This window comes from Urocitellus parryii (genome assembly GCF_045843805.1).
Source record: "Urocitellus parryii isolate mUroPar1 chromosome 11 unlocalized genomic scaffold, mUroPar1.hap1 SUPER_11_unloc_1, whole genome shotgun sequence".
NCBI lineage: Eukaryota > Metazoa > Chordata > Mammalia > Rodentia > Sciuridae > Urocitellus > Urocitellus parryii.
This window is the reverse complement of record NW_027551757.1, coordinates 60602-339010: the sequence shown is the minus strand read 5'-3', so window position 1 is coordinate 339010 and position 278409 is coordinate 60602. Positions and strand designations below refer to the sequence as shown.

The window sequence follows — 278409 nt, the reverse complement described above, 5'->3', positions numbered from 1 at the left end:
GCCCAAGAGTCGGGGCAGTGTGGCAAAGGGGACACCAGGGCACAAGCCACCGCAGGACGGGTTGGCCCTGTGCTACACGGTGACCTGCAGGGCTCACGGGGAAAACCACTGCACATGGACGAGGCCTTGGAACACACGCCCCATGGACGAGGGGTCTCCAGGTCCGTGGGCCTCGTCTGGGCAGAGCTCGGCCACAGGACCCCGCCTGCGGGCAGGTCGCTCACGCCCCCACTTACAGAGTGGGACACCGGGTCCTGGGGCAGGAAGGAGCTGCTGAGACCCCACGGGAGCGGGGACGCCGTCTGTCTTGGTCTCTTCTTCAGACGAGTCACAAGGACTCTCTGGGGACAGCCTGAGGCCCCAGGAAGAGGACGAGGAAACCCAGGGACAGCTCCCCAGTGCCCTGCCCCGAGGCCTCTGCCCTGGGCCCGCGGAGCTGGGAGGCAGGCCCGGGCGGGAGCCTCGTAACCTTCCTGAAAGCCCTCGTACCCGGCGGCGGCGGCTCAGCAGAATCCCTGGTCGTAAAGGAGCCTCATGAAGAGAAGGAGAATTGCCTGGAAAATCTGAGCCGCAAAGCAGTGACCGCCTCCGGAGGCCAGAGAAAGGGGCTGAGCACCCGCCACCGGCAGGAGGGGGACACCATGCTCCAGGTGACCAAGGCCTGCCACCCAGCTGGGAGGGTGTGGGGGTGACAGGGTGGGGACTCACTGCAGGGGCCTGGTGGGGTCACCACAGGGGACCCCAGGGAGCACCTGCAAATCCTCCAGCCTCCCTGTCACCTGTGGTTGGGGACGATCCTCCTCACCGCACCCCGGAGGATGAGTGAGATGGACGCACAGGGCAGGAGCTCCGGGCGTGCCAAGGGGCCCCTAAAGGGCAGCTCAGGTAGCCTGGGCAGGGCACGTGGCACAGGGAGCAAGGTCCGCAGGCCAAGGGCCAGCAGCTGTGTGAGCAGGGCCAGGGTGGCCAGCTCAGGGCTGGGCGTGAACTAGGGCCTGCCTCCGAGGCCTGCGCTTCTCTGCAGCAGTCAGACCACCTCGCAGGGATCCGCGATTCCTTATTTTCCAATAATTCTTCGTCTTCTCTCATCCTGGACGCACTGCCGTGGGGACAGTCCCCAGGCAGACGATCTGATCTGGGGGCAGACAGGACTCCCCACCCCATGCGGATGACAGGGTGCCGCACACACGGGGACCAGGAGCATGACAGGCGTCTCGTGTGCAGGGTGGTGACGCCCCTCCCCCATCTCGACAGAGGGTCACCGTCAGCCCGTGTCCCCAGGCCTGGGGATCCCGCCCCGTCAGCCACGGCCTGTGTGCACACTGGACCGTCCCTCCTGCCGGGCCTCTCCCGTCCCTCTGTCTGGGATCTTGTTATCTTCCCACGGGTCTTCATTCTGCTCACTCTTCCAGATGGTTCCTCTGGGAGGTCTGGGGTTGGGCTCCCTGGGCTCTCAGACGGCCCCTCCCCTCGGGCCCCACAGCACCTTAGACATCTCTCTCTTCCTGGTAATTGCCAATTACCAGTCCGTCTGGAGTGCCGTGGGGTCCCCCAGGGCAGGGGGGTGTCAGATCTGTCTCACCTCCGGCTCCGCCTGGCGCTCACCAGGTGCCCGGAAGCAGAGGAGCCAGTCAGCAAGAGAAGGAATGAATCAGCACCAGGTGACAGGAGACCTCCAACAGCCTCCCTCCTGCCGTGTTCTGGGTCAGAGGCACGATGACGGCATCCCTCCCTGGTCCCCACGCTGCCTAACCCCCTCCGCCACCGTGACCCCTTCTCAGCACGGAAAGCCGCTGGGTGTCCTTGCAGAAAATGCTGCCACGAGCGTGCGCCAGAGTCTGAGACCTCTGGACTCCGCAGCCCCTGGTTGGGGACTCGATCTTGATGTCATGGGCTGGTGTGGCTCGAGCTGTCAGGGGGCGGGGACTCCTGAGACTTCCTCTGAATTTGCTGTGCCTCAGAAGCCTGGCCACGCACCTGTGTTTCTCCAGATTCTGAGCACCCCACCGGCTCTCACCAGCTAGAACTGGATCCATCATCCTCCATTGGCGCGTCCCGCCCGCCCGTCCTGGACCCGTCCCGGACCCGTCCCGGACCCGTCCTCTTCTCTGACAACCAACCTCTGCTTCCTTTGCTTTGGCCACCAGCAAGGAGACATTTGGGCTCCCAGGCGCTGTCTTGGGAGTCTGCACACGATCCCTGGGGTGATCTGTCCACAGAAGTTCTCACCGAGATCCCCTGCACCCTAAAATGTCAGGGCGTCTGCCGTCCTTATTTATAGACAGGCTGCCCCTCGACGTCTCCCACTCCAGCATCTCAATGTGCTATTTCTGAAGATAAATGCACATTATGATTTCATAATAGAAATTGCATTTCTCCCTCGCGTCACCTCTGAGCATGTACATACATAACGGTGGCACATTGCCTCCGACAGTAATTTAAAAGGCACTTTGGAGAACATATTGATCATGACCGGGGAACGGAGCTGGCACGGCTTAGATCTTAGTGGAATCGGCCTCCTCCTGAGCCGCGCCCGCCCTCCTCTGCTTTGGATTCTGACGCTGGGGACTTAGGGTTTCCATTGACGTTTGTCTATCGGGGTCCTGTTCCTAGTCACCTTGGGCTTGGGGCGGGGGAGGCAGGACCAGCCTGTAACTCCAAGGAATGATTGACAGCCTTCCCGTCCAGTGAATTCCGCGGAGCTTCTTCCAATCACTCCCAGGGGGACTTCGGTCTCACTGGACACGCTGCCCACAGCAGCTGGGGTCCTTTCAGCGCATTGCCACATTCTCCAGGGACTGCGTCCTCCGAGGCTGGACCAGGATCCGCCTCTCTACTCATTTGTCTGCCTCCTGGGGACCCCGGGCCCACGTGGAAAGAGTCGCCTCCTCTTCTTGGCATCTACGGAAACTGCTAGAAACCCACCTCCTCCAGGAAGTCGCCATGACTGCCCAGAGCCGCATCCCAGCCTCCCACGCTCTCCGTGGTACCCTCTTAAAGATGATGTCCCTCGGGGCTCCGTTTCAGGCAGCGTCTGTCCTGGGCCAGGTAGCTCATCTGTTGGAGGGAATCAACGTGACATTGACTGACCATCTCCCAGAGGCCAGGCAGGTCCCGCCAGCCCGTCTCAGCGCGTCCCCTCGACAGTCCTGAAGGTCAGCGCTTTATCGCCCCATTTCACAGAATAGGAACCGGGGCTCGGAACGTCCCGGCCACCCTGCCGCGGACACGGCCCCCAGGATCTTGAGGCACAAAGTGGAAGAGTCCCTTCAAACTTCCAAAGACCCCGGCTCCCACTGAAAGTCCACTGAGCTGAGCCAGCCAGGGCTTGACGTCTGCTTTTAAAGTCATGAGGCTATTTTCCAAGCCAGGACAGGCCGACGGCTGGGCACGGCCAAGTGTCCTGGCCATCCCCTGCCAGCTTCCACGACCCTCTTCTCCTGGGACCTTTCCAAGCTGCCCCCAGCTCACGGCTCTCTCTCGACCAGCCGTCCACGGCCGTCTCCACGGCGATGTGTCACCAGCTTCTCAAAGGCGGCTTGGTGGAGGCTGAGCCGAGCCACCGTCTTGGCGAGGGTGCTGCTCTGGTGTGGTTGCTGCTTGTCCCCAGAGTTTCGTGTGTTGGAAACTTGGGTCCCATGGTGATCTGGGGAGGTGGAATCTACTGGGAGACCCCTGGGAATGGAGGCAGTTCAGGTGGAACTCTGGCTAATTCTTGAATGAGTACTGTCACAAAAGCCTGGGTCCAGCCCCCTGTGTGGCCCTGCTCTGGCTTCCTGTTTGGTGATGTGGCTTCCTCCTATTGTACAGGTGCATGGGGCCTTTGCCAAACTGTTTGAATGTTCAGTCCCCAAAACTGTGTGTTCAGTCAACCTCTTTCCTTATAAAGTTCGCCTGTCTGGAGTATTGTGTCACAGTCAAGTGCCATCACCCCCACGAGGGGGTTAAAGTAGATCAGAAACCTTCGCTGTGGATCCGTGGCTCCTTCCATGTGATCCCTTTGGTTGCTCAACAGGTCCTGTGTCCTCGGATTCCGTATTGGTCCAGACCTCCGCTAACTCAGACCTGTGTCACAGCGGTGGCCTCCCAACTCACCTCCCGGGGCCCACTCTGGCCCCTTGCAGTCTGTTTGGTCTATGACAGCCACAGGCAGCTTCCTCAAGCAGAAAACAGGTCTTTCTGTGGTTTAGAATCCCTCGCGTGTCCCCGGGTGATGAACGGGCACATCCCCCGTGTCCTCCCCCTCGGTCAGGCCCCGTAGTGGCTGTTCAATAATCAGTTGTCACATGAGGCCTGTCCCCTTCTCCTTGGGCCCGCTCCCAGGGCTTTGCGCCTGCTGACTTCTCCTTCTGGAACCTTCCATGAACCGTCTGCTGCGGCGTCTTAGAGCCGGGAGCCGGGACCTCGGGGGCTGAGCTGCCCTCGCCTCCTGCCATTAACTGTCTTCCCCTCTCAATTACATGGTAATCCCTGTTAAAATTACAAATTTATTTATAGTTTTTTCTTTCTTTTTTTTTTCTCCCCACTCGGCAATTTTCTACGGCTCATCGGCTGTAACAAATTCTCCTTCATAAAGCGGAGCGGCGCGCGGGGCAGTGATTATTACCTCATGGAAACCGGCGGGGCCGCGGGGCTGCGGGGCCGCGGCCTGACGGCTCCAATCAGCGCCCCCGCGGGATTTGTTCCGCTCCCTGAGGACGAGAGCGTCTGGACCCGAGTGGCATTTCTCCTTCCAGACAGTTGGCAGTGGCGGCCTCGCCCGGGGTCCTGGGTTTCGGTGGCCTCCCAGGGAGATGTCACAGCAGGGACTTCCTGGTGTCTCCGTCTGTCCAGGGATGGAGATGGCACACAGTGTGTCCAGGGCACCCAGGGGATGCCATCAGGGTGACCAGGGGAGGCAGGTCTCATTATGATCCCATTCCAGGTGGGGAAGGAGTAGCTCAGAGAGCATGGAACTCCCTGTCCCCCGAAGCAGAGAGACCTGGGCGTCTCTGAGGGCCACCCCCAGGCCCAAGGCAGCGGGCAGGAGGCGCTGAGGGTGGCCTGGTGCCCTGCTCCCCTGCAGCCTCTCCCAGGCTCCACCTGGGCCCCTCTGCCCATCCCCTAAAGCAGCCACTCCACACGGACACGCTGGGCTTTGCTGGCCTGGCGCCTGGACCCTGCAGTGACTCAGCCCAGAGGGACGAGGAGGTGGACGTGATCTTTCCCATCGGGTGAGAGAGCGTCGCTATTAGAGACGACGGTGCTCACGACGATGAGGGGGCGGAGGAGGGTCCGGAGCCGCTGGGGAGAGGAGGGGAAGCCAGGCCAGGGCCTGGAGGAGGTCCCAGGGCGTGATCTTGTGCCGTCACCACAACCTGTCACCATAACCTCCCACGTGGGGGCCTTCGGAGCAGTTGCCGTGTCTGAGTGTGAACTGGCCCCTCCTGCGCACCAGCTCCGTGGCTTGGGCAGGTCACAGACGCACTCACGGCTGCTTGAGTTTCTTTGTTTTGTTGTATGTTTCTTGGGTTTGTTTTATGATCATTACTTATTGTCATGATTGATTGTTTTGTATTGGGGGTTGAACGTGGGGTGCTCTACCACTGAGCTCACCCGCAGCCCTTCTTATTTTTAGTTCAGGACAGTGTCTCGCTGAGTGGCTGAGGCTGGCCTTGAACTTGCCCTCCGCCTGCCTCGGCCTCCCGGGTGGCTGGGCTCGCAGGTGGGGGCCACCGCACCCGGCTGCTCCTTTCTCCGAGAATGAAACGGGGAGAATCCGGACGCCTACCTTCAGCCTATGCTGAGGCGCTAGCCCCTGGACTTGCGCATCCCGTCTAAAGACAATGGGCACCTGTACCGACGGCTGCTGAGCGAGTGCCCTTTATAGCCAGGTTGACAGTCCAGGACGGCGAAGCCCAGAGCCCTGTGACTTGCTCAGGACAGAGCCAGCAAGGGACAGTGGTAAGACCTGGAGGCAGCTCCACATCTGGCCATCTTCCTGTCACCTCCCAAGCCACCTCTGTGCATTTTAGTAACCAGGAATGGGGCTGGCCCGAATCCAGGATTAGCAGGAGGCTTCTGTCCCCAGGACTCACAGCCTCACAGAGGACAGGGCCACCAGCGAGAGGTGATTCCCCTGGTGCAGTCTGAGGACCACGTGGGCACACAGCAGTGAGCAGGAGGGAGGGGGTCAGGCCTCCTGGGCCAGGTGTCAGTGCCCAGGGACATCACCGCATCACGGTGTGTAGGGAGGCCCTGGGGAAGCTCCAGCCATCTGAACTTTCTCATCCCCGTCAGCATCTCCCACTGCCCACCCCAGTGCACCTGCACGTGGGCCAACGCCTTCCACTTCAGACCTGCCACGCCCCTGCCCACCCCCAGGAGGAACCCTGCCCTTGCCCCACGGGAACGTCCCTGTCAACAGGACTGCCTCTCCCCGACTCTCAGGTACCCGAGCATGACCTTAACAGGGTGTGGATAGAAGTGTCACTAAGGCTGGATTGTTTTAATAATTGTTTTAAGATGTGACTTTTTTGCAAAGGACTTTGCTCCAAGTTGGCACCACACAGAGACCCTCCATCTGCTCCCTGGAGCTTGCAGCTGAAGGTCAACCTGACAAGGTCAAGCCTTCTCTGGGTGGGAGAACAGGCTGCCCTCTCCCATCTGGTTGAGGACAGGGGGCACCAGGGGTTGGGGCAGGGATTGCAGATGACACAGGGGGCGGGGGCACTCTGCTACTCCACCGACTCCCCTGCTCTGGCCCCAGACCTGATCCCACTGGGGGATAAATCCACCATCACCACAGAACGGCGGACATCCTATGGGTTGGGCATAGAGGGAGCAATGGCCAGCAAGACACACCTCTTCCTGGTTTACCTGGACCCCTCCTGGACGGGGAGCTCGCTATCTGCAGGACCAGCTGGTTCCTGAGCAGCCCCGACCCTCACGGAGCTTTCTCTTGATGGGACTCCAGGTGACAGCTGTGACTTCTGCCCAGAGGTCCCAGCTCAGCTCCGGAGGCCCTCCAGGGCAAGTCTCACCTCCCCGTCCACCTCAGCCACTCGGCGAGAGCAGGCCACGGGCTTCAGAGTCCGCCCCTGCCCCTGCCGTACAACAGGCCGTGGGCGTCGCAGCCCCAGGACAGCTGGCAGAGCCTGGGGGCAGCAGGGTCCCCACCCGATGTCTGCCAGGGCCTGGACCCAGCGCCAGGACTCACCCGCTGCAGCCCCTGCTGCTTCTTGGACCCTCCAGTTGGCAGGCAGAGGCGCTGGCCAGGTCCCCCTGACTGCAGCCAGGCCCCTCCCCAGGCCTGGCCTTTCCCGGGCTCAGTAAGAGAGCCCCAGCTTGTGACAAGCTGTGTACTGTTTCCCTGCAGCTTTGTCCTCACCCGGTGACTAACTGGCCGATGGAGGCAGCCCAGGACATCTGCTGGCAGCCTTGGGGGCCAGGAGTCGCCCCCGGATGCCAACGTCGGGGCTTATCTGAAGAGCGGGGCTCGCTCACCCTGCAGTCCCCACCCTCCTGCTGAAGCCAGGCCGGAGAGCAAACGTCCCCTCCAAGGCTCTCAGAGGAGACACTCCTCAGGTCCCCGAGGCAGCCGGTGGGACAGAGAGAAAACAGATGGAGGCCGAGAACTCGGGTCCACCTCCGCCTCGTCCTCTTCCAGCTCCGTTGGCTCAAACCAACCCTCTCCTCCCCTCTCCTCGGTCTCAGTTTCCTCATCTGCAAAAAAGAGATAAAGACATCCCATCCCAGAGCCGTTGCGGGGTTTGGAAGAAGAGCCGTGAGGGACGGCGTGTGGCCCGCCGTCCAGCACCGGGTGGGCTCTCTGCGAGCGCTGCCCCCCAGCCCAACCCCCACCGCGCACCCTTGTCCTCGCCAAGTCCCCTCAGACCCCAGCCTCCGCTGGCTCGCGCTTGGAAGATCACAGTCGCCATGGCAACACGCGCCCGCTCAGCTCTCCGTGCCTGCTTAACCGGCCCCATCCCTCCTTGTCCTGCGCCCAGCCCAGCCTTGTCCAGCTCTGGCCGCAGCCAAGGCAGTGGCCTGTGTCAGGAACAGCTGGCCCTTCCTCCTGGAACCGACCCCACCGCTTGGAGGGAGGAAGGGTTTAGGACTCAGTTGGCATCAGGGGCTTTTCTCAGCGGGCACCAGCCCTGCGGTGCCCCGGCGCTGGCCTGGTCTGCCTGGCTCCCCCTTAGGAAGGCTGGAGGGCTGGGCTGCTGTGGGCACAGCCCTGTCCCTGCCCGGCCTCCTCCAGGCCCTGGCGGAGCACACCCCTGTGGGTCTGGGTGGAGGACACCGTAGTGTTGGGACGTGGTGAGGGCTAAACCCAGGGACATCTAGGTTCAGACACTGGCCCCCCGCCGGGCTCCTCTGCCTCCTAACAAACTCCACCGACGGGTCAAGCAGCAGAGGTGCCTGGTCTCGGATCTGGAGGCCCCGCGTCAGATCCAGTCTCTGAAGCCCTCACCTGCGCGGCTCCCCCCATCTCTTCCGCCTCCTCCTCCGCCTGGTGCTGGCCCTGGGTGCCCGTCTTCCCCGTGTCTACCTTTCCCTTTGAGGGGGACAGCTGTCACGCTGGGTCACAGCTCACCCTAGTGACCTCATTTTAACTCAATCATCTCCATCAAGACCCTAGTTCCAATAGGGTCACATTCTAAGTCACTGAGGTGAGGGCCCCGACATGTGCATTTGGGGGGACAGAAGTCAGCCGGCATCACTGGCTGGGTGACCTCCGGGCCTCAGAAGGAGTCATCTGGCGTATAAATGACAGCGTCCTCCAGGGGCTGATGGAGGGTTAGGAGGGTGGCGTTGGAAGCCGGCTGGCCCGGGGCTGGCCTGCAGAGTGTCCGTGAGCTCAGCGGGTCGCTGGAGGAGCCTCTACCCTGGGGACGGAGCCCATTGATCCTTGTACGGTCAGCACCAGCAGTGAAATATCAGGGGCATGCTTCTTGGGGATTGTCATTGTGATCTGCCTGGTGGCAACCCCAACAGGGCTGTGCATCTGCCCGTCACTCATGGGCCACATCAATGTCCCCAACAGGTGCTGCGTGCATTCCGTCCCATTCCATCGTCACTAAGATGCTCTGACTGTCAATTTACAGATGAGGAAGTCGGGGTCCAAGGGCAGAGTGGCTTTCCCAGAGTCAAGCCACCAGGACAGGTGCCAGGAGCGGCTCGGCCTTTCCTCTCCTGAGCAGGCTTCACTGAGCTTCACACCAGGGCCCCGGCCCCCCGCAGCCCCGGGCCGGAGGGGACCTCACGCTCGCCCCTGCTGTTGGCGCCGGCGCTGGGAGCCCGGCACTGCACCCGGCACGCAGCCTCTGATGATGATTTTTTTGTATTTATATCTTCCCTTCCCTTGTCATCGGGCTATTGGCACGCGGCTCCGCATCCCTCATACATGTTAAATATATATGCGTCGCGGTGCGTGTGCGCGCCTTCCCGGTTATATTTATGCAGTTCCTCGGAGGATTAATTTAGCCAAATAACTGAAGCTATTTAGGTAGCTGACATTCACGCTGGGTAGGGAGTGCAGGGGCAGAGTTGGCGGGGCCCTGGCCGCGCTCCCAGGGCTCCCGGGACTCTTGAACCCGGGGCCCTGGGTGGTGGAGAGCGCAGGAGCAGTGGGTTCAAGGTGGAGCCGGGCCACGTGGGAGGCGTCCAGAGAGCCCCGGGCTGCAGCTGAGACCGTCTTTCCCCACGAAGCTGAGGCCACTCTGCGTGGACTTAACAGAGGCGAAGCCTCGTCTGCTGTGGTGGTGACTTGGTGGCCTTCTCCTGCCTCCCTCCGGGTGGTGCCCAGGGGTGCCCTGGCTCGGCTGCAGACGTCCTCTCCCCTGGTCTTGTTGCTCTCCCTCCTCTGGAAACCACGCTCGCTGTGTCTGGAGGCCAGGGTGCTGGTGCCCTCTCAGTGGCTCCTGGGTGCTCCCCGCACCTGGGTGTGGCCCTGAGCACCTGGGACTGGCAGGAGGGCCTTCTTTGGCACCCAGACCCCCTGGCCTGCTAGAGGGGCGGCAGCTCCAGCCTCAGACAGAGAGATCTGAGCACAAATGCCCAGCCCCCTCGCCCTGTGGCCTGTTCTGTCCTCTCACCCTGTCCCCAGGGTCTGCAGCCTGGTCAGTCCCTCCAGAAGTCTACCCCAGATGCTCTTTCCTGTCTCCCCCTTCCAATGCCCTGCAGGCGTGTCTGGGATCGTCTTCAACATCAACTCTACCTACTTAACTCTCGATCTCGGGATCTGATCCTTGGAAATGCAGCCTAAGACCAGGTGGCTGGTTGGGGTTAAGACCTGGCTCTAGGGTCCCCCACCATCTTTGAATCCCGCTTGAAGAGGCACCAGGAAGCTATTCAGTCTGTCCATGCCTGGGTTTCCTGTTTGTCCCTTGCTCGGCAGTCTCAGCACCTGCCCCTCAGAGGCACGACGCGACCCACTGGTCACCTCAGCTCTTTCTCTGGCCCCGTATCAGGCTTCAGTGTGTCCCCAAGCCCCTGTCACCATCGGCACCACAGAGATTCTGCTACTAGCTGATTTACGGATGCTCCTTCCCGTGGACTGTCCCCACCTCACCTAGATGGGCTCCGGCAGCCGGGGCGCCCAGTGCAGCTGCTGCGGGGCCTCAGCACCCTGGACAGCGCCGAGCCCTGGGCCCTGAGTTGCTGATCCCGCCACCTCCTGGCCCTCCGCCCTTCCCAGCTGCTCCCACCTCCGTGGACTCCTGTACTTCCGCTGTCTGCCCCTCCACCTTGGGGACCTGCCCAGGTCCCCTCTGGCCCTCCCTCAGCCCCACTTGTCTCCAGATTCTCCCCCACGGTGTGTCCCCACGGGGGCCTGATGGCCCTCAGCTCTGGTCCTGCCCGGGGCCTTTCCTTGGTCAGCAGCAGCAGCAAGGCCGAGGGGCAGGCACGGGGCCAGCCTGGGGCCTCTGAGACCCCTCTGCTGCCACCTGTGCAAAGCCCCACCCCACCTGCTCCTCCCCCGAGTCCCACTCAAGCCCCCCGCCCCCGGCTTGTGCAGTCTCATCAGGCTCCTGTGGCTGGACCAGGGTTCCTTGGTCTCCCTCAAAATGTCTGGGGTCGTTCTGGACACAGCAGAGGGAGAACAGATTTGTTGAATTTAATGGCGTTAGAAACACATCTTAGGTAGGCGCAGGGCGGGCCAGAGACTTGCTGGTGGCCTCGGGGACGTCCTGTTGCCTCTCTGTGCCTCAGTCTCCCCTGCTGCACTGAGGTTCGCGGTGGGACTGTCTTGCAGCACCTTTAGCAGAGCAGCTGGTCACCCATGGGGCATCTAGCCCATGCAGGTGTGCCCACAGTCACGGTCCCTTTCCCTCCACCCCCAGGTGGCCACCCACGTCCCTGTCTTGCAGTGCAGGGCTTCTGAGGGACAAGGGCCTGGAAGCCGGAGCTCGGGCTCTGGAGGAGCTGCTGGGAGTCCTGGCCAAGAGCCTTGCTCCTGCTGCCGGCCAGCCTCAGAACCGCGTCCTCCCGTGCCCTCCGCCCACTGGCCGTCACCTCCACACAGCGCCTGCCCTGCCTGCTCAGGTGGTCCCACTGCACGGGGTGCTGAACTTGCAGCGTGTGGTCACGCACTTGGTCACTGCGTCTGGGATCAGCATCCAAACCAGCACTTACTGAGCACCTAGTGAGTACAGGCCCCCGGGAGCAGGCAGCGTGTGAAGAGGTGCCCCCTTGCAGCCCCTGCCCTGCCCTCTACCTTGTGTCGGGCCCTGGGGAAACCCCTCCTCACCGCAGGACTCACCTCCGGTCCCCCCAAGGTGCCCCCCAAAGCCTGCGGGAGTGGGGCTGCGCGGCCCCCTTGGACATCTTCTGTTAGTGCAAAAAGAAGTTGGAGCTTCACCCCGAAAGCAGGAAAGGAAACAGGCAGAGACCAGGGAGCTCCCAAGGCCAGGGTGCCCACGGGACGTCAGGGAGGGCCGAGGACAGCGCTGGGCCTGCGGTGGGCCCTGCCGGCCTCGCCCACAGCAGCCCCTGGCGAGACCCTCTGGGGAATGCCTGACGGGGCTGGGGAGCAGGGGGGACGAGGCTCGACTCCCGGCTGCAGAGGAGCCCGTCAAGTGCCCCACGGCTCCTGTTCTTCTCTAACCTGGCAGAGCGCAGGCCCCAGCCCCGGGCGGGGATTTACTTAAATGGTGCGCGAGCCGCGGCTGAAGAGCCCGTTAAGCAATGTTTATTACAATCGATAAATCACGGTCCTGTGTCTGACCCAGCCCAGGAAAGAGCTGCCAGCCAGGCCGCAGGGGGACTGGTGGGGCAGCCCAGGATGAGACGAGGCTGGCCAGGCCGCCCCTCTGCACTGGCTGCCCCAGAGCTTGGGTCTCCCCTCTCCTGACGCACCCCCGTCCCCTCCGTGCAGGAAGCTCTGGGGACAGCAGATGGTTGTCTCGCCTCCGGTGGTGCGCGCTGGCCGCAGAGCTAGCTGCGGTGTGGAGGCCGGGAGGCACTTGGCCTCACAGGGCTCAGGAGGAGGCTGTCTTTGGTGGCTTTGTGCCCTGCATGTTGGGAAGGGAGGATGGAGATGAGGAGTCACGGAATCCTGTCACCCGAGGCCCACCGCCTTGAGCTGGAGGGGCGTGACCAGCTTCAGGAGCACAGCTTTGGGGCCAAGAGGTGCTGGGTTCACATCCCAGCCTCTCCACTTGAATTGGTGGCCATCCGTTTCTTTGTTTTCTTTTTTTCCTGGTGTTGGGGTGGAACCCAGGGACGCTTAACCACTCAGCCACATCTCCAGCTCTTTTGAAGTTGTTTAAATTTTGAGACAGAATTTTGCTAAGTTGCTTAGGGCCTGACCAAGTTTCTGAGGCTGGCTTTGAACTCATGATCCTCCTGCCTCAGCCTCCGGAGCTGCTGGGACCAGAGGCGTGCACCTCTGTGCCTGGCTGGGAATCCATCTCTTCATGGGTGAGATGGGGGGAACGGTGTCACCTGCTCCCAGGGCTCTGTAGGGGGACACAGTCAGTCTGTGGAGGAGTACTGAGCGCGCGGCTGGTGTGTGGTGAGTACTTAACAGACAGTACTTGCTGTAGACTGAGAATGGTCCCCAACCCTCAGAACCTGTGAGTGTTCCCTTCATGGCTAAGGGGACTTTGCAGTTGTGAGAAATCAAGGCTCTTGAGAAGGGCAGATTGATCCAGATTGTCTTGCTCACAGGGGGTCCCTGTAATGGGGACAGAGGGGCCTGGTGAGAAGCCGGCCGTGTGGTGAGGGAGCCGGGGGAAGCCGGGGGAAGAGATAAGGAGTGGCACTAAGGACTCCGAAGATGGAGAAGGGACACAGCCAAGGACGCAGGTGACCCCAGGAGCTGGAGGGGACGGGAGTGGGGCCTCCAGAGGACCAGCCCTGACACACGGTGGCTCCAGCCCTGTGGGTTGGCAGGACGATGCGTTGACTCGGGCTCCGAGCAGGTCCTGGCGGTGTGTGAGGAGCAGGTCCCAGGCCACGGTGCCCTCCCGGCTGCCCCCCAGGGCCCCTCCGGTGGTGCAGGGAGCCCCTCCACCTTCTTGGAAGGAGGAGACCCGACCAGAGCAGGCCTTCCTCGTGCCCCCTGGCATTACCAGCCCCGACCAGGCGGGACGGGGGCACCACGTGGTCCCCGAGGGCAGCCAAGCCCTCGGGGGTCCTGGGCCTGCGGCTCCGGTGTGGGTCGCCTGAGCCATGAGCAGGCTGGGTCACGGAACCTGTCTGTCCATCGACACCGGGCCCTGGCCAGAAGCCGGGGTGGGGTGGGGTACGCAGTGGAAGAAGCAAGGTTTGGGGAGCCCGAGAGTGAAGTGGAAGATGGACAGGAGGGCCCTGGTCCAGGTTAAAGGTCAGAAGCCAGGCTTCCCGGATGCAGAGACACTGACCTGGTCCAGGGGTCAGTCCTGGACCTCAGGGAGGAGTGTCCGACTGCGGGGCCCTTGGGCCCGGCCACCCAGAGGGAGAGCCGTGGGAGGCCAGGCACCCTGCTCCCTGGGGACTGATGCAGAGGCCCAGACCTGTCTGTGCAGGGAGGGGCTCCTCTCCAGGACAGGACGGCCCGGTGACGCAGCCTGGCGGGGAGCTGTGGTGACAGTTTCCCTCTCCTTTGCCTCTTCTAGGTGGGCTGCCAGGTCCCCTGGGCGCTCCTCACCTGCCGCGTGGGGACTGTGGGGGGAGGAGAGGGGGGTGTGAGGAGGAGGAGGCGGGGGCTGGGACTGCCACAGGGGGAGATGCTGGAGGGGAGAAGGGGTGTCGCCCACGGAGATCATTCTAGAACGTGGTGGCTCCCAGAGGCTGCCGCCGGGGTGAGTGACCGCAGGGCCTCCTGGAGAGCACGTCCAGGGTGCCCTGCAGAGACCCAGCCCGATTCCGCTCGGTGCTCTGGAGTAGGCCCGTGTAGGAGTGGGGTCAGGACCCCAGTGTGCCTGGCCCACGAGGACCCAGGGCTCGGGCAGGAGAGAGAGAGGGGGGACAGGAGAAGTAAGAGGTGGACAGAGAGGGAGATGACGGGAATGACAAAGGGGAAGGCCAGGGAGGACATGGACGCTGCAGAGCAGGGGGCTCCCCAGACACGTTCTGCTCCTGGAGCCGCAGGAGGGCAGCTCGGTTGTCCCCAGTGTCCAGCTGAGAACCACGAGGCCCGAGGAGGTACGTGACTTGCTCAAGGTCACCCAGACGGTGGCTCTGAGTCGGTGGCTGCATACGGTCCACATTTGTGGTCACTGTGCCGAGGGGGTGGCCCCAGAGGGCTCGTGCTAAGCCGATGGCAAGGAGCAGTCGGGATCACTGTGCCTTGTCCCTGGGAGAGGGGCCACGTCCCACGGCAGAGTCACCACCAGCAGCAGCTCCCGGTTCTCACCCTGGCTTCCCTCAGGCTCAGTGGCTCTCCAGGGGCGGGAATTCTCTGTCCCAGTCGGGCCACCCTGGGAAGTCCCCAGAGCCTGCCCCCTACCCCCAAGGCCATGGCCACCTGCCCCGGGCGTCGTCCCTGCCCCTCCACGGGCTCCTGCAGTGTCCTCGGGTGCAGGTCCCAGCTGCGCTCCTCGGGGCCCCCGCCCTCGGTGTTGGGCACTGAGTGGCCCCTGCCCACGTGCCTCGGCCTCTGCCCCGAGGACTTGCCACAGTCCCCCGGCTGACCTGCTGACAGTCCGTGTCGGGCCACCGCCTCCCGAGTGTGGCAGCAGGGGCAGCCCATCCTGGAGGTGCCACTGTCCCACGTGGGGAGGGGCTGGAGGAGGAAGGAAGCCAGGGCCGCTTCTCTGCCACCGCTCACAGGCTCTCAGCCCAGCAGCCGTGGAGGCCGCCCACACGCACCATCTCTGGATGGCGGCTTCTCCCTGACATTTTAGACTGGCTCCGTCTTGGCGCGGGGAGCTTCTGCGCAGTGTGGCATGCTTAGCGCCTCCTTGGCCTGTACCCACCGGGAGCCGGGAGCACCACCCTGTCGTGGGGGGCGGGGACCGTCCCCAGCCGGGAACCCCTGCTGAACCAGGCTCAGCTCCAGCGGCTTCTCTGGCCGATCCCGTTCTTGCTCGCCATCCCCCTCCACACCCTACGCCATGTGACGCCACTGGGACAGGGAACATTTGCTCATCTCACTGATGCTGGGCTCAGGCAGAGACTGGCCTTGGCCAGTGGAAGTGACAACGTGTCAGTTCCAAGACCAGACTTCAGAGGTGTCACCTGTTAGCATCTTGTGCTTCTGCCACTGCCTCACGAAGAGCATGCTGGGAGCATCTGGCTGGCCCTAGGAAGAGGAAGTGTGCAGGCGGAGCAAACCTGGACCTCAGATGGGGCCAAGCCCAACAGAGCCTTCGAGACTAGGCTCCACCTTCCAAGCCCCATGTGTCTGGAGACGGGCAACGCGGCCTTCAGCTGCAGGACGGTTTGTTATGCAGCATTACCAGGCAGCAGCTAACGGATACAGCTTCCAGCTGGAACCAGGAAAATCTCCAAACTCCTTTGACCTGGGAGACCCTGCCTGACCTGGCCACTGTCTAACTCCGAGAAGTCAGAAGTAGAGCAAGCACAGGGGGGTGGAGGAAGGGCAAGGGGGAAGACCCTGAGTAGGACCAGGTTGCAGTGTCCAAGAGATACAGATATGTCCCATGTTAGGCAGGAAGCAGATTGTGACCGTGGGTTCTGCTTTCTCGAGAACCCAGGTTAAGGCAGGTGCCACTGCAATGGAAATCCGGGACGTGCCAATTTCCAGTTCCGAGACCTTAGCTCCCCACACGGTGGGTGAGAATTATTACTGCATCTAGTGGCAGTAGCATCACCAGCAAGCTCTCTCTGGACCAGGCTCCCTCAGGACCCAGCATGGCACGCCCCTCTGTATGAAGTTCCATCTTCCTGTGCTCCTGAGGGAGGGTCCACCATGGGACCCATTTTACAGGTCGGGAAATGGAGTCACAGTTGCCTGCGTTCACACACCTCCAGGCAACAGAGCAGGACTTGAACTCAGGCCTTCCTGGCCCAGGACTCCAGCCCTCAAGTCACCCGTCTCCCTTGACCAGCTCTGCATGTCAAACATCCCGCAGGGAGCCCCACTTGGCCCCTAAACCGACTCCCCTTCTTGAGTTTTCCGTCTCAGTCAATGGAACCTCCATCTGTCCAAAAACCGGGAAGAGAAGCCACCTGAGCCAACCCGTCCCCTGGGGTTAGAACCCGCTTCTTGCACCCAGTGGCTCTGTGACCACAGACACTAGAGCAAGCCCTGCCCAGAGGCTCGGGAGCTGAACTGCCACGTGTCACTGAGGTTCCTGGGTGCTCCCTGCCCGGCTTTCCTGTGGCCACAGATGACCGAGGCAGAGCCGCCCAGGGAAGGGGCAAACTGAGAGCCTGGGGACAATCCCGAAGCCTTGGGCTTTGCAGGGTGCCACCGCACACGAGCAATAAGCTGACCTTGGCCTTCACCTTCCCGGACGCCCACTCTGCAGAGCAGCCAGCCCCGAAGCCCCCACCCGCCGTCTCGGGTCCTGCCTCCAAACTGCCCGGTGGAGCAGCATGGCGGAGAGCCCGGCAGAACCCCTGCAGGAGCCCAGGCTGTCACCCTTCTGGGTCCTGCCTCCAAACTGCCCGGTGGAGCAGCATGGCGGAGAGCCCGGCAGAACCCCTGCAGGAGCCCAGGCTGTCACCCTTGGGTCCCCAGATCCCCGCCCCTGGCTCGCCCCACCTGCCTGCCCTGGTTCAAGGCTCCCCAGCTTCCTAGAGAAAGTCCCCATGGATCCCTGTGTCTCCGGGGACTGCGCAATGACCCTTCTCCCTCGTGGCGAGTAGCAGGGACCAGGAACCTACCCGGGGCCCGAATGTCTCACCTCCTAGCTGCCCCTCTGCCCAGCTGGTGCCCACATGGGTGCCACCTGCTCAGCCACGGTCCAGCGGGAGACGGAAGCAAAGGCTCTTGGGAAATCAGCGCCCAGGTCCGCATCCCCCCGCTGGGCTCCTCTGAAGGGGAGAAATGGCAAAGGTGCCAATTTCCCACCGGCTGTTTTTACACCTGTCTGAGCCCGGGCTGGAGAACTCGGTCCACCCCCAGCATCACAGCGGGGAGGAAGAAGCCACTGCTGTCACTTTGAAACTGTGACACAGCTTCATTTGCAGGCGGCCAGTCGGCCCCAGCGCCAGGCTCCCCCAGCACTCGGCAGCCCCAGCCCGCTCCTAGCCCCCGGGGCCTTCACCTGCCCGGGAAAGGCGGCTCTCGAGTGATCCCCAGGGTTTTAAATTTCCTGGACATCTGTTCCGTCCCCAGGGACGCGGTAAGAGCTGCGTGCTCCCGTGCGGGCTGCAGCGGATGGCTGCTCCCCTGTGGGGAAGGGGGGCTCGTCTGCCTGAGGCAAATGGGGCTTCAAAACCGTGTGCACCCCTGGGAGCCAGCAGCTCCACTCCGGGGCATTCACCCCCAAAGAATCGAAAGCCGGGACTCAACCGAGATGGGCACACCCCCATGTCCGTAGCAGCGTTTTGCACGATGGCCCAGGGCTCCCTCGGATGGAGGTCCACCCCTCCTAGTGGACTATCCCCCAGACTCAGAAGGAGGGAGATTCTGGCCCAGGCGACGGGGAAGACGGGTCCCGAGGACCTGCTGAGTGAGATGAGCCAGTCTTCGCCAGACAGCGCCGTGTGACTCCGCGTGTGAGTGGCGTCTGCAGTTGTGAGATTCACGGCGACAGAGGGCGGAGCGAGGTGGGCGCCGAGCTGGGCGGGGAGGCAGGTGGCTGGTTGATGGGGACAGGGCTCCAGTTGGGAAGATGAAAGAATCCTGGAGCTCGGTGGCCCAGCAATCGGAGAACACTGCAAGCTACTGACTGTCCCCTTACAAGTGACAACGACGACGGTCAATTTTGTGTTGTCTTTCTAACCCCAGAAACAAATTTTAAAAGTAGATGCTATTTTAACACGTGTTGACACTTGTGATGCAGGAAATTATAAAGAAGAAAAACGGAGGCTCCTCCTGCTCACCACACGGTCTTTTTTCCCCGGGGTTGGGGTGGGTGCAAGGAATCGATCCCAGGACCTAAGGCCCGTCAGGAAACGGCTCTACTGAGCCACAGGCCAACCCTGGATACTCTTATTTGGCATCTATAAAAATAAAAGTAATACACATAAATGGTTAGAAAGGCATAAGATGATAGAAAAGCATAATTTAGATTCACTTTAAAAAGGGTACCCAGAAAGGCTTGTTCCTGCACTGTTCTGGGCCCTGTCTTGGGGCTTAGTATCCCTTCTAGATCTTTCCCACTGCCGGCTCTTCTCAGCAGTCCCACAATTCTGAGAAGGGTCTTTGTTTGGCGCCTGTATTCTGGGCACATGACTCCTATGTGATAATTCACTGAATCTCTCTGGCGACCTCCCAGGCAGGCCCTATTATCATCCCCATCTTATTCAGAAAGAATCAGCCCCCGAGGGTAAGTCACCCACCTGGGTTCGGGTGACTGGCAAGGGTAGGAGCAGGTTTTCAAATCCGGGAAACGGGGTCCAGAACTGAGCTCCTGGTTTGCCACTGGACCCAGGTGTTTGGGGTACAAATAAGCTACACTTTAGCCAATTTGTGGGCAGGGAAGCTGCCTTTATTTATTTATTTTGCTGTTATAAATAATGCTGCAAAATGTGTGTGTGTGTGTGTGTGTGTGTGTGTGTCTGTGTGTCTTTTGTCTAAACACAAGGATGTGAGCCTATGGAGGAAATTCCCAGCTATGAATAGACGACGGGCTAAAGGTTTTGCGCATTTCAAAATTTGATATTATCGCCAAATTGCCCTCCAAAGCAGTAGCATCGATTTGCGCTCCCACCGTTAATGGATGAGAGGGTTGGCCAGAGTCTTTGAAGTGCGCCCAGGAACATTTCAGGAGCGCTGGGGAGGGCCGAGGCTCTCCTTGAAAGAGCCGGCTTCTCAGGCGTCAGCGACACCCTGGCCACTTTGGGAAGCTCCTTAGGGAGATCGGGGCCTGGTTCCGGAACTGGGGTGGGCATCTTCCCAAACCCAGGATGGTACAGAGATGGTCTGAAACCTTGGCCGTGAAATGACGCAGTTCCTGAATGAAGGTGTGCAGGTGACCGGCCAATGCCGGGTGGGGGCGACAGGAGGAGGACGGTGAGACCTCCGAGGTCACAGTGAGGTTGCTCAGAGGACGCCTGGGTTGGCGTCGCAGCTCCCCACAACCTGCTGGGTGATCTTGGTGAAGAGCCCCTCCTCTGGGGCCTGGGTTTCCCCTCCGTAAAATCAGGGTGGCACCAGGTGCTTGTTGGGTGCCCCTTTCCAGCCCAGCTGTCCTGCGACTCTGTGGTTCTCAACACAGACAGGGATTTCTCTGCAGCCCAGGGAAACAGGCCATGCCTGGGCTCCGGAGCCAGACTGCCAGGGTCCAAACCCCAGCTCCTGTCATGAGCTGTGGGCCCTGAAGCAAGTCACCCCACCTCTCTGGCCTGCAGGTTCTTCATCTGAGGGTAGGAATAAAAACGGTTACATGCCAGGGCTGTTCTGGGAATTAAGGCGGTTGACATGCTCTGCATTCACCCACAGCAAGCGCTAGCTGCGGCTGCTGCCGGTGCCACCGCTGTTTTCTTCTTTCTGTTGGTGCCCAGAGGAAGGAGGCTGCTGGTTCTTCCTGGACTCCAGCTGCCTGGCTGATTTGTAAACAGGGTGTCCCTTCAGGCACCTTGTGCCTTGAAATCCAACTGCAAACAGAATTTCCAAAGTTGCGTGCCCCAGCCATCTCGGAGAGAGCCGGAGACATTCGTAGCTTCAAGTCATGCGAGCAAAGGGTGTGGGGTCCACAGAGAGGAGGGTCCAGAAACAAGATGAGACAGGCACACCCTTCTTGCCCCAGTGCCCAGGCAGCCCGGGGAGGCAGAGCCCGGGGAGTGGTGTGAGGACACTGATGGATGTCCTGGCTCTACTTTGGTGGGGAAAGCAGGGTTTGGGCAACCCCCAGACCAGGGGTGAAGGCTGCCTCTGGTACCTAATAGCCAGTGTCCTTGGGCAAACAGCTGTGCTCTCTGACCCTCAGTCTCTTCATCTCTCAGATGGGAATAGCAGTTGCTTTGCCAGGCTGTAGCGATGGAGACCAGGTAAGATCACCTACCAGAAGCTCACTGCCTGTCAGCTCTCTTCCCTTCCTGCTTACAGTCGGGCAGCCCTGGGTGCAGAGCCTGGGCTGGACCCTGTGGGGGTCAGTAGGGAGCTCCAGCCCAAGGGCACAGTGGGCCCTGCCCTGGGTGAGCTCAAGCCCCGTGGCTGTCACAGGTGCTGCCTGTCGACCTTCTCCAAGAGCACACACGGTCCCCGCTCAGTGTGACCCTTGACCAGCAGCAGAAGCAGCAGCCACGGCCCGTGGGGCCTGGTTAGGAAGCTGGTCTCAGGCCCACCCTGAACAGCACCTGCAGGTGGACGAGATCCCCAGGAGACTCTGTGAGGGACCAACTGCCCTCGGCTCAGGGCTGCCCTGGGGCTCCCTCTCCTAGGTCAGGGGCAGCGAGGGACACCACGCAGGAGGGGAGGCTGGAGACGCTCCCTGGGGCCTCCAGTGTAGGGTGGGGTGTTCCCCGCCCCCCTCCCCTGGAGCGGGCCAGCTGGTAATGAGCAGATCCTCCAAACAGCCCCCCAGAAGGCGTCTGGCCTTTGCTTGATCCTGCTTTAATAAGGCGCCGGCCCGCGCGGGCAGACGAGGCTCACAAGTTGCGGAACAAGAGGGCCGTTCCTGGTGATTTTTAATAAAGAGCTTTTTATAACCAACTTCGTCAGTGCTATTAACATGCCGCGCGTTTAATAAGGCCACACGGTAACCAGGGCCCGCGTCGTTACTCAAGTGTGGAAGGAGCAGGAGCAGCGGCGGGCACGTCGCCTGCCCACACCTGCCCGGCCCACGCGGGCGGAGTCACACACACACGTGCCACTGCCAGCCAGACGCGTGTGCCGCCTCAGCCACCTGGGCAAGGGACACCCGTGCCCACTGGAGCGCGTACACAGGCACACGCGCGCACTCTCACAGTGTGCAAGCCACACACGTCCTCACACCCGGGTGCAAGCCACGCCCGTGAGTCTGCGAGGTGAGCAGGCGCCTGTGGACCCTGTGAGTGTCGCACGTGCACGCGCACGCGTTAAGGAGAGCCTGTATTCACGTGCGCGCACACGTGGTTTTCCATTCCAAGGCGTCAGGAGAGGCGCAAGAAAGAGGCCTTAGGATGGGGAGCGGCTCCGAGGCCCGGGCTCCGGGCTCCGGGTGCAGCCAGCTCAAGCTGCGCGCAGCCATCCCGGTGGGCGGGGCCAGAGAGGAGACACGCCCCAAAGCTGCGGGCGCCTGGAGTTGGCAGGAACAGGAAAGCGGGCTCTGCTGGCTCTGAGGGTGCCTGCCTGGGGTGGGGGGCGGTGTCAGAGCCTCTTCCACCCCTTGGGGTCAGCTTGAAAACATGGCACCTGTGCACACACGCGCACGTGCCCGGGGTCACGATGTCGGCAGCATCAAGCCCCCTCCCACGTCCCCTGAGGGCCTCAGCTCGCCCAGCTCCTTCCACCTGAGGGGCAGGGGCTCTGTGACGCTCCACCCACGATGGCTTTGCTGGTCAGGCACAGCCTCAACCCTGCTGTGGGCAGCACCCCTTCAACAGCCTCACGGGAGGCAGAGGAGGGAGGCCAGGGCTGGGGTTCAGCACAGAAGGAAAGGGAGGGAGGAAGAGGGCCCAGGGCACCAGGGCCAGCCGCAGGGGTGTGACCGGACTTGATTCTTGGGCCCTTGGGAGGGAGGGATAGGTGACCCCCTTTCTGCAGCGGAGGCCTGGGGAGTGGAGCCCCATGCCCAGTGAGCACCCGGAGCAGGCTGCTTCCCAAGTGCCCTGGGTTCCGTGGGCACCGATTTCGGGGCTCGGCTCATGGCGTGGCCCACTCCCTCTGGCCACTCAGCCACCTGGGCCAGACACTCCTCTGGCTCAGCTGTGGGCAGAGCCACCAGAAGGCCACAGGTCAGCACCTTCCCCAGGACACCCCGGTGGTCAGGCCTGCTCCTGCGGCCTCCGTGCAGAACAGACGAGAGCCGCCGGACGCAGTGGCGCTGAGCGGGAATGAAAGGGACAGGGGCCGGGCAGGGCTGTTCTCCGCCTTCTGATCTATAAGCCTCGGGAGGCCGGGGTCTGCGGGGGTCCCTCTGCTGCAGGTTTTCATTCTGGCCTCTCCGCTCCACGCGGCTTTCCAGAGCCATCATCGAGCGAGCTCCCCGAAGGCGCCGTCGATATGCCCGGGAAAGACAAAACCCAGCAGCCCTGCCTTCCCGGGGCTGGAGGGGGCGCGGGCGGTGGGGAGATCGACGTTTTAACAGCTGCAGCCGAGGTGGCTCTGAATGGCCCAGGCTCAGACAAAGCGCCCCGATCCGTGCTGCCCCCGCCCAGCCCGGCCTCCTCCAGGCTCCCCGTCTTCCTGGGCCCTGTTCAGACTTGGCCTCTCGCTGCCAGCTGCTTCAAAAGGTCAGAGGCGCCTGCCCACCAGGCCGAACTTGGCCTTGAACTTTAACGAGGATGGTGAGGGTCTGGAGGAGGCTGTGCGTGCTGGGGGGCTGGAGGGGGGCTCAGATGCATTCTCAGAGCAGCCACTAGGATGGGGTGGGGTGCGGGGCTGGCAGAGGCACAGAGCTGTGGCTATCAGCTCCCGATGAGGCGGAGCCGCTCAGCCCTGGGCTTACACATGACCTACTTTCCCAGCTCCCTGCCAGATCCCACCGGCAGCCCGCCCCTCCCTGGGCTGAGCCCAGTCATGGTAATGGATACACTGGGGCACACCCCCAGGACCCCCCATCATGGCCCACTGTTCCGATCCACATCTCTCACCCAGCTTGGCCGGCCCAGCAGGCCTCAGACAAAGGAAATGAAACCAGGGTCAGGGCTGAGCCTGGTGCACTGCCTGGGGGTGGCCTGGACGTGGGCCACTGTAACCACCACTGAGAGGGGGGACCCAGAGAGGGGCATCAGCGCGCCACGGAGGCGGGGTCTGCCGTGTGGAGCCAGCCTGGGGGTCGCAGTTCACACAAACACGTTTATGTCATCTATGCCATGACCCTAAAAGGGACCCGTAATGACCTTCCTTCTAGGTATGTGACTGGCCCATAGCCGCACACAGTAGGTGCTGAGTTTGGGTTGAAGCAGGCTGACCCCAGTTTCACACAGCCCTCGGGGAGCTGGTGGTCCAAATCCTACCCTCCTGGCGGTGGCTACTCCTCATCAGTCATCTGTCCCCAGTTCTGTCCCAGCCCAGTGACTTACTGTCCCCAGACTTACCATCACTGGCTCAGGCACCCTTTCCCCCAGAGAACCTGGAATTGCTCCCCACTGGACGTCGAATGGTAACAATGACTTGGTCTCCGCTGTCCCCCAACAGGACGACTTCAGACTCTGCCCCCACGGACGCTGCCAGGAACTGTAGGCGCGTCCTTGGAGCTCGGCCAGCTGCCCTGGACAGCACCCAGGTATCAGCTCAGGGCCTGGGGAGGGAGCAGGGGTGGAGGTGGGGACAGAGGGCTAGACCTTGTCCTGGGGGACAAGCAGGAACAAGGGCCATCCCCAGGGCACCGTCAACCCCTGGTTTCCTGGGGTGCTGCCCCTGGGGCTGGGGGAGTGGGACTCCCTCTGCCCACCAGCAGCCACCTGTCATCAGCTCCGTCCTCCGTCTCTGGAGGTCGAGGGCAATGCTGGTGTGATGATTTGGAGATGAGGCGTCCCCCCCAAGCTCAGGTGTTAAGCAGGAATGTTCAGAGGTGAGACGATCGGATCAGGAGAGCGGCACCTAATCACGAGCTAATTCACTTGATGAATTAATAATGTGAAGGGAGGCTGCACTCGGGTGGCGACGGTGGGCACGGGGACGGGCTGCAGGAAGTGGGTCACTGCAGGGGGATCTGGGGATTATAGACGTCGTCTCTGGCTCCTGGTTCACCCCTCCCCCTCCCCTCCCCCTCCCCTCCCCTCCCCTCCCCTCCCCCTCTGTCTTCCTGGCTGCCTGAGCTGAGCTCTTCTCCACCGCGAAGCTCTGCCTCATCTTGGTCCCAGAACGAGGGAGTCGGCCGACCACAGAGCCCTCTGCAACCACGAGCCCCAGATAAACTGTGCCTCCTCCAAGTTGCTCTTGTGAGGTGTTTTGGTGACAGCGATGACAAGCAGCCTGGGACGGCCCCCTGGGAATCAGCGGGAGGCGGTTGCCACCCCACTCTGGGGTTTAAATAGTGTGATTTGACAAAACATCTCCCCGTGCGGGGATCGGGGACTTGGTTTTCCCATCTGGGAAAGGGGTCATCAACTCACGGCGCAGATATTGCCCGATTCATGTGCCTGTGTGACCCCGACGCTGAGGGAGTGACGTCAGGAGATACACTCCCGTGACGTCTTTGGAGAACAGGGAGCAGCCAGGAGTGGACGTTGGGAGCTGTCCACAGTGGGAGTGGTTGCGGGGGTCGCGAGCAGTGGCAGTCTGCCGCAGAGGTTGGCCGGCCACCTGGCGGGGTGGGGCGGGTGCGTTGGAGCATGTCTCAGGGCAGGAGGGACCTGGATGCCATCTGAAATCTCTCTCTGTTCTTAAATCCCGCGCTGGCCAAATTGCGTCCGCCCTTCCCTGACCCTTGGCAGCACAGTGGCTCTGAGTGTCATTGCCTGTGCGGGACCAGGTCAAACCAGGGCCTGGGACCACCCAGTTTAGGCTCTAAGATGCAGCTATGGCTATAGCAGGAGCTCAGCCAAGACCCTGGGAGGGACGCGGAGGGGGAACTGGCAGAGCAGACCAGGGTCAGCTGCCGGGAACTGACAGCAATCGGAAGTGGTTCCCGGGGTCAGTGGGAGGGGGGTTCACTGAACCCACGACATGGCCAGGCCCGGGGCAAAATGAGGACCACAGAGCCCTGGCCGTGGAACAGTGCGCGACAGACACTTCCAGCCACTCGAGGAGGGCGTCGAGGTCCCAGGTAGATACACGACTCTCGGAGCCAGAGGAGGGGCGTCTGTCCACCCTGGACGTCACGATGGAGTCAGTCCTGAAACCTTGATCTTGGACTTGTAGCCTCTAGAATTGTGAGGAAACAAACTTCTGTTTTGGGGCTTCTAACCACAAACCAGTGTTAGAGTTTGGATCTGGACGCTTGGTCCCTGGTTCAGCAATGTCCAGAGGGGCTTTTAGGAAATGATCAGAGCAGGGGGGCTCTGAGCTCATCAGGGGGTTGGTCCCTGATGGATTTATGATGTGAATGGAGCTTTGGGAGTGGGGGAACTCCAGGAGGCGGGAGGGTTGGAGGGAGTGGGTCCCTGGGGCAAGCCCTTGAGGACTATATTTTGTCCCTGGCCCTTTCTTTCCTGGCTTCCATGAGCAGTTTCCCTGCTGCCCTGATGTTCTCAGGCCCAGAGCTATGGAGCCAGCCACCGTGGACTGAAACCTCTGAAACCATGAGTCAAAACAAACCTTTTTCTCTAAGTGGATTTTCTCAGGTATTTTGTCACAGCCATGAAAAGTCGACTCACACAGCTAGAGAGAGTGATGGCAGAGAGAGATCAGGAAGCTTTCTCTTCTAGAGGGATGAAAAAGAGAACAAGCAAAAATTAAAAATGAAAGCTGGTCACCGTAATACTCCAGCTCTTAGCAGGATGTCAGGCATAATAGGTGCTCAAGAGACATTTGTTGACTGAATAATAAATCCAGTGCTTGCACATTGCTTGTCAGTTTAAGCACTCCCACAGCCCTATGAGGCAGACATCAGCGTGACTCTTGGCTTACAGATGGGAAACAGAGGCACCGAGAAACTAAGGAACTTGCAAAGTGGAAGAGTCAGGATTCAAATGGAAGGATCCCACTCCAAAGCCTGTATTTGGGGTCTCTGGGCGGCAGTGTGACCCTCCTACAGTCCCCTGATGCTCTTCAGACTGCTGTGTGTACACACCATCAACAGGCGGGTCGTTGGCAGTGTTGCCATGACAAAGTACCGCAGCCCCGGGGGCTGACGCAGCGGAAGTTTATTTTCTCACAATTCTGGAGGCTGCGAGTCCAAGATGGAGGTGTTGACAGGGCTGGTTTCTCCGGAGGCCTGGGCTTGCTGGCCTCCGCCACCGTCTGCCGCATTGTGGGTCTGGTCCGAGCCTCCTCCTCACAGAGCTCGCCCTGCCCTGGGTTGAGGCTAATGATCTCATTTTAATTCCAGAACCTCTTTGAAGAGCCCGTCTGCCAATGTGGTCACGTTCTGAGACCCTGGATGTGAGGACTTGGGGGTCTGGACGCCGGGGGACTGCTGAGTCCATCACAAGGCGGTTCAGGGAGACCATCCGGCTTCACCCCGAGGCAGAGGCGCGTCCCTGCGCAGGACGAGCGGCCGCAACAGGGGCTCTCACCCCCTTCTGCCCGTGGACGGCCTCCCCGGGACCGGAGGCTCCCGTGGCCACACTGGAGTCGGAAAAGGGAGACCAGGGACAACAAGGAGCCGACCCCAGGCGCCGGCACGCGCTGGCTTCAGCCTGGGGACCTGGGGTTTCCTTTCCACCTGCCACCCGTGTGCAGTCCCACCCAGCGGGGCTCAGCGGCACCGTGAAATTAACCGACCACCCCGCCACGGAATCGATGATGGCCACCTCCGGGGAGCAGCCGCGGCCAATTACAAAGCTCCCGCAGACCCCTGCCGGGTCACTGATGGCGGAGGACACCCCGTGTCCCCAGTCGGGGGAGCTGGGGCTCTGCGTGATTGCCGGCACAGCTGGAGCTCCGGGGTCCTGTCCGGCTCTCGGGCCTCTGGAAGAACTGCGCCCGGCCCTGGGGGCCGAGGTATTGGTCGCTGTTAATGATTCACGGTGCAGGTTGGTAACGACAGCCACAGCTCGTGGAAATCTGAGCCACGGGCCTGGAGGACTGGAGGGAAGGTCCGCACTATGGATTGTTCCTGGCTCAAAAAGTGACCCTGGCCGGGAACCCACACCCCCTGGGCCATGAACGGATTTCGAAAACCTCTTCAGTGGGGATGTGTCTCCTGTCCACCGCTGTGTCCTGTTGTCCACCATCATACAGGGCCCGGCCCCGCAGAGCACAGTCTAATACATCCTCAGCGAGAGACGCGAGCCCCCTCCACGTCCCGCTTAACATCTCCAACGGAGAGGTTCGTCTCCTCTGAAGACGCTCCTGACCTCCGTGGTGGGTGCCCGAGGGGAGCAGCCCCCGGTACAGAATCGCGGTTCACTCTCTGCATCGGTCATCGACGGCTGCGTAACAAGTCACCCCCACCTTGAGGAGCTTGAAACACCGGGGCTCTGGTTATCTTGCGGCGTCTGCGGGGTGAGGTGCAGGCGCGGCGGGTTCTGTGGCTGCTTCTCGCCAGGGCTGAAGCTCGGCTGGGGACGGAGCTGCCCCTGAGCTCGCTCCTGCAGCCCTTGGTAGGATTCCGTTGCTGTGGCCTTTGGGACCGGAGGCCTCGGTGCCTTGTGAGCTGTTGTCTGAGGGACCCCTCTGTTCCTGGCCACCCGGGCATCGCCGAGGGCTGTGACAGCACGAGGCTGGCTTCAGCGAGAGCCCGTGAGGGACCGGGCCAGAGAGGGTGGCAGTCCCTTCCATCCCAGTCTCCGAGGTGACGTCACCGTTTCCCGTTCTGGGGGTCAGAAGCGGGTCGCGGGCCCAGCCTGCACCCCGGGGAGGCGGGTCACACGGCCCAGGCCGCGGGGTCGTTGGGGACCCCGGAGAAGCAGGCACAGAGCTGCTGTCCCCGTCGTTCTCTTGGCCTCTGAGGCCCTGCTCTCCCCCGTGGACTGACACGTCTCCCAGAAGAAGGTGGACAGGGGGGAATCGGCCAGCCAGCCCGCCCCGGGGAGGTGAGCGAGGCTCGGACAGCACATGTGTCTCCATCGCCACGGGGGTGCCTGTGGGCGCTGCACCCCACCACCTCAGAGAACCTGGGGAAAGGGCAGGGCCGGGGCACATGCCATCAGTCCCTCGGGCTCCACGGGACCCTGGCCTCTGCCCTCCAACTCCGAGGTGTGTGACAAGGTCACTAGGGCAGTGGGGGGTGTCCACTCCTTCAGGAGGAGGAAGCCAGAGAGACGAGGCCCCAGAGCGGAAGTGGGCGGAGGCTCTCCGTGCTCAGAGACGGCCCAGGTCGAGGTGGGGACTTTGTGGGACATGGAGGGAAAGGACAGTCCCTGCCTCGAAGGCCTTCTCTTAGATCTTGCCTTGGTGAGTGTCCAGGGGACCTGGGAACTTGGGGTGTGGGCAGCAATAGGTCCAGGAAGTCCCCAGAGCTACTGGACAATGTGACCTGTAGTCCCCGCCTGGACAGCAGCCCGGCTCCCGGCTCTGGGATTGGCGCAGGGCGGCAGGGACAGGCTGGGGCCAGGCCGCGGCCTGCGGGGTGCACAGTGTCCAGGAGAACGTGGAAGTGCAGCGTGATTCCCATCCTGGCCTCGGGGTGGACAAATCCGACGGCAATTGCGTGTCCCAGGTCAGCCTCTTCGTCCACCCTGGGCACGTGGCCTCTGTTTTTGTTTAGCGGTTTCTAGCCTCCTCCGGGGCCTGGCGCCTACGTGTGGGAGGAAAGAACCCAGCAGTCAATCAGTGTGTCGATCAGCTGTCCCCTGGGCGGGATTCCGGTTTTCTGTTGAGACTCAGCTCAGAGCTTCCTCCTGAAACTTCCTGTGGCCTGGGCAGCTGGAGGGCCGCCCCTTGGGGTCCCAGCACACCCCGTGTCCGCGGTGCTGAGAGTGTGCCCCCTGAGGCCTGTGGGTCGCTGCTTGAGAGCGTGGGCCAGGGTGGCCCTCCCGGGCCTGCGTCCTCGTTCTGTCTCTGTGACTTGGGCGATTTGCTGGACTTCTGCAAACCTGGCGTCCGTATCCATAAATTTTGGCCCAGAAGAGTTCTGTGGTGAGAACTAAGGACGATAATAACTACTTAGGGTCATGGCGAGTACATAGTAAGTGCTCAATAAATGCTGGCTGTGCCTTATACCCGCTCACTTATCCCCCTCCACTGCGTTGTCTACCTAATTAGGCGAGGACCTGACTGGCCATTTTGGAGCCATTTCCTGGTGGGCAGCAGGCCCTGAATCCTGCATTTTCTCTGGGCTCCATTTTTCCCAAGGAGGATGGTAAAGCCGCGAGCCCCAGGTCTAGCCCTGTAGCCCGTCCCTGCCCCTGTCCCCCTGAGTCCCTGCCTGGCACACACCCCTGGCCCTGAAGACCCATGGGCTCCGGGGCCCAGCCGCCCCCCCCACCTGTTACCTTTGCTCAGCGGGTCCTCGGCCCGAGTCCTTCCTCGCGGGTGCGTATCCGTCATGGAGCAGGGAGTCGCCCCCAGCTGCTGAGGGGTCCTTGTCCCGCCATGTTGCTACTTAGCTAATTAGAACGCAGGCTTCGGGGGGAGGGGGGCAAAGGTCAGAGACGATTTGGGCAGAAAAGGAGAAAGTTGTGGTTTTGGAGGGGACTCCTGGGCATGGCATGAGGTTCAGGGAGAGGGACCCTGGCTTCTGGCACATTCCGTTGTCCTGTTTATTAGATGTGAGTCGCTAGGTCCAGCCCAGGGTCAAGGGGAGGGGAGCATCAGGTGGCTACCAGGAGGTGGCCAGCATCCGGGCCCGGCCTGGGGCTGCCGGGGGAAAGGCCGGGGGAGGGCGGTGTCTGGGCTTCCCTGCAGCGCTGAGCCCCTCCCACCCAGGACAAGCCCCTCCCACCCAGGACAAGCCCGGGCTGACCCAGGAGCTCAGGAAACGAGTGTCCACTGGGTCAGCCCGGCTCCCTCGGGGCAGGGGCAGGATGCAGGGGGCCTCCTCTGTCCTCCTCGGAGCCCCAGACGAGGTTTTGCAGCCCCGGGGCAGAAGGACCCCCAGGAGGGGCAATTCCTACCCCCGCAGCCCCCAGCCCGCAGCTGCCCCCAACCTCCCGCTCCTGGGGGGCCAATCCCATCCGGAAGGAGATGGAAACCGGATTTGCTCCAGGGTCAGACGCCCCTGTGCCCTGTCCTGCGGTCATCTGCCTTGAGGCAGAGACGGTTTTCATGGACGACGTCTCAGGTGTGGCGCCCCCTCCTAGGATCAGAGTTGGGACCTCCCTGGTCCCCTCTCGGTCATCTCTGGGGCCGCCTTGGTCCCCACGGCTCCCATCGCTCTCTGGGTCTGCCATGGCCTCCTGCCTGTGGCCTCGCCTCCACCCGGCTGTCCCCTCCCCACTCGAGGCAGGGCCGCGGGACACTTCTGCAAGGCCCCAGGACTGGGGGCAGCTGGTGGTGGAGCCCTGTCCCAGCGTGCCCGAGGCCCGGGGCCTCCCCCGACAGGCGCACAGCTCATGTCACCCTGCCCCGGCCTCCCGGGGCCTCCTGTCATTCCGGTGCCCACCCCGCGTCCCTGGTCCTGCTGCCACTTGTCCGGGCTCGTTCCGGCCGCCCAGCGCCATGGGCAGGTCCCGGAGCAGCAGGCTCTTGCCCGTCTAAGGCTCCGCTCTTCTCCCGCCCGCCTGGGACCGTCCCCGGCTCTTGGCAGGTCCAGGTCCTTCCGGTCCTCATCTGGCCTAGGGACGTCCCAGAGCGGCCGCCCGCCTGCCTCCCGCGGCCTGTTCCTCCTGGTCTGAGCAGGACCCGGGCTGTTCGGCCTCAGCTGGTGACCTGTTGGTTTTGGTTTCCCTGCCACCAGCTTCACGAGGGCCAGGCGGGTGCCTGGTGGGGACAGCCGTGCCCCCCGTGCCCAGCGTCCCTGCGACAGGTGGATTCCCTTCTCCCGAGGATGCCGCCGCCTCCCCTGTACTGTCCTTCCTCCAGCCCACATACAGGCTACTGGACAAACCGGGGAGCTGCCCTGAGCTTGTCCCTCGGGCCCAGCAGGCCCCCACCCCCGCGAGGCGCATCTCGTCTCAGTGCAGCCCCCTCCTCCAGGAAGCCTTCCCTGCTGCCTCTGTTGGAGGAGGGAGAGAGCCTGGGTTGGAGTCAGGCCCAGTCTGCTCAGCCACTTGATGCTGGGGGAACGCGGCCTGAACCTGCTCAGCGGCACAGCCCTGGTCTTTGGAGTCGCTGAGCCCAGCACATCAAAATGGGGCCAGAGGAGGGTGGGCCGCTCCGGGGCCTTCCCAGGTGCTGGGAACCCGGATCCCCACACGGAACCTTCCCGGTGCACCTGCACCTCCGTCCCCACTGGTCATGAGCACCTGCTCTCAAGACCACGCCTTCCCTCTGTCCTGTCCCCAACTCCCCCCCCCAGCCCCGCACCTGCTGTGCTCCAAGCTGGAGAGTCCACTGAATGCCCTTGACCTTTGTCCTTCCTGAATAGTCTCCTTTACAGAGAAAAGTAGCCCAAAGCTGAGCCTCCAGCCCGGGGACAAGGACCCGGGGAATTTCCTTCCTAGAAATTCATCTGGTGAGCGTGCTCTGTCCCCCACCGCCGTGTGTGCCAGGTACCCAGGAAAGGCTCCTGCCCAGCAGCTGCCAGCCATGCCTGGGACCCCGGGGCTCCTTTGTCCTGGCCCAGTCTGCCCTTGGGAGCCACCCTGCACACACTGGGGGTTGTTCCCCTCACTGGAGAACAGCAGCTCCACTCTACTCACGCCGACTGAGAACTCTGAGGTCTGCTGCACCAGTGAGTGCCAGCAACCCTGCCTCCCAGCCTCGGCGTGCCTTCCAGAGCCCCTGACCTGGCTCGCCACCTTCAGAAACTAAGGGTGCCTGGCGGAAGCTTCTGCAGGGCCAGGTCTACTTTAAACAAGAGCTAGTGCACGGACTGCAGTCTCACAATTGGATGTTTACCCAAAAGAACCCAAAGCAGGATGTGGAAGAGACATCCCCACAGCAGCAGCCGCCACAAGAATGGATAAACAAACTGTGGCATATCCACGCAGTGGAATATTACTCATCCCTGAAAAGGAAGGACCTTCTGACATGTGCTGCAGCGGGCATCCCCTGGAGGACATTCTGCAGGGTGAAATAAACCAGGCACAGAAACACAAATACTGCATCACATGACTTCTGTAAGGAATCTAAAGTAGTCAGACTCGGAAATTAAAGAAGTGTTGGTTGTCAGGGCGGCGGGGAGGGGGGTGGGGGTTATTGTGCGGAATTTCAGTTTCGCAGGATGACAGTGTCCGGGAGCTTGATTGCATGACAATGGGAATGTGCTTTCCCGAGCTGTACACCTAAAAAATGATCAGGGTGGTTGACTTTATGGTCTGTGTATCTTGCTCTAATTAAATCACAAGACAGAGACGGGGAAGCAGAGGCCCTCGCAGGTGGGAGGGCCCCTGACCCCGCCGCCTCCCCAGGGCCCCAGGGTTCCCCTGCTCGCTCCTCTTCCTCGGTGGCCTGAGTGTGATGCGTCTCCAGTCCCCTCCTGACCCCTGAGCCCACATGACTGAGGCTGCTGCTTCCCTCTGAGAATCTGGAATGAATCAGGAGGAAAGAGAGGAGACGTCACGGGGGAAGAGCAGGCTCCCGGTCTGCGCTGTGAGCGGCACCTCGTCCCGGGTCCTGCTCAGTGCCACACGGGGACCCGGGCAGCCCCGCCGAGCTCTTCACTGACGAAGATGGCTTCTCCACCGGCACCCCATGCTTGGCTGCTGCCGAGGCCCCTTCTCGTCCCCCTGCCGTGGTGGAGACGGCCGCCTGCCGTACGGGCTCTGCCTCTGCCTCCCCCACACGCCTGGGCTTCTCCCTCCTGGTGCCCGCGAGCTCCGCTGGCCACTGGTGGGTTGTGCCCCCGCCGGAGCCCAGGTGCCTCCCGGGGCGATTCTCCTCTGTCTGCAGCGCCCCCCGACACAGGGCCCTGGGACCAGGGAGCCCCTGGTCTTGGCCTCTGGGAAGAGAGCGGCCACCCTCTTTCCGGGTCTTCTGCAGCCTCAGCACCCTCCACCCCTGTCCTGAGCCACAGAGAGCCGCTGCTCCTGGCTGAGGGTCCATCTTCCACTGGACACGGCCCCCCGAGCCCTGGCTCCTCTCTGCCCCTCTCCCCGACTCTGGGGGCCTGGCAGGTGAAAGCGTCCCCTCTCTGCTGGGCAGGATGAAAGCTGACCCTGGATGGGGGTGACAGGCTCTCGGAGGTGCCTTGGTCCTCAGAAGCGCCTCCAGCCACGCGGCTGCACTTCAGCCACCCCTGGGTGGGACACAGGAGGCACCTCCCTGGCCCGAGTGCCTGGCCTTCCCTGGGGAAGGCGGCGGCCTGGGGGGCAGGTGCACGGCCAGCTAGAGGAGGCCTCGGTGCCCTGGGGGTGCGGGGGCGCTGCCGCTCAGCAGCCTGGTGACCTGGCCCATGCCCTTGACCTTCCTGACCTTCAGTTTTCGTCGCGTCCATTTCCAATGCTCCTTCCTTCATGGTTAAGAAAAAACCTCCAGGAGCCCCCAGGGTGGCACACCGTGTGCAAGCTCCCTGGCTGCTAGTGGCCGAGCTGGGGGGGGACTCGGCCTCTGGGTGACTTTCAGGTCTTGCTCTAGAAGTTTGCTGAGGCCCCCCCGTCCTCAGGGACCCCAGAGCCGGCGTGGCCCACTCTGGGCCTGCGATGCCGCAGGAGAGACGCCCTGGCACCGGGGTCCTTGCCCCCGTGAACTCGTTGCCATGCGCCCCCCGCGTGCAGGAGCCTTCCTCCCAGAGAGACCCTAGAGAGCCTCTGAGCTCTCGTACATATTTATACGCCTGTGCGCTCGATAAAAATAAAACCACTTCACCCACCGCTGAAACGCAGCCACTCGGGGTGTGAAATATGGGGCTTATCCAACAGCCGCGAGCGGTGGCTGCCAGAGAGCGCGCCAGGCCCTCCCTACGGTGCGGGGGCAGCGGGAGGAGGCGGAGTTTACTGATCTTGATGAGTCGGCCGTGGACCTGGGAGCAGGAACCAAGAGGGCACCCCTGAAGTTCCCTCCCAGAGAGCAGCCTGCAGGTACGGAGGGCTCCAGCCTAAACAATGTCCCACCCTCTTCCTGAGAGGCAGGGCCCCCGGGAATCCTGTTCCTGGGCCTCTGGCTCATACAAGGGCGCTCTAGGCACGTTGGACGTCTCTTCTGGCCACTGCAGCCTGTGGTCGGGACCTTGGCTGTTGGCAGAGTCGAAGCCTCAGCTGAGACCTCTGCCTCCCTCCCTCCTTCCCCCTCCCCCTGTTCGGGGCCCATCTTCCTGCTCCATTCTCCGTTCCCTGGGGCCAGCAGAGGCTGTGGAGCCAGGAAAAGGCGTCCGCCAAACACTTCCCGCACAGTGACAGTAGCCATGGGCCTGCAGCGTGGGTAGGAATCAGCCAGCTTCCAGGGGGTGACGGGAAAGGGGGGTGGGGCAGGGAGGGGCGGGGTGTCCCAGGCAGAGAAGGGCCCGTTAGGTTCTGTCCTTGAGGAAGAGCCGGAGGAACTCCACGGACCGGAAATACCACAAAGCTGCCCACGAGACCCCACCGCCCCCAGAGCCCCTGGGAGCCAGGCGGCGGTGCTGGCTGGAGTCTGCTGCCCACGACAGGGAGGATTCTGAAGGACGTGTCCTGACTGGCTGGTCACCTGGGTGTGCCCAGGCCATGGGGCTGTGCTGCAGACTCAGGGCTAGGCCGCTTCTGGGGAGTCTCAAGCGTCCCTCCTGTTAGGGTGGGGTCGGGGGCTCGGCAGCAGCTGGGGCACAGGGAGGCAGAAACCCAGGGCACCGGCAGGCGGGCAGGACTGTAATGGCAGGGGGCGGGACGGGCAGACAGGCCACCTCCTGATGGCCCCCGAGTCTCAGCTGTGAGCTCCCAGGAGCACAAGCCACGGCCTGGTGCTTCTGTGTCCTCAGACCCAGCCCAGCATCGGTCCAGAGGAGAGGCCTGGGGGTCCTGGGCGGCCCATGAGAGCCGCTTGTTTAGGGACACTGGCAAAGTGAAGCAGGCCAAGGCCTCCCAGAACACGCGCAAAACCCGGGGGGACAAGACCCGGGTGAATCCACTGAGGGGGCCACTTCCCATCATGCAGTGGGGACACACACACCTCCAATAGTGAATCCGCAGGGGGCCGGCTCTGGGTCTCCACGGCGTCATCCATAGCAACATGAACCCATCTCACAACTGTGACTAGAGAAAGCACAGGTGTTCAGTGATATCACGCCTATTTTGAGTGTCCTGAAGCCTAAAGAATTTATGAAACGAGAAGCTGATTAGTTTTATGGAAGTCGGGCCCTTAAATTTGAAAGGTTATAGAAACGGGACAAATCGCACATTAGATGGCGCCACCTGTTGTCCATGTGTGGTACTGCAGCTTGGCCAGGACAGGGGGAGCGCCCTGGTGACCTCAGGAAATCTGAGTCCTGAGTTGACCACGTGGGGACAAGCATCCAAAGTCAGGAACCGATGCACCAATGCTCTAAATGTCACAGAGGGAAAGCCAATCGCACGTCCCTTCTTGTCGGCTGTTTTCTTCAGTTTGGAGTCAGGACCGACATCAGCAAAGCTTCTTGAGATCTTGACCTGACCGTGGAGTCGCCATCCACCCCTCCCGCTCCACTTCCGAGTGCAGGAGGCTGAAGATGAGAAGAAACACGGGGTTCCTGGTTGGTGGTCTTTGTTGGGTGAAGATACAGCTAATATTCACTGAGCACTTGACATTATCTGAAGTCGTGTCTTAGTCTCCACTGGTCAGTGAGGCTGACGCCCCGTCCCCATTTTGTAGACGAGCAAACGGGGGCCCAGGGAGGCAGATAACTTGCACATGCTCTTATAGGGAGTGGCCCCTTCCACGGTCACTTTCCTCAGTGCTGAACCTGCCTGGGATTTGGGCCCCAGCAGACTCACTCCAGAGCCGAGTTTGTAGCCACTGGGCTTCTCGTTGCACGCTGGGCCTCTGGCCATGAGTCACAGCCGTGGGTTCAGGTTCTTTCCCACTTAGCAAATGCAACAATACAGGGGAAAATGGAAATCCTTCTCATGCATTCTGATCCTTGATTCATCTATCCATGCCTCCATTTATGTACTCAGCCACCAACTCTGTACTCTAATCCGTCTGTCTACCTGTCCACCCACCCACATTACTCATCCATCTGTCCATCCATTCAAAAATTCTCACAGCCATTCATTCATCCATTCAACCACTTACTCCATCATCCATCTATTCACCCATCCATCCACTCATCCGCCCATCCACCCATCCACCCATCCACCCATCTATCCATCCACCCACCCACCCACCTATTCACCTAACCATCCACCCATCCACCCCCCATCCACCTGTCTATCAACCCACCCTTCCATCCATCCCACCCACCCATCCACACCCCCAACCATCCACCCCCCCATCCATCCACCCATTCACCCATCCACCTGTCCACTCCCCTATCCACCCCCCCACCCCTCCACCCATCCACCCCCCCATCCATCCACCCATCCACCCACCCACCCATCTATTCACTCACTCACCCACCCACCCACCCACCCATCCTTCCGTTCAAGCTTCCTCTCCTTCCTTCTGTCCACCCTGCATCATGGGCGTCCAGGCACACGTGATGCAGGGGTGAGTCAGCTGGGGTCCCGACCCTCGTGCTGAGGTCAGAGGTGCACAGATGCAGTGTTCTCGGCGCTGCCTATGGGAGGGCCACGGGGAGTGGAGAGCAAGTTCCCCTACAGACATTCAGCAATAGGGAGCCCTGGGAGGCTACAGAGCTGAGATACTGACCTCACCCTCTGAGTGGGGAAGGATCTCTCCCACTGCAGAAAGGATGGTGGGTCTGGAAGCAGAGGGACCCTTTAGCAGAGATGATCTGGGTTCAAATGCCAGCGTCATCATGTACGGATGCTGCGACTTTCAGCAAGGACTTCACTTCTCTGGGCATTAAGTTCCTGGTCTGCTCTGTGGACCTAAACACAGAGCATACGGAGGGCTGAGGAAAGCGCTGAATCAATCAGTATGAGAAAGCACCTAGAATAGCACCTGACACATAGTAAGTGCTCAGTTAATGCCACCAGCCTGCAGTGTATCATGATTACCATCATGACCACTGCCACCATACCCTGGCTCACAGGTGTGTGGAGGGTCGGAAGCTAAACGAGTGTGGACTTCAGTTAAATAAAACCAAGAAACCAACAACAAAACATAAACAACCACAGGACACCTCAAAGCCTCCAGCGCGCTCGTGCCGATTATAAATCTCTCAGAACTGAGGAACGGCCTCGTGCAGCATTTCTCAAATATATTTAGCCATGGACCCTCTTTCAAGGACTTTTTACTGCAAACTTACAAAACAAATGGTCAGTGGGACTCGGTTGGGGGAATGTTGGTTTCCAGTTTTTCCCTGTCCTGGCTGGTCCTGCCCACTCCCCCGGGGCCTGTGAGGCTGAGGTCCCCTGCCACCTGAGATTCCCGGGGTCCCCTGCTGGGGTCCTCCTCTGGGAAGACATGAGGGGACCTGAGAGTGTAGATGGGGCCTGGGTCCCTTAGAGACACAGAGTTGGGCTTGATTCCACGTGGCTGGTTCTAAATCGGTTTGGGTCACCCCGGGAAGGCGTGGCTCTCTGTTGTGTTGAATTTAGACAACAGCAAAAATCTCAGTCTTGCCCGGATCCAGGATGGGGGGGGGGTCCCAGCACAGACAGAGGCAGAGGGCAGGGTCGGGAGGGACCAGAGGACTGCGTGGGGGAGCTGCCCAGGTGCCAGGGGGAGAGGTGGGGAGAGCCGTGGGGAAGGTGGACCTCTGGTCTCGAGTGGAGGCCCAGGCGCCTTCCTGTCCCTGGCCGGATTCAGCACTCGGCCTTCTTCGCCACCTTGGGCAATTCTTCCTTATCTGTGAATCAGACATAAGCAAGTTGTCACGGGGGGCTTTTATGGGGATTGATTGGCACAGAGAGGGTGAAAGTGCTGGACTCATCAAAGTTTTCCCATCAAATGTTGACTTCCCTGGTGTGTGTGCCTGTGTGTGCACACGCACATGTGTATGGAGACCCCTGTGCGTGTGCGTGTTGGCCGGGAAGGCCTTCGAGAGCTCTGTTCTGAAGCTCTTTCTGGGTTCAACTCTGCCTCCATTACTGCTGTGTGTGTTGCATGACTTCTCTGAGCCCCGATTTCCCCCTGTAAGACAGGGATCATGCTGGTGCCCCTCAGAGGTGACCATGAGGACTCAGGGGTCCCTACCCGCTGAGTGCTTTAGCAGTGCCTAGAGAGAGGTCTTTTCATAAATGCCTAGCACTCTTAAAATTCGTGAACCCCACCAGCAGAGCCCTCCGTCTTGGAAGGCGGATTGGGAGAGGCAAGAGATGCCGCATCTCTCCCTTCTCCTGGAAGGAAGCGAACTAGAGGTCACAGAGGGCCACTTTGACCTCTAGGGTGTTCCCTGGAGTAGGGTAGGAGAAACTTGCTTTGGGCGGTAGCGCCCTCTGTTGGGACAGCCCTGCACAGCACCACGGCCAGAGGTGCCCCGCCGTGCTCTGCACTTCCCTGTCCCACTGTGACTCACGGGTCTGAGACTCAGGATGGCAAAATTGAAGCCCTGCCTCTGGCAGCAGATCCATTAAGAAACTTAAGAAACAGAGGCCAAGGAAGGCTTGCTAGGGGAATTAAAAGCCTTGGCTGCCCTGGGTGACTTTTCTTTGGCTAAATCACCGTGTGCCCACTGTGAACCCTGTTAAAGGTGCTTTGGGGCCACCTTGCTCTGGGGCTGAAGAAAAGGTCCCAAAGCTTTGTTCATGGAACAGGACGGGGAGGGCTCCTCCAGACCTCCAGGCGCAGCGTCACTATTGGGAGTCGAGCAGGTGGCACAGGCCTTTCTGGGAAAATCAAGTGGGCACCTGGGCAGGATGTTCCTCTCTGATGGGCCTGGCCAGGTGCACAATCCAGGTTCTCTAGAAGGTTCTCTGTCTCCTCCCAGCACCCACCAAGGGTCAGCCTGGTGCTAGGACCCAGGAAGGACAGTGGACAAGACATAGTGACGGACCCTTGTTCATTGATTGACCCATTCATCCACCATCCAACAGATGTTCACTGATGGCCTACTGTGTGCCTTTTAGGAGAGATCGGTCATTTTAATATAGGGGGATGTTTAAAAAAAGTGGATCATGAAGGGCCTGAGGCTGCAGGAGGGTTAGCAAGGTCCCCAAGCCCCAGACCCAGTCATTTGCCGGGGAGCACCGTCCCTCAGCTACAGGTCTTCCTCCTCAGTGGCCTGTCTCCAGACGCCATTCACGGTGGGCACCAGAGTGGCAAGTGTCTGGCTTTCTGCTGCCCCTGGGTGCGCGTTTTCAGGGGTATGGACCAGACCTGGAGAAGCCTCACCCATGAAGGGGGCTAGAATCGTCTGCTCCCCGGGCCTCTCCTCCAACGTCCCCTGCCTGTCTGCCACTGACTCCCAGCTAGGCCCAGAGACAGGAAGGTGGGCACGGGCACACTCTTACCTGAGAACTCAGAGCAGCCCCTCCCAGTTTGGTGCCCTTTCCCAGCCAGGGAGCCCCTTCCACAGAGGGTTTGGAAGTGGGGACAGGTTTGTGGTTCTGCTGGCTTTTTGCTGGGCCAGAGGTAAGAAGTGGGGGTGGGGGAGGCAGGCAGGGACTGTGCCCCTTGGTATGGCTGGGTCAGTCCAAAGAGAAGGTGGGGGAGAGGCGACCCGGAGCTCACCCTCAGCAGCTTGGAGAGGTGGGGACTTGGCTGCGGTGGGGATGGAGGAAGCAAGGAAAAGCTAACCCAGGGGAGAAGAAAGGGCCACAGCTCCAGTGTGCAAGCCACATCCAGCCCAATCAGGCTGGGAACCAATTAGTCTGATTCAAAAAAAAAAAAAAAAAAATCCACGTAGGGACAAACTGTAATCAAACACCTATTTATAAGGGTTTATTATGATCATTATTATTATTTTACCAAGAGGATCATTCTAAAGCCTGTCAGGTGAACGTATGCTTTCAGATCTTCATAAATGCAAATCGCTGCTTCCCCCAGGGCGAGGAGCACGCAGGAGCTGCAAACCGGCTGCCTTGGGAGGCCAAGGGAGAGGCTGGGGAGGCCCAAGGCAGGGAGCAGCTCGCGGCCAAGGGGCACCTTTGTGAGTGGCAGCCCAGGGGCCACCGCTGCCCCCCCTGCCCCTGCCCCCCAAGGACTACAGGAGGTGGAGCTGGCTATGTGCCCTGAGGAGGCTGAGACCTCCACACAGCAGGCCACAGAAAGAGTCCCGAAGCCAGGGGTCTGCGGAGACCTGGGTTCTGAGCGCAGATTCAGGGGTCTTGCCAGTCTAGGTTCCCGCCCTGCCATGTTGAAATTCCATGCTCTGCACTTCCCCTGCTCATGGTCCCCAGTTGCCCAGGGATAGGGTGCATCTCTCCTCCTCCCCCAGAGGCCAGCCCAAGGCCCCTCAGGCTTCTGTCTGTGGGTGGTGTTGGTGGGAGAATAATGATAAGACCCAAGTCCAGACCTGAGAAAAGGTGCCAGGAAGGAACAGCCAGTCCCTTGCCCATTCCTGGCTGGACCCAAGAATATGGCTAATCTATGGGGAAAGGAAATGAAGGGTGTCGTTCCATTTGCCGGGGACCCTGGGGGAGGGGACAGCCATGCAGGAAAGCCCCTTAATCCTTCCCATCAGGGCATTCGTAGGTGGCAAGATCAGGACCCTGGAGCCACACCCTGCCTGCCTGCTCCGAGGCTGCCTCCTTTCATCAGGCTGGGGGCAGGATGGGGGTGTCCCAGGGACAGGCTGGGTGGAGGGGGGACCGGGTAAACGTGGCTTCCGGAGAGCGGGAGCCGGGTCATCGGGGGAGGGTCACGAAGCCGAAGGCAGAAGCGAGTTGTGATGTGTGCGCGCGCGGGAGGGCGAATTTAGGGTGGGGGGAGGGGAGGGGAGAGGAGGGGGTGAGCGCTGCTTCTTCTCCCTGCAATAAATCGGCTTAGCGGCCGAGAGCCGAACAGCCCAGAAAGGATTAAAGAAAAGTCTGTATAATACAGCGGAGAGCGCGGCGAGGGGAGGGCGGGGAGAGGGGGAGGGACGGAGGGAGGGCGCGGGGAGGGGGCGCTCGCGCGGCCGGGAGAGGCGGGCGCGAGGCTCGGCGAGCGCGATTCGGCTCCAAACTCCGGCGCTGCCGCCGCCGATCGGACTCCGGGCCACGGTGGGCGCCGTGCGCGGCGAGGACCCGGAGCCTCTGCGCGCCCCAGGAGGACGCCGCTGGCGAGAGGGTCGCGGCGCCCCGCCGAGCCCGAGCCGAGTGGAGCCCGGCGCCCGGCGGCCCGGCCGCGGCGGCATGGGGGCGCCCCCGCGGCGCCCCGCACTGCCCGCCACCGCCTCGGCCGGCGGCTGGAAGCAGGAGCGCGCCTGAGCCCATGGCGAAGGGACCCGCCGCCGCCGCCGCCACCGCCGCCCAGCCACCGCCGCCAGCTCCCGGGCACCATGCGAGCCGCCCCGAGCCTCCGCGGCGGCGTCTGCCTGCTGCTCGCCGCGATCCTGGACCTGGCGCGCGGTGAGTGCGCGGGCGCCCAGCGGGAGCCCGGCGGGGGGACGCGCGCGGGGACCGGCCGCCAGGGAAGGGCCCTGGCCTGGGCCACTCCGAGTGGCTCGGGGTCCGATCATCTTTCTGGCTTGCGGGCTTGTGGAGCTGGTTGGTTTGGCGAGGTTGAGGATGTCGCTTTTGGAGTGAGCGCTGGTGGGTCTGTGCCAGCGTGTGTGTGTGAGAGAGAGAGCGTGTGTCTTTGTCGTGTCCATTTGTTAGGGTGTCCGGGAAGGAGCTGTGTGCGGAGAGGGTGCGGGAGGTATTTGGAGATGCCGGGGTGTGTGTGTGTGTGTGTGTGTGTGTGTGTGATGGTGTGAGCATCTGAGGGGTACTGGAGTGTGTGGATCAGTTACATGAGGAAGGTGCCGGCGGGAGTGTGAGAGTGTTTGGGGTGTGAGCGTTCGCCAGCTTCTTCATGAGGGTGTGAAGTGTGTGCACTCGTGACATCGCGTTTGAGCGTGTTAAAGCATGGTTCTGTGAGGTGTGGCGTTTCACACGTGTCCCCAGTGTGCTGGTCTCTTTAGGGGTGTGTGACGATGGCTGACTGTATTTGTGGGCACAGGAGGTAGGAATGTGGCACTGAGGCATGAGTGTGCCCATCTGGGAGGTGTGGAGGTGCAGGTGCAGGAGGGTCGTATTGCTTGGTGGGCTTCGAGTGTGCTGTGCGACCGAGCATGGGGTTCTTGTGTGCATGGATGCTCTGGGACTGAGCAGGGGTGCCTGGCTCTGTGTGTGTGTGCTGCGCGCCCCACAGTATACTTGGTCCCAGGCTAGGCTGAGTCAACTGGAAGGAGGCCAAAGCTCCTTGGGTCGCAAATGGAGAGCCAGCTAGCCTTGGCTCCACAGCTCCAGGGTGCAGGGTTCGGGACTGTGTTGGGGCTTCCAGCTCAGCGCCGCCTGGTGGGTCTTAAATGGTGGCAGAGTGGAAGCTGGTGACCAGGCACCTTTGGAGCAATGAACAGAGAGCAGACGCCAGGCTGTAAGCCCCTTAGAAGGGAGGTGGGACAAGCCAAGAGCTGTGGGTGCCAATTTTCGAGGGTCCAGGTCCTAGAAGGTCCTTTCCTGTCCTGGGTTCCCCTCTTAAGCCAGTGGCAATTCTGGACAGGTCCAGAATCCTCCCTGCTCAAGTCAGCACAGGACTCTGTCAAGGAGGTGGGGTCGTGCAGTGGTGTCAAAAAGTAGCCACGGTGACCAATAGGGCCTGGCCTCTATCCCAACTGAGTGTTGGAGGTGAAGGGTCAGCTCTGTCCTCTGCCACATTACTTGTCCCACTGAGAAATGCCTAGCTAGGCTCTGAAAGTGCCTGCCAGAAAGGGGTACCCCCAAATAACCCCGCCCCCTTCCCCTTAGTCTTCCGAGAGTGCTGTTTCTGCGGGTGGAGAAGCTGCAGAATTTGAGCCGGGAATGTGGTTGGTCCTGTTGGCAGAGAGGGGGAGGGGCTGGTGTAACCCAGAGAGAAGGCAAGCCTCTACTTCATCCTCTGCCCTTAGAGCGAAAGACTTTGCAAAGAGGATCAAAATCTCCCCCTAACTTTGGGGTGAGGGCTCCCCCCTTCGGATGCCTCTGGAGGGAACGATTATATGGGGGGGGGGGTCCGGGTTCCAGCGCTTCCAAAGGGCGCTGGGCTTTGTTGAGATGCACTGGAGCCCTCACCTGGACATTGCAGGGAGCGGGGGTTGGGGGCTGGGGACGCGAAGGGAGCACCCCTTCCTCTGCCCCCCGAGTGCGCGGCAGAAAGATGCTGCAGGGGTGGGGGCGGCGATGATGAGAAGAGCTGGGTGGGATCCCCGGCTCCGTCAGAACCCCACCCTGCGAGCTCTCCCGGGATCCCAGAGCAGCGTTCTCCTGGCTGCCCGGCTGCCGAGAGCTGACCGCCGTCCTGGCGCCTCCGCTCCCCGCTCCCATTGCTCGCCTCTGCAGGCTGCGGGAGGCGGGGGCTTCGGGCGCGGGGGGAGCCCGCGCCGCCTGGGCTCCGCGCTCGGGGTGCAGAGCGCAGACCCACATCGCGGACGGGAAACTTTCCGAGCCTGGGGCGCTGGGGGAGGTCCCGGCCGCCGGGCACCCTCTCTTCTCCGCAGAGGAGACGCGAGGGCTGGAGGGTGGGGTCCCCCTTCCCCCTTCCAGTCTGTGCGGGCGATGCCAGGCGCGGGGGCGAGAAGGGTCCGCTTGAGATGCCAGAGGCGGCTGTGCCGGAGGAGGGCGCCCTTCCTGAAGTGGCCGAGAGCGTGCACCTGGCTGTAGGTTTCGCAGGGCCACCTGCCTGGAGCAGCCTTGGAGCAACGCGAGGGCAGAATCCAGGTCCGCCATCCAGAAACGTGCTGGCCCAGTGAGGGGCGATGGCGGTCACTGCTGGGGGAGGGTCATGGCCAGGGCGCCCTTCCCTGCTCTGCCCCAGAGGTGGGTCGGAGTGGGCATTAGCAGGAGGAAGGGGCCGCTGCTCACCGTGGTGGCGGGGCCGGAAGATCCTCTCCTGGTTGCCCGCCTCCAGCACCAGTCGCTCCCGAGGAGAACCCACCTTTTTCTGGTCTCCCAGATTACCTAGGAGCGCCCTGGGGTGCTTTCGACCCCGCTGGCCCCAGCGAACCGTGCCTGGCCACTTCTAGGAAGTCCTGCACTTGTGCCCGCGTCCTGACCCAGGAGAGAGGGGGGACCATGGTGGAGTGTAAGACGGGTCCTTGGACTCGGCTCTTTAGGCTCTGGGGGACATTTTCGGCTGACATCTGTGGGCGGGCAGACCCGGGTCGGGTCTGGGGTTGGGGGTGGGGCGGCTCCGCCACTTCCCGCTGCGCAGCTTGGTGTCAGCAGGTGGGTGGGCTGGAAGGGCTGGCTGGCAGGGCGAGCTGCGGCGCGGAGGAGACTGCGGGGGCTGCGCGCGGCTGGCAGGTGTGACGACTTTGTATTTTATCCTCTCTCCGCACATGCCCCCTCCCCACTCGGTGGGGACTCAGGCATCGCTGGGCTTCTTCTCCAGCCCCAGCCAGGGGACCCCAGGCCAGGGCAGGCCGCCCCGCCCCGCCCCCACCCGGCCCCGCCCCTCGTCCAAACCCCACCCGGACCACCAGGCAAACCCGAGCTTCTCAAGAGGTTGAACTAATATAATTTTTTTTGCCTATGAAATGTGGAGAATGTTAGAGCTGGAGCGACCTCCGAGGCCTGTCACTTAAGTAGTTCTGCCATGCCCGTTTGCAAGCAAGAGAGCCCTTCCAGAGGGAGCAGATTTCACCCCCACCCCTCAATCCCAATGCCTGGAGCAGGCTGATAGGCTGGGCGGTAGTGCGGCCGTGGTCGATGGGGTGATGAGACCCCACATCGAACCAGCCTTGCACACAAGTCGCTTTAGCAGTCCCAGATTGCTCGCTTCCTAATACCAGAGCTGTTTTTTTTTTTCTTCTTCTTCTTTTCTTTTTCCGGTAGCCCCGATTATGTGGACCAGCGCAGCTTGTCCAGGGCTGCTGGCTAGCTTTGCAGACCTGTTCCTGATGCAGGACGGATCTAAGGTCCTCTCTTCACAGATTCGGAGAGGGAGTCTTCAGATGTGTTAATGACAGAAACACAGGCTGCTTTGGCGCCCTCCTGGTCTTGCCCCAGGCTTCCTCTGGCTTTCCAGTGTTCTGGCTCTGGCTGCAGAGAATTCTTTGAGCAGGGCGTGTGAGCAGAGGTGGTCAGAGGCCATCTAAAGGAAGTCTCAGATCCACCTGGCTGCTCTGATTTTTTCGGAACATGGGCCGGGCACACACTTGAATCTTGCTACCGTCTGGCAGGCAGGGCAGAGTGGGGCGCTGGGGAGGGCGATGGAGGAGTTCGATGGCTCAGGTCTCTGGTTCACAGCAGCCCCTGACTTCAAAAGCAGAGGCCAACCAAGAAGAGGCCACCAAGTTGTTGGCTGGGTGTCTTGGAGTCCAGTGGCTATGCACCCTGGGAGTCAGCAGCCCCCCTCTGCCACATCCCCAGGCCACTCAGGTTCACTTGTTCGTGCCCCCAGCAAATGTTTGTGGTACGATCTGCCAGGTGTGATGCTGGATGTTGGAAATGGGGCCCTGACCGCGGTAGGGAGCCCCGACCTCCGTGGTGTTCACAGCTCAGTGGGAAATTGATTCATCTCTTGGAGGGAGGAAGGGAACCTCAGACCCTAATGGAGCTAGGCATCCTGCCCAGTGCATATCATTCTTGTTTCTTTGATCCTTCCAAGTACTCTGAGAGGTAAAATGAATCCTAGTTTATAGAGGAGGAAACAGAGGTTCCGAGAGGTTAAGTGACCTGTCCAAGGCCCGCCGGTGGTGAACAGGGATGATTCAAACACAGGACTGCCTCCCTCCCCAGCCTGGGCTCCTCCCCTGCGTGCTTCCCTGTCTCCTGGTGAGAATGGGCCTGGGTCACTTTCTGGGCCCCATGGTGGTGCCAGGTGGCCAGCTCCCTATCTGCATGGTTCACTGTACCCAACCTCAGGTGAGGTAGAATTCTTTGGTATTGTCATCTTCACAGATGGGAGAGGGAGTGTCCCTAAGAGACACTGTCATCATCAAGAGAATGAATGGGTGTGCACTGTGGGCCGGGCACATCTAGCCGAGGACGGATGGGCGCGGCCCACATCTCAGAGGGGGAGGGATGGGCGTGCTCCTGGAAGATGAGTGGCGGCTGCTCCACCCCCCCCCCCCAGGTTCTTTTCTTCTCCTTTTTCCACGGATGAGCCAGGCCAGGCTTTGGTGCTGGTGGAGGAGCTGGAGTTCCAAACCCAGGTCTGAAGCAATTGGCAGGCAGCTGCTGCTCCTGGGGAGGAGGCAGGGCCTTCCCTGAAACCATCAGTGTCGGTGATGGTGACAGAAACACATGACATGGCCTCCTAAGAGGCGTCTGTCTTCAGGATGAAGTTCCTGGGAGGGAACAGGGCGGTGAGCTCCCACTTTACACCTTGAGTGGATCCAGGAGCGGAGGGGACGTGTTCACCAGGGCAGGGGCCACAGAAGGGGCCCAAGACACACTGTGTGGAGGGGGGCAGGGGGCTGGGGCCAGGGAGCTGGGGGTGCAGGGAGCTGGGGTGCAGAGAGCTGGGGGGCAGGAGGCTGGGGACAGGGAGCTGGAGAGAAGGGAGCTGGAGGTACAGAGAGCTGGGGGGCAGGAGGCTGGGGCCCAGGGAGCTGGGGACAGGGAGCTGGACACCTGGTCATTACCGAGGCTCAGGAGAGAGCCATGTGGGGGGAGCCATCTTTCTGAGACTCAGATTTGATCCCACCAAGCAGAGGAACTGGGGCTGGGTTGGTCCACGGGCCTTTCCCATGCCCCCTAGGCCCACACAGATTTGCTCTGGGGGACCCCCTCCCTAGATTGCACATCGTCTCGGTGGGTGGGACTGTCAGGAAAGGCATCCCTGAGCTGGGCCTGGCGGTCACCCTGTCCTAGAGTCTGAATGTCGCCCAGTCCTGAGATGGAGAGCCCTGGACAGCCCCCCTTGGCAGTGGGGTCCCCTAGACACTGTGTCACTTCTGGAGGCTGAAGAGGGTCAGGTGAGGGAAGCAGTCATTAGATGGAAAGCTCTCGGCCAAGTCCTGCAGCTTGGACGCTTGTCACTGTGGGAACGGCGGTGCCAGAGCGCCTCGGGCTCAGGCGGGCAGGTCCTTGGGTCCTTGCCACCAGCTTCCCTGGTCATTCTATCAATGGCTTTTTCTGGCTCGAGTTGTCAGAGTCAATTTCAGCTGCGCACATGGAACGCGCCTCACTTGAACCTCGCTAGGTGTGACGAGTGGTTGTGCTCACTTGGTGACAGCGGGGGATGGGTCCTGGCTGGCTGGCTGGAGGTGACTGAGCCCTTCCCCCGAGGCACGAGGCTCACTGAGTACAGTCTGAGACCCAAGTGGTTTCCTCCTAGTGAAATGTGGGGTGTCGCCTGTCTTATTGTGAACCCCAGCACCCTTCCCACCAGATCCTGCTGCATGGAGGCTGGGACCCCATTTCCACCCACTATTGAAACTTCCTCCCAAAACCCTTAGTGGGTGTGCAAGACCAGCCAGTCATGTTGGGTGAGTGTGAGTCAGCTACCTTTGGTCTCCTGGTGTAGAAGAGAGCAGAAAGTGAAGCTTTCTAAATAAGGCTTACAGCATGTGGAATTCAGGCTGGATTCCCTGGTGAACTTCCTGGCAGCAAAGACCTGGTCCTGGAACTGCATTCTCTTCTGAAGACCGTTAGATAGAGTGGTGGGGGCTTCATGCCAACCTGGGTTCAGTGCCTGCAAGCTCACCTGCCTTCTTCCCGGCCAGCACGCTGCCCCATTCAGCTCCGCGGTCTGGAAGGGGACAGGCCAGCTCCTCAGGAGCTTGTGGACTGACAATCCGAAGCCTGAAATGGGGGCTGTGGCTGTGGCGGCTACCTGGCCAATGGCTCGGCCTCCATCCTCCCCTGCCAGCCGGGTGGGTGCTGGATCCCCAGTCGCCAGCAAGGACACCCATGGGCCCTGGTCACCCAGGGAGACCAGCAGAGCCCCACAGACTCGGCCTGCCCAGAGGCTCCACCTCCTCCCCACTCCCGCCCTTCCTTGGCTCTGAGAGCACACACCTGCCCTCAGCCAGCCTGGCTCCTGCCTGCCTCCCAGCCTCTCTCCCGGAGGCTGCCTACTTCCTCCTCCTCCCACTCCACCCCACCCCACCGCACCCCACTGATTCAGGTCCCCTCAGAGGGCTGCAGGGACACTGGGGGCAATGCTCTGTTAAAATGCCCTCTGAGCTCCTGAGGGCTGGCATCCCTGCTCGGGGCCTGGCTCTGAGAACAGGTCTCCTGACACGTTTGTTGAACGACTGAATGACCCACGTCTCCCTTGAGTTGAGGTTTTGCCCAGACTCTGGGCCCAGGCTTGTGTCCTGCCCAGCTCTGTGCCCTCCAGCGGCCATCTGAGGGCTGCAGCGGTAGCCAGAGGTGGTGGGAAGACCAGGCGGGGGCTTCCGGTTCCCTCTGGGCTCTGCGTGGGGAGGGGCCTGTCCGTCACTGGTGATGGGGAGGTGAGAGGAGGGACGGGTGGCAGGGACAGCGTGAGGACTTGAAGTTCTCGTGGGCACCGCCATTTGGGTGAGGGCGTGAGGCCTAGAGACACCTGCCCAGGTCGCCTGCGGGGTTCGCCCCCGGCCTTGTGCGTCCCTTCCCAGCTCCGAAATCATCCTGCTGCCTGGGCCCGGCCGCCTGGGCCCTTTCCGTCCCGGGCACAGGTGCCTGCAGACCGGGCTCCCGCAGGTCAGGCCGTGAAGCCCCGCAGCAGCCCCGGGCAGGCTGGTCCTCCGCCTGGCCCACAGCCAGGGCCACCGCCTGGCAGGGTGTTCTTGGGAGGTCACCAGGCCCGGGTCTCGGTTTCCGCGTCTCCTCGGGAGGGAGGGTGCTGGTGGAGGAGGGAGGCCAGGTCTTGGAGCCCCGGGGTGGGCCCTGCCCTCCCTCCTGACCCCAGGGGTTGGCTGGCCATGGAGACCCCCGAGAGCCCGGAGGACCCAGCCTTGCTTCTCCCTCTGCCGGGGACTGACCGGTCATGCCCTGGGCTTTGGTGCCCAGGGCACGGCCCTCCCCCAGGACTTCAGGGCGCCACGGCCCCTCAGACACACTCCTGTGGGGACAGTAAAGATCACCTATGATTAGGTGGCCAGCAGAGGACCCGGGGGTGACCGGGAGAGGCCAGGAAGGCTCTGAGGAAGGGTTGGAGGTGCTCCTGACAGTGCGGGTGGGTGGGCGGGGCCTGGAGAGGGCGGAGGTGCCCTCCAGGGTGGGCCGGTGACCTGGGGGGGCAGCGCCTCACTGGAGAGTCCGGGGTGAGGCTGGCAGCTGCTGGGGTCCTGCCCACCTGCCGCCAGGGTCGGGGAGGGGGACCTCAGCTGTGGCCTGGGGGCAGCTACAGAGCTGGGGGCCGTGCGCAGAGGGGCTCCGGGAAGGGGAGGTGGCTGTTCTTGGCCCCCGAAGCTGGAACACTTTAGGGCCTCCACGGGGTGACACGTGGTGGCTGGGGCTGTCCTGAGACAGTGGCCTCGAGAGGAAATGCTGTTTGGGGTGCTGCCCCCTTTGCCCAGTTCATGCCTGTGAGGGGAAGTCCGGCTTCTCAGGCCCTGGCACGATCACACGCCCTGGCCCAGCTGCCCCCACCAGGAGGGGACAGAGGAGGGCCTGGGGAAGCTTCTAGACCCCCACAGGCAGGAGCCTGGGTCTGCCCGGGCCTCGGGTCCCATCTGCCCCACGGTCCCAGGCGGGGACTCAGGGAACCTCCTCGTGGCCTTCAGCCATGGTTTCTCAACGACACAGTGGCTCTTCACGGTGGCTGTGGGAGGGTCCATGGGTGACGCGTGGTGTCCCCACGCACAGTGCCCAGCACACAGCAGGGGTTGCCAAAGTGGTGGCGCCTGCCTCGCGGCGGGCTCCCCTCTGCCGAGTGTGAAGGGGAAGAATTGTTCTCGGAGGAGGGGACACAGTGCGGTCCCCACCCCGGAGCACTCAAGAACCTTGGGAACCCACGGCTGCGGCACCACAGTGTCGGAGCCCGAGGGGCTGGAAGGGACCTTCACGTCCCCCTCGTCAGGCCAGGGCTCTGCCCTGAGCCGATCCCTTTGCCCCATTTTAAAGCTGAAAACACTGAGCATCGCAGGGGGACGGGTCTGCCCCCTGGTGCCCCATCCTGGGGCCCGGCCTGGGGACACTCCCTCAAGACCCCATGTGAGGGGGCACTAGGTCCCTAGAGTGGGGTGGGGACTTGGCAGCGCTCCATGGGGAGTCTCCCCGCCTCATAAGTCACAGGCGCAGTCGCGGGTCTCCGAGGAGGGCGGCCACTGGGCGCTGGTGGGTCCTCTGCCGGGCTCTTCCTCTGCCTCTTGGCTCTCTTCCTGCAGAGGCACCAGGGCTCCTCGGACGGCTCCTTTGTCACCGATCCTGGGTGCTGGCATCGTCTCCCCAGATGGCCTCTTCCTCCCGTTGCCGAGAGCCCCCCGAGGAAGGTGTCCATCAGAGGCCCTGGCCCCTGGGGGGAGGCCAGGCTGGGCGGGAGCAGGCCAGCCGGGTCCACGGCTCACCGCCCAAAGCGCTGGGCTGGTCAACTGGGAATTCAGGCCCCACAATAGCCAAAGGCCAGGTGCCTGGCGCCACAGAAGCAGGTGATGAGCTGCTGATCGTCAGCAGGCACCTAATGTCCCAGGCAGGGGCGGAAGGAGCGAGGGGGTGGCAGCGACGGCCACGGCACAAAGACTGCTTTGTTCACTTCTGCAGCAGAGAAGTGGGTCGGAGCTCAGCGTGGAGGGCAGCCGACGACGGCAGCGATTCCCAGGGCCTGTCGCCTGGCTGGGGAGCTTGAGGTGGGGTGGGGCAGAGGCCCGGAGCAGAGGGACTGGTTCTGGGGACAGAGAGCCTGCAGCTTCCTGATTGAGGAAGCAGGACGGGCCCTCCACCCTCCCTTCCTCTCCTTCCTTCCTCATTTCATTTGGGCCACAGATACTCGTTAGGTGCTGCCTGGGGCCAGGCCTGGTGCTGGCTTCCAAAAATCCAGAGGCGAGTGGCTTGCCCTCACGGGGCGTCCCCTCTAGAGCTGCAGCCTCAGTACCTGGCCACGTGTGGCTATGGGCGTTTAAATTAAAACTCAATCAGGTTCCTCAGCTCCAGGGTAATGGGATTCAGTGCCGTCGAGTTCCTCGGCCACACCAGACGCCCTTCACGTGCTCATGGGCCGCTGGGACATTTCCATCTCTGCACCAAGTTCCACAGACAATCTGGGTCTAGGACACGGCTTCCAGCCGTGGGCAGGCCCATGGCCATAAAACACCAAGGGGTCACTGAGGGGGACAGACAGGCTCAGGCTTTTGCTACTGTGTCTTTAGTGTCCCTTTCCAACAAAGATAACAGGTGCAGGCGGCCAGCCCTCCCCGCGGAAGCAAGATCTTCCTCCAGTGTTCTGTTTCCAGCGTAATTATCTTTTCCGTCGCCCTCTGTTTAAGACAAGAGATGTTGGTTAGCCATTTGGGGCAGTGATTTAAATTCTCTCCTTTTTTTAAAAAAAAAAAAAAACAGCTTTATTTAAGTAAATAATGAGTCAAGTTAGGGGAAAAAAATGTTAAGTACAAAGCGGAGCAGGTGGCACAGAGATAGGGCCGATCTGTGAAGGTGGCGGGTGTGAACGGCTGCGGTTAGGCGCCAGCTGGGGCGCGGAGGGGCCTCCGAGGCAGGCAGAGCGCGGCTTGGGTTCAGCGCCTCCCTGTGAGAGTTCTGTGACTTTGGGACCAGTTGGTACACTTCCTAGGATCAGGTTCCAGCAGGGAAGGACCTGCTTGCTCTGGGGCACCAGGGAGGGCCATCAAAAGGGCTACTGGCATGGGTTTGGGGAGGCAGCAGGGGTGGGCAGCCCTCGGGAGCAGGGAGCCTGTGGCCTGTGGAGTCACGGAGAGAGAGGGCTCCCTGGCAGCATGGCGTCGCTGAGGCACAGGGCTTCCCAACACCATGGTGTCCTGAGCAGAGACCCGCAATGATCTCCTGGGGACCCGGGAGGGAGCCGGAGGAAAAGGTATCCCAGCTTCATGCATCACTTGTTGGTGCCACCCAGAGACCCACACCCCCTGGAGTCCATCCAGATGGAGGGACAGTGCACAGGAGGTGGTCAGGGGGACAGTGACTGGGTGCAGCCCTCGCCTGGTTACAGGGACCCAGCTCTGTCCCGTGAAGCCTCAGCTTCCCCCCCGTTTATAAGGGGAGGGCTGTGCTCCGACAGAGCCACCGGAAGGATGCCGCGAGACCCGGTGCTGGGACTAGCGGCTGTTTCTGTTTTCAGCTCTGACAGGGACAAGGTCCCTCTGCCTGTGGCCCGACCTGGGTGTCAGGAAGTAGCATCTGAGTCTGGGGCTTCAGGAAGGGTGGAGCCGGCGTTTCTGGGGAGCATGAATCCCAAGGGGCAGAGGTTGGGGGGTACTGCGGTCTGCACAGGGGAAGCGCCAGCACCCTGCGCGGCTGGTAGTGACCCTTGTGGCGCGTCACTCCTGCTCCGCTCTCCGGCATCCCCGCTCCTCCCCGTTCCCGTCCGGCAGGCTGATGGATGGCTCCTCCCCGGGGCGCGCCCATCCGTCATTCCCTGGTCTATTTTCCACCCTATTTCCCACGGAGATGTTCTTTCTCCTCGGATCCATTTAGGTCATCTCGCCTCCCGTCCCCACTGGCTCTTCCCCTGTGCAGCCTGATCCACATCGGTCACCCAAGGGGTGACCGCGGGCCCGCTCCTCCTGGGTGGGAAAGCAGGTACTCTCCGGCCTCCGGCTGCTCCTGGAGGAGGCTGCCCTCCCTTGCTGGTGGGGAGAAGGGAGGAGACGGGGAGGGTCCACCCTGGCCACCGGCGCCTCCTCCTGCTCCACTTCTGGAAGCATCTCCTCGGTGGGGAGTAGCTGGAGTCCGAGGAGTAGCCAAGTGGACACCAACACTCCTTGGGAAAGTGTCCCCCGACAGCTCCCTGGGCCCCGGCGTCTGAGCGGGCGGAGGCGGCCCCCTCTTGACCCTCCATTTTCCCTGGCCGCCCCCCCTCCACCACCCCTGGGTGGCAGGCTGCATGGGGCCTCTGCCTGGTCACCCCTCAGGGATGGCCCAGCCTCCCGTCCCCTTCCGGCCTTTGCGGGGGCCCCACGTGCGAGCTGCCATCGCCGTCCTCATTTCCTGAAAGTCAGGTTCAAGTCACTCCTCGTTTGGGTTTGTCTTTTGCGGAGGAGCTGGGGGGGGGCGGGGCAGCGGGGGACAGGGCCTGCTCCCCCGACGGTCCCCGAGCTCCCGGGGTGGACGTGTGGCTGGGTCTCAGCAGCTTCCCCTCATCCGCGCAGCACCGCAAGCCCCTGGCCAAATGCCAGCTTGGAGGGGAGGCCGGCCTCGCCGCCGTGTGCCCGGGACCTGGTTTCAGCGGCTCCACTTCCTGTCCCTCTCTCACCCCCCGCCCCGGGCTTGGGGCCTCCCTGGAAGGACCAAGTGGACCGCGGGCACCATGAGGTGGAGGGCTCCCCGGAGGGGACAACCGAGGGGCAGTGACGCACACCCTGGAAAGGGCCTGGGCATCTGGCGGAGTCCTGAAGGGGGAAGGGTGTGCGTGTCCCAGGGACGAGGTGGGCGGCCGCCGACACGGGACACGGAAGGAGGGCGTTTGCCTGAGCAGCCGGCCCTGAGTGAGCTGGAGGTCCTAGGTGGACCCCAGGTCCGCTGGCCTCACCCAGGCAGCCTCCTTTCCTACTGCTGCCGATGGCCCCAGGCCGACAGGGAGGGGACGGGTGTCAGGGCAGGAAGCGGAGCCGACTCACATCCAGGTCCCCGTCCTCGCCCCGCAGCAGGGACAGCCACTGGGCAAAGAGCTGCGCTTAGCTGTGAGATCTGGAAGGATTTGGACCTGGAGTCCAGAAGGGGTGTGGCTGGGTTGAGCTCATTCCCCTGGGGCCTCCCTGGCCTCGCCTGGGGAGTGGCCCCCACAGCGAGCTGGCTGGGCCCCGGGCACTGTGACACCCTCTCAGCCCCCAGGTCTCTGCTGCTGATACCCCTGTTTTGTAGAAGACATAGCAGCCCAGAGAGGTTAAGACACTTGCTCAGGGTGGCACAGCTAGTGAGTGGCCGTGCTGAGTTTGAAGCCATTTGCCCGGGTTCTGGTCCTTGCCCTCCCTGTCCTGCTGGACCTTCTGTGACCCCGCTTCCTGACCTATGTGGCTGGCGTGGGCTCTGGGCCCTGAAGGTGTGCAGGTGGCCGGGGGGACGGGCTCCTGGCAATGACCCCGGGCGAGGGCACCCGAGGGGTGGGGCCAATCTGGAACCCCAGAGAGCAGGGCCTTGGGGGGCAGGCACTGCCTAGTGTGGAGGAAGAGGAGGATGGATGCCCACGGAGGGGCCCCGTGGGGACACACAGACGTGTGCAGAAGGTCTAGCCACCTGTGCTCTGAGAGCCCCAGGGCCTTTGCACGTGCTGTTTCCCCTGCTCAGCCCCTCCCCTTTGAGGACCCACTCACTGCTCACCTGAGACACCACGGCCTCCATGCGTTCACTGAACACCCCGGGCACCTGCCGTGGCTGCAGCTCCTGTGGGGACGGGTCTTCCTGCCCCGGCCCCTGCACGGGTCCTGGCCCAGACCGGGTGCCTGTCGGGCTGGGGAGTGGACGGGCTGTGGGTCCTTCCGGGCGCTGACGGCCCCAGGGGCACCTTGAACTCTGCCTGAGCCCCTCACGGCCAGACCCTCCAAGGAGGGAAGTGGGGGCTCATTCCTTTCTTCTTTGGGCATCGGTCTGTCCATCTGTCCACCCGTCCGTCCACTAGACAGAGGTTCGTCTGGCACCTGCCGGGTTCCAGGTGGCTCTGGGTGCCTGAGACGCAGCAGCCAGGGGTCAAGGACTGAGATGCCCCCGAGAGCGGTGATGTCAGGCCCGAGGAGGGGCCGCAGGCGGCAGGGGGCGGGGCGGGGGGCCTAGTGACCAGGTCCACTGTGTCCCCGCCGCCCTTGCTGACCGCGGTGGAGCCTGGTTGGGAGGCCGGGCAGGCATCTGGTGGTCAGGAGGAGCCACCGTGACGGGGAGGCCAGCCAGGCCTCGGGGGACAGCAGGGTTGGCCTGGCCCAGGGTTTGCAAACCCCGTGCCTTGGAACCCCACTTCCCAATGTCCCCCAGGCCACCGCAGGAAGCGGGGTGGGGTCACGACGATTATTGGGGAACCCTTGTCCCCCCATCAGGCCAAGAGCCCTGCTTTGCCTGCTGTCGGGGTGGAAGCCTGTGGGCCTACTGTGTGCCCAGGAGGAGCGTTGCCACTGAGCCCCGCGAGCCCCTGAGCTGTACCCCCGATCGAGCTCGGGCAGCCCAGAGGGTGGGTGGCGGGGACGTCAGGGCGGGGGCCTGAGCCTTTCTATTTAGGGTCCTTATGAGGAGACCCCGTCACCTGCGGCCCTTCCTGGGATGGCAAGGCCCCGGGCTGTGAGTTAGTCCCTATTCTGTGTCCCCAGGCCATCAGCAGGAGGGAGCCTCCCGTGACTGCCTCCTGAGCGGGGAGGAGGCCCTGCGAGGGCCGTGGGCTGGAGGCCAGGGCCTGTCCCACCCTCCCGGGAGCCTTGAATTACAGGAGACTCTTCCCGAGCCGCGCTCCGTGATGTTTCATTAAAGGTGCCCGCGTAGGCTCCGCTGGCACAGCCGCCGGCCGCCCTGCGCCCTCCAGCTCCGAGCAGGGTCCAGCCGCGCAGGAATCCTGCGGTGGGCAGATGGGACGGTGGAATGACAATCCCGTGTGGCGTTCACGAAGCCTTTGCCCTGGCTCCTCCTGCTGCCCCTGAAGGGGATCAGCTCAGAGAGGTTGAGGGAGGAGGCCCACGTCACACAGCACGGCGCCGGCTGACCCTCACACCTTCTGACCCTCCCCGTGAGCTCTGTCAAATCCCAGATCAGGCCAGGTGCGCCCCAGGCTGGTCATTTCTGTCCCCCGATGGCCACAGGGATGAGTGGCCTTCCTCTCAGCTGCTGTCCAGTGGAGAGGCAGCCCTCCCCTTCCCGGCTGGAAGAGGCCATCCTGGGGTCACGGCCCGCCTGGGGCTCAAGGGCAGCTGAGTCGCCTGCTAGAGGTGACACCGTGGGTGAGGCCTGTGAGGTCATCCCTGGGCCCCGGCGTCCTCCTGAGAACCGGGGGATGAGCTCTCTGGGGGGTGTCACCGGGGGCAGCACCTGGGGCCACGGGTCTCCTTGGCTCCTCCACAGGGTACGTGGCCCGGTGACGAGACGCCTGCTCACATCCTGCCGGGCGCCTGCTGCGGTGGATGGTGGCCGAGAGCTTGTCACCGTTTACCAGGCTCCGCTGTCCCCCGCCTTGTGCTTGGGTCTCTTGGCTGATGGTGCGGGGGGGGGGGGGGACAGGGTGAGCTGGGGCCCAGGGGCCTGGGGCAGGGCGGCTCCTCTGGACGGAGGCACTTCCAGGACGGATTCTCAGAAGGAGCAGGAGGTCAACCTCCGCCCCTGGTTGGTGTGCCCTGCCCCGGGTGCCAGGGTGTCACCACGTCCTCCGGGTGGCCCTCCCCTGGGTCCTGCCCCCTCACGGGGATCTGCCTGTGCCCCCCTGGTGCCTGATCCTGCTGCCCCGTGGAGGTGGGGCGCTTTGGGGGGCTCTGCACCTGCCCCCAGACCTCCTGGGGGTCCTGCGCCCTCTCCGGTTGCAGACGAGGAGACCCCGGCTCAGGGACGCCCCTGACTCTGGCTCACTCTGAACTCTGGCCCACCTGCCGGGCCACCTCGGGACCCTCTCTCCTGGCCGCCTGGCCGGGCGCAGGGAGCCGGGAGTGTCGCGGGCCGCGGGGCTGGCGGGCGAGGAGGCCGAGGTATTAATTAGCAGTTGCTCCCCGGCAGCGGGGAGATGGATGGAGATGACGGTGGCGGCCGCACATCCGTTTTGTAGCAGCTGAGAAGCGACAGTAAATCAGGAGGAATCGATGCTGCGAGCGGGAGATCTGTTTTAATCTGATGGAGCCAGGGGGGCGTCCCGCACTCGGCCTGGGCCACGGAGGAAGGAGGAGGCCACGGGGCTCGGACCGGCTGGAGGGCACTGGCCGGAGGGAGTGGGCCCCCTCGGGAGGGATGGGGACAGGAGGGTGGGGAGGGAGTCCTGGGCCAGCAGAGGGGCCGCTGGTCCTCCCAGGTGTCTTGGCCTCAGATTCAGCCCTACTGTGTGCCCTGGTCTCTGAGTTTCGCGCTCGGCCCCGGTGGGTCTGACGCTGGCACTGCGCGCCCAGGCTCAGGGCCTCTGCCATGGCAGAGGGAGAGGCGGAGAAGCAGGGCGGCAGGTGGCCGTGAGGAAGAGGAAGCCTGTGATTGGGGATCATCTTTAGGAGATTCGTGGCAGGTGCTGGTCACATTTTAGTGGCCCGACCTTGCACATTCTAGTAGCCCAGGACAGTGGGCACCTACCTTGTCCCCATGCACAGAGGACGCATAGCTCGAGTGGGGCCAGTATTGAGGCAGGACCTACAGGAGCCCGTTAGGCCCGGGGACTGCACCCCTTGACCTTGGGCTTCCTGGTCCGGCCGATTGTGAACCAGCGTTTTTCTTTTCTTTTTTCTTTTTTTTTTTCATTATAAAAACCCCGATGGTGGCACTTTGTTATAGTAGCACCGAGGGGACTGAGGTGGCAGGATCAGGACCAGCAAGTAGAAGGACTTGCTCAGACCTAGCAGGGTTGGGATCTGACCCCATTTCTGGACGCTAAAAACCCACGTCCCTTCCGCTGTAGCAGAAGCTTCGGGAAATCCCGTGCACCCAGCCTGAGCGTGGCCGGGGGTCTGGGGACAGCGCTCTTCCTTCTCTCCCAGTTCCCCTGTGCACACCGGGGCCGGGAATGGCCTTGGGCAGGCGCCTGGGGGAGGAGGACACGGTGGGAGGCACCAGCCTTCCCTTGGCGCCCAGCCCGACTCTGCCGTCCGTTCCCCACCAGATCTCGGGGCTCCTCTGTCCGGAACATTCTCTGGTCTGTGCTGTCCCTAAGCTCCGTGGCTCACGGTGGCTAATGTGGCCTGACTGTCCAGGGCAAGGCCAGGCTGCGGGCCCGGGTGTCCACGTCCTCTCTGTCTCTCTTCCTGGGAGGAGAGGGGGTCCCCGTGGACTGGGAGAACCCTGTGCAGAGAGTCGGCCAGCTGGGGAAGCGTCCACCTGGGCCTCCTGTCCTTGCTGGGGAAGGAGGTGTTCGCCTTTTCTTCTCCTTTGGTCCTAGAAACAGGAGCCACACTGGGAACCGCAAGGCCCCCTCCTGCCCCGGAGGTGGACCTCAGCCCTCCTGTTCCAACGGATTCCCTGACGCTCCGGCCAGCAGGGGATTGTCTTATCATCGAGGGAAGGATAACGGGTGTTGGACTCAGGTTCCAATCCTGATCCGTCTCCCCGCTGTGTGACCCCGGGGAAGTTGCTTCACCTCTCTGAGCCTGTTTTCTCAGCGAAAGCTGCCACAGGCCGTTGTTATAAAAATCAAATGGTATGATTCTACCTCTGCCCTCACTGGTAGAATGGCGTCTGGTAAAATGTGTCCTACGCGCTCGGGGGGCCATAGTGGCCGCTCCCCAGGATCTCACTGGCACAGACGTCTCTAGATTTCACCAGGCGCCTCCTTGGCTCAGGAAGGACCCGTGACAGGCCGCGTCTGCAGGCAGCCAACTCCCCTCCAGGTGGAGACGCAGGGGTCCAGCTCCTTCCGACAGCGGTGGGTCCTGCACGTCCCCGGGCCCATGGCTGCTCCCTGCAGCCGGGGGGACAGGAGCGAGGACGTCGGGAGCCTCCTCTTCTCCTTCCTGCGTCTTGCGTCGGTGCCTCACCCGCCTGCACCACGGTGGCACTCGCTGTCACACACCCATCGGGCACACACGTCTTCTGCTTCGTGACAGCCGGGAGCCATGTCCGTGGCCTGCCGTGTCCGTGGCCGCCGTCCCCGCCCTCTCCTGGCCACCGCTGCGGCAGGAGGAGCGGGAGGTGGGGGTCCGAGTGGGACTGGAGGTGGCCCCAGGCCCAGTGGAGGGGGCAGGCGGTTTCTGGTGACAGCTGCCTGCGTCCAGGCTGTGGCCCGTGCTGGCTGGACAGGGGGACGGCGGTGAAGCCCCGTTCCTGAGCCAGCCCCGCGACCAGATCTGGGCCCCCCGGGCCCCCCGGTCAGCCCCGCGGCCTGCGACCTGGACCACAGGGCCCCACATGGCGCGCGCGGCCCGCCCAGCGCAGGGAGTGGGTGTCTGCTGGGCAGAGGTTCAGAGGGGACCTTGGGGAAGGTCAGTACTGCAGCTCGAGCCGGGCAGCCTCGTCGGCAGCAGAGGGATGCCTGAGATGACCTGGCTCCTCCAGGCCCCAGAGTGACCAGCCACCCATCCCCCGACCCCGGGCCCCGGGCTGTCCTGAAGGAGAGGGGGCCCCCGCCCTCACTCAGGGCACAGGTGGGTGGCTCTGCGCTGACGTGTGACAGGTGTCCCCGTAGTCCCCTGTCAGTGGCCAGGGGTGCTCCTGGCTTTCCGCTCTCTCCCCTGGTGGCCTCGGGCCTGGGGACAGAGAGACGCACAGGCAGGTGGGGGCGGGGCGGTGGAGCTGCCAGGCCAGAGTGGACCTGGCTTTCAATTCTTAACCTCAATAGAGTCACACTCGTCCCCTCTCCCTCTGGATGCGGCGCACTTTTTCGGAGCAATTAAGGAAAAGCATAAATCAGCCCAAAGGCTTAAAAGCTCCGGCTGCCTCTGCGGCGGCTAAAATTAGCGGCTCCGGGAGGGCGGAGGGCGGAGGGGGCGGGAGCTGGGTGGCCTCGGGACAGCCACTCACCAGGCCCCGGAGCCAGCTGGGCCCGAGCCCTGCCTGCCCGGGGCGCCCCGAAGCGGGGAGCCAGGCCTCGGCCCCTCTGGCCAGCTCACCCTGGCCGTCGGCCTCCCTGAGGGCCCGGTCCATCCCCCGTGGGTGGAAGAGATGGGGGTGTGCAGCGGCTGCAGCGAACCCCAACTCCTCCTCCACACCCCTGCTGTGTGGCCCTGGGCAAGTCGCTCCGTGTCTCTGAGCCCCAAGTTCTGCATCTGACCCTGGGGCTGCGGCCAGCGGGATCACGTGTGGCCGGAGAGGGGCCCGGAGAGCTGCCCTCGGTGACAGGGAGAGTCCCTCATGGAAGCTGTGGCCGGGGACGGGTCCTGGGTTGATAAGTGGGCCCCGGGGTGTCCCTCTCTGGCCACAGCGGAGCCCCAGCAGCCCCGAGAGCTGGGCAGGCTCTCTCCCGAGCTCTCCCTCCTCCCTAGGGACGTGCGGAGGCCCAGCGGTGGCCGGCTGCCCCCATCCCAGCTGCGCTCCACAGGGTCCCAGGGCCCTGCCTGGAGGCCGGGGGTGTCACAGCGACTGGGGTCGGTGGACATTTTTCTGGAGGCGGAGAGCTGTCACGAGCCTGCGTTCTCCCGGGCACCACCCCCAGGAGCCGCTGCACCTGGTCCTGTCAGGGGTGAGGCCCCAGACCCTCCGGGAGTGAGGTGACCTCTTTTGGGGACCTGGGGAAAAGGTCACATCGTCAGGTGCTTCCTGGGGTCAGGCCCTGGTCAAGGTGTCTCACGTGCCCATCTTCCCCCGATGCCCCCCTGTGACGTAGGGACCCTTCTCACAGACGAGGAAACCGAGGCTCTGAGGTGCCCCGGCTCTGGTGAGGGTCTCGCCAGCCGATCTTTTCAAATTTCAGATCCAAACGCTCTGCCCTCTGTCTAGAGCTGTCCATGGCTCCCCAGTGCCCTGCCACAGCGGTACCAGGTCCTGCGGCTGGTGAGGCCGGGCTGGATTTCGTACCTGGGGTGGGAAACCCCAATGTCTGCTCCTGTGGGCTGTACTGCAAAGTCCCCGGTGGGAGACGACTTCAGGAAAACGGAGATCTAAAAAGAATCCATGACGGCGGTCCATCTGCGTGGACCCTCATGTATGGCGGCCCGAGGGTCCTACCACAGCCCTGCGAGGCGAGCAAGACAGGTGTCTGTTTAACAGATATTTACATCGTACTTTCTGCGCACCGCGCACACTTCTAAGTGCTTTATAGATATTTTATTGGATCAGCATTAAACATTCTAGGTGTAGATGGTACCCTTCCCCCATTTTGTACACGTGGAAACGGAGGCACAGAAAGGTTAAGAAGCTGACTCCAAGCTGCACAGCTCGTCAGGGACGGGGCTGGGCTCCATCTCCGGCCGTCCAGCTCGGCTCCTACCCCTGCTCTGCCGCCGTCTTGGCCTCTGAATTTGAGACAAGGGAAGTCTGGGGACCTGTCCAGGATGGGCAGGGGGTGAGGGGCGGGCTGGGCCTGGTGGCCCCTGGGGACGCGTCTCTGCCCTGGCCCCGGGGCCCCGCCCACTGGTGGTGAGGCTGGATCCTCTTCAGGGACGCCTGTGTCCGCCCCAGGTGGCGCCCTCGGTGACGGTGACGGTGGCCCGAGCTGGGATTAACAGAGCGGGAGACCCTGGGCTCTGAGCCCCGGATCAGCTGCTGTGGGTCCTTATGTCACAGGGAGATGGAATGATCCCCAGGCCCTGCCCCCCTCCTCTGCCCGCGGCCGGGTCCTGCCGTCGACCCCCTCCGTCCCCACGGGGCTGAGCAGTGAAGGGGCGAGGGCAGCTGCCCGTCCCCCCGCCCAGGCCCACCCCTGGGCCCGATGCCACTGGACCCCGTGAGCCGCCTGCTGGGGGCTGGAGGCCGGTGTCAGGGAGGGACCCTGGAGCCCAGCAGCAGGGAGGGAGCTGGGGACGGCTGAGCTGGGGGCTCTGGGGGCTGTCTGTCCTGCCCACGGGGGGCTGTGCTCACGTCCTGCCCACGGGGGGCTGTGCTCACGTCCTGACAGAATCAAGTCAGAGGAGGAGAGGTTGCTGGGGCCGCGGCTTCAGAGGGTCCGCCCAGGGCGTGGGACCACCGAGCCACACCCCCAGCCCTTCTTTAGGTTTTTATTCAGAGACAGGGTCTCGCCAGTCTGCGGAGGCTGGCTGTGAACTCGCCATCCTCCTGCCTCAGCCTCCCAGGCTGCTGGGGTCACCGGCCTGCGCCATCGGGTCACACCACTGGTGTGACGACTTGGGGACTGAGCTTCCAGTGCTGAGCGTTGGGGACACGTCCAGTCCCCGGCACTGACACCCAGGGCCCCGGCCCACCCTGGGTTTGGAGGCCAGCCCCCGACGGCTCACCGGGGGCGCTGGACCTCGGTTTCCGCCTGTGGGATGGCGCTGGTATCGCAGTAGCCGCTTGTACTGCCCAGACTCGCCCCCGGTGCCCTGCTGACCTGTGGACGCAGCTCCACCCGAGGCAGCCTGTGTACGGCCAGCGGAGGCCGGGAGCCGGGGTCCCAGGGTCAGTGTCTGGGGAGGACGAGGCTGGGGCAGGAGGGTCAAGGCTCTGAGGTCGTTTAAATCCAGTTTCTATTTACTGTGATGTGGACGAGGAAGACGCAGGATGAGGACAGGTAGGGCGGCTTCAAAGCAAGAGAGATCGCAGTCAGACGTGGAACTGCCCATTCTCTCCCTGCTGTGCTCCGACTTGCTGGATGGCTTTAGGCAAGTGGCCTCACCTCTCTGGGCCCTTGCTGTCTAATCTGTAAAAATGAGGCTGATGCCAACCCTTGAGCCAGCTCCGCCAGCTGTTTCATAAGCTGTTGGGCAGACGTGGCCCTGATGCCATGGAGAGCGCGGATCCGGTGACAAATGGGCAGGAGCAAGAACCGCGGGGGAGGGAGGAAGAGCAGAAGGGAGCCAGGCAGGCTTCTCCCTCTCCCACCAACCCTCGGGGCCAGGCCCCCTTTAGTGCCGGCCACTCTACAGCTTGGCATCCACCTGTGAGGGTCTTGAATCCGCGCACAGCCTTCGTGGGGCACTTTGTGTCTCTTTTACAAATGAGAATACCGAGGCCCAGAGAGGTCCGTTGACTTTTCCACTGTCACACAGCAGCAAGCAGTGGAGCCAGGCCTCGGACCCCAGCCCTGGCTTCTCCCCTTTGTGTCAGCAGCTGGGCTGGGCCCCTCGCCCTCCCTGAGCTCCCCTGGCCTTGTCCTCCTGCCCAAAATCTAGATGAGAAGATGGGATGCGGGAAGCCTCCTGGGCCTGCCCGGCGCACGCAGCCCGCCGCCGCCTCCTCCCTTCCTGGGCTCCTCCTGGCCAGGCCTCCGCCGAGAAGGAGCCGGGCGCTGCGCCCAGCAGTTCCACTCCGCGGCACCGGGGCCGGTCCTGGTGGCCGGCCAGGCATTCGGTGCTAATTGCTCTGTCCACAGTGGAGCTTTGTTTGCATATATGCAAATCGGGGGCTCATTAGCTTTTCTCCCAGATGGGTCGGCTCAGGGCTCCGCCCAGCCCGGTGCTGCCCGCTTTGAAGGCCCCGCTGGCCAGTGGACACCCGCCCGTCCAAGGGGGGACGCAGTCCGGGGCCGATGCCCGCAGCCGGGGGCGGGGGGGGGGGTGGCGGTTTGATGGCGGAACTGGAGGCTGTGGCCTCAGCTCCCGCTGCTCCTCCCACAGGGCCTGGCCTCTCCCAGCGGGGGCTTCTCAGGAGTCCCGGGGCCGCCTCCGGGGAGGGGCCTCCTGAGCCCGACCTTGGGGTGGGGACAGCAGATGTCCCTGCCCAGCTCCCAGGACTCCGCAGACCAGTGGCATCTGGAGAGGAGGACCCTGGGCCATGTCCTTGAGCCCAGCCAGGCGGCCACGAGGAGCAGATGTCACCCACCTCAGGGTCCTGGTCCAGCTGGGCTCCCGGAGCACCCCGGGCCAGGCCTGGCCAGCCCCTCACCTCTGCCTGGAGCCACTCGCCCCCGTCTCCTGCCCCCTGCCCCCTCCTCTCCTCCTGCAGGTGGCCAGCAGGTCTGGGTCTCTGACCACGGTCCATGGTCCCCAGTGTCCAGTTGCTGAGTCCAAACCTCTAACCTGGCCCACGGCCCTGACGCAGGCTCCAGGCCCTGCCTCCTGGTCAGCGTCCAGCTCGGGGCGCCTCAACTTCAGGAGGCTGTGGCCTCAGTCTCAGCGGCTGACGAGGCCCAGGCCTGATCGGGCACACTCTGGTCCCGTGGGACGGCGGCCTCCGGGGGCGGGGCTGTGTGTCCCCCACCCGATGGGCCTCCCGGGGCGGGGGCTGTGTGCGCGAGCCCTGGGTCAGAACGGGCGCCCCGAGGGTGGGGACAGTGTCCACCGGCCTCCCCCTGCCTGGTCTGAGGGGACATGAGTGTGAGCTGCCCCCTTTTCTGCTCCGTGCCCACCCAGGGTCCTGGGGGAAGAGGTGAGCAGAGGACGGGGCTGGCGCTCTCTGTCCCGTGACAGTGGGTGCATTCGGCAGACCCACGCACCACGTGTCACCTGGGCTCCGCTCTCGGGGTTGTGAGGGTGGGGCTGCCTGGTCCTGCTGTCAGATTCCAGGCTGGGAGAGTTGGCACCACTAATTCCACCCTCTTCCTACGCCTCCGCCTCCCTTCCCTTCGTCCTCCCCCTCGTCTAGTCCAGTGGTTTCTGTTGTCCCCCGGACCTCCCTCACTGTGAACCACACCCGCGTGCAGAGGAAACATGGCCTCTGGCTCTTTGCGATTGGCTCATCTTGCTCAGCCCCATCCATTTACTGGCAAATGCCTCATGTTGCTCCTCTTCAAGGCTGAGTGGTATTCCTTCGTCCATCGGTGACCCTGTTTTTCACCCACTCACCTGTTGAAGGGCCCCTAGGTGGGTTCCGTCGCGTGGCTCCTGTGAATTGAGCTGCTGTGAACAGTGATGTGGCTGTGTCCCTGTCGCAGGATGACAGCAGATGCATTCGTGCCCTGTGATACACGGACCTGGGACACGATTTCTCATTTTCCTGAGGGCACAGGTCACAGAGTCCCGTGGGTCATGCAGTCACTCACATACGGTGATGAGGTCTCACTCTACTGTCTTTCCTGTCCCCACATCCCCTCCCAGCAGGGCCCCTGGGACAGAGGGAGGTGGCGGCCAGGCCAGAGGCAGACGCCATTCCTGCCGACCCCTTTCTGGGTAACCTGTTCTTTCCTGGTGTCCCCGGCCTTATTGTGAAGTAGCATTTGCATGTTAGAGAAAGCATTCGGCCTTGGGTTTTGTGGGATTGGTTATTTCTCTGAGCATGATGTTCTCTGACTCCAACCATTCCCTGGCAAGTGCCATAACCTCACTCTTCTTTAGAGCTGTGTAATATTCCATTGAGTATGCATACCACAATGTCTTTATCCACTCACCTGCTGAGGGACTCCTCGGTTGGCTCCAGTCTAGCTGTTGTGAGTTGAGCTGCTGTAAACTGATGTGCCTGTGTCCCCGTAGTGTGCTGATTTTAAGTCCTTTGGGACAGACCAAGGAGAGGGACAGCCGGGTCAAGTGCTGGTTCCATTCCTGGTTTTCTGAGGAATCTCCGTCCTGTTTCCTTAGTGGCCCTCCCATTTGCCGTCCCCTGCTGTGTGGTGCCTCCCACATCCTGCGTTCACTGTGGCCTGGGTCCTTTCTTCTTCCCTCCCTGGGGGCGGACAGGGCTGGACAGGGCTGGGCAGGCCTCGTTGCTGCCCTCCTGACCCTGCCTGGAGGTGGGGCTGCTGTCCACTGGGTCCCTGCCGAGCTGCCTGTCGCTGGAAGAGCTCAGTGTGCACTGCCCCTGTCCCCACCCGTCCCCAAGGGAAGCTGTTCCACTTTCCTCCCTCCCTGGGTCTGGAACCTTCTAGAAACACCCAAGTGCTGTCCCCATCCCTGAAGACACCTCAGGCTGCCCTGTCGACCTGTCCTGAGGGCCCCGTGCACACAGCCCCTGAGACGGGCGGGCGGCCAGGTCCCCACGGGGTGCCCCTCCCCCGTGGGGCCAGGGACCTCACAGCCGTGGCCTGGCCCAGCAGGGCCCCTGGGACACAGGGAGGTGGCGCCAGGCCCGGGGCAGACGCCGTTCCTGCCGTCCCCTTCTGGGTAACCGTGAGTGGCTCAGTGACCGTCTCCGTGCCTCGGTTTCCCCTCTGCGCGCCCTCGGGCTGCGGGTGAGGCGGGGACCCGCGGCCGGTCATTCCCTGGGTGTCCCCAGAGCCCGGCTCTCCTCCCGCCGCCTCGGGTTATCTGACTTCAAAAAATAACTTTCTTTTTCGATTCCAAAAGTCGTACCCAAAGCCGGAGATAATTTGGAGCATTTAGGGCGACACAAAGAGAAAATGGCACCACTCAGACGTGACGGCCGTAATGCCACCGCGATTATCCCGCCGCCGCCCGCGCAGGGGCCGGGACCCGAGGGGAACGGGGATCCGTGCCATTTCTTTTTGAGGAGAGTCACGGCTGGAGCCGCCGCTGGGGCAAGACGGCCACTCCCGGCCTTTGTTCCTGACCCCGGGCCACCTGAAAGCCACCCATTACCCTGTCGGCCACCGGTTTCCTCCCTTCCCACTCGGCCGGCCCCGGGGATCTTTAGGGGCCCACAAAGGCGGGGGGCGGAACCAACCAGCTGAAACCCGCGGCAAAATCCACTGTCCCCAGGCGCCACCGAGCCCCGCCCCCTGCTCCCGTGTGGCTCAGACGCTGTGCCCCGGTTGGCACGGGCCCCGGGACCGCGGGGCGGATGGCGGCGGGGACAGGCCTGGGGGTGACCTTCTCTCCCCTGGGACGGGAGCCCACACTCAGCCTGGGCAGCAGCGGGCAGCGACGTTGGCACTGACTGATGTGACGGGGCGCTGGGAAGGGACCAGGGGCTCAGGGCGCTTCCCGGGGCAGCCGGCCGCCTGGTGCCAGGCAGGTGAGCCCCAGGGAAGCCGTCTCCTCCCCTGCAGCCCAGACCCTGAGGGCCTCCCTGGGGCCTTCATTCAGCCTTCCAACGAGAGCTGGCAGGCTCCGTCCTGTCCCTCACCCTGGCGCTCCTGGGAGGACAGGGACAGAAGCCAGCTGGGTGTTTTAGGGAAGAAATATGTGGCTTCTGCCAGGGCAGTGGACTTGGCACTGACCCTGCCTCTGCTGTGTGACCTTGGGCAGATCTCCTGCCCTCTCTGATCCTGTGGGTGAAGGGTGTTATGGGAAATAAATGTCCCATGGTCAGGAGCCAGACAGAGAATGGACGGGTTGGAATGCCGCCGCCCCACTCGCCTCCAGTCTCCTGATGTCTTACAGACTGGGCGGGAGGACAGAGTCCGCATATCCTCAGAGCCTGGATCTGGCAGGAAACGGGCTCCGGTCACCCTGAGCCCAGCCCCACCCCCCGGGATGGAGAGGGCGGCCGGCCGTGGCCATGCCCTGGACTGGGCAGGTAACTGGCTGAGTCACTGGGCTCTGGGGAGGCGGCCCCAGCCCGTGCCCTTTCTGCTGTCCTCCGGGAGCCTGCGAGGACAGGGCTGCCACCACCCACGCCCTCGGCTGGGTCACCCTTTGACCTTGTCTGGTGGGTGAGGAACCTGGAATTGGGAGGGTCCCAGGGGAGCAGCAGCAGGCCACCCCGCCCCTGCCCTCCTCCATGCCCTCTGTCCACACCCGTCTCCTGTCCCTGGTTTTACCTGAATCCATCCTCACAGCACGCCCTGCGTGGCCAGATGGCACTGCCTGGCTTCAGAGGTGAGGAAGGTGTGGCCCAGAGAGGGCCTCGGAGTGCTCAAGGTCACACAGCCAGCTGATGGCGCTCAGCCAAGGACTGAAAGAGACGTGGAGCCTCGGGTTGCTGCTTCCCCTCAGCCCCACGGCCGCTCTTCCCCTAAGCTCATTCTGGCTGCTTCTCTCTTGTCACTGTCACCCCGGCCCAGGCCACCATCTGCCTGTGCCGCGGCTGCTCCCAGCTGGTCTCTGTGCGGGCTCCTCGCGGTGTCCAGAGACTGTTATTACCACGTGAATCAGAGCAGGAGCGGCCCAGCCCTCCCCTGCCCCTCGCCCCTCGCCCCTTGCCCCTCGCCGTCGGCTGGCCTTGCACTTGACATCACCCCACGCCGTCCACCCCGTCCCGGCTCCCCCACCCTCTGCTGCTCCAGCCCCCGGGTCCCCTGGCCCTCCTCCGCCAGGCGCTGCCCGTCCCTGGGCCTTTGAACTTGGAGTTTCCTCCCCTGGGCCCCCTCAGGGCCCTCCGGCTGCGGCCTCCCTGCTGGGGCGCCATTTAGGTGGGAAGCAGCTGGAGGCCCCGATGCTGCCCCGTCCTCTGTCCCCTCCCCAGCGCCTGGGCCACCCTGCCCATGCTCCTGCCACCATCAGCCGTGTCCCTGGGTCACCAACCTCTTTCCCTGGCCATCTGGCCCCCAGAACACACCGTGGTTCTGGGGCTCTCAGCCACAGCACGGCCCTTGGCCTGCACACGCCGGGCCTCGTGACCTCCACGGCCACCTGGGAGAGAGGCCATCATCTCCCCGTTTCACAGACGAACCTGGGTGGTCTGCTCCGGCGTTCAGAGTGGACCTCAGCCCTGGCGTCTGCTCTGCTCCCTGCGGTTTCCCCGCTGTGTGTGGGAGGGTGGGTGGGGTGGGCACCATGGCAGGCGGCCGCTGCCCTGGGAGGCCACATGTCCTAGCTATGGCCTGGCTCAGAACACAGGGGGACGGGGACGGGGACGTAACCCAAGCGTCTGTTGGTGGGGGGGGGGGTTTCGACCTGAAGGAGCAGCTGCCTGGGTTCAAGGTCAGGGCAGCCCCGCCCTCTGCCAACGAGTCATTAAGACTGTCATGGCCACGGAGGCTGGCCTGGCGCATCTGGCCCAAGGCTCCCCTCGGCCATGTCCACCGCCAGGAGGCCATTCAGACTCCATGGGCCGACGTTTGGGAGAGGGCTGGCATTTCCACGGCCGACATGGAAGCCTGGACCTTGAGGAGGTGGCCAGCAGAGGACAGACCCCAGGCCACACTGAGTGCTAAGCACCTGGCACACGGTTCCTGCTCCTGGTGCATCTCCTTCTCCTCTCCTCTCTGCAGATGAGACAAATTCAGAGAGGGCAAGTGGCGTGCTGAAGGATGCACAGCAAGGGGGCAGGCACAGCTGAGGCTCCAATGCAGATTCACTTGGCTCCAAGCCAAGGGTTATTTTTTGTTTTTTTCCTTTTTCCAGAAAACCAGGCACTGGTCCCGTGGCCAGCCCCAGCCCGGGCTGCTCTGGCCTACCCTGAAGGCCTTGTGGTGAGGACAGAGAGGGTGGGCAGGCTGCGGTGCCCTGGGAAGAGCCGGGCGGCAGATTCCATGAAGAAAGTCCAGGGACGCTCCGTGCACCTCTAGGCTGCCCTGTCCCCCTCTGGCCTCCCTCTCGGGGTCTGAGTGCCCTGAGAGCCCAGCCTGGGAGGGGCGGGAGTGGGGCCGGGGCCTGGGCTGAGCAGGGGCAGCAGAAAGGCCCAAGGCCCAGGCTTGGAACAGCCCCAGGCCGCCTCGCCCGGCCCCGCCTGCGCTCTGCTCCCGCAGCCCTGGGGGCCCCGGGTGCTGGCGCTGCCTCTTGTCCCCTGCCTGAGCAGGACCCAGTCACCAGCTGGTCCTCTGTGTCCTGGGGTTCCCAGGACCTCGGCTGGGGGCAGCTCCAGGCCTCCGCCGTGGCTGGGCAGGGCGGTGGGCAGGGCCTGGGCAGGGGTCTGCTCTCCGCCCCGCTCAGCGCCCCCCGGGGCTCCCCAGGCCTGGGTCACGGGGAGCCCTGCCCCCTCCCCTCCGCGGCCGCTGGCGGAGGCCAAGTGCCTGCTCTGCAGGTGGGGAGACACCGAGAGGGCCCAGCCACTGTCCCGGGGTCCCGCGTGGTCCCTTGGCCTCCCAGTGGTCCTGGGTCCGGTCCTCCCCGCGGGCTCCCAGGCCTCCTCCGTCCAGGTAGCCCGTGCTCGGAGCAGGGGCCGACTCTCCCCGGGGACCAGCTGGCTCCCAGGGCAGGCCCCTCAGCCTGGGCCACACCGGGGGACCCGGTCTCCCCGTCACACCGGGGTCCTTCCCGCCGCATCCCAGAGCCACCCGCCTGGGCAGCCCTGACCGTGTCGTGGGCAGGACGTGCCCTGAGCTGCGGTGGGGGCTCCAGCAGGCCGCTGAGCCGCATGCACCCGGCATCAATTAGTGGCGCAGTGTTTCTGGGGTTTATGCAGATGAGGAGGTGAGAGGCCCTAATGAAGTGCGGTGCTTCAACACTGTGCAGCAGGAAGGAGGACGGGTTTTAATTACTGGCTCCTAATTGGATGGACGGCTGGTTAATGGCCTCCTGACAGGGCATTTGAGCCGGTGCTGCCCACCCACCCAGGCCCAGATGGTTGCTGAGCTGCTCCAGGGTAGTGTGGGAGCCATGTCTCGGGAGCCTGCCCTGCCTGCCCCTGCTCAGGGGTCATGCCTGCAGCCCTCCGCTGGTGCCTCCAGGACCCTCCTCTCTACCTTTTGCAGGGCCCTGGGGCTTCTGTTCAGATCCCCTTGGTGCGATTTGCTGTGTGACCCCGGGCAAGTCACTTACCCTCTCTGAGCTCCATGTTCTTCCAGGCCACCCCGCCTGCTGGTCTCCTCTGATCCCACTTCCTGGGGCTCCTCAGGCAGAGGCCGGGACACTCATGCCCCCAGGAGGCGCTCGCTCCAAAGGCCCAGGTGACAGGGGAACAAACGAGTCCATGGCCTCAGTGGTCCCCTGGCTGAAAGGCTGCCAGAGTTTCTCAAGGAGAGAGAAACTGGGAAACAGGGTTAAAAACCAGCTTGGAAGGAAAGCAGATGCCAGACAGATGTGCTCCCGGTCCACGCCGAGGGCCCCCACGGGGCAGCACCGAGGGGCCGAGAGTTTATTAAGCATTTACTCTGCCAGGCGAAGGGCGGGCCAAGGCCCCGGGGCTCCAGAATCAAGCAGATGAAGCCGACCTGGATTCGAATCCCCGCTTCCCCTCTCTGTGCTGTGTGACCCTGAGCACGGTCACTGAACCTCTCTGAGCCTCAGTTTTCTAATTGCAAAGGAGGATCCTCCTGGTGCCCACCTCAGGGGGCTCGGCTGGCGTGCAGGCGGTGCTCACGTCTGTCTAGCCCGTCCCCTTCTGGGGAGCCAAGCCCAGGAAACCGCACCCTGCAGACTTGGGCAAAGGAGGGCGCCATCCTGGGACCCTGGGCAGGAGGGAGGCCCTGAGGGCAGGAGGCCGAGGCCCAGGCGAGTCCTCAGCCTTGGGAGCCAGGACCGTGTTCTGCGCAGGCCCCGGAGGTCCATGGTGGCGTCACCTGGAGGTCGGCCAAGCAGGAGCTGGACGTGGAGAGGACGGTTAGGTCCCCGTGGCCCTGGGTGACTCCTCCGAGGCCCAGCAGGGGGCCCTCGTCCGTGACACAAAGGCCCAGGGGTGGGCGTGGTCACTCAGCCCAGGCAGAGCCCAGTGCCTTGCAGGCCGCCGGCCTCGGCCTCCCCAGCTGCAGAGGAGCCCTGGCCACGGCTGCGCTGTCCCCCCGTCCCCCCGTCCCCCAGGGCCTGCATGTGGGCAGCTTCCTGCGGCCCCAGGTGCAGCCGCTTTGGCGGTGGGGAAGCGCCCTCCCCGCCCAGGCCCCTTCTGGTGGGTGACGGAGGACAGAAGCCTGCACGGGTGTCTCCCCCGGGGGTGAGGTCCCGAGCTCTGGCTGCCAGGGCCACACTGGGGCCTCAGGTGACAGTCCTGGAGAGACCGCGACGTGGGCAGGCAGAGCCGCGAGAGCAGCGTCCACCCCAGACCCAGTGGGGCCCCCGATTTGCTCGATCCCTGAAACCAGCCAAGGTCACACGGAGAAGCACAGGACCCGCCGCCGCCGGGAGGCCGCGGGATGGTTGGCACAGGGGGAGGGGGGCAATGGCTGTGACGATGACAGCGCTGCCCCGGGAAGGACCCTGTGCCCTGCGGAGCCTCACTGTGCCCTTGGCAGATGAGGAGACTGAGACGCAGACAAAGCAAGCTCTTGCCCGAGGTGTTCATGTGAAGCCGGGTCGGCGGACGGCTGTTGTTGGAATCAGTGTCCCGGAGACCTGTGTGCTGAAGGCTTGGTCCCCAGTCTGTGGGGCTGCTGGGAGGTGGGGGCACCTTTAAGAGGCGGAGCCTAGGGAAGGTCTTGGGGCACCTTCAGGCCTGACCTTGAATGGGATTTTACAACCCCAGCTTCTTCCTCTTCCTCCTCCTTTGCTTCTGGTTGTGAGGTGAGGGCTGCTTCTGCCGCATGTTCCCACCTTGACGTGGGAGCTTGCCACAGGCCCCCAAGCCACAGAGCCAACCGAACACGGAGCGAAAATAAACCTTTCTTCTTTTTAATGTGACGATCTCAGGTATTTTCTTATAGTAATGGAAAACTAACGCTGACTCCAAAGCACCAACTCCTTTCCTTCCTTCCCTCTTCCTTCCTTTTTTCTGCTCTTCCTTCTGCTCTTGTCTTCCTTCCTTCTCTTTCTTCCTTCTTTCCTTCAATCGGACGTTGCCTTCCATGCGTGATACCCAGCATGATACCCACCAGCAGCTCTGCGGAGCCCCTCCCTATTGTCCCACGGACCTGCTAAACACGTGTCCGCCCACAGCCGGCCTTGGGAATTGTCTCCATCTGCTAAGAGAAAGACGGCATCCAGTCCCGCTGAATCCCGTGCACGAGCTTGAGCATCTGTTGCTGTCGAGCCTTTGGTATTTCTTTTTGGTGAATATCCTTCAATCCTCTGCCCACTTTTCATGTTACGTTTTTAGTCGTTTTCTTACTGATGTCTGGGGCCCTTCTGTATTTTAGGGGTGCTACTGTAGTAGGACTTGCCGTCTGTAGGGGTTTCCCGTGGGGGGGCTGCCAGACAGAAGGCCGTGGGCAGGGGACTCCGACCACAGAGGCCCGTCTTCTCCCAGTTCGGAACCTGAGTCCAGGATCAGGGCACTGGTCCTCCGCGGCCTTCGCCTGGGCTTGCAGATGGCCTCTTGCATGTGGGGTCCTCACCTGGTCCTTGCTCTGGGCACGGGTCTCCCTAGTGTCTTTTTGGGGTTCGATTCTCTCTGTTACAAGGACCCCGTCAGGTGGGCGAGGGCAGCCCGGGGGCCTCGCTGACTTGGTCACACTTTAAAGCCCCAACGCGGCCCCGTGCTGAGGTCCCGAGGGACACGACCCAGTTCAGCGCAGAGCCCCAGGTTCGTCCTCAGGCCCGTGTCCCCTTCATCACTGCGTAGGGTCCTCCGTCTCGTCTCTCGTCCCCGAGTCTGAGCACCTGAGATCAGTGCTCTGGCCCCTCCCCCCATCTGTCCCCCACGGTGGCCAGGCCCAGAGAAGGGTGTGGTGGGCGGGGGATCCTGTGACCCGGCCTGGGGTCCTAGCACTTGGCCCGGCACAGGGGGCCTTGGCCACTCTCCCCCGTGCAGTCTGAGCCCGGCCTCTCTCAACGATGCTGACCGTAGCTGCCCGGGGGGGCTGGCCCGGGGCGGGGTCACTGGGCACAGGCTTGTCTTTCCAGGTGACAGCCCGTGTCGATCAGGCGCCCGGCGTGGAGGGAGAGGGGTGATGAGCTGGGCAGGGCCCGCGTCTGCTCCCTGGGGCTGTGGCTGAGCCCTGGGCCGGGCTCCTGTCCTCCAAGCCGCCCTCTCGGGGTTGGGTGGCGTTTGGCAGCGGCGCTCCGGGTGCTCGCTGAGTGGATGTTGTCCGAGGTGCAGCTCAGTGACACTGGGGACAGATGGCCGAGGGCCAAGAAGGAGCAAGGGCTGGCCAGGGGCCTCAGCGAGGCGGTGGCACTGGCCCGAGGGACCAGGCGGGTCGGAGGTGGCTCCACGGGAGGGAGAGAAGCCGGGGGCCTGGCACCTCGTCCACATCTTGCTGTAAACCTGCAAAGTGGACGTCATAGCCGATCAGTGTCCCGGGTCCACTGGGGGAGCAGGGCAGGAGCCGTGCGCGGGACCCGGGAGCCATGGCTCTCCATCACTGGCCACTGGGGGAGGGCTGGGTGGGTGGCCCTGGGCCAGGGCCCGGGAAGGCCCTGAGCTGCAGAGAGGCCCAGGGTGGCCCCTGCTCCTGCTCCCTTAGGAGGACAAGGCCTTCCTCCTGTGTGCCTGGAGTGTCACCTGGTCCCCTGCTCCTGATTACAGCCCCCCCCCTGTCACGGGGCTGTGGCCAGGGCCCTGGTGAGTCCTGGGGCACGGCCACCTGAGATGTGGGCGGCCCTCCTGAGATCCTAGGGCTGGACCCCAGAGGCCCCTCTTCTTGTGCGGAGCCTGCCACACCCCTGTCCGTGCGTCCTGTCCCCCTGAACGCTGTGCCGGTGGTCCACACGCCTCCCGGGGCTGCATGAGCCCTGGGTACCGTCCCCTCCACCTCTGGCGGGCAGGCGGGGGCCACCCAGTTGAGGCCCTGGCCTGGAGGGCGGGCTCCGTGCTGCCAGAGTCCCCTCCAGGCCCCTCTGGCAGCCCATCGGGAGCCTCGGGCCGTTAACTTTCATATAATGACCTTCAACACGGCCATTAAGTCACGCTCCCTCTTGTGAACTGCCCAGGATGGCCGCAGGGTGATCCTTGGAGGCCCCTTCGGCTGGCTCCAGCCACGTCAGGACCACAGGGCTGCGGTGAATAGGAGTCACGTGGTGTCACCATGTCACTCGGCCCAGGGTCCCCGCTTCTCCGCAGCACAGGCCCGACGCACTGCTCCCTGGCCATCCTGGGTGGACAATGGGCACTGAGGACAGATAGACGTGCCCAGAGCTGGACCCCTGGACCCCGGAGATGTCTCCACCTTGGTCCGCCAGGAGGCCCTGTCCCTCCTTCCTTCTGTCACCCGGCTCTTCCTTGGTTTCCCTCACGTGGAGGGCTCGAGGGACAGAGGAGCAGGAACTGTCACCCTCAGAGCTAACGTGGCAGACACCAGGCCCTGACCCCGTCCTCACGTGTGCCTCCCACGTCAGAGAAGCTGCTGCTGCTGGCCACGGCGGGGAGGCCACAGCGAGGGGAGGCCACGGTGGGGGGAGGCCACGGTTGGGGAGGCCATGACCGGGGGAGGCTGTGCCGGTGGCCGCCAGGTGGTAGGTGGTGCAGCTGGGATCTGCAGCCACCGTGCCTGGCGGCGAGGCCACCCTAAGTCACAGGAGGCTCTGGGCCGGCAGGGGCAGGGACACGGTGCTGCAGGCCACCTGCTGTGGCCCTCGAGCAGCCTCGGGAGCCGGGAGTCGCTCTCCTGAGCCCGGGGCTGGGCGCTCCCCAGGTCACGGAGGCCCCGGGGGCCCGAGGGGAGGTTCTGCTTTGCCCCAAGACTTCAGGGAAGCAGCCCCCCTCCCAGTCCATTGCGGGTCAGACGAGGCTGGACGCTGAGGAACCAGCAGGGAGAGGGGTGTTGGCTGTGGCCAGGGCCAGAGGGGGGCTCTGGCCACTGTCCTCCACCCTCTGGGTTCAGAAGGTTTCAGAACTTGGAGGCCCGTGGGTGGGGGGAGAGGCCTGGAGGCCCGGAGGCCACGATGCGCGGAGTCCACACAGGGCCGCTTTCCCACGGTCCTGGGCGTGGAACCCGGCCGCCCTCCCTGAGCCCCTCCCTCTGCGGAACTTGCTGATGGTGGGAACACGGGGCCCGGAGAGGCTTCGTGGGGTCTCCTGTGGAGGAGGGGGTGGCACTGCACGTCCACCCACATGGAGACGTGGCACTGGTGACCAAGCCGGGCGCCCTGCTGGCCGCCAGCTGTGAACGGGGCCTCTGGTGCCAGAGTCCAGGGTCCACGGGGAGGGTGTCTGGGCGGGGAGCTGGACGCCCACCCACAGGTGGCTGGAACCTGCCTGGGCGGGGACCACAGAGGTGGCGAGGAGTGGCCTCCTCCGCAGGAAGTGGAGACCGGAGGAGCTCAGGGGACAGAGAGACGCAGCAAGGGGGACAGGCAGTGGCTTGGGACACAGGCCCTGTTGTCAAATGGATCTGCATCCACCCAGCTGTCGCAAGACCCCAGCACTCAGCAGGTGCCCCCGGGCTAGAGGCTACCTTTGGGGATCCCGCGCCTGCCCGGAGGGTGTCACAGCAGGTACCACATCAGGGTGCCACGGCACGCAACCAAGGGGCCTTGGGGGCTCCCCTGGGACTTCCCGGCCACCAGCAGTGACCGCAGGGCAGGTGTGACATTGCCGATGGTGACGATCTGATCTGACGGCGGGTGCTGCCCTCCGTTGCCCTGGTGCTGGAGGAGCCGGCGCTGTCCACTCCCCCAGCAGACAGGGAGGCAGAGATCTGTGCCCAGCTCAGGGTCGCCACAGCCACGTCTCTGCTGCCACGTGACTTTGGTATCACGTCCTCTGGTGGCCTGGAGGATCCAGAGCTGGACGCCGGTCACGGGGGGAGGCCTCAGGCTTGAAGCTCTGTCCCTACCAGTGAAGTCCACCTGGAGCCCTGTGCGTGTGCCCAGAGCTGCCTGGCGAGGACCGGGGTGTGGGTGCCCAGGGTGCCCGGGGGTGGATCTGGGTTCAGCTGCACAAGACATAAACCCTGGCCATGGCCGGGCAGCAGGCCGTCCTTGGTGGTGGTCCCAGCTGGCCACGGTCCCGTCCCCACCTCCTGCCCACGCGGATGCTGCCCACGTGGTCTCCTCACCCCTCACAGGTGCTCCCGTGGTGCTGGGATTGGAGAGTGTCCACCCCTTGCCCCGTTCCTGCAAGGACTCGTCCCTCAGAGCATGACCCTGGGCAGGGCCCCTGGGTGCACTTGGAGGTCGGATGGGGGTGAGGGCCACTCTGGGAGGCCGCATGGCTGCCCCCGTGTCTTCCGAATGCCGTGACCCGAGCTCTTGGGGGAGGACGGTGGGTTTGGTCAGCTGGACTGGACAGCGAGGCCCTGGGACCAGGGTGTTCCCCCAGGACACCTGTCGTCAGCGGGTGAGGAGTCGTTGAGCAGGGAAAGGACGGAGCCGGGAACCAACGTTCCTATTGAACCGCTGCTTCCTGGATTCCAGAAACGGGGCAGCGCCGTCCCCCCCGAGGGGCCATCAGACAGCCCACTCCCTTGCTAGAGCCCAGGAAGTGTCCCAGCCTCGGGCCTCGCAGAAGGAGCAGCGGCGTCCGCCCTGCCTCAGAGACACCGAGGGTCCAGCTTATGGTCATCATCCCCCTCCCCTTTTTCTGCCCCCTGCTGCTGGGCCAGGCCACCCCCCAGGCTCTCCACCCTCTTCAGATACTGGGAATCGTCCCCGAGGTCCCCAATCTGGTCACGGCTGAGCCCAGCCACACAGATTTAGCTCCTTAATCTTCCTCCAGTTAATCCCCCGAACCTTTAATCATGTTCCTCGACTGAGATTCAAAGGAGACGCGAGTCCGGGCTCCCACCGTCCCTGGGCTGCACCCGGGGATGGGCTGTCGCGCCCACAGCGTCCGTCTCTGCAGGGAGGGTGCTCCGGCTGCCCCTGGGGTGAGGAGGTGCTGCGGTCGCGGTGCCGAGCTCTGGTGGCGTCCTGCCCACAGGCAGGAGGACCAGCTGCCCCCGTGAGTTCCCTGAAGCCGACCCGCATGGACGCGCCCTCCCTCCCGTGACCCGCTGCCGCCCGCCGCCCTGGGAGATGGGAGGGACCAAAGAGCATCATGGAGACCAGGGGTTCAAGTCCCGGGGCTGGTGCTCCTGGGGCCAGCGTCCCACGGGGACGAGTCCTGGGGTGTCGGGGGACCAGTATCTGGACACAGGGGACATTTGGCACAGCAGTATCTGGTCCTGGTGAAGTCGGTTGCCGCTGTCATTGGTACTCGCGGGGACGTTCAGGACAAGGCCGCCGAGAGCTGAGCGAGCCCGGGCTGTGGCCGCCGTGGGACTCCAGAGCCGGGGCTGGACCCCACCCTGGCTCGTCCTGACCGAAGGGTGCGGGGACGCCTGCAGTGGGCACCACGAGGGGCACCCACCGCCCATCCCGGCCTGGAGGACGCCAGGGCCAGGCCTCGGTGGGTTTGGAGGGTGCGGCTCTTTTCTCCCAGGACAAGTCCCCTGACCCAGCAGCCCCCAGGGTAAGAGCAGGTGGCTGTGGACCCCTCCCCGGTCCCCAGGCCGCAGCCCCGTGGACCTGGGGCTCCTGGGGTGTCGCTCGGCACTCAGGTCACAGCCTCCCTCTTCCTGACCGTGAGGACCTTGACCCCTGAGTGCCACCAGGTGGCTGCTCCTCTGTTTATAGGAAAAGCTTCGAGGTCACAGAGCCCAGCAGGGTCGGGAGCCGGCCGTCCGCCCGGCAGCCTGGGTCCCGTCCCCCTCGGCCTCACCTGCAGCCCGCCAGTCATCTCCGTCCCTCTGGTGCCCAGGTGCCAGGAGACCCCTGAGCCCGACTTCTCCTGCCCCCTCCGTGTCCGCCTCAGCCCCCGGCTGCCTGCGGGTGACCCTGCAGGTGACCCTGCGGGTGACCCTGCGGCCCTCCAGGCGTCTCCTCCGCGGGCGAGGGCAGCCTTCAGCCGGGGTGGGGTCCTCGCTCTCACGGCCTCGCTATCTTCCTTCCACGCGCATGGCCCCCGTGTCCTTGTCACCCTTGGTTTGATGTCACTTGTCCTCATAGAGCAGAACCAGGACGATGTGGTCACCGAGAGCCCCGCGGACAGGGCAGCCACACAGCAGGCCCTTCCTGCCCGCGGCCCTGGAGGCCGAAGTCCACCCAGAGGCCAGAGATTCAGCTCCGAGAGGGGCCTCTTCCTGGCCGGCAGCCTGCTGGCTGGGGGTGGGGAAGGAGGGGGCACTCTGGGCTCACGTCCTGCTCTCAGGGGGACACTAATGTCCCCAGACCCACTGCACCACCTCATGAACCCTCCCACACCCACCCACCAAATGCCATCACACCAGGCTGGGGCTTCGACACAGGAACTTGGGGACACCCGTCACGGAATCCAGGCAGGGCACAGCTTGCCCCCTGGCGACCCCCATCCTGCCCCTAAGTGGCACTCAGTCGGTGAATGAACAGCAGCATGGCAGTCCTGGGACATGGGATCTGGGTCCCTCCTGGATCTGAGAGGAGCCCACAACCCACCTGTGTCCCCAGAGGTCCTGGGGACCACAGAGGAGGCGGGTGGGCGGCCCTTCCGTGAGACTCTGGGGCTTTGCCAACCGTGGCCCAGCCGATGGCCCAGCCGGTGGCCCAGCTGTGGGGACGTCTACTTTTTCTGAAACATGAAAATAATTTTTTTTTCCAAAAAGAGAAAAAGTCACTATGAACTGTCTGGTCGCCTGGCCATAACACGGACCCCTGGGTTGGGTCCCCGCTGTGAAATATGGCCGGGACGGGATCTGGAGCCAGGAGAGGCTCCCGCGTGCTGGCTGGTCAGGTCGCCCTGAGATGCGCCCCGGGCTGGCGCGTGCCGGGAAAAAGTGGCCTTTGATTAGATCACGCAGAGCAGGCAGGCGCTCTCGGGGACGGGGATGGGGACGGGGACTTCCACGCGGCCTCCCTGGAAAAATACAGATGTGTGGAGAGGAAGTGGAAGTGCCCAGGGAAATTAATAACGGTGACATCGGGGACTTCTCGGGGGTTGTCGGCCGCAGGGAGGGGCGGGAAGATGGTGGCCCTCGCTAGGTGAGGGGTGGCCACAGCAGGAGAAGGTGTGCCCAAGGTCCAGCCGCGGCTGGGTGCCCATGGGGGGTTTGTCCACCGGGCACCCCTCCCTGCCCCGTAGCCTCTCTGTCCCCCAGGGAAGGTGACGTCACAGTGGTCCCCATGGACGGGGGGCTGGGAGGCGCAGGGAAGTGAAGTCACCTACTGCAGGGTGCAGGCTGAGAAGGGTCCCCGTGACTTGATGGGGGTCATCTGGCCTCAAGCCTCGTCCCTCACCACTGCCCTTTGGTTGACCATGTGGCTGCCATGTGGCCTGCAGTGCTGGACCGTGTGGCCCTGCAGGGCTGCTGCTGAGGGAGCCAGGGGTGGGGACCCCTGTGAGTCAGGGACAGGCCACGCTGCCCCAGGGGACCCGCAGCGAGGACCTGGGCAGAGAGTCCCAGGTTCAGAGCCGGGGGCCCTGGGGGCTGGCTGGGTCCATCCTCCACAAACAGGAAGCTCTCGCCCAGGACTGGGCAGGGGCAGGCGCGAGGCCACCCAGCAGGGCGCCTGCAGGCCAGACCTAGGCGCCAGAGGGGCCGCGCCTGAGGCAGGGGTGTCCCTCTGCTGTGCAGGTCTCTCTGTCCCTGTGTCTCTGTGTCTCTGTCTGTATGTCTCTGTGTCCCTGTGTCTCTGTGTCCCTGTGTCTCTGTGTCTCTGTGTCCCTGTGTCTCTGTGTCTCTATGTCTCTGTGTCCGTATGTCTCTGTGTCTCTGTGTCCCTGTGTCCCTGTGTCTCTGTGTCTCTGTGTCCGTATGTCTCTGTGTCCCTGTGTCTCTGTGTCTCTGTGTCCCTGTGTCCCTGTGTCTCTGTGTCTCTATGTCTCTGTGTCCGTATGTCTCTGTGTCCCTGTGTCCCTGTGTCTCTGTGTCCCTATGTCTCTGTGTCTCTGTGTCTCTGTGTCCGTATGTCCCTGTTTCCCTGTGTCCCTGTGTCCCTGTGTCCCTGTGTCTCTATGTCTCTCTAAAGGGACGAAACCTTTGGACGCTGCCTTGGGAGGGGCGAGTGGAAGCAGAGCCGGGTCCCCCGCTCTCTTAGTGAGGTCGAGAGCTGGCCATCCACGGCCTCTTCCCGGATGGAGCCCCCTGTTCCCCGGGCACTGGCCATAGCTGTCCACTGCCCAGGAGCTGCCCTTGAAGGCCACCTGACCCGAAGTCACAGGCCCCGGGCAGAGCCTGCAGGATGACCAGGAGCTCCTCTTGCTGAGGTCAGGGCCACGCTGCAGGCCCAGCTCTGCCCAGGGCTCCCTGTGCGACCAGCCCCGCCCCCTGCCCGGTCCCCAGAGCCGCCGTCCCAGGACACCCCTCCCTGCCCGTGGCCTGCACCCAGCCCTCTGCCCCGGGTGTCCCTGACGCTCCTCGCCTCCCCGACCTTAGCTGTCACCTGTGGAATGGGGTCCTGCCACCCGCACTGGGGGGCCTTTGGGGACAGGCGTGTCCTTGCGTGTGTGGTGCACAGGAGGTGGCCGGCTGGCTGCGGGCACACGGTGCGCCCAGCCTTCCTAAAGCCCCGGTGAGCCGTCCTGAGCTGAGGAGGGCACTGAGAAGCCATTTCTGTCTCCTCCTGTCACCTGCAGAGTGGGCCCAGGGGACTGTCCTGTGGGGTCCCCGCAGCACCCGCCCAGCAGTGGCAGGGCCCTGGGGGCAGAGCAGGGCTCCCAGAACCAGCTCTGTCCCCGTCACTTCCCTGGGGCGGGCGCTCGCGAGGGCCCAGGGAGGGGGCAGCAGCCCTTATCTCTCCAGAGCCAGAGAGTGGCCGGCCCTTATCAGGGATTTAAGCTTGTAGAACACGGCCGCTATCGCGCCATCTCGGGGCGGTCCTCAGCGGGCTCAGCCTGGCCGTCTGGGCCTGCGATTCAGGAGAGCCGGGGACCGTGCCGCAGCAGCAAAGCCCCTGGGGATCCTGAGGACACGGGGCGGCCCGCCAGGGGCCCGGGCGACTCTGGAGAGGGCGGGGGCCGAGAACGCTCCCCTGAAGAGGGACTGCAGACGTGGGGTGACCGAGAACCTCCAGGAGCAGGAGAAAATTCTGGAGGAAAAGGAGGGCAGCATCCATGTCAGAGGCCCCTTTCATACGGCCACTCTTTGTTAAGCACCGACTGTTTACCAGGCCTTCTGAAAAGCTAGCCAAAGCCCTGGGCTTGGGAGGGAAGTCTCAGTCTAGTTCTGCTTCTGGTAGTTTCAAGCTGTGTGATCTCTGGCCGGTCACTTGCCCTCTCTGGGCTTCGTGTGTCCAATGGGATATGGCCTGACCTCCTTTGAAGCGGTGGGTGTGAAAGAGCTGCCTTACAACCGTGAGTCCTGTGCCGGTGGGAAGGGCGGGACCAGGGGATAATCTGCCCGTGGGCCAACAGCTGGAGGAGGACGGGGCGGGAGCAGAGCCAGGTACGGGGCAGGGGGAGATGACACTGGGCTCTGCTGAAGAGCTGCAGAGAGCGGGCCTCCCCGGCACTGGACGGTGTCCACAGAGGCCGCTGGGCAGGGCCGCGGGGTGGGCTCTCGCTGGTGGCGCGGGAGGCGCGGGCTGTGGCAGCCTGGCTGGCCGGGGAGCCGCCCATCTGGTCCTGTTTTTCTCCTGTCATTTGGCCCCGTCTGTCCTCGGCCTGTGGTTCTTTTGAACTGGCATCTGTTCGGGGCTCCCATCTCTTGGCGACCTGGGCAGCTGTGGGCAGGGCAGTAGGTGGTTCCGGCCCCTCTGCAGCTCTCGGGGCTGGGCCGTGTGAGAGACGCTGGCCCCACCTGACCAGGGCATGCGACACCTGCCTCCCAGGGGTCCAGCTGGCGGCCTCCTCTGCCTCCCAGGCCAGGGAGGCCTCCCGTTCTCCGCCCTCTCACCACCTCTCCCGGCCAGGCTTCAGGGGGCAGGAGAGCCTGGTCGTCCCCAGCCTTGGCTTTGGGGCCAAGCGAGGTGGAGAGGACCCTGTCATCCTACCAGCCAAGAATCCCTAGCAGGGCCGCCAAGGGCCCGTTTCCTGCCCCCGTGAGGTGCTGGCCGTGCTGAGCAGCGTCCAGCTGCCTGGGCTGCTCCCCGGCCTTCCGGTGGCTTCTCCCAGGGCCCCGCTGAGCCCTCTGCGTCCTGCAGGTTCCTCGTCCACAGAACGGCTGGAAGGACCTGCCTCTGGAGAGACCCCAGAACCGCACAGTCAGCACCCTGCGGTGCTGGTGTCATCTCTGTCCCCACCAGCTGTCCCCAAGGGGCCTGTCCTGTGGCTGCCTTGTGCCACAGCGGCCGCCCCTGGTCTGCAGCTGGCGCTGAGCACCCGCGATGTCAGGGGCCGGAACCACGGGTTCACCTGGGCCGTGCGCCGGGGAGCGGAGGGTGGTCAGGCGTCTGGCTGGGCCCCTGTGGGACTGTCCGTGGACTCAGCCTGCGCTCCAGGACTCCAGCTGCCATTTTTATTTTCTTCTGCCAAAAACTTGGGGTGCTGCCCCTCTGGAGCCTGTGGAGGTGCCCAGGGAGCCAGACCTGGCGACTTGAAGAACAGGAGGCCAGGGAGCGGCTCAGTGGTCAGAGGGGCACCAGGAACGGGGAGGAGGGGACGGCAACCCTCCTTCAGGGCCCCAGTGGGCGGCAGTGCCGTGTCCCCCACCAGGAAGCCGTGGCCGGGGGACAGGCAGGGAGGACAGCCAGGAGGAGGGCACAGGACACGGAGAGCCAAGGGCGGGGTGGGGCCAGGACCACAGGCAGAGGGACACAGACCCTCGTGGGAAACAGCTGGCCTGTCCAGGGTGGAGGAGCTGTGGTCAGGGCAGCTTGAGAGCTGGACCCTGGGGACTGCACTCAGAGTCTAACCCAAGGGAGGCTGGAGAGAGAGGAGGATGGGACGTGGCACAGGGTTCCGTCTATTGCACTTACGTAAAAGTGACTTCCCACAAGCTGAAGGGGAAGGGAGTTTCCTGCATGTGCGCGTGTGCAGGCACGCGGTGTGTATGTGTGCACGCATGTGGGTGTGCACGGGTGTGTGTGCACATTTATGAATGTGCATGTGTGTGCGTGTGTGTGCACATGTATGAATGTGTGCGTGTGTGTGCCTGTGTGTGCGTGTGTGTGTGCACGTGTATGAATGTGTGTGTGCACGTGTGTGCGTGTGTGTGTGCACATGTATGAATGTGTGCATGTGTGTGCGTGTATGTGCGTGTGTGTGTGCACGTGTATGAATGTGTGCGTGTGTGTGCGTGTGTGTGTGCACGTGTATGAATGTGTGTGTGCGTGTGTGTGCCTGTGTGTGCGTGTGTGTGTGTGCACATGTATGAATGTGTGCGTGTGTGTGCGTGTGTGTGCGTGTGTGTGTGCACGTGTATGAATGTGTGTGTGCGTGTGTGTGCGTGTGTATGTGCACGTGTATGAATGTGTGCGTGTGTGTGCGTGTGTGTGCCTGTGTGTGTGCACGTGTGTGCGTGTGTGTGTGCACATGTATGAATGTGTGCGTGTGTGTGTGCACATGTATGAATGTGTGCGTGTGTGTGCCTGTGTGTGTGTGTGTGTGTGCACGTGTATGAATGTGTGCAGTGTGTGCCTGTGTGTGCATGTGTGTGCGTGCGTGCGTGCACATGTATGAGTGCGTGTGCACGTCCCGGGAGCCGCGGTTTAGAAGACGCCTAGGCACCGGGAAGAGGTTGGCCCCGGCCGTGTCTGAGGCCCCTGGAGCCGAGATCCTGTGGCTTTGTGAAGGCCCGGCCTCTGGTGGTGCCCGAGTCCCTGAGGGCGAGGGGCTGCGTTTAGCAGGAGGCACCGTGTGGACGGGCGGGAGCAGCCGGATTCCCGCTGGTTCAGAGCAGAGGGCCGAGGGGCGGGGCGGGGGGGTGGCCACCGTGTCCTCCTGACGTCTCCTGCTCTGCTCCTGGGGCGCCAACTGGACCTCAGACCAGGCCTCAGATGGCGCCTGTGCTCCGCCCTGTGCAGCATGGCGGCGGGGTCAGCCGCGGGGACGGCAGTGCGCTCCCGCCAGGCTCCTCTCCCGGGCCCGGGGCTGCTGGCACTCCTTGGCCACCTGGGCTGGTGGCCTCTGGCTCCCACCCCGGCCCTGCTGTCCCATGCCGTCCTCTGCCTGTGTGCGTCCAGGTCTCCGTCTGACTCGGGGCCCACGGCTCCTGGCCTTACCTGATGACCTCTGCCAAAGTCCTCGTCCCCCATAAGGCCACATCCCGATGCTGCAGGTGGACGTGGCTCGGGTGGCTGGTCACCCTGTAGAAACGCTCTCTGAGGGGCGGCCACGCCGTGATTCCACAGGTCCCAGAGGGCTAAGCAAGCTCCCGAAGGCCGCAGGCCGGGGTGGACAGAGCTGGCCCCGACCAGGGCCCCTGAGATGGAGGCCAGTGGCCCCGCGGCACTACCCGGGGACAGGGCAGGACTGGGGCTGGGCCCACGCCCTGGGGAGGGAGGTCAGCTGGACAGAGGACCAGGACAGACCCGGCCCAGCCCCAGGAGGGCAGGGACCAGGGAGCCCAGCCTGGAGCCTGGGAGGAGGCAGAGAGGCCCAGGAGGTGGCAGCCCAGTGGGGGCTGCGATGGGGAAGGAAGGTCACTGTGGTGGGGACTGCGACGGGGAAGGAAGGTCACTGTGGTGGGAACTGCGACGGGGCAGACCCTCCAGCAGAGCCAGAGCTCAGGCCCACAGGAATGGAGGCAGCCAGGCGAGTGACGAGGTCCAGCTACGGAGGCCAGGGCTCTGTCCCTTGAGACAGAACCAGGGCGGGAGGAGGCCTGGGCGTGTTGGAGGCAGGGACTGAATATGGTCCCTTCTGTCAGAGAGCAGAGCAGGGTGAGGGGGCTGGAGGCAGGGAGGCTGAGGAGGAGGCCGTTTCGTCACCCAGATGCGGTGGGTTGGTGGGCTTGGGGAGCGGAGAGCTCAGGGTGCCTCTGAATCCCACCCGGGGGTGGGGGTCTGCACAGAACTGCAGGACGCCCTGCGACCTCATGACGGGAGGAAAGGCCAGGCCACGGGGACTGGTGGATCCAGGTGCAGGGGTGGACACAGCCCACTTAGGCGTCAGCCATGCCCAGGACACCCAGGCCTCTGGGAAGACAGCCCCCTGCCCGCGCTGAGCGGGAGAGCCCGCCACGCCCCGTCCCCGTCCCTGTCCCCGGCTTCCTCCGTTTCCTGGTTTCCCGGTTCCAGGCGTATATATACTTTCTCTAATCGGCCTGGCGGCTGATGGTTATCTGGCTTCGCTAGAGAGCGAAAGAGACTTTGTGTCAAATGCTGAAAAATGACTTTTCAGGCAGCCTGTGTCTCCTGAAGGAGGTGACGTGCTCGGAGCATACAAATCACTCAGGGCCCGGGCGTCTCGGTGCGCGGAGGGAGTGTGTTGAGATTGCTAAAACCACTCCCGTCCCTTCCCAAGGTCACGGGCAGGCAACCGGTCCTCGTCAGCACCCGGAGGACAGAGAGGCCTGGAGCCCAGCGGTGGGCGGAGAGAGGACAGGCGTCCTGGGGCCGTCCCCCGGAGGCAGGACGTGTGAGAGCCCAGGAGGAAGGCTGGCCTCCGAGTCTAGGCCTCCCTCGGCCGACAGCAGGCTGTGTGACCTTGGACAAGTTCCTTAACTTTTCTGGGCCTTGGGAATCCCCCTCCATGATGAGAGTCCCTCAACTTCTATCTTCAGCCAAGCCACTTATTCAGTCGGATGTTCTGATAACTGGACCCTCGGAGGTCCAGATGTTTTGAATAAAAGGTCCCCCATGGCAGAATCCTGCCCATTGCAGGTGGAGAGAGAGTAGGGGGCCTGGGAAGAGAGTGGACTTCAGAGCACACCACACCTCAATGGCTGGGTGACCCTGGGTAAGTGGCTTAACCACTCTGAGCCTCAGTGTCCTCACCTAAGGAAGTAACTAGGGAGGGGTGTCATGGGGAAAGCCAGGGCTTAGAAAGACTCCTGGCACACGGGGACATTCCCAGATGTGTCACCTCTTGCATTGTCTGCATCTTAGCTACAGTGACGAGGCGTGTCTCCTGCTCTCCCCACGCCTGGGTCTGCTGCTTCGTATGTAAAGAGCAGGGTGGGCACAGAAGCCTGTAATCCCAGGGACTCGGGAGGCTGAGGCAGGAGGGTCTCCAGTTTGAGTTCAGCCGGGTGGTCAGGGCTCCTGGTCCAACTCCCAGTACTCAAAAAAAAAAAAAAAAATGGTGGAGGGTTTAACCCCTAAGCGCTCCCGCCTGGTGCGCAGGAGACGCCCAGCACGCGGACGCTTCTCTGGCTCTTTGTAAAAAAAGCTTTAACGGAAAGTTCAGTTTCGACTTCCCCCAGTTCCAGGAGGGTGCGTCCCGTGGAGCCTCTGAGGGACGTCGGGTTGACGAGAACCTTCTCTGCTCCAAGGAGCCAGGACGGGGTCCTCTTCCCTGATCGAGCCCCCTGGAGGCCAGACTTGGGGAGCAGGCCCCGTCCAGTCCAGGCCGGAGGGCGTGCCACCTCAGAGGACAGCTTGGCTCCCAGGGACAGTGTCCCTGCCACCCACCCTCCCCTGGGGACACTTACTGCTCTCTGGGGCAGCGTGGGCTGGGAGGGCGGCCCCCGTCCATGCAGGGGGGAGCCGCTGCTTCAGCATGTGGGACAGACTCGCGGGCTGCAGGGGGATGGCCTTCGTCACCCGAGTCCCCGTCTGCATTTCTAGCTGTGAAACACAGAAGCCGCGCGGCCCGGCTCGGGGACACAGACGGTCCAGCTTGCGGTGGCAGAACCGTCGGCCTCCTGTGCCCAGGACCAAGAGAGAGGCCAGCGGCCACAGAGAGAGCCCTGAGCTCTGCGCCAGCGGAACACGGCCCTGGGCTCGTCACCTGGTAGCTGAGGTCCTTGGGCCTGCAGAGGAGGCACAGGAGCCAGACGGTGGCTTCGGAGGCACAGCTCTGTAATCGCAGGCCTTGAGGGCACCCTGTGTGGGGACAGCGGGGACGGGGCGCGGCCCAGCAGCAGGGGGGGACCAAACAGGACAGAGGCGCAGCCACCCAAGCAGGCCCTGCAGGACGGCGCTCCTCCACCCTTCGGGCCACGGCTGTCGGCTTCACCCCTGGGGGCCTGCGGTGCGTTTTGGGGTGGGGATCCGCCTGTGCCCTGGTGGGATGGAGCCCGGGCACCCAGCCTCGTCCCCCTCCCTGGTCACGGGCCGACTCCATTCAGTCTCCTCCGGCTGCCACCGGTGAGCCCCTAGGACACTGTCAGCGGTGGGCACAGTTTAGGGTCCTGGGCCAGGTGGGCTCAGCCCCGGGGAGCCTGTCCGCGGCCGGGTGCCCGCCCTGGGCAGCCCTTCACCAGGATCCGGGAGGAACTGGGCATGAGGGGCTCCCAGGACCCAGGAAGGCCCCGCCCCTGCTCCTCGGGGGGGTCTCTGAGATCAAGGTGCCGGTGGGCGGGGTGCGCTGTCCTGGAGTCCTGTGAAGGAGGCTCTGGGGCCAGGACGGTCCTTGGCGTCCCTGGTTGGTGGCCTCGGCCTCTGCGTGTCTCCAGCTGCATCTCCCTCTCTGTCCACGGACCCTTCAGCACCCTCCCTCCTCCACCCACTGTCGGCCAGGACCCTCTTCAAACAAGGCCACCCTGGCAGGTGCGGGTCAGGACCTTGCCCTATCATTGTCACCATCTGGCTGTGCCGTCCTGGGCAGGGCCCTGTGCCGTGCTGTGGCCGCGGGCAGCAGCCGGCCACCCAGGTCCCCTGCTTGGAGATCCAGGTGTCTTGCTCCTCTGTTCCCCCTCAGCCCTGGTGGGGGGACTCCTCGCTCTCCCTGCCCTGCGCCAGGCTGGGTGTGCGAACAGAGAACAGTGTCCACTCGGTGCCATGGCCACCCAAGAGACGCGCGTTGACAGAGGAAAGACAGAGCGTCCCTCCCACGATCAGGGAAGCCAGAGCAGGGAGCTCTCGAGGGACCAGCTGAGCCGAAGCCTGAGATCAAATCAAGGCCTGGGGAGGAGGGGCGGGGGGGAGCCAGGTTGTGGGTCGCGGAGGTGGCGGGGTCAGAACCACAGCTGAAGGCTAACCCGACAGCAAATGCCCCTGAGGTTCTTGCCAACAGGGACGCTCTGCTACGGGGGGCCCGGTTACGACAGGGATTCAGGGATCCGGAGATGCCTGTCAACCAGGAATTTCCCAGAAGGACCTTCGGCCTCGCTGGGCAGACCTGGTCTCAGCCCGTGATCCAGTCCCTTCTTGGCCGTGGTGGTGGGCATCAGACGTGACCCCACTGTTCCTCTCAGAGGTAGCCAGGGGCAGGTATCCGTGGCCTGGCCCTCGTCACCCCTGCTCTGGGGCGGGGCCTGCCCTTCCCTGTCCCTCCGCCCTGTCGAGGTGTCAGCTTTGATGTCCAGGAGTGAGCAGGGGAGGGCCTTTGAGGGCCAGGCTTCCGCTTCCCCCTGAAGGTGGGATCCTTCCTCCTGTCCCTGGTCGTGGCCAAACCCACCTGCGTCCGACGGCTTCCCCCTAGTACATTCTGGAAAGTTCATGAGGTTTCTCTCCTGCACTTTGCTGATGTCGGTTTCCCACGATGGGGACAAGGCTGTGAGCGCCCCGCTCTCCCAGGCCCGACGTCGCCGCCCTCCACACGCTCATCTGAGCGAGGCGGCTCCGCCCCCTGCTGCTGGCCGTGGGCACGGGCTCGTGGGGAGCCCACGCTCCCGGTGCCTCTGTGTCTTCCCTCGGCTAATCCGGGGCCCCCTTCCACGCCTCAGTCACTGCGTCTCTTTCTCCCGCAGCCACAGAGGGCACGTCACACTCCCGACCCTGTCACCCCAGGGAGAGGTGCCAGGACCACACTAGGTGGGCTCGGGTGGACGGTCACTCTCCTGATGCTCTAGAGAAGGAGGGGCGTTGGGAGAGGCCAGTGGGGGGGCTGGGGGGACAGGGGAACGTGGACGCCCCTGAGCCCTGGGCAGGTGACCAGGCTCTCTCTGGAGGAGTCCATGTCACCAAGGGACAGCGTCCTGGTCCAGCTCGTCTTACCAGAGACCTGTGCTCCTTCCCGCTGACCCACTTGTTCGGAGATGAAGTCCTGAGCGGCTCCAGGGCCTCCAGCCAGAAGCAGGGCCGTCACCTGGCCGTCACCTGGCCGTCACCTGGCCGCTCCTCTTATCTTGCTGACAAGAAGAAAGACGAGAAGGAGCGCGGAGCGAGCGGCCCCCGCGGCGGCGCCTGACTCAGGCCGACCGTCCTGAAGGGAGGTGACCGCAGGCACCGCTTGGCTTTGGGAGCCAAGGAGACGCCTGTCCTCTGGGCGGGGGACACCACCCGGGCATTTGGATTCCGAGCTCCACTGAGACCCCGAGTCCCATGGGATTCTGGGGGGAGTTGGCCAAGGTGGGGGCTCAAGGTGACCTTCACAGAGGACTCTGCGGAACCCACCTGCCTTCAGACATCAGAGAGACCACGAGTGGTGACCGTCAAGGCTGGCGGGACGGTGCCTTTTAAGCCACGCTCCGCCAGACGTCGGGCTTTAATGTGGAGAATGCGCGTGTGGGTTTGCCATTTTCAATAGCGGCAGGCTCCGAGCTCAGTGCCGGGTTCACCAGAGACGCGGTAAACTGTCAGTTGGTCCCACATCCGCTCCCAGAGCTGGGGACACTGCCGTGAACACAGCAGACAGTCTGTCCCTCCCGGGGCCGCGTTCTCGTTGGGTAGAAGTGTGTATATAATTAGCAGTGAACAGCAGATAAATTCAAAGTAGAGTTTCAGGCAGGGAAATTGTGCAATTAAAAATAAAGCAAAATAAAGCAAAGTGTAGGGAGAGAGAAGTTAGGGGAGATCTTTCCACTGGGTGGTCAAGGCCTCTGTGGGATGGAAGCTGTGTGCGAAGCTGGGGCAAGGGTGTTCCAGGAAGGGGAAATGGTGCATGCAAAGGCCCTGAGGTAGGAATGAGCTGGGGTCATTTGGGGAAGAGCCAAGGGGTGGATGTGGCTGGACAGGGGTGAGCCACAGCAGTGATGAGGGATTGGATTGACAGTGGCTGTCCTGTGGCTCTGGCTTCCAGATCAGGACAAAGACTTCAGCTCTCCCTGTTCAGTGTGATGTGAGCTACTCGAGGGCTTAGAGCAGGGGAGTGGCATGGTCAGATTGGTGCCTCGGAAGATCACTGCCACCCCAGATAAAGGGTTGTATTGGTCAGCTATTGCTGCGTAACAAGTCACGACACTTGGCAGTTTCAAAGGGCACCTGTCTCAAGGTCAGAAATCTGGATGGGCTGCCTGCAGGTGTCTGCTCCAGGCCTCACGAGGTCAGAATCAGGGCGTTAGCTGACTGGGCTCTCCTCTGGAGGTTCTGAGCAAGAATCTACTTGCAAACCCATTCAGGTGGCTGCAGAACTCAGATCCTGGTGGGTGTCGGACCGAGGTACCTGTTTCCTTGCTGACCGTCCAGGGGTCGCTCTGTTCTGCAGCCTGCCCACATGCCTTCTTCAGTGTCCAGGGGGTGCAGGCCAAGGTCCGGCTTGGACACTGGATCCATCTGACCTCCTTCTTCTGTCCCCGGAGAGAGAAGGTGCCTCACTTTTCGAAGGCCCTGGTACCTGCATCTGGCCCTCTAAATATGGCACAGACAGGGTGCCCAGCACGACCGGGTGATGTGTCCCCAGAACCAGGCATCCTGGGGGAGGTGTGGGGTGGGTGTGGGGTCCACATCTGCCCACCTCGGGCACTGAGAGCCTTTGCAGGGAGTCGCTTAGTTATATGTGGACGTCTCTCCCACTGGAGCATGGGAATCCAGAGTGGCAGAGTCAAGGTGACAATCCCTACACCTGCGGCACTTTCAAAGAGCATTTATTGAGCACTTCTGAATTCCTATGGGTGCTGTGCATTAATAATCAAGGATAAGAAGCCCTGGTATCGTGCACCCCCAGGCAGCTGAGGCAGATGGTGCGCAGACCAAGCGCAGGTGCCCCTCTCCGCCGGGGTCTTCTCACCTCGGAGGCTGCCTCTGTTTTAAGAAATCGCGCAGCCGCTACACAGAACCCGTGCACGACCTGCTGTATGCTCCACGTCGTCTGGAGTCTACTCCAGTCCCTAGTGCCGCGAGCGCGCTCTGTGAAGCGCTGTTACTCTGAATTATGCAGGAACTGACTGGAAAAGCCGCTCCGTGTCCAGCGCAGACGCGGCTCTCAGAGGCCGGACGCAGGGCATGTCAACGGCAATGTCGCTTCTTCACATATTTCCAATCTGCAGCCAGTTGAACCTGCAGATGCAGAGCCCAGGATCAGGGGAAGACTGTCTTAGACCTGGTGAGATCCAAGGCGGCCACGGGAGGGCACATCCCCTTATTAAAAAGCAGAATAGTTCCCAGTGTCCATGTCATTATTTTGTATGGGTGGCACTGGGGATTGAATCCAGGGGTGCTCTACCACTGAGCCACATCCCCAGCCCTTTTTAATTTTTTTAAATTTTGAGACAGATTCTCACTAAGTTGCTGAGGCTGTCCTCAAACTTTGGATCCTCCTGCCTCAGCCTCCTGATTTGCTGGGATTACAAAGCATGGGCCACTTCCATGACATTATTTTGAGGAGCGACAGGGATTGGTTTTGACATGGCCCCGGGAGAGCCATGTCAGTAGGGCATTCATACCCAAGGCAAATAAGTGACCAACGGGATGTTTCCCTAAGGGAAGATTCATCATAGGAACTAGGGGAGGGGAGACATAGAGATGTCCCCTGAGGGCCCCTGGGTAGCAGGGAAGGGGTTGGGGAGCACAGTGAATGACACCTTCCCCTCCATGACCCAGCTGAGGGTCTCCCCACCCAGAGAGCAGAGTTCCTCTCCCCTGGGAAAGGAGGTGACCCCGATCTGGCCACTCCCCCTGGGCTCAGGGTCCCTGGGCTTGGGAGGAACCGTCCAATGACAGTAATAGATGTTATTCATAATGGCCCCCAACTAAATGTCCCCCCGTGATGGAATGGACAGACGGATGGGTCATTTCACAGGACGGAACACTATCCAGGAAACATTTAAAAAAAAAAAAAAAAAAAACTACTGGCGAACACAACGGAGACGAAATGTCCAGAACCCGGTGTCGAGAAGGCGCAGCTGGACACCGAGGGGCACCTGCTGCGTGGGGCCACCTCCACGGGGCCCAGGGAAGCAACGCCATCGCGAGGAGCCAGCGTAGAGGTCATCCTGGCCATCGGTGGCCGTCGGTTAGGGTCCTGGAAATATTCTGCGTCCTCCCCTGGCGGCCACCCGCGGGCGGGTGTGTGTCTAGGACCTCAGGGCCCTGTGCACCTGCTGCCAACGGTACCTCTAAAGAGGAATCGAGCAGGATCTTGGGCTGGCACTGGGCACCTGTTATCACAGCCCTGGGTGGTGGGCAGCAGGGTCCCCTCCACAGGGGACACAGGTGGGCTCTGTCCGCCCAGGAGCCGGCGTGGCTACGTGGTTCCTCTTTATGGGCTGACTCGAGCCCTTGGCCATCAGGGGCCCAGCTGGCCCCGGGCCTGGACCCACCCAATCCTGGCTCGCTCTAGGCTCGCTCTAGGCTCGCTCTTCTCACGAGTTCTGAGCTGGGGGCATGTGCCCGGACCTGCTCCCCAGACCCTTGTCCCTGGACAGGATCCGTGCCTCCCCGACCTTGAGGCTCCCTGGCTTTCTGCCTCCAGCCCTGAAAGATGGGGATCGGGTGTTCCCCGCCCCCTGGATCCCCCCAGCCCCTGAGCTGCTCCCCAACCGGCTTTCACGAGAGGCCCCCATCCCTTCCTTGGCCTCCGGCAGGAGGAGGCTTAATGACGACGGATCCGGCCAGCCTGCCTGGGGTGACGGCCGCCACTCCGTGACCGACAACTGTAATGGCTGATGTTTATCTGGCGGGACGCGCGCGTTTAATAAAGTATTAATATGAAGGCAGATTGCTCCTGCTGCCCGGCGGGCGCAGAGCGGGGATTAGGGAGGGGACAGGCCCTCCCCGGAGCCTGGGCTCTCGCACTTGGCAGGATAAATGTGCTTGGCCACAGGGGACCATAAGGGACGTTTCTCCCAGGATCCCCGTGTCACAAGATCAAGCTGTGTTCCTGCAGGCAGGAAGGGGCTCTGAGGGAGGGCCCTGGCGGGGGGCGGGGGGTGCCGATCCATTTTGGTGCTGAAGAGGTTCCTGAATGGCAGGGGTGAGGCGCAGCTGGTGTGGGGTGATCTTTAGGGGGACTTTCCAACAGGGTGCCTTTCCATGCCCCGGAACTGCTAGTCCACACCCACCTTCTAGAACTTTCCTCGCCTCCCTGGACTGCAGGGTTTCTCGTTCTCGGCACCACTGGCGTTTGGGGCAGGCCGACCCCTGGTGTGGGGACTGCCCTGGGCAGGGGGTTCCGTCACCTCCTTGGCCTGCACCCTCCAGATGCCAGTCTTGGGGTCCCCTTCCAGGTCACACAGCCTCATACGTCCTCAGAAGTTGCCAAATGTCCCCAGGGGCTGGAGAGTCACTGCTGTTTTCCTCGACTGGTTCTCGGAGCCGCTGGGGCGGAGAGGAGGGGCCTCGCAGGACCCCGACGCCCGGCGCCCTGCCCACTGAGCAGCTCGGCTGGCGGGGCCTGAACTCGGGGCGTTGATGCTCAGAGGAACCCGTCCCCCGGTTCACAGTTAGGAAGCCGCTGCCACGGGAGTTCATTGAGCGCTGATGGATGGAGGTCCGGAGAGGAAACCGACTTCATTCCGTCCACGTCTTCAAATAATAGGGTCAAGGAAACAAAATTGTTACTGAGCAAATTCCCTTTGCAGATTTCCAGGCCTTTCCGTGCCAGAATGAGGTCATCCAGACGGATGCTGGTCGCCTCTCAGAGAGAGAGAAATAAAAGACCAAAAGAAAAAAAGAAAAAAAAATTAAAGATTCCTTTATTGTGCCTTTAGCTTCTGAGCCCAGCAATTAATTCTTCTGTGCTAAAGGACTTGTGTGTTTATGAGGCATTATTATTTAATGGGGGCCTATTTTAAATGGTGGTTTTTTTCATTAAGTTGCCTCGTTTTACTTATTAAGGCCACTTTATAAGCTGGCTTAGACTGCGTTCCTCGAGTCATAACTATTTTTCTCTTAAAATATTCCTTAATAACCTATCATCCATATTTTAAATTTTATCCTCAGTCCCAGACGTCGCCCCGTGGCTCACGCAAGTGTCCTCGTGACGCTGAGTGGGGTCGGAGCGGCGGGGCTGCCCCCTCCGCCCGCCTTGGAAGTCTCCACCCAGAAAACCCAACAGCGTCCAGCAGTGACCGCTCAGTCGCGGCCCTCGACGCCCGTGGGCCCTCTGCCCGGCTCTCCAGCCCGGCCCGGGTAGCAGCCTGCTGGTGGGAGCCGAGGGGGCCCGGGGCTGCAGGCAGGGCAGCAGAGGCCAGCTCCTCCGTGCCGCAGGGTCCCCGTCTACCAGGTGCTGTCCCAGGCTCCCCGCCCGAGCCGTCCCCCTGCGCCTCCCCAGCCAGCCCAGCAACGGCCCTTCTGCCACTGGGCACAGGGGAAACGGAGGCTCTGAGCCGTGAGCCGTGGGGCTGGCTGGTGGCAGGGGGGTCAGCACTGTCCCCGGGCAGTCAGATTCCCAAGTTCAAGGTCATGTGTCTGGGCACCGTGGTCTCTGGCAACATCCCACCCGAAGGAGGCCCCTTCCCATACAGGGGACGCTGTCCCCTGTATTTTCTCACCTTAATGTCACCATCGTCCTGAGAAGTTAAGCAGCCGGAGCCTGTTTGTCAGGGAGACGACTGAGACTCGGGGACGAGTAGGCGCGTGCCTCTGTGTCCCTGGATGAAGCCTGGACCCTCCTGGACCCTTCTGCTTCAGGAGCTGAGCTGTTGCCCCCTCTCCCCCATCACCGGCTGCCCCGGGGCCTGACGCGGTGGGTCCTCGGCCCCACACGGCCCTGGACGAGGCACCACAGGGCAGCACGGTGTCAGGGTGTCTCGCGGGCGCCGTGTCCTGCGCCAGTCTCTCCTTCCCTCCGCTGCTCCAGTCGTTCTCTGGAGAAACCAAAGGGGATGAAGAAATGGCCGCCCCTCCCCTGACCCCCGGCGCAGGTTCCGGAGGGCAAGGGTAGCTCCTCCGACGGACAGTCACAGAGGGGACCAAGGTGGCAGAAGGGTCCCAGGACTGTGTGTCCAGAGTCCTGGGGCCTGGTCTTCAAGGACCTGGTGGCTCTGAGGCCTGGGCCCAGGCCTTCCTACCTGGGCCTCGCTGCCCGCACCTGGGTGACCAGGTCCCGTTCCTCTGCCCCTGGGGTGGGAGCTGGCTGGGATTCTGCTCGGGGACAGGCCCACATCCCTTGGTCGATGGCCTTGTTCTGTCATCTCCCCCCACCCTTGTCTCTTCACGAAGAACTATTGAGCACCTACTGTGTGCAGCAGATCAGGGACTGTGTAACCACCCACCCCAGGACCCGGTGGTCAACACAGTGGGCCCCTGGTTCCCATCCACGTCGCATCCACTGCGGACCACTGGGGGCTCTCCTCCCTCTCCTGGCCCCACCTCCTCCAAGTCCTCAGAGTCCTCTCCACCCAGGTGGCCTCAGAGACAGGGGGACGGGGGTCTGTAGGGAACAGGACTTGACCTCGTGACCCTGAAAACTGCAGGGGACGCTGGGGAACGTACCTGGAGGAACAGGAGCGGGGGCACGGGTCGCGTGGCAGTCCGTGTGGTTGGGGCCGAGACGCGTGACTGAGAGCGGGCATCGTGTACCAGGCCAGCGTGCAGACAGCCCTGGGCCCCGGCGTGGACCCTGGCGAAGCCGGGGACAGACCCCAGGGTCCCAGGGGAGCCACCGTTGGCAGGTCCGGCACAGCACCCTACAGGGGTCCATGCCCTTGACCTATGGTCAGCCCTGCACACGTGGCCTCATGGGGACTTTCCCACGGTCACCTTCCCTGGCGGACCCTCAGAGAGCCGGGGACTGAGAGCACAAGTTCTGGGTCCCGCCAGCCTCAGTGTCTCCCACCCGTGAAATGGGAAGAGAAGGAACCCACGTCGCTTCTACCCGCAGGGAGCCGGGTGGGAGCCCCGGTGGGTTCTGAGGGTCCCGGAAGAGCCTTCCAAGTCTGATTAATCGTATAACCACGTCATCATCAATAATGAAACACAATTAATAATAAATAAACAAACTCATGATAAATAATACATGGGCCATGAATAATACATAACGCTACAGGCTCGGCACAGCCGTCCCCGCTGACGGGGGATTTGATCAGCTGGGGATCACAGAGGGGGACGATCTCAGGGGAGCCTGGGAGGCCGGGCCAGGGCCTGGGTGTCCTCCGAGTCAAGTACATCTCCCTGGAAATGCTGCCCGGTGTTGGAGGCCCCTGGTGGCCCAGAGCTGAGCTGACCTTCTGCCAGGGGAGGTGGGGAGCAGGAGTCGGGGCGGGGAGGCTGGGAAATCCGCGGTCCAGATGCTGCCCAGCAGAACGGGGTCTCCCGGCCTCGGCTGCGCTGTCTGCAGAACCTCTTGGTTCCCCGAGGGTTCGCTGGTCCCTCAGCAGTCCTGAATGCCAGCACCGTGGCCACAGCATGAGGCACAGTGGACAGACGTGCGCTTGGCCGTTCAGGAGTCCGCCCCCTGCCAGGCCACGTGGGGGGACATTGGCAAGAAAGGGTGGCGCCCTGCGTGGATTCAGCTGTGGTGGACCTGAGAGGGGGCCCGAGGGGGTGACGTCGGGGTGCGTGCTGAGGATCCCTCCAGGTGCACGTTGTCTAAGCTGCAGCCCGAGGGGCGCTCTGAAGCCACTGGCCCAGTGACGGAGGGTGTTCCCGGCGTCTAGCGGGTGCGTAGACCAGGAGCAGCACGGAGCCTGCCCCATTGGGGACTAAGTAACTCAAGGTGTCTGAGGATCCGCCTGCGAGAGAGAGGGGCCAGGGGTGAGTGAGGAGGAAGCAGACCTTGAGGGGCCTCGGGGCTGGGGGTCACTTCATCCCTAGAGCAAGGCAGGAGAGGCCTTGGGGCAAGGGTGACCTCCGGTCACTGGGCTGCAGCTTCCAGGCGCAGCTCGCTGGGCAGGCACAGGGGACGGAGGCGCGTCCCATCCCCACTTAAGGTGACCCTAGTCCGACGCTGGGGACAGACAGACAAGAACCCAGAGGCCGCGATTGAGATGCGGATGGGTCTGTGGGCGCTGAGGAAGGAGAACAGACGCCGTAAATCACGGCGAGGGTGACCTCGCCGTTGAACCTGGAAGGACGTGGACAGATGTCCCTGGATGAGCTCAGACAGACGGGCAGCCCAGGAGGAGGAGACGCCCGGCAGAAAGGAGAAGCGGGGGCCCTGGGAGGGCTGGGGGCGCGAGGTGGCAGAGCGCCACGTGAGACTGATGGAGTCGGAGGCCGCCAGAGGTAAGCCCATCAGGGACCCAGTTGGCCATGACGGCTCCGAACTTGATCCTGAATCGGAAGCCAATGGGGCAGGAAATGGACCGGCATCAGCCGGAGACGGGGAGGGGAGGGGGCGGGGGAGGGGAGGGGGCGGGGGAGGGGCGTCCTCGTATCTGCACTTTAGAAACATCAGGGAGATTCCCGCGTGGCCAGCGCGTCAGGCGGACGAGGCCGGAGGCGGGGGACCCGCAAGCCGCTGTCGCAGGGTCCTGGGAGGACTTGCTGCCCTGGGTTCTGGGCACCACTTCTGTTCTCCCAGGCACAGAGGGGACCGAGACTCCGCCCCTTCCCTGGGGACTCGCAGCCCTGTCCCCTGCTCTTCCTCTCCACAGCCTTCGTGGTGTGAGTGATGTCTGGGGACAGGTGACAGCCATGTCTGGGCCAATTCATCGGTTTAGAGCCGTTTCAGAGGCTGTGTGTCCAGGATGTAGGGAACAAATGGGCCAGCCCAGCCCTGGGTCCCTTCTGGTGCCACCAGGTCCTCAGACAGACGTCTCCTGGCCCAGGGTCCTCACCTTCCCGCCTCCTCTGCTGGGTTTGAACTTGGACCTGGCTTCAGCCATCAGCCATCCTGTGCTCTCCTCGTGGATGACCTGTGTCCTGGGCTGTGGCAGGGTGTCCGATCCTGCTGCACCCCAAGCGGGACTTCTCCTGGGCTTCCTGGTCCCTCGTCCTCCTCCCCCACCTGTGTTTTCAGCTTCTCTGTTTGGAATCAAGGGTGGGTAGGCTCCTGTGAGATGGCCGGAAGCGGGCAGGCATTCTGTGATCATGAGGAAGCCATCCAGCCTCTCTGAGCCTCAGTCTCCTCACCTCTAAAACGGGACACTATCCCACAGGGTCAGGAAGGTGATCAATGAGATAATAATTACAGAAATCCTTGGAAAACTGCCAAGTGTGAATCCCATGTTCATTTTTTTTCAACAAATATTTATTTGGCTTCTAAAGAGGTGCCGGTCGCTGTCCCAGATTCTCAGGACAAAGTAGTGGTTCAACCTGTGAAGTCAGGGGCTGCGCAATCTGAGAGACGGTGGAGCCCGGCCTCCCTGGATCTCTCACTAATCCCTCTGCGGACCCCGGGCAGAGCTCGTGGATTCCTATTTGAAAGCTCCCTGGAGGCCGAGCAGGAATTCCCCAAGCCCAGAGTGAGGGACAAGGCTGGGGACCGGCTGGAGGTGTGACCGGCTGAGGAGTGAGGTGACAGAGGCTGGAGGGGACCGGGCCTGGGCAGGCTTCCTGGGAGGGAGCCCTGGGAGGCCCTCGGGGAGGCCAGGGCCGTGCATCTCAGGGACGCAGCTGGGAGTGTGCATGGGCTGCGGCTGGGCTGCCTCCGTGGCGCGTGAGGAACAGGGTGCGCCTTGGGGACAGGCCGCTTTCAGGGCGCCTGCCTCACAGCGTGGCGCGAGGCCCGAGTGGCCAGCACCTGGGAGAGCAGGAGGAGCCACCCCTGTCCCCGTGCACTCCACAGCTCCGCTGACCCACGGAGCTCGCGTCCCAGAAGGAGAGGCAGATGGACAGACAGACACCACGCTCCAGCGTGACACCCGCACGGGGAGGCGGGAGGGGAAGTGCCAGGCGGGCCGCGGCCGTGGCTCCGTGGTGCAGCGCTCGCCGGGCCCGTGGGAGGCTCTGGCTTCCCTGCCCAGCACGGGGGACTGCAGCCTGGGACGCCGAGGACAGGGCGTCGCTGTGAGCCGTCCCCGACCCTGGGATAGGAGCACATTGGCTCACAGTGTCCCCTGTGTCCTCCCCAGGACTCCAGGGCACTGAGCTGGGGCAGGCCGCCAGACCCGGGGAAGAGCTTGTCCTTTACCTTTGCACCCGGTCGCCCTGCTCGCCTCAGCCCCTCAGCCCTGCTGAAGATGGCTCCAGGGTGCAAGAGGTTAAGGGAATCCCCTCCCACGGCCTCAGCCTGGAGGGTCCCATCCAGCGTCAGGGCCTTTGCACTTACTGAGCTCCGTCTGGAATGCTCTCCCCTAGAAACCTACGTGGCTCCCTCCTTCCCTTACCCCAGCCTCCCCAGAGAGGCCTACCTGGGGGGTGTCGAGAGCAGCCCCGCCCCTTCCTCTCCTAACCACCCCCAGGTGTCCTCTGTCATCCATTCAGTTGCCATCTCTGCTAGAATGTCACCCGTGTACCCCGTGCCTAGAGCCTGCTGGCCCAGAGCAGATTCAGTGAATATCCTTTCCGACCCGGAAACACCAGGGGGAGGGAGAGGTTCCGCGAAGCCCTGAGGTGGCCCAGGTGACAGTCCTGCCCACCGTTTCTCAAGGTTAATTGTTGACACAAATCCCAGGCCTCACCATCGATCCAGAGTCGGGGAAATGACCGCTCAGCACCCTCCCCAGGTCGCCCCTCCGCCGTCCCCAGCCCCTCCCCTGCCGCTCCGTCCTCTGCTCTCCCTGCACGCCCCGCGGGTCCCCGGCTCAGACATCTGCTCCCCCGTCCTGTCCCCCGAGCTGCCGCCATCCGCTCCCCACCCCACGCCCTCACCTGTGGTTCCCTGGTGGCTTGCCAGCCGACGGCGCCCTCCCTCCGCCCTGGCCGGCCTCCTGTGGCTGCCATCTGTGCCCGCGGCAGGCCGGGCTGCACCCCAGGTGTGGCCTTCCCTGCGCCTGCCCGTGGGAGGGGACGTCTCTGGTCTTGGGCCATCAGCCCCTGGACCCATGGTGCTCGGCTCTCACCAGGGTCTTCGCAGGTGAGAAGCAGAAGGGCCACCCCACGGCCAAGGTGAGCCGTGTGGCCGCCCCGTGTGGCCGTGGGCCTGGTACTGTGGCCAACAGGATTAGGGGCTCTTGTCATGGTCCCCCCAGGAAAGTCCCCAGCTGAGGCAGGAAGAAGAAAGCCCACGATGTCCATCTGCAGCATTTCCTCCCACCTCTTCCTCCAGTGGAGGGTCTGTGACCGTGGGGTGCTCATCACGGGCCCCAGGGCTGGGTCTGAGCCAGCTCTGCCACGTAGAGCTGTGCCATCTGGGCAGTTACTTGACCTCTCTGTTTTCCTACCTCACGTGGGACTCGTGCCAGCGCCTCTCTCCGAGCCCGTCGTTTTCAATGAGTGGATGTGTGTGAAGCGCTCAGCCCAGCGCCTGGCCAGCCTGGGGCTTGGACCCTTGACCATCATTGCTAGCTCACGTCTGGAGGACCCCTGTCATCACTGGGCTCCTCCTTCTGAGGGTGGCTTTGTTTGTCATGCTCCGGGTCTTTGGTCCTCCAGGCAGGACGGGGGTCCCTGGGGCCCCTCCTGTAGCCCTGAGCCTTCTGTCCCCATCTACACTTGCCCTGTGAGTTGTGGTGGCACGGCCCTGTCTGTGTCCCCTCTGCCTGCCACCTCCTTCCTGGCCAGGGTCTGCGCAGAGCAGGGAGTCGGCGAGCTGAGGGACAGTGGGAAGGAAGAGTCCGAAGGTGGACCCCACGGGCTCTGGTGTCCTACGTCAGACTGTGGACGGGGAGCCCAGGCCTGTCCCCCTCTGGCCTGGGTCCTGGGGGTCCAGAGCCCTGGGCCACGCGGGTCCAATCTGACTCCAACTTCCAGATTGATCCTCTGGAGATCAATTCTTGTTTGTTCCCTGGAGTGTTGTGACCATTAAGTTCCAGGCAGGGGTCAGGCCCCGGGCCAGAGCCGCTCAGGTCGCCTGCACCGTTGAAATCCCAGCCGACGCGGCCAGTTTGCTCATGAATGCGATCGGACGGGATTGATCGCTCGGTCAGTGGGGGACAGGAGCCCATCAGAGGAGCCTGGTGCTCAGCCCGAGAACAGGGTCCTGCTGAGCAGAGGAGTGGGTCAGAGGTCCCACCAGGCTGGACACGGTGTGGAGGCTGCAGTGTCCCCCAGGTGTGGCTACCAGGACAAGAGTCCCATCCCCGTGTGCCCAGGAGCTTGGCAAGTGTTCCCGGGGCAGCAGTGGGCCAGGGACATCATCTGCTATTTGCTAGGATTTGGGAGTCCTTCTAGGTGGCCACCTGCGGTCAGCTTCTCCTCTGTGGGAGGGGCTGGACCTGCCCCTGCCCTCCCTCAGGAGTCAGGGTGCGCACAGCGGGAACTCAGGGTGTTGATGAGGCCAGCATTGGCTTCCAGGGCCCTCTCCCCGGGACTGTGATGAGCCACGTGCACAGGGGTCCTCGTGTGGCTCAGGGACCCTGGCTGCAGAGGGTGGCGAGGGATGAAGGGACCCCATGTGCGGGCCGAGGGGCACATGGACGGAGCTCTTTGTCTGGGGCGTCTCGTTGACAGCGCTGCGGCTGCCTTCGGGGGCCAGCAGGTCCTACCTTTGGGCATAAAATCATCCCAAGTAGATGTGCTTTTGGTTTGGGGCCCTCGGGGGCCTGGAGGTGGCTGATGGGGAGACGTGGACGAGAGGCAAGGGGAGCAGGAGGGCCCACGAGGGTCCCTCGCTGTCCACAGTTGTCAAGGGCCTCTGCTCCTCCCGCTCCCTCTCCCCACGGGCGGGGTCAGCCCTGGTCCTCTCGCGACTCACCGCCTCTTCTCCTTCCCTCTGCAGGCTACCTGACCGTTAACATCGAGCCTCTGCCCCCCGTGGTGGCTGGGGATGCGGTGACCTTGAAGTGTAATTTCAAGACGGACGGCCGCATGCGCGAGATCGTCTGGTACCGGGTAAGTGGTCACTGCTGTCCTTGCTGTGCCGGGGCTGACCGCAGCCCTCGGAGTTCCCGGTACTCTCGCAGGTGTCACTATGTTCTCCGCTCTGCCCTGGCCTGGAGTGGTCCCGGCCCTCTGCCAGGTCCCCATCTGGTGTGACACCCACCTCAAAGACCACTTGCCCAAACTTCTCCTGTGCTCTCGGGATCGATCTCATTCTGGCCTCCTTGGTGTCCCTAAAAGGTCCCCACTCTGAGGAAGCCCCATGAGTACCCAGTTCAAAGTTACTGACCACACGGTGGGTCCTGGTGCCAGGGCACAACTAAGGAACCATTATGGTGGGATCCCAAGTAAGAGGCTTGGGGTAATGTTCTTGGCAAGGAAGAGGGAAGGAGAAGGCTCCCTGTGCTCTTTAAAGTCACATTACAGAGATAATCTGCCATCTAATCCCATGACAGGCAGGACCAGTCTGGTGTCTGGCACCATGGATTCAGGTCTGAGAAGGGAAGCGGTCAGAGAGGAGCAGGGCTCATCAGTAACAGGAAGAAGAGCTCCTGGCCTGGGGCACCGGGGGCCTCTACCATCTTTGTGGGTCTGGGTGGGGCACCCAGGATGCTCTCCTCTGCCACCAAGGAGCTGGGGCTGGGCTCTGGAGAAGGTACAGAGGCATACGATGCTCCTCTGTGTCATGCTCAGGTGTGCACAGCGGGGGTGCCACGGAGAACTCCCCGTCTGTCAGCTAGGACGGGTGGGCGACACGTTTCAGTGAGACCCAGAGAGTGAATGCCTCCCTCGCTGCTGACCACGTGGTCTCTGTGGAAACTCCTCACTCTCCTCTCGTGCTGGGCAAACCGCCTCAGAGAGCGTGTACGTGAGTGGGCCCCAGGGGGACATCGTGCATGGACACCCAAACTTGAATGTTGTACGATTTTCACATGTTGCAAAATATTCCTCTTCTCACTCCTTTCTCAACTCTTCTAAAGGGTCAAACCTGTTCTTAGCTCTCAGGCCGGACAGAAACAGGGTGCTGGCTGATCTGGTTCTTGGACTGTGGTCACAAACCCCCAGTCTAAGACCACACTGTGGTCACCTTGGCCAGCTGGGTCACCCTCTCTGCACATGGATGCCGAGGGAACCCTGGGCACCTGGCCACTCCTGGTCTCAGCTAGGAGCTCTGGCTCTAGCTCCCCTCCCCTCCCTCCGCCTGGCTCTCGTCCAGCCTTGCCCGGGGCCAGCCCGTGCTTTCTTTCTTGCATTTTTCTTCTTGGGCTCATCATTTACGGGGGAGTGCTGGGCTGCTGGCCGGGTCTCTGCTCCACCGCAGCCTCCTCGCCCGCCCTGCTCTGGGTCAGCTCCAGCGCTGTCCATCGGGTCCCCACAGGAGCCTGGTCTTGGAGGATGAGTGGGCCCGGGAGAGCCAAGGCCTGTGTGGACGAGGGCCCTGGACTGAATCCCTAAGAGGCGTGCTGACAGGCTGTGGGGACTGCCTGGCTGACACAGGCCGCGAGCATCTCATTAGCACCTGGCAGAGGCGCTGGGACAGATTAACTCCAGCTCACTGCCGAGGACCCTGGAACCGTGCCCGCCTCCGCCCCCCTAGAGGGGATGGGGAAGGGGGCTGGAAAGAAGAGTTCCAGGGGGTGAAGGTGGCAGGGGTGCCCACTGCCCTCGGTCACCTTGAAGCAGCTGTCTGCACTCTGGGTGGAAATCCAGTGTCACTGCCACCCTCGGTGGCAGCTGCCAGACAAGGGACAGCGCCAGGGCCTGGCTGGGTCCCCATGTAGGAAACCAGGAGGCTCCTGGGGTGGGGGAGGGAGGGAGGAGGAAGCAGCCCAGCTCCTGGGCTGGACGGACTTGGCTCTTCCTCTCCGCCCTGTCCCTGGTCCCGGGCACCGTCGGGGCCTCTGAACCCCGGGCTGCTGTGGCCGTCACTGCTGGAAGAATCAGTTACGGCTCTTGCGGGTGTCGGTCCTGCAGGCCAGGCTGTGGTCGGCTGCTCTAATTAATTTATTTTATTCCACTTCACATCCTTTGACTCAGGGCCTCCAGAGTGGGGGTATGCAGATGTATGCAAATTACATGCAAATCACTCGCCAGAGCCAAAAGCCTGGGCCCTTTTAATTCTGTCACTGGTCGAGGTGGTGCCTCCGCTGACGGGTGACTCTCCCTGGGACGGGGCCCTGCCGTGATGGAGAGCAGGGGGCAGAGGACGGAAGGAGATTCCAGGAAGTGGCTCCAGGCCGCCACCTTCTCTCTCTGCGGCCACTCTGGCGTCCCTCCCTGGTCCCCTCTGTTCCCCAGGATCCAGCTGAAGGCAGAGAGATAAGGGCTGACTGGACAGGGGCTCCGGGGGAGCCAGGGCCCCCGCCCCGGGCCGCAGACAAGCAGCAAGGAGCTCCTGCCTCCTGCCTCCAGCTGGACCCTCCTGCGGCCCCTGCCCTGGCCAGCAGAGCTGCCCTCCTGCTGCTGTTTGTTTTCCAGCCACAAGCCGCTCCCCTCCCCCGCCCCGTGAATGAGCCTCAGAGCCCGGTTTGGAAAGAAGTGAATAGATTTACACAGGCCCCGCCAGGGCTGGGCTCCGGTCCCTTCAGAAGGGAAAAGCAGGGCATTGTGAAGGGCCGCGCTGCCTGCTCAGCCCAGGGTGGACGGAACAGGCCCAAACCTGTGTGAAGGCCAAAGACGTTGTCTTAGCAATAGGAGCATCCAGAACGTTCCAAAGGGCGGTAAAGTCGTGTGACCTACAGGGTCACCCCCTGAGTTCTCGAGACCTTTGGCAGAACCTCAGAGGGAAGGAGGGGGGAAGGAGCGAGGGCCTGAGTCCTGGACACCTTGCCCATGGTCTGGCCAACTGGGAAGACGCTCCGCCAATTTGTAGATGATGCCAGAAATACAGAATAGACTCTAGAAGGGCCCACGGTCAGAGCCCCCGGGTCCGCTGTCCAGCGTGGTAGCAACTGATGACATATGGCTGTTTCAATTTAAACTTAATTGAAATTAAACTAAATAAAAAATTCATTTCCTCCGTCCAATTAGCCGCATTTCGAGTGCTCACCAGCCACATGGAGTCACCATATTGCACGGAGCAGAGAACGCTGGCCTCCCACAGAACGTTCTGTGGCCCTGCAGCCTGCACTAGATACGTGGACTTTTTTTTTTTTTCTGGTGGCCTCTGGAATACACGGTGCTCACCTAACAAAGGACTGTTCATCAAGCCAGCCTTCCTGGAAACTCTAAGATGAATTTCAGTAAAATGATTCTATTTTTGGAACCTGCCATTCTTAGATCCAGCAGGTGGTGAGGGAGGGTGGGAAGGGGTAGGGGCTACGGGTCTCAAAAGCCCAAACAAGATGTCAAGAGAGCCATCAGGCCCTGAGATTCTGGGCCCCGTAGTCATCTGACAAGTTCATGCCCAGTTTAAAGATGCGTCACGGCACTCCTCGCCCTCTCTGTGCGATTTTTCCACAGTGGCAGGGGTCTGTCTCCCAGGTTTGAGTCTCGCGGGCTCTTTCTTCACAGCTCATGCACACAGCTCTGGGAATATAGAGTGGCTAATAGAGCTGAGGTGCAATTCCAGACTTGGCCAGTAGGAGGCTGTCATGTAACAGTCAATCTACCTACTGTCCTAGGCCAGAAATGAATGACACGTCATCATCTTGACTGACGGCTTCCTGTGCACTGGGGACTTGTTCAGTAATGCTGCCAGCACTAATTTGGGTAGGAACATTATTGACCCTTTACGTTATTGAAGCTTTAGGAACATCATTACGTTCATGTCCAGGTTGACCCTATAAGGTCGGTTCGACTATGGATCCTATTTTACAAATGAAGAAATGGATTCTTCAAGGAGACTGTGTCTCAGCCCATGTGGTCTTCCTGGCCTCTCCAGAAAGTTCCAGACGTGCCCTCTTCCACGATTCCTCTTGTGGGCCCCAACTCAAGGGCTGCTCATGTCAAGACACAAGCATGTCAAGGGCAACAGCTTTATCTTTTCCCTGCGGTTCTCTGGACACCTCCTGCAGTCAATATTTGCTCAATTAACAAATGTGGGAGCTGGAAAAATGCAAACACGGGGAGCCTGCTGGGGTTCTGGGCGGGCGTGTGTGGACGCTCCATAGATGGTATCTGTCTGTCGAGGGGAAGCGTGGGTCTGGTAGCCTCCAGGGGCCTTGTGGAGATGGGAAAAGGGACATTTCGTTCTAGGAAACCCCGTCTGACCTCATTTAGTTGGGGGTCGCCTGCCCCACAGGCACAGCCAAAGGTCTGATTGTGTCATAGAAATCCATTAAGCAGCCACAGAGAATCACGGGAATTTAACCTCTCTCAGCCGTTTGGATCACGCTATCTTTGCTTCGTCTCCTTCCTCCACAATTTGTTCCCAAGAGCTGCTCTGAGCCCGGGTCACCAGGCCACAGGAAAGGGGACCCTGGAGGAGAGGGGAGGGAGGGCGGCACAGGGCACCAGCGCCCCCTGCAGTCGGCTCCGCGTCTCGCTCCTCGCAGGTGGAGCTGGGAGACCAGAGGACCCCACCCGGCCTGGCGCCTTCCCCGGGGAGCCGCTGGGCGCCTCTGCAGGGAGGGCTGGTGGCCGCTGGGACCATGAGAGCTGGGACAGATGGGCGGCTGGGGGCGGGGTGGAAAGGCAGCGGTCGCGGGGGTCACTGGCGCTCTGGGGGTTGACCCTCCTGAATTTTAGAGGCCTTCGCTGAAATGGGGCTTGGTGGCTGAGGGCGTGGTTCACCGTGGCACCTGGCCTAACAGTGGTCGCCGTGGCCCGTCACCTTTTGTAGTGACTTAAAACATCCAGAGGCCAGTTGCAGAGTGGAGTGGGGGCGTGGGCAGGACCGCGGGGTGCATTCCGCCACTTCCCTCTGACTACAGTCCCAGGAGCCGATGGCAGAAGGCACTCCCGGCAGGTCCCCCGCCTAGTCCCTCGGTGGCCGTGCCGGGATCTCACTGGGTCCCAGCTGAGACCCTCGAGGACTGTGGCTCTCCCGAGGTGGGAGAGGAAGCCCTAGGGACGTGGCCCTCTCTCCCTCGGCCCCTGACAGCGTTTTGATGGAAGAAACAGCAAATGCCATCCCAAGGGACCAGGAGGGACCCGGCCGGGCTGGCGCCCTCAGGGCAAGAGGCAGGAGCCCCCACGGGGGACCAGGAGAGCTGGACCGACACCATGGGCCCTCGGGCTCCATACGCCGCCTGTCGGCCCCTTGACCCGGCGCGTCCTCACTGCCCCCCTGGACCCGCGTCCTGCTCTGGGGCTCCCAGGTCTCGGTGGCTCCAGGGTCGGGGGAGGGGGTGAGGAGGACAGGACCCGGGCTGAGCAGGCCCAGCTCGCTCTCCCTGTCCCTGCCTCCCCCAGGGCCAGGTTCTCTCAGGAAGGGTGCCTCGAGCCCAGTCCTGGCCCAGCGGCCACATGGAGGGAGGAGGGGGTGGCCAGGGAGAGGGCCACCAGAGGGAAACCAGAGGCTCCGTCTGAGGATCACCTGGGCGGGGGCCCTAACCAGCTCCTGGACACCTATCCACGGCCCCAGAGCCCGGATGGTCCCCGGCACAAGCTCCTGCCCTCCTGTGGCTGACCTTGGGGGCAGAGTTAGAAGGACACACAAGAAAGGCACCAGGTCACCACCAGAGCCTGCAACCAGGACAGACCAGTGGGACAGAAAAGGATCAGAGGGTCCAGAAAGACCCTCGCGTCAGGCGAGATCACGGAGGCCACGGGAAACCCACCCCGCCAAGGGAGGAGGCAGAGCATTCCGCCAGACGCCCTGCGCTGGCAGTCAGCGAGCGTCCCGTGTCCCCAGAACAGAAGGCAAAGCGAGGGGGGAGCAGGGGAGTCGAGAGGAGCTGGGGGCGAAGCTGGGGGGCAGGGCCCCTGGGGCGGGCCTTGTGCTCCGGTGGAGCTGGAGTTTCCAGGAGCAGCCGCGAGCGTCGGGAGGGGGCTGTCAAAGGTCAGTGCGGGGTGAGGACCGGCTGCAGGAGGAGGGAGCACGGCAACGGGTCACCCTGGGGGAAGCAGGAGAGGCCACCTGGGCTTAGGTGCGCCATGGGGGAGGTAGCCGGGCCGGGAAGAGCAGATTCCACTGTGGGTAAGAGGGAGCGTGTGGGGGGTGGGAAGGGGCGAGTGAGAGGGGAGCAGGAGCAGGAGGACGGGGCCAAGTCTCCTGTGGACTTGGGGCTGGAGCCGGGCGACAGCGGTTGAGGCCATGCGCCTGGAGTCCTGAGCAGAGGTCACGCCCAGAGGCCTGGGCTTGGGAGCCGCCACCCAGGGATCCGAGTGTGTCCCCGGAGCTCTCAGGAAGCCCAGCCAGCCTGGGGCCGCGCACAGAGGCCCTTGGGGGAAACGGGGACCCGAGGGAGGAAGGACTGGCCCACGGGACCCTCGGCCTCGTTGCAGGCAGACGCGGCCAGGTGCCTCTCCCCCACACGCCTGCCCTTCCTGTGGCCGCCCCTCCCACCCCACACTTCACAGGAGCCTCCGCCACCTTAAGGAGGTTCAAGGCCGTCAGCCCACGTTCAGGGCCCCTCTGGACAGGGCCTCTGTGGACCCACTTCTCCAGCTCTGCTTCCGTCCTCGCTCCCCGTGGGCCCACCGTGCGGATCACATGGCTCTCGAGCAGGGTCTTTCCCACCTCCGTGGGGGCATATGCCAGAGCGATGCCCTTCTCTGCCCTCCCCCAAGCACATTCCCACTCTCCCTCCACGGCCAAGGCCGAGCCTCCCCGACTCCCCAGAGGCCTTAAGCCCCGCCTCCCCTCCCTCCTCCTCCCACTGCCACCCCCCACCCCCGGGTGGGACCTCATGACCCTCAGACTATTCAGAACTCCACCAATGACTCCACGCTGGGGCTGGTGTTCAGGTACCCAGCAGCTGTTTCTTGAGCACCTACTATGTGCAGGCATTGGGAAAAGAGCACGGAATCAGAACAACGCAGCCCTGTTGTCGCGGAGCCTGTAGTTGAGTGGGATTGGCAGGTGCTGAGCGAAAGACCACGCAGTGAGCCTTCCAGGCTGTGGCCACTGCCTCGGAGAGAAGGACCAGGGCAGTGAGCTGAGCGCTCGCGGCAGGAGGACTGACGGCAGGAGTTAAATGACTCGCACAGCGCAGACTCCGTGCCGGGTGCTTCGGTCAGCTTGTTGGCAGCCATGACCACGAGACCCCACAAGAACAACGTACAGAGGAAAGGCCGGGTGGAGCCTGTGGCTTCCGAGCCTCCGTCCGTGGCTGGCCAGCCGCTTCCTGAGGGCCTGGGATGAGGCACAACATCAGGTGAAGCAGGTGGGGGAGGAAAGCGGCCGGAACGTGGCGCAGGGAGCAGAGAGCGTCCCCTCCCCAGGGGCACGTCCAGCTGGTCAGCCCCAGCCCATCTTCCTACAGTCACCACCCAGTGAGGCCCCACCAGGGGATGGACGCACTGACTGGGTCGAGGCTCTCGGAACCCGACCGCTCCACCACCAGCCCCCTGCACCGTGTCACACCTGAGCTCGGGCACCTCACGTCCACCCCGTCCCATGGGCTCAGCACCTGGCGCCCACCCCGTCCCATGGGCTCAGCACCTCACGTCCACCCTGTGCCATGAGCTCAGCGCCTGGCGTCCACCCCGTCCCATGGGCTCAGCACCTGGCGCCCACCCCGTCCCATGGGCTCAGCACCTCACGTCCACCCCGTCCCATGGGCTCAGCACCTCGCGTCTCCCCGTCCCATGAGCTCAGCACCTCGCGTCCACCCCGTCCCATGGGCTCAGCACCTCGGGTCCACCCTGTCCCATGGGCTCAGCACCTCGCGTCCACCCCGTCCCATGGGCTCAGCACCTCGCGTCCACCCCCGTCCCATGGGCTCAGCACCTTGCGTCCACCCCATCCCATGGGCTCAGCACCTCGCGTCCACCCCGTCCCATGGGCTCAGCACCTCGTGTCTACCCCGTTCCTCTGGCTCAATATTCTGCTTCTGCCTTTCTCCCCGGTCTCCATGAAGCGGAGGACGTTGCTTGGGATCAATGAGGGCTGGGCAGGCCTGTGTGGGGCCTTGAAGCCACCTCGGGTCTCACAATGGGAGCATAGTGACAGGCCTCCTGGGGACGGCGAGGCTCTGCCCCGTGGGTGTCTGGGCAGATGTCAGAGGCCCCAGGATTCCTGGCCTGGGTGGGTGGGGGCACCCGTGCCCTCCTGTTCTGGGGTCTGTGCTTGAGTTCAGCCCCCAGGTGCGCATGGGGCACCCGGCCACCCGCCAGGTGAAGGCCAGGGGTGGGACTGTGGCAGAAAGTTCCGGATTCCCCTGGAGAGGGTCGACCTCATGTGCGCTGGGAACCAGACCCATGTGGCTGTAAGTGTCCAGGGAGGGACCCCCCTTGAGTGACCACTCAAAGGAGGTGAGGCTGGCCCCCACCTGAGAGCTGGGGGGGATGGGAAGGAATTTGTTAAGATGCAGAAGAGGCCTCTGCTCCCAGGGCCTGTAGGACACCTCTCTGTCCCTGTCACCTTGCTTGAAACTCATCAGTGAAGCCCCCTGGCCCTTAGGATGGGGACCACCCCGGCATCACGGGTCAGGGCCTGCATGATCCGGCCTCGGCCCTGCTCTCCCCATCTTCTGTCCTGAGGGACGAAGCTCAGATATTCAGAGACGCCCGGGAGCAGAGGGCTGACGGGAACCTGGGGTCAGGCCAAGTTGAGCAACTGGCCCAGAGGGTGCTGCTAAGAGTGGTCAGTCTGGGGCCCGGCTCTGACCCAGGGCTGGGCTCTTTCCCTGAGCTCCATGGAAGGCCACCAACCCCCTGGGGCTGAGGGATGCCTGGGTGGCTGGCAGCCTGAGAACAGACCATGGAAGGGCTGGACCACTCTGGCTCGGGGCACCAGCTGACCAGCAGGACAACCCCGTCTCTCCCTTGTGACTGTTGCTAATGCCACCAACATGTGATAGGCCGGGGCTGTGTGAAGTCCGCCATGGACGTCACCTCTCTGAGCCTCCACAGGGGCCATCTGGTTCCAGGACAAGTGTCCATTTCAGAGTTGGGGACACTGAGGCTCAGAGCAGTCACTAACTGTCCCAGCTGTTGGAGGCGGATGCAGAGGGGTGCTCGATCCTGTCCTGTCTGGCTTCTGGCTGCCCCGTGCCCAGGCTGGGGCCCAGGGCTGTCAGGGCCACCCCAGTCCCCCTGGGGGACGCTCAGGCACCTTCTGCTTGGGAAGAGGGATGTCATGGCTGTGGGGTCATTGGGGGTGGCTGATTCGGGCTGTTGTCATCATCTCGCTGCCAGAGCCACCTGTGTGCAGAGGCTGTGGGCGTCCAGTAAGGACACAGGACAAACAGCTTCCAGCCCAGAGGAGACTCAGGCCACGCGGGGCCCCCCTGCCCTGAGACCAGCCCAGAGCTGACCGGGGGCAGGAGGGGCTCCCCCGGCCCTCCCCACGGGCCCCACCAGGACCCGGGCTCCACTAATGGTGACAGTGGCCAGACGGTGGACAGTCTGCCCTGGAGCCTGTCTTGGGACGGAGCCGCAGCGTTCCCACCGCGTCGTCATCTTGCAGGGTGGGGACCGAGTGAGCGAGCGCATTGTCAGGGAGCGGTTCTTGGGGAATCTGTTTTCATGGCTCTAATAATTATTTTAATTGGCGCATTAATTACACAAGAGCAGGTGCTTCCCAGGGCGTCGAGGGTGTTGAAAGCTGTTTATTTCCTTAAGTGGTTTAAACGCTCCCCCTCAACCCTGTTTACTCCAGGAATACCGAATCGCTGGGGGCCTGTTCTGCGGGACGAGAGCCTGACTGTCCGGGAGGCCCTGAGCGGGGGGGTCCGCTCCCCCTCCCCACTTCAGGGCAGAGCCGACGCCCTGCTGACCCCACGTGGGGTCTCGCTGCCCCAGCCTGAATCCTGCTGGAGAGACTGGGGGGGTGGTGACACCGAGGGTGGCCCTCCCTCCCATCGGGCGCCTTGTGAAGGAGGCGGGGGAGGGGGATGGGGACCTGAGCCGCACCTGCCGTCGGGGGGCCTGTCCACAGGAGGTCCGTGAATCTGTAGCACCGTCGTCCAGCTTTAGAAAGTTCCAGACCTCCCCCCGAGACGTCGGACAAGCAGCTCAGACTCGGCCTGGCCCCAGCTGAGCTCCGGGTGCCCCCCACCCACCCTTCCCCACCCCAGAAGACGGCATCGCCCTCCAGCAGAACCCTGGGCTCTGCCCGTGTCCCCTGCACTGCCCCAATCCCACCCTTCCCCTTGGCGGGTTCTGAGCACCTGCACCATCCAGCTGCTGCTTCCCACCCCGGTCACCACTGGGGCCCAAGCCCTGGGTGCTGCTCTGAGTAAGCCACCTCTGAGCCACACCTCAGGCCCCATCCCAAGGGCATCAAGGGAACGGATAATGTTTGCACGCCTTTTGTTTGCACAGACATCTACTGACACCCATTCTAATTTTAAAAAATTTTTTGAACATTTTAGGTTTCTCTATCATCTACAAAAAGTGATAAGTTTTCTATTCTCTTCCAACACCTGAGAGACAACGTCTCCTAAGTCAGGAACATCCGTGTCCTGGAACTAGATCTCTTGGATTCAAATCCTAGCTTTGTCATTCAGAAGCTGTGTGGTTTTGGGAGAGTTGCTGTGCCTCTCTGTGCTCTAGTTTCTCCATCTCATGTAATGAACTCAGGACAGTGCCTGGCACTGGGTCGTTGACGTGGTTACACTTACGGAACTTATTATAATTTCTTGCCTTATTCCATTGTCTAAAAGCTCCAGAATTCTTGTAAAAATGTTGCCCTGTCTTGTTCCTGGTTTTCATGGAAATGCATTTATTAGTCTACCGTGGCATGCTCGATATTTGCTGCTGATTTCTGATAAAGGCTTCCATTTGGTCACAGACAGGACGGTTACTTCTACTCCAATTTCTCCTAGACTTTTTATAAAGAAAAATTAATTAAATGCTTCTTAAGAATCTATTGAAGTAATCATAAGGTTTTCTTCCTTTAATTTACTAATGGAATGAATTATGTGGATGGTTTTCCTAATATTGAGTTTCCATTGGGTTTTTATAATTTCTTTAAACAAATTTCTTGTGCCCCAAATTAAAAGAACTCTCGAGTATTTATTTTTTATTATTATAAATGGAATCTCTTTCATTGGATTTTCTGTGGGTCTCTGGGCTCTGAGGACGTGAAACCATTGATTTTTTGGTGTGGTTTTATCTTGCATCCTACAAATCAGATGAGTTCATTTTTTTCCCCCTAACGAGCGGCTCGCGGTGGCTGTCCCTGAATCTCCAGGCAGCCGTCCTGCGACTTTCGACATCCTGCATTTACACGGGAGCAGGTATCCACGGAGCGCCACTGTGTGCCAGGCACCCAGCTGGGCTCTGCCGCCTGCTGGGCCGGGTGAGGGCCCACAGCGGGGTCCTGACAAGGGGCAGCCCCTGCGGTCCCAGAGCCACTCAGGCTGACGGAGACTCAGACCCATCACCACGGTCAGGCGGACTCCCGATGGACGCGTCCCCTTAAGGGCTGGGAGTAGTAACCTTGATCCAGGAGGGGACCAGAGCTCACGGCACAGTGGCCATTCTCGACAGTGACAGTGAGGACAAGTGCCCTCACCCTCGCCCTGGCCTTGGGCCATCCGGCTCTCGGTTCCCCTTCCTCCTCGAATCTTGGACCAGCTTCTACTGAAGAGGAGCAGATGTCCCTTGATGGTGGTTCCTGTCCACTGCGCCCTTGCTCCAGGCTCAGAGACGGCCCTGCAGCGTGTCATGGTCCCCTGCTTCCCTGTCCCTGGATGAGGGTCTCCGGGTAGCTGGTGGCCTCTCGGTGTCCCCGCCTGCTTGCCCCTTCCTGCCTGGGGACTCGCTCTTGGCTCTTCAGCAGTCGCTCGCCTCTGCGTGCCCGACGGCCCCCGCCCCTCTGCCCAGCATCTGATGCCCCAGGAGCCCGTGGTGACGGCTTCCTTCCCCTGATGACAGTGGACCTAATCATCCTTGCTGAGCCCAGGACTCCAGCGCCCGGCCTGGATTTCCACACTTGTCCCCTGTGTTCTCGCCCCTCGGGCTTCCGCTGCCCACTGCAAAGACGGCAGCTGGGGTGGGGCTGCGCGGTCCCTGGAGTCACGCTCTGTTCACAGCGTCCAACAGAGAAACAAGAGCCACTTGCTCCGTCTGTCCTGTGATCACCAGTCCCCAAGCTCGGGGCACCTTTTACTGATTCACGCCAACAGCTGTGCGGGCTTGGGCAGCCTGTCTAGCACGCCCTCGAGGCACGAAAGGGCTGCCTGGGAGCCGCCCTCGGGCACGGCACTCCACCCCAGTCTCTGGGCAGGTTGTGGGACATCCTCCCCGTCTGTTGGAGGCTGCTTCAGACACAGGCAGGAGAGAAGGAGCCCTTCTGGGTTATTTGCACCATTCGGGGGGCCGAGTAAGAGCCCCGGGTCACCTGAACAGAGCTGATAGCAACCCCGTGTCCACAGGGAAACAGGCTCAGAGCTAAGCCTGAGACGGGATCCCGCACCCGGGACCTTCTGCCAGAGCCCACTCGAGCCGTTTCCTATTCCCCGAGACAGGGACAGCCAGGGCGGTGACTCTTCCCCTCACGGGCACCACTGGCCCCGATGACCCAGGATGGGGCCAGCTCGGTCAGGCTGCCAGAGGCAAGCTTGGTGCCCGGCCGGGCTGGGGGTGGGACAGCGGTATGTCCCCTTCCTCCTCTGGACCCTCAAACCCCCTGGGGCCCACACCACAGTGCTCCCAGTCACCGTCCCTCCTTATCATCCTGGGTGGTGGCACTAGGTGAGGGGTGTGAGTCCAGACCCCCCACCTAGTGGGGCACCCAGAGATGGGAGCATGGGGGGACTCGTGGGCTCCAGGGGCTCCAGGCAGGAGCCACGGGCCAGCAAGCAGCGTGGGGCCGTGTGGCAGGTCACCGGCTCCCGGAAGCCTCCCTCCCTCACCTGGAAAATGAGGGGGTAGAGTCCCGCGTGGGGCCAGGCGGGAGTGAATGAGCTCCCGGGCGGCGGGGAGCGGGGCCGTGGGGCAGGGCCGTGGGGGCAAAGGCGGTGAGACAGAAGCTGAGGCCCTTGAGCCCTGAGCTCGGGCCAGGCCCTGTGGGCACGTGGCGTGTCCTGGTTCACTGATCCTTCTTCCAACCCTAGGGGTGGGTGCGTCATTGTCCCCATGGGGGACAGTAACTGCGTGTCACACAGCTGTGGAGTAAAGAGGTGGGACTCAAACTGGCGGCTGGGCTTCAGTCTACACTGTCCTTAGGAGGGACAGTCATTTGGATCTCCCCAGGGGGCTGTTCCTGGTCCCCTGCAGGTACCAAAGCCCACCATGCCCCAGCCCTATGTAAAACCCTGTGGCATCTAAGGGACTGACACACGGTCCCCCGCAGGCTCTACGCCATCTCTGATACTTACCCTCCTGAAGTGACGCCCGAGCCATGGGGGTGGCAGTCACCCTGAGTGGCGTAGGGAGTGGTGACAGGAGCGTGGTGGACCTGTCTAGGCCGACGTGCCCTCGTGGTCTTGCCACGTGTCCCGGGAGGAGCCCTGGTGAGAACAGGGAGACCCAGGCTGTACTCGGCGTCCCCGTCCCCTCCCTCAGACGCCATCTGCCCAGCACGCCGCCATCGGCTGGAGGGAGCAAACCCTCAGGAAATCCCAGGGACAGCGTGTAGCTTGGCGGGTCCTGGTTGCCTGGGTGCCACCCTGGCTCTATCCCTAGGTTGTTCCTTGGGGGGCCACACCTGGCCACAGTGGGGGCCCAGCAGTGCTGGCCTTGGAGGAGACGCGGCAACCCGTTTCCAGCTGCTGGAATTGACCCTCTGTGCGTGTCACACTGTCCCCAGCATGGGGGGCTTTCAGAGGATGGTTAGAAGCTGGTCTCTGTGGTGCGATGGGGATGTGGGCCCTGCAGGCCGCGAGCGGGGGCTTCCCACTGGCAGGGCGCCTGGGGCCGCGGGTCTCCAGAGGTCAGGGGCAGGGCCGGGCAATGCTGCCGCAGCCCACTCAGGCCTCCTTCCCGGGCCTCCGGAAATTGACCACCGCGAAGCCTGGTGCCTGCCAGGTGCCCAGGACGAGGCCGTGGCCCTCTGTGGGGAGACCTGGAGCCGCCGTGTGCGCTGAGACCGTCCCGCCGCCAACGCCCCGCGTGAGCCGGGCCCCTGTGGGGTGCCAGGCCCTGTGCTGGGCGCTGAGAGCAGACACACTCCCTCTGCTCCTGGAGCTCCCGTCCTGCTGGGGACGCAGGGGGACCAGGGCTGCTTGGTGGGTGGTGGGGGTACGCGGCAGGCTCCCCAGCGGCCGAGGTTGACTCCCTGAGGGACGAGGAGGCTTGGCCAGGAGCCTGCGCCACACTCCTGAGATGGGGAGAAGGGTGTGTCCCCCGAATCCAGCTGGCCCCCTGGACAGGCGTTCACCTGGATAAGACACCCCAACAGCCCTGAGGACACGGGGCTCCCGTGCTAAGCAGGGAGAGCCCCCCCTTTCACACGTGGCTGCCGAGAGGCCCTGAGCTGGGGGAGGACACAGAGCCAAGGCGGGGGACCCAGGCTGCCAGTCCTCGGGGCCCCAAGGACCCTGAGCTAGGGACCGTGGTGGGGTCCCCGGGGCAGAGGATGACAGCAGGTGTCTGCGGGACACCCCGAGAGGAGCCCTGTGGAAGGGGGCGTCAGGGGAGGGTCATCTGGGGCGGGGCCATTTCACCAGACGGGGAAGGGGAGGGGAGGTGGCCGGGGCCCCAGGACGGGGGCAGGACGTTCTGGAGCAGCGTCCGTCCGTGCCCGCCAGGGCGGCTTGGCCAGCACCGTCCATCTCAAGCCGGGCGGATGTGGGTCAGGGCCGCCCCAGGCCCAGCTGCTGACCCCCGACCCTGAGAGTGTCCCCACCCTTGCTTCCTGTGGCTGTGGCGGGACGGGGACGTCCGCTGACCTGCTGGGAGGTGGTCTGCCGTCCTCCTTTCCCAGAGAGCGAGCGTGGGCTCGGAGGAGGCAGGGAGACCCCGGCTGCCCCACTGTGCCCACGCGGCCTGCGCCCCTCCCCTCCCTCCTGGGTCTGTTCACATCCGATCGATGGAGGCCCTGGACGGTCCTGGCCTGTCCTGCTCCCGGCCGTCACCTGCACTGCCTCGTCCGTGCCCCGTGGGTGTCACAGGGGGTGGGGTCTGTCTTCTGCCTCGGTCTGAGTGACCCTTCAGGAGAAATGTCCCTGTCCCCCCACCGGACAGGGACCTCTGCAGGGAGAGCCCAGTTGGGAGACGCTGCTAAGACGGAGCTTCCGCCCTCTGTGCCCCCTGAGGCCAGTCAACGCCTTCAAGCCCCGGAGAGAAGGTGGCCCTGGAGCCGGACGGCGCGGCGTTGGCCTCCGAGCTCTGCCTCTTACTTACTGGCCTGAACCTCTCCAGGGTTGGTTTCCTCCATGGGGACGGAGGCTCCAACCTCCCCAGGCCGTAGCAGTCGATGTCCCGTCCACAGGCGCTTACAGAGCCCAGGATCCAGGCACCGGAATGTCCCGGGGGACAAGACAGGCAAGGCCCCTGCTCTGGGGGGGAGCAGACCATGAGTGAACTGATCAGCAAGGAAATACCAGGCAGCGGTGGGCACGGTCTGGTGAGCGAGTGTGGCGAGGCCTTCGAGGCTGGCTGGCCAGGAAACAGGCTTCTTGGAAAGTGACATTGAAGCTGAGCTCTGTACCATCTGCAGGGAGCCATGCTGAGACTTGGGGGAGGCATCTACCCAGGGGACGAGCTCCGTCACTGACCAGAGATGAGCCATGAGCTGGGAGCAGAGAGCGAAGGGGAGGAGATTTAGATCAGAGAGGAGACAGGGATTTCCCGCTGGAGCCTTGGACGTTTAGACGTCTTTGTTAGCCTGGAGGAGCGTGTTGGGGAGGGTTAAGGCTCTAAAGAGAATTCTCTCTTGTGCAGAGCCCGGACTCCCAGGGAGTGCATGAGTCAGGAGAGCTGACGTGTTGCTGCATTAACAAAAGGGGCCTCCAACTCTCAGTGGCCTGGTCCAGCAGAGATGTCTTTCTTGTGGCCCAGCAAGTTAGATGTGAGTCCGGTGACACTTCAGGGCAACTTCAATCCAGGAGGTGACTCCGGGATCCAGGCACATTTCATCTGGTGGCTGTACCCTCTCAAACATGTGGCGACCACTGAAAGGAGGCACAGAAGCAAGAGAGCCCTGGGGATTGGCCGCTCGGGGTGAGCTCAGGATCCTTCTGCTCGTGCTCCTTTGGCCAGGCCTGGCTGCTGGCTGCGACTGCAAGGCCGGCTGGGAGACGTGGTTTCCCTGGATGCCCGGAAAGATAAGGAATGGGATTCGGTGGCCACACAGCACTGTCTCCGATGAGGACAGGGATGAAGACGGTAGAGAGGAGTCAGCAGGCTCCTGCAGTCTTCAAAATGAGGGATGACAGTGGCCTGCACGTGACCGGTGGCCATGGGATGCAGAGGAGCCGGGGAAGCTGTCACATCCGTACAACACCTGCCACTGTGCCTGCCTGGCGGCCCCTGCTCAACCCCAGCACGTTCCACAGCAGCCCTCCCAGTGAGGGCTGCTTCCTCCTCCCCTGGAAGAGTCTCCCCGATGCTTGTCTCTGATTCCGTGAGGTCAGGAGGCTGAGCTGCTCTCTGACCAAGGCTTTTACAAGACACGATCATAAAACCTTGGCCTTGTGGCCCTGGGGTGCTGTCAGAGATGTCCAGGTCTGCTCTGCGTGTCATCCGGGGGAGGCGCGCCCCGGAGGTGGCCGTGGTCTTGGCCGAGCGGCCGAGGTGGGCTGCGTGCAATCAGGGCCCTTCCAGATCTCCCCCCCGCCCAAGGCCAGGCGTGCCAGCAGCTGGGGAGGCTCTGGGGGCAGAATTCCCCCCAGTCACATCTGAGGAGCTCCAGGCGGGAGGGGAGGGCCACAGGGAGTTGGTCTTGCCCACCCGAGCCTGGCGGCTGTGCGCTCTCCCCCCTCGCGGCTCCCCTGGACACAGGCCGGTGGAGACCTGGGTTCTAATCCCGCCTCTGCCACCCTCGCGGTCGCCTATGGAACTAGTGACTTGTCCTCTCTGAACCACAGACTTCTCTTCTAGAAACAGGAGTGGAGGCTGCCAGCCTCCTGGGCTGGGGATGAGGACGGGGATGAGGTCGTGGGGAGGACGAGCCCCCAGCTCGGAGCCGGATGCCGAGGAGACCCCCGGCCAGTGGGAGGCATTAGCTGGAGGAATCGAGAGCCCCCTCCCGTGTCGGTGGGGCTCCGTGTCCTGGAAGCTGCACGGAGCACTTGGGACGTGGTCTCTAAACTCAGATCCTCATCGTGCACAGGCAGAAACCGAGGCCCGGTCCTTCCACCGGCTCCTGCTCCGGTGGGCGCTGGAGCCCGGTCTGAGGCCAGGCAGATGGTCCTGGGGCCTCTGCTCTCCTCCTCAGAGCTGCCCCAGAATTAGGACAAGCTTAAAGAGTGCTCCCCAGCAGGCTTCCCCTCGGACGCCCCCTGGGCAGGGTCCCAGCCTGGAGTCTGTCTGCCCTGAGGTGTGACTCAGCGTCCTCGTCACCTCGTCCAGAGACCCAGACTTCCCCAAGTCCCCAGCTGAGCCGGTCCCTTGCGTTCCAGTGTCCTGGAAGGGCCTCTTTGTTTGCCCTACATGGAAGCGAGGGGGTCGAGAGAGCCCACTCCTGGAGGAGGGACCGGGCCCCAGGATTCTGGCCACAGCCCATCAGCCTCTCAGAAGCCTCGCGGGCCCTGCACCGCCCGGTGGCCCTGCCCAGGGTTCCCGGGGCTGGATCCCGCCAGGGCTCCCAGAGGTGGCTCAATAAAGGGAATTTTAAAGCTTTTTAATGCTTAGCAGGGACTCCATCCTCTGCCAAAGCGCCAATTAGAGGGACAGGCCGGTCGACGTGACGGCATCACCAGCGTTTCATCTGGAACAGGCGGTGGAGGGAGCGCAGGCGGTGGAGGCCCCGAGACCACCTCTGTCTCCTCGGGCAGGGACAGCCCCTGGGCTCCTGGAAGGCTCCACGGAGGCCAGCGGAGCCCGGCTCTGCCCCTCCCTGAGGGCTCTCAGAGCCGGGGCGGAGAGAGATAATGGAGCCAGGGTCAGGCAGAGCTTCTGGCCGGGCCCGAGGGCAGACGAGGCAGGGCAAGTGGAGAGGCAGGGGGCCAGGGCCAGGTCAGGGGGCTTGTCCATCTGCTGCTTGGCGCTTCCTAGCCCTGGAGTCTGGCCAACACTTGTCCCTGGTCTTAGTCATTCAGCCCCCACGGCTGGTCATGCCATCATGTGGCCATCTCGCAGACCCAGGAACTGAGGCCAGGTCCTTCCGCCCATCCAAAGCCCAGGCAGGTGGTCCTGGGGCCCTACTCTCGCTCCCAGCGAGGAGTGGACAGCACGGGGCCTCCGGAGCCCGGGACTGTGGTGTCTAGAGCGTGTCTCTGCTGGAAGCCACCGGTCCTGGGTCCCCTCTTTCTGAGGCACCCGAGGACAGCTAGGTCTGTCCTTCTGGTCACCAGAGCTAGGCTTCCCCCCGCTGGCCTGGCCTGGGCCTCGGTCTCTCTTTTTTGTCCTTTCTCTTCTAAGAGGTGCCACGGAGACTGTGTCACTCAAGAGTGTCTGTCAGGGGTCTTCTCAGGGCCGTGACGGTCTTGCAATTCTTCATCAACCACCAAGTAGGCTGCTGTCCACACCACCCCTAGATCCGGCTGCCCAAGCAGCCTCTGCTGGCTCTGCCCTGCTTCCGGAGTCTTCCAAAAGGCATCATCCTGGAGCCATAAAGGAACAGTGATCATTCAGTGTTTGTCTTTCCACCCGGCTACTCACCCCTTACCCAACCCGTTACCTACCCACCATCACCATCCACCCACCATCACCATCCACCCACCATCACCATCCACCCACCATCACCATCCACCATCCACCATTCACCACCCACCATCCACCATCCACCATCCACCCACCATCCACCATCTATCCATCCACCATCACCATCCATCCACCACCCACCACCCACCATCACCATCCATCCATCCATCCACCATCCATCCACCCACCATCCACCATCCACCATCACCATCCATCCATCCATCCACCCATCCATCCACCCACCATCCACCATCCACCATCCATCCACTATCACCATCTATCCATCCACCATCCACCATCCAGCATCACCATCCATCCATCCACCATCTATCCATCCACCATCTATCCATCCACCATCACCATCCATCCACCACCCACCCATCCATCCATCCACCATCCACCACCCACCACCCACCACCCACCATCACCATCCATCCATCCATCCACCATCCATCCACCCACCATCCACCATCCACTATCACCATCTATCCACCCACCATCACCATCCATCCATCCATCCACCATCCATCCACCCACCATCCACCATCCACTATCACCATCTATCCACCCACCATCCACCATCCACCACCCACCATCCACCATCCATCCATCCATTTACCATCACCATCTATCCATCCATCCATCCATCCATCCACCATCCACCATCCATCCACCACCCACTCTTCCATCTACCACCCACCACCCACCCACCACCCACTCTTGCAGCACGTATTTTTGAGCCGGTGCCTTGTCCTCCTTACGCTGGGCCCTCAGCTGTAGTCCAGGACATTCTGGATAATGGGGGGTTGGCTCCCTCAGCTCATGTCCAGTGTTAGGTTCCCTGAGTCACACTGACCCTAGGAAAGGGGCCAGGCCAGGCGCTGTCCAGACCCTGCCCTCTGGTCTCCAGGCCCCTCCTCTGCAGAGCGGATGGAGAGTGCAGACTCCCCCCCCACTCCTGGCCGCCGGCCCAGGCCCACGCAGGTGCCCGCGGGTGGGGGCTTCCTCACTCAGCATCTAACCAGAGGGGCTTGGTCAGCCCAACCCTGCCCATGGTGTCGGGCCTGCGGCAGCCTGTGCCTGTGGACAGACGTGGACACACAGGACAGGCTGGCGGTCAGCAGAACAGACCCTCCCTTGGCGGGGTTGGCTCTACACCTCGGCCTGCGCTGCGCCCTGTCCCTGCGGCCCTGTCCCTGTGGCCTTGTCCCTGCAGCCCTGTCCCTGTGGCCCTGTCCCTGCTGCCCTGTCCCTGCGCCCCTGTCTCTGCGGCCCTGTCTCTGCGGCCCTGACTCTGCGGCCCTGTCTCTGCGGCCCTGTCTCTGCAGCCCTGTCCCTGTGGCCCTGTCCCTGTGGCCCTGTCCCTGCTGCCCTGTCCCTGCGCCCCTGTCTCTGCGGCCCTGACTCTGCGGCCCTGTCCCTGCGGCCCTGACTCTGCGGCCCTGTCTCTGCGGCCCTGTCCCTGTGGCCCTGTCCCTGCTGCCCTGTCCCTGCGCCCCTGTCTCTGCAGCCCTGACTCTGCGGCCCTGTCCCTGCGGCCCTGACTCTGCGGCCCTGTCTCTTCGGCCCTGTCCCTGCAGCCCTGTCCCTGCGGCCCTGACTCTGCGGCCCTGTCCCTGCGGCCCTGACTCTGCGGCCCTGTCCCTGTGGCCCTGTCCCTGCTGCCCTGTCCCTGCGCCCCTGTCTCTGCGGCCCTGTCCCTGCAGCCCTGTCCCTGCGGCCCTGACTCTGCGGCCCTGTCTCTGTGGCCCTGTCCCTGCTGCCCTGTCCCTGCGCCCCTGTCTCTGCGGCCCTGACTCTGCGGCCCTGTCTCTGCGGCCCTGACTCTGCGGCCCTGTCCCTGCGGCCCTGTCCCTGTGGCCCTGTCCCTGCGGCCCTGACTCTGCGGCCCTGTCCCTGCGGCCCTGTCCCTGCGGCCCTGTCTCTGCTCGCGGCCGCCCCCTCCTGCTCTCCGTCACCCTCCCTCCTGCCACTTTCCAGGGGTTCTCATGCTCTGAGGCCACCCTCAGCCCCTGCTCCACCTCCCGCCCACCCCGGCCATCTCCCACCAGGTCTGGCCACCCCGGGGCCTGAATCACTCTCCAGTGTGTCCACCCGTGTGCTATTCCTGTCCACCGTCGCCGTAGCCAGAATGACTGCCACTCCCAACCTGCCCCGTGCCGTGGCCTTGCCCAGACCAACCCCGCCACCATGCTGAGGCTGGAAGGAGTGTCAAATGCGCGAGTGGTCCTGTCCCCGTGCTGCCCAGCGCCTGCAGTGGCCTGCCGCGGGCCACGGGACAGCCTCCAGCTCGCCATAACATGGAGTGCGTCCACTCTGAGTGTCCTGGTGTCCTGCTCCCTCAATCCAAGCCCTTATTACGGTGGGTCCTGGGTGCCAGAGTCACCAGGTCACAAGGGACAATGATCTTCCTGTGTCCCAAAGAAAACCCGGAGCCAGCTCCTCAGTCTTGGTGGCTGGTCACCCAGGCAGCCGGGTCCCCAGTGGACCTGGAGAGCTGTCCATGGTGCTGCCGATGCCCGAGCTTCCCGGAGGAGCGGCCTCGCTGGGACAACGCCCAGAGGGCGCCTTGTGCCCCTCCCCGGGGGACCCGCCTGGGCCTGACCCGCAGGGTGCTCTCCGTGGATCTGAGTCCACCCTCTGCAACGGTCACTTCCTGCTGTGGCCTCCTGGCCCCACACCAGCCTCTTGCCACTGCTGAAGGCGGGAGGAGCCTCCCCGCAACAAAGGACCCTCACGGCCGCCCACCCCCGCCCCCCTGAGCGCCAGGGAGGTGGAGGCCCGCTCTGGAGGCCGGCTCCCTCCCCTGCCACCCGGCTCTGGGCCAGCGAGGCCCTTCTGCCGCCCGTCCCTCTGCTCTGCGTCGTGCCAGGAGCCCACAGCTGTCCCACAGCTCTCTCTCGGTGGCTCCCCTTCCCCTCTCAACCCCGCCCTCTGGGTAATATTGGATTAGCCCACTTTCTTGAAAGCTGATTTTCTATTTGCATAATCCTCCCCTCTTGGAGTTGCTAGGCCCTCGGTGATAAGCTCACGGGCCAGGGCAGTCAAGCAAATTATACTTTTTATTCTGAGCAGCCATTGAAAGTGGAGGAAGCACTTTCAATTTTTTTTAAAAGAAGGCACACACTTTATTTTTATCTCCATATTCCTTTTGAACAATAGTGCCAACCCTGTATTGGGTGTCCTGACTCGTATTTCCTGGAATAATCTTTACCAAACCACAGCAGGCAGGATGGAAGTCAGACCCATGGAAAGACTTACTGATGGTGATTGTAGAAAAAATGAAAATGAAAGTCTCTTATAATGACAGCGCACGTGCGCGCGCGCACACACACACACACACACACACACACACACACACACAATATTTCCATCTGCCATTGAATCTCTTTCCCCACCACACACTAGAGGCAAAACCAGGACAGTCATTTCCTCCTTGTGACAGTGGGGACCGTGGAAGCCCCCAGGGATCCTGCATCGACTGGTGGATGGAGTTGGAGCTAGAGCGGCCGGTTCTGGTGTCAAGGGTGCCTTCTCCTCTGAGCCACTTCCAACCAGCAAGCCCCAAATGCCCACGCTGTGGCAGAGGCACCAAGTCACGGGCCAAAGAAAGGCTCCCCAGCAGTGGAATCTTACTGAGCACCTACTATGTGCCAGACCCAGACCCTCCCACCTGGGGGTTTAGCTGGAGCACAGGCATCTCCCCAAAAGGAGGGAGAAGGCAAAGAGGAAACCCTCCCCCCGTCCACCAAGGTCCTGGGACTCGGCAGCCCCCTCAGCTCCCCAGGGCCCTCCCTTGTCCTCTTCTGAGGCCCGGGGGAGGCCCACTGCGTCTCCCTCTCACTGAGCGGTGCCCCTCACTGAGCTGAGATGGGGCTGCTGGTGGCTCCCACGGCACAGCCTCCCGTCGGCCCCCGGACCGAGGGCCGTGCAGGGGGCAGCAGCCCTGGTCGGCTCTCCCACCCCTGCAGGACGGCCTCGTCCTCCTCACCCCAGCCTCCCGGCTCCCTGAGTGACCACACACCACAGATGCCCAAGCAGAGGGAGAGATCGGGGAGCAGTCCCCCCTTGCCCTGGCCTCTGCCGGTGTCCCCAAGGTCTTTTTAGGGGCGTCCCCGTGGCCTCCTCCGTCCAGCCTGACCGCAGCAGGACGTCCAGGGGCCGGGGAAAGGTCCTGGGACATCAAGAGGTGGACTCCACCCCTGGGGCTCCTGGGACCTTGTCCTTGGCCATCGGTGCTTTGGGCAAAGCCGGAGGATGGCAGGAAGTGCAGGGGAGTGGGCCAGGAAAACCTGGGTCCCGTGTGTCCCCAAGTGTCCCCTGTGTCCCTATGCTCAGGGCACTGAGCTCCTCAGGGGGGCGCAGACCTGCGTTGCAGCCTGGCTTGCACTTGGACTTCATCTGCTGTGACTCTGTCACCCATCCATAACATGGGGACACTTCCTCCTGTCCTCTCCTGAGGACACAGCTCCTGGCTCCTGGTCCCTGGGCCGCAGGTCTGTCTCTCGCCCACCCCTGGACCTGGTGCCCAGGGGAGCTTCTCCAACGGGATCCCCTGGGTGCCCAGGCGTGGGTAGGGGACGGAACCAGCCAAGAAGCCCCCAGCCCCCCCCCCCCCCCGCCGTCCCTTGGCCTCCGCTGTTCCCTCTTGAAAGCAGCACTAATAAAGATGGAAAGAAAGAGCAGTCTGCTCGCTGAGGCTTTGGAGGGATGAATAAAGGAGCCAAAGGGGAAAGACCACCCCGGCCGGACTCCTGCCAGGTCCCGAGGCCGGAACCTGCAGCGGAGGCTGGTGACGGGGGCACAGCTGAGTTTGCAGCAGAGGCCACCATCTGGGGCGCTGCGACCACACCCCGATTCCCCCTCGGGCATCTCTGTGGCACTGAGTGGGACCATTCACACCTGCCAGGTGACAATATCGTCAAATGACAATAAACACTAGCTGGATGCCCACTGTAGGCTGCTGGGCTTGGCAGGGACGGCCAGGCTGGGGGGGGCCTGGCAATCACTCGGCCTCTTGCGGGTGAATCTCCCCAGGAGGCTTGCAAAGCGGGGGACAGTCGGGGACTAGGGACCCCGTGAAGCCGTGGGGGGGACCTGCCATCTCCTCACCCTGGAGGGAGGGGCAGCAGGGCTGGAATTTAGGATGATGGGAGGGAAAACAATCACTATTTAAATGAGGTGAAGTGCCGCTCGGCTTTTCTCCACAAGAGGAAGCCGTTACGGGGTTTATTTTATTTTTGGCCCTAATAATATTCCCGTCTCCAGGCTGGTCATTATCTGTCACTTTCCAGGGAAGATTGAAAAGGAAATAGTTTTATCCCAGGCGATGGTAAACCGTTCCGTTTGATGACTTGTTGTTCCCACTTAGATGTCACATGGGCCAGCGCCAGGTGACCCGGCCCGGCTGGGTGGCTTTGTTTAACCGGCCACAGAAGCGAGGGACGAGGAGGACATTCTCCCGCCTGCAGACAGTGGCTCTCCCACGGGCGAGTGTGGGGGTGGGCAGGCCGGGAAAGGGCAGGCCCCCGGGGTCCAGATGGCCTGCCTGGGCAGCCCCCGGGAGACCAGAGCTGGGCTCGGCTGTCCAGATGCTTCTGTGGTGTCTCAGGGGAACCCGGAGCCTGCCTGGCTGGTGTGGGCCTCGCTGGGCTCTCCTTCAGGAGGACAAAGAGGACGGGGAGCCGGGGCAGGGGTCAGAATCCTTGAGGCCTTTACCCCGGGGACATTCAGAATCTCTGTCCTCTGAATTCCTGTCCTTGTGAGGGACACATGCGGCGTCAACCGAAGCGGTCTGCCTGGGCAGCTCCTTCCAGAAGATTCTCCATGTAGAGAGGGCGTCCTCTGTACCCATCTCCTCTTATCGGCCCTGGTGACTGTCCTGCTGGCCTCTGAGCAGGACCACCCCAGGATGGTCCCCCCAGGTGGAAGTCCCCAGCGTGATGTGTCCACAGGGCCACAGCCCCTTCCTCCCTGCGACCCAGAAATCCAAAAAGGCCTGAGAACCGCCCTGGCCCGCACCTCCCAGTGAGCAGACCCAGCCGGGCCGCCGGGAGGCCACCGATGGCCTTTAACTTGTCTCACTCGGTGCCACGTGCTTCACTGCGTGGATTAACGGGGGGATGACGCCGGGATCCCCGACCCCGGGTGGGTCCCGAGCCCCTCGTCGCCTTCGGAGGTGGATGAGGCCGCAGCCCCGCGGCACACCTGGCCCCGTGGGTTGCAGACGCGGGTGTGAAGCAGGACTCCCAGCTGGGCGCCTTCCGAACGCCCTTCCAGGCCTGGAAACTGTCACTTAGTCGCCTGCCCCCGTCCCCTGCAGGCGCTTAGGTCCAGCCCAATCCCTCCCGCCTGGGCAGGCCTTTGCCCTCATGCACACATGGGCGGGCGCGTGCCTGGCCAGCCCCTCCCTTGGTGCTGGGTCCCCTGCCTGCTCCCTGCGCCCTTCCCCCTCCCAGTAGCTGGGGAAAGGCACCCTCCCCCCTGCCGTCCACCTGCCGTCCACCAGCTGGCCGCCCCCTCTGGCCTTGCTGGCTGATTCCCCCGCTCTTCACGCACATTTTCGGCAGCACATCCGCCCAGCCAGGGAGCTTGAGCAGTGTGCGCCTCCTCCCTGAAGCCCGCAGGCCGGGGCAGGGAGGCTGGGGGCAGGGAGGCCGGGGCAGGGAGGCCAGGGCAGGGAGGCCCGGGCAGGGAGGCCCGGGGCAGGGGCCCAGCCAGCGACGCTGTGGCAGGACCCGGGTCCTGGCCGCTGTTCTCTGCAGCAGTTTTCTTCTGAGCCAGGGAGACTGGAACGTGGAGGGGAAGGCTTCAGGGATTTGACGGGATCCATTAAGGGTGACGGAGATGGAGTTGGGGGAGTCCCTTCCTGTCAGAGGCAGACAAGATGGAAATGACCGAGATTTCTCCTCAGGACTTTGGAACAGCGACATTACCGTGAGTCAATATTTATTGACCACTTGCTGGGTGGCCGGCTCTGCCCTCAGCACTTTCTGCGAAGTCGTCGATCCTGACGACACCCTGTGAGATGATGTCCGTGGTCATTCTCGAGGGACACACGAGAAGGCAAGCTCAGAGAGGCTCGGCAGCCCCTTCCAGGTCACACAGCCGGTGTGCGGCGGAGCAAAGAGCTGACCCCAACTGCACTCGGATCGCTGATTCTTGGCTGCATGGGTATCAGTATCTGTTGCCATGGTAACTCGGTGCCACAGATGACCACGGGGCCGGAGGCGTGCAACAATGAGCACTTTTGCTCACACATCTGGGGGATGAGCTGGGCAGCTGGGCTCACTCCCCGTTGGCGGGGTGGGAAGCCCCGGGCTGTCCTTGCTGGGACAACAGGGAAGACTCAGCCCTGACCCAGCTGTCCCTGGGCTCCCCAGGCTGGTCCGACAGGTTCCCATGGCCATGGCAGAGGCCCGTGGACAGGAGCAGGCCCCCTGCGGCCTCGCTGCGGGACGGGTGCGTTGCCACCTCTCTCCGTTGGCCAGAGCGGGCCCAAGGCCACCCCAGGAGCAGCAGGAAAGAGGAGAGAGAGCCTGGACCTGAGGCCACTCTGCACCGTGCCCCAACTGCACCACACAGGGACCTTGGGGACATGGACTGGCCCAGGCTTGTGTCCCCCGGGAGAGGAGGGGCCCCGTGACTTCCTAGGGGTCCCCACTCTGCTGGGGAAACACCGCCAGTGGGGACACCAGGTTGTGCCTCAGACGTCCCCAGACACACGGGGACAGGAGAGCTGATTCCTGTCCTGGGGGAGGCCCACATGGTGACGGAGGCTCAGCCCCCACCCCAGGGAGCGGAGGCTGAGGAGGCTGTAATTCCTGCACAGAGGGCGCCCGGTCTGCAGGGCAGGCGGTGACCTGGCTGTAACAGGAGTGGGTTGTCTCAGGGCTGAGGAAAGACCGTGGCTTCTGCCACTGTCCCCTGAGGGCCAGAGGATTTGAGGAGACACATCAGAGACCCAATGGGCAGTCCGCTGGCGGGCATCCTGGGGGAGGCTCCGTGGGAAGCGGAGGAAGTTCCCAGCCAGCCCAGGGTTAGAAGGTGGGGGCCAGGCCGTCAGAGGGACAGGGTGTGGGAGCTGGCCGTCCAGGCCCCTGGTCTGCGGTGGAGCCTCCTAGGACTCTCCCCTGGCCTCCTGCTTAGGCCTCCTCTCTGGGAAAAATCTGGATTCCCTGGCCCTCCCTCTCTCCACAGCAGCCCTCGGGGGCTTGGAGAGAGGGAAGAAAGGGTTTGGAGACCTCGGGGAAGGAGACCCCAGGACCTCGGGAAGCCTGGAGAAAGGGGGAGTCCTGGGAGGGAGGCTGCGCTGTGATGCGGGGTGCTGACTCTGGAGGCTCCCACCACAAACCCCCTCCCCCACCTGCTCCTCGACCACCCTGGCTCCCCCTTTAAAGTCGGGAACACTGTGGGTCTGCCCTGGACCCTCGAGAGTGGATGGACCACGCCCATGTCCACAGTTGTGTTGGAACTCGGCCCCACGCGTGGGCTTGTGTGGTCCCCAGAGCAAACCCAGGCTGCAGCCTACACCGTGTGGCTCGCGACGCTTCAGAGAGTCACTTCCCGGCTCTTAGAGAAACACTGCGTGCCTTCACCAGCGCCCCAGGGGCTGTCCCCGGCACCCAGCACTGTGCCTGGCACGAGGGAGGTGCTTGATGGAGGTGCGCTGGGTGCAGGGGTGAAGGCCGGCCTCCCGCCTCCCTGCACCTGCGGAGGAGTCCAAACTCTGCTGTCGCGGGGGAGAAAAGAATCCGTTTCAACCTCGCGGAGGAACGCTCCCGGCCCCTGAGTTTTGTTCCTTGGCCTTTGGTAGAAGGTGCCCAGGGGGTGGCCGTACTTGGGGGCTGTGAACGGGGCATGAGGGACGTCTGGGGTCCTGGGAAGCACAGGAGAAGCAGAGATGGTCCCCAAAGGCAGGTGTCCCCAGCTCCCCGTTATGTGCAGAAGGACCCGGTGCCACTCAGGCGAGCGGCTGGGACCGTGGCTGTGGCCTGCCCTGTCCTCAGACACTGCCTCGGGTGGTCACCCGTGTGCCACCAGCTGGTTCCCCAAAGAGCTGGACGCGGTGGGTGTGCAGGGGGGAGGGGCTCCGGGACGGGGCCATGGGGGCCGGCCGACCCTGTGCCCCGGGGACCAGGACAGGCAGACCTCGGTGCCACAGGGCCACGGGAGGCAGGCACCTCCTCAGCCCTGTCCCCGGGGGGTGCTACGGTGGAAGCCAGGCTCCGGGGCGTTTTGCAGTGAATTCTGCGTCTGCGTCAGCTCAGGGCCACCTCCCTCCTGGGCTGGTCAGCTGCTCCTGATGTCCTCGGCTTCCCCAGTGAGGCTCCCTGTCCAGGAGCAAGTGAGCGGCAAACAAGTGTCACCGCACAGAGCAGGCGAGCCGCAGCCTCAGCAGGCGCCGGTACCACCTGCGGGTGACGCTGACCCGATTCAGGTGACCTGCCTGGGGCACCTGTGACCCCGAGGCACTGCTTGGGCACTTGCTGGAGGCTTTGGGTGACTGTCCCTTCTCAGAGGATGAAGAAGGACCCCGAGACCTTGATCTTGGGTTGGGAGGTCTTCCTGGGGGGGAGGGGGAGGGGGAGGGGAGGGGGGTAGTCCACGGGAAACTGGGCGCCCTCAGCCAGGACGCACACCTGGACGGACGCCCCCTCTTGGTCCAGAAGCTTCCTCAAGTCCTGGGGTGCACCTCTGGGGAGAGCTGCGTGTCCCACAGGAGCCACGCTGTGTCCCCACCAGAGCCGCGAGCTCACGTATCCATGTGCCGTCAGACGGCGGCTCTGGGAGGGCAGCTGCCCTCTCTCCCAGGTCTGAGGTCACCCCCCACTGTCACTCTAGGGGACAGGAGCCCCCCCCCTTGCTTCCCACTGCAACCGTGGGCTTCCCTCAGCCCCAGGACCCGGGCCATGACAGGGACTTCAGACAGACAGGGTCAGCCACCAGGACACAGTGGACCTCGCTGCGTGGCTCTGGGAGTTCCGTTTCCAGCATTTCAGAAGCGTCCCCCCTGCTCTCTGAATTGGCCACACACCCTCTGCAGGGAGCCGCCTGGTGTCACCCTGCACTGTCCCCCCGCCCCACCAGCCACCACCCTCCCCCAGGACCCGGCTCCCGGCAGAGCCAGGCGGAGCTTTCCAACTTCCGCTGGCCGCGGGGGGCTCGTCCCCCGCTCTGTGCTCCGGTCCTTCCTGTGGCTGACCACCAGCCCTGGGGAACCAGAATTAAAAGACCCCACCCCTGTCCCCTCACACCCAGGCGGCAGCCACTGTCCTCCCCCAGAGTGGCAGAGCCCCTGACCAGGGAGCTCCTCCCCTACCCACGGCTGGAGGGGTCTTCGAAACACAGACACCAGGTGTCTCCTCCGTTTGACCCTCCGACACCTTCCCTTCCTCGCAGCGTGAGATCCAGCCTCCTTGCGGCAGCCGTAAGACCATAGGTGATCTGACCCCGGGGCTCTCTGAGCCGAGGCCCATCGGTCTCCCCCTTGCCCGCCCCTCCTCGAGGTCCCTTCGCCTCTCTTTTCCTGAACACAGCAAGCTCTGTCCCCCTCAGGGCCTGGGCAGCCGCTCTGACCTCCGCGTGGCTCCCCTGGGACAGCACCTTCTTCTGGCTTGGGTTCTAGTGACGCCTTCCACTCCCGCGTGTCCCCCAGTCATCTGTCCCCTGCTTCTGCAGTGACCGCCTCTTCTCTGGGCATCAACCTCCGGGTGCAGGCTGGGTCTCCCTGGGAGCAGGGCCGCGAGTCCTGTCAGGTGTGAGCACCGAGCAGTGACGTCACCCGCCCTGCCATCATCCCTGCCCCCACCCTGGAAGGGGCCACCGTGTCCCCGTCACACAGATGAGGAGCCTCTGGGCTGGAGGGAGTCGGCGCAGCCGCTGGCCGAGCTCCGGGGTCTGCTCCAGACCCCAGGCCTCCCATTGTCTTCTCCTTGTTTTTCTCTTTTAATAATCCTGCCCACGAAGCCGCGTCCTCGGGGGACAAGAGAACAAACCGCCACCAGATCCGCAATGAAAAGCAAACGGGATTTTTTTTTTTTTTTTTTTGGTTGTAATGATACCAAGTTCTCGTTCTGTGCCAGGTAAAGATTTCTTGGTTTTAATATTCAGGGTGATTTTCACTGGACAGCGACCTTATCATAGGACCCAGCACTAGACGCTTCGATTCTCCACCATCCCCCAGAGTAAATAGACCCACCCTCCTGCGGACCAGGTGGGCAATGGGACCCAAGACAGGAGCTCCCGGGTCACCCTCCTGCCCCAGGCTCTGTTAGGAACTCAGGGCCGACATCTAACGACTGGGTGTGGCTGACATGGACCTGGCCCTACTGTTAGACTGCTGCTGTGTGTCTTAGGGCAAGTTGCTGAACGTCTCTGGTCTATCTCAAAGATGATTCAGGGATGCCAATGGCCCAACTTGTAGAAAAGCATGGTCAGCCATGCATCTGGAGGTGGGTTGATCATGTCCTCACCACGGGATCAGGCCAGGACTGAGGGTAGATACTGTGGAACAAAAGAGTCCCTGTCCTTGCCCTCCTGCAGCTCACAGTCTGGTACTGTCAAGGTATTTACCACAAAGCCCCAGAAAGGCTGCAACCACTCCTTCTTGCTCACCTTGACAACCTCTGGGCTCAGAGGGAATCTCACCTCTTGGTTCCGGCAGAGAGGGGGCCGCCCAGAGATGTAAGGACGGCCTCTGAGCTCAGTCACAGTGACGGAGCCAGGACGAGCCAGTAGACAGGAGCAGGGGGCCTGCTCACCCAGACCAGGGTCGACCCGCCCAAGGGGGTCAGGTCCAGGGAAGGCCCGGAGGCCTCTCCCTTGCTCAAAATCAGGTTGGCCACCCCATTTCTGTGGCCAGTGCAAAGTGGAGAGGCCTCCTGCAGACATGACCAGGGACTCGGATTTCCAGGGCCCAGCACAGAACCTGCTCCGAGACGCCCAGGTGGCCTCAGGCCCGGGAAGCCCCCGGGGGTGGGTGGCGGGTGGAGAGCTGGCGTCCCCCTCCGCTCCTGTCCCCATTCACAGAGGCTGGCTCTGAGGAGACCCAGGGGCCAGCTCTCCCCACGGTGAGCTCGCTACTGCTGCTCGCGGGCCAGCCACGGGAGCGCGTGGCACTTCAGTGGGCGCCTCTCTGATGACCGTCCTCCCCACGCTTGTCCCCCTCCCCAGAGGGAGCCCCAGTGGGCGGAAGCCCCCCTCTGCCCAGCTCCGGAACAACAGGACGGGGAACGGGGGTCTCCTGGAACGTTCCAGGGTCAGGGGCCACTCGACCCGGCCCCGTGGATTCCGGGACAGTCGGTGCCGTCTGTCCTTCTGTTGACACCTTCCCTTGACCCTCCAGACCCTCTCCCACCGCCTCCATCCTTCTCCATGCCCCAGGCTGACCTGGACCCACGGCCTCGCTGGGCAACGAGTCACATTTCCGTCACTATAACAAGTCACCCTGTGCCCTCTGGGGGGCCCAAAGCCCCCGTTACCCAGGCCACACCCAGCCTAGCACCCGCACAGGGTCGTCCTTCTGGAAACCTCCGTCAAACCCAACTGTCTCTGTCAAATGGAGCAGCTGCAAAAGGAAGAGAAGGTGTGTCCAAGAATACGCTCAGAAGCTGTATGGGGTAGAGCCAAACTGGGAAGTGTCCAGGTGCCTGTTAACCAAAGGGTGACTGAACAATCGACGGTTTCTCCTTACAATGGAATACCACGCAGCTGTGAAAAGGAACAGCTAGGGGAACACACAGCCGGTGGATCTCAAGAAGATTCTGCTGGCACAAAAGAGCCTGCACTTAAACTGCGCATGATACGACTCCGTTTATGGAAAATTCTAGCAGAGGAACAGGGTGAGGGGAAAAAAATCAGATTAATGGTGGCTTCTGGGGGCCGCAAGGGACAGCCAGGGGCAGGGGAGCTTTCTGGAGGGGCGGAGGTGCTGTGAATCCTGGGGGGGTTGGGGTCACACTGGTGAAGGCGTTTGTCAAAACTCAAAAACCCCGAGCAGGGGGCACGTGAGCGTGTGCAGTTCAGTGTGCGTCGCTTTTACCTCAAAAGAAAAAGCCTTGCAAACAGATGTCGACCTCTACGTCGCCGCGTGGAAGGGCCCACGGCTGCAGCTCACCGTGCCGTGGATCCCGCGAGCAGGGCTGAAGGAGGCCGGGGAAGCGCAGGCTGGAGCAGCTCCAGGGGGAGCCCGGGCTGATCCCCAGCCAGACGGGACGGAAGTGTAGGGAGAAGTGTCCCGGGAAGCAGGCGGGCCAGGTTCTGTGGGAGAACCAGGCCGTGGGTATAGGAACCGGCTTTAAAATCCTTAACCCTCTTCTGTATGTTTAAAAATGTTCAAAGTCGGCCCCGCGCACTGGCCCACGCCTGTCATCCCGGCAGCTCGGGAGGCTGGGGCAGGAGGATCGAGGGTTCAAAGCCAGCCTCAGCAATTTAGCAAGGCCCTGAGCAGCTCAGGGAGACCCTGTCTCCAAATAAAACACAAACTGGGGCTGGGGTGCGGCTCGGTGGCCGAGTGCCCCGAGTCCCCTCCCGGTACCTCCCCCCCCACACAAAACAAGTTGGAATCAAAGGCTGTGGGATAGACCATGAGGCTGGGGGAGCCCGGGGCCGGGTCGAGTCTCAGGATCCCCATCTGCAGGATGAGAGGGCTCCACGGGGCAGCCCCAGGCCCAACGAGAGGCCGGGGCCATCACAAGGGAATCGAGAGGAGCCACAGGGAGGAGGGGGAGCTGGGTCCCCCTGAGCAGGCCCGTCCCTGCCCGCCCACGTGGGTCAGCCTCCGTGGCCTCCGTGGCAGCCCCCTCCGCGTCCGTCACTCCATTTGCGTCGTCCGTCCCCTGGCGCGGTCCCTCCATCCTCCTCTAGACGGTGGGCCCCAGGAGGAGAGGGACTTGGTCCACCTCCCGTCTGGTCTGTATCCTTGCTCCTAAAACAGCTTCCGGCACGTAGTGGGGCCGCGACAAGTCTTCCCTGAAGGTCGCTGAGTTCCCAGAGCCTGCAGGTCCAGCAGTGACCGCTGAGCGCAGAACTGCCCCCTGGGGTCGCCTGCGGCCACAACCTCCCCCCCTGGCCAGCAGCTGAGGAACTCAGACATGGGCCGCCCTCCCCCGTCGTCACCGATGAGGGAACCGAGGCCCAGAGAGAGTGACTGTCCCAGGCCCTCAGCCGGTTGGTGGCTGGGCTCCCGGGAGAGTGTTCAGGCCCAGGAGTGGCCAGCGGATGGACAGACAGACAAGCCCCGAGGCCGGGCTGTGGGCGGTGATGCGTGCTGGGTGTCAGGTTCAGAGGGGACCCGCCATGCGCCAGGGTCCAGGCCGAAGCCGCCCTCGGTCAGCAGGTGGGCTGGTGGACGGTCGGTGGCACTCCCCGCGGCCAACCCGCTGGCACGGGCCCAGCTGTCTGCGGCGCCTGCTGTACGCGGTGCCAGGCAGATGGGCACAGCAGGTCCCTCCCGAGGGCTGGCGGCCCCTCCTGACTTCGAGGGTCAGCTAGATTGGCGCAAGCTGGCCAACTGTCCCCACGCTGAGCCTTTGCTAGAAGCCACCTGTCCACACAGGTGTGCTCCCTGAGGGGGGCGTGGGCCTGAGTGTCACGGGTGACCGTGGAGGGACATGGTAGGAGGTGTCACAGGCAGGCGCCTTGAGCCGGAGTCTTGCACACAGACACCTGCCCCGCCGGTTCGTGGGTCCCAAAAATCAAGTTCAGACCCTGGAAGTGGGTCCAGCAAAATGGCCTCTCCTCTCTGTCCCCAAAGCCTCTTCCCAAACCCAGGGCAGTCTCATCCCTGGATCTACCGTGCACACGGCGGCCGGGGTTTGTCTGTCTGTCTGTCACTCCACACCCAGCACAGCCCAGCCCTCTGTACTTTAGACGGAGACCGGGTCTCAGGATGGCCTCAGGCTTGGGACTCTCCTGTCCCAACCCCCCAAATCTCTGGGATTGCAGGTCTGCCCCCCAGGCCCGGCTCAGGGGGATTTTATCAGCACGGGGCGCTCCCCAGCTTGACACCTACAGTGGCCCCGTCTCCCCCCAATAAAACAATTGTCACAAGAGCCTCGGCCAAGCTGGCATGGTGCAGCGGGAGGCAGGGGCTTCGGACCCCCAGCACTTGCTCCAGGCCCCTCCTGAGCGCTGCCCGTGGAGCAGCCCCGTCAGGGATAGAGGAAGCCCGGCCTCCCCTCCCGGCCTCCCCTCCTGGCCTCCCCTCCCGGCCTCCCCTCCTGGCCCTCCTCCCCCCGCAAGGCTCTGGTTCTTGTTAAAAATGCAGATGCAGGTTCCATCCAGGACTCGGTGAACCTGAGCCTCTGGAGCGGGCTCCCGGGGAAGTGGACATGGTCACACCCCTCCCCCCACCGCTGCCCTGGCGATGGCACTGCGCGCTGGAGCTGAAGCGGCTGCAGGTCCTTCCTGCTTCTTGCCGGGCTTCCGGCCGTGGCTGATGGGATGTGGGGAGCTCGGGCGGCCGGTCACTGTGGTTTTTGTGTCCAGTTGGTGGAATGGCGAGGGGCCAGGCTCGCCGGTTGCTTCTCCCACCGAGAGACCAGCTTGGGACCAGGCCTTCCCTCCCCACCCGCCTGCTGGCCTCCCAGTCTGGCCAGAGGAGGCAGCGGGAGGTCCGCGGGGCTTGCAGCTGCGGGCGCACCTGGTCAGGAGCCCAGTGAACCCTGGGTCTTGGATGCAAAGGTCCAGAAGCACACCTGGACGTCCCCATCGGGACTGGCCTCACGCACATGCACACGCACACGCATGCACAGGCACACACGCATACACGCACACAGGCACACACACACGCACACACACGCACACACACAGGCTTGCTGCTCACACGCGTGCTCACCTACAGGAGCTGCCCCCCACATACACACTGGTCACACCGGTGGCGCCCCTGCCCGCGCCCCTGCCCACACACGGTGCCGGGTCCAGGAGGAGGCCACGGCCGCCCCTCTGCTTGCCACTCTGCCTGCCCCCCGGCCCGTCCCCGAGCTGCGTCTGCCGTCACGGTAACCAGATGAGACAAGGCAATTTACGATGCCAGCTGTCTCTGTCAACCCGGGTCCCCAGGCGGGGAGGGCCAGTCACCCAGCCCCGCCCTGCCAGGAACAGGGAGACGCAGCAGGGTGGGCCCGGCCACCAAGAGTGAGCGGCACCTGACTCGAGGACATGCCCCTCCCTCTTGTCCTCGGGAATCTGATGTCCCCTTCTTCCTGTCCCCCAGGTCCCTGGCCACACCTCTGGCCCGGCTCCCAGGCCTAGGAGCTGAGAGAGCCGCTTCAGGGTGGACAGCAGGTGGGAGGGGAGGGTTAGGGGAGAGGGGTCCTGGGTCGCCATGGCCACAAGAAGGCCGGGTGTCCTGTGCCCCTCCCCCACACGGCAGGCCATCGGGTGGCCACATCGCGGTCCCCTGCTTCCTCTCCACCTTCCTTTTCTCACCTCCTCCGAGTCCCCCTGCCTAGGTGTCCCTGTGCCTAGCGTGCCCTCCCCCTTCCTGGCCCCCCCCCAGCCCTCCTGCCGGGCCCCTCCATCTGGACTTTGGAGTCAGGCCCAGGTTCGAGTCTCCTCTTCACCGCCCCCCTCCCCAGGCAGCCGGCACGTGGCCCCCTCCTAGCGACAGTCTTTGCACCTATAAAATGTTCCTTCCCATGAGGATGAGAAGGAGAGTCCACCGTGGACCAGAGCCTCTGGAGTTGGGGACAGCACTGGGCACAACAGGTTCCAGATCCTGGCTGCAGCCCGACCGGAGGAGCCAGGGGGCACAGGTTCAGAAACTGCAGGGAGTCGGGTCCCTGACCCCCACCTGCAGGGTCTGCAGCTGTCCCAGGCGCCAGCCGACAACCTCACAGACACACTGTGCCCCGAGCTGCAGGGATCCCTTCCCCAGGCTTAGCTGATCCGGGGGTCTCCGTCCTGGGCCTCAGGGGCGTTTTCTCAGCAGAATTTCCAGCGTCGGAGCTGAGGGCAGGCCCACGTACGCGGACCAGAAGTCCACTCCTTCCTTGACTGACTCTGTGTCCACTTCACAGATGTACTTGAGGACATACTATGTGCCAGTCCTCATGCTGGACACGCAGGGTTGAATGAGATGGGAAAGGGACTTCTAGGTGACAGTTGCATGGTAGAAGTTTCTAGAAATGCTCATCACCTTCCACAGCTTAGGAACAAAGCTTAATAGTAGTGTTCACGTCCCTCTGCCGTTTTACAGGATGCTTCTGCCTGTTTCTGTCCCTCTCAGCGTTTCTAACAACTCTGAGACACAAGTTCAACCAACAGCCCTCATTTTCCAGATGAGGAGACCGAGGGTCAGAGAAGATCTGGGATCTGCCTGAAAACCCAGAGCCAGGGAATGGAGAGCCCCCAGCAGAACCGATTCTTCCCAAGCTCAGCTCAGTGTTCTGGCTGACATTCGTCACTTGCATTATCTCACTTAATGACCTTCCCTACGGCCACCTGGTTGGGCAGTGATCCCTCACGACCGTTTACAGCCAGGGAGCATGATCAGCCCGTGCTGGGATTTGAACCTGCACTGAGCTGAGGCAGGATCCCAGGGCCATCCCCTCCTCCATAGCTAATCAGTTCATTAAAACCCTCTGCGCACACCCTCCCTGTGGCTCCTGGTCATGGAGACCTCAGCTGCTCCGCTTTCAAGAGAGCAAATTCCCTCCCAGCTGGAGAGGAGGTGGGATAATGCAGGAGGCAATTTAAACAGCTCCGGCAACAACAGCAGCCTCCACCCCAGCCTCTCACCTTCCCAGCCGCCGCGGGATCGGCCCGTAAGTGGGATATCAAGTTTATTACAGCTATTTCCAACCTGTAATTGGTTTTGTGGAACACAAAGAGAAGGAGGTGGGAGGGTGGAGGGGGGTGATTTCCCCCCTTACTTTTATTTTTTCCTTTTTTGGATGATGGCACCCGGGGCTGTTGGTGAAGCTGCTGAAGTTGGAGACTTATTTGTTTCTTGAATTAAAACGTGGCCCGTGGGCCAGTGGCCTCTCACGCAGATGGCTGGACCAAGCCCATTGGCCTGGCCACAGCCAGGTTCACAGGTGGGGGACAGGTGCACCCGGGGACCAGGCCTGGCGGCCTGGGGGTGTGAGAGGCCGTGGCCAGCTGGGGCCGCTGCTCACGATCCAGAACATGTGGGCTGGAAAGGGTTCAGCAGTCGTCCTGCCCTGACGTCCTTAGGAGACTTTCAGGGAAACTGAGGCCCAGGGAAGCCTTGCCAAGGAGAGCTGCAGGATCCACAGCCCAGCCATCTGCCTCTCGGAGACAGCACCGTGGTGGGGCGTGGGGAATTCACGGCAGAGGCACTGTCAGAACCGGAGGGAAAGAGCCACTCTTTCCTAAGCTCTGGTTATGCATCTGCTACCCACTCTGGCCACCTCCCTACTTTGGACATAAGTAAAAATTAATAATAGCAAATATGCACGGACTATTTTGTCACACAGTCACACGAGTTCCCGTTTGCAAGCAATACCTAGCGTGCAATAAGCACTGATTGAGGGCTAGCTGCAGTCGCTTCCCCTCATCTCAGACTTCATTTTCTATGGTCACAGTTATCCATGGTCAACCAAAATCTGATAGTACCACATGGAAAAATCTAGAAACAAAGAATCCATAAATTTCAAATATTTTGCCATTCTGAATAGGGTAATGAAATCTCACACCATTCCATTCCATCCTGCCTGGGACATGAATTTTTCCTTTGTCCAGAGTATCCACACTCTATATATTACCCTCCTGTTAGTAGCCAACTTTGTTATCAGGTTGTCTATGCGTATGCACAAAAAAGAGAGAGAGAGATTACATTCCTATAACTTGTATGTATATAAATATAATTACATTGTTATAATTCATACACTCTATTATCCTCGTTGTTGATCTCTTACCATGCCTAATTCACAAATTCAACTTTATCAAAAGTAGGTATATATAGGGAAACACAATATCTAGAGGGTTCAGTACTATCTGAGGTCTCAGGCACCATTGGGATCTTGGAACTGACCCCCATGGATAAAAGGAGACTTCCAAATTATCACCCCTTCTCTGTTACTAGACCCTGTGCCGGGCAGCACACTGGGCTGCCTGTGCGCACACTCTTACGGGCTGAATTCTCACTCAAGCACCTTGCAGGTGGGCTCCCACTCTGCAGGTGAAGAGACTGAAGCCCAGAGACCTCTCCAGGGTCACACAGCAGTAAGCTGAGTGGTAGAGCTGGATCTGAATCTAGGGTTCTGTGACGGCCACCAGCCTCTCACAGTCCACCCGCTAACCCATGCTGAGGGGCAGCTCCGCCGCTGCTGCTTGGGAAGTTCACTTGCTTCTCAGCCTCAGTTTCTTCATCTGCGAAATGGGGGTGAAGAGATGCAGCTCCCAGTTCAGTTACGCAACAGCCCTGGGCGTGTCCAGGCGCCATAGCGCCTGGAGTCTCGGTCTCGAGGATCCAGTGAAATTATGGAGGCCCGGTCCCAGCACACTGTGAGTCCCAGCAGGAATTTTTTGCTCAGCCACGTACAGCGCCCGTGTCTGGTCAGGCCGCCTCCTCTGCGTGATTGGGACGTTTTCCTGTTCAGAACAGTGTCCTGCCGGGACCCCTAGAAGGCCTACCCCAGGCTCCTCTGGAGCCTCCCTGCAGGCCTGGTCCGCGGCCACCGCCCGGCTGGTCAGAGTGCCCCAGGTGGACGGCGGTGTGGGCGAGCTCCGTCTCGGTGACTCTGCCTTGCGAAGCCGAGGGTCCCTCCTGCTCCTCAGCCTGGGGGCTCAGGCTGCCATCCCAGGTGCTGAGCTGGGGGTCGGAGCCGCGGACGGTGGAGGGCGCCCCTGCCTCGCGGCTCACGGTCAAGACCCTGTTCAGTTAAATATCCTGAATGAGTGAACGAGATCCGTCAGAAGCAGCCCTGGGACAGGGACGACCTGCCTGTCCCCTCCTGGGCGTCCCCTCCTGGGCGTCCCCTCCTGGTCCCCTCTCAGCAGAACACTGTCTCTTCTCCTCATCGGCTTTGCTGACTGTCCATCCGACCTGGCCCCACTCAGGGCCCTCGCTCACAGCGTCCCCTGTCCTGCCCTGGGCGGCTTTGGGGACAGCGCGTTCCTGGGCGCTGCTTTCTCTCCTGGCACCTTGCAGGGGGCCTCTGGCTCCTGCCGGCCTCTCGATCGGCCTCTTCTTTCATTCCCTGCCCGTCTGCCGCCCCTGGCACCTCAGCAGGAGCCAGCCTGCCCAGCGGCCAGCCTCTGCCCCTGGCCCTCTCTCAGGCCTGCTGAGGACGCTGCGCGAGCCCCTCCTACCTGAGGACCCGAGGTGGCCGAGGTGAAGTGGCTGTCCCAGGGCAGAGCCACGCACAGGAACCCAGGTGGACTGCGGGGGCAGGAAATGGGTCTCGCTTCGTGCTCAGAACCCGACCCAGGGAGAGAAGCACCGCCTCCCCCAGGAAGCCCTCCCGGGTGACCCTCCCTCCAGAGGGATCCTGGACATCACCAGGTGACGCTTGGCCAACACCAAGCTTTGGCCACCGCCTTCCTGGCTGCTCCCTCAGGTGACGGTGACCCTGCGCCTCCCGCCCGCTGGCCCCTAGTGGGCAGGCCCCGCACCTGCACCCCACTTCCTCTGTCCTGGGCCACCTGGGAAGTGTCCAGAGTGAAAGGGCAGGTGTCCGCAGGTGCACCTCCACCTGGCGCCCGTCACCCTCCGCCCACAGCCGGGACCCCCACCCCGGGACCCCTGACCCCAGGGTACAGAAGCCCCTGGCTGCCACCTGAGAGGGCCCGGCCTCCCTTTCCCGGGGCCTCCCTTGAGGCAGGGGGGGGAGATGACCGTGGCCAGAACCCGGTGTGCTGTCCCCAGCCTGTCACCCCGTGAGAGCCACTCGGCCTCCGCGGCTAAGGCCTAGAACGGGCTCCTCCTCTGCCCCCAGACGTGGCCCCAGAGAACGAGATGGAAACCTAGAAAACCGGCTCGTCCTTGAACCGCGCCTGTCCCTCCGCCTGTCCCTCCGCCTGTCCCTCCCCCTGAACCGGGATTTACGGCGGGACGAGTCCTGCTCCCTCCGTGCGGGGGTCCGCGGCGCGGGGTGCGCGAGTGTTTTCCTAGTAATAAAACCCGCGGTCCCGGGGATAAATTTTACCGACAGATTTTTTCTCTTTTGTGTAATAAAAAACATGGAGTAAAATCTGAGATGGGGGCGGAGAGGCCTGTGCGTTTAGGAGGAGATAAAAAAGCCGCACCCGAAGGGAGGCACCGAGATGGCGGGAGGCAGACAGGCCACGCCTCGACTTTATGGAGACCTGGGCCTCCGCCTGCCCTCAGCTCCTCCTCCAGCCCCTCCAGCCTCCTCCCTGCTCCCCCCTCCTCCTCCATCCTCTCCCTCCTCCTCCCTCCTCCTTGTCCTCCAGCCCCTCCAGCCTCCTCCCTCCAGCCTCCTCCCTGCTCCTCCCTCCTCCTCCTCCCTCCTCCGTCTCCCCCCCAGCCCCCTCCGTCCTCCCACGGAGCCTGGCACAGGCCAAGGGCACCCACCTGGCAGGATGGGCCGGGAGCCTGCCCTGGGAGCCAGGGTCTCCCAAGGACCCAGCAGGGGACCTTGGCCCAGTCCCTGTGCCCTTCAGGCACTGGGACACCGTCGTCCCTCCCAGGCTCTGGCCCCCGGTGCCATGGCCGTCTTGTGTATTGCAAGATGGTCGCCGCGTCCCCCGCCTCAGCGTCTGGATGCCAGGACCCAAGTCCCCTCCCCAGCTGTGACGACCCAGAGTCCAGCACTTGCCAAATGTCCCTGGAGGGGAAGGGGGACAAACCGACCCTGTTTGAAGGCCCTGGTCAGAAGGCACCTTGGTGGCTCTAAAAGGTCAAATGGCAGGCGCGGGGCTGGGCACAGGGGTGCGCAAGGGAGCCCCAGAGCCGTGGCCTGCACCCAGACGTGGAGAAGTAAGAGGGGGTAGAGGCTCAGACCCTGAGGCAGCTGGGCCCCGGGCTGCGGGGGAGGCAGGGAGGAGCCGGGTCCCTTCCCACGGCAGGCAACGAGGCCCACAGCAGTGAGGGAGTAAGTCCTGCTGCTGATCCCCCTCAGGTCCCAGAGTCAGTGGGCGCAGGGTCATCCCCTAACCGTCCCTGGTGCTGGCTGGAGCCCCTCCTCCTTAGGGAGCTGGTGTGGCCTGTGCCTGGCATACAGCTGGCGCCCCATAAACGCTGGCTGAATGTGTTCCCGGGCCACTGGCAGGCGAGGTGGCCTCAGCCAGGTGGGGTGCAGGTGTGCCTGGAGGAGCCTGCTGTGCGCTGGCCCCGTCCCCACAGCCCAAGGGCAGATCCCTGCAGAAGCCACCCTCTGCCTGGCCCCCAGGGCCCCTGGAGCAGCCCCTCGGCCCTCCCTGAGCTGCGGGCGCTGGTTCCCTGCCCAGGCCCAGGCGTGGTGCCGCGGAGCCCAGCTGAGCGCGGCCTGACACAGAGCTGCTGAGACAAGCGGAAACCGGCAGCGGCACCAGATAAATAATTGAGGCAGCGGCAGCACACACCTCGCTGCTCAGTGCAGTGACCCTGTCATTAGCAGGAGGGAGTGGGGGAGGGACACTGGGTGCTGCCCACCAGCTGGGACCCCCAGGCCCCTGCCTTCCTGGCCTCTGTGTCCCTGGGGACACGCGGCTCCCTCCTGGTCATCCGGGGCGAGTGCCCACCGGCCCCTTTCCCCACGGCCTCCCACCCCTGGATGGTCCTCGCCCTAAGGCCAGGGGAGTGGGCCGCAGGGACATCCAGCTCCTGGTCTAGGCCGCCCGCGTCCCAGCGCCCCTCCTTCCAGCACTTGGAGCTGGCCGACCACCAGGCCCAAGGCTCTCTCCTGCCTGGGCCTTCGCTCCTGCTGTCCCCTCTGCCCGGAGAGCAGGCCCTCTCCGTCCTGCAGGGGCCTCCAGACCTGGCTTCCCCGGGGACACCCTCCGTGACAGCCCCCTCCCCAGGGGTGGCCCCCGGCCCTGCTGGGCCCACCCTCCACGGAGGCATCAGAACCTCACGTTGGCTCGTCCGGCTCCGGTCACTCTGCTTGGCCCAGCCCCCACCCTCCTGTCCAGTCTCCTCCCCGTTCCTCTCCCCTTGGCCACGGCTCTGGGCTGGGGCAGCGGCCCTGTGGCTGACTCTGACAGCCCACGCTCCCCTGGTCTGTCCATGTCCCCAGGAGGTGCTGGCAGTTCCGTCCCAGGAGGGGGACCGCCTGATGCGTGGAAAGAGGCCGAGGGAAGGGCCAGTCTGCTCCCTCGTGGCTGAGGCCCTGGGAGTGTCCACTCTGCAGAGCCACCCCTGCCCGTCAGCGAGGTGGGGGCAGCGCCTCCTGCCCAGGACACTGCAGTGACCACAGGCCTCCCCCAGGGGCACCTCCAGACCCCGGTGCCTGGGGAGGGCCGGGTGGCCAGCTGAGCGCTCACAGTGGCGGCCTCTGTCTCTGTGCAGGTGACGGACGGCGGCACCATCAAGCAGAAGATCTTCACCTTCGACGCCATGTTCTCCACCAACTTCTCGCACCTGGAGAACTACCGCAGGCGGGAGGACCTGGTGTACCAGTCCACCGTGAGGTGAGGCCCGCCGGCACAGGGAGAGGGCAGGGGACCGCGTGGCCGCTGGGGCCCAGAGAGGGCGAGCAGAGCCCCCCTCGACACACAGCCAGCAAAGACCCAGCTGCGAGCTTGGGGAGGAAATGACCCCAGGCCACGGGGCTCCCGGGCCGAGGCAGCAGGGGCTGGAGGGAGGCGTCCTCCCGTGTCCCAGAGGCCAAGGACGAGCTGGTTAGACCCGTCTTTGGGAGTGTGTGCCCCCTCCTCCTCCCACCCAGAAAGACCCTGCCGACGGCCTTCCTCTGGCCTGCCCCACGCGCTGGTGTCTCCTCCCCTTGGTCGCCCGGCAAACTCCTCATCAACCCTCAGAACCCCACTCCGGCAGGCCCCGGACTCTGCCCCGCTGGACGGCTGCTCCTCGGCACCCAGGCTCCTCCAGGGCATCCGGCGGGGTCGGTGGAGTGCACACACACCCGGGCGCACACACACGCACACACACGCGCGCACACACTGGCACATGTGCACGCGCACACAAACACAGGACCGGCTCTTTCCCACCGCGTGGCCAGCTGCTCTGCCTGCTGCCCCGCCAGACGCTGGCCGCCTGCTCTAGAGCTGCGGGAGGACCCGGCCGAGTCGGGCACAGCGGGCACAGCGGGCACCGTTACACGCGCTCCCTGGGGTGGCGGGACCACGGGTGCCCGAGGCCCCGTGTCTTAGAGGCTGATCCCGGGGGAGGGTCTCACCTTCCCCCCGACCTGGGACCCGAGCTCCAGGAGGCCGAGGCTCCAGCCCAGCCCGGCGCGCAGTAGGTGCACGTGAGATCTGTGCCATCAGCAGAGGACTCTGGGCTGCTGGCCCCGGGACCTGGGGCCTCCTGGGTGAAGCTGGACAGCAGGACCAGAGGTGGCGGGGGCCTCACAGCCCTGTCTGCGGGGCGGGAAGGGCAGGTGCGCTGCTCCCTGGGGGGCCGTTGGGCGTCCCTCCTCTTGGGCGTCCCTCCTCCCTCCCGGGGCCTGGACCGTGCTGGCCTGGGGGAAGCTGCTGCCCAGGGCTCAGAGCAGGGTGAGCCCCAGCCGCCGCTCGTGCACTGGCCGTTTCTCGGGGACCAGGAGGCGCCACCTTGAAATGCTGAAGCAGAGGGGAAGGCCGAGGGGAAGGGGGTGAAGGCTCGTTTAGGGGAAGGGAGGCAGGGGGAGAGGTGGTCAGCGCCCGCCTCCCAGCGCCCCCGCCTGGTGCCCAGCAACCAGGCTCAGCCTCCAGGGCCACTCCTCGGCTCTCAGTCCCCAGCCCTTAAGGAAGCCCAAGGGCCGGAGCAGACCCAGCAGAGACCACGGGCGCTGGAGAGCCGCGTGCAGCCCAGCCCGAGGCCAGCCTTGGGCCCTGGGGGGCCTCGGGCCATGGCCTCCCCGCCCTCACTCCCCCGCCCCCCACGCAGGCCCAGGCCCCAACGATTGTGGAACTTAAGTGACACTCATGTCCAGTGGCCAAGTGCAGATGCTGGCCCCTCGGCGCCCTGCTTTAGAGGGGTCTCGGGCCGGTTCCAGGGGGATGGGGACTGGGACGGGGTTGCTGATGGGGAAAGGGAAGGCCTCCCGCTGGCTGAGGCCCCAGGGTGGGATGAGCAGATTCACAGCAAGTGCTGCCCCCGGGAGTCCCGCTGCCCCCAGGAGCCTGCTGTCCCCAGGAGTCCTGCTGTCCCCAGGAGTCCTGCTGCCCCCAGGAGCCTGCTGCCCCCAGGAGTCCTGCTGTCCCCAGGAGTCCTGCTGTCGGGGCAACCCCCCCACACACACACCCTAAAACAAACTCGTCTCTTCCGTCCAGCCTCCTGGTCACAGCCAGCCCGGGGGGATGATGCTCCTCCTTCTGCCACATCTTTTCCTGGTGTTAATAGAAGACCCCGAAGGTGGTGAAGTGGAGGGTCCCCCCTGGAGTGGCCTCAGACCCCCTTCTTTGGTTGACCATTAGGAAAGCCAAGGCTCAGAGAGGTTATGAACTTGCCCAAGGCCACACAGGGTCACTGACAGCCCAGCCTGGGGACCTGCAGCCAGGGCTCTGGTGGGGCTGGATCTCCTCATCCCTCTCCCTGAGCCCCGTGACCCGGGTGGTCTCCCAGGCAGGGAGCACCCCAGAGAGCTGGGCCACCCACTTGGTGGACTCGGGAGGAAGCTGCAGACCCCCGCCCCTCCCACCCGTGGACCCGAGGCGCAGGAGGGGCTGAGTGGCGGGCTGCAGGGCCCCTAGGGCTGGCTCAGGACGCGGCATTTACATATAAATGAAGATATTTACAAATTAATGCTTCTCAACAGGAGGATCCCAGCTCGGAGCCTCTGCCTGCTCAGCTGGGGAAAGTGGGGCGGGAAGATCACCAGGAGGCCGAGAGCAATTTCCCTGAGAGCTGCCAGGCCCCGGGGACTCCTCAGCTCTTCTGCCAGCTGGTGGCCCCAGGGACAGAAGCGGGCATCCGCCTGGTCCAGGGGCGCAGCTCAGGCACCGGGTACCCTGAGCTCTGGCCTCGGGCCCAGAGGACAGGTCAGACTTGTCGAGAGAGCCTTCCCCCAGTGGGTACCTCGTGGGCACGTCCCTGAGCACCGCTGGGAGCCTGGCACGGGGCGTGGTGCCCAGGGGGGCAGAGGGCCACGGGAAGGCACCTCGCTGCCACCCAGGAGGGAGACAGGAGGCAAGGGAAGCTCGTGCCACAGACGAGGGTCCCCATGGCCGTCGTGAGACGAAGGGCAGGCCGGGCACGGTGCCCGGAGAGCGCCCGGCTGTGCTGGAGCCCTTCAGAAGGTGGCCAGCCAGCGCCCCCCACCAAGGTGGCACTCGGCTGGGACCTGAGGGATGGGAAGGGACCGTCCTGGGAGGGACTGTGAGAGAGCAGGACCCGCCTGTGGGCCGCAGAGACCCCAGGGTTGGCGGGCAGAGCCTGGACCCAGGAGGATCCAAACAAGTCGCCCTGGAGGGCAGCAGCAGGTGGACAGGCCAGTGTCCAGGGAGAAGGGGGACAGCAGGCCTCAGAGGAGAGGGACCACCCTCCGCCATCCTCCAGTTTCCTTCCGACCCAGGGGACTTCCCGAGAGTTCCCGCAGGTCCTCCTCGACGTCGATGGACAGCAGACTGCGGGGCCCTGACCCCCGTGGGCTGCCCGTGGGCTCCAGGCCTCACCCCGGGCCTTGTCTGCAGTGAGGACCAGGAGCTGGGCCAGTGGGGGCGGTGGGCAGTCGGGGGAAGGGACCAGGGGCTGGGGGCTGGGACCTAGGGCAGCCCACACTTGGAGAGTCCCCTCAGGGTCCTCAGAGTCGAGGACACTCCTGTCCCCGGTGCAGGGAAGGTCCCAGAGCCCCCGTCCCTGCCGCGGCTCAGATTCCTCAGCTTCGGGTTCTGTGGCCAAGACGCCACATTTTGGGGGAGCAGCTCTGACCCCGTCCCTGGTGCCTGCTCAGCCTGGGGCTGCCCCCTGTGCACGGTGCCAGGTCTCCCGTGCCCACCTGCCCCCGTGTGCAGACGCCCCGAGAGCACAGGGCCTGGGCCTGTCAGTGTCTGGGGACCATGAGCCCCTGGACCAGCAGCGGGCCCTGCCACCGCACCCCACCCCGCAGCAGCAGGATCACACGCCTCAGGCTGGACCCTTCCAGGCCCAGTGTCCGTCCCCCGCCCGGCTGCGTCATTCATGTGTCACGAAGGCATCAAGTGACTCCCGTTTGTCAGGGACGATGATGGAGATAAAACGGTGAACAAGACGCCATCAGAGCTGTCCTTGGGAGGGTTATAATAGAGCGGTGAGGAAAGGCAGCCTATAAAAATGTGTTTGAAATAAAAAGGGAGCGTATTTACAATGTGTGACGAGCGTGATGAAGGAAATAGGGTGATGTGACAGAGAAGGACGAGAGCGGGGCGTCCAAGTAGAGACCTGTGGCATAAATGCAGCCAGGCAGGCGGGCCCGGGAAGGGAGGGCGTGGCAAGTGCAAAGGTCCTGTGGCCAGAGGGCCACATGGCCAGAGCACAGGAGCAAGGAAGTGAGTTGGCATCTGTTCCCAGTGACCTGGGAGCCATGGAGGTTGTGGCCTCCTGTGACAGGCCTTTAGGAGAGTTCACCCTGCATACCGAGTCCAGGGTGGGTTGGAGGGGCCAGGGAAGGAGTGTCCTGTGAGCAGTGTGTAGAGCTTCAGCGGCCAAGGCGGTCAGTGTCCAGGGGTCACGTTCAGCCCCTGCCCCTCCCTCGCTGCCCAGTGGCCTCTGGGTCCCTCCGAGGCTGTGTATCCTCTGCGTCTCGGTGTCTGCAGAACCTCGTGGCATTTGGAGAGGAACAGTAAATATTTGCAGAGTGGAAGGAGGGAGGAGGGCTGCAACTCGGAGTCAGGTCACCAACCACCCGAGTCACGGAGCCATCGCGACCCAGGGAAGGTGCAGCGGAATGCCACCAGGAATCAGGGAAGCGGCCACGGGATGACGGGAAGGTGGCATCTGAAGTGGCGTAGGAAGCATACGCAGGTCTTAGGCAGCGGGGAGCCGGGGGCGGGCACGGGAGGAGGAGGGCGCTGCAGGTGCCAGGGCTGGGGGGCGGGGGAAGTGCCCGGGAGGGACAGGGCCACGCCACGCAGGCAGACGTGGATCCCAAGTAGGCGCCTCCGGAGTCTGTTCTAACGGAAAGAGCGGCTGGGATTAGTCCAGAGAGCAGAGGGGTCTCCTCCCGGGGAGGTCGAGTGCCTGTCCTGCAGGCCGGCCACCGGGGGCACAGACTCCCTCCTCAGTGTCGGTACCGAGCAGCACCACCTGACTCCGTGGATCTGAAAGTCTAGATCTACAGCTGCTTCTCTCTCTGCAGACCGTGATGCCGTGGTCGGGTCATTTATTTATCTATTGGTGCCGGGGACTGAACCCAGGGGCCTTTACCACTGAGCCTTGTCCCTAGTCTTATTTTGTTTTGTTTTTGTGGTGCTGGGGATGGAACCCAGGGCCTTGTGCATGCCAGGCAAGCACTCAGCCAACTGAGCTCTATCCCCAGCTCCCAGTCTTATTTTGAGACAGGGTCTTGCTAAGTTGCTGAGGCTGGCCTCAAACTTGCAATCCTCGTGCCTCAGCCTCCTGGGTTGCTAGGAGGCCTGCACTACCACCCTACTTCTTTTCTCCACGTATAACGTGTGCTGCTTGCCCGTGAAACTGCCGTTCATTTACTTGGTCACACAGGAAGGGCGTGTTGAACGCCCACGATGTTCTGGGCTTGTGCCAGCACACACAGGTCCTGCCCTCGTGGAGCTGAGTACACTTTCTCCCCCAGAAATCACCCAGGGATGTGAATGACAGTGACGTTGTCAGAATAGCCCCGAACCCTCCCCAGCACTTTATTTATCTATTAGATTCCCTGAGTGGGAGCCATGGGAACCAGGTCCCCCTGTCCAAACCAGGCACCTGGAGGAAGAGAGCTGCAGTTCTCCCCCAGGCCACTAGGGGAGTTTTGGGCGCTCTCAGTCAGGCACCGCCACCGCCCACAGAGCGCTTGCGGCGGGATCTGTCCTGGCTCCCGGGCTCCCAGGACAGAATCTGATTCAGGCCTGGAGCAGGGCCGTCCGTCTTTAAGAACATCTCCTAGAACTCAGCAGTGCGATTCGGACATCCCTGCCCCACCCACCTTCCAGCTGCCCCCCAGTGCAGACTGGGGCCAAGGACTCAATGGGAAACTCCAAGGCACAGAGAGTGGGGGAGGCAGCTGGTCACCACCGCCCACTGACATGGCTCTGAGGCCCCCGCAGCCAGACCTCTGGGTCTGAAGAGGAGGAAATAGCCGAAGCACTGCCAGGCGCAGAGGCGCACACCCGTCAGCCCAGCAACTTGGGAGGCTGAGGCAGGAGGATTGTGAGTTCAAGGCCAGCCTCGGCAGCTTAGCAAGACCCTGTCTCAAAATAAAAAATAAACTGGGATGGGGATGCAGCTCCGTGGTGGAGCACCCAGGGTTTCCATTTCCAGTACCAAAGGGAAAAAAAGAGAAAGAAAAGAGGTAGAGGCCCACGGTACAGGTTGCTGCATCGATGGGCCGATGAGTCATCATCAAATAGGGAATCATCATCTCCGTCAGCAGATTCCTTCCCATCCATCATCAGGTTGAGCGCTAGCAACCCTCCCACGGAGCACAGATCTCAGATACGTTGAACCCTATTGTACAGATGATGGATGACGTGAGAAAACAGAGAGGTGCAGCCACTTGCCCATGGTCCCACAGCTTGTGCAGTGTGAAGCCTGTGTTAACGCCCAAGCTGTGGCAGTCCCTTGGGCCATGGGAGCCATGTCCATTCAATGGGCCATTGTGAGCAGGCTCTTCTGACCAAAAGTAATGAGTGTCCACTGCATGCCAGGACCAAAGTCCAGCACTGTAGATTTGGGTCTTAGTGAGGGAGACCAGCTGTCCACCCTGGTGCCTGCGCGCGTGCGTGCACACACACACACACACACACACCCAGACACACACACACACACACAACTGCTGCACAGGGTCCCTGCATGTCCTGGACAAGGAGACCACGTGACACCCAGGCTTGGCTCCAGCAGAGGGACTCGGAGCCACTGTCCAGCTCTGCCTGTGCCCCAGCCGGTGGCACCAATCCCATTGACCTGCCTAGAGGGAACTTTCAACCTGTGGATCCGGGCTGCACCACCGGAGTCCCAGGAGCCGCCACCCTCCCTCCGGTCCCCCCACCCCTCCTGCCCCGCGCCCTCCCTCCCCCACCCCCTGCCCTTCCCGGGGGCCCAGGGGTGCCCCAGGCCCAGCTCGGACGCCCGCCTGGCCTGGCTGCCCCTTCCCTGACCCTCGCGGGCGGCAGAGTCCTCCTGCCCGCTGCCCCCAGGTCTGCGCCCTCCTCCTCCCAGGGAGGCGGACAGGCTTCTGGGTCTGGGTCTCTGCCTCTGGTTTCCTCCCGGCCCATTCTTCTGCCCTGGGGTCCCCCAGGCCCTGCTCCCCGGGGCCTTGACCTGCCCTCTGCAGCGCCCTCGGCCTGACCTTGACCTCCCACCTCCCACCTCATGGCTCGGAGGTGCCCGAGTCTCCCCGGCAGCTCGGACCTCGACCTTCATGCCCAGAGCTGGGGGCGGGTGCTCAGGGAGGCCCGCGTCCACCCTTGGGGGCCGAGTCGGGAGGTGTTCACGGGTGGGTCTTGGGTCAGTGGAGACACTTGAGGCCAGGAGCTAAGGTGTGCTCTGTTGAGCCCCGGCTGCCCCTCCACTGCCCGGGCCCCAGCATTGCACACGGCCCGAGGGTCTGGCTGCCCTGGGAGGGACGCAGCACAGCGGTCTGCTGCCCTCTGGTGATGGACTGGGGTATTGCAACTGGGGGTGGCTGGCTGGTGGCCCCCATCTCCAAAGAAGGGTCCTGCCACTCCAGGGTCGGGACTCGGTGCCAGCCCAGGGTCTCGTAAAGTCAAATTACGAGCCCAGGGTTACCCGCACGTGGCACCGCCACCGTCTGTTGTCTGATGAAGTCCCGGCGTCCAGCCTCAGAGGCCAGGCTTGGGGACCAAGAGGTGGGGGGCTTGTCCTGCGTCAGGAGAGTGTCCCTCCAGCAGAACGTGGCTTCCGGGCGGCTTCCCTGGCTAACGAGCTGAGCCCATGCTGATGGGAGGACGGGAGGGGGCATGTCGGCTGCCTGTCCCCTCCTCTGGCAGGGGCTGGCCCGTGGCCTGGGCCTTGCGGACGGAGCGTTCTGGCAGAGGGGACAGTGAGGTCCCCACGGGAGCAGGCTCATGTGCTGTTGGAGGGTGGCGAGGCGGCCAGCCTGCGGGATGAGAAGCCCGCAGAGGCCTGGTCACAGGGCGCTGGCCTGGACTCCGCGGTGAGGCCAGTCTGGGAGGCCCTGAGGAGACCAAGGCCGCGGGACGCGCTGCGAGCCCCGGCCCCGCGGTTCACAGGCCACCAGCAGCAGGGACGCGGCACAGGGTCTGGAATAGCCCCAGGTGTCCCCACGCAGGCGGGCACCCGAGGTCCACTGCTGTGGAACATTCCGGGTCTTAGAGTTGGAGTTGCTCCAAGGGTGACCGGGACCTCGAGGTCCGTCTCCGTCCAGCTTCACCACTAAAGGGGGAGGGGGAGGGGGAGGAGCAGGGCTGCAGGACCCCAGGGAGCCGAGTGGGGTCCTCAGGAGAAAGGGACGGTGACCCCCGGCTGTGGCCACTGGTTTGGGCGGAGGGGCTCCTGGGACATGGGGAGATGACAGGCCGAGGGTGGCTCGAGGATTCCCAGCTCCATCTACACCAGCTTTGACACTCTTAGGCATCTGAGCAGAGGCAGCAAGTTGGCCAGGGAGAGGCTGAGGGAGCCTCAACACACAGGTGACATTTGAAGCCACTGCCCCCTCCCAGATCCCCAGATCCACCAGTCTGCAGCATCACCCAGGCCAACCCTCTCTTCCTCTAGATGAGAAACCAAGGCCCAGAGACTGTAGGTGACTTCCCTAAGGTCACACAGCAAATCAACTGCAAAATCAAAACTCAGCTTCTGAATCCTGGGGAAAGAGTTTCCCACAGGGCCCGGGGCAGAAGCCACACCTGCAGCCGGGGGCACAGAATGGCGCTGCGGAAAATAATTTATTTGTCTGCAGTCAGAACCCAGAGCTGGTAGGAATCGGCTACACAGTGCGCACAGCCTCCTGTTACTTCTAAGTGAAAAATCCGTCCCCAGCCTGTCCGCTGCATTACTAATTACGTAACCACTTTATTGCTGGTATTTAAAAAAAAAAACTGAAGGCTGAAAATGTCTGGGAGACCGGATGCAGTCAACAGTTCAGAGCGGAGTATTTGTCTCCGAGGTTATTTCTCCACTTCAGAATTTGCTCCCGGAGAGTCCAGCCTCCCCCTTAATATTTTATTGAGGTTTAATAAAATCCCCTGGTTTGGGAGAATCTCCACGGCGATCGTGTTCCCGGGGGCTGTCGGGCGGGACTGGCCGTGAACACCAGCCCAAGGTCTAAGAGGGCAGCAGGCTGAGAGGGGGCCGGAGGAGAGGGAAGTGACCTGCCAAGGTCACACGGAGGTCACAGGAAGCTCCAGTGGGGGATGGAAGGATGAGCCGGTGAACAGATGGACTGGGGCGGTGGATGTGTGGACAGATGGGGTGGATGGGTGGGATGGACAGACAGATGGACATGTGGGTGGACAGATAAATGGATGGATGGTGGATGGGTGAATAGGTGGATGGACAGATGGACAGATTGTGGGTGGGCAGGTGGATGGACAGATGGATGGATGGGTGGACGGATGGGTGGAGCAGAGTCCCCGGAGGCCAGGTGTGGGCAGAGGTGGGCCAGTGCTCCTGCCCGGGGCCCAGGTGAGAGGCGGCCATTTCCGCCTTGCCCTCCTCCCCGCTCGGCGGATGGTCCTGGGCACGTGGGGTTCTCCGTGGACCGGGCACCACTCCAGCCGCGACCCTCCGCCCTCCCGGCCCTGCCAGGGGCTTCCACACCCTGGGACCTAACTTCCCTGGACCTCGGCTTCCCCCGAGAGAGATGGTGGAGCAGGAGCCCGAGTCCTGAGGACCGGGGATGGCTGGGCTGGGGGTGCCGTCCAGCCTCTGTATGCGCCAGACCCTGTCATAGTGTCACCGTGGAGCAGTCCTACTGCTACCTCTATTTATAGGTGAAAAGTTAAAGCTCAGAGAAGTTAAGTGACCTGCCCAAGGTCACACAGCCCTAACTCAAACCCTCCACCTGGGCGAGAGGCCAGCAGCAGGGCACAGGCCGTCGGTCACTGCTCTGCTGGAGCTCAGCAGGATCGGGGTCTGGGATGTGGCCCCCAGCGCCCATGGCGGTGCAGCAGGCTGCAGGCCGCGGAGATCCATCTCTGCAGGAGCGGTCAGGAGGGTGGGTAGGAATCCTGGTCTTCACGTGGGTCACCCAGCGTCAGCACCTCTGGTGTCCCTAGGAGACGGTGGGTCCCCGGGGCTTGTTTAGGTGGCTTCATGCCTTCGGACTTGGCCTCCTGAGAGGGACACATTTCACACCAGCATGTGGCCGTGGTCCTGGGGGGCCTGCCATACAGGTGGCCTCTGGTGGCCCCAGGCGAGCGCCTGCTCCTGAGGATGGTCTCAGGGACCCTCCTCACTGCTCCGCCGTTTGACAGAGGCCCCTCCTCCCACCAGACTGCGGCTCCCGGGGGGAGGGCCCTGTCTGTCCCCGTGCCCGCCGCTGGCCCTGCTGAGCTCAGGAAGCCTAAGGGGTCACCAAGGGCCTCCTGGCACATGGGGCCCCGCTCCTCCTGACCAATCCTCCAGGCGCAGCGGGCCCCACGGGCAGGAGACCCTGGGCTTGCTGCACCCGGGTCTGGGGCGGCTGGGCTGGGGGGGGCTTGGTGAGCCCCGCCCTCGAGGGCAGAGGCCCAGCACAGGGGGCTCTGCTCCCCCGTCCAGGGGCAGTTGACCATGGCCGCCTCCCCAGCAGACAGGCCTGGGCTCTGTTCCCTGCCCCAGCCGCGGCTCCCACGCCCCACCTCCCAGGGGTTCGGGAAGGGAATGCAGACTCCTTTTTCTGGCTTGAAGTGAGTGTGGCACGAAGGCAGGGGGATGTCTGGGATGACCCAGGGAGGCTGTGGGGCCCAGCAGAGCCAGGACCTGAGGTGCCCACGGGCCACCCTTGAACTTCAGGCCGGCCTCGGGCTGGATCGGCCCAGGTTGGGCTCTCAGGCCGCAGCTCAGGGAGGACACCTAGCAGACCCTGCCCGGTCCCGGCTGCCCACGCTCACGTGGCCTCGACCAAAGATGGGCACAGCTGGGAGGGACTCCACCGAGTGCCACCAGCAGGCGAAGCCCCCTCGGGCACTGTCCTCACAGTCCCTGTCCCCGCTCCTGCCCTCAGAGCCGTCGAGAGAGGCCCGGACGTGCCCACGGGGCCCGTGTGTGAGTGGACGCCTCAAAGCTCTCCCGGGCAGAAGTGAGGCCGTCTTTGCCTTCATTTTTGTGGCCACCGCGGGGCCAGCGCCAGCTGATAGGGCCGCCAGCTTGCCGGCCAGCAAGTCCCGAGCAGAGGCCCTGAGAGGACTGTTGTCCCCAAGGAGAGGCCCATCCGCCCCTTCCACCCCTCCTACAGCTGGGCGACCTGAGGACCAGGAGGCCGCATGCTGGGCCCAGGTCAGGCACCCGCCCCCCATGCCCACCGCTGGCCAGGACGGAGCCAGGATTTGAACCCAGCAACCTGAGGCCGGGGCTGACCTTCCCCCTCACCCACACTCCCTACCGTCCCCACTGGCCCGGGGATCCCAGGCCTGCCTCTTCTGAGACCTGGGGCACTGGGCAGGTCCCCTGGCCTCTCTGAGCCCTGCGGCACCCATCCCAAGACAGGGCACTCGGCCTCCCCACCAGGTGGCCTTGCTCTCCTCAGCCTCCCGCCCAGGGTTGAGGCCCTGCCTCCTCTTGCCTCTGCACTGCCTGAGGCCGGACCCCCCAGGGTCAGCACGGGGTGGCCTGGGAGCCGACGAGGAGCACGGGACTCCGCAGAGCGAGCTGGCACCGAGAGGCTGGCAGGCAGAGCGTCTCCGCACCATTACCTGTCCCCGCTCCGTCCCCAACCCTGCTTGCTCAGACTTTGCGGCCAGCTGGAGGGGTGGCACGGGAGGCCCAGGGGGCCTGGACCCACCATGAGCCTTCTTTAGAGGCCACTAGATGCCCTCCGTCCTTCCCATGGGCCTCGGCCCCTGCATCTCAGTCTCCCCCGCCTCTTGGGACCACGAGGACCCTCGGGGCCCAGCTGTGCCACCCGCCCGGGATCTTTCCCTTCACCCCACGGTTTCACGTACCCAGTGAGGCCACTGGGTCTCTGCTGGGACTCTGCCCCCTGCCTCCCGATCCTCAGGCCCCTCTGCCAAGCCCCTCTGCCACCTCAGGTCCCTCACCGAGGGTCCAGGTGCTGGGTGGGATGTGGAGTCTCTGGGGACACATTCCGCCTCCCCAGCTGTGGTTGTCCTGGGGACAATGATTCTCCACGTCTGTCTCTCCTCGTCCCCTCTTCCTTCCTGGCCTCTGGTTCTGCATCAGGGTCAGGCACAGCTGGACAGTGGCCTGGGTCTGTGGCCCTTGCCCTGCGTCCCCCCAGTCCTGGATGGGCCTCACCCGCCCGCTGGCTGTGGACCCCAGCTGTCCCTCCCGCTGCTGGGTGACGTGGAGGGCAAGCGAGGACCTGGGGTGGGGGGAGATGCCATGTGGGTCACCTGGAGTTAGGCTCCCGACCTCTGAGTCCCAGCTGGCCGCTGCCGGGCTGGGGGACGCGGGGAAGGCTGGCCCTCTGTGTGCCTTGGCCCCCCACTAGATGGGGGTGCTCACGGGCACTGGCCGTGGGGCGTGGTTTGGAGGCTGAAGTGAGGCACCGAGGTTCTCAGGGCTGGCACGGGGGACGGGCGGTCGGTGGTGACCAAGTGCTGGGCCTCAGCCGGGCTTGGGTCCTGGCTGCGTCCCTCAGTGAACCGGGAGCCTGCGCTGGACGGGCGTGGCGCTGGGCTCGGGGTGACCCCGGGGAACTGTTCTGGGGTCCGTCCTGGTGACCTGGGGCCCCGGACTATCATCATCGTCCCATGGAACAGGCGGGAACTCTGTGGCCTGGACACGTGGAGTTGTCCCGGGGGCCACATAGCGGGGACTCGACCGTCCAGGGGAGACGTGAAAACTGGGCTCTGATCCAGTGAGGCCGCGGGGCGCCCTTCCCTCCTCACCTTAAAGCTAACGAACAGTGAATCAGACGGATGGGAAGACCGCGCCGGGCCTCGGGATCACTCCCACGCTGGGGCCAGGCGGCGTGTCCGGGGGCCTGTGGCTGGAGTGGGTGGGGGCGGGGCTGCACGAGAGGGTCTCGCAGTGGGACCCCTGGTCCACCCAGTCTCCCGGGCTGTTCCCACGGGCCCCCGGGGGACGATGCCCGTCTGCTGGGTCTCTTCTCCGCACCTCTGCTCCCGTGTCCTGTCCTTGGGGAGCGTCACCTGACCTTCCAGTGCAGCTCGGTCAGGTCCTCTGCCGTCGCGCCCACCACACCCGCGTGTCTCAGGAGACCTGTCAATCAAATGCGTATCAGGGGGCCAGCTCCGCCCATCGGCAGCACCCGGAAGTGGGGTCCACGAGGCCAGGATGGTGTCTGTCTGTCAGTCACTGTCGTCTCTCTGGTGATCATCCCGTCATTGAGTGGTGGGGGGCAGGCACTGCAGGTGCATCGTGTGCCTGGGTGGGTGGGTGGAGGGGGGATGGGGGATGGAGGTGGGGGGGTGGGGGGTGGTGGATGGTGGATGGGTGGATGGATGGTGGGTGGTGAATGGTGGATGGTGGGTGGTGGATGGACGGGTGGGTGGTGGGTGGTGGGTAGATGGATGGTGGGTGGATGGTGGATGGGTAGATGGATGGTGTGTGGATGATGGATGGATGAGTGGGTGGTGGATGGTGGATGGATGGTGGATGGTGGGTGGTAGATGGATGGTGGATGGTGGTAAATGGTGCATGGTGGATGGGCAGATGGATGGTGGGTGTATGGTGGATGGTGGATGGTGGATGGTGAGTGGTGGATGGTTGGTGGATGGTACATGAATGGTGCATGGTGGATGGATTGATTGGTGGATGGTGGGTGATGGATGGTGTATGTTGGATGGGTAGATGGATGGTGGATGGATGGTAGATGGATGAGTGGATGGTGGGTGGATGGTGGATGGTGGGTGGTGGGTGGATGGTGGATGGTGGGTGGTGGATGGTGGATGGATGGTGGATGGTGGGTGGTAGGTGGATGGTGGATGGACGAGTGGGTGGTGTGTGGATGGTGGATGGATGGGTGGGTGGGGCATGGGGGGGTGGACTGACAGGCCACGGTGGTGGTGAGGGGGTGACTGGTGGAAGCCCCCGCGGTGCCTGGCCTGGGGACGCGGCTCACTGTCAGGGCAGAAGCAGGGGGCGCAGGGATTCCCAGGGCCTCTCAGGCTCCCCTTCTGGAAGGCAGAGCTCCTGCTGGGAAGCCCAGACCCGCAGCCAGCCCCAAACCAGAGACACGGCAGAAGCAGCGGGTGGTCAGCCGTGCCCGTCACTGGGCCTGGCTCTGCCAGGCGATGACGCAGGACAGCGGGGCAGGGTGCCCTGGAGACCTCCGTCTCTGTCAGAGCAGAGCTGTCATCGTCCCCTCCTTCCTGGCATGGGCGTGGCCAGAGCCAGGACCACGGAGAAGGAGTTCTGGAGTGACACTGAGGGAGAGGACGTCCCTGGGCCTAACGTCACCGTGGCCTAACGTCACCGATAGGAGACTGGGGAAGACGGTTCCAACCTGTCCTTGGCCACAGCGCCCCCTTGTGGCGGGGCTGAGACCTGCCCACCTGTGCTCCTGGCAGCTCTGAGAATCAGGGCCACCAGACCTAAGGGACAAAGTCGGGGACAGCAGGAACTGCTGGGAAATGCAGACGCTCAGCCCGGGGTCCAGAGCTGCCCCACCCCGGTTCTCAGTGTGCCCCCCATGAGTCCACGGTCCTGAGACCTCCGGTTCCTCCCATCCCCCATCTCTGAACCCACGTCCCTGTCCAGGCTTCTCCAAGGACAGCGAGGACAGCAGGTGACAGAGGAAGCACCAACACCAAGACAAGCAGGTGTGGTGACGGTGACGCCACGGGCCCTGAGGACCTCCGACGGTGGCCGCCCACTCGATCCTCCAGAGCCCACGGGAAGGGTTCTGTGGTCACCCAGACTTCAAGGTGGCAATGGAGGCACAGAGTGGGGGTGCGACTGCTCAAGGCCACACAGCGTCAGCAGGGGAGTGGGTTGGGAGGAGCCGGCTGGGCTCCGGTGTCCGTGCTCCCGGTGCCTCGTCACCCGCAGGCTCTCATGGGGTCTGGAGGACTGTGGGAAAGGTCACCTGGAGGTCACCTGGGCCACAGCGGGCGTGGGGACCCGGCCAGGATGTCGAGCCACACCACCCCCAGGGCATTTTCTGGGCAGCATCATGGGGAACCAGGGAGGGCACCGAGACCCTCCCAAACTCACGGGGGGGGGGGGACACGGATGGTGCTCCCTTCCCTCTCCTCACCCCCAGCATCACCAGGACACATCTCCTCACGCTGGCAGTCGGCAGAGGGAACAGATGGCAGCGGCTTGGGTTGGTGGTGACGCGAGCCTGCCAAGCCGCTGCTCACTCCCCAGCCCGTCTCTGCCGTCGGGCGAGCGAGTGTGCACGCATGTGCTGTGTGTGTGTGCATGAGCATGCAAGTGTGGGCGTGCGTGTGTGTACCTGTGTGTGCGTACGTATGTGCGTGCGTGTGCGTGTGGGTGTGCCTGTGTGTGTGCTTGTGTGTGTGCCTGTGTGTGCGTGTGTGTGTGCCTGTGTGTGCGTGTGGGTGTGCCTGTGTGTGTGCTTGTGTGTGTGCCTGTGTGTGCGTGCATGTGTGTGTGCCTGTGCGTGCGTGTGTGTGTGCCTGTGTGTGAGTGCCTGTGCGTGCATGTGTGTGTGCCTGTGCGTGCGTGTGGGTGTGCCTGTGTGTGCTTGTGTGTGTGCCTGTGTGTGCGTGCGTGTGTGTGTGCCTGTGTGTGTGCTTGTGTGTGTGCCTGTGTGTGCGTGCGTGTGTGTGTTTTGCAGGGACGGTTTCTCTGGCTTTGGTGAGAAGCCACAGGCTTGCCCCAGGAGTTTGAACCCACGGGGTCTTAGGATAGGACCTTGTACCTGGAGGTGACCACCCACGCCCAGCTCTTCCACGGCAGGATCAATTCTGAGCCCCAGATGGCCCGGCCTCTCCTGGCTGACCCTCCCCGGGGCCTCACTCACAAGCCACGGGCTCACAGGCCAGTCAACAAGCTCCGCTTGACCCACATTGAGTTTTTTTAAATTAAAAATCAGTTTGTTGGGGCTGGGGCTGGGGCTGGGGCTCAGCGATAGAGCGCTCACCTTGCACGTGCAAGGCCCTGGGTTCGATCCTCAGCACCACATAAAAATAAATAAAATAAAGTTATACATATATAAAGAATTTCTTAAAATCAGTTTTCTGTTAAATCAATGACAAATTTCTGAAAATCAAGAGCATTCACGTACCCATCCATATTATCGCCTTCTCTTTAAAAAGCTGAAGATGTGGCTTTATTTTTTCTTTCTGGTTATTCCCAGAATATAATAAAAAACAACCATAAATAGTGTCTGGATTTAAGCCAGAGAGTGGCGCCTGCCTTCCCCACGGCCAGGACTCGTTGGCACTATAGGCAACAGAAATCCAAAACACTTGTGTCTTAAACGAGACAAAAATGTGCTCTCCTCTCTGCAGAGAGACCCAGCTGGCCGTCCAAGCCACTCAGGACTCCACGGAGTCAGGGACCCCGGCTTCTTCCCTCCTGATGTCCCTTATTTTCAGGCTTTCCTCCAAGTCTAAGAAGGCTGCAGCAGCACCAGCCTGTAGGTTACATTCCAGCCAATAGAAGGGAAAGGGGAAGCAGGCCACACTCCCTCCTTTAGAGAGCCTTCAGGAAGTTGTACCTGGTACCCCACTTACAGCCCCTCGGCCAGGACTTCATCACGCGGCCCCCCTGCTGCAAGGGTTGCTGGGAAATACCTTCTTTACTCCCGCCAGCCAGGTGGCCCGCTAACTCTCTTGGTTGCGTAGCTGTCCTCTGAAACCCTGGGGACCCCAGCTGCTCCAGATCCCCGACTTTTTCAGAGCCTGGGATACTTGCATATACCTGGGCGGTCCTGAGGACGGGACCCTCGTCTGGGGAGGAATCTCATCGACGTTTCAGACACAGTGGTGCGCGTCGCCCGAGGGTAACTTGATGCGATCTTTTTAATAATTCCGTGCGTGAAACGAGGTTTCACAGTGTGGGACTCTCCTCTCCTGATGTCATATTGATGCTCCAAAAGTTTCAGACTCCTGAGCCTCTCAGATTTCCGACTTGGGGGCTGGGATGGCGCAGCCGCGTCATTAAAGAACGGGGACCCGTGGCCGGGAGCGTCCGCTCCTCACAGGGGACGAGGCTTGACTCTGTCTCGGCCTCTCGGCTTCTGTTACTTCCCGGGTATGTTGTCCCCGGCTGTCAATATGATGGTGTCCAAGTGCCTAGTGACGTGCGTCCATTCCTCCCCCGGGGTCCCACGGCCACCTCCCTCCCGTCTTCTGCTCAGGGTCCAGTGCTGCCTCCTCCCGAAGCCCTTCCCGGACACTGATCTAAGATCCAGGCACCGGCCTCCCCCTGGTCCCTCCGGCCCGTCCAGTCTTCGTTTCCTAAACAACATGCCTGTCCTCACGGACTGGCTGCAGTTTTTAAAGCTCCCTCGGCCTCCCTCGGCCAGCACGTGGGCTCCACCATGGTTTACGTCTGCAGGACTAGGACCGGTCCTGGCACATAGTAGGTGCTCCGTAAAAATGTGTCCAAGGAATGAATGAAGAGCGACCGGAGCCTTCTCCTCTAAGCGCCGGGCCCTCCCTGCCGAGGGTGGGAGCAGGTTAGGAAGCGCCCTCCCTGCAGTTTCCCGTGGCAGGGAGCCCGGAGCCGAGCAGGCAAAGATAAATACCTATTACCTCGGACGGGATCTGGGGCCAGCGGGCGTCCCCGCATTTTAATTTTGTTTTGACAAAGAGGCTGCTGGGAGAGGCTGGTTCCTGGCTCCTCTCTGCGGTGGCCCTGGGCGCCCTGGCCCGCCTTTCCCGGCCGCCAGCCCCACGTGGCTCCGGACGGGGAGACCTAATCAGCCTGCCCTACTTTTTGAGCGGACCTAGATTGAAGGCTCGGGTTTGGGGTGGGCTGACCTGTTTAAGAGCCTTAAGAGGGAGCCCGGAGCTTCACATTTCCGCTGCCAAAGTGCAGCTGTTTTTAGCTCGGCTTTGATGAGGCAGCGGGAGTCGGGTTCGGCCCCGGGTCACCCAGGAACTGGCCTGCAGGTCCCCAGGCCCAGCCGCGGCTTGGCACCGGCAGGGAGGGAAGCGCTGCTCTACCCTGACCGTACTAATTGGTCCTGCGCTGCCGCTGTCCCTGGGTCATCGCAAAGGAGACAGGTCTCCAGCCGCTCTCAGCTGATGCATCCTCTTGATGGGCCCCTAGGGCCCCACGGACCTGAGCTCCAGCCCTAGGCCTTCGCTGTGTGACCTCGGACAAATAGCTTGGCCTCCCTGGGCCTCAGTTTCCTAATCTGTGGAATAAGGTCTGTCTTTCTGATCTCCCCGGGCGATCGCAGGACTCGATGACAGACCGTCAGGGCTGGAAGCCATTTCACCCCAACTCTCTCCCTGCAGGAAGCTGGGCTGGTGGCCAACCTCGCGGTGGGCCAGGCTGGCTCAGCCCCCGGCAGACGGGGCGTCTCTGAACCGCGGAGCGAGGCCCGCCGTCTGCTTTCTAGGGGTCAGGAGCCACCTCTTTGAGCCTTTCTGGTCCTTTCCTCCAACTGTGACTGCGCAGTCTGGCCTCTGGGTGCTTGGGTGTCCCGTCAGGAGGGCACACGCGACAGATGCTCCCTGGACTCTGCTTCCAGGGAAAATGTGGCTCCTGTAGGGAAAGGGGCGCTGCCCCGGGGCGTGCTCCTGTGGCTGGCGGGAGGCCCAGAGCCGGGTCCTTGACGCCATGATCTCAGCACCCCGCCTCCGTCCACTCGTCCCCCGTGACTCTTTCCAGTTCTCCGTCCACTCGTCCCCCGTGACTCTTTCCAGTTCAAAGCCGTGTTTCCGTTCTGCGCTGACCCGTGGAGGGACCTCGCAGGGGCCAGGGCCACTCCCACGCCCACCCACCCCCAAAAGCATGGGCCTGGGCCAGGGTCTCGTCCTAGTGCGTAAGGGCCGCGAAAGAAGACCCCCCGCCAGGCCGCAAGGGACAGCAGGCTCCCCTGGCCGCGTTCTGGGCCCTGGGACATCACGGTCACAGCGGTCTCTCTGCCTGGTGGGGACTTGCCTCCTGCCCGAGCGCCGTCCTCCTCAGTGGGTCAGAAAGTGCTGGGCCCTCCCGACGTGGAGGCCGCGAGGCCCCTCTGGGGGCTCTAGGATAAGGGCCAGGTCCCCTCTGGCAGCCTCCATAGGCTCCCGAGCCTGCACAGTGGCCAGGAGCCCTAACAGTGAGACCAGATCAGTGCCAGGGTGAGGCCCAGCTGTGCCCCAAGTGACCTGGGCCAACAGCTTCAAAGAGCATTCCTGGGCCTCCGCCACCCCAGTCAGGGCAGCACCACGGCCCGTGTCCTGGGCTTGTTCTAAAGTCGTTGAGGCCAGCCTCAGCAACTTAGTGAGAACTTGTCAGAAAATTAAACAAACAAACAAAAAGTACCGGCGGTGAGGTGGAGGCTCAGCCGAGTGGCACAGTGTCCCGCACGAGACCTTGCACACAGCAAGGGCCTGGCCAGGTTCGCTGTAGGAGATGAGGGTGACTAGAAGAGGAGGCCGGGAGCCGGGGCAGGCTCCTCCCTCCAGGGCCTCTCCAGCTGCCCGCAGGCTGCCTCCAAGGGCTGGGTCGGCCTGGCCTGCCATCCCAGAGCGGGCGGAAGGGAGATTCCTGCAGAGGACGAGCCGGCTCAAGGGGAAGGAGGGAGGCCGCTGCCCGCGCCCTCAGCCCTCCCGCCTGCTCACCGCCAGCTCCTCCACCTGACCCCCTTCTGGCCAGCTGCCTACTCTGCCCAGAGTCTTTTTCTAAGGTCCACGTGGGCCAGGCCCTGTGCCCACGGGGCCAGGAGGGCATCCAGGGGAGAAGAGGGAGAAGGAACCCTGGGCTGCCCCCGCCCTTGCCGGACCCCGGGGTGAGCGTCCTGCAGTGAGGGGCTCAGTGGGTCCGCCAGGCCGGGAGAGAGCGGTTTCCATGGCAGCCGCGAGAGGCTGGGAAGGAGAGGCCTGGGCAGGAGGGGCAGGAGCAGGAGGAGCGGAGGGAGGGCCGGAGGCGCGGGGCCCAGCCCCCCCAAACCCGTCATCGTCCAAGTCCCCGTCACTGGCCTCCTGGCCTTGGGAACCCCAAGCTGGGCTCTTGGGCTTTTCTGAGCGGCAGATCCCCACACCGAAACGGGCCCTGGCCAGGTGCCCGCTGATGAGCCGCGGGGGGCCTCTCCAGGGCACCCAACAGGCAGAAGCTGGGGCTTCCAGGTGGCCTCCTCCCTGGCCCATGGCCAGGACGCAGCAGCGGGGCCTGAGAGTCGGAGGCCCCAGGGGGTCCGGAGCCCAGGTCCTGCCCGCCCAGCACAGGGGGCCCCTCTCAGGGTGGAGGCGGGACCCGCGGCCTCCTGAAGTGCAGGGCCGGGCCTGGGGGTGAAGGGCCTCCAGAAGGAGGGGACAGGAGGGGACAGAGGGGGCTGGCTTTGATGAGATGACACAGAGGTGTCGTACCCGTGGGGCAGTTTCATGATGGAAACCCCTTTCAGGTGGAAAGGGGGGTGGCGGTCACACTGACGGCTTCCTAAAGGCCCTGGGAAGAACAGGCTGCTCCGGAGCCCCCCGCCAAGCATCCTCCCGTCGCAGCCTCCCCAGGAGCCGGGGACTTGAACCCAAGCGCTTCAGCTCTGGGGGGGAAAGGGCAGGGGATTCGTCCGGCTCGGAGCCGCGGCCCATCAAGTCAGACGGCTGGGGGAGCCGCACACCTACTGCCCACCCACGGCCTCCATCCAGGCTCCTGAGCCATCGCCAGGCCACCGACCTCCAGTCACCTGTGGGGCCTGCTGTCCTCCCCTGTCCCCAGCTGGTGATGGACACCTGGCCCAGAAGCTGCCTCCCCTCCCTGGGTCTGCCACGGACGGCCCCTGGCCGTGGGCAAGTCCCTCCTGTCCCTCTTGGGTCCCGCTTGCTGAATGTAGGGTAGCGAGCCACCCTGACCTGCCCGGGGCTGGGACTTCCCGGGACAGGGAACTCTCAGGGCTAGAACTGACAACCGCGACCCAAGACCAGCAGGTCACCCTGGTAAGGGAACCAGGCGCCTCCAGAAGGTGGATATTGAAGGAAGGAAGCTTCTCGGTGTCCATCCTGTGCCCATAAGACGGACCCTCCCCACTTCCCCGTCCCCTGCCTCTCTGCCTGGCGCTGTGCCCACGACTCCACCCCCGAGGCCTCCGCAAAGTTTTGTGTCTGTCCCTGTGTCCCTGCAGTTGCACCTCCGTCCTCACAGGCAGGTGGCCCAGGGACGTCACCCTGGACATGGCTTTGGACAAGTCCACACCAAGACAGACAAGGTGGCCTGTCTCGGCCCCCTCTGGAGTCTGGCGACCTTCCGAGCTGGGGTCTAACGTGGACCCCGTCCAACAGGCCAGGAGAGATGCGAGGCGTCAGGAGCTGGGAGACAGGGATGGATGGCCCCAGGGCCGGTCCCCAAAGGCAGAGGACGAGGCTCAGCATTTAGTGACTGCAGAGGGGTCCTGGTAGAGGGCTCTGCTTGTCTCCCACCAGTTTTGTGGCAGCCTCTGGTGGTGGAAGGGACCCACCGGGGCTCTGAAGTTGACCCTCAAATCATTTCCACTTGACAGTATCTACCAGGCCCCCGTCGGGCGCCTGTCAATCACCAAAGCAGCTCCGTGTGGGGAACCCTCGGGCTCCGCCCAGACCTACCGTCTCCCCAGGTGATTCCCAGGAGTATCCCCCCTGCCCCTGGGGTCTCCTGTGGAGGACCGCACCCCAACAAAAGGCCTGGGGTGGCCTGTCCTGCGCCTGTCCATCTGTCCTACCAGGCCTGCCTGTAGCATAGTTGCTGCCACCAGAGGCCATTTCATCCCCCAGTCCTGGGGGCTTGCACGGAGGACAGCCGGGGACAGGGGGCGGCCAGGGCTGGCCCACGGGTACGTATCTGGGCCACTGGACCAGGCAGGCACAGCGATGACTCCCACCCCAGCCGGGCTCCGCGGGCGGCACGGGGACCAGGGTGGGGAGCAGAGACATCGGCTCCCTCCTTTTCCACAGAGCAGCAGACCTTTCCAAATGTCTGATTAGCAAACACCCCGGCAGCACCCAGGGCAGCCAGAGGCTTTACGGCCATTTTTATGACTGAGCCTCGCGGCTCTGGGGAGGCTGCAGGCTGCTCAAACGCTGCCCCCACATCGGAGGACGCGACCCGCCCTTGGAGAGGAGCAGGTTCCAGGGAGGGAGAAACGGGGCGCGGGGAGGGGGCAGCAGCCCGTGGGGGGCGGGTGGAGGCAGGAGCAGTGGAGCTTCCTGACTTCACACTTGGGATCCTTCCAGAAGGGGGGGCGGCGCTGGGCTGATAGGAGGGCGCGGGGCGGGGCTAACCTACTTGCAGTGGAGCCCTTCTGGGCCCTGGAGCCGTTTCCATGAGAACAATAGTTAACAAATGAAAAGTCTCTCTCATCTCTTCATTAAAGCCCAGCCTCAAAGGGCCCGTCTCCACCTGAAGCCTTCTGCTGGCCCAGAATGAGGGACCGTGGGTATAAATGAAGACGTTTGAATCACAAAATGCCTTTTAAATAGGGTGGAGGATACAAGTCGGGGCCTGAGCAGCCTCCGCATTCGGTCGCTGGGTTTTGGCAAGAGCTGCCGGCCACCCGCCATTCTCCACCCTCCATCTGTCCCTTTCTTCCTCCTTCCTGGACCCGGGCCAGGTCTGACTCGCCGTCACATGGCTTGGATTGGCTCCTGGGGTGAATGGAAGAGGACAGGCTGGATCCTCATGGCCGCTGCTGGGTCGCTCTGGCGGCCGGATGGGACAGGGCAGCCTGGGGATGGGGGTTCGCAGGGAACTGGTGGCAGGAACAGAGACAGAGACGGAGGCTCTGGAGGGAACAGAGGCGGGATTGGGGGACGGGAACGTAGCTCCCTCTCCAGCGCCTGCTTCTTTATTTCTCATGGCGGCACCCGGCCCCTGAGCCCTTTCCCACTGGGCTCGCGCTGGAGGGCAGCCCTGGGGAGCGGGAGTCAGAGGAGGCCAACAGGCCCTGGGAAGCCACTTTAGAAAACAGCCCGCAGCGTCAGACACCAGCCAGGCCACTCTCCAAGGGACATGAAAGCCAGGGTCCACTTGTGGGCAGCAGGTGGCCGCTGTGTTTGCAGGGACCCATGCTGAGAGCAGCCCGAGTGCCCACTGGTGGGCGAATGAGCAGCGAGTCCCAGCAGGAGGGGAAGAGCTGACCTGGCTCAGGCCTTGCACGTCCCCCAGAGGCCTGTGTGGTGAAGGCCTGGTCCCCAGCTTGGCCCTGTTGGGAGGTGTGGGAACTAGAGGACGTGGGCTTAGGGGGAGGTCTTAGGGCATTCACTGGGGCCAACTTTGATGGGGATAGTGGGACTCCAGACCCTTCTTCTTTCTGTCCACGGCCACCACTAGATAAGCCACTTTGCTCGGCCACCTGCTTCCCTGGACACAGGCCCCAAAGCAACGGGGCCAACCAACCATGGGGTGATGCCTCTGAGACTGAGCCAAAATAAACCTTTCCCTTTTTAAAAAGTGATTATCTCAGGCATTTTGTTACAGTAATGGAGCACAGAATCCAAACAAAAAATTGCATGCACTATATGATACAATTCATATAACATCCCAGGAAACATGATTCTAGTGTCAGAAAGCAGATCAGACGGGGTGGGGGGTGGATTACAAAAGGGCAGGAGGAGGCTTCTGGGGAGAGGAGGTATTCCTTATCTTGATTGAGGCAATGGTTCCAATAGGTTGAAACTCATCAAGTGTGTAAATGTTAAATATGCACAGTGTATTCTCTCGTCAGTTATACTGCAATAAAACTGTAAACAAAATTTAAAACAAAGCAAGAAAAAAAGGAGAAGATCCCAGGAGACGTTAGTGTTGCAGAAAGCTAACCTGACACATGGCAAGACCCCCAAGACCCAGCAAATGAGGTTGACCTATGTCACGATGACCTTGATCCTGGGCAGGTAATTAATGTCCAGCCTGCTGCCTCTAAGGGCCGAGGTGATGGGAAAGACCACTCCGTGGTGCTGCCATTCAACGTAAAGCGCGTCTGTCTCTCCTCACGGTGTGCTCAACATCAAAATCAGTGCCTGGAATGTGGTTGGCGCTTGTGATTACTTTAAAAAATATCATCAATTAGCGGGGTGGGGGGAGGTACGACAGGCCCCCGCCACGGGCCAGGCTCAGTCCCACAGGCATCTGGGCACAGCAAAAGTCAAATACTGGATCGTTCGATTCCCAGCATTGCAAGAAAAGTAAGTCGAAGACGAACTCTCCCACCTTCTCCGCTCGACCTGGCTCCTAAGCCCTCCAGCGCGTCCCAGAGGATCGGGACTCTTCCCAAAGGCAGGAGGAGAGGGGCAGGCGCAGGCAGACACCAGAGAGCCACGCGGATTTGCTGGCAGAGGAGAGGCCGGGGCCACACCTGGGGAGGGCAGAGAGCGTTCCAGCTCGGCACCCATCAGGCGTGGGCTCAAATCGGGGCACCCACTTCCCCTCTCCGCGACCTCGGCTGTTACCTGTTTCCCTGCCCCTCAGCTTCCTCGTCTGTGCAGTGGGGATGTGCCCTGTTGCCGTGGTCCTACTGTAGCCACCAACCATGGGGTGCCCAGCGGGCAGTGGGCGGGGCTCGCTGAGATCCGCACAGGACGGTTACTATGGCACCCGCTTATCAGACGGAGAAACAGAAGCTCAGAGGAGCTTGTCCCCCTTGACGCGCTGGCCAGATGCAGGGCCAGTGATGTGGGGGGATGGCGGGCGCCCACAGCGTGGCTCCGAGGGCTTTTGCATGGGCATTAATGTCGGCATGAGTTCTCGGCAGAGGTGAAGGCCGACTCTCCGGATTCCCAGTGATGGGGGGCGTCCAGGGCCAGGGCTCCTCTCACCTCAGGCGCCCCTGGATCCCGCCACAGGGCCAAGCTCTCCCCCGGGGGGCTCCCAGCCTGGGAGAGTGAATCCCACCGCAGCCTGGTAGGCACAGGTAGGTGCTCCCAGACCGACGTGGCCACAGCCAGGATGAGCTCTGTACTCAAAGGGCAGAGCCATCAGGGCAGCCTGCCTGGTGGAGGGGGCGCCCAACGTGGCACCCGCAGAGCTCTGCGGCCAGGGTCACCTACACCACTGGCTGAGCCACGTCCTGGACTTCCCCTCTCCTCTTCCCAACAGGCCCCTGTGGCGGGTCACACACTGGGATGTGATTTTTCTCAGGGTCACAAAGCAGGACTGGGTCTGGGGTGGGACTCCTTAGGGATCAGTCTGCGCCTGTAACCCGAACTGAGCTACTGGGCTTAGAAAGATGGCTGGAGGCTCACCACGTGGACCAGAAGGGGAAGAGGTCCCGAGCCAGCCCACAGCCCGGGCAAAGGCACACGGCCACGGCCGATCCTGCGCCCTCTGTCCCTCGGACCTCTCCCTGGCTCAGCCCCAGGCGTGGTGTACAAGAGGCATGAGGATGGCCCCCGGTCCCGGCCCCAGGCCCGCACGCCTCGGCCAGCAGCTGTGGCATGGCCTCACCTGGGCAGAAACACAGGCCAGAGGGGAGAGCCAACGGGCCCCCGCTCTTCCTGTGTCCAGCTTTTCAAAAACACAATTACTCGCCCTTCCGAGACGCCGCCAGTGTTGGTAAACCCCAGCCGCTAAACTGCATTACGCGGATCTCTCCAGAAACCTTTGCAGTTATTAATAGTGTATTGATCTCAGCCCATGGCGGAGGAGAGGGGGCCGCCTCCCACCCCCTGGGGTCCCTGCCGCCTGCGGAAGGCCTTGCAGCCAGCATGCAGATCAATGCCACTCAGCCTGGGAAGGAGACTCTGGCCACTTAATCCACTTAGGAGGAAGACGGGGAAGGCGGGATCTCGGATTGGCACGAGGCGCTGAGAAGAGGCGGATTGGCCCAGATCAAAGCCCGGACCTGGCTGAGATCCAGGAGGCCTAGATCTGCTGCCGCGGGAGGGGGCTGCCTGGACACCAAGGTGGCTCCGGGTGGACAGAACAGGCCCCGCGTGACCTGCGACTCTCCCCTAATCCCAGGACTATCCAAAATCAAAGTGTGGTCTGAATAGAACGGGCGCTCGGCAGAGGGCAGTCTGGACAGAGGCCTCTGAGCCTGGGGCAGGGGAGGGGGCCCAGGGAGGGGCCTGGGGCTGCTGTGCCGAGGGCTGGCTGGCCTTCATCAAGAGCAGAAGAAGCCTTCGAGCCACTTGGGTCAGGAGCCCACTGGTCCCCTGTGCATTTGAAAAGATCCCTTTCCACTAGGTGACCGGCTCAGGGCAGATAGAGGGGGTCCCCTGTGCAGGGGAGAAAAGGGGTGGCAGTTGGGATTTTTTAGGAGGCAGAGCACCAGGACTTGGTTGCCGACTGTATCTGGGGAGTGTGTGACTTGGGCGTTGGCGGGCAGGGCCATTCTGGAGCCAGGGAGCCCCGCAGGAGGGGCGGTGGGGGGGGGGGCTGCAGAAATAGTCCTGGGGAAGCTGTCTCTTCCTAAAGCGCCAGTCCAGGTGTCCCCTGAGCTGTCTTCCCTACCACCTGTGCGGTGTCACCTACATGTGTCACCCAAGCATATTGCTTATGTTACTGTCACCTGAGCATGTCATCAGTGTGGCACTTCCTAAACATGTCACCTGCGCTGCTATCACGAACACATCTGCGTTTGTCACCCGTGTGGCAGTTACCTGCACGCCTGCACCTGTGTGTCAACCGTGTCATTACCATCTTATGACATCACCTGGAGCTGCCAGCCAGGCGGGTCCCCTGAGCCTGTTTCTTTACATGCCCCTGAAACCCTGTCTCCTGCGGAAGTCATTGAAGCAGGTTCCTTCTTAACAGACACCCGCGAGTGTCGCCAAAACATGTCACTCTAGGTGACTGTCACTCAGTAACCGAGCCGCCAGAGACTGACTGTTTCAGTCTAACAGAGTTACAAACAAAGGAGTCTCTCCCCAGGGGAGACGGTCCCCTGCTGTTCCCACTGTCACGGTGCTTTCTGTGGGAGGACGGGAGGGGGAGGCGGCAGCTTCGCCTCCACCAAGTTCTTCCCTGGATGGGAACGACACCCCCATTCTCCAGCCCTCAGTGGGGGACCAGATGTCGGCCTCCCCCCCCCACACTCTATGCAAATGAGGTGCTGCTGATGCTAATGTGCACGGGAGGGAGGGGCCGCGGCTGTCTCCGCCCCCCAGGGAGAGCCCTGGGAGCCCCGTGTGGGGGTGGCAGCGGGATGGGGGACACTGGGTCCTGAGGAACCAGGGGCAGGAAGACAAGGACAGGGGGCAGAAAATGAGTGACTCCTCCGGGAAGCCGAGGTCACCCTGCCCAGCAGAACAGACGGGCGGGAGGCCGGGCAGAGAAGGACGGCCCCAGCGCCGAGCCCAGCTGGCCTCCTTCCCGGCTCCCTGACAGGCCCCCCGGGCCGGCCCCCCGGAAGTCCTTCAGCGTCCTCTATCTTGCAGCCAGACAGCTGGGACTTGCTGCAGGTCACCCACCCGGCAGTGACTTCAGGCCCAGGCTCCTGCCTGTCAGTGCCCAGGGCCCGCGTGCCAGGAGCTCCCTCCGCCCACAGGACAGCGGAGGACGCCGGACACATCACGGCCCTGTGTCCATCCACAGCGTTCTGGTGTACAGAAGTCCAGGGCACCTTGTACTCCACTCCGAATGTCCTGTGAGGGGTCACCTCCACTTTAGGAAAAGGGAAACCCAGAGAGGGTCAGCCCGCGTCCGGGTGACCAGGTCAGGACCGTCGGGGAGAGCTGGAACTTGGCTTTCTCGCACCACCTCAGGGTCTTTCCAGAATAGGGGACGGGAAAGACCACACCTGGGGGTCCACTTGATCTGACCGCAGCCCCCGAGAAAGATCCAGAACCCAAGGATGGCCGAGGGCCAATCCCATCCACGACCTGTTCTTCCACACTGTGAGCGGGAAGGTTCCTACCACGTCTGAATCCCTGGATGAAAAGGGAGACGCAGAAGGGCAGCTTGCAGCTCGGGAAGATGACCGGATCCAGAGCGCAAGGGGCACGAGTGAAGCTCTGCTGCGCCCCTCCCCTCCCCCTCCCCCTCCCCACCCCCCTGTGCTGCTGGGCTCTGTGTGCTCCCCAGAGCGGCCTTTGTGCGTGAGAGCATGGACTCTCGGGCCTCTTAGAGGAAGAGTCTGGAGAAGTTTTGGGGTCTCTCCAGTCTGAGTGCCCCAGGCAGGGCCCACTGACCCTGGTCCAGGCTCAGAGAGCCCTGTTGCCACGCCCTCGGGCAGGGCCTGGGGCTTCCTGGCCTCCGGGGCGCTCATGATGGGCGCTCATGATGGGGGCTCCTGGGGATGGAATGTCACTGTGCTCCTGTTCCGTGTCCCCAGGACTGGGGTCCAGGCTGGTGGCAGTGTGGAGCAGGAACAGACTCCTCCTGGCTCTGAGCCACCGGGTGGGGGCCATGAGGACTCCCCTGCGCCTCGGTTTCCGGTTGATGGAGGGGAAACCAGTCCCTAAGTGGAAGGGGGTCCTGGCGGTTCGGGGCCTGTACCCCGTGACCGCGGCGTATCCTGGAGCTGGTGAGCACCTGTGTCACCAGCCCAACAGCTAAACCACTGCTCTGAGGTCCCCGGGGCACAGGGTGGGCTCCAGCTGAGCACAGGTCCCCACCTGGCCCCCTGCAGCACAGAGCAGGGGGCCTGCACACAGTGGGGCTTCCGTAAGAGGCCCCCAGGAGGGACAGCCCCGGTCTCCTCACTGCCGCTCCTGCTCCAGGATCCTGTCCTCAACCTGTCCTCTGCCTCCCCGCAGGCTGCCCGAGGTCCGGATCTCCGACAACGGTCCCTATGAGTGCCACGTGGGCATCTACGACCGGGCCACCAGGGAGAAGGTGGTCCTGGCTTCCGGCAACATCTTCCTCAACGTCATGGGTGAGCGCAGGGCCCTGGCCCCGGGGCCCCAGAAGGAGGGGTGGGTGTGGGGGGTGCGCGCCCTGGGGACCGCCTGCCACACACCTGCCGTTCAGGTCTGGGAGCACTGGGGGAGCCACCAGGCCATGCCCAGGGGTGACCGTGAGGCCCTGTCTCCAAGTCCCCCCTTAGGGCCATCTCTCAGCACTGGGACCCCCAGCTGTGGGTGCCCCGAGGCTGAGCCTCGCTCCGGATCCTGGAGGGTGCCCCATGGAAGGGACACAGGAGTGGGCGAGTGACCGCCGGGGGAGAGAGGGGTCGGGGCAGCAGGCTGTCGTCGGCTCTGCAGGAGGGGGAGGGACGCGGGCCAAGGGGCCATTCACGGAGCACCCGGCTCTGGACCCCGGGTTCAGGGGGTGCTGAGCCTGAGCCCGCGGCAGTCGGAGCACCCGCCCTGGGTGAGGACGGGAGAGCAGGGGAAGCCCAGAGGCAGGGCGCCCCACAGGGAGGACATCGGGGTCTCCTGGAGCGAGGCAGAGCCTCAGCCACGAGGCACACCTGACGTGGGCGAGGGTTCTGCCCACCCGGACGCCCTCCTGCCCCGAGGCCCTTCTGAAGGTGACTGAGGACCACGGGATGAGTTAGAGACGCGCTGGGTGGGTGTCGGGGTCCCGGGGTCCCGTCCATCCCCACCCTCCTCAGATCGCTGGTGTCCGACCCTGGCTGACTGCGCCCTGGGCCGGCGGGCCCCACCCCAGCCTCCGTTTCCCCCTTTTGATCCCAGGCAGCGGCCCCGGTGGCCAGCTCCGTGCCCTGGCCAGGTGCGTCCTGGGACCCCAGCTCTGCTCTGCAGCGAGTCTGCTGTCCTGGGGCCACTGGACAAAGGGCACAAAGAGCCAGGCCTCCAGAGGGACGCTGCTCCCCCCTGGTGGAGCCGGACGTGAGGAGGGGGCCTTGCTGGACGCTCCTCTGATTCAGGAACATGTCCTCAGGGCTCAGCCCTGGGGGGCCACACCAGGGAACCAGGCCAGGACACCATCAGCCTGCACCCTCGGGGCTCCCGGCGGAGACATATGAACCCGACCACTGGTTCATCAGACAGTTACTGAGCACCTGCTGTGTGCCAGGTGATGGGCACAACTTTGTGGGGTTTTTGTTGCTGCTGTTGTTGTTGTTGTTGGTACCAGGGATTGAACTCAGGGGCACTGAACCACTGAGCCACGTCCCCTGTTTATTTCAGTTTTGGTTCTGGGACAGGGTCTGGCTAAGTGCTCAGAGACTCAAGTTGCTGAGGCTGGCCTTGAACTTAGGATCCTCCTGCCTCAGCCTCCCAAGTAGCTAGTATTACAGGCACTTGCCACCACACGGTGACCAGAAGATGCAAACTTTTACTAGGACAAAGTTCTTGCTTTTAGGGAGTTGCACTCAGTGAACGAGGAGCCATAAAACACATTCATGAGCGGTCAGCGCAGTGATTCTGATAAACACCAGGAGGAAAATGTGGCAACGTGTCGGAAAAGGTCCCTGCAGATGGGCTGAGGCTAGCTTGCCGAGGAGGGATTCAGAGGCCCTTCTGAGGCCACTAGGCTAAGTGCTTGGCATGTGTCGTGGCTGACAGGACTGAGGGTACTGAGTCACTGCCGTTAGGAGCCTCATTTTGGAGATGCAGAAACAGAGGTGCCAGCGGATCTCCAATGTGAGCGTCCCGCATCAGAACCCCTGAGTCCAGATGGCCGTGCCCACCGGCAGCTCTGACTCGGCAGGGCCGGCAGCCAGGGCAGCTGGCCCCACAGGGCCCGGGGTGCTGACGCTGCCGGCCAGGGACCAAACTGAGAAACCGTGGCCAGACACCAAGCCTCTCTCTTGGTGGCCCCCATCTCTCTCTCCCTCTCTCTCTCTCTCTCTCTGCAGCTGTGACTCGGCCCCGGTTTCTCCTTCCTCTTCCAGCCCCACCTCACCTGACCCCACACAGGAGGGTGTCCCTTGTCTCTCTAGCACAGATTTGGGGACATACTGCTTTGGGTCCAAATCCCAGCTGCACGTGTGACCTCGGGCTCCTCATCCTCCGGGCCTCAGTTTCCCCACTGTACTAGAGACAAGGCGCCCGCCTCCTCGCCCAGCTCGCGCTCCTGCTGGGGGGCTGTCTCCGCGCGGCGTCCCCGCCAGCCAGTGTCCTGCCCAGGGCCCTGGCGGCCTCTCTGACCTCTGGTCGTGGCCCTGGGTCACGGCAGCCTGGGGAGTGGACGTTTTAGGGAGCACAGCTTCGTGGGCCCTGGCTCCCCGGAAGCCCTGATGCCCGCGCTCTGCCTCCTCCGCCAGGGTGTGCCGGGCTGGTGCGCGACCCTGGAGAGGGAGCCGGAACCTGCTGGGGGGTCCTCGGGGCAGCCCGGCCCCTCACCCAGGGCCTGCTCCGAGGGCTTTCCATCACGCGTGCCGCCGGCCCTGGGTGCAGCCCCAGGTGGGTGTCAGGTGGCCCTGGGGCTCTGCGCCCGCAGATGCAGCCGACTGTGAACTGAAAATGTTTTTTAGAAATTGTGTCTTCGCCGACCACAGAAGGACTGTTTCTTGTCACCGTTCCCTGAACCACACGGTGAAGCAGCAGCTGTCCTCGCTGGCCTCGCAGCGCCACCTCGTACTGGGAATCCTGAGCCATCAGTGATGACTTGGGTGGCACGGGTTAATGCAGATGCTAACGTCACTTTCCATAAGGGACTTGGGCATCGGGAGATCCCAGCATCCGCACAGCGTCCTGGAAGGGACTCCCTGCAGATTCCCGGGGACGATGACCTCATGCCCTCCCCGGTCACAGACAAGGAGACTGCGGCCCAGGGAGGGGAAGGACTTGCTCCTGGCCCCAGAGCCACGGGCTCATCCTTCAGCAAGGTCCAGAGCGGTGACCGGGAGGGGCAGCGGAGGGGCTGACCGCAGTCTCGCGCGGCGTCTCGGTCGTCCATGGCCGGCCTGAGGAGGAGCTGCCCGGAGCCCCTGCCCAGGCAGCTCAGAGGAGCCCAGGCCTGGCCGGCGGAGGCTCAGTGAGGTCATCCACACGGCAGAAGGTCCTGGACCCAGGGCCGGGCACATTCTAGGTGACTGATACAGAGCATGTCCTGTGACGAACGTGAACCCATCAGGTCAAGGCCAGGCTTAGGAAAGGTTCAAACGTCGTCCTCCCCTCCGGCCTCCACCTCCTCTTCCTTCACGTATAATATTTCCCACAAGAGCCGAGGGGCGCCCAGTGGTGGGACAAGGCAGCCCCACCCAAGCTGGAGGCCAAGGGAGGTGCCCAGGGAGGTGGCCAGGGCATCGGAGGAGCTGGGCAAGCCCAGGGCCATCTGGGGGGAGGTGCAGGAGCCAGGCCCTTGGCCCCCGCGGCCACTGGCAGAGGCCCCGGGTGAAGATGGAAACGCAGTGGCCACTGTCATTTCATGCCTGTGGCAGCCCACTGTGTGGCGGGGAAGGACATCTGGGAGCCCTGGGTGACACCGGGGGGGGGGGGGTGTGCTGCACAGGCCCTGAACACGCTTTCCCCTGAGCTGCCAATGAACTGTGAGCCGATCTGAGAGCCTCGTGCTGGCCCTGGACACCCATGGACAGTCACGCCAGGACCGCCCAGGTGCTCTGGGGCGTGCAGGGAGGGGGAGCAGGCTAAGACACACTGTGACCATCGATTAAATGTCACCAGGGCGGCCTCCCCACTCCCGGCCACGCCAGGCTAAGCCGTGGCTCCTTGGTTCCCAGAAAGTGCTTTTCTGCCACCCACCCGGGGGCCCTTTCAGGCCACCTGCCCTGCCCGGCCCTGTGCTTGGTGACAGGCAGTCACGTGACCCGCACCAGGTCCCAGGCGTGGTCATCCTGGATTCACAGGTGAGGGAACAGAGGCTCTGGGAGTGTAAGGGACCGGCCACGTGGGGACAGAGCGGGGGGACCCATCAGGTCTGCCTGAGCTAGAGCTGATGCCCTAGAGCCACCGTGACCCCAAGGGGACACCACCATTTGACATAAAGGCTCTTAGTCACGCGAATGTCAACTGAGCCTACGGCACGGGGCGTTCGAGGGGGGACCTGGTGAGGACTGGGCTCTGGCTGAGGGCACTAGGTGCCCAGGGTCTCCTTGGCCAACAGGGGTCTCTGCCCTTCGGGGTCTGTCCATGGCGGGGGGAAGGAGGGGACAGGGGTGACGCCATCTGTCTCTGGGCCCCAGTCCCTGTTTATTTCTCGTCCACTACCCCTGCCCCGGGGGCCAGCAGGCCGGCTGCAAATCCTAGTTGACGTGGACAGCCCAGCGCTGGCCTCCTTTCCGGAAGGGAACGTGTTTCTGTCCATGTCTACGGTGGCCTGCGCCTCGTGCCCGGGCACCTCGACCCGCGCTCATCCCTCAGCGCCCCCAGGCCCTGCCCCCGCACCCGGCTGCAGCCAGAACAAGGCAGGAGAAAACGCGGGTCCTCGGGCAGGGCACAGGGGAACAGGTGACCAACAGCCAGGGACAAGCAGAGGGACGTGGGGCTGTTGGAAACAAGGTGTCAGTGAGGCCGCTCACAGCAGGTGATGCTCAGACAAGGTCACCACCTGGGCCTCACCTGTTCATGCAAATGGCCCTACAGCTCCCTCCTGAGCTGTGTCCCGGGGCCACGCCCTGCTCCAGGTCCAGGGCCCAGAGGGGACCCTCCTGGGGGACTCGCCCGCCAGGGCAGGTGGCTCTGAGGTGAGACGCGCAGAATGAACTGCTTTGGTGGACGTGTCCGACTCCCAGGGGTGCGGGGACACATGGCCAGGACCCGGTGACCTGACTCGGGAAATGTCTCGCAGCCGGGGAGCCTGAGCCTGAACCCGGCGTCAGCAGGACCGCAGCCCGGCCCCCGGGAGCCCTGGGGGAACTGCTCCTCTCCCCGTGGCCATGACAGGCCTCCCTCGGCCTGTGGATGCCTCTGCCTTTGTGGCCACCGCCGTCTCCCTGAGGGGCTGCGTCTCTGTCCACACTTCCTCCATAAGGACACCTGTCCCTGGGTCAGGACCCTCTGTGATCCTGCAAGACCTCACCTCACCTCGGTCACGTCTGCAGAGACCTGGTTCCACACACACAGGGTCCAGCCCAGAACATCCAGATGCTCTTCTGGGGACACGATTCCAACCCACGACGTAGCAGCACAGGATTCAGTGACACGCTCGGTGCTCCCAATGACACGGCCACCTGTCCTCGTGCTTCTCTAACAGCCAGACCCTGTGCTAAGCTCTTCCCGTGTTCACTCATTCAACAACTTCAAAATCCTGAGGGCGGTGACCATGGTTTCCCTGTGACAGATAAGAAACCAAGCGGATGTCACCTGCCAGGCACCTGGAACAGGGGTCCAGGCTCACGCTGACAAGCACTGAGAAGACCTTCATCTCAGGGCCCCTTCTCTCTCTTCTGGAGGCTTCCACGCGAGCTTGGCGGATGCAGTAGACATGTGGAACCTGAGGCCAGAGTGCACCACCCCGCACCAGATCTTTCCAAATCCCAGCCAGGGGCCACAGCACCCGCCCCCCAAAGAATAGATGGTAACACACCTGGCATGTTCTGGGTTTTTTGTTTGCTTTTCAGTATATTCTGAATTTTTATTGGGGGTGGAGTTTTAGCATCCCTTATTCTTTTAGAAAGTGGTTTTATTGAGATACTAATATAACATATAATTGACTCATCGAACGCGTATGATTCAGGGACTTTCATCCCATTCACAGGATTGAAACACCACCTCCAACTTTAGGATATTTTCATCATTCCCCAAAGAAAAGGTGTATCCATTAGCAGTCATTGCCCAGCTCCATGTCCCTGTCCCCGCCCTGGTCTTAGGGAACCTGGACTCTTCTTTCTCTCTCTATGGATTCGTCAGTTCTGGGTGTTTCATATAAAACAGATGATACAAAATGTGGTCTTTAGTGACTGGCTTCTCACACTTCTCATGTTTTCAAGGCTTATCCATGTTGAAGTGTGGGATCCGGACTCCATTCCTTTTCACTGCCGAATAATATTCCACAGTGTGGATAGACCACGTGTGTTTACCATTCATCGATGGAAGGACATTGGGTTGTTTCCAACTTTTCATGATCACGACTAATGCTGCCGTAAACATTCATGTGGAAGTTGTTGAGTGAATGCCTAGTTCAGTTCTCCTGGCTACATACCTAGGGTAGAATTACTAGGTCAAATGGCAAGTCTGCATTTAACCCTTTGAGGAATGAGTGACCAGTTTTCTACAGCGGCTGACCCATTTCACAGTCCCACTCGTGGCTTTAGGAGGGTCCCAACTTCGCCACATCCTTGTCAACACTTTCTATTGTCTGTCTTTTAAGTTAAGTCATCGTTTTAGATATGAAGTGCTGGGTCTAGGTTTTCCTCGTGGCCAGGAACATAGAGCACCGTCCCTTTCTTGTTACCGTCTTTGGAGAAATACCGATTTAGATCCTCTGGTCATTTTCAATCAGGTTACTTGTCTTTTTAACATTAAGTTCCAAGTCTTCCTCATCTAGAAGCAAGTCCCCCATCGATATTTATCTGCGTATTTTCCTGTTATTCTGTGGCTCTCGGCTTGCTTGCTTGGTGGCGTCCCCCGAAGGACCAAGGCTTTAATTTCAGCAAAGTCTAGTTTGTCTCTTATCCTTGCTCTTCTAGTGTCCCAGCGAAGGAGCTTTTGCGAGTGCAATGTCACACTCACGCCTGCCCTTTTCTTCTAGTAGTTTGTGCAGTTTTAGCTCTTACCCTCCCGGGTCTGGTGCAGTGGCTGAGTATGTGATCCCTCCCGTCGCGTCCCCTGGGCGTCCTTGGTGAAAACCAGGGGACTGGAACGCGAGGCCTCCCGTGGGCTGCGTCTCCTGCTGCCTGTCCGGGAGCCGACCCTCGGGCACGCCTGTGCTTTCCAGAGCCCTCTGGCCGCTTCTGTTTGGGTTCCGCGGCTCCCCAGCTGCGGGACTTTGGGCCATGGGCCCACAGGCAGCTCCCTTGTGACCAGTGTCTCCAAGTTTCCTACTGAAACAGCTGACCTGGGGCTGACGAGGCTCCGGGGGGAAAGGGGAGTGGGGGACCCCGTGAGCCCCATCTGTGAGCCTGGGCAGAACCTCGGCTCTCTGGAGAGACGGAGCCTGAGTCTCCAACCTGGTTCTCTGGACCCCCGCCCTCGTGTTCCTGTTCAGAGAAAGAAGTGGATTCCCCGGCCCAGAAGTTGGGGCGTTAAGACCCCCTCTTGACTCGTGAAGGAGGAAGTCTGCACCCCCCAGGGGCGTGGGGGGATCCGGGCCGGGAGCAGAGCCGTGCCCCTCGGAGGCTGCTTGTCCCCGGCAGCCAGAGCAGGACAGAGGCCCCACACTCCTCTGCTTCTCTGAGGGACGCGAGTGGGAAAGTGGGGTGCCCGGGCACCGACGGCCGGCAGAGCCCGCACTGCCGGGGTGTGTGACCCGTCCAGGGGCAGGTTTGGTCGGTGGACGGAGCCTGCCCGGCTGAGGTCACTAGGCCTCCGGGCAGAGTTGCTGAAAGCAAGAGTCAGAGCCCCAGCCCCCGGCCCCCAGGACACCTGCCGAGCAGAAAATTACCAGCTGGTCCCCCGTCTGGAACCTAAGTGGATGAGCCCCTGCTGGACTCATCTAATTACATTAACAGCCCCAGGCGACAGCAGTGGCCACGGACTCCAGGGGGCCAACTGGCTGCCGTGCACAGGAGGCCCGGGCAGGTGGGGGTCCAGATCAGAGCGACTCAGACGCCCGAGGGGGGCACCAAGGATGACAGGGGGAGGCAAGAACTCGGACTCCACCCCCCGCCCCAGAGGCCCGGGGCCTGGGGGCCAAGCTGCCGCCCAGGCAGGCCCACGTCCACTTCTTCTCCTCTCCCTGTCCCCTTCCTACCGCTCTGGGTGAGGGACATGCAAGCCACCACGTCCTCCAAACTAGAAAAGGAAGAGTTTGGATAATCCCCGACTGGAAAATTCCCCCTCCATTAAATTAGGTGGGTCGTCAATAAGGAGCCGAGTTCCTGGGAGAGTTGGGGAATGGCGGAAGGTGTGGGCTGGGGATTGAGACATAAATTTTCTACCCGGTCCTGCAACTAATAGTAATAAAAGCAGCTAATGTTTATTGAGCATTTACTACACACCAGGTAGAGTTCCGCTAGGCACCTGCTAGATCATTTATAACAGCCCTGCGAGGCGGGTCCTGTTATCACTTTCCCCCTTTCACAAGTGTGTGAACTGAGAAGTCACAGCTTCTGCAGGGCTCTTACTCTCCGCCCCAGGACACGGGTCTGGTACGGGTCTGGACCCAGAGCCCATGGGCCCAACCACTACGCTCCACCGCCTCTAACTGGAACGTGGCCCTGGCAGGTTACTGGACCCCCTGGGCCTCGGGTTCCCTCTCTGCTAAGTAGAAGCTACGGTGGCATCTGCTGGGCTGCAGTGTGGCCTTCGGGAGGCTGGCCTCCTAACGAGGACAGGGCAGCTGTTAGAAGGAGAGAGGCCTGGAGCCAGCCCGGGGCCTGGGCAGTTGTGCGGCAGCTGGACCTGGGAGGCCTTTCTAACCAGAAGCCCCGGGTGTGGGGGCCGATGGAGAGACGGGGACAGATGGGGAGATGTCGCAGGACTCGGTGCTGGGTGCAGAGGCTCTGCTGGGAGGGCACCCGGGCAACTGCCCGATGTCACTCAGCTCACGGGGACTGTAGAGAATGGGCCACTGGGTGCAGAGGCCGGGCCACGGGCCCAAGGACCCGTGGACCTCTGCCTGCAGCCAAGCTTCCGCAGGGCGCTTAGACGGCAGCGGGCCGAGGCGGGTGGCGGAACTGGGCTGTCAGAAGCCGGCCAGAGCCAGGCCGCGGCCCAGGGGACGGAGGCCAGAGAGGCCAAGCTCCTCGAAGCGGCACGTGACGCGTCAGAGCCCAGGCCTGTCTTCCTGAGTGTCCGGAGGCCGCTGGGGGCCTGGAGGGAGGACGTCCACTCTGCCTGCCGCCTGCCGCCCACGTCCCCCCCCCCAGCTGGTGGAGGTCGCCGGCTGAGAGCCAGCTCAGAGAGGGACCAGACAGATGGGCGTGAGGCTCCGAGGAGCACTTAGAAGCTAGCCAGGTCATCTCGCAAGGACAGTCCTTCCCAGCTCCAGCCCCAAAGGTCTGCCTGCTGCCTGCCTGCCTCCTGAGAAGCTTCCAGAATCCTCCCACCCGTCTCTGAACACGGCCCCGCCGAGGCAGGTGCCCTTGACCGCAGCCCCCTCTGCCCCTGCCCCAGCCCACAGCGTCCCTCAGTGGCCCTCTCCTCCCCCACGAGACCCTAGGACCAGGGAGAGGACCAGGGGCCGCCAGGAGAGGTCAGGACGTGCCCAGTGCCCCCTGGCGGTGAGCGGGTGAGGTGTGCGCTCAGGCCTGCGCCAGCCCAGCTCCACCCCCGATGCGTGAGGCTCCGGGGAAGGGACACCCGCTGTCCACGCGGGGAGCACTGGGGCTGCCATGTGGCCTCTGGATCAAGGGCCCCCCCGACCCAGGCCTCAACTTCACAGGACAGCGCCAAACGCCTGGGCTGGCCGTGGGGGGGGGGTGTCAGCGCCAGTCGGCTTACCGGGAAAACGAGGGTCTGGACTGGACGCCTCCCCGGGGACCAGGCCTGGCTGCTGGTGGAGTCCAGGCCTCTGAGGCCCGTCCTGGGTGTGACCTGGGAAGCCCCTGGTGGGAGCCAGAGGCAGACAATCTGTGAAGCAGCACCTACATCTGTCATGCATCTCTTCCCTGGGGCCACACGCTGGGGTCACCTCCCTTCTCCAGGGAGCTCAGGTCTGGCTGGGGGGTGACGGGTCCTCACCCCTCACTCCTGCTAATCCTCTGAGTGAACAAGCTTCTCTCTCCCCTGGGCCGGCTCTGGGGAAAGGACTGAGGGAGGCCCGCTCTCCCAAGAGGGCCATAGGAGATGGGGATTCGTTTCAGTACAGGACAAATGGTGCATGTTGTGAGTGCCAAATGTTGTTTCAGGCACTTTAAATATGTTAATGCGTTGAATTTCATAAGCTTTAAAAAGTAACTACTTTTACTATTCTTGTTTGAATCAATGAGGAAACCAAGGTCCAGAGAGGTTAAATAACTTGCCCAAGGTCACACAGCGAGTCAGTGGCGGAGCTTCTTTTTAAACCCAGATCACCTGGCTCCAGAGCCTCTCTACAGCCTCACGTAGAACGGCCCACCACAGCCTCCTGAGCAGGAGGAAGAGACTTGAATTGTCCAGGCAGGGCTGCGGCCCCAGGCTCCTCGCCTCCCTGGACCCTCGGTGTCTGGCTCCCCTCTGGCCCTGGCGTCCATCACCTCCCGCGTCCGACCCTGCTGCAGCAGCCGGCGGAGCGTCATTAGACCTCGACAAGTGTCAGGTCAGCGCCATGCTTCATCCTCTGCTCCCTGGGAGCTGGATTTAGTGGCTCCAGCAGAAGGTAGACTTCCCCTCCCTGGGACAGCCCCTTAATGACCAGTGATAGGTGGCTGTGGGGACGCGGCGCCTCCGGCCCAGTGACTTAGGGAGCAGCGGGAGCCGAGGCTACAGGTGTCCCCAGAGCTGTACGCGGCTGGAGAGCCGAGTCCAGGGCGGCCCCCAAGGGACGCAGCCCGTAGACACTCCTGGGGACAGGGAGCGCCCACTGCCCCTGCAGAGGCGAACCTGTGCCCAGGATCACACACGAGTCACCCCGGCCTGGGACCCAGCCGGCCTGACTCTGCTGCACCCAGCAGCGGGTTCCTGCCTCGGTTTCCCCGTCCAGATGGCTGAGGCCCCAGCACCCGGGGCAGGGGCAAGGCCACCAGGAGGGGCCCGGCGCTGGGTCTCTGAGGCCCCCACCCCCCTCAGCCCCAGCCACGAGGCGATTGACGCTCAGTAGAGCAGGGAGAGGCGGGTTCTCTGCAGAACTGGGCCACGGTGCCGAGCGGTCACCGTAGAGCACGGTCTGGACCTTTTCATGGCGAAATGTCCAGGAAAACGCCCGGCCCCCTTCCCACCACACGCCCTTCACAGTTCCTCCCTGGAAACTGCTTTCTGAGCAGCAGCAACACGGATGACTTACTTGCCCTCTGACTCGGGAAATCAATCCTAAAACGCTGATTGGGCAGGAAAGGTGGCTGCGGTGCCCCCGGGGATCCCGCTGGCAGACAGGCTCTGAGCCAGGGCGTGGGGGGCAGAGTGACCACGGCCCAGGTGCCATGGGAGGCTGGGGTGGCCTTGCACTGTGATCCAGCTCACATGACCCTTAGGCATTTCTGCGGCACCCCTGTTTAAATGAGGAATTGTGGGGGGTCACTAGAAATCGGCCTCAAAAGCCCCAACAGAACTTCAGCTCTGGACGCCTCTGTCCCCAGACACACACACACACACACACACACACACACACACACACCAGCAAATAAAAACAGAGCATCAAGTAAAACTTAGTGTGTGCTCACTAGGGGCCAAGCACAGCCGCGGTGGGTGGTCAGCGGGGGTTTCCCTTGTGATGGCCAGGCTGACCCGCTGCCACCCCACTGCCCCCATGGAGAGAGTGTCAGGGTGGTATCCATGGAAAAGACCAGAACCCCAAACCCCACCAGGACGGGTTCCACTGAACGTGTGTCACTTTCCCAGCATGAAGCTGAAACACTGTAACCGGGACCATCTAAGTCGGGCACTCTCTGTACTTCATTCCCCACGGACCCCACACTGACATCTCTTGTCATCACTGGCCCCTGGGAGGTGCCCAGAAAGCCAAGCCACTGCCTAAAGGACACTTGGCCGTGACCTTGGCAGATAAGGCTAGGGTTAGCCCTGTTCTAAGCCTCCAACGCCAAAGCCCTGGCCGTGGAGGGACACGGTTCGGTGGAGGGACAGGAGTAGTTCTTGGCGGGGGTGGGGGGCTGCAGACGGAAGGTGTGGCCGAGACCTCTCCCCTCTGTCCTCTGGCCGAGCAGCTGGGAGCAGCTGCCACAGGGTAGGTACGGCCACCGGGCCTCCCCAAGCTTCCCCAGGCTTCCAGAAGCTTCTCTCATAAAGCTGCAAACACGGCACCGGGAGAAACTGCTCATGTGTGTAATGTGCACCTCTGGGGCTTATTGAAAACATCCCCCAAATTGGCCAGCCCCGCTGCTATTTAAAAAGAATTCATGTCACACCCCATAGATTTCATCTCTGCAGAAACGGAACCTAGGTAGGACTTAAGCACATTCACTCTGTGGTCACATAAACTACAATGGCGTGGAAGAGGAGACACGGTCACCCACGGTCACCCACGCACAGGCCACCTCCAGGCAGCAGAACGCCCCCGGGCCCCGCCCCTCTCCGCCCCTCTCCGCCCCGCCCTGCCCGGGACAGGCACCCTCAGGAGCAGCGGGGGTCCACCCAGGACTGGCAGCTGAGGAGACCAATCAGAAAACTTGGAACCCCGGCAAGCAGCCAATCAAGACAGACATAGAAAGTTGGCCCAGGCGGGCTTTGGAAACTGGGGGTCCTTTGACCCAATCGGTGCCTGGAGCCCCGGAGGCTCCGGGTGCTGACTCTGCCCTGTTCTGGGGCCTGGAGAAGCAGAGGCTGAGCCTTCCCAATTCCCTTGAGCCCCTTCTGCTTACTGAGCACCTACTAGAGTCCAAGCCCTTGGTTCACATAGCAACACCGGGAGCGTTTCTCGTCACCCGGAATTTAGAGAGGAGCCAAAGGGCGCCGCGCAGGTCAGGGCAGAGGCTCCTCTAGACTTGCTCTGGGATCGCCTGGCGAGCGAGCGAGTCACACCCAGATGGCGGGATCTGGACAGGGGCTCCAGAACCTGCAGATCCGCCCAGGTTCCAGGAGATGCCGATGCTGCTGGTCCTGGGAACCTACTCTAAAGGAACAGTCTAGAAAATAGCGCCAGCGTGCAAATCCAGCTTGCACAAATCCTGCGGCCAGGCCTCCCCTCCGCCCTTTAAGTGCTTGGGGTTTTACTTCCCCACCAGCAGTGACCTGCAGTAACCTGCGCGCCCGCCCCGCGGGTTCGCCGCCTGCACGCAGCTCGCCCCCCCAGCACCCCGCGCTCCCCCAGCAGCCAGCCAGAGCCTCGGGTTGGGGCTGTTAATTTTCTCTTCTGCCACAGCGAACGCACAACAGCTGGCAGGGGAGGGCGAGGCAGGTGAGCGCGCGCTGCCAGCGCTCCGCGGGGGGCGGGAGGCGGGTGGGTGGAAGTGCCCACCCGCAGCCTCCGGAGACCACTCCGAAAAGCCCCCGTGGGGAGGATCCCTGGGCAGTGGCAACGACTAGACCGAGACGTCCCCGCCCCTCCTTTCAGCAAGGCCAAGTTCAAGTTGGAGCTGGGGACGCTCGGCAGCTGCCGCATAAAAGGGCCCATTGCAGCCCGTGCGAGCGCAGACGCTGCGTTTCTGTCTCTCGTCACCGATGGCGGCTCCATTTGGGGACTTTTTGTCGGTTTTTTCCCCCTTGACTGCTGTTACTACTCAGCTCAATATTTAATTTTCCCATAAAACACAGAGTTGCTCTTTCCTCCCTCCCCCGTCTGCTCGTGGGAGATCCTCCCGTTTGGGGGTCCGGCCTCGGCTGGAAGAGGGGACTTGGGTGCGCAGGGACTGGAGGGGGGGACACCCGGGCCCCTCCCCCGACTCATCCCTCCTTTCCAGCATTGTACATTGAGCAAGTCCTTGTCGCCAGGCCTCTGGGATGTGACAGACACTAAGGAGACCTCCTCTCCTGGAGGTGCTTACCTTCTCGTGGGCGGAGTCAGAGAAAGTCACAGTCACGGTCTGTACACGGGGCACCCTAGTAAGGAAAGGGGAGCCTAGCCCAGACCAGGGGTGACAGGGAGCTGCCGCAGATGCAGGGAGATAAAAAGACAAAGGAAAAACCCTCCGGGCGTTTGCAGCGTGGTGATTGGGGGGGGGGGAGGGCTTCAGGAGATGGCTGGAGATGGGGGCAGGGTCCCCTCACTGCGGGGTCTTTGGGGTTCCCACTCAGCAAGCTGCACCCTTGTCTGTGCTCAGAGAAAGGAGGGGAACAAACGAGAATGGAAACGACATGACTGTGTGGGCAGCCTGTGCTTTGAGGTTGGTTTGGAAATAGACAGGTTAGCCCACGGGGAACACTCTATGTAGAGGGGACAGATGTGGACCCGGGACAGAATGACAAACTGCAATGAGTAAGACAGGCACAGGATGCTCCAGACACCCAGGAGAAAGGGCCTGGCCCAGCCTCGTCCAGGAGGGCTGCCTGGAGGAGGAGACTGGTGAGGTGGGGTAAGCCACAGAGGACCAGCATGTGTGGGGCAGAGGAAGGCCTGGTGGGGTCAGTGTGGCTGCAGCGCAGCAGGCCTCCTGCAGAGGGCACTCTCTTGAGGGACATCTGGAAGGAGCAGAAAGACCCGTGGAGTAGATGGAGGAGGAAAAAAAGCAGGAGTGAGACCCAAAAAGAAAGAAGTTAAAATAGGGAACCCAGAGGGACATTCATACTCGCGGACACTTACATTAAGAGGGTAGTTTTCTCTTTCTGTCTTGACAGGCAGCCGGGAGGAGGGGCAGGCAGTCCATAGAGCGGCTGCGCTGCGCGGAGAGAATGGATTTTTTGCAAGTAATATAATTTTGAGCTTGTCTGTCCCCCCATCCTTCCCCAAAATCTAATTGATGACCTCCCCGTGATAAATGGCACTCAAGCAGGGACATGGAGTGGCACCTGAGGGGCAGGGGAGATTGTCTCTTCCTGGAGACACAGCCACTCCTAGGAGGGACGGAAGTGCCCCTGTGCATCCCTGTCCACCGCGGGAGGGTGTGGGCAGCTGGGAGGTAGGACAGGCTGTGCACTCTGCTGGTTCCGCCCTCTGGCCTCACAGGAGGGCTTTGTCCACATTTTTATTTGCTTCTGCCCCTGGAAGCCCAAGGTTGGCTGCTGTGTCTGGTTGAATCCATTTTATAGACAGGAAGATTGATGTCCAGAGAGGAGACCGATCTGCCCTCAGACCCATGGGGCTGGCAGCAGAGACAGGGAGCTGGTGGCCTGGGGGCTTCGGGGGGGGGGGCATCTTGCCTGGGAGGAGAACTGGACTGTGGTTGTCACAGTTAGACTCAGGGCAGATGTCCCTGTCCAAGAATCCTGGGGTTTCTCTCAGATCAGGTGTGTGTTCCCGAGGCCACAGGCTGATTCACAGAGCAAAGGAGACCCGCCCCGTTATCTGCAGGGAGAGTTGCGATGACCGGACGGGCCATACCTCGGAGCTAATTTCATAAAACCGGTCACTGGACCCTTACTGCATGTGTCCACATTGATGCTGCGTCTCAGATAACTTCCTGCCTCCCTCGGTGGCCGAGGATCAGGGGCCACGGAGGTTAACAGGGACCCGCAGCTGTGTCACCCAGGAAGCCGCTTCCCCAGCCCGATGCTGGACAGAATTAATCAAGGAAACTTCTAGAAGCACCCGGTCCACTTAAGTCAAAGTGAGAAATAAACTGAAAGGACTCCAGGCTCTGGGGGTGGTGGTTATGGTGGTGTCTTTAGCCCAAGATGCAGCACTCAGTCCCGGGAAGGGACAGAGGAGAGGAAGGGAGGAGAGAGACGCGTGGGGCCAGCATCCTGGGCCAGCCGGGGACTCCCAGGCACGGACTGTTCTCTGCCGGCCTGCACTCGGAGCCCTCTACCAAGTGACAGGAAGCAAGATGCAGAGTGACATTTCCCCAGGACACGGTGCCCGAGGAGACGTTGATGGGAGAGTGGGGGGACCGGGGCTGTCTGTGGTGACGGCGGCAACTCGGCTGCCTCGCGGTCCACACCACGGAATCCGTTATTGTCTTATGAGCTTGATGAACTGTACGTATTGCTGACACCTGCTCAGGAATATAAGGAGGGACAGGGACACAGCTCCCAATCAGGCCTGTGTGGGTGGTGTGCGTGCCTCGGGTGCAGATCTCCAGTATCTATGTGTGTGTGTGTGTGCACACGCACGTGTGTGTCCTGCGGGGACCCTGGCCACGATTCGGAAGCCTGGGTGCCAGTCGAGGCTCTGTCATTGACTTTGGTGTGACCGCAGGCAGTCGGACGGGTGCCTGTCTGTGCTCAGCTCACTCACCTGTTCAACAGGAAGCCCAGGTCAGAGTCGCCCCACAGAAATGCAAATCATAGGCTCAACTCTGAATTTTCTAATAGGCACCTTAGGAAAAGTGGAACTGAAAAGTGAAGTTAATTTTAATAATATATTTATTAAACCCAATATATGGAAAACCTTATCACGCCAACATGCCATTCGTATAGAAATACCAGAGGCATCTCATACGCTTTTTTTAAAAAAGTTCAGTCAGTCTTCAAGACTTGGTGTGCCTTTTAGATCCCAGCCCAGGTGATCTGGGACAGTTCCCACTCCAAATGCTCCTGGCAGGCATGGCCACTGTGGGTGCAGGTCGAGGCACCTTCTGGTCTGCTCTCTAATCTCCGGATGCCCCGAAGCAGAGGCCAGCCTTTATTTTCTGGTCCTCAGCAAGTAGCCCCAGATAAAGAATGTTAATAACGAACTCCGTCCGTAAGTGCGGCTGATCTATGTTTGGGGAAAACATTTCGCAGGTCCTACTCTGTCGAATCCTTGTAAGTGCCCTGTAAGTCCATTCTGCAGATAAGGAAGCTAAGGTTCAGAGAGGTGAAGTGACTTCCCCAAAGCCACCCAGCCAGTAAGTGGTACAGCTGGTCTCTGAATCTTGGGGAGTCTGATCCAGAGTCCACGCGCTTAGCCACTGTCCTCGACTCTCTGCACTCTTAGTGAGGGTCCGGTCCGGGCGGGGGGGTAAAGCTCCGTGGTAAAGTACTTGCTGAGGTCCCACCCTCGGCACAACATAAATAAAGTTAGAGAACATGAATGAAGCCTGCTGACCGCTCTGCAGTCACATCATCACATTTACTCCTCGGTGCTATTCCTGGAGGAGGTTCTAGGTGTCTGATCTCAGTGAAGGTGAAAAGAAAGAGGGAGTGGTTTGCCCATGGACGCCCCCGCCCCGTGTAGCCCTGAGGTTCAGGATTCCCCCCAGGGGCGCTCACCACACCTGCAGACACCCACCTTGTGCTGAGCTCTAACTGGCACGTCCCTGACCTTTAGGACACGGAATCAACCACAGCCACCTACACAGCGGCATCTCGGGAGGTTGAGGTGTGTCAGGGAAGTGGCGGTCCCTGGTGGTCCCAGCCCCGCTGAAGGCTGAGCTGGCGCAGCTGCAGGGGAGAAGCTGGGCCCCAGGTTCAGATCCTGGGCCCGCGTCCCGCTGGCTGCCAGAACCTGGCCGGGCTCTCTCACCTCCTCAGCTTCCCCATCTGTAAAATGGGATCCACAAACCCGTCTCCCAGACCCACATGGTGCCGCCAAGACTTCACCCTCGGGAAGAGCCTGGTGTCCCCTGCTCCCCCGCTGGTGACGGTCACCCGCTGCCGGTTCTTCCTGAGGGATCCCAGTCAGATGGCAGCGTCTGCAGCTGGTGGGTGATTGAAGAATTCCGGTGCTTCTTCCCTTCTTGGCGTTCCTGCCCCGCTCGCCATCTGTTCCTTAATTACCATCCTCCTGCCTTGTTCCCGCGCTTCCTGTCGGTTCCCTCCTCTTGCCCACAGCGAGCAGAGCAGAGCGGCGGCCGCAGGAATGAATGAACAGCAGCCCCTACCTGGCTTCCCTTCAGGAGGCCTTCAAATAGAGCCGCCTGGTGTCTGCCGCCCCCGCCGCTGCTCCACGCCCCCTCTGGGTGCCACACTGAGCTCCCAGCACCCCGCCCAGCACCTAGTAGGTGGCAGGAGGCGTTTGCTGAATTTAATTAAACTCCACTGGATGGACAGGCCCCTGCTGCGCTCACTCTTGCGTCGGCACGTGGCCCCAGGCTGGGGAGCAAGAACTTCTGGCCTTTCCCAAGATTCTGGCTCCCGTCCTGCCCAGGGCCAGGAGGAGGCGGGGTCACAGGGAATCCCTGTCGCGTGGGGGACCCTCTCGTGTCCAGACGCTCGCGCTCCAGGCTGCCTGCCTGCCACGATGCCACCTCATGGACCCGAGGCGGAGGCCCCGGCTTTGGTGACGGGCCAGGGACCTGGGGTGGTGGTGACCCGGCTGGGATTTTCGCCAGGAGGCCCTGAGGCAGCGGGTGCCCGTCACAAGCCCCGTAGCGCCCAGGCCCAGGCTTTGCCAGAGGAGAGCAGGGGGTGAGTTGGTGGGAGGCTGCGGCCACAGTGACCAAGTTCAAGAAAGCAAGGGAGGGACGCTCCGCTCCAGAGGCGCCAGTCACCTGCCTCCGCCCACCACTGCCCCAGGGGGTCCTTAATTGCTGAGAAAGGCAAAGCCAGCTCCATGGTGGGACCTGACCGCCCGCACTTGAGCTGCCCCTGTGGCCTGTAGTGTCCTGGTCCTGCTGTCCTCAGCCCCTGTGCCTCCTCAGATCGCAGCACAGTGTGGCTTCTCCAGCAGAGCTCCAGCGTCCCCTTTCCACACTGTGACCCCCTGGGGACCTGACGCACTTACGGTGGTGGCCTCTGGACTCCTGGTGTCTTGCCTGCCGGCCTGGGTCTCTGCTCCCGGACAGGGACCCCGAGCTCCCCTGGTGGGTGCCCGTGTGCCCTGGGAGGCCTGGACACTGCCTCCCCCAGCCCCAGCCCGGGACCCCCGCCAGCCCCCAGCAAGCCCCCTCTCTGTCTCCTTGTGGCAGCTCCTCCCACCTCCATTGAAGTGGTGGCCGCTGACACTCCTGCCCCCTTCAGCCGCTACCAGGCTCAGAACTTCACGTTGGTCTGCATCGTGTCCGGGGGAAAGCCAGCGCCCACGGTGAGTGTCCCCGCGGCCCCGCCCTCCTCACCTGCTGACCACCTGCAGATGTCACCTCTGTGCCCACCGAGGGTGTGGCCTGGGTCCCCTCCCTCATCCCACCCACCGGGGCACCGAGCCTCTCTGGCTGCCCAGGTGGAGACCCCCACTCCTCCTGGGCTGGAATCCCAGAATGTCCTGGCAAGAGAGGTCCCCAGGGGCCCAGGTCCAGCACACCCTGCTGCAGGACGGAGACCAGTGTGCAGGGTGGAGGGGCGGAAGGGCTTGCCCAAGTCCCCCAGACGTGCTGACAGAGCTGGGACCCAGGTCCCTGCCCTTGAGCTTCAAGTCCAGGGCTCTTCCCAGGACCCCACGTGGCTCACATAAGGGAGGGAGAAAAGATGGAAGAGAAGGAGGAGAGGAGAGGAAGATGGAAGGGAGGGAGGGAGGAGGTAGGGAGGGAGGGAGGAGGGAGGGAGGAGGGAGGGAGGGAGGGAGGGGATCCGAAAGGGGAGCTCCTCATCAGACCCACGCCAGCCTCACGAAGAGCCCCTGGTCGAGCTCACGGCATCTTGAGACCCCTCGCAGGAGCAGGGTGGCCCTGACCTGCCCACCACGGAGCTGCCGCCCAGCCTGCCCTGGTTCCCCGGGAGGAGCCTGAGCAGAGAGCAGCCCTCCACCTCTGCTTCCCGGCTGACCCTGACCTTGCCTTGCAGGGCTCAGAAGCTCCGTGTGTCCGACTTTTAAAGTGAAGGGAGGGCAAGTCGCCCTCCTGGACCCCCGGAGCCCCTCTGTGGCACCTCAGGGGTCACAGGAGGGAAACTGAGCCACGGCTGCCGAGGACCCTCCCGTTTTGACATTTTTAACACTTTGGCTCTTGACCCTAGAAGCTCCAAACACGGCGAGGGTTTAGCAAGAGGAGGGGAAGGGTCCCTGGTGGCTGAAGTGACTCTCAGGCGTGGTCCAGTGCTGGGACCTGGGGATCTGGCCCAGCGCCACCCAGGACATGAGGCCAGGGAGACCTCAGGACAGGGTAGTAAGGCCAGGTAGCTCAGGACAGGGTAGTAAGTGTGTGCAGAAGCCCAGGCCAGGCCAGGGAGCAGGTGCAGAGGCACGGGGGACGGGGACATGGGCCAGGGCCCGGGGCAAGCTGTAGTCTCCAACAAACAGCGGAAGAAAAGGCGGCTTTAAAGCCACCAGAGGTCGAAAGCAGGACGCGTCCCCAAATGTTCCCCTGACCCCCTAAAGAGGTCCACTCTCCCTAAAATCAGAGAAGTTGGTCTTTTCCACCCAAAGAGACATTCCTTTCCCAGAGGGAACAAGGGAAGGCTTCTCACAGACCCGGCCGTGCCGAGACCCCACCTGGCCGGGCTGCCGGGGAAGGGCGTCTCCGCCCTCTGGCTCTCTCTGTCTGTCTGTGTCTCTGTCTGTGTCTCTTCCTGTCTCTGTCTGTCTGTCTCTCTCTCCCTCTCGCTCCTCACCTCTTCCCATTCCAGGCATCTTACGTTTGCCTGGGATGTCAGAACTTGAAAGAAATTCTTTGATATAAATTACAAACGTGCTTTTGAAGCACTTTTCAAATAATAAAAAAAAAAAGCAAAGGGGGGCGGGGAGAGCCCTGAAGCAGACTATTATGTGCCTCGGAGGCTCTTCTCTGCAGACTCCCCGCATCCCGCATTCACCCCCCCACCCTCCCCACCTGTGTCCCAGAAAACGGCTCCCTGCCCTCCTCTCCCCCCGCCTCCTATCGATTTATCTATCTGATTTATTAAAAAATGCATCCAATCCCCGCAGGCCTCTGGGCGCATGTACCAAAATAAAAAGGCAGCAAATTAAATTAAATGCGGCCTCTCCAAACTCCAATTCCCCATCCGCAGAGGAAGGGGAGGACGGCCTCCCTCATCCGGAGCCCCCCCCCTCCTCCAAAGCCCATTTCCCTATGGAGATTGATTTGAATCCCACCAGCCCCACGATGTAGACATTCCTCCTGACGGATGAGGAAACTGACACCCGGGGTCTCCCCAGCTGACCCAGAGCTCTGTCCCCAGGGCTGGAGCACAGGCCCACTGTGCCATCTGGCTCATCTTCTTGGGGGTGCCCGAGGGAAGGGCCTGGGAGGCCCATCTGCACGAGCACCCAGAGGAGCAGGCGCTGGGAGACCCGGCACCGCGGCAGGTTCCTCTGAGAGCCCACCCGAGGTCAAGGTCATTCACAGGAAATCCTCCCTCCTCTCCTCCTGGCAATCTCAGGTCTATTTCAAACGGGACGGGGAGCTCATCGACGCAGTGCCCCTCTCCGAGCCGCCGTCCGTCAGCTCTGGGCCCCTCCAGGACAGCAGACCCTTCCGCAGCCTCCTGCACCGTGACTTGGACGAAACCAAGATGCAGAAGTCACTCTCCCTCCTGGACGCGGAGACCCGGGGTGGCCGTCCTTACACGGAGCGCCCCTCCCGCGGCCTGACCCCAGATCCCAGCCTCCTCCTCCAGCCGACCACCGAGAACATCCCAGAGACAGTCGTGAGCCGCGAGTTCCCGCGCTGGGTGCAGGGCAACGAGCCCGTGTACTTCCTGCACCACAGCCGCAGCCCCGGCAGCGACGGCACCGTGGAGGTGCGCGCCCTGCTCACCTGGACGCTCAACCCGCAGATCGACAACGAGGCCCTCTTCAGCTGCGAGGTCAAGCACCCGGCGCTGTCCATGCCCATGCAGGCAGAGGTCACGCTGGGTAAGGCTGGGCAGGACCCTGCCACAGACCCCCTGCAGAGCTGGGTGGTGGTGGCCTCGGGAAGAGTGTCCCTGGGCGGCCTGAAGGTGGAGGGGGGGGAGGAAATGGGAGGTTCCCGGAAGCTGGGGCGTTTGCTGGGGTGAGGCAGGACCCTCTGAGGTCATCGAGCCGGCTGGATAGGGTCAGCGTCACAAGAGGCCAGGAAGGTCACAGCAAGGTCGGTGAAGGTGTCTAGATTGCAGTCAGGAGCATGGGAGGTGACCGGAGGTTTTCTGGATCAAACGAGAGGCCCGTGGGCTCAGGGGACAGTGTGAGCGAGGCTGTGGGCTTGCTGACTGAGGTCGGGCCTCCTGGAGGTCACAGGAAGCCTCTCGGCTGGATTGGGGACACACAGGACCGGGGAGGGTGTGACTCCTGCTTGCACTTTTAAGGGCAAGGAAGGCCCCACCTCTGTGGCTGTGGACCAGGCAGGTCCTGACTGGAAACTGGACGTCCAGGGCCACTTCAGCCCTGGGACCCGACCCCTGCCTGTGTGTGCCTCCGCCTCCTCCAGAGCCCAGCTGGGAACCCCCACAGCAGCTCTCAGGAACAGACTGCTCCTCCTGTGCCCTGTCCCAGCCGAGTCAGAGCAGGCCCGAGGGGACATGTGGGACTTCCCCACCAGAAACGCCTGCCGCCTACGGCCAGGGTTTGTGTGGACTGGGAGGACGGGGGCAGGGGTGGACACATGACCTACGCAGGTCCTTTCAGCTTCTGTCCCTTGAACCTGATCTACAGCACACAGCAGCTCTTCCCTGAGCCCAAGATACCTGGGTTGTCACCTGAGTGGCCTGTAGCAGTCAGGGACAGCCCAGGCCCCTCATGACAAGGACAGAAAGCAGTGATCAAGATGGTGGGACTGCACAGCCTGTGTGTTTCTGTTTCTCGCTGGCCCACCGACACCTCCTCAACATCAGCCACCGAGGGAGAGGATTCATGTGCCTTGTCACTTCCTGTGTGCCAGCACATTTGCAGGGACCACCCCCTTAGATTCTCGCAAGCTCGAGTTTGCCACGTGTTCCCATTTTACAGATGAGCAAAACCGGGGCTTGGGTTGGGCTCCAGGACCCGAGTCACTTGCTCATATTAGCAGAGCTGGGATACTGAACCTGGTCTATTGCTTTCCTCACCCCCACAGCGCCAGCCACTGATGTCACCAGCCCCGGGCCATGTGCCCTTGGCTGGCTGTGAGGCTGGTTCCCTGAGGGCCCTTTAAAATGGCCTTTTGGTTTCCACAGGCCACCTGCCCATACAGAAAACAGTAAGGGTAACACCTCCACCTCCAAAACACCTTTACTGAACACCTACTGTGTGCAGGACGGTCGCTTTTCTGGTGCTAACTCACTGGCTGCTCTTGGGAAGCCAGTGAGGCTGACAGTGTGAGCATCCGCGTCACAGGCCGGAGACCACTCGAGGGTCCAAGGGAGGGGAGGGTCAAAGGCAGACAGTGTCTGCCCTGAGCTCTCCCTCTGCCTCCTGCGGCGTCCATGTGACGCAGGCCCCACCTCCTGGGGACCAAGGACTGTGGTACTCCACAGAGGCATCTCAGGGGCTCTGCAGGGCCAGCCCTGTGCTTGGGACTGGGGTCTTTTCAACCCAGAGCCTGCCCAGCCCCTCCCACTGGTCAGCCCTCCCCCCTCTGGCCCCTCCCTCTTTCCCACAATCCCTCTGGCCCAGGCAGGGGGTGGGCAGCCATCATCTGGCCACCTGTCCATCGGAGCCACCCCTGCCTGGGTTCCGGGGGAAGCCTGCACTTCCTGAGACCTGGCTCCCTGGCCCCACCCACCAAGAAAGAGAAAGAGCAGACAAGACTTCAGGTCAGCTCAGTGTCCCCCCAGGCCACAGCGGGGCACCTGCCTGCCCCACCCCAGGCGCTCCCTTACCTGGCGCCATCGCTGTTGTCACCACACCCAGCACACAGTGAGGGGAAGAAAGCCCCTTCACAGGCAGTGGACAGAAGCTGCCACATCTGTGCACCTGGGGAAGTGGCAACCGGGGGCACAGCAGAGCCACCAGGCAAAGGGGCTCACTTGGGGGAGTGGATAAAGATGGCCCTGGGTGGCTTCCCCAGTCCCAGGCCTCTGAGCCTCAGTGTCCCGACTGTCCGATGGGGAGCAGGATGGGAACTGCAGGACCAGGCTGCAAGAGCTCCCTGGCCAGGTACCCTTGTCACCGAGCTGTGGCCCTGTTGTCTCATAGGTGAGGGGCCTGGGCTTAGAGTGACTATCCCTACATCAGCCAGCCAAGGTGTCAGCCTCCGGAGCCCACCTTCTCCACCACTGTGCGCCCCACCCACCTGGCGGCCCTGAGGATGTTCAGAGCCAGTGGGCGGGAGCAGCGGCCTGCGGGGAGCTGGGGGTGAGTGAGCTCACCTTGCACCACCAGGCACTCACACTCTGGGCGAGACAGTGCGGTGGAGGAGATGACCTGGGGGCACAGAACCCAAGCATCTGGCAAGGACTTTGAAGGTCAGTCCACTAAGGGCCTGGGCTGGTCTCCTGCCGTGGACCTCCCTCTTGCCGTTCCCTCCCCGCCAGGCAGGTTGCCCACAGTTCAAATGCCACCCGCTCCAGAAAGCCTCCTCCAGGCCTTCCAGCTGGAAGGACCCCTCTGCACCCTTGTCCTGCTGGCATGGGCGCTGCCAAGTGACCTGGATCACTGTGCCTGATGGTGCCTGGAACCCATCTTGGTGGATGGCATCACATTCTTCCCAGAGATCAAGCCAGAGGCCTCGGGACCACCCGCACGCCCACTCTTCGCGTATCCCACGTCCAAAGTTGTCCAGCCCTGGCCCGTCCACCCCACCACATATCCCAGCCCCGCCCCTTCCCCCAGCCCCATCCCTGCTCCCAGCCCCGCCTATTCTCCCAGCCACGCCCCTGATCCCCAGCCCCGCCCACTCCAAGCCCCACCCCTTCTCTCAGCCCCCCTCTCCTCCCAGCCACGCCCCTGCTCCCAGCCTCGCCCCTGCTGCCCACCCCCCTTGGCCACCCTAAGCACACTCAGTTCACACCTGGAGTCACAATCACCTCCACGTTGGCTTTCTGCTTCCACTTTGGCCCCATCCCATTCTGCACCCCGCCTGATCTACTTAAAACACGAATCAGATCATGACTCACAGGTCCACCTGGCCCCACCTCCAATGAAGCAAAGATTGATAGAGCAGAATCGAAGTAGGCCACGAGTGAGAGTCAACTGATTTTTGACAAAGGCCCTGGGGCTACGGAGTAAGGCCAGAGGAGTCTCTTTTTTAAGGAATGGCCCTGGAGCTCCTGAACACGCAGAGGGAGAATCGGGCCTGGACTCCCGCCTCCCCACACACACACACGAGTTAATCTGAAATGAATGACGGACCCAAGTGCGAAGCCGGCATCACGAAGCTTCTGGAACAGAACTGGAAAAGGTCTTCACGACATTGGGGTAGCAGGGAACCCCCAGAGCAGTCACAAAAACACCCCCCGAAAAATGGAAGATAGGTTGGTTGGACGGAATCAAAATTCAAATCTGCTTACAAGAAGACCCCTTTAAGAAAATCACAAAGCAAACTACAGAATGAGAGAGAAAACTCTCAGTACACACCTGACAAAGCATTCAGACCCAGGAGACAGCACACTTTTTAAGTAAAAACTTGCAGATGGCCAATAAATATACAAAAAGTTGTGTGCGTGGTGCGTCCGGGAAATGAAGATTAAAACTTCAATGAGAAGCCTGGCGCCGTGGCACAGGCCTGTCATCCCAGAGACTTGGGAGGCTGAGACAGGAGGATAGCAAGTTCAAAGCCAGCCTCAGCAACAGCAAGGTGGTAAATAACTCAGTGAGGCTCTGTCTTTAAATAAAACACAAAATAGGGCTGGGGGTGGGGCTCAGGGGTTGAGTGCCCTGAGTTCAATACCTGGTACAAAAAAAAAAAAAAAAACCACAAAACTTCAGTGAGAGTATTATACAACCATTAGTCTGGCTAAAAAAAATCTTTTTAATCATTTTATTTTATTTTGGAGTGCTGAGGATGGAACCCAGACCCTTGTGCTTACTAGGTAAGCACTGTGTCCCCTAGCCACATGCCCAGCCAAACTGGCTAAATTTTAAAAACTGACAATACCAAATGTTGACAAGGAGACAGAACCACAAGAACCCTCCTGCATTGCTGGGACTATCGAATAATACTACCCCCTAGGAAAATCCAGAGTTTCTTTCAAAGACAGAAAGCCCTCCACGCCTCGAGCAACAGTTCTGCTCTGAAGAATTGATCCCAGAGAAATGAAAAATATGTCCCCAGAGATTTGGACCTGAATGTTCACTGCAGATTTATTTGTGCTCCAACAACAAAAAAAAAAAAAAAAAAAAAAACAATAATTCAAATGCCCTTGGTTAGCAAGACAGATAAACAAATTTTCATCATTTCAAATAAATGAGCTTCAGAACCAACCATGATGGAGTTTAACATCATGTTAAGCAAAAGAAATTAGATGATGAAAAGTGCTCGCTGTGCGAATTCATTTCTGTGAAGTTCTAGAACAGGGAAACACATCGCTGTGGAGAGAAATGGAACAGCAGTTACCCCTGGAGAGTGGAGTTGGACAGGAAAGAAGGCACCCTCAGGAGAGACGGGAACATTCTAGAGCTTGCTCAGGATGGTGGTTACGCCCATTCCCCGTATCAGAGTTTATCAGATTGTGCACTTCAGAACAGAGCCCTTCCTGACAGGTAGATTTCTATCACAACTTAGAAATGTCTGAAGAAGGAGGGGAGACCCAGTCCACCTGGCCGCCATTACCTCCAACCCAAATCCCAGCTCCAAGGTGCTTTTCTATAACTCTTCCTTCAATCCACCTGCTCCAGCCCCATGGCCTCCTATTCTTGCCTGAATGAGCCACACTCAAACCCACCTCTGAGACTGTGCTTTTGTTTTATTTTATTTTGGAGTGCTGAGGATGGAACCCAGACCCTTGTGCTTACTAGGCAATCACTGTGCCCCCAAGCCACACGCCCAGCCAAACTGGCTAAATTTTAAAAACTGACAATACCAAGTGTTGACAAGGAGACAGAACAATCACAACCCTCCTGCATTTCTGGGACTATCAGATAGTACTACTCCCTAGGAAAACCCGGAGTTTCTTTCAAAGACAGAAAGCCCTCCATGCCATGAGCAACAGTTCTGCTCTGAGCCTCTGGCTTTCCTTCCTTCCTGGAATAATCTTACCCCAGACACTCTCAATTCCTCCCTCTGAGCCTCCACTGTCCCTAACAGCCTCTTCCTCCCAGCCCTTCCACCCCCCATGCTGACTTTGTCTCCTGGAGTGACACTCATCTCAGAGTGTAGTCTGTATTTCTTTCTAGTCCAAACTCCCTACTGAGATTTGAGTTGCGAATGGGCAGGTCTTTAATTTGCTGTGTTCATATGGTGCAGGGCTCAGAAAAAACCCAACATATTACTGAAACACTAGTTGAATAATTAGTTGGCTAATACTTCTCTGGGTTGTTGTGAAGATTAAGTAAGGCAGTACAAACAGAGTGTGTAGCCTAGTGACAGATGGAAGATGTATTCAGTGAATATAAACTGCCATTGTTATTAATCACTGCATCCCCAACATTGCCCTGCGTAGTAACTCATGCAAATTAGGTGTACAATAAATAATTAGATGGATGGAGCAGATGAATGAATGGGTGGCTGAGCAGATTGCTAGATTTGTGGGTAGACAGTTGGGTGGATGTGTAGGTTTGTGGATGGATGGATGGAAGAATGGATGGATGGTGGGTGGGTGAGTGGATGGATGGATGGATGGTGGATTGGATAGGAGGTTAAATAGGTAGGTTTATTGATGGGTGGTGAATGGATAGATGGATGGATGGATTGCATAGGTGGATAGATGGGCAGGTTTGTGGATGGATGGATGGATTGCATAGGTGGATAGATGGGCAGGTTTGTGGATGGATGGATTGGATTGCATAGGTGGATAGATGGGCAGGTTTGTGGATGGATGGTGGATAGTGGGTGGATGGGTGGATGGATAGATGGACGGATGGGTGGGTGGATGAGTGGCTATCTTAATGAACACCCCAAATTCCTGGGGAAGCCTAGAAGAACCTTCCTGTGGACTTCATAGTGCTGCATCAGGGTGCTGGGGAGAGAGGAGGGTGCTTATCTGATCAGGGCTTTTGCATTTCCCTGGGGTGGAGTCACTTCTTTACACCTGGCACTGTGCCCCTGTCTCCCTCCCCACTTCATTTGGGGGCATTTCTTAAGCCGGCGTGGCCTATGCTCCCCACTCAGGGGTGGGGGACAGGTGGAACTACTTACCAGGTCCTGCAGCCAGAGGAGAGGGGAGGCCTGGATCCGGGGTCTCTGGGCTCTGCTCTTCCTGCGTGTCCAGGGTCTGAGAGGAGTAAACCTCAGGAGACCGAGGCCCTGCCTTCGGGGCGCTCTCCGGGTGGGGTTCTAGAAGCAGCCAAGGGGCAGGCTTTGACAGCCCGGAGCGCGTCAGATGGGTTCGTGGCCACCTGCCTCGTACGCACTGGCCTGGGTGCGAGTCGGACGTCGGAGTCTAGCGCCTGTGGGGCAGCGCATAGACGGAGTCCCTGTGCTGTCCGGGCCAGCAGGAAGGAGGCGTGGCCTCTGGAGAGCTGGGCGGCGAGGAGCCTGAGCTGGGAGGGGGCCGCTGCCTGTCCCCTGGGTGCCGCCTTCTCCTGTGGGGCGCCCTCTGCTGGCCGCAGCCGACAGTGCTTCCCGCAGCACCCAGATCCCACCCCCAGGGGCTTCCCATTTGCCCCCCACCCAGGCGGCACCTAAGAAGGAGGAGAGAAGGCCAGGGGTGGCTGGGGCTGGCCAAGCCTTGGGTTCCTCTTGGGGACGATCTCGAGAGGCCAGAGGTGAACAGGAGTCAGGCACAGCGGGCGCAGGAAGGGCCGGGCGCTTGGTGTCCCTGAGGCGGACGCAGCGCTGGCCCAGCCTGCCCCAGGCCCTGGGTCCCCTGCCCAGGACCACGGAAAAAAAGAAAGGAGGAAAAGCTCGCTGCCCAGCCCACCATCTCCAGGGCCGCGGGCGGGTGCGGGGAGGGTCACGGCAACGGTCCCCACAGCTCGTTTGGGAAGGCCCCCTGGAGTGACGCACCCAAGGGCCACAGAACACTCCGGAACGCCCCCGCACAGCTGGCCGAGGCAGCAGCAGGCACCCACCTTCCTGCCGGGGAGCCACCCACGTGTGCCAGCTGCGAGACTTCCGCTCCGAGCACTGGGGGAGGACGGCGCAGGGAGCAGCCAGGGCAGCTGCGGCCACCCGGGGCCCCCCAGGGCCCCCCAGGCCAGGGACAAAGCTTCCTCCCACTGCCCAGCCCGGCGCCGTCCGCGGGCCCTGGAAGCTGAGCAGGCGCATCCCGCCGGGGCTGCCTCCCTGGCCAGCCCTGGGGCCCTGCGCTGGCCGCTCTGTCCACCTGGAACCTTCCCTGACGGCCTCCTCTGAGGACAGCACCCTCTGCCTCTCGGCGCCTCGGGTCGAATCCCGGCTGGCGTGGGCTTCTGAGGGCGCTGGGGGCGTCTCCTGGTACAGAGTGGAAGCCGCGTTTCCACTGTGTCCTTGCCTGCTCCCTGGAAAGCCTTGGTGTCCCTGCCTGGGCGCCCTCACCCTGGGATTCCAGAGAACCACGGGACGGTTGCCCTGCAGGACAGAGCCCTGGATCAGGAGTCGGGAGACTGGGTCAGGGTCCCACCCTTCCTCACTCTGTGACCTCTGGCCAGTCCCTCTGTGACTCTCTGGGCCTCAGTGAACAGAACCGGACACTGGGGACACTAATGGCAGAACCCGCCTCCCCAGGGTTTCGAGCGAGTGGGCGCTGGATGGCTCGGGTGGCCTGGCTCGGGAACAGGCTCCCCGTGAGTGGCCGGGTTGCCCACCTGAGTCCCACCCCGACTCTGCCTGAGTCCCTCAGGTTCGTACTGGCCGGCTGCCCGTCTTTCTCCCACTGAGGAGTGAGCCCTACAGGGCAAGGACCGTGTCCTGTCCCACTGAGTCCCCAGGTCCCGGGCAGGTCTGTCGGTGGCTGGACGAGGGGGCAGCAGGCCCGGCTGGGAAGCAGCCGACCCCAGGGGTGCCGACTGCGGCCAGAGCCTTCCCTCCCGCGTGCTGTGGCCTCTTTTCCTTGCTGGTCCCCCCACTGCCCGCCACATACCTCCTGACCTGACCTTCCTCTCCCTACAGTTGCCCCCAAAGGACCCAAAATCGTGATGACACCTAGCCGAGCCAGGGTCGGGGACACGGTGAGGATTCTGGTCCACGGATTCCAGGTCAGCCTCTTTCTGAGCCCGAGGGGGGACAGGTGGGAGGACACTCCCAGGGCCCCAGCCTTCCTGGTGACCCTTTCCTGCTCCCTTCCTTGCCCGAGGGCCACCGCCAGCTGGCCACAGTGTCCCAGTGTGGTCAGCGGCAGAATTAGCTACCACGAGGGGAGATGCTCTGTCCTCCTGGGTTGGGGACAGGAGTGGACGGTGGGCGGCCCTGGCCAGGCCTGCCTCGGACCCTGCTGGCCCTGACACGGTGGCTCCTCCCGTGACCCCACTGTCCCCTGCTCCGGCCAACAGAACGAAGTCTTCCCGGAGCCCATGTTCACGTGGACGCGGGTGGGGAGCCGCCTCCTGGACGGCAGCACCGAGTTCGCAGGGAAGGAGCTGGTGCTGGAGCGGGTCCCGGCCGAGCTCAATGGCTCCATGTACCGCTGCACGGCCCAGAACCCTCTGGGCGCCACCGACACCCACACGCGGCTCATCGTGTTCGGTACGTGGCCTCAGCTGGGGACCCCGGGGCTGCCCCAGGGGACGGCCTCCATCTCAGGGCTGTCCCCAGAGGAGGGAGCAGCAGGGGCCACGTCCTCTGAATTTGCCCTGAGAAGGTGCCCACCCCCGAGAGGCAGTGTGTCCCAGTGGTCAGAGCCCCTGGCTTAGCCCCAGCTCTGCCACTGGACCGGGGCCGCCTGCCCACCTCCCCCGGCGCCTCATCTGCACAATGGGCTGATGTCACAGGGCCACAGAGAGGGCGGGAGGCTGCCTGTCCCTCCACACGGGAGCTGCACAAGGGTCTCCCTCTGAGTTCCGGGGGCCAGCCCCTCTCTCGGCCTCTTTCTCTTTCTCTCCAACAGAAAACCCAAATATTCCCAGAGGAACGGAGGACTCCAACGGTAAGGCCCCTGCTAGGGCTCCCTGCTTAGACACGAGGACCCTCGAGGTCCCGGGAAGCTCTGGTCCCCGTGATGGTCCTCGCCCTCGAGCTGGGCAGAGGGTCAAGAGTGGTCAGAGAGGGGCCCTGAGGCAGTAAAGGGGGCCCTGGGATCCCCAGGTAGCCGGCTAGGATTTGGGGAGCCAAGTGTGTCCCCTTCATGATCCATGCTGAGCCCAGGGCACTCAGCACCCCGACCCCAAGGGCATGTGTCCAGCGGTGACCATGAGGCTGTTTGGGGCCCGAGTGACTCCACAGGACACCTCCTCCCTCGGCTGCACCCCCCAACTTGAAAAGCACCCCAAGGGACCCAGACACGGCTCCCAGGCCCGCCCCCACCCCCAGCCCCTCTGCGGTCCCGAGAGCTGCCCGGAAGCCTGGCTGCAGCCCCGCAGGCCTGGGTGGGGACGGGCCCAGGCGGAGGGGCGGGTGGCCGGCAGAGCTGACCTGGACCCCGTTCGCCCTGATCCCAATCCAGCGTCTTGGCGGGGGACCTGGGCGGCTCCCTGCCGTGCCCCCCACGGACCCCCCCAGGTCTGCAGACTCTGACCTGCCGCCCGCCTCCGCAGGTTCTGCTTCTGGCCCTGCTGGTGTCCGGCTCGCCTTGGTGCTCGCCCTGACAGTGGCCCTGGAGCTGACGTGAGGCCGCGGCCGCCCCGAGGCCACCCGGCACTGACACCCGCATCGTTTTCATCCCTTTTCTAAACTATTTCCAGTCTTGTTCCTGGTCTCTCTCTGTCTGTGTCTTGGCTTCTTCAATCGGTTTAATTAAAACAGACACTTTCCCCACCTTGGTGCGTGGCGCTGCCTTCTTCCTCTGCTCGGTAGCAGCAACGGGCACCTGCTGTCACCCCGAACGGGGACAGGCACAAAGGATATGGACCTCCCTGATGGAGGGTGGACATGTGGCCATTCTGTCACCCAGATCCTTACAGCCAGGTGTGGGAAGTGGCCAGAGATGCTCAGAAACCCCAAGATCCCTCAGGTCTCAGTGTAATCGTCAGCCATGGCTCAAATAATGCTGCGTAACAAGCCAACCCAAATCTCAGTGGCGCGCAGCATGTGTTCATGATCACGTGCTGTTGGAGTGGCTCAGCTGACTGGGCTGGGCCCAGCTGGGCAGCTCTGCTTCAGACAGCAGGCCACCTGGTGGCCTCCAGAGCAGGTGGGCTCAGGTCTCCCCCACACATTTCTTTGTTCCACGGGCGTTTGTTCTGGAGCCCAGGCGTGTCAGCTCCCCATGACTCTAACAAAATACCCGAGATCATTGACTTATAAAGAGAAAAGGTTTTGGGGTTCATGGTTCTGAAGATTCCCATCCAGGCCTTCGCAGTCGGAGCGCGTGGCAGAGCAGAACCTCCTGTGTCCTGAAGAAGGTCAACTAGAGGAACGGGAAGGGGCAGGGCCCCACCATCCCCTCCAGGGCACGCCCCGACCTGAGGACCTCCCCTGTCCTTACTAAATGTCCCACCACCTCCCAGGCCACCCTGGGACCCAGCCTTTAACACCTGGGAACGTCCACCGCCTGAGCTCTAGAAGCACAAGCCAGCAAGCGCGTCCTAGGCCTTGGCTGTGGTGACCGAGAACACTGCTTAGCCAGAGCACAGCCCAGGGCCACGGCCACCCCCAGTCACCCCAGGGGTAGTTTCCCAGAGCCCTCTGCTCAACCACGAGAGTCCCCACGTCGTTCACCTCTCGGCTCAGGAGGCAGGGGGTCCTGGGGAGGGTCTGACCTCTCCCAGCCGTGGCCAAGGCTTCAGAGCAACAGGGAGACCGTGGGAAGCTGCCTCCATGGGGACAGGCCAGGCCACGCGGCAGGGACACGCTGTGCCCTTACCACGCAGAGAATAGTTTGGGCTCACAGAAAGGCAGTGGCCCCTTCCACCCCAGGCTAGATTCTGGAACACGAGGCCCCTAGGCTGACCAGGCAGGGCAGGGGGCTGAGGATCACTGTGGCAGACAGACTAATGAGGTCCCAAAGGTGTCCCTGTCCCAATCCCCAGAGCCTGAGACTACGTCACCTTCCATGGCAAAGGGGCTGTGCTGATATGATCAAGTGAAGAATTTTAAGGTGCAAATAGAATCCGGATCACCCAGGGCCCCGTGAGATTACAAGGTCCTCACGAGAAGGAGGCAGAGTGAGGGGATGACATCAGAGAGGGGCCACCAAGCCCACACTGCAGTTGGACTCTCACAACCGGGAAGGGCAGGGGGACCGATTCTCACTAGCACCTCCAGAAGCAACCAGCCCTGCCAACCCCGTATCCCCTAAGATAACATCAGGCTTCCGACTCCAGAATGCCAAGGTAATAATTTTGGGTCCTTCCAAACCTGTTGTTACAGCAGCAGTTAGGAGACTCATACGCTCAGACGGGATGTGATGGAGGGCCTGGCGCATAGACATCTCTGCCTAAAGCCCATTGGTCAGGAGTAGTCACATGGCCCCAACCAGCTGCAAGGGATGCTGGGAAGTGTGGTCTTTGAGAGTGCCCTGGGAGGGGGAAACGCAGCGAAGCCAGAGCACCGTGCGCATCACGGAGCTGTGGGGGCCGTCCACCCTCTCCTTCCCACTGTCCCCCCACCAGCCACCTCCTGCCCACACTCCTGCCTCCCCTGGGTCTTCAGATCTCCCCAGGCCACAGCTCAGGCTCCCACCAGCCGGGGTCCTCTGGAGCAGGAGTCCCAGGGCTGGGGACGCGGCTCTGTGGCTGGTGCCTAGCTGGCAGCAGGAGCCCTCCTCCATCCCTGGCCTGGCAAAGCCCTGCCCAGAACCCTCCAGGGCCCCCTCACTCAGGAATCAGCCTGTACCACCCACACAGGGTGCCCTGGCGTGCCCCTGGAGCCCAGCCACTCAGGAGGCTGAGGCAGGAGGATCGCTTGAGATCGGCCTGGCAGGATGGCGAGACTGTCCAAAAAAAAGTGCTACAGGCCACGGCCTGCCTGTCCCTTGACTGTCCCATCGTCACACCACCTTTCCCTGGCTCCGTTCTGCTCCTCTCCTGCCGCGGGGCCTTTGCTCCACCTGTTCCCTTGGCCTAGGATCCGCCTCCCCTTGTGGAGCTGACCCCCCTTGCAGTCCATCCGGAAGGCAGCTGGGCAACTCCCTGGAGGGACCCGACCATGTGCCCCTCCCCCAAGCCACCTTGGGCCTTGAGCTTCCTGTCACAGCTGGCAGACACCTGAGGAGAGCCGCTTCAGGCGGGAAGGTTCCCTTGGCCTCCTGGGCTCAGCCCTGGCTGTGGGCCTGGGGGAGGCAGAGGGGCCTCATGGGGGAGAGTAGCAGAGACAGAGGAAGGAGCTGGGCGGGAAGCGCCCTCCAGGAGTTCCTCCACGTTCCCTCTCCTCAGTCCACTCAGATTATTGACCGTCCAGTGGGTGCATCCCTGAGGAGCTCAGAGCCCCCCGGGCCCCAGGGCGTGGAGGTGGGAGCCGCTGGTTCTGTAGGTGGGAGGGGGGCAGCGGAGAAGAGACCCTGGAGCCGAGCTCTGAAGGAAAGACAGGTGTCGGCAGGTGAGGGACGGGGAGGGCAGAGCCAAGACACTCAGCAAACACGCATTAGCTGCTCCGGGCACTGGTGCCGCCACGTCACATGGCTCATGTATCAGTCAGCAGTCACCACAACAGTGCTGTGTAACAAACATCTCCACCTGCAGGGGCTTCCAGCCCTGGGCGGCTGCTGACCCGAGTCACCTTTGGCTGATGAGGGCTGGACTTGCTCTTGAGTCCCCAGAGCTGGCAGGTCAGCTGGGGACAGGTTGGCCCAGAGTGAGTGGCTTTGGCTGGGAGGACCTGAAAAGCCACGTGGCAGGAGGTGAGGAATCTAGGAAGGAAGGCGACTTAGTTACTTACAACCCCCGGCAGCCCTCATCCTGAACTTGGAGTTCCAGAATCTTGGTTCCCACACACCGTGCCTCATACCCTCAGGGAAGCCCGGATGTCTCCTATGGCAATTTCCCTTGTCAATATGTAAGAACTGAGTGATCCACCATGCAGTAACTCTGGGCATGCCCACATTGATCCAGCTGACCGCCATGCTGAAGTTGACGACTGTCAATTGCTGAAGACTCTCAGGCACTCCTCGGTGTATAACTATTCAGGCTAGATCAGCAGGCAACAACCACACAGTATCACAGCCTCTTCACCCTACTTCCTTCTCCCAGACCCTGCCTGGTCTCACGGGAACCAGCTGTCCCCTCTGCCACCTGTCCGTAATTCTGCATAAGCCTCTGTTGCACAACGCTTTTGCCTGTTTTCTGGAAGAGGTTTTAAGAAACAGTTTTGTTCCCTCTCTTTCCCTGGATAGAGGCGTGAAGTGGGAGTCGCTCTGCCCTGTTAACAGCGGGTCTGGGCTCTGCTGCCGGCCCCGCTCCTCCCCGGCCGGCGGGTGAGTGGCTCAGCAGCAGGAGGATGAGGCGTGGAGAGGCAGGGTGGGGCCTGGAGAAGGCCAGCTGGGCTCTCGGGGGGCTGCGGGGTGGGGGGCCCTGGGCCGGGGTGCGATGGGAGGGGCTCCCGGTGAGGGAGGGGGAAGCGGAGAAGTGAGGGGTGGTTAGAAGTGGGCGTGGGTGGCACAGGGGGGAGGGACAGGGCAGGGGAGACGGGGACCACAGAGACAGAGATGGGGACGCGGAGCAAGTCTCAACTCAGAGACAAGGAAGAAGAGACCAGAGAGACAGAAGGAGGGGGAGACACGCCCCTCAGCCAGCTGCAGACAGCCAGGGGGGTTCCCAAAGAGCACTTCAGCTGTTCTGTGGTGACGGTGACGTGGGCCTTCGCCTCCTCCAGCACCAGCTCCGAGAGATGGCGGGAGGAAAGGGACGCGCAGATGACATGCATTTGCCCCCCCCCCCAGGGGCCCAATCACAGGTGACAGGCGTAAATGTCAGCACACACAGGCTGCCACTGCACCTGCCCTTGGGGCTGAGCTTCCAGAAGCCTCCTGCCTGCCTCTGTCCCCCCCCACTCCCACTCTTAACTGGAGGCTCACTGGGGCTGAGCTCTGGGTCTTACGGTCCCCACCCCTGGCTCCCATGTCCCCTCCTCTCTCCTTCCTGGACTTCCCAGAGCCACAGACAACGTGCATGTGGAGAAGCCCTCTCAGCCGCCCACTCCTGCCAGCGCCCTGGTGCCACCTCCTCCAGGGTCCTCTCCTCACCTCAGGGAAGGTCCTTCCAGGGACCCAGAGGAGGGTCGGGGTCTCTCCAGGGAGAGCCAGGCTCTGCCTTCACCACCCAGCCGTGTCTGAAGCCACCTTGCCACTCACCTGGCTGCCACAGCTGTCCCTGTGACTCCCATACTTAGTGTCTCTGGCCTCTGTCTTCCCAGCTGTGAAATGGGGAGGCTCCCCTCAGTCAGTGAGGACCTAGGACATTCTTCCAGCAGCGCCCGGTGGGCTATGGCCGTCATTACTGGGCAGTAGGGAGCCATCGACGGCCTCTGAGCAGGGGCGAGGGCCTCAGAGCTGCAGGAGATGCTGGGAGCCGAGTGGAGTGGCCGAGCCAGAGGGGAGTCTGGACGCCGCTACTCAAAGTGTGGCCCCCGGAACGCAGCACGAGGGGCCGCGGACCCGACAGACGCGCAGCTCACTGAATCAGCGTCTGCGGGACCGGACCCCAGGGCATCTGTGTGCCAGCGAGCGCGGGGACCCTGCCCTTGGCCCAGGAAGACCAGCGGGGCTCCGTCAGGGCCGCAGAGGCCCAAGCGGGCACCCAGCACTCACCAGCTGCCGCCGTGTGCTGCCCCCGCTCTGCCCAGGAGGAGGCGAAGCCCAGAGGCCGTGCCCAGGGCTCCCCGAGTGCAGGGCAGGGCTGGCGACGGGCGGGGGGCAGCAGAGGGCCCAGCCCTGGGCGTGTGTTGTGTGGCACGGGGTGACCGGGGCCTGCACAAAAGGGTGGGCTAAGGGGCCAGGATCGGGGTGGGGTGAGTCCCTGACGCTGGACCATCAGGTGGGTTGGAGGGCAGCACCCAGAGGCCCGGGGCCACTTAGAGTCACCGGCCCTGAAGCGGCCAGCATGGGGGGTGCAGCTCAGGGCAGAGCCCTCTCCTAGCGGCCCTGGTCCGCCCCCAGCAGCCCCCAACACAGTTTACCCAGGGAAACCAGCCATCATGGAGCACCCGCTGTCTGCCTGCTGGCTAACTCACTGGCTCCCGAACCACAGAGAGAGAGGAGCCGCAGAGGTGCCCCCCAGCCTGGAGGTCCGGTTCCGGGACGCAAGCCTCCGTCCACCTGCTCTGGCTTCTCCATGGCCCCAGACCCAGGTCCATGCTGAGGGCGGAGGGTTGGCGTGGGCTGTTCCAACAGCAGCCCTGGGCTCGGCTTCGGGCGCCAGCGATTCACGGGGGAAGGATCAGAAGACGCAGCAGCGATGGGCCAAGGCTGGGGCGGGGGAGGCCCTGGGCATGGGGAGCCAGGGAGCCCCAGCCTCTTCCCACACGGCGCTAGGGTCTGAGCTCCTGTCCCCAGGTCACGTGTGGAGATCCTAGCCCCCAAGGTGGTGGCATGGGAAGTGGGGCTGCTGGAGGGGACCCCGGGAAGGGACTGGGGCTCAGAAAGAGGCCCAGGGAGGACCCTGGCCTGCTCCACCCTGTGATGACGCCAAGAGAAGAGGCCCTGGGAGGCAGGAGTCCCCAGGACGGGCCTCAACCCTGCAGCCTCCAGGACACAGATGACAGGTCTGGAGCTCCAGCTGCCGGCCGGCCGTGGGTCTCCTTTCCTTTCTCTCCAAGGCAGCCACGACGACGGGAGCAGGGAGGGAGGTGACAGGTGACTGCAGCCAGCCCAGCGCCCGCAGGCCCAGCGGCTCAGCTCCCAGCCCTGCCTCTGAACTCAGCTTTTCCAATTACAAAAAAGGCAGTAATTACACTTAACTTGCAGACCATTTGTGACAAATTACACATCAGCATTTCCATATTTAGGAAGTCTCTCTGCGTGCGAGGCGCTGTGAAGAGCCCTCTGCCCGCGCGCGCGTCATCTCATCTGTTCTTCCAAACAGCCTTTCAACACAGGAAGTGCTGAGGAAACAGAGGCTCAGAGAGGTTGTGCCACTTGCCCATGGTCACAAAGCAAGTCCTGGAGCTGGGATCTTGATGCACCAGGTAATTCTGCTGCCATTGGTGAGAAGCCCCCCAGGGCATCAGGTGCAGACTAAGCCCCTGGCCCATGTTGGCTTTCTTTCCTCTCTCCCCCTAGGAAGCCGCCCAGTCAAGGTAGAGGGTTCTTTTAAATATTCCAATGAGCTTAAACTGGTCAGTTCAAGAGGCTGCACCATGAGGGGATGAAAGATGTGAGATCTGGAGTCAAACTCCCCTGGGTTCAAATCCTGATGTGGCTTTTGATGAGCTGTGTGATCTCAGGTCAGTTGCATACCCTCTCTGTGCCTGCGGGACTCGACGGTGGAAATAAAAGAGTGACCATGCCTTCCTCTCTGAGTGTGAAGGTTTAAAGTTAGAAAGCATTGGCATGCAGTAGGCGCTCAATCAACGTTACCTGTCGTTGTGACCCACTTGGCCTCAGGGGTAACCCGAACCTCCATCCTGTAGAACTCGATGAAGGAGCTCCCCCGGTGCTCCTCTCCTGTCCTCCAAGGTCATTTCCTGTCCCCGGGTCACCACAGGAAAAGGGAGGGAAATGGGAGAGAAGGGAGAGATGGAGGGAGAGAGCGGCCCCACGCTGGCTCAGACCCTTGGCAAGGCTGTCCCCAGGGCCCCCAGGAGAACCCTGGAAGGTGGCACTTCCAGCCAATGAGAGGGACACAGGGTTCTGCCCCCCGCAGGGCCCCGAGCGGAGCCCAGGTGGCCACCACTGCCCGCACACAGCCCTGCCCCTGCCCTGGACTTCTGAGGCCCCCGGCCTGCCCAGTGGAGGGACGTGCCCACTGTGTCCTCGGCCCCCAGGACGCCAGCCTGAACCTGCGGCAGCCCAGCAAGGAGGGCCGGGGGGACCCCCACGTCTCCATGGCCAGTGGCCGCCTTGGGGGACAGAGTGACCCACAGGGGAAGAGGATGCGCTGTCTCTGGCCACCAAGTGGCCCCTGGCCCCCGGGGCCCGGCGTCTGGTAAGGAGGGACCCCTCACCCCGCCCCACGGGGCAGGCCTCGTCCTGCGCCAGCAGCAGACCAGCCGGTCAGCGGAGCCCAGGCGCGAGCTGGGAGGACGGAGGCGACTGGGTTGTCCACCTCCGGTTCCTGACGCACTGTCCAGTCTCCACGGGGTCAGGAGGGTGTCCCCGGGCAGCAGGCTCTGGACTCTGCACCAGGGATGAGCTCTGGGCAGTCGGGGCCGGTGGCCAGCTGGGCCTGTCCAGGAGGGGGCCCAGGAGGGCCGGGCCTGGTGGCCCCACGGCTGCCACCTCCCAGGAGGGGCCCCTCAGGACAGCAGTGGCAGCCGCGTCCCACGCGCCCAGGCTCCGTGGGGCTTGGCCTTGGGCAGCTCCCAGGTCGGGGTCTGCGGCCAGTGGCCCTGCAGGAGCCCAGGTGGCCGGTGGCAGCCCGCCTGCACCTGGCCCTTTTGGCTCAGTCTCCCTTCGTCTCCGTGCGCGTGTGCCGAGGCCCCTCCTGGGGGACTATTAACTAAGAATAATTTATCCAAGAAATTTGTTATGTGAGAATTACCAATTAGACGTGATTATGACTCACCGCGGCCACACTGCACCACTGCCGGGAACCGAATCCCATTAAGACCTAATTAGCATACATTAAGTCCACGGCGGTCTCGCTGCAGTGCCAGCAGGTCTGAGCGGTGACTGGCTGGGCACAAGGCCCTGCCGCCCACCTCGCGTGCCGGCCACATCAGCCACGTGCCCAGGTGGTGCCCGTCAGCCTCTGGGGCTGGAGGGTCATGCGTGAGGAAGGGGCCACTCCAGTGGACACAGCCCTCAAAGCCTGGCCGGTGCATGAGTGGCCAGCAGCGTGGACGGGCTTCCTCGGCCCCGGGTCAGCTCAGCAAAGCGCTCTGGGGTGGGCACCAGGGCTGAGGCCACGGGGAGTGTCCTGCAGCCCCTGGGCGCCAGGGAGCTGGGTGGCTGGGCACTGGCACCGTGGAAGGTCCCGTCCCTGGGCTCCAGGACGCAGTGGGTCCTGCGGGGGGCAGAACCCTGTGTGCCTCACTCCTGTCCTGGGCAGTCACCGCCAACCCTGCCGAGCTGGTCCAGTGAGTCCCGTGTCCATCTTCTCAACCCTCACGAGGACTCCAAGACCCGTTGTCACACAGTGGACCTGAGACTGAAGGGGCTCAAGGAACTTGCTCAAGGCCACAGAGCCACTGAGTGGCACGCTCAGCCCTGAGCCCAGGTGGCTTTTCTTTTTCGGTTCTGTCTCCTAGTGACCTCTTGCAGGTGAGGTCGACCTGGAGTCCGGTCGAGGCCAGGCGGCGTCAGTGCCTCCCTTGGCCAGCAGGGGGAGGCAGAGAGAGGGCGCCCTGGAGGGCAGGCTGGGTTGGGGGGGGGAGCCAGGCCCTGGACGCCGTCTCCCAATCCGTGGTTTCCAGGTGGCCTGGGGGAAAGTCCTTTGGGAAAACGCTGTGTGGTGGATGACATCACTGTCCAGCAGATACTTCCTCCCTGCCATTCTGTAACTAAGGGTCACCTCCCCCAAGACGGAGCAAGCTCCCTCCCCAGCCCCTTGATGTTGGGCTTGGCCATGGGACTTGACTTGGCCAGCACGATGCTAGTGGCCTGAGCAGGGACCTCCCATGGGATCCCCAGCTCGCTCCCTCATTTGCACAGTGCGTCACCATGACAACCTGCCCTGGGCAGTCCTGGGCTCGCCCCTCAGCTTGGAGCTGAGCGAGGCCCCGTGGACCATGGCAGAGAAACAAGTGTCTGCAGCTGATGTGCAGATGAGTGCCGCCACGCCGTCGACTCCTTCCTTACACAGCAGTGGCTGACTGATACACCAGGGCCGTCCACACGTGAAAGATGAGAAACAGGACCTCCCAATGAGGTGTGCACAGGGGGCCAAGTCCCGTCCTCTGGCCCTGCCTGTCCCCTCCTGTCCATCATAAACAGCCTTGTTCCCAGTTAATAGCCTCAGCAAATGACTTGCTGGAGCGCAGTTCCCACCCAGGCCTCCTCGGCCTCTCCCTGGCCAGCCTGCCATCTGACGAGGGACGTGAGGGCAGGGAGTCCTCCTGAAGGGCCATCCTGTCCCCTTCTGCACTGTCGCAGTCAGACGGCTGCCCCAGGGAAGGTCCCACCTGTCCCCAGGGACCGGGTGGGCTCTGATCTGTGGGGGGGGGGGAGGCCTGGGGGGCCGGGTCTGACGGAGCCACAGAGAGAGGCAGCAGCCCTGTGGCCCCCGTCCTGGGACCATGGACCTGGGCAGGAGCAGGCGTCCAGGGAAGGCCGAGGACAGAGCCTGGGGAGCTGTGTGGAAAGGAGAGCGCACAGGGACTCAGCCCCCGTGTGACCAGGGCAGCGCCGCCTGGCCACCTGGTGGGGCCCAGAGAGCATCCAGCAGCCCCTGGCCGCCAGCCCCGGGGCTGAACCCCCCAAACCACCAGGCCCCCTCCTCGTGCTCCAGGTGGGAGGCCTGGGCAGGTGGGGGGCCCCAGGTCCCAGGTACGCAGGCCCAGCCCAGCACGTTGGTGTGACCACTTAGAGGGCCGTGCTCATTGGCCAGGCTGCGGTGACAAGGACCTGAGCAGGCCGTGACAACAGAGGCCTGTGTCCCCCCAGTGCTGGGGGCCCGAGAGCCTGGTGTGGCCGGTCCCCAGGACCCTGGCTTGTAGCTGCCGCCTTCCCCGCGTCCTCCGGGCCTCCCTCCGTGTGCCGTGTCCCCGTGTCCCTGTGGAGGACACCACCAGTCTCACTGAGTGTCCTCGTGAGAAGATCCTCGGGGCTCCACCCCGGAGGGCCATCTGTCCCTTTCCTGGGACGTCTCCTTCTCTGAAGGCCTCCCTGCGCCATCTGAGGGGAGCGTGGGGCGGGGAAGGGACACTTGGGAGCGTCCTCCGGGGCTGACGCCTCGCTGCTCTTCCAACGAGAGCGCGGAGCCCGCCTCACAGCTGTGAATGCAGAGTCCCCACCCGCTGCCTCTGCTGTCCCCGGTCACACTGGGCACTGGAGAACACGCCCTGGGGCTGGGATGACCTGGGAGGCAGGATGTGGCCGCCCCTCGCCTGCCCCCACCCCAGGCTGCCCACGGATGGGCTGGGGGAGGTTAACTGGCTGCCAAGGACCCGGGGACGATGAGGGGAAGTGGGGCCTGGCCGGCTCTGCCTCTCCAGCCCCCGCCCGGGCAGGCCACAGGCCACAGGCCACAGGCAGGCTGGAGGGGACGGCCAGGGGCCTCACGTCCTGCTTCCGAGGTCATCCCAGGCCCAGTGAGCTCCGTTCCCAAGTGCCCATGGGGGCGGACGGAAAGCATGGCTGACGCGCACTGTCACCCCTCAGCGGCCACAGGCACCCTGGACGCGGCTGGCCTCTGACACACCAGTCTGCTCTGGAGCCTCGGAGCCGCCTGGACACACTGAGAATTCAGGGAACGTCCCCTGACACCTGCTACAGGCCAGGCCCCAGGGTGAGCAGAGCAGCCCCCCCACCCTGGGAAGCCCCCGCGTGGGACAGCAGGAGGCAGGCGGAGGGCGCAGATGCCCCTCCTCCAACGGCCAGTGCTCGAGGGCCAGTGCTCCTGGGGGTGGACAAGGTCAAGGTGGAAGACAGAACCCTGATCTCCTTCTTCCCGACTCGGCGACAGCAAAGCTGGCCAGGGCTTGTCCAGGGCTGGGACCCTGTGACTCAGGCTGAGGACACCCAGCCCCGAAGCCTTCTCAGAACACACCTGGCTCTGGAGTCCCCGCCTCCCGGGCGCCAGGTTGACCAGCTCTGCTGGGACTCTGCCAGGTGGCCAGCGGCTGAGCCTCGCTGCCATTTCATAGACGAGGTGCTGCCCGAGTTGCCCACAAGGGTCCCGGCCTCCTCTCCACCTCTGTGACCACTGCAATCACTTGACACTAAGGGACACTTGTCTCACTAGGGGACACTTGTCTCACTAGGGGACAAGGGCTTGAGGTCGCAGAAAAAGCGCGATTCTCCCAGATGGGTGGGTCTCAGGGGCCTGCGGTCCGACTGCAGATGAGACCCTCTAGGGGCAGACTGTGAGCAGATCTGAGCCCTGCAGGGCACTGACCAGCAGCCTGAGGCGGGAGCAGGGAGCGGGGACAGGCGTGGGGCAGGCGTGGGGCCTGCGAGGGGCAGGAGGCTCCAGCCTCCACAGAGGCTCTCTAGTCTTGGGGAGCACCAGACTCACCCAGGGCTTATCAGGAACCACGGGTGCTCCGCCTGGTGGCTCTGGAGAAGGGCCAGGAACCTACCCTGCTCCGAGAGGCCCGTCCTGCAGGCCAGCTGGGGACGCTCCGCCTGCAGCGGTGGCCGAGGGCCCCGCAGGCCTGCCAAGGGCTATGCCCAGAAGGAGACTCACGGTCACTCACTCCGCCTTGCGGCCAAGGTCATGGTCACGGGGTGGGAAATGTCCTCTGACAGTGACAGCACCAGCCCGTGGAGGGCAAGGGCCCGGGGAGGCCTGAACCTGGGGCCCAAGCTCGCGGGGCCCGGGCAGGAGGCGAGGAGTCCTGGGGAGGACAGAGGGCCACGGCCAAGAAGCCCAGCTGCGCACAGCTCTGCGGGCCTCAGGCTGCGGGACTCCCGGGGCATCCTGGCCCTGGCTCCTTCGCGGGTCCCGTGGTCCACACGCACGGGCACTGGCTGTGTGTGGCGGCCTCCATCCTGGAGCCACAGAGACCAGGTCCCAACCCTTGGCATCAAAAGAAGCTTTGCTTCTTTTTCTGGCTCTTTCACCCATTTTTTCTGTGACCTTGGGAAAAATCCCCTCCCCTCCCGGGGCAGGGCGGCCACCGCTAATAATCCCTCCCATTTGTAGAAGGCTTTTAACTTTATCAAAATGTCCTCACATACGTTCTCTGTGAGGCTCGGAGACTGGTTTTATTACATCCCTGATTTGACAAGTAAAACTCTAATGGATATAAAATGCGCGGCGCTCCTTGGAAGCGCTCTCCAGGGAGGGCGGGGGTGGGGCAGACCCTTACAACAAACCCCAGGATTCTCTCTACAACAAAGCGGGCCCCTGGATCTGGGCTGACGGTTGTCATTTCAAATGATGTTTGGGGCCACGCAATCCCTGTGTGACCCGAGGACTGGGAGGGTTTCCTTTATCTTTCCTTTTATTTTAAAGAGCCACCACTCTGAACATTTCAAAGATTCTCTTAGAACTTTTCCAATTTAATTAAAAATAGAATATGACCTCCTCCTAACAGGGTCCCCAGAGGACGATGGGCCGTGGCTCGGCCTCGGAGAACCACCTCATCGCTCCAGAGAGGAAACCAGGGCTGCACGGTGTTCAGCTGGGGGCTCCACTCCCTCCCCGGCCCCTCTGGTCTGCTCTCGGCCCTCGGACCCAGGGTCAAGTCCAGAGCAAACTTTGTGTCCTGCAGACCTACTGTGTGCTGCGAACTTCCAATGGTGCTTCTCCTTACACCGACTCTACCGGGCATAGACCCATCTTGCAGATGGATAAGGTGAGGCCCAGACAGGAAGGTGCAGGGCTAGCAAACAGCCGAGCTGGATTCGAACTCGTGTCCATCTGAATCCAAGGGCTGTGTTCCCTCCCTCCCCCCACACCAGCTCTGTTCTGTGGGGGCCGGGCTTCACTACTGCAGGAGACCCTGGGACCAGGCGTGGAGAGCAGGAGGGCAAGAAGGATGTGGGGAGAAGTGGAGGTGGGGTGGGGACGGGGTGAAGAGGGAAGCGCGGGTCCTCTCCTCCCCATTCCGCCTGGTTGAACTCCCCTACTTCACCTCGAGTGTCCACCACACTCCCACGGCTCGCCCAGGCACTGCCCTGGGGTGGGACCACGGGCGTCCAACCCTGTGGAGCTTCGTTCTTAAAAGGGGCGGCTTCCAGTGGAAGCTCCTCTGACTGCTCGCAGAGCCAGCTGGCTGCAGCGGGTGCCTCTGACCGTCCGCCAGTCTCCTCAGCCTGCAGGAGCCCCGAGGCACCTCCATCCCCCGGAAGGGCACCCTCCCTCCCAACAGTAGGCTAGCCCAGGACCAGCTAGAATGGCTGAGGACAGACACCCGGAGCACTCCAGGACTAGTCAGGACGGAAGCTGGTGGATGTATCAGTCATCTGCAGCTGCGTAACAAACGCCCCCAGCTTGGTGGCTTAGCACATGTATGCATATTTGCCACTGGTTCTACAACTGGGCTGTGCCAACAGGGGGTTCTCCGGGTGTTTCACCTGGGACCACTCAAGCAGTTGCAGTCACCTGGCTGCTCATCTGGACTGGATGATCCAAGACGGCCTCGTTTCCATGTCCGTTGGCTAGGGACAGCAGGGATGGGTCCCTCAGGCTCCTCGGCTTGGCCCCTCTGGCAGTACAGCCCAGGCTGCTTATGTTGGCAGCAGCATTTGCAGAGGGCCAGCACTAATTGTAAGTGCTTATCATTGGCCAAGACAAGTCCCTTGACCCCGCCCACAGACCCTGTGGGGGGAGCCTCCTGGTGAGCTGATGCCCCATTGGCCAAGGCAAATCTCATGGCCACACCCACAGACCCTGTGGGAGGAGCCACACGGGGAGCCTCCTGGTGAGCTGATGCCCCATTGGCCGAGGCAAATCTCATGGCCACACCCACAGACCCTGTGGGAGGAGCCACACGGGGAGCCTCCTGGTGAGCTGATGCCCCATTGGCCGAGGCAAATCCCACAGACCCTGTGGGAGGAGCCACACGGGGAGCCTCCTGGTGAGCTGATGTCCCATTGGCCAAGGTAAATCTCATGGCCACGCCCACAGACCCTGTGGGAGGAGCCACACAGGGAGGCTGCTGTGGAGCCAGCTGCCTCAGAGAATGAGCCTGCTGGCTGCTCAGCTCCAGCCTGGCTCCTTTTTCCACTCAGAGAGTCTGGAGCTCAGTCAGGAGCACATCCTCCATGGACGATCTCTCCCTCCTTGTCTCAGCCTCCCCACTCCATCACTTGCTTCTTAAAATCTTCTCCCAAACAAAACACCTGCACTCAGAACCCTTTTCAGAGCCTCCTTTGGGGAGCTCTGAACTGGAACCATGGGAGAGCCGGGCTTTTGCCATCCCACACCAACCCCTGAGAGGGACAGAGGGGAGGCCACAGGATGAGATGGGGAACAGGCAGCTGGGGCAATGGGGAGCCACTGAAGGCTGTAGGCAGAGGGGCGTGGTCAACAGACAACTCCACCCACCGAGCCTCTAGGACAGACCTGCCCCGCCCTACAGAGCCAGGAAGAGAAGACCCTGGGGGCACCTCCAAGTCAGGTCAGGCAGAGCCTCACAGTTTGCTGGCCTGAAACGCCCCCACCCCCTGCTCCTCTGAGTTCCACTTTCACTGATTATGCAAATCTGCATCCCAGGCTGAGCAAAGCAGGCGACAAGTGGGACAGTGACAGGATAAGACGACAGATCACGGCCACCCACTCTGGTAAACACAAGTCTAATTGCTTTTTCAGGGGGGGAGACAGGCCTCGGCAGCCTCAGAAATAAAACAAATTCCCAATCAGCTGTGTCAGGGCTGAGCCACGGGAGGGGCCTCCCCACGGAGCAGGGAACAGCAGAGTGACTGGGCGGGGAGGGGCTGGGGACCCCGTAGGTCCTGGGAAGGCAGCAGGCCACTTGGGTCAAAGAACTTTCCACCAGCAGGGAGGGGGCGGGGTGCCGAGGCTGTCACAGAAATGGCAGGGAGACCCGCTGGGTTCCCCAGAGCTTCCTCAGCTCTGGACAGGGACCCCGCGCTGTGCACGAGGGAGTCACTTAGCCCTCAGTTTGATACTATTATCAGCCCATTTCACAGATGAGAAAGTAGAAGAGCTCTTTAAACTTGCTTGAGACCTAGGCCCAAGGGCCCCGCTGTTCAATAAACCCCCCTTATTGAGCCGGGCTCTGTGTCAGCTGCGTCACGCCATGATTAAGGGGTAGGCTGGGTTCCAGCCCAGGCCTGTGGGCTGACAGTGGCTGCTCTCAACGGCTAAGCCAGGCAGTGTCCCTGAATACTACTGCACACGTCCCAGCAATCACTCTTGCTTCTTGGGACTGTGGTCCCCCCAAGAAGCCCACGATCTAATAAGGAAGAGGGACAGGTGCCCACCAGGTGGACCAGTTTGAGGGGGAGAGTGGGCAGGGCCTCATTCAGCCTGCAGAAGTTGCGACTGGAGGGATGAGGAGGTGTCACCGGACAGAAGAGGTCGGGGAGAACAGGGCAGTGAGCGAGGCTGCTGCGGGAGCCTGCTCCAGATCAGCCTGTCCTGGACATGGTGACGTGGTGACCCTGGTGAGAGGCGGGGCAGGAGCCGCAGCGTGAAGGGCCCGGGGTGTCCCAGACCCTCTGAGCTCTGCTGAGCCTAGTGACTTACCAGAGGGTGGCAAGAGTCGCAGCAGCCACCGCTGACCTGTGCTGAGCAGGTGCCGTGGACCGGGCCCCGCACTGGGGGCTCCATGGGCCTCGTCTCGCTGGACCCCCACACGATGATGATGATGGTGGTGGGGACCCAACCCAGGGCCTCCTGCCTGCTCAGCAAGCGCTCTGCCACTGAGCCACACCCCCCTCCATATCATCACTCCCATCTTACAGATGGGAAAGCGGAGGCACAGAGAAGCAGAACCTGCCTGCCATCTCACCCACACTGCGTCAGAACTTGAGATCCAAGGGCTGCTGGCTGCCTGGGTGGGACAGGAGGGCAGAGGGAGACCCAGGGAAGCACCATTTCTGACCTAATAAACCAAATCCATTCACTCCGACACTGACCCACCTCCCCTGTGCCCCAGGGGATGGTGAGGGTCAGCGGGTCCCTGGCTGCCAGCAGTCAGCCATCAGGAGATGGACCACAGCGTCCAGGGTGGAAGGGACTGAGCACAACCCTACTTGGACTTGTGGGAAACTGAGGCCAAGGCCCCGAGTGTGGAGCACAGTGCAGAGTGGGGGCCCCGATCTTCCCCCTCAGTCTCCCCTCTTCCCCAGGACCTGGTCACACCTCCCTGCCCCCGAGGGCAGCTGCCAAGATCAAGGGCACAAGGTCACCAGATGAAGATGGGCTGACTGTGGGGAGGCTGCTGGGCCGGGAGCTCCTGCAGGGTCCCTGGGGGAGGCCAGCTTCCTAGGAGGCCAGGCAGACGGACGCAGGTGGCCTGGTGGGGACAGCCCCAGACTCCTGCTCTCCCCAGGAGGCATTCCATTACCTTCCCTGAAACCGCAGGCTTCGGTTCCTGGGCTCCGGGCGGAGCTGGCTGTCCCTGGCAAGCCCAGGCTGGCATTCACGGGAACAAAGGACGCTGGAAAGGTCACCTCGGAGAGGCCACTTGTGCTGCCCCAAAGTCTGGGTTCCAGCTGGGAGAGGGAGGACCGCTTCCTGCTCCTGTCACAGGCCGCCAGCAGCAGGGACCAGGACGTGCCCAGCCCGGGAGGCCCCCAGGCAGCCTGCAGGGAGGTGGCTGAGCCCCCACCGCTGCAGTCCCCACCCCTGCAGCCTGAGGAGCCCCAGGAGTGATGACCTCGGGCAGCAGTGACGAGCAGGAGATGAAATCCCTGCTTCCTCCTCAGACTTGGAGAGTGACAGTGGCAAAGCCCAGGGCTGATTCGAACCCAGACCCGAGAGCCCAGTGGAGCGCCGCAGGAGGCAGCAGGGGTGTGGGAAAGTGTCCCAGGTTCCGGGTGGCCCTGGGGGCCTGGGCACTGCTGCTCCGCTCTCTGCTGTCCCCTGAGACCTGCCCCGTGCTGACCCTCCCTCCAACAGGGAGTGCGACCTGCGTGTATCAGAGGTTCTTGAAGATGTCAGCGTCCCCTGACAGCACGTTCCACACCAGGGGCCACGAAAGGGCAGGTGTGACCTCAACTCAGGGGCACAGAGCAGGGCGGTGGCACCTGCAGCCTCAGTGGCCGAGGGCGGTGCTTAGAGGAAGTGGCGCAGCGATCCCGGCCCTCGGCTCCTCAGGAGCCCACAGCGCTGTGCTCCAAACGCCCAGGCTCTGGTCCGAGGGGGGCGGTGCACCTGAAGCAGCTCCCGGAACCCACCTGAGCAGTCCCGGGGCCCAGTCCTGCACCAGCCCCTCTAGCTCAAGGGCAATCCACAGTTCCATTGTCTACGGTTCCAAAAGCCCCCTCTGGGCTCCGGGGACCTTACGCACGTGATTTGTCAGGTTACAGCTAGGAACGGGGGACGCCCAGTCAACCCGAGTGACAGCCGCAGCCACAGGATCCGCCAGGGGCAGGTGGGCCTTTCAATCCGGGCCTCTGTGAAGTCACCAGCTGCTGTCAGCCACCAAGACTGGGGAGTGGTGACGGTGACTTCTGCCTTGGGAGCAATCCCAGAAGCCTTCCTGGAAGGGGCGTGGATGACCCCCTCCCCAGCAGCCAGGGAGAGTCCTCTCCGAAAGACCCTCATTTGATCTTTGTCTCTTCCGCCTGGATTCGAAAGGCACCAGCCCCGTGCTCCGGGGGTTCCTCTAAACATGATTAAACAACCATTAGGCTCCGCGGTGGGGAGATGGAGATTTACAGACTCCAACCTCCATTTAAATGCAAATGCAGCGCTGTCGGCCTGGAACCGGATCCTGCAGCTTTAAAGGCACAAGTCTCCCTTGGCCTCTGTGGCTGGGCCACCCGAGCCCTGGGGAATCCAGAGGGTGACAGGCCCCTTAGCCAGGCCCTGAGAAGGCAGGGCCAGGCCCCCCGGGGTCACAGTCCAGGAGACACACCCTCCTCTGTCATCCCCAGATGCCCTTCCTGACCTGGGCCACGACCTTGTCAAGGTCACACATACTGCGGGGCAATCCTGCAGCCAGGACTCAGACCCGGCCTGCCTGGCTCTGGAGCCCTAGGAAGGCCAGCTGCCTGGGTGGCCCCCTGGGACTCACCGGTAACAGCCCAGGAAGTCACACTGAGTTAAAGCAGGTAAGAGCCTACCGCATGGCAAGGGGTCTTGGTGCGGGGCTAGGGGCTACCCTGGGCCAGGCAGAGAGCATCATCTCACCCTCCCAAGGGACTAGGAGGAGTGGGTTCTTTTTCTTTTTGAGGGGAGGGGGGCTGGGATGGAACCCAGGGCCTGATGTACCTTAGGTAGGTGCTCCACCACTGAGCCTGGATCCCATTTTTAAAGGGTGAAAAATTGAGACTGTTTTGAACCCAAGACTGTCTGACTCCCAAATCCAGACTCTGACAGCCTCTCTGGGCTCTCCCCTAAACTCCTGTGTGACTTTTAGAAACTGACTCGACCTCTCTGGGCTTCTGCTTCTGGATCTAAAATAGGTATGATGGGCAGGGGAAGGAGGGCAGGGGTGTGGGAGGCAGATTGAGGAATTATTCTTTTTTTTTTTTTTTTTTTTTAAAGAGAGAGTGAGAGAGGAGAGAGAGAGAGAGAGAGAGAATTTTTAATATTTATCTTTTAGTTCTCGGCAGACACAACATCTTTGTCGGTATGTGGTGCTGAGGATCGAACCCGGGCCGCATGCATGCCAGGCAAGCGCGCTACCGCTTGAGCCACATCCCCAGCCCCAAATTGAGGAATTATTCTGCCAGCTCCAGGCGGAGGCACACCCAGGAGGAGGGGCCGCCAAGGCCGGCTGAGGCTGGACCACCAAGGCCTGGAGTGGCCAGCTGGAGAGCAGGAGCTGTCTGTTGAGGCCAGGGCAGCCCTGGTGGGTTTGGCAGGGCTCGGCCACGGGCTGAGTGGGGGGCGTGAGGAGAAGGGGAGGCCGGGTGGTGGCCACGAGGGCCTGTGCTGACCCAGCACTTACCCCAGGCTCTCCCTACCTGCAGCGCCTTGAGAAGCTGGTGTATGACTTACCTCTGCTCCCAGGGAGTCAGGGTGGGGGAGGGAGGGTCCCCCTAAGGTCACCCAAGGTCACCGCCCCCTGGGGAGCTGGGCCAGGCTGCAAACCCGGGAGGGAGCACGCCCCCAGGCCCACCCCAGCTGGGTCCTGGCCGGAAGGGACCTGGGGCCGCCAGCGCTTCCGTTCTGCTTGGAACTTTCCCAGTTTTAAACCAACTCCGTGTCCCTGAGTGAACCAGAAAGACGGGTCACCCTGGCGACAACCCAGAAATTGGACAAAGGGACAAAGAGGTGGAGAGCTGGGACGGTGACAGGGAAAGTTTTTGGACCTGTCCAGTTGGGTTCCCAGGGAGCAGACCCAGCCATTGCTTCAGGCCAGGTGACACCGCTGGCTCTCGGTGACAGTCCTGTCCCCCACAGGTTGAAGTGAACATTGGAGTCGCACGCGGAGGCGGGCACATGAAGCAGGGTTTAGTTAAAAAGGGGGTGACATCCGCTCCTCCCGGGAGGGAGACGGCCACGGCTGGCGTCCCCTACCCCAGGACGTGAGCGGGTTCTGCCTTTGTGTGTCCTGGGCTTCCTCTGTCCCCTGCCCTCTTCCCGCCTCTCCTCCTTCCTGCGTGTGTGACCAGGCCCAGCAGATGCCCAGCGGGTGGCGGAGGTGAGAAGCAGAGGCGGGAGAGGCCAGGGGGATCTGGGCAGGAAGGGGCATAATGACAGCTCCCTGCAGGAGGGACAGTGCCTGGGACAGTTACCTTAGCAACAGGTTGGAGCAGGCAGGTCATCTTGGTAAGGACTGCTCGGAGGCCATCGGCACGGCAGCCCCTCTCCCACTCCCCAGACCCGAGCTGGCCTCCCTGACTCACTGTCCACACCGACGGCCTCTTTAGTTCTGCCTTCCCAGGGACCCAGATCCAGGGCTCACCACAGAGACCCGGGAGCCCTGCGGCCTGCCCTGCCACCTGAGCCATGCCTACGGGGAGCAGTCCAGGCGAGGAAGCGGCATCCCTCCGAGGACAAGGGTGGCCCAAGGAGCACTGGACTCCGAGACCCGCCTGCAGCTCCTCTGGTGCTTCTTAACCACAGGCCCTGCAGGGCCGTCGGCTGGAGGCCCAGGTGTGAGGAACCCGACTCCCTGTGGCTGGGTGGAATGGGAGAGGTCCTGATGACTGGTCCAAGGAGGAGGGGGCCACCGTCCCACTGGTGCCTGCAGCCTCCTTTCTCCTCTCCTCCTCCACCGTCTCTGGCCTCTGATCCTTGGCCTCAGATTGACGCACCAGCTGAGAGGTCAGGGCCAGCTCTGCACAGGGACAGCTGGTTGACAGGGAAGCCAGGAGGGGCCTCCAGCCTCAAGGCTAAGGAGGCAGCCGCTGCCGGCTGGGCCTGAGGCCCACAGGGAAAGGGCTGGGCCTGGGACCCTCACCCGGAGGCCCAGCGCTGCCCACCTCTGACCTGCCCTGTGATCTTTGGCAAGTGGCTTTCCTCTTGGACCTCAGTTGACCCATCTGCCAAATGGGCACCTGTTGCCTCCTCTGTTTGAAACGACTCCGCGGGTGGGAGCCGCCCAGCATCTCTTGTGGAGAAGAATCAGAGTCAGGAACCAGGAGGGGAGAAGGCTGGGAAGGGAGGAGAGGGTGCCCGGAGGCAGCCAGAGGAGGGGGCTGGCGCGGGACAGATGGAGGAGGCAGGTGAGAGAATGTGAAGGGGCGCCAGATGGGAGCCGTCAACCCGCTTTCACGCCCCCGCCGCCCTCCGCCGCGCCCGCTCCCCCTGGATGATGCCCAAGGACGCCCACTGGGGGGACAGGCCCCCTCCCGCCTTTGTCTGAAGCCCCGTGAATTATGCAGGAGGCCGCGGGAAGGGAGCGCGCGCAGGGTCGCTCCATTATTGATGAGCGACGAGGCTCCTCCGCTGACAGCCTGCCGGAGAGATATGATTAGCTTGTAAAAAATTAATCGCCGACCTCGGGGAGGACGCAGACTGAAACCCCGAGGAGTGCATTATCCATGTTCCTAATTTCAGGGCACTCTGAGAAGGTCTCGGCGCGCTGCGGCGGGCGCAGACAATTAAATTCAATTAGGATCACAAGTGTTGAAATGTCACCCCCAACTGGGGCGGGGCTGGGGAGGGGACGGGGTGGCGGGGTCCTGGGGCTCTCTGCCCGCTGCGGAGCCCCGGCCCCTCTGTCCCTGCTCCAGGTGATCTCCTGCTCACCTAGGGCTCCTGTCACCACGTAAACCCGATGACGCACACGTTTCCGGAATCTGGCACCTGACCTTGGGGAAGGCCGCAGAAGCAGGCGGCCACGCTCCCTAGGAAGGACCTGAGGCAGGGCATGGGGTCCTCCCTGGAGGTGCCTCCCTGTCCCCAGAGGAGAGGAGGGTCCCTACCCCCGAAGACCCCAGGCAGAGGCGCCGCAGACAGGCCCCATCCCCCAGCCGGTCACCCCCTCGTTCTGCCCTTCAAGCCTCTTGAGCCTGGCCTAGGAAGGCACCTGTGGGCAGCTCACGGCCCAGCGCCCGCCTGGCGCAGTGAGGCCCATGCCCAGATCCACAAAATCCCCACGACTCACCCACTCCTCACGAAGCCCCCATACCCCAGAAAACCCAGGCTGAACGAGGCCGGGCCCCTTCTCCCCCGACCCTTCTTCTGTTAACAGGGCCTTGGGCCATGAACCAGGTGATGGGAGGGCAGACGTCCACCCTTGCCAGTCCCCTGCAGTGGCCTCGAGCAGAATCATGTCGCTCCACCCCCTCATCCTGCGGGCACCCTGCTCTGGGGGACAAAAAATAATTTTCTCTATCTTTTGTAGTTCTTAACGGGGACTCGGATGACAAAAGACAGATTAACAAGAGAGAAACAAACAGAAGTTCATTAGCATGTGTCCCCGTGGGCACCAGGGAAGCCAGTGGCTCTGGAGGAAGTTTCCACTTCAGGTTTGAACCCCGCCATTTTCTGAAGCAGAAAGAAGAGCCTGGGGGAGCCAAGCACCCCAAGCTCAGGGAGGCTGTGGGGTCGAGGCTCCGCCTCCCTGCAGGGTCTCCAGTGAGCCCGTCCTTCTTCCCCCTGGGGCCCGGGCACCCTCCAGGGGGTTGCCCCCAGAGAGGTGCCTTCCTCTTACAAGGAGGTGACTTTTCAGAGTTGCTCTGGTGGCCGCAGTGTCTCAGAATGACCAGCTCAAAATCATCATCACGCCAAACAGGCCTATGGCAGGGTGGCCTCTTCTGGCCTATCCTGGGCATATCTGGGGGGGATGCACGTAGGCCCCATCACCACCTTCCAGGGGAACCCCAGGCACCTCCCTGCCACAGGGGGAGTGCCCAGGAGCTTCCGGTAGCTGCCAGCCTCCCCTGGCCTTCCCTCTGCACTCACATCCTCCCTCAGGTCCTCTGTCCTGAGCCTTCTGGGGAGGGCAGACCCTGCTCTTTTTTGGGAGGGGTCAGTACCAGGGATTGAACTCAGGTCCCTCGACCCCTGAGCCCCACCCCCAGCCCTATTTTGTACTTTATTTAGAGACAGGGTCTCACTGCGTTGCTGAGCGCCTCGCTGTTGCTGAGGCTGGCTTTGAACTCGAGATCCTCCTGCTCCAGCCTCCCTAGCTGCTGGGATTACAGGTGTGGGCCACTGTGCCCGGCAACTATTACATTTATTTGTGGGATTAATTGATGAGTGTCTGACTCCCCAGTGAGTGACGTCACAAAGAGAAGGGGGAGGGAAGAAGTCCCCTCAAGGTGTGCAGACCTTCCTTTGGCGGCACCTGGGTTGGAACAGTGGCCCCCTGTGAGGGGTGTCCTCTGAGTTGGACTTGTCCTTGGCAGTCACCCCCCCACCCCTTGGCCCAGGAGTCTAAATTCTAAACCGAAGCCCCACCCACCTGGTGGAGATGCTCACCGCCACTGTCCTCCTTTAGATTTAAGAACCAGCACATCTGGTGACCTTCAGGGAGCTCAGAGTGGCCCCCTCCCCGCTCCTGGATCCTGTCACCCTCCGGCACAAAGCCTGCACATGGGTGTGAGGTGTAACTTGCAGACACCCAGACGTTGACCCAGAGAAAGTGCAGGAGCTGGACCCAGGAGGTCAAGGTCAATGTGACCTTCTGGCTGCAGGAATAAAAGGAGTCCAAGACCCGGCCCAGGGACTTCCTGTCCACTGCCCACTGCATTCCTTCCCTCCCCTGGAGGCCCTCTGTGTGCTGAGCCCCTCGAGGTGTGTTTTGGGGGACGATGGCTCCACACAGCTGCTCAGGGGGCCAGCCCTGGGTGAACCTGGCATCCCCCACACACACTGTTGGCTTTTGCGAGACGAGCAGGGGACTCGGGGCACAGAGGGAAGTCAGACCTGCCTACTGAAGCCTTTAGTGCCCCCCAACTCCAGCCCCCCAATACTGTTCCCCTCCGTGCACCCAGGCTCCAGCCCACCCAGGTGGCCCTCACCCAAGAGGGAGTCCAGTGCCCCCCACAGGGTTCCACGGAAGTTTGTTGACTGCTCAAAGACCTTCCACGTGGGACCCTTAGAGCCAAGATTACACCGCTCCAAGCAGCAGAAGGAACACACCCACCCAGGCTTCCCCAGGGCCACACCCGCACCCCTCCCACCACCACCAGGTTCTCCCCGTGGCTTGAAGTCCAGTTCAGATGCCACCTCCTCCCAAGAGCCTCCCCGGTCACCACGTCCTTGACCATAACAAGTGGTTTCTCCCGAAAGACCACCGGAGCCTTTGACTTGGAGTCCTAGAGGAGTGGCATCATGTATTAGGACAGAAACGCCACCTGTTCTCAGTGCACGACTCAGTGACCGGCCTTGTGCTCGGGCCAGACCTACTATGCACCGACTTCTGGCTGTGGTCATGATGCGCCACAGCTCAGCTCCCTGGGGAGGGCGGACCAGGCACCCCGTCTCGGCAGCGCCCCCTGCAGGGCGGCCCGCAGGGTGCTGGGCAAGGGGCGTCCTCACATACCACTCCCAGGGGAAAGGGACTTGGAAAAGGGTGACCGTGGGCATTTTGCAGCCACCTCTGGGTCTTTTTGAGGGCCCCACATGCAGGGTCCAGCCAAAGCCGGGAGATCAGGTGACACAGGAGGGCTGTGCTACTCCCATATCACAGACGTGGACACTGAGGCACAGAAAAGGCAACTAACCCAGCCCGAGTCACACAGCGAGCCAGCAGCAGAGCGGAGCCTCAAACCCAGGGGTCTGCTCCAGAGCCTTGTTCAAGCCCAGGTGCTGGGGAGTCAGGGTGACCCTGGTCTGCCTGGGACAGAGGGCAGTCAGGTGCAGAGCCAAACCGTCCCTGGCTGGCTGGGACGAGTTGGCCTCCTTGTACCACGCTCACAAGTCCTGGGGACGGGCACGGAGGTGCTGCTGGGCACAGCTGGGGCTCTTTGTGGTGTCCCCCGGCTCGCTGGCCTCTTGGTCACACTCAAGCTCTCCTTCCTCCTCTCATCGGCTTCAGGATCTTGAGAGAGGGCTTGGGCCTCACCTGGACCCTGCGGCAGGTGAATGGAGTCCTGGGGAGAGCCGCCTAGAGCCCAGGCCCAGGCCTGCTGTCCAGCCTCGGCCTGGGGACCCCCACCTGGCCCATCTGCTCAAGAGGTTCCTGCTCCTCACCAGCCCAGGCACGGGACTCGACCATCGGCTGAGCAAGTCTGTGTCTGTTGTCTGTTGGAGGCTCACAAAAGCCCAAGGGAGCCAGGCGGGTCAGGAGTCATTACCTCTGCTTCACGACCAGGAAGAGGGAAGCTCAGAGAGGTGAGGTGACTTGCCTGAGATCACACAGCATAAGAAGTGACAGGACTATCCACCTCCTCCCCCTTCACCAACCACTCCACGGAAGGGTAGGACAAGCAGCCGAGACCCGAGCTGGGCCTCAGGGTCAGGCCACAGCGGGGGGGAGCAGGAATCCTGCAAAAGGAATTGGCCAGATGGAGATTTTAAATGACCAAATGCACTTTAGGTCAGCCACAGGGCGGCACAAATAGGCAGAGTCCAGAGAGACCAGGGGAGCCGCTGTGGTGGCAGCCCATGGTGGGTACTCGGGCTCCCAAATCACTACACCCACCTGTAGAAGACAGCCCTCCCTCGGCCTCTGTTCCCCAGGTTTCCAGCCCCTCTCCACTCGTCGGTGTGGGTCTGCCTCCTGGAGGCCCGCTCCCTCCTCCCACTCCCCGCCCGCCAGGGAAACCGCCCAGGACCCCTGGAGGGGAACAGTGGACACCCGTGCTCCCCCGGGCCCTCTAGCTGGGCTACGCTCTTGTGTATTTCCCTGCTGATCCTTGTTCCGCCTGCGCCCAGCACCCACGCCCTGGCTGGGCCCCTCCACCCACCTGGACCTCATCCTCGGGACACGGAGGCCGATTCCCCCTGGTTAGACCAGAACAGGACTGTTCCCAGGAAGCCCCCGGGCAGGCGCGGCTCTTCCTCGCACAGCTGGGGAACTGGGTCCTGGAGGGCAGACGGTCCTGCCCAGGTTCAGGGGCCCACACCCACGGCAGGCTCAGGCCTGAGCCTCCAACCTCCAGAGAAGCGCCAGGGTGAGCCTCCCCGAGCCGCAGAAGCTTCATCCTGGGGGTTGGGGGGAGCTTCATCCGCTGGAGCTGGAGCGGCCCACGCACCTGCCCGGGAGTCGCTGCTAATGGCTGAGTTTTATTTTTTTTTTTTTTTTTTTTTTTTTTTTTAAAGAGAGAGTGAGAGAGGAGAGAGAGAGAGAGAGAATTTTTTATTTATTTTTTTTAGTTTTTGGCGGACACAATATCTTTGTTGGTATGTGGTGCTGAGGATCGAACCCGGGCTGCACGCATGCCAGGCGAGCGCGCTACCGCTTGAGCCACATCCCCAGCCCAATGGCTGAGTTTTAATGACGCTCAATGAGTAGTGAAAATATTGCTGGAGTAAGAGGAACCCGAGGAACTGCCCCCAGGGGAGGGAGGGAGGGAGGGGGTGATGCCGAGGGGCGCCACAAACCGGGGGAGGGACCTGAGGGTTCCCTGGGCACAGGACCAGAGAGGACACACAGATCCCAGCCCACCCTTGACCTTGAACCTGTGTCCTCCGGGGAGAAAAGGGTCACCTAACCACACGCTCCACAGTGACAATGGTAATGACACTGGTATTAACGGAGCTGTCACCAGATGCCAGGCCCTGCTTAAGTACTTGCGTGTGTCAACTCGTTAATTTGACCTTCCCGTCTGCAGGGGGGTGCGGGGCTGTCGGGCACAGGCTGCTGACTCTCAGGGCCCAGCGAGACCCGGGCTCTGTCCTCTCCCCGAGGCCGGGTGGGCCCATAACTGCTTCCACCAGCAGAATACAGAGGACAGGAGGACAGTGACCTGGAAAGACGGCTTCTAGCCCCAGAACCTGAGTCCCCGAGGACAAGAAATCCAACTCCCCGGGGCCACCAAGCCACCAAGAGGCCAGGGCTACGGGAGGCGCCACTGGTGGGTGACCGTGGGCAGTTCCAGGTGCAGTCAGCCCCGCCCTTCTCCCAGTGGGCACCTCAGACACCAGCAGCAGGGACCAGCCACCTCCACTGTGCCCCACCAGTGCCCCACCTCAAGAAGCCTGGGTACGATAAACAGGCTTTGCCACAAGCTCAGGACTGTGATCGCCCCCCGTTCCCGGCTGAGGAGACCGAGGACACAGGACATGATCAGAGGGAGCCCAGGTCCGGCCACAGAATCCATGTGCCTCAGGACCGTCCATGAAGGACGGCGGCTGGCCATCATTCCACTCCCGTCGCTCTGTGACCCCTCTGAGCCAGGTGGACCCAAACCCACTTCAGCAGCTGGACGTAATCAGAGGTGACCCCAGTCCTCACTGACCTCTCAGGATCTCTTGAGGGTGACTTGAAAAAATCTAGTAGCAGCCCGGCCTCCCTCACGGCCTCCCCCACAGCCTCCCGCAAGACCCAGCGGCCTCCGACTTGCGCCCCGCCAGACCTGCGCCCCGCCAGCCGCCCTCCCACACCTCGCTTCTCAGCAGGAAGTCCTCCCACCTAAGGAGTGGGGTCCCCAAGCACCACTTGGCGTCTTTGGGGGCTCTGCTAGGAGCCAGGGAGAGTGCCATCCGGAGACCTTCTCACTGCCCCGGAGTCCCTTCTGTCCTGTCCTCCTGCCAGGTGCCCTCAGGCCTCTGAGCATCTCAGAAGCCCTGACGAATGTTAGGGTTCCAGAACCCCCGGGGGGCGGGGTGGGGGTTAGGGAGACCCGCTCTCCCAGGGGGCGTGGCTCTCTGGGGCTGGCTTTGCACCTGGAAGCTCCCCAGCCCCTCCCACCCTTGCCGCCCTCTCCCCCTGCGCACCTCTGCGCAGGTGTCCCCCGCAGGTGTCCCGTGGGCCCCCTTGCTGCTGGGCCTGGGCGGGGCCGGGCTTCTCCTCCCCTCCCACCTCCTCACCCTTCCCCTGGGCCCCCGCTGTCCAGGCAGCAGCTTCTCTGGTTGTTCCCCGGCCGGTCCCTCCTCGGGGGCTGCAGGCAGGGCCTGTGTCCACTGCCTTTCCGGTCCCTAGGGCAGGAGCTGGGCCTGCACCCTTCTGGCCCCCACCTGAGCCTCACGGCGAGGCTGTGGTCCTTGTCCTTGGAGCGGCTGCGTCTCCACGGCATGGCGCCTCTGTGGACGAGGACATGCCTGGCCTCAATGCCACCCTGTCCCCAGGTCTGGCTTGTTGGGAGCCTGCCCCGGAGCCCACTCAGGCTGCCCTTGGTCTCTGGGAAGCCGGGCACACCCCAGCGGGCTGCAGATTGGCGCACCCTCTGGGGTGACAGGAGCTGTAGGAAGTGGTTTAGTCTTTAAAATCCAGAGCCAGGGCCCTGGGCCCGAGTCCCCGCGGCTGGGTGACCTCGGTCCATGTCACTACCACTTTGTGCCTCCGTGTTTCATGCAGGCTGAGTACCTCGCGTCAGAAGAAATGCCTGGGACCACAAGAGTGCGGACTTTGGAATTTTTGGTTCTGGAATATTTGTGGGTGCGGGAGGAGACGGGACCGAGTCTAAACACAAAACTCCTTATGAGCTGGGCAGGGGCAGCACCTGTCACCCCTGCTACTTGGAGGCCGAGGGTGGAGGATCACTGGAACCCACGAGTTCAAGACCAGCCTGGGCGACTTAGTGAGGCCCTGCCTCAAACAGACAAACAAACAAACAAATAAATAAATATTCTAAAAAAAATCTGCTTCATATATACCTTATAATCCAACCTTAAAGTACTTTTCTTTTATGCATATTTTAAATCGTTGTAGGTGAAACAGAGTTTCATTGTGTGGAATTTCCCACTCAGAGCAACATGTCAGGCTCAAAAAGTTTTGAATTTTGCTGGAGGCTGTCACCCCAGAGGCAGAGGCAGGAGGATCTCAAGTTCAAGTTCAGCCCCAGCCACTTAGCAAGATATTGTCTCAAAAAATATAAAGGATGGGGATGTGGCTTGTGGTAGAGTGCCCCTGGGGTCAATCCTAGAACCTAAAAATAACTAGAATTCAGACTTTGGAGCGTTTCAGACCTGGAGGGTCTTGGGGTGCCAACCGACACCACCTCGTTCACACAGCGGTGTCTCCACTCAGTGCCCAGCAGATGAAGGCCTTGAATGTTGTGCAGAGCTGACCCTCAGGAGGGAGGAGAAGCGCTCAGTCACTGTCAGTCATCAACTAAGTCAGCAACGATCTCTTAATTTTTGGCATCAGAACAATGAGGAGAAGGACACTCTGGGCTGGGCCAAGAGTCCGGAGCAGTGTCCCCTTCCCCTGGGGGGACTCACGCAGGTGGGCGCCAACTTCCTGGGGACACACTGTCCACTCGTGTCAACGCTGTTCTCTAGAGTTCTCCATGTTGGTGGCCTGCTGCCTACTGTCCCCCACCTTCCCCACGGCCGTGACCCAGCGTTTGGGACAGTGCTCGGCTTCTACTAAAGCCGCTCAGTAGTTCTGTCGATGAACAAGTGACCCTGGCAAAGGGACCCAGGGCAGTCCCCAGCTCTGGGCAGAGGTGGACGTGGACGTGCAGACGATGGACGTGCAGAGGTGGACGCGCAGACGATGGGTTTACAGTAGGGGAAACAGGGGTGCGGGGAGGGGGACCCCCACCGCCCCACCACAGCTGGACGAGAGCCTCCAAGGGGACCCTGTGCGTCTGCACCCACTGGCACTGAGAGTCCCCACCCACAGCTGCAGAGGGCGATGGGGGTTCACCTGGGTCCTGTCTGGGCAGTGCGGGGGAGGGGTCGGCTGGGTCCTTGTTTTCTGGGGAGAAAACTCAAGGGAAGGGCTTTTCTTCATCTCTGCTGAGTCGCCAGTATTAAAAAAAAAATTGAGAATATTAAGATTTTGCAAACAGAGGCAGCAAAAATAGCCCAAGGGAAGAAAAGGAAGGGGGAAAGAAAGGCAAGGAGGGACAGGCCACTGAGGGGCCCAGGGCCTTCCCAGCCCGGGAGGGTGCCGCCGGCGGGGAGGGGAGCTGCTCCGTGAGCCTCCCCGCCCCGGCCTCCTCCCCGCCCGGCCTCCTCCCCACCCGGCCTCCTCCCCACCCGGCCTCCTCCCGCCCGGCCTCCTGGCCTCTGCCCATCTTTCCTTCTTATAGGAAAGACGGCAGTGTCCGCTGGTCACCAATGTCATGGACACAGAGGGAGGGACAGGACCACTCATCACTGTCACCAAGCCATGGTAATGGTGAGCACATGGAAAGACAGTCACATCTGGGGACTACCAGCCTTGGGAGGCCCCCCCCCCCCCGCTGCCCCAGCACCCAGAATACAGACAATAATAAGATGTCACCTCGTGCCTGTCACCAGATTCCTTCTCACCCACACCCTGCCATTGGCACAGCTAGTGACCACAGCCTCCAGCACCTGTGAGCCTCTGCAAGGGCCTTCTGTCCCACGTCCACACACCTGGGGTGCATTGGCTTAGGAGGTCGCTGTGCAGACCTGTGAGATGGAGACTGTCACTGTCCCCGTTTTTGCACGAGGAAACTGGGGCACAGAGACGTAGAGTGGCTTGTTCAAGGTCACCCGCTGGTAAGTAGCAGAGGGAGAATCCAACCCAGGCTGTCCGGCTCTGTGCACCAGAACCGTGACCCTGGGGCCATGCTGAGTTCGAGGTCCAGGGGCAGAGGGTGGCTCACAGGGTCACCCTGGGAGTGGAGGGCAAAGCTGGGACCAGCTAGAGCCACCAGCCCTGGGCCCACCAGCCTCGGGCCCTGTGTGCCTCCGTGTCCCTGGCTGCCTCTGCAGGCTGCCGGCCTCCTCCCGCCCCCAGTTACCACCTGGGAGCCGGAGGGGGCTTGGTGACGGCACATTCTTCCTCTCTCCTTGTCAAACACCCAGAGGAGCCAGGGTGTTTCTCATTTCAGAAATGTCTGCCAACTGCAGTTTATCGTCCTCTGCATCCGGGGTGCTGCGGCAGTGTGGGGGCCTCGCTGGCTGGGGAGAGGCTGGCCTGATCCCGCCTGGGGAAGCCACAGTAACCTGCTCCATCCTCTCCCCCACCCCTGCCACCTCCAGACCCACCCTGGTGCCGTCTGGGTGGCCCTCTGGCACTGTGTGACTGTCCTGTCCTGCTCTGTTGGGCCCAACACAGCTGAGTAATCCTGCACCCTCTGTGTTTAAAGCCCACACTGCTGTAGGGGCCGTGGCCTCGTCGACGGGGCCCCACGATGCCACGGCTCTCCAGTGGGACCACCCCGGCCTGCTGCCTGCAAAGCCCTTCCGCCTGGCACAGCCCCATACTCAGCTTTGGCCACGTTTTCTGGCCCAGCTGTGCCATTTCCAGGCTGTGCACCTCTGGGTCAATACTTAACCTCTCTGTGCCTCAGTTTCCCATCTGTAAAATGAGAAAATAATTCCAATCTGTTTTTTTCTTCTCCATTGCCGCCTGGGCTCCCTAAGGAAGGAAAAGGGAACCCAACACGGGGACCCTGGGAGGAAGGCCACAGCTCCTGCGTCTTGTGGATGAACATAAGGACGTTCTGACAGGTGACTGTCGCCCCCAGGTGGGTGGAGAGGCAGCTGAGCCATAGGGAAAGTCTCCCCCGTCCACACTGAGCAGGGTGCCCTGGTGCAGTGTGAGGAGGGGCTTGCCCTCGGGTCTGGGCACCTTCAGCCCTAGGTGCCTCCCTCTCCCAGGCTGCCCCACACTGCCCTGGGCTCCCATCTTACCAGCCGGCAGCAGAGGGCCTCCTCCTGATGACCTCTGACCTCTGGTGTGCACGGGAAGCCAATGTGGGTTGGCTCTGGTGGGGGTGGGTGAGGGTCTGGACATTTCCTGGGTTCAGCGAGCTGCTGGGAGCCAGGGTGCGGTAGAAGAGGGTGGCCCTGCCGCCCCTCCAGGCCCTGGGCGCTCCCCAGTGATCCTGGGGTGGAAATGCCCCTGCTGCCCCTCAATCTCTCAGGTCACCCGTGCTGTGCTCTCGCGGCCCAGTCTCTGGTCTTCTCTCGATTCATTGTTCCTTTACCAACTCTGTCCCCCAGCTGGAGAGTCAGGGCCACACAGGAGCCCCTTTCCTCACTCAGTGCTGCCTCCACCCTGGGCCTGGTGCACCGTCTGGGTCCTAATAGATGCTCAGTAAACTCCTGGATGTTCTCCCGAGCACAGCATGGCTGCCAGTAGCAAGGGATCCACACACCACCAATCCCAACCAGTGGGAGAGAAAAAGGTAAGAAGACGGCTCACCACCAACCGCCAGTCTGATTGGGCCATCGTGGGGGGTGCTATAATCTGATTGGCTCAGCACCAGGCTCGTGACCAATCACAGTGACCATGGACATGCAGGGTGTGGCTGGGGTGGGTGTGCTCCCCGGTGGAAACGGGCTTCTTCTAGGAGGGAAGCCTGGACCTGAGCCGGACCTCTCTGGATCCAGGTTCTTGGGAACCAGACTCTAAGCTCTCCTAGGCTGCTCAGAACCCAGGACAGGGGTGTGTCCGTGGTCCCCAGTCCCCAGGACACAGCAGCAGCCGGACCTGCTAGTGACAGGCAGCACCGGGACCCTGCTTGGACGGAGGGGGCTCCCTTCCTCCTCCCGGGGCTCCCCCTGGAGGCCTGGTCTAGGTCTGCAGGCTCCAGGGGCGTCAGTCAACCTGGCTCTGGGTGGCCCCACCCCTAGGTTCTGGGCCGCAGCCTTCCCCAGTTGGGATCCATCTTACTCCATCCCCTGCCTCCTTCGAGCGTCACCCCTTCGGGTGGGACCCCCGGATGGGACAGCAGGGCCTGCCCCAGCCTCTCCCCTCACTGCATTCCTCCTAGAACCTTCCATCCCAGCCCTGGCCCTCCTGTCTCCTTGTTTTGAAGCGCCACCTCCCCCCCCCCCCATGGCTTCTCTTCTCTCCCTGTTGCTCTCCTCTCCTTCTGTGTCCCTCGTTCTTAGGCCACGACCCTGGCAAGCCACCGTCCGCTGCTTCAGTTTTCTCAACTGAGAAGCAGAGACAATAGAATTGTCATGGAGATTAAATGAGAAAATGCCGGGACTTGCTTAGGACATTCTTTGCACGCAGTAAGTGCTCATGAAAGTTTGCTGTTGCCATTACTGCCATCCATTAGGCACTTCCCCCAGGAAGCCCTCTCTGACTACCTCTCCAAAGTTACTCGCCCTGCTCTGCACCCACATGTCCTGTCACTGTGACTCCAAAGTGAGGACTTACTTTCTCATCCCTTGGAGTGGAGGGGCTAGTGTCTGTCTGGTTCACCCTGGTGTCCCCAGGGCCTAACACACTGTCTCCACGCTGTCGAAAATCAATAGACACCTGGAAGGAAATGGAGACCAATCAGGGTGGTAATCGCGGCTCGTCTGGGCCACTGGGCCCCCAACGGTGGGGATGGGGGTTCTCATCTGCTCTGAGAACCGCTTCCTTCCCTCCCCGCCCTCCCTGCCCCTGGTGGACTCTGGACACCCTAGCTGGGGACCTCTCTTCTCCCAGCCTGCCCTCAAATGACTGTCCCCTCTCAGTAGGCGCCTCTGCTGCTCCCAGAGCTTCACAGAGCGTCCCCCCATCTCCCTCCCTCCGCCCAAGCCCATTAGACACTTTCCAGCTGCCGGCAAGGGCCGCCCCGCACGACCGGGCAGGCCCCGCCCACACGGAGGCCCCGCCCACACGGAGGCCCCGCCCACGAGGAGGCACCGCTGGGCCCATTCACACGGATCTGGATAATCCCGCAGCAGATGGGAATCCAGGCAAGGCTAATCCACAGCAGCGGCTCCAGAGGTCGTTTCTCTCTGGCTTTGAAGTGCATTCAGTGAACTCACTCTTTCCCCACCGCAGATTTAACTTCATAATCCTCTTTGACTTCTGCTAATATTGAAATAAGTTGGCCTGCCCTGTGCATGCAGTGGAGGGGCCCCAGGGGGCGGGTGACCCCAGGGGGCGGGTGACCCCAGGGGGCGGGTGACCCCAGGGGGCGGGTGACCCCAGGGGGCGGGTGACCCCAGGGGGCGGGTGACCCCAGGGGGCGGGTGACCCCAGGGGGCGGGTGACCCCAGGGGGCGTCTAACAGCTGCAAGGAGGGGCTTCAAGTTTGAGGCTGCACAATGCGAGGAGCCCTGTCCTGCTGGGGACAGCACCCTAAACGGCTGGCCCTGTCCTGATGTGTGCCATGGCTCCCTCTGGCTCTGCCCTGCCCTGCAGAAATGAAGACGGCTCCTCCCCACAGCACACACGTTGTGCTCTCTCACACACACACACACACACACACACACACACACACACGTGTCCACACACTCGCAGCCAGCTTTCCCCACGAGGAAAACGAGCAATGTGTTTTAAAAACCAGAAAAGAAGAAAGTCAGAATCACCTCTCACTTACCTGACAAGGTCTCAGGAGGCTGGTTATGGCAGAGTGACCACATCCAGGAAGGTCCCAGTCCCGGGCCCTCCTCCCTTCTCCTGTGGCTCACCTGGGGTATCTGTCACTCAACCTGGCAGACCTGGCACTCTGAGAAATGCCAATCGAGGTCTGAGGTCATCAGGATTATCGGGGTCATTAGGGCCGCCATGCTCATCTGCTGTCCTCACCAGGTGGCTGTGGGGAACACAGACAGCCGTGGTGAACAAGGGGCTCCCTGTGGGCACCACCCCAGTCGCCCACCTTCTGGTGGTAGCTGGCGTTAGCTGAGCACTTACTATGTGCCAGGCCCCACTTGCAGAACTTCACGATTATTCACTCGTGGAACCCTCCAACAACCTCTCAGGAGGGTACTATTACTCTCATCCTGTTTCTACTCATGTGACAAAGGGTTGGAACTCATTCTGCGTGGTCTCAGGTCCCCCAGAGCCAGGTTTGAGCCTGTGTCCACTCTGGGCTCTGGAGGAACCCAGCCATTCCTAGAGTCCTGTGATGTCGTGGGGACACAGGGACAGAGATGGACAAGGAGTCGTGCACTAGTAATGAAGCCAGCCCTGTGCTTTGAAAACTGCCAGGCCACAGGGAGTTACAGAATGAGCATGGTGGCCCTAATGACCCCAATAATCCTGATGACCCCGGACCTCGACAGGAAGGAGGGCCCTCCCAACCCTGGTGGGGCGTGGGCATCTCAGGCTCCCCTCTCTTCCCATCCCCACCTGCCCTGGACATTCCTACAGTCACTCAACAAACCCCGCTGGAGGCCTACTGTGTGCACCAGGCCCCAGGAAAGGCCCTGGGCGCTGTCAGCCGCCCTGCCCATCCCCTACCCTCTCCATCACAAAACCAGGAAGTCCCCCGTAGGCAACCAGCACCCTCAGAATGGCCAGGGGGCACTGTGGGTCCCAGCCCAGCCCCAGCAGAGGGGGATGTGTGTGGTTGGGGCAGAGGCATGACAATCCGAGCCGTGGGCAGGGCTCTGGCTGCCACTCTGCAAGTCCCCTTCACAGAGGAAACCGCAGCAGAGCGCGAACCACGGCGATCCCCTCTCTTGCTCATTCTGTTCCCCTTCGAGCCCTCGTCAAACAAGATAGTGGGGAGCGGGGGTGGGAAAGAAAGGCGCATGTCCAGTGCCCGTAGGAGCCGCCTGCCCACCCACTGCTTGACCTTGAGCGGGGCCTCTGGGACCTCAACCTCCTACCAGTGCAGTGAGCCAGCTGGTGTGACTCTCCTGAGGCCATGCCCAGGGCAGGTGTTGCTGAAAGATCCTTCATTCACTCCACCAGTCAGCACGTGTCGCAGTCTGGCTGGGCACAAATCATGAGCCACTCAAGCAGGAACAAAGTTTATTTCCAAACTCACGCGCACACCACCCACGTGGCCCTTCCAGGCACACCACACACCAACTGGAACTCCCTCCACCAACCAACAGGAACTCCGAACTCCCCAGAAATCCCTGTGAGAACTCCAAAGTAGCAGGCGCCCACGGGGGACAGCAGGGGTCTGTATACAATTGAATACACAGCTTAACTTAACCATCATCATCTCAATGGCTTGCTGGAGTCACCTCTCAACCACTCGTTCTGGCAAAAATGCCATGCTCATTCGGCTGTGGTTCTCAGCAAGCATGGGGTTCAGCCTGCGTGGTAGGTGGAGGCCTGGGTCCTGGGGACACATGAGCCACAAAACAGAGAACTTCTGCGCTTTCGTGGGATTCGCTTTCACTTTGCTATTAATCGTGGAGCCTAGACGTGGCCTCAGAATCCTCGACACGTGGCAGCCACTGCTGATGGCATGAGAGAGGAACCTGGGTTAGTCAGAGTCTCCAGAGAAACAGAAACAGGATGAAAGAGAGAGACAGAGAGAGAAGGATGGAGTGGGCCCACCAGTACGGGGGCTGGTAAGCCTGAGATTTATTTACAGGCCGGGTGGAGAACTCAGGATTTCTATGTTACCGTCTTCATCTTGAGGAAATTTCATTTGTGTTCTTGAGACCTTCAACTGATTAGATTCAGCCCACCCACAATTACCCCATTATTGAGAGTGATCTCCTTTACTTGAAGTCAGCTGATGTAGATGCTAATCACATCTACACAACAACCTTCTCAGGAACACCTAGACTGGTATTTCACCAAACAACTAGGCACTGCAGGTTGGCCAAGCAAACAGAAAATCTAACACCACAAACCCTATTTCCCATCCCTAATGAAAGGATAAAAGAAACTAAAGTTAAAATGTAAAGGACCAGCTATTGTAGAGTTTCTAAACTGCAAAGCCTGAGTTAAAATGTAAAGGACCAGGTATTGTTAAGTTTCTAAGCTACACTCAAAGCCTGAAATTCCTGTAGCTGTTAGGACAATTCTCGGGATTGCCCATTAGACAATCCCCCCTGACCACTTAGTTGCTTAACAACTTGGACCCAGTGCAGCTCAGCACCTCAGGGCCTAAACCAATCAGTTTGAATGTCCACCCCGCTTTAGGACTGACCTATCACCCCCGCCCGACCTGTTCCCGCCAATGAATGTACTAATCATGTTTGAGAGTTGTTGTTCGATTTTCCCACAGTGTATGGTGATTTGTTAAAGGGGACTGTGATGTATGTAAAGTCCCTGCCCTCCCTAAAAAAGTGTACTTAAGCACTGCTCAACCCCTGCTCGGGGCTCTTGGCCGCTCTCCCTTCTTGAGTGAGCCTGGAGCCCCAGTGCGCTGGATCTGCAATAAACCCCCTTTTGCTGTTGCATGAGTCAGTCTCTTGGTGGTCTCTTCCTCTGTCGTTCGTCGGTCCCTTACACTAGGAATCATCTCTAAGCAAACACTGAGCACCTACCATCCAGGGTCTAAAGCGTTTGCTTCTGTGTCGTTCTTGGGGTGCGTGCCTTCCGTGGGCCATCGGCTAATAATCAGAGTCCAGTTGGGTTCCTACAAGGAAGTTAGAAGCAGCCTGCTAAGGGGTCACCTACACAGTCCCCTCCATCCCTCCCTCTCCGAGTGCCTGGTTGGAATGATCTGCCTTTGGCAGCCAAGAACCCTTTCTTTGGGTTTAACCCAGAACTCGGGAATGCACAGCCCTAGGGATTTTCAGAAGGTTTTGTCTTTAAGCAAAATTGAGCCTTTTCAGGTTGGGGAAACCCCACCCCCACCCCGTGTGCCTCTTTTATGTCAGCAGCCACTTGGGCCACACAGGCGGGTGCTGCAGGGACTTGCATTAGTCAGGAGGAGCCTGGGTGAGGCTGCAGCCACAGATCCACCCAGAAGTCCCAGGCTCGCCCCGCACCAGAGGGCTCTCCTCTCTGAGGCTGAGTCTGCTGCAGGTGGGCAGGCGGCCCCGTGACTCTGCTGCTGGCACTCGGGCCAGGCTGGGGCAGGTGTCCTCATTTTGTGGAAGGCCAAAGGCTGGTGTGGAGGATTCACAAGTACCTTTAAGTGCCCAGGCCTGGGCCTGGTGTGTGGTCCACCTGCTCACATTCCATTGGCTAGAACTAGTCACATGACTACACCTGGCCGCAAAGGAGCCTGGGAAATGTGGTCCTCTGCATGTGAGGGGTACATCCTGCTCCCCATACTCAGCCACACCTACTGTGCTTATTTAACAGATTACCAACTCCCAACCAGGGCCTCTCCCGCGACCTGAATGCAGGTGCTTTAGAGTAGGGATTTGCCAAGGGCCATCTTTTGCGCCTTCCTTCTCGTGTTTCTCAGTCTGGGTACCGTGACACACCAGGAGGGTTCCTCCAACCTATTGGCTACTAAGTCTTTCTGGGGGCGTGGAGGGTGGAATTATTTGCTTGGTTAAAATACATGTGTCAGAATTAGAGTGTGTCCAAGGTTGATCCCAGAATGGCAGAGTCTGGAAGGAGGCAGCCAGGGAGGGGTGCTAAGGAAGAAGCAGACCCCCACGGGAGGACCTTGCCCTGGAGATTCTGCACCTCCCGGGACAGAAGAGAGGAAGCCACGACTCGCCGCGGCAGAGATGGGCAGTCAGATGCCCCCTCCAGAGCAGTCATCCCACTGGGTAGACCTGGGGTGTCCTGGCCACACCTGGGAGGGGGGGGAGAGCCTTGGCTTCCCCACGGCAGAGGTCAGCGCCACCTCCCAGATGGCTGAGGACCCAGCAGGGGAGCCAGGAAGCCTGGGCAGGGGCCTGGCTCTCTCCTGCCCTCCCCGTCCCCATTGCATGGACAACCCGTACCAGGACCAGACACGTTGGTCACCCTCAACCCAGAGGAGTGGTACACCGCCCTCACCTGTCAGGGATGTGCCCTCACCTGTCAGCTGTCGGGGGGGGGGGGGGGGACAACGGAAAGAAGCCGAGCTCCAGCCCGTGCGCTTGGTTAAATAAAGTCATTCAGAGGGACGCAGGCGGCGCTGCCAATGTTTACAAGGAACTTGAAACCGCAGAGGAAACGTTTACGAGACAATTTGGGGAAGAAAAAAAAAATAGGACACAATATGCTGTGTGCAAAATGGCATCAGCTGTGCAAAAACAGAGCGCGGGGGCCAGACCGTCCCCAAAGATCAGTCCCCAAATGCATATGGCTTTTCAGAGAAGCCATTATCCTTTCCTCTGCCAATTGGGTTTAATTTCGTGTTTATTTTGTGTTGTCGTTCCGATTTTTCTTGTATTTCATTCCATATTTAAAAATATAACGAATGATAATGAAAGCTATCTTTTTGAAATTCTTATTTGTTTTCGGTGCTGGGGACGGGATCCAGCCTGTCGCCTGTGCCACGCTCGCGCTTTGCTCCCGAGCTGCCGCCCCAGCCCCCAGATACCTCCTTTTTGAAATGTGAGCCCGGTGTCGTTCTCACGCCTGCCATCTCAGGAGGGTCACAAGTTCAAAACCAGCCTCAGCAACCGAGCGAGGCCCTTAGCGATTTAGCAAGACCCTGTCTCTAGAAATGAATGACAGTAGATGGGGTAGAGAGAGAAGATGGGAGGGGAGGGGAAGGGGGATAGTAGGGGATAGGAAAGGTAGCAGAATACAACAGTTACTAATAGGGCATTATGTAAAATTGTGGATGTGTAACCGACGAGATTCTGCAATCTGCATTTGGGGTAAAATTGGGAGCTCATAACCCACTTCAATCTAATGTATGAAATATGATATGTCAAGAGCTTTGTAATGTTGTGAACAACCAATAAAAAAAATAAAATTAAAAAAAAAAATAAATATTACAAAAAAAAAAGACCCTGTCTCTAAATGAGATATTAAAAGGGCTGGGGTGTGTCAGTGGTTAAACGCCCCTGCGTTCAGTCTCTGGTACCAAAAAATGTAAGTGTGGGATTTCCTCAGGAACCAGTGGCACCGTACCTCCGAGGTCTGGCTGTTAGATATTGGGTGTGACTGGGACAGCAGGGCAGGGCACAGAGGGGGAAGCAGCCAGCACCTCGTGGAGGGCGGAGCTGACCTTGAACCCTGCCCTGTTCTTTGCTAGCTGTGTGTGCGCAGAGCTCACACAGGCTGAGAACACGTACCACCCTGAGGGCCTACTGAGGCACCTGGCAGAATCCACGGCACAAAGTAGCTGCTATAGTAGCAGGGACGCTAGAGACGCTCGTTCTTCTCTCTCTACGTCCCATGGGCATTTTGGGACATGGCCCAGAGCGAGGCACTGGCCATGCTGCCACTTGCCCAGGGCAGATGGGCAGGAAGCTCAGTACCTGGTGCCCATCTCTCCATGCACACAGCGGTCCCTGCAGCCAGAGCAGAACCTTGGCTGCAGCTCCCCGAGCAAGTCACCAAGTGCTGCTGTCCCCAGCTTCCCCTTCAAAAGAATGGTGGCGTTCAGCAGCAGCCACTCCCTTTACCAGAAGCTTCTGAAGACCAGGTCACAGGAAACAGTGGACAAGATGAACTAAATGGGTCCCTTCTCACCCCCGGACCTGAGATTCTCTGTTGGTCAGCTTTCTGATACTGTGACAAAATACCCGAGAAAAGCAACTTTAAAGAGGAAAGGTCTGTTTCCTCTTTCATGGTTTCAGACGTTGCAGACCATGGTCACTTGGTCCCATCACTCTGGGCCTCTATTGAGGCAAGGCATGGGGGTGGCAGGGCAGAGCAGCTGGCCTCACCACAGCAGGGAAGCAAAGACAGAGGGGGCAGAGAGGGAGAGGAGCAGGGACAAAACACCCCCTTCCAGGGCCCGCCCCGGTGACCGACTTCCTCCAACTAGGCGCCCCTCCTGCCGTGTCCACCACCTCCCTTAGTGCCACCAACTGGGGACCAAGCCTTCAACACCTGAGCCTCTGGGGACGTTTAAGATCCAAACTGCACAGATGCCCCTCCACTCCTTCTTCCTGTTCTCCAGAGGCAAAGTGGCCGGGGTGGGCTGGTGCTGACCGTCCACACCCTGGACGTCCCGCCTCACCGGCCACTCCGTCTCCTGCTGGTGCTTTGAGGCTCCAAGTGAGCAAGGCCCTGGGCGCTGCCCTAAGCTCGCGGCTGTCCACCAGGCTGCGGGGAGCCCTGTGCCCAGCTCCAGCCTCTGTCCTCCTCAGGAGCCCGGAGGCCTGCAGAGGCCTCCCCCACACCACCACCACCACGGAGCTCCTCGAGGGAGTGGCCTGGGACTTGTCCCACCCTGTCCCCCAGGCAGGACCTGCCACAGGACAGGTGCCCAGGAGACGGTTGCTGGGTTAATTATCCCACTTTACCGCCCCCAGTAATATCTCTCAGCGTGGTCAATGCTTCCTCGCAGCTGCCCCAGAAAGGACACTCCTGTCCCAGGAAAGTGCACCTCTGCCACCATCCTGCCGACCGCTTACTGCCCACCTTTGATGGCCGAGAGTCTCCCAGGAGGCTGGTCCTGTCGTCCCATTTTACAGAGAAGGGGACTGAGGCTGGGAGCTTAGGAAACTTGCCGAGCGCGTGGTGCAGTGGCGACTCGGCCTCCGCCGTGGCTCCGGGATCGGGCCTTTCGGTGTTGCTCTGTCACCTCTGGTCAGAGCGGAGACTCCCAACCCAGGGACATTTTATTTTCTTTGTGTGGTGCTGGGAATGGGAGGCCCGGGCTTGGCCCCCGAGCCACACCCCAGCTCCCGGAGAACGGGACCGATTCCTTTGAAGACATCCGACGACTAAACACAGACCTGTCTCCACGACCTTATTAGGTCCGATCCGTATTTAAAATCCATCCATTAACTGTGCCGATCCAGGGTTTTTAGAGAACTTTACAGGGTCGTCCACCATCACTGCAGTCTCACGTCGGGGCACCTCCATCATCCTAAAAAGGAACCTGTGCCCCTTGGCAGCCGCCCACTCCCATCCCCGCCCCGGGAGCCACATCTACGCTCGGTTCCTGGCCCCTCCTTCCTTTTGGACTTTTCTTATAGAAACGGGGTCACGCCGTGTGGCCTTTGGTCTCTACCTGGGTGCTGTTCTGGGGTGCGCCCACTTGGGAGCGGGTGTCAGGACTCCGCTGGCTTCTTAACTGCCGAACGCGGCCCCACAGTGTGGCCGCGCCACATTTGGTTCCTCTGTCCCCACTGCTTGGCTCCTGGGCCGGTTCCCATTTGGTGGCTTGTGGACACGCCTGCCGCTGAGTGTTCCCAGGGACGTCTTGGAGGGACTCCATTTCTCAGGGATGAATCCCGAAGGCCAGAATCGCTGGGCCATCAGGTGACCTTATGCTTAAGGTTTCAGATCAGTTAGTGTCTCAGGTCCCTCCCTGGTGACCTCCAGAGTGCCCGCACCCACGTCTGTGCCACCGGCCACGGGGTTCCCAGGTCTCTCTCCAGCATTTGCCGTGGCCTGGCTCGCGGGTGTGGAGAGGAGTTTCATGTGGTTTCTATCCGACTTTCCTAAGGACCCATGAGGCAGAGTCCCTCTCTGTGGCCCCTGGTCAGTCTTCTTTGGTGAAGTAGCCATTAGAGCCTTCTCTGCCTGGTTGTAACGGTCATCTGTCTTCTTGCTGCTGAGTTATGCCTGTTCCCCACGAAGGCCACATTCTCACAGTGCTTTGGGGAGAAGAGAGGAACTTGTGTGTCGGGGAACAGATCTGTGTTGGATCTTGGCTTTGCCACTTTGGGGACCTCAGATACCTTAAGTCCCCTGTGTTAGCTTTGCATTGCTGGGACCCAAACACCTGACCAGAATAACGTAAAGGAGCTCAGGTTTATTTGGGGTTCACGGTTTTGGAGGATCGGTCCGTGGACGGCCGTGAGGCAGAGCCTCAGGCAGGAGGTCCAGCCCAGGAAGCAGGGATCACGGTGGCCGGGAAGGGGCACGGGAGAGAACCAGGAGCCAGTGACCCGCCTCTTCCACCTACGCCCCGCCTGCCCACAGTGGCCACCCAGCACAGGAGTCCTTTCAAATTCTTAGTCCATCCAGTGGATTAATCCACTTATCAGGCCTCGGCTCTTGTAACCTCATCACTTCACCCTGAACATGCACTCAGGAGCTTTTGAGGGACACCTCAGATCCAAACCCTAATATCCCCTCAGTCTCTGTCCCCTCTGCAGCAGAGCGGGGACAGTGGCAGGGGGGTCTCAGGAGGATCGAAGGACATCAGGTTCCGGGGCCTGGTGCACAGCGATGGCACGGTGCGGAGGGAGCACCCGTGCTCAGTGGGTGCCCAGCTTGGGTCTGTTTGGCGGGGACTTGCGGAGCCCCGGGCTGAGCTGGGTCCCAGGAACAGGGCTGCTCCGCTCCAGGAAGGGAGTCGGACAACAACAGAGTCGTGGAGAGGACCTGGGACACAGGGCGAGGGGCAGGGCGCGGGCAGGCGTGGCGTGGGAGCTTCTGGGCGCCTGGAAGGCAGTAGCTAGAATGTGGAGCTGCCTGGGGTGACGGGTGGGGACAGCAGGGGCTTGAGCAACGGGCTGAGACGGGAGAGCCACTGCTCCTCCCTCAGCACCAGGCTGGTTGGCTGCTCGGCCCCAGCGTCAGGCAGGCGCCCGGCTCTCCTGCCTGGGGCTCTGTCCCCTGGAGCAGGCCCCTCCCCCCGCCCTCAGGGCAGCTCAGGGCCTCCTGCACAGCGCAGGGCCAGCAGGCGGGAGGGGGCCATGGGTGGCCCCTCCAGGAGACGGCTGGAAGGTGCCTTGCCCTCACCTGCCACCGGCCAGCACCTGGTCCCACTGCCACCCCCGGCTACCCAGGGAAGTGAGGTCTCTTCTGGTGCCTTGCCAGGCGTCCACGTCACCTCGAGTTGAGGGGGAGAAGCTGTTGGAGGAGGCTGGGGGTGGGCTGGGGGTGGCGGGGGACTCAGTGGAGAGGAGGCAGCAAGTGAAACTCCAAGTGAAGCCAAGGAGGGAGCCATGCAGGGTTCTAGAGGAGGGGCATTCCACGGCAGAGGTGGCGGGTGCCAACGTTCCTGAGTCGGGAGCGAGTCTGGGGTGATGGGCAGAAAGCCAGGTTCAGGGTGGCCCACGTCCCCCACGAGGCCAGGCAGGTGAGGAGGGCTTTCCTGGACCTCTGTGCGGCTGCCTGGGGCTCAAGCCTCTGCCTGGAGGCATGCGCACCTGAGCACAGCCCTGGGGGCCTCTCTGCTCTGCTGGTTCTTCATCTCACGCAGGAAGCCCGGCAGGGGTTCTGCACGTTAGGCTGAAATGGCCGCAGCTCTATCATCTTCAAAGCCCGGGCGCTTCCCCTGGTCACAGGCCGGCGGCACAGACGCCAGAACCGCTTTGTGCACCGCGGGAGGTTTCTTGTAGGCCCTGGGTGCAGCCTGCGGCTCTGGGAGGAGGCTGCAGGGTTCTGAGACCTTCTGGGTGGGGGGGCCCTTCTGCAGACACAGCCTCGCCTGGGGCCCTGCCCTGGGAGGGAGACACAGCGACTGGCCGAGGTCAGCGGACCTCCCCTGGCTGCCAGCTCTTCCCGGGCCCCTCTCCACCTGGGGATCTTAGCTGGGGGTCAAGGGCGAGGGCCCCACGGGCATCAGGAACACAAATGACAATAAGTGCTGGACGGGTGGGGGAGGGCCACTTTACATTGTGGTGGGACAGTAAGTCACCATGGAAATCAGCGGGAGGCTCCCCAAGAGACTGGGCAGGGAGCCACCGTGTGTGACCAGCTCTCCTGCCCCTCGATGTCGACCCTGAAGAATCAGTGGTCACACCACCGAGAACCAGGCCCCCGTGGTAACCGCAGTGTAGCCCACGGTGGCCCACGATGGGGCCAGCTCAGGTGTCCGGCCCAGGTGTCCCAGGCGGGTGAGTGGACAGGGAGATGTGGCCCACAGACACCATGGAGTTTATCCAGCCACAGAGAGGAAGGAATCATGTCATTGGCAGGAAAAGGAACGGAACGAGAGACCGCCCTGTTAGGCCACGTGAGTCACGCCCGGAAGGTAAAGGAACAGGTTTCCTCTCTGGGGACGTTTAGGAGGAAAAGGGAAAAGAAGGAGGGGGGGTCTCCTGAAGATCAGAGGACATCAGGAGAGGAAGAGAGCAGGGTTGGAGGCAGGGCGGGGACGTGGGGGGGACAGTGCCCAAATTATGCTCCTGGCATCGCGTGCACACGAATATGTAACCAGAAAACCCTCGAAGGCGACGGCTGTCGCGCACCAGTAAAACCTGGGGAAAGCGAATATTTCCTAAAGGAAAGGAAGAGAGTGAGGCCCAGAGCCCGACCGCCCGGGGCCACATCCCGCGGCCACATCCTGGGTGGCAGGTCCTCCGGGGCTGGGCCGTGGTCCCTGAAGCTCAGTGGGTTCCACCAGGAGGGCCCCGAGGCAGCAGTGCAGCTGAGAGCCGAGCTGCGCCCCCGAAGCCTCTCAGGCTGCTCCGGCCAAACCCGGGCCCCGAGCAAACCCCACGGGCCCTCTGTGTGCTCCGGGCTTCCTGTGACCTAGTTGAGGTTTGGTGGCCTTCCAGCCCCAGCCTGGGCCGCTCCTTCCGCGTCCTCCCCAGCCACTCTGCCCGCCCTCCAGCTGCACTGCACAGGCCTCTGTCCCACCCATAGAAATGGCTGGCGGCCACCGAGCTCCCCTGGGCTGGGCCATCAGGGCTCATGCGTAAGGACCCAGGCATCGCTGGTGAGTGCCCTCAGCAAGCCCGTAAGATGGCCAGATGGTCGTCACCCGCGGCAGTGGACGCAGGTACCCTTCCCAGCTCAGGGCACCCTCTTTGGACCGAGGTCCTCGCTCCTCCAGCTATAGGGGTGTTGCCAGCCGCCAGCCACGGCAGGCCTCTTCCCAGCCTCCTTAGCTTAGGAAGGGACCTACCTTGACCCTTCCTCCAGGGAGCCCACCTGGAATGACTGGACCCATTGGGCATAGAGATGGCCAGCCTCCTGGCCCCCACCCAGGGCAACCCTGCGCAGCAGCCCTGCGACACAGGCCGGGCTCCCCGAGGGCGGGTCAGAGCCCAGGGCTCCCTCCTCCTGCCCTCTCCCCGGGGTGAGATCCCCTTGAGCTTGGTCTGTCTGCAAAAGAGCTCGGTCCAAGGACTGAAGGGCTTGAACCTAAACAACCAAGCCAGGGTGCTCACTGGCACAGACCCTGGGCCACCACAGGAGCGGCCACCGCCTCCCTTCTCCACCCATCAGAGCCCATGAGACCCACCTCCAGGGACCTTCCCTCGGGGGACAACACCCGATGGAGCCTGTCTCGCCCTGCGAGTCCCCGAAGGCTGGGCTGGAGCCCACTCTGTCCCCCGCACCCCTGGGCCCACGCCACGCTTCCTGAATCCACGTCTCTATCTCTCTGCCACTACGTGTCCCCAAAGCAAAGACTGCGCCTCTATCCTCCCCTGCAAGTGCTCCAGCCCGGAGCTGGAAGTCCTCCCTGCAGTCTGCACTCAGTAGCTGCCATCTGTTCCAGAGCGGCAGGAGGCGCCCCAGGAGCGCCGTGTGCGGAGCGCAGCTCCCCTGAGCCTCTCGGCTGGGGCTCTGCCGGTGGACGAGGTCACCAAGGTCACGGCTGTCTGTAGCCTCAGCGATTCCTGGGTGTGGGGGACGCAGCCTGTTTCCCCCGCAGGGACCTGGGGCCTGGGACGGCAGGAGGACTTCCCTGGGAGCCCAAGGTGGCAGCTGCAGCGGAAGCCTCCCTCGGGGACGGGGCCTGGGGAGCCATCCTGGCCACAGGCTCAGGAGTCGGGGTCACCACGATGAATCTGTTTCATGGGGAAGAAGGTGGGCCCAGGACAAAGGGGTGAGAGAGGAACGTGGGAGGAGGGGTGCAGGAGGCCTGCCCTGGCTGGGCCCCTCAGGCCCACACGCCCCCAAGCTGTTCCTCCCTGGACAGTGCCACACAAGGGCCCAGAGGCTGGGCCTCGGCCAGTCAGGCCGCGGTGCCCTTCCTCAACACCCTGCTCCACCTCCCGGTGCTGCTGACCCCGGGCACCAGGACACAGCGCCTGGGAATGACCCGGACTCTCCTGTGGTGCTGGAGGTCACAGGCCCATGTGGGTCTCCCTGGGCGGGACCCAGGGGGTCAGCAAGGCTGTGTCCCCGCTGTCTGGGGTGGCCAGCTGTCCTTGGCTCCGCCCGCCCTCCACCTGCAGAGCCAGCAGGGCCAGTGTCGTGGTCCTCAGCGCTGTGCCCCGGGGCCTGACCTGGCCCTGGGAAGGGGGGCGTGGCAGGCCCAGGGCCGTGGGGACGCTGGGGGTCTCTCAGCCCCAGGATGCTCTCTGACAGACGAAGACCCGGTTGCCCAGAGAGAGGGTGCGGAGCTCACGGGGACAAGGCCTGGCCTCCCGAGGGTCCTTCTGGAGTCCTTCCCGGGCTCCGCTCTTTGCCCCAGAAGCCTCGCTCTCCTCCCCACCCGCGCCACGCCTCTGCCTGTGGCCGCGTGCACAGGCCAGTGGACACCCAGGCCTGCTGCCTGCGGCTCTCTGTGTGGGACCTGGTGGGGATCCATCACCCAGGGCCCCCATCTTCCAGGTGGGGAAACTGAGGCCAGGACAGGAAGGGCCTGACCATAGCAGGTGAGGAGAGCTGGGGCCCAGGACTCCCACGCTGAGCTCTGGGTCCACCTGCAGTCCCCTGGCCCACAGAGGCTTCTGCGCAGCTGGTCACAGACGTCAGCCCCAGCCTGAGGGTCCCCCTTCACCTCCCCCGCCCACAGGAGCCAGAGGGGGCTGTGTGACAGGAGGTTCTGAAAGAGCAGTTTCCGCCTCCTCTGTGTCCAGACTTGGCACAGCCACTGCTTTGGGCTCAGGTCCAGAGCCAGAAAAACTGGTTCCCGAGGCTGCCCCGGGGCCACCGAGGCCAGCTCCCTGCCGGCCTCTAACTCTGCTGCGTGGGGGAGGGGCAGTGGCTGGACGGAGCTGGGGTCAGGCCTGCGCTGCAGGGGGCGGTGCTCCTGGGGTTTCTGCTCCGAGTCCCGCGCCCTCTCTGAGCCGCCGCAGAGTGGTGCCACCTTAGTCATCACAGACCTACTCTCAGGGTCCCTGGGCCCCGAGTCAGATGGGACGCTGACCCCGCGCCGGGCACCAGCGAGGGCGAGGCACACAGTGTTGGTTTTCCTCGTTGGACTCATTGGCAATCGGTGGGCAGCACGAGGTGTCAGTGCTGGGACTGGGCCCTGGGGCCCAGACGTGCCAGGCTGGCCGAGGACCAGGAGGGCATCTTAGAGGGCAGAGCCCAGGCAGGGGCTGTGACTGCAGATCTGCCTGTCCCGAAGCCACCAGCCCACTGACTCTGGGGTCTGCTCGTCGTCCTCTGCAGGACACCCTGGGGTGACCGGCGGCACAGGAACCGACTGCAGCCCACCCATTTTACAGATGGGAAAACCAGGGCCCAGAGAAAGGGGTCCCTGGCCCCAAACACACGACTCTTTCGTGACGATGCCAGGGCTCCACCTGTGGGTCCTGACGGAAGAGAGTGACGGGCCCCAGAACTGGACGCTCGGGGTCCTCCAGTCCCTCCTGGCCCTCGGGTCAGCTTCCTCCCTTCAGTTCTCCTCTCAGCCTTCTCTGGGGTCTGACGCACACCGTGGCCGGTCCCTCTGGCCCTGAGAAGGGCGTTTAGAAAGCGTGGACGGCTGAGCTCAGACCTCTGCCCGCTGCGCCTGGTGACGCAGGCTCCGGTCCAGCCACTGCCGCCCACCGCCCTCCCAGTGTGGCCGCCCCTTCCTGCCTCAGGGCCCTTGCACAGGGCTTGGCCAGGGGGAGCCTGCTCTCAGGCATCTCTGTGAGCCACGTCCCTCCCCCCACGTCCCCTGTGTCCCCATGACCTTCCACTCTCTCTGATGGACTGGGCCCTGAAAACACCCACTCCGAGTTTTCCAGAAGCCAAGGGAGTGGGAGTTGGGGGGCGCTGCGTTCCCTGACCCTTGCTGACGAGGCCTTTTAAGGGTTTTCTGCTCGTTTGTTTACTCGACGATGTTCATGGGGTACCAAGGAGGAGCAGGCCCTGCCCGGCCTGGCCGCCCTTCCTCGCGTCCCTCGGGTGAGACAGGAACCCATGGGACTCCGGGGACATCCACGGGTGCAGGCCCCTCGTTGGCCCTACAAGGCTGCACAGGACGTTCAGGGTTCTGAGGTGTCCGCGTCCCCTACTGGGGGACGGCGGGTTCTGTGCCCAGCCCAGAGTTCCAGAGTGAGACAGAGTGGCCTCAAACCCCAGCCCCACCACCTCCCGGCTGGACTTGGGGACAGGGTCCCTTCCCTGCTGGGCCTGGGCTTCTCCTTGGTGAGACCGCGCCGAGGTGGGGACCTTGCTGTAGGATGGGCGGTGGCCGAAGGGACAGTCCAGGCCCCAGCACGGGCAGCAGGTGAGGGCCTTGACCTTCCGCAGCCGCTCCCCTTTCAGCCAGGGGGAGGGGGCTCCCTCCCTGGGGCGCTTGGTGGCTCCTGCAGTCCCAGATGGTGGGACCTTGGGCTCTCTGAGGTCCCCTCTGGGCTGAGAGGCCCTGCTGCCTGGGAAAGCCAGCTGCCCGGGGACCCGGGGACCCAGGCTCCTCGGAATGCGAACCCCCACCTCGGAGAGGAGCATGACGTCAGCGGCAGGATCCGCCCCCGGGCAGAGGTGGAATGAGACCAGCTGACCATCGGGCAGCCCCTCTCGGCCCCAGCCTGCAGCCCAGGGCCGGGACGCCATCCTTAAATCACGGAACCTGGGAAACTGGAACTCAGAACCCAGAACATAGAGAAGATTCAGGCTCCCGGAGTGAGGACGAAGTCATGGCCAGCATGCCTGGGGTCATGGGCAGGGACTGTCCCCTCCCCACACTGGAGTGAGTGTTGTTTCTCCAGTTTCCTCCCAGTGCTCCGCGCAGCCCATGAGATGATAGACCTTGCATTATTTGGAAGGGTCCCATCAAGGGGAAGTCCTTCCTTACTTCTAATCTCCATCTTTCTTGCTTCAAGTCCTATAATCGCCTTGTCCCCATGTCATTCCACCCAATTGGAAATTAACTCTGACCACTTCAAGTTCCCAGCCCTTTTCAAGGGCTCAGACCCACCCCTGCACGTACACCTATGAATTAGGGTCTCCAGCCTCAGGGCCCCTGCGGCCATGGACTCTGATTTCAAGTTTTGTTGGACACCTGCTGAACCCCTCAAGACTCCGCTCTCAGCATCCTTCCCTCCCTGGGGGCGTCTGGGGGCTCCTGCAGTCCCAGAAGGTGGGACCATGGGCTCTTGCCTCTGGGTTTCCAGGGCACCCCCGCCCCATCCTCTGTCCTGTCCCGGCATGGCCCGCTCTGCCGTCCCCCACCGACTCTGGCTTTCTGAAGGCCGGGCACCCTACGTGGTGGCTCAGGGACCGAGCCCTCCAGCTTCGTGACGTCGAGCCTCTTGGAACTCCTGTGTTCCCGCCTGCCCTGGGGGTACCCCCCTCCATTCCTCGAGCTTCCCCTGGGACAGGCCAGGGACACTGGCTCCTGCCACCAGCAAACGCTGAACACAACCACGTCCGGCTACTGTCACGAGGGCTCCTGTCAGTGGCCCTGGAGAGGTGGCCTCCCATGTTACCACGGCAACCTTGAGAGAAGGGCGTGGCCAGAGGCTGGTTCCTCACTTCCTGGACCCAGAAGCCGCCCTCTCACCCCTGCCTGCCCCCTCTGAGGCCAGGGCTCACACACATGCCACCGTCCCCCCTGCCGCACGGGAGCCGCGCTCCAGAAAAAGGAAACAGATGGAAATGGGGAAATCCTTGACTTCTCTCTGCCACAGAATTAACTGACAAAGAATGTGAAGTCCCTCGCCCGGTGCCTGGCACATAGTAGGTGCTCAACAAAGCTGCCCCTTGTCCATTTATGTCTCCATCCCCGGAGGCCCTGGTGCACTTAGCCCACGGAGGCCGGCTGCCTGGGGGCCTGCCCAGCTGCTGTCCCTGGCCGGGCCTCTCTCTCCACCTTCTGCACAGGAGCCTTGATTTGCAATCAGCCAGAGAAGCTCCAAGGGCCAGTTGGGCCCCTGGTGGGGCAGAGTGAGCTCCCGCTAGAGGCTCAGGGCTGTGGAACGCAAACCGCCCTTCCTTCAGGAGCCAGCGCCCGCTCTTGACCTCCGAGCCTTCCTCCGGGGGAGACAGGAGGGAGAGCCCCTCTCAGGGCTGCCCACCCTCCCCTCTCTCCCCGCTGGCTTGGGGAGGAGCTGGGAGCCCCTGGGGACCCCACTCACCACCCAGGTGTGCAGGAGAGCGACTCTGCTTCTCTCCCTGGTCTGCCCTGCAGGAGGTAGGGCCCAAAAGGCTGGGGGGGGGTGGGTTTCAGTTCACCTGAACTCATTTGCGTTTCCATGACAACTTCAATAGAAGCCGGTGGCATTGGCCCCATTTTACAGATGAAGAGATTGAGACTGGAGATAACAAAGCAGTGTTTTCCAAGCTTATTTGGTGGAGAAATCTTCTTTTGCATAGAGCAAACCTGAAGTGCACACTTCGAAACTCGCCACGCTCAGCTGACCGGCCTGTTTCTCTCCCGGGCACCAATCTGATACGTGCTTCCCAAGAGCTCAGCGCTCCTTCCTTGGGCTTCCTATTACCCAGGACTGGGAGGGCCCGGGCCTTCTGGGCTTGCACTGGAGTCTTATGAGAACGTGCAGATTTCCAGTGAGGGTCCAGAGCTTCCAGTGGACCCTTAGAGGGGTCCAGGAGCCAGCAAGAGGGAAGGACCCCTCTCTGGCCTGAGTCCCGGGGACAAGCCCAGCTCTTTGTTTTTGTGTTCGTGGTCCTTCCCGGGCACCGGACCCAGGGCTTTGCACGTGCGGGGCGAGCCCTGAGCCACAGCCCTCTTCACTTTTTATTTTGAGACAGGGTCTCACTATGTTGCTGAGGCTGGCCTTGAACTTGTGATCCTCCTGCCTCAGCCTCCCAGGTAGCTGGGACGACAGGCCTGTCCCATCGTGCCCAGCGGAAGACCCGGTTTTGATCTGGGGTTTTGCAAAAATGAACAGGACAGCCGAGATTTGGAAAAGCGCTTCCTGAGAGGGAGAAATGGCCCGTGTGACGGCGGGGACAAGGGGACAGTAAACGGATGAGCTTGGCTGGAGCAGAACGGGTGTCTGGGAACAGTGACAAACGAGGCTGGGATGTCAAGGGGACCTCCGAGAACAGGCCGAGGCACTTAGATTTGATTGGAGAGACTGTGGGGACCACGGGACATCCTGGAGACGGGCAGCCGCAGCTTAGGAACGAGGTTTGCCGTTGACAAAAGGGGCAGGCGAGAGCCAGGGAGAGAGGACAGCCAGGGACCTCTGTGTGGCTGGAAGGGCGCAGCAGGGCTGGTGGCGCTCAGGGGTGCTGTCAGGAGAAGCGACCGGAGGCCAGGAGGAGGCAGCCCAGCCGCAGGCCCTAGCTCTGCGGGCTCTGGGTCCAGTCCCAGGGCTGCCATTTTTTTTACTGTGCAACTTTGAACAAGTGACCTCTCCGTCGACGGCTGGGCTTCCTCTTACAAACCAGGGCGCCTCCGCTTGCCAGGTAGGGTTGTCAAAACTCACTTAAACGAGAAAAAGCCACCGAAGCCCTTCACCCAGGGTCCGGTACACCCAGGTCAATGCACGACAGGGTCCGTCCATCCCCCCAACCTTCAAAGCCTTCTGGAGGACACACCTCAACATGTTTCTGACAATAACCCCATGAGATGGGTGGCATCCTTCCCATTTGAGGGATAAGGAAACTGAGGCACAGGAAAAAATAAAAAACTGTCACCCTCGGTAGAGATGTTCACCAAGACTGACGTGGGAGAGCCGGGTGCAATATGCGCAGGCCTGTCCACCCAGTGGTTCCGGAGGCTGAGGCAGGAGGATCACAAGTTCAAAGCCAGCCTCAGCAACTCAGGGAGGCCCTAAGCAACTCAGGGAGACCCTGTCTCTAAATAAAATATAAAGCGGGCTGGGGGTGTGGCTTGGTGGTTAAGTGCCCCTGGGTTCCATCCCCAGCATCAAAACAGAAACAAGAAACCCGCAGCTCAGACGTCAAGGGACCACCGACCTCTCTGGCCTGCGGCGGGAGAGGACCCAAGCTCTTGAGGTTCAAGGTTGATCACGGGATTGCGGGACACCGACCCAGGTGCTCAGGGTGCCTCGGGAGAATCACCGAGGTCCAGCTGAGAGGGAGAGTCTGGTTTTCTGAGGGGGGTTGGGACCCTGGGCGTTAACCAGCTCCTGGGAGGCTTCCCTGAGTGGCAAGATTCCTAGAGGACGACCCGGGGGCAGAACAGACCTGGCCTTGGGCAAGAAACGGAGCCTGGGTTTCCTCCTCCAAGGAAATGGGTCCATCTTCCCACCTGGCAGGCAGGGCTGCTCCGGAGGACAGAGAAGATGACGTGGGCGGCCGTGCAGAGCCCTGGTCCTGGCAGGAGAGGGCCCTGCAGACGCGGCTCTCACTGTGATTATTCTGCTAATCCTGGCACCGAGTCCTCAGGAGCCACCACCCCAGCCCCAGGACGCTTCCTCCTCTTCCACCCCCGCCCCCCAGGGGGGAAAATCAGCAGGCGCTGCGCCTCTGCCCCGCACCGCCAACCGCCAACCGCTTCACATTCAATTTCCCCATCGAATGCACAGGCACGGATCCCGAGCCATTATTCCACTTCCTAATGGCCTGTGTGGTGGCCATCGTAAGTGGGACATTTCCTCATGCCCTTGGCGTTCCCCACTCGACTCTGAGACTCCCCCACACAGACCTCTTTTCGGCAGCTGCTGTGTGCCTTGCCCCCCCACCCCCCAGTGTCCCGGTCTCTGCTCGTACAGAACCTGAGGGGCAAGGCTGTCCCTTGGAGCACCACTGGCTCTCCCCCGGGTGCTATGGAGACGAATTTTGGTGGCAGGCAGCAGGTGGGCTGGGTGAGGGACAGGTCCAAGGTCAAAGAGAACTCACCTAGAGCTCCCCCTGCAGGCCACTCCAAGCCCTGGCCCTCAGAGGGGGAGGTCACCTCCCAGGAGCCTGGACATTCTTATCTATAAAATGGAATGACAATGCAGCAGCAGCGCAGGGTGCAGAATCAAAACGCCTGGTCAGGGTCAGGGGCCAGTCCCTTAATGACCACGAGGGCTAGTCATTGAGGTCATGTGTCTGGATAGTTGCCGAGGCGCCCTGGAATGAGGGAGCGGGCACTGGGTCTCGGCAGCCCCACACAGGTCCGTCATGGTCCTGGTTTTACCTTCACAGGCTCCGAAGCCCCAGCGCTGGGCAGAGGGGCTCCTCCAGCACCCACCGGCGTCCCCCTAGATGGAGCACAGCGGAGGCCTGGAGGGTGGCGCTGGAGGAGACCTCAACACGCTCATGGGGGGCTGCCCATCAGCAGGAAGCAGCCTTCGGAAGACCCTTGCAGCAGCACCAAGGGCCGACCTGGAGTTCATGACGGTGGGGGGGGGGGCGGGACGGAGGGGGACAGGGGCAGGACGAGGGCAGGACGAGGGCGTGCTGGGGGAGCAGCGGCAGGCAGGCTGGTGGCACGGGGCGGTGGCTATTTGCCGACCAGAAGGAAACATCAGGCATTGTGAGAACCCAGGGGTGTGCAGTGCACAGCAGCCAGGACGCAGCCAGGGATGGAGTGTCACAGAACGTGGCCGATGTCAAGAAGTGTTTACCCAAGGAAGGGCCCAGTCAGAGTGGACAGTCACCAGCAAATGCGTGACCTCCTTCTCCACAGCCCGGCCCCTGCCCCGTGTCCTAGTCCCAGGCAGAAGCTGTCTCTCTCTCTCTCTCTCTCTCTCCCTCGTGCGTGTGCGTGCGCGTGCGTGTGTGCATATGTGTGTGGTGTGTGTGCATATATGTGTGTGTGCGTTGTGTGTGCACACGCATATCCTTGTACAAACACGGGCACCTTTTGTGTACGTGGGGACACAGACGTGCAAGAGTGTTAAGGCCCGTGTGGCCCCCCCCCGCCCCCGCCAACTTCTCCGCCACTGCACATGGCTCCCCTCCCGAGGTGCCCGTGCCCACCTGCCCCCAGCCGTGGGGCCTCTTCTGCCATGGCCACCTGGAGCCGGCGTCTAGAACCCAGAGCCTGGGCAAGGGCGGGTGGCCTGGCAGGGTGGACGTGACGCTGACCCCGCGGAGAGGAAGAGCTTCCTTTTATCCCGCCCTCGCGCAGGGGGACCAGGTTGGTGGCGGCGGGCGCGTTCGCAGAAGCCCAACGCAGACTCCCAATTATCTTTTAATTTCACTCCTGTCTTCCTTTGTGCACTTCACTTTCTCCAAACAGAGACTGGGAAAAAAAAAAAAAAGAAAGAGAGAGAAAGAAAGAAAGAAAGAAAGAGAGAGAGAGAGAGAGAGAGAGAGAGAAAGAAAGAAAGAAAGAAAGAAAGAAAGAAAGAAAGAAAGAAAGAAAGAAAGAAAGAAAGAAAGAAAGAAAGAAAGAAAGCTGTGATTTATGGAGTTGAAGTCAGCCGGCGGCTGCGGGCTCGCCTGCGGGGGAAGGGGACCTGGGGCGGAGCCCAGACCCCAGGGTCCCTCGGGACCACGCCCCCTCTGCCCGGCGTCCCCCGACTCCGTGTGGAGTCCTTCCTTATTTCCAGGGTCTGAGGCCTGGGAAGGGCCCCGCCCAGGGCCAGCTGGCTCCACTCGCCAGGAGCCCAGCAAACCCCCAGCCCCAGCCCACTGCCCCCAACACCCTCGGGGCCCTGTCACCCTGGCCTGTATCCCCCCCCCCCACTCACGTGACCAAGACAGGCCCAGGCCCGCTGAAATCATCCGCCGGCCCAGCCTGCGGGCCGCCTCCCCCAAACCCTGCCACCCATGGCAGCGGGGACTCCTCTGCCCTCCCTCTCTGCCTTGGAGTTTCCCGGGGAGACACGGTGTACCCCCTCCTCTGGGAGCTCTGAGTGACAAACTCCTTGTCCTCATCTGTGGCCTGTCCCACCTGACTAAGAAGAAACCTCCTCCAGGTCTCCAGGGCTGTGCCCCCTGAGGACTGGGCGGGAAGGCAGACCACGGGCCCACGAATGAGGACAGCTGTTTTGCAAATGTCACTTCTGTCTCTAAACAGGGGATGGTCACGGGAAGTGCCACGCCAGGATTCAAATCAGGCCACCTGCCTCTGGCACTCAGCCTGCTCCCAGCCCCAAGTCGCTGTGCTCTGTCACGGAGGTCCTCCCCCGTCCCCTCTCTCGTCCCCTCTCTCGGGTCCCAGGCAGGTACAACGGCTCCTGCATGCTCCCTGGAGCCAGCCCCCTCGGCAGGTCACACCCGTCTCCTGGCCTAGCGTGTTCCTGTCCTGCTAGGCCTCAGTCCCCACGGGCCCGGGGCTGTGACTGTCTCTTCAACCCTCCGGGTCACACTGCAGCAGGTGGCCTGATGCCAGGGAAGCACCTGGTGACCCACTGGAGACCTGTCCACCTGGCCTCCCCTCCTCCCCTCCTCCCCACCAATGTGCAGCACTTCTTTCTAGAACTCTCCCCACTTCTATCTGATAGGTCGCCTCATTAGCCTCTCCTCGGGGAGCCGGTGGCTTGATCCTGTCTCATGGGGACACGTCTTCTGGACTTGGGCAGGGAGTCCCCTGGGGCTGGGCTGGGTCTTCTGACTCCAGAAGTCCCCCCCTTTCCCTCCTTCGCCCTGGGGCAGGTCTAGGACACCCAGTACCCAGGGACGTGGCTCCAGGGGAACCCTGGAGGGTGGGTGCTGGTGGCCCAGGGACGGAGCTCCGGGCCGTGGAGTCTGAGATGGGAAGCAGCTTTCACAGAGGCCGAGACGGAGCCCTCACGGTGGCATCTTAGAGGACAATGAGTGGCCAGGCGTCCACGCCTGCACGTCTGCCCCCTCCAAGGGTACGAGAGCCCCAAAGCTGTCCCTACACCAGGACGGTCCCCTGCCACTGGGGTCCCTCAGCAACCCTGAGAAATCCTTTCTCGTCACTGGACAAAATTCATGTTTCTTTTTGTTGGTGCCAGGGGTTGAGCCCAGGGCCGGGGGCTCGGTGGCACGAGCTCCACCACTGAGCTACCGCTGGCCCTGGACAGGCCATGTTAGTGGCCCTCAGGTCCCTTCCTTCCCTTCCCGAGGAGGAGGCGGGCGTGGGCTGTTCGGCCGGGGGGTCAGAGACCAAGTCTCTCTGCTCTCCACCGGCAAGAGAGACGCCGAGTCCCCCTGGGCTTCCGAGCCTCCCCTGGAAGATGAAGGCTGACCTGGTCGGGGAGGCCCTAAGGTGGGCAGGGCCCCAGGACTTCCTTCCTGTGCTGGATGCAGATCTGGGTGCAGCTGCTCACCTCCACCGTGTGGGGCGCAGAGATATACCCCGCTGGGCCCTCAGCACTGCGGAAAGGCTGACTCAGTTTCCCTCCCGGGCCACGGAGATCCACTAAGGCCATTGTTAACATCGAGGTTCCCCAGGACCACCCCAAACCCGCTGAGCCCAAACATCTGTGGACAAAGCTTGGAAATCCGCATTTCTAAGCGGCTCCCTTGGGGATACCTGTGCCCATCCCAGTGACAATTACAATTCTGTCACCCATGATGGAAAGAAACGGATCCTGGGAGTCCCCAGTCACCAAGGGGCTTTGGGAGAAGTGGCACCGGTGAATTTAGGTCTGTAAAACCGTGGAGTCTGCACACAGGGATTGAGGTCCCCACTCACAAGCAAGTTGACGTGACACAGAGATCCACTTCTGCCCAGAAACGAGGACACAGTGTCTCCCCAAAGGGGCCGCGAGCAGGAGAAGCGATTGGCCCAGATGCCTGCTGGGTGTCCACCGAGCAGGAAGGCACGGCCCGAGCTGGCCGCCGTCCCAGTTACGGGGCCCGTGGAGGGTTGCGGTTCAAAGCCGAGCCAGGCTCATCTCATCCTCGGGGGGCTCAGAATCCACAAGGACAGACACTGTGCCCCAGTGTACTTGGCGATGGCAGGGGTCAAGGTTGAACAGAGCCTGGAACAGGAGACGCTGCCTGGGCTGCCCTGGCCCAATCCGGAGCGGGAGGGTGTCCGCCAGCCCAGAGGTCAAAGGCAGCCTGCTGGCTGCGCGCAGGAAGTGAACCCAGGGGTGGCTGGAGGCCTGGAAGAAGGCGGTGAACATCCACCAAGGAATTAGGGTTTCCCCAGGGCCAGAGCCTCAGCCAAATTCCCCCTGGTCTCTCCCTGGCCACAGCCGGGCTTCCATTTTCATTTTTCAATCAAATGACAACAGTCAAAAAAGAGTGAACTCGTCACCCCCTCAACTCTCAGCTGTTCCAAAACCAGGGGTGACGGGCTGGGCGGGGCACGGTGGCCTGGCACCCTGGGCTGCTGGGGGGAGTCCCAGCTGGTTGCTGCCACCTGCCCAGGTCCTGTCGACTGTGAGCCGCAGACCCCTGCACTGGTGTTCGGAGACCCTTCGAGGACCTTGCTCAGAGTAAGAGCAGAGTGAGTCCTGCTTGAGGGTGGCAGCCGATGCCATTATACTAGCAATGGTGACGCAGGATAAGGAGCAAGAGGAAGGAGACCTGAACAGATATTTACTGGGCTTTCAATGACTTTCACCCTCCCACCCCCGCCATTTTTTAGATAGGGAAATGGAGGCACAGAGAGGCCAAGTCACTTGTCAGTGGTCACACAGCTGGTAAGTGGCAGAGCCAGGCAGTTTGGATCCAGGGTCCACAGTGTTGGTGATAGGGGACTGAGCAGGGGTTGGGATGCCAGTCTTTCTCAGACTCTCGCCATGGAAGTTGGAGGAGAGGGTGGCCCCACTCGAACTCTCCTCTCTGGGTACTGGTGTGATGTGCTGCTTCTTGGCAAGGCTGGTTTCTCTCAAACTGGGCAGGCGGGGAAGGAGGGCAGAGGTGGTCAAGAGCTGGGTCAGGTGGCTTGGCCGCAGGCCCTGGTTCCAGCCTGCCCTGCTGTGTCCCCCGCTTGACCAGGTGAACGCTGACCCCACCGTGGGGACAGGAGCCGCCCAATGCCAGGCCTGCTGTGGCTGCACCTGCCAGACTCACCACACCCAGACCTTCCTGTGCCGCGGATTTGCAAACGAGAAAACAAAACACACACACACACACTCACACACACACACACACACACCCCAGCCAACCCTGTGCGTTTCCTGGCATCGGGTGACTGGTTCAGAGCGTCCTCCCTCTGCACGTACCCACTGGGCACTGCTGACATCCCCAGCTGCTGGCCGCAGAGCTGCCTTAGGTGGCTGACCTCCACTCAGCTCCCGGGCAGACCACCCCTCCCGACACCACCCCCAGGAAGCATCTAAGGAGGCCAGTCACTGAGATCGGCCATCCCTGGCCCCGGTGGCCACGCTGCCAGCTCAAAGTCAACTTTGCTCCAACTCTCAGCTGGCCAGCCACAGCCAGCCCAGGGCTCCCTCCCACTCGGCTCAGCGGGACCCAGAACCGTCCCTATTGGGCAATCATTAATCGGATTCCTGACATTCCTCTGCCCCAGGTCAGCCCGAGAAGCATGCTCCCCAGAGGGGCCGAGGCCCAGGACTGGCATTTGGACATGCAGCTGGCCGGCAAGGTGGTGCTGTCCGCGGCCGCGCTGCTCCTGGTGACCGCAGCCTACAAGCTGTACAAGTCGAGACCGGCCCCGGGCCCCCAGGGCAGTGCGGGGGCCAGGACCCAGGCCCGGGAGGAAGCAGAGGGCTCGGGGCAGCCTGCCGCGCAGGGGGCTTCTCCAGGGTCGCTGCGAAAGCGCCGGAGGGCCAGCAAGGAGGCTGGCACGCCACTGGGCTGCAGCTGGGAGGATCCAGGAGGCCCCTGTGTCCTGGCCACCGGAGCCACTTCCAGAGACGGCCAGGCCCCCAGGAAGGGTTCTGGAGAGGAGCCGGGCGGGCAGCGCCCGGACTTGGAGCTGGTGCCCGCTCCCTGCTGCGGCCAGGAAGCCGGAACAGCTGCTGGCGGTAAGCCTGGCCCTCCCCGCCGCCCCCGGGAAGGCAGTGAACCCAAAAGCTCTGCAACTGGACTTGCTGTGGCAGTGGACGGTGACGGCGTGGGTGGTGAGCCAGCTCCGCGGCCGGATGGTGCGACCCCTGCACACCCCGGGTCCGGGAAGCTGGATCCCCCTTCCTGCTGGACATCTGCCAGGGAAGGCAGCGGTGACATGAGCCAGAGCCAGGCCTTGCCCCCCAGCACGGGGACCAGCAGGGAAGAGACTGGGGCCCTCCAGGCCACCTCAGACCTGGGCCTGGCCTTGCAGCAGCCGGAGGGCGCGGGCCACGCGGCCTACACGTTCTCATCCAGCGCCCGGGTGCGAGTGGAGGAGAACCTCATCGGGAAGGCGGAGGGGGCGGGCCCCCGGCTGAGGGGCAAGGTGTACGACTACTACGTCGAGGCCACCTCCCAGGCCGTCTCCAGGCTGGCCTCCGGGACGCCAGGTCTGCCTCAGGCTCTGTCCCCTGAGCCGGTGCCAGGGCCCCAGGGAACGGGAACCATGTCCAGAGGCGAGACTGGAGACACAGAGGGAGGCGCTGAGACGGCGGCCTCTCCCCAGCCTGTGCCGTCCCCCTCTGCACAGGGCTTGGGCAGGAAGGAGAGTCTGCTGCACATCGCCGACCACCCAGAGCTCCAGCTCCAGCTGGATGGCTTTGGGACCCCCGCTCCCTCCCACCCGCACCAGGGCCCCCTGCCCAGCCCTCCTGGGAGCAGCGCGGAGGCCCGCGTGCAGCTTGTGGCCGGGACCAACTTCTTCCGGGTGCCGCTGGGCCCCGCCACGGCCCCGGACATCTGCCTGGATCTGGGCAACTGCTACGAGGTGCTGGCCTGGGCCAAGAGGCAGCGGCTGGAGGCCCTGAAGGAGGCAGCCTACAGGGTGATGAGCGACAACTACCTCCAGGTGCTCCGCAGCCCCGACATCTACGGGCGCCTGAGCGGGGCCGAGCGGGAGCTGATCCTCCAGCAGCGGCTCCAGGGCCACAAGCGTCTGGTGGTGGCCGACATGTGCCCGCAGGAAGGCTGTGGCCGCCTCTGTTGCTACGACGATGCCCGAGACACCTGGCACCCCCTGGCTCAGCTGCCCCCCGAGGCCGTGTCCTGGGGATGCGCCACCTGCACTCTCTTCAATTACCTCTTTGTGGTGTCCGGCTGCCAGGGATCTGGGCGCCAGCCCTCCAATCGCGTCTTCTGCTACAACCCACTGACGGGGATCTGGAGTGAGGTGTGTCCCCTGAGCCAGGCCCGGCCGCACTGCCGGCTGGTGGCCCTGGACGGGCACTTGTACGCCATCGGGGGCGAGTGTCTGAACACCGTGGAGTGTTATGACCCCCGCCTGGACCGCTGGACCTTCGCCCCTCCGCTCCCCAATGACACGTTCGCCCTGGCGCACACGGCCACCGTGTGTGGCGATGAGATCTTTGTCACGGGTGGCACCCTGCGCTACCTGCTGCTCCGCTTCTCGGCCCGGGAGCAGCGCTGGTGGTCCGGCCCCACGGGGGGCAGCAAGGACCGCACGGCCGAGATGGTGGCGGTCAGTGGCTTCCTGTATCGCTTCGACCTCAACCGCAGCCTGGGCATCGGCGTGTACCGCTGCAGCGCCAGCACCCGGCTCTGGTACGAGTGTGCCTCCTACCGGACCCCCTACCCGGACGCCTTCCAGTGCGCCGCGGTGGACGGCCGCATCTACTGCGTGGGGCGCCAGCGCCTGCTCTGCTTCCTGGCCGACCACATCTCACCCAGGTTTGTGCCCCAGGAACTGCAGGGCTTCCCGTCCCCACGGGGCACCCTCCTGCCCACCGTCCTAGCCCTGCCTGCTCCTGGTGTGCCTCAGACCAGGGTCTAGCAGCCCTGGACGGGGCTCTTCCTGCAAAACGGGAGTGGAGCCCAGCCCACCCATCCTCTGGGGCCATGTCTGGGGGACCCAGGGATGTGACCACGGAGGGGAAATGCAGCCCCGGCTCCTCCCCTGGCTGCGGACCAACGAAAGCCGGTTCTGAGGCCGGAGGCAGCCTGTCTGTCTGGATGAGCAGCACTGTGCTTCAAACCTGAATCCTCGGGGGCCCCCACCAAAGCTCCGGGGCCCAACCTCATCACAGCCACAGATCCAGGAGCCTGTGACCCCAGAGCCTCTCGAGCTGGTCCCTCTGGGGACGGCTGGCATTGGGGAAGTCCCCCTCCCTAAGTGTTGGTCCCTGGGTCCCACCTTTGGTTCCCAGGAGCGCCCAGGCCGGGGGTGGGAAAGAGGAGGGAGCAGGTTTGGACAGGACCAGGGAGGAAGCCGGGCCCCGGGGTTCAGGCAGCTGCAGCTGGGGACCCAGGACCTTTGCTCACAGTGAATTTCCCAGGGTCCACCTGACTCCTTGTTCCCCGGAGTTCTGTGGATCGGGAGGAAGAGAAGCGTCCATTTTGAAGAGCCACCGTCTTGCAGGGTCTGCCAGGAGCGAGGCAGGGTCCTGAGAGGGAGGAACAGAGGTGACTGGATGGGAGCCGCCTTCCTCCCGGGCCCCTGCTCAGGCCCACGGCCGCCTGACCACAGAGCTCATCGCCCAGGTCTCCAAGTCCTTCCCAGGCAGGACGTGGTTCCCAGCAGACCTCGCTGATCAGCCACCTCATCGTTTCCCAAAGAGCCCTCACGATGGCCTCAGAGCTGCCTCAGGGTTGGGTCCCAGCTGGCGGGCTGGTCTGGAGTTGGGTTCAGGGACAGAAGTGGTCAGGGGATGGCGGCAGAGCAAGGAAGACCAGGGAGCCGTGGCCCTCGGGACTCGTCTGTTCACTGGGGAATGAACACTGACCACAGGCCAGGCGCTGTTCTAGGACCGGTTCCCGCCCTGGGGGCTCACCTGCTAGTGGAGAAAAAAGGTGATGGACAAAGAAATCGCAGAAACCAGCAGAGAGCAGCCGAGCCTGAGGTGTCAGGGGAAGGTAGGGCAGGGCCAGGGGCCGGTGTCAGGGGACGGGGTCGCTCTTTTAAACGGGGTGATTCGGCTCCTTCTCAGGTGGCATCTGAGCAGGGTTCTGAATGGAAATCCAGGAGACGCTGGGACCCGGGATGGGAAGGCCAGCTGGGCCACTAGCAGGGCTCTGCCACACCAGCTGGGGAGGACAGGGCCACTTCCGCACGAGTGTCCCCTTAGTGCAGAGGAGAAGAGGTGCCCAGCCATTGTGGGTAGCTGTTGGGTCAAAGGAAAGAATTCAGGACGCCGACTGCGTACGGCAGATCCCGGCTCAGAAACCAGGAGAGAAGCAGAGTCCCCACATCCGGGGAGCCAGCGGCAGGACTGCCAGTTTGTCACAGAGGCCACACCCAGGTGTCAGCTGTCAGCCTGCTGAGGCCTCCTCCCGGCTCAGACTCCAGGATTTGTACCTGAACTTGCTTAATATCCGGGGCCTGTTGACCTGGTGCCCGTAGCCTCGGGTGGCCTCTGTGTCACCTGGCTCTCCACGGGTCATCTGTCTTGCTTTTCCGGTAAGAGCTTTCTTTCTTTTTTTAGGAAAAGAAAATCATTAGATTTGGGGTGCCTTCCACTTTAAGCCAGCCAGACCCAATACGGGAAAAAAAAAGTGGAAAATAGAGAAAAGTGTAGACATATAAAAAACCTCCCCGATTTTGCCAACCAAAGCGTCCCCCACTGTGGTGCGTCCCTCAGGCCCTTTTCTTCCGCGAGGGTTTTGTTTGGCTTGGGCTTTGCCGCCGAGCGATTATGCTGAGTGTACAATCCGGGGGCTTCCTTTCTCACGGAGCGTTTCACAAGAAGCGTTTCCCCGTGTTATTACAAACCTCGGTGAACACCCTTTCACTGGTTGCCCGCGATTCCGTGGAGTGAATGCGTCGCGGTTTATTTAAACACCCCCCTCCTGTTGGGCCTGTGGATTTTTTTTCCATCATAAATAAAACGTCCTTTGTTTTCTCCTTCCCTCTGGGGCCTCCATCAATATGTACCAGAAAGCCCAGTCCAGGTCCTGCCTGGAACAGCCGAGCGATGGAAGCACCTAGAAGCCGGAGCATTGGCCTGTGGCCGGGGCCGGACCCCTCTCTGGCTGTAGGACACAGCTGCCCCTGGAAGTGGCCAGGTGGAAGGCCACCACGGCTGGCCGCAGGGGCCAGGCCAGGTTCCTTCCCTGGTGGATTCCTGGCCCAGTGGGACCAGGCGCCACCCCTGGTGGAGCCACCCTCCTGGGCCTGGGGCTGGCCAGCCGCTGTGGTCACTTCACTAAGGCCCACAGGAAGCCCTTTACAGGTGGGACCTGAGGCTCAGGGACCTGAAGGGAGCTTCCCTCAGTGGGGAAATCCTGAACCTTCTGCTTCCTTGAATGTCTCTCCCACAGTGCGGGGTCCCCTTCTCCACGGCCCTCTCCCGGGGCTTTGTATCCAAGGACTTAGAGTTAGCCCACCTCCTGGACTGTCCCCAACCCGCTGTCCACCGACACCGATTGATCACCTTTCATTTCTGAACTCTAAGGAAACGTTCTTAACTTCCCTGGTCCTCCACACTGACATCTGTCACACGGATCTGTCCCTCAAAGAGATGCTTCCAGAACTACCAGGTCCAGGAACAGTCAGCTCAGGGTCAGTCTCCCCACAGCCACGGGTGGCTGCCCCGCGCCAGCTAGGGGAGAGGGTCTTCTTGCCTCTCTCTCGAGGCCCCGGCCTCACAGGAGGCTGAGAATTAAGCCCCTCTTGTCTGGGGAGGTCCGGGGTTGCTCACGACGGAAGCTGCTCATATTTCCGACCATCCAGGGTCAAAGCCTCGAGGCCTGCTCCCCTCTCCCAGGTGGGTAGTTCCCGTGGCCGACCAGCTGGGCTGGGCCTCTCCGAGCTCAAAGCGCGGAACGTTTCCCAGGCGGGACCCAGCGCTGTGATTGGTCTCAGTGGCCCTTTGTGTGCGAGGAGGAGGCGGAGACATGGATTTCACACCCAGAATAACAGCAGTGTCCCCAGCATCCGGCTCAGAGACCCGCTGGGTCACCCCGGCCCTGGCTGGCGAGGGCTCCGCTCACGGCATGGAGGAGAGAGACAGACGCAGGACCCCCACAAAGTTCAAAGGGACTGTGTGTATTTAGATGATTATTAGTAACATGACACTTGCCTTTTTATTACTAAAAAGCTGGGAGAAATATCATCACCATCAATGCATTTATCGAACATTCAAAGCCAATCGGCTTTTCTATCGTCCCATTTTTTCAAACTGATTTCATTGTATTATTCATCAAGAGATGGGGTCTGGCTATGTTGCACAGCTTGGCCCCAGACTCCTGGGCTCAGGAGAGCCTCCTGCCTCAGCCTCCTGAGTAGCTGGGGCCAGAGGCAGGTGCCACCACACCTGGACTCTGCTGTTTTCTTTTCTCCTCAAAACACAAGGGTTGATGGCAGAGCAGGTCAAAGTCTTCCCTTGGCACCCATGTGTCCACTCCTGAAATCTGTTCGTGGGACTTGCTTTGGCCATCGAGTAACACACGTGATTTCCCAGAGGCCTGGCAATCTCTTGAGCACAAAGTTTGCTCTCCTGGGACTCCTAGACACTGTCCCCTGGGAACAAGCCCAGACGAGTCTCTGGACCATGACAGACACGGGGCCCAGTTAGCCCAGTCAACAGCCAGCCAAACTCCAGACCAGTGAGCAGGCACCCAGCTCCTGCTGACCACTGCTGCCCCAGGAACCAGCAGTGGACAGCAGGCTGGGTCCTGCTCTGAGTTACTCCACGTGGTCCAGGGCAGTGGCTTTCCGTGAGCCCTGGGTCACTCCGTGTGATCAGGCAGCCCTGGGTCCTCAGCTTCTCCATCTTGAGCCCAAGGGCTCAGGCAGGATGCGTGGTGACTTGTCCGGGCAAGTAGACAGCCACCAGATGCCGGGTGCACAGGACTCATGGAAAAGAATCACCCCCGGGTGCACGGCACGGTCACAGCACAGACTGATAAATAAATCATGCTAATAAAATGGCCACCTGTGAATTTATTGAATTAAATCAGAGGCACACAGATGCATGAACGTATCAGGGAAAGACAGGCCCTAGGGTTTATCAGACACACCAGACGCCGAGCCATGTCGCTCCCTCACCCGAGGCCCCCTGAGAAGACACCTACCACCACGGTACAGGGGCACACGCCGACCCGCATCTTGTCGGACCACCTGGTGATCAGAGGCCCACTCTGACCGCCCGCAGGGGCCCTCTTTCACCTGCGTCAGCCCTGGGCCTTTGCTTTCAGTTCTGCCTCTAACCCTGTGGGCTGTGGTCACCCTTTATCAGCTGCTCCACAGCCTACGTGTCACGGTGATGCGTGACTCGAACGCGGGGTCAGTGATTGACACGAGATTAGAATACCAGCCCTTCAACGGCTCCGCTCACGGTGACCAAGCGAACCACGGGTCCTCGGTGAATCAGAGCCAATCAAATGGCTGTCCGTGTGCATCTGTGGTTATTCAGTAAGTGCTGGCGTCGTGGGAAGGCTCAGGGGCGTGGCTCTGCTGGCTCCGACAGGACCACGATCGTTAGGAAAACCCCCTGTCCAGCCCAGCCCAAGGGCCAGCGCAGAGGGCTGTGGCTTTAGACCACAAAACCTGGGGCTGACTCCCAGCCCAGCCCCGGGTCCATGGCTCCACAGTCCTGTGAGGTGGCAGAGTGCCACCGTTCTGTAGTTGGAAGACACTGGAGTTCAAGAAGGGGGAGTGGGTTTCCCAGGGTCACGAGGCCAACCGACTCCCGGGTTCCTCGGTCAGCCCTGTGGCCTGCTCTGTTCTGTCCAGGACCAGAGCCTGGCCCTGGGGCTTGCCATTCAGCCTCATGGCTCCCAGAAGGGCTGGCACTTCCCCAGGACACAGGAGCCATCATGCCCAGGGGACAGCCCTGAGCTAGCTCAGAGGATCTTAGAAAGATCAACAGATCAACTCCTTAAAATACAGCCTCTCGCGTCCACCGACTGCCAGGCGCTGTCACAGACTCTACTTGTAGAAGTTCACTTAATTCTTAAAACAAGCCCACGTGGACACGACTGTTTCACAGACGAGGAAAACTTGGACACAGAGAGTTGAAGTAACCTGCCGGAGGTTGCACAGTGGATGAGTGATGCAGCCACCGGGCTCCAGGGAGGCGCCACAGGGTCAGGGGAGATGCAGCAGCTCCAAGGACCGGCCTGGGACCAGGACGGGGGCGGGGGCTGCTTCCTCTCCCCCAGCCCTGGAATGTCCCAGGCGCTGGCCATGCAGGCTCCACGTGGCCCCACGTAAGAAGGCCTGAGCTCTGCTGCCCACTGGGTCTAGTTCCTCCTGGTGTTAGGTAGAGGCTCGGACCCAGGGCAGGAGCTCCGTGACAGTTTGTTGAAAGACAGTATAAAGGTGACAAGTGTCATCCAGGAGACCGCCTGGCTTCCAGGCTGCCCAGGCCCCTCCTGGTCTTCAGGGGCCAAAAGCCCTGCTGGTGGTTTGGGGGTGCCCTGGAGTATCCGGGCATGGGTTTGGACCTGGGAGGTGAGGGCCGAGACCCCAAATCCTGAGGTCACTCGCCACAAGCCACAGCCCTTGTCATTGTGGCACAAGACACTTGGTTGGCACGGAGATTCCGAATCTGCCATCGTCCCCTCTCACAGAGGAAGTGAGGGAGCCCCGGAGAGCTGTCCCAGCTGTCAGTACCGTCCCTCGGCACCTTGAAAGCTGGCCTCTCGGAGGTCCCTTCAGGGTCCCTCCCCTCCCTGGGGTGCCCCTCACGTGGCCCATGTGACTCCTCACTTCTGACAGTCTTTGTCACTGGTCTGCTGTCCCCCGAGCTGGATGGGGCGGTGATGGTCTTGCGCACCTCTGTCGTCAGTGCCCGGCGCTGTGTGGCTCAGAGGAAGCCACAGCAGAACTGTGCCCTGTTTGCATATGGTGACGGGCGGGTGCTGGGCGCTGTCCCCGGCCCTGTCACCCTGGCCAGCCGGGCTGCTTTCCTGTCTGCAGCAGAGACGGTTCACCCCCCCTCCTGTCCTCAAGCTCCGCTTGCCACCAGCACACAATGATGGTGCACGATGACAGGGTGGCAGCTTCCGGAGCAGCAGCCCGGTGCTGAGCACACCTGCCCTGCGCCAACCACGGGCACCTGCACCGGCCCAGGAGCCTCCCAGCTGCTGAAAGCCGCTCTGCCCATGCGCGGGAAAGCCACACGGCTCGGGGATTTGGCGCCCCCTGGAGGATGCTCAGCCGAGGACTGGAGGGGGCTGGTGTCTGAATTCCCAGCACCTTCCAGCCAGGGGTAAGAGGGTCCTGAGGCTCTGGCTGTGCACCAGTTCCCAGGCTTCCCAGTAGGACTGAGCCCCAGGAATCCTTGGCTCAACCAGTGTGATAAAATCCCTCTGATAAGCTGGGCACGGTGGCGCACACCTGAAATCACAGCGGCTCGGGAGGCTGAGGCAGGAGTTTTGCAAGTTCAAAGCCAGCCTCAGCAACTTAATGAGGTCCTAAGCAATTTAGGAAGCCCCTGTCTCAAAATAAAATGTAAAAATGTTGGGCTGGGGATGTGGCTCAAGCAGTAGCGCGCTCGCCTGGCATGTGTGCGGCCCGGGTTCGATCCTCAGCCCTACATAAAAAGATGCTGTGTCCACCGAAAACTAAAAAATAAATATTAAAAAAAATTCTCTCTCTGTCTCTTTTAAAAAAATATAAAAATGTTTAGGGATGTGGCTCAGTGGTTTAGTGCTTTAGTGCTCCTGAGTTCAATCCCCAGGACCCCCCCAAAAATACCTTTGATAATGTCACAACAGATACCCCTGCCAATACCCACCTGCTCCCTGTCCCTGCACAAGACCACAGATGGGTACACTCTTTCCCCAACCAATTCCCTCTTGCCTTCCTCACCACCACAGTGACAGCCCTGCTCTGGCACCAGCCCTGTCCCCTAACTCCTGAATGGTTCCAACCTGCATCTGGAAGGTCCCCCTGCCGTCCATCTGTCTGCTCCACTGTCCAGTTGTGCCAGGGCGATGGGCAAGGTTGCCCAGAGACAGCGTAGAGGTCATTAGGCTGATTTGAGAAACCCTTATGGGGATGGTCCAGTGGCCCCAGGCTGGTAGCTCCCTGGTGCCCACCCTGCTCCCCCAACCACAGCACTTCTTCCTCCTGGTGTATGAGCCAGCGGTGGCGGCTGGTGAGTGACACAGATCCCTTCCACTGTGCCCTCAGTCCTGCACGTCTTGCCATCCAGAGAGGGCTTAATATGCCAGGCTCTGAAGCAGTGGCGCCATCGGCATTAGCTGGCTTGGTTTGCAGGAACAGCACCCCAAGGGGCAGTGCCAGGCTCATGTGCAGACAGCCACTTGCTGCAGGTCACACGGGCTGACCCTCATTCCCCGGAGAGAAAGCCAGTGTCCCTGCAATAGTGTGCAGCTGGTCATCCTGGCCTGGGCTGCTCTCAAGGGTCCCTTCACTCATTTAGGATTTGGGGGACAAGAGGGGACACTCAGGGACACGGTGTCCTACTGCCCCCTCTGCTTTAGGGATGACACACCCCTTTTACAAGGTTGCTTTGATGTCACTGGTCGGATAGGACAACAAGCAAACACCACAAGCACCAAACACACGATAGAAGGAAAACACCACACGCACGTGCACACACACAGGCACGCACACACACGCACACACATGCACACACATGCACACACACGCACACATGTGCACACACATGCACACACACACGTGCACACACATGCACACACACACGTGCACACACAAGCACACACATGCACGCACATGCACACACGCACACACACACTCACATACTCACACATGCACGCACATGCATGCACATACGCACACACATGCACACACACAAGCACACACAGAGGCCAGCTCCGCCTCGCTGGAGCATTTCCCCTGCAGTCCCTTTACCTGGTGGCATCCCACTGTCCCTGTCTTACAGATAATCCTGGCCTCAATTTGAATCACAATCAGTTGAGTGATTTCTTTAAAAAACAAAACAAAACAATCTAATATGAGGCACCCACCACCCCCCTGGAGCCAGTACTCAGGGGACCTTACCTGCCTGCAGTTAAGGCTTCATCTGTGTCTGTGGGACACTGTGACACTTCCCGAGTCACAGCGGGTGGGGGCACTGGGAAGGCAGAGCGGGTCTCACCAGCTCAAGGAAGCCCAGGCGATGTCTCAGAGCTCGCTGCCAGGGGAAACCCCAAATTGGCCACTGTCACAAAATGTACAATTAAAATGTATGATTCGGGGGCCCTAAATGCGTCGGCAACGCACGTCTACTTCTGTTTTATCTGATTACAAAGGCCCACGAGCACCCACAGAGAAGCCCGCGGAGACGGCGGCCCACTCCCGCCCGCTGTGCCCCGTTCTGTTTGACTTCTTCATTCCCACCTTCTCATGACCCACAATTTTAAAAGTAAAAAAAAAAAAAAAAATTGTGGTCTTCCTCTCCACATGCTTTTCCCCCATCGGAATATGGTGACTACTTTTGTGTGGTAAGTTTAAAAAAAAAAGACATATCGCTGAGTCTCTTTTTACGGTGGTGAAATGTGCACAACATAAAATTCACCGTCTTAACCGTTTGCAGGCTGGCGGTTGGGTGGCGCCCAGTACCTGCACTTCCTGGGGCCACCAGCCCACTGTCTGTCCCCGAGCTTTTCCGTCTTCCCAGTCGGGAGGTCAGCACCCACTACCCCCGGGGTCCCCCTGCCCTCTCCACCCGCCCACCCCTCGTGTGGTCTTTAACCCTGGAGAACCCCCTTCCCACGGGTGCGGGCCTCCTCCGCTCCGCCAGCACAGAGAGTTGGGAATGTGCCGTCAGCACAGAGACAGATGGTCTCATTCGTTCTGGAAGGTTCCACAAACTGCACAGCACCCAGCTCAGTGGTGTGCTTTGAGCAAGAAAATCTGATGATGAGCTTCTTCCTCAATGTCCCCAATATTTCCTCTTGGTCGCCCCTGGGCAAGACGAAGGGGGAGCGGCTCTCTGTTCTCCGCATCTTTCCTCCATCCTCCTGCTAAGTTGATTATTTTTGTTGCTTTGACAAAAATATAGTTGGGGAACAGCGCAGGTAAGCAGTGTGTTGATGGTGACGCTGCGGCGTGGGTCCTCATGATGCCTTCAGAAGCATTCACGGGGACGTGGAACAGAGTAGCTGTAATTCCCTATGATAGTCTCTTCCAAGGTGTGTGACATGGGGACAGGGACGGTATTTATCGAGCGTGGCGCGGCAGCTTCAGAGGGCCAGCAGGACCAGGGTGGGAGAGCGCGGAGGACCCCGGGGTACGTCCCTTCCAGGAGGCTGCGAGACTCAACAGACGCAGCCCCCCTCCCTTCCTCGGGTGCCTATTAAATGGGCGCTCTCTGCGAGGCGCTAAGGTGACAGTGTGAGCTCCAAGGAGTAAAAAGGTAAACAGCTACATAAAATCATGACAGATCGGCATCAATTCAGGGCAGGAAATAAATGTCAGGCTGTGATGGAGAGTGACAGCAGAGACACATCTGACATGGTCCTCGGGGTGGCTTCTCCTAACAGGTGGCATTGAAGCTGGAAGAGAAAGATGAGAGGACTTGGCTGGAGGAGGGGGGTGGGGAGGAGGGTCGGGAGGAGGGGGAGCAGGAGCAAGAGGAGGAGCCATCTGGGGGACGGGGGGCCTGAGAGGTGCCGGTGGGTGAGGCCAGCCTCTGCAGCACGGAGCGGCCAGGGCAGCCTGGAGCCTTACTCCCAGCCGGATGGGACGCCTCCCGGGGGCTCCGTTCCTTTTGCACTTCCACAGTCTTTCCATTTAAGACTTCCCCGGGTCGTCTGGAGTCCTCCTACCACGCCCCGTCCCCGCTGAGCACAAGTCCCGCTCCTGTGGTCCACTTGTCACCACTGAGAAGCCGGCACAGACCCGGTCTCCTTAACCAGAGTCTGTGCCATGCTCAGAGTCCCCAGGGTTTTGTCTTGGTCCCTTTCCATCCCAGGACCCACCCAAGGTCCCCCAGTGTCTCTGCTGTGCCTCCTGCAGCTTCTCGGGCTTTCCCTGGGTGGGACCGGACAGGGCAGCTGCGGGAGCTGGCCGGGTGCTGGCAGAGGCCCCGTGGTCCTGCATGAGGCTTCCTGGGGGGGGGGGTTCCCAGCTGGGGTGATGGCTGGGGAGGAAGGCCACGGAGGTAAAGGCCAAGGGTGTCTGCCACTAGCAAGGCTGGTCACCACGGACGTCCACCCGGCTGTCCTGTCTCTTTCCTCTAGAAGGAGGTCACTGTGCACAGCCCCATCTGGGAATTCAGCTCCACCTGGTTGTCAGGGGGAGAGGGTCTCCAGGAATGAGCTGGGGTTCCTCTGTATGGAAGGTCAGTCTGTCCTCACCCACTCACTCGGTCTTCCCTGGGTATCAGTGTGGACTCAGGACACTGACTTTCTCCTCGGGGTTAAATTCTAATACTCTAACTATTGACCCGTTCTCCTCGCTGTTAGGAGCCCTTTCAGTCCTCTTCTGCGTCTCTGTATCGTCCGTTTTCTGTCACTATAACAAAACACCTGAAGCCAGGCTCTTATAAAGAACAGAGGTTTATTGAGCTCACAGGTGTCAGGGCGTGTGCAGCATCTGCTCGGCAGGGGAAGGCCTCATGGTGGGTGGCACCACAGTGGCAGGAGCCAGTGTGAAGATCACAGGGTGAGACAGGAAGCCTGACGCACCCGGAAGGGCCCGGCCTGCTCTTCTGTAACTTCTGGAACCAGGTCCCTCGAGTCCAGGGCAGTGCCCCCAGGACCTAATCCCCTTCCACCAGGCCCCGTCTTAAAGTCCCACCACCTCTTGTGCTGCCATTTTGGGGACCAAGCTTCCAAGAAACCACACCCAAGCCATGGCAGGCCGCGTCCTCCTGCCCCTACCCTCTGGCCTGCAGATGCCGGACGACCTGTCAGACCTGGACACCCCCTGCCCCGTCCCAGGCTCCGTCTCCTCTCCAAGGGGCCCTGCTTCCCTTGACCTGAGGCAGAGTGATAGAGGAACAAAACCCAATCCCTGGGCTGGTTCCAGGTTCTCAAGTGCCAGGGTGGCCTTGTCTGGTCACTTTGAAAATCGTCCTTCTGGTTGCTGTGGACAAAGTGTATAGGTGGTGGCCCGAGAGGAGAACCATTAGGAGGATACGGTGACCTGGGTGACCGCACAAGCACACAGGGGCCGCTGGAGTGGGTCGGGGGATTGCTGCTGTGCCCCCTCTCCTGGGCCCCTGCCCTCCCTGCCTCTACTGGGGACCTCCCAACGCGTTCCCTACCCCCCCATGCAGCTCAGTGGCTCTCACCTTTGACCTCTGCGTGGGTCCTAGGGAACGGAGCCTGGGTGGGGCTCCTCTCCCCTCCCCCTAGTCCCCACAGAGCCTGGCACCTGCCCCACCCCGGGAAATGCTCCCCGAGCTGAATCCGCTGTTGGGGGAACAAAGAAGCTGTCGGCGGTGGAGGGAGCCCCGTGAACAGGGCCCGGGAGGCGGGGCGCCACGGTAAACCACTTAAGAAAATAAACTGTTGGCAGGTTCTCTCTGCACACTCATTTGCCTGGAAACAATCAGTGTGCTAATTAAAACTGAGTCTTATCTGTTCGTTAAAGCAAGCCCAGCAGGCCCTCCGATGGGCAAGACTGCCCGCAAGACTTTTGAGGCTCTCTGGTAGCCCCCGAGAAGCCAGGAGCCGCGTCATCTGCAGGCCAACCTCTCCCAACGCAGGTGACTCCCGCGTTTGGCGGGCCTGGGTTCTGGGTTGGCCAGCGCCCACCTGTCAGCCCGTCTCCCTGCGGCTCACTTGAGCGGGAATTTCTAACCCTCCCCCCAGCCTGGCCTGCCTAGGGTTTGCCTGGCTCCAATCGCGAGTTGGTGGCTCCGATTAATAGTACAAACAGGATCTCAGAAGGGAACGGTTAACCTACTTAAGACAGCGCACTGCTCTGCGCAAGCAGGGCCATTGGCACACAATGAAGGAGCTCAGTGCCATCAGCCTGGTTTCCACCACGCAGGGGGATCGGCAGGACCGGCGCCGGGCCACGCTTTGCCAATGGGCAGTTTGTATCACCACATGTTCGTGAAAGGAGCAATGCCGCCATTTACGGAAAGCCATCCCCTGTATTCCGATTTCCAAGTAACCCTGGGTAATTCTCACCAGGCCTTCGTTCCAATCCCTGAAACGGGGTTCTACTTATCTCACGGGGCCGTGGTGAGGAGTTAATGAGTAGGTTTCTATCCGTAAATGGGAGCTGGATTCACTCTGGCCTCCCCCCAAATCTGGGTCAATGAGGAGACAGACTCTGAGCTCAGCTGCTGAAGGGGACCAGGAGGCATCAGTTCAGCCGCCACAGTATTCATGGGTCGAGAACAGCCTCCGCCTGCCATCTGGGCTCTGCCACCAACTAGCCGGGTGACTTGGGGTCAGACTCCTCTCAGTTCCAAATGTCTCCTTCTCTCCCATGTGCTGGGAGAACCAGCTTGTGATTTTAAGCTTTCCTTTTTTTTTTTTTTCTCTAAAGTTGAGTA

At 62.2% G+C, this 278409-nt stretch overlaps 2 protein-coding genes across 2 annotated transcripts; both read left to right on the top strand.

The window, feature by feature from the left end:
* The first annotated feature begins 41714 nt into the window (after positions 1-41714).
* Positions 41715-204809, top strand: Igsf21 (immunoglobin superfamily member 21). Its single transcript, XM_026400855.2, has 10 exons — positions 41715-41784; positions 102406-102518; positions 144730-144851; positions 173376-173494; positions 192107-192222; positions 194451-194925; positions 203156-203241; positions 203536-203728; positions 204090-204128; positions 204736-204809. The coding sequence occupies exons 1-10, from the start codon at positions 41715-41717 to the stop codon at positions 204807-204809; spliced, it is 1407 nt and encodes a 468-aa protein (XP_026256640.2).
* Positions 204810-263477: 58668 nt separating this feature from the next.
* On the top strand, positions 263478-265793 carry Klhdc7a (kelch domain containing 7A). The gene has a single exon (XM_026400854.2). It carries the CDS (start codon positions 263478-263480, stop codon positions 265791-265793), a length of 2316 nt encoding a protein of 771 aa, XP_026256639.2.
* Positions 265794-278409: the final 12616 nt, after the last annotated feature.

Bases quoted from the DNA above. Each gene is read 5' to 3' on its own strand.
- Igsf21 (XM_026400855.2), top strand. From the start codon at position 41,715: ATGCGAGCCGCCCCGAGCCTCCGCGGCGGCGTCTGCCTGCTGCTCGCC. The intron at 173,495-192,106 runs GTGAGCGCAGGG...TCCTTGTGGCAG, and splicing joins CATCTTCCTCAACGTCATGG to CTCCTCCCACCTCCATTGAA. The intron at 203,242-203,535 runs GTCAGCCTCTTT...TCCGGCCAACAG, and splicing joins TTCTGGTCCACGGATTCCAG to AACGAAGTCTTCCCGGAGCC.
- Klhdc7a (XM_026400854.2), top strand. From the start codon at position 263,478: ATGCTCCCCAGAGGGGCCGAGGCCCAGGACTGGCATTTGGACATGCAG.